Here is a 216,097-nt window from a genome sequence, read left to right as displayed (position 1 = left end):
GTCTGTAACAGATCCCCACAGTAATGTCCCCCATTGCTGTTCTCCCTTTAACCCTGATCCACAAACTCTCTGTTGACTGCTCACCCGTCCCCAGACAGAGTTCCATACTCTCCAGCCTATCCCTAACATAAACAGCAAGTCCCCCTCCCTGCCTGCCAGGCCTGTCATTTCTATAGAGCCTGTAACCTTCCATTCCAACACTCCAGTCGTAGGAGCCATCCCACCACGTTTCTGTGATGCCTACTATATCATACTCCCACAGTCGTGCACACATCTTTAATTCCTCTTGTTTGTTTTCCATGCTATGGGCGTTTGTATAGAGGCATCTGAGCCGAGCTCCAAATGATGCCGGCTCATTGGCTGGAGCGGCTGGAATATCTCTACATCGCTCCAAGCATTTATTATAGGTGCTGGCAACTGACTGGGTGTGATGGGATGAAACAATGCCCCCCTCCCCCAACACATCTAGTTTAAAGCATCCTTGACCAGTCTGGCAAGCCTCCTACCAAAACCACTCTTCCTCTTCTTTGTCAGATCAGCTCCACCAGCCCCCAGTAGACCTGGCCTACAAACTTGGGCCCCGTGTTCAAGACACCCAAACCCCTGACTATGGCACCACCCTTTTAACCATTTATTAACCTGGCCAGTCCTCCTAGCTTTTTTAAGATCCTCCCCTGTATCCTGGAGAATTGACGAAAAGACAATCTGAGCTCCAGAGCCCCTAACCACTTCTCCCAGGGCTCTGTAGTCCTTCTTTATGTTCTCCAGGCTACTTCTATCAACATCACTAGCACCCACATGCATCACTAGAAGTGGGTAGTAGTCAGTGGGACTTACTAGAGCAAACAGTCTCTCTGCAACATCCCTGATCCATGCTGCTGGTAGGCAACACACCTCCCTTGAGACTGGGTCAGGTCGACAGATGAGTGCCTCTGTGCCTTTCAAAGTAGAGTCCCTTACTACTACGATCCATCACTTTTTCCTGGCAGCACCAGTAGAGATCTTCTTTACCAGTACACCAGCTGCTTGTTTCTGGTGCGAGCGTGTTTCCTCATCAGGCCCCTGCAGGACAGCAAAGCAGTTCTGGATGGGGACAACAGATTTAGGAGAAAGACCCTTGCTTTTAATTGTCCTCTTCCTTCTTTTTCTGTTGGTTTTATTTGTTGCTATTTCCCAGCTTCCTGGGTTAGCAGCCTCCTCCTCCTCTCCTCCATGAACTACAGGGGACGCTTGAGGCCCCTGCACAGTTTGGGCCTGGAGGAGACAGTCCTGCTTCCTCTCAGCTTCCCTGACATCTTGCAGCCTATTGACAGCATCCCGCAGCTCAGCCACCTGCGGCAGGAGGACCTCCACCAGGGAGCACCAAGCACAGCCCTGCCCATTGTGCACCACTCCCTCACGAGACCAGCGCAGGCACTCTCTACACTCCGAGCTCTGCACTGCAGCCTCCCCTCTCATCGGCTCTGTCTGGGTGCCTACGCTGGCCACTGCCGGGGCAGCCAGAGCAGAGCTCCCAGAATGGGCCCTGGTCATCCGACGAGTACTCATCATCCTGCTAGCCTGCCCATGCAAACTGCCTCGACCTGCCCTGTTTGCCCGCCCTGTTCGCCGCGCTCCCTGGGCAGGTTTTTACCCAGTCAGGGCTGGTGCCACTCCTCGTGGGTCCGCCCCCTGTGAGTCAGCTGCTCGCATCAGCTGAGCTGCCGGCTCCTGGGCAAGTGCTGTCTAGGACTTGAGTCTCCCTCGGTGGCTCTTGCCGCTTTGAGTTGAGGCTCCTGGAAGGTGAGCTTCCCCCCACTCAGGTGTTGAAAGCGTCCTCTGTCGAGCTCACTGTCCACTAGAACCAGGCAGAGGCAGTAGCATTTTCTACTACTGTATGTGAAAAACAAAGGTGTTTTGTCTAAAAGAAGAGTTTGTTCAGACACAAAAGTTTCCTCATTTCAGACAGCAACCTAGCTGGGGCTGCCTTCTGCAGCCTCCACCAGCATCTCCAAAAACAAATTCGGTGACTTTCCCTTTCCCCCCCGATAGACCACTCAAGAAATAAGCTTATGGGAGAGAGACCAGCGGTCATTCTGCATTTAAAGGATTTGAACAAATGCGCTGGGGGGATTTGTCACCAATCTCTAAAGCTCTGCCCTCTATGCAGTACCCTCACATGATACTCAGCCGAGGGGTTTAAAATGGTTCTAAACAACTGAGTCAGTTACTTGTTTCTGCTGAGTGCTGCAGGGAAAAGCTGCTCAGTCCACACGGTTTAAACTAAATTGGGATCAAAACACTTTCTTGAGCTACCAAGAGCACGGGATTAGGCATCAGGCAGTGATGTGTCACATTCAAGGAGTAATACAAGAGGTAAACCCCCAAACTAGACACGTGAATGTCACTAAACACAAGCAAATACCTAAACACCCTGTATAACCAACACGGGAGAGGTTTCCAAAATTCTCCTTCTCTCCACGAAGACGATCTCACCATAATCAGCGTAGTAGCAAGTGCCACTTGGTGTATTGCTAAGGAATAGTGAGGAAATCCTGATTGCTCTCTCTGTTTCTGCAAAGTTCATGCAGAGGGATTCAAAACCCTTTTCCTTCACCTCTGGCATTGTCACAGTCAAATGACTGTGGTACGTGGTCTAAACGCCTTTTTTGACACAATCTGAACACAGAGATTAATTTACGGGGGCACGCAGCAGCAGTGCCCAGCGTGTGGCCACCATGGGCAGGGACAGCCCCCTGGGCTTCCTGGGCACAGGCACTGCCTCAGGGCCAGCACCCGAAAGGCCTTTCTCCAAGGCACGCTGGGCAAAGGGGCAGCAGCAGCAGCAGGGCTGCGGCGGCCAGGGCTGCGAGGGTCCCTTTATCTCCGTGTCATAGTGCCAGCACCCGCCAACACAGCATCACAATGGCCTGTGGCAGTATAAGGCCGGTGCCCTCTGCCAGTGCTTTGGAGCTCCAGTGCCAGGCACTGGAAGGCTGCTTCCTCCCAGGGTAGATCAGACCAGCGGCACTTTGCTGGTGTTGGAAGCCCCTGAGATGGCTCCAGGTGGAGGAAGAAAAGGCAGTGCTAGTGTCCCCTTGTCCCCTTAGAGGCATAACCAGCCCGTGGGCCCGGAGCAGGTCTTGCTGACTTGCTCAGGGAGTAGCGCTGGGGTCAGGAAGGAATTTTCCCCCGGGGCAGATTGTCATTGGTCCCCGGGGGTTTTTTGCCTTCCTCTGAGCACTGAGCATGACCACTTGTCAGGGCTCCTCTGGTCCTGGTGCTCATGCACCACAAAGGTGGCCCTTGTGTCCTGCAGCGGGGGGGGAAGGCCTTTTTTGCCCCCAGGCTGGACTCACAAGTGTCCCTGGGGTTTTTTTTGCTTCCGCAGCCAAGCACAGCCCCTTCATGGGGCTCCTTTGGCTTACTGTAGCCGGAAGGCAGCAGCTCGTGCTCCACACAGCTGGCCCTCGTGCCCCGCATCCGGGGGGAGGCAGCCTTCAGCACTCCCAGGCTGGCCCCAGCATGGCCCCGGGACTTGCTGCTGTCCTCTGTAGCATTCAGCACCACCCCGAGTCAGGTCTTCCCTGGCCCTTTCTGGCTGGGCTCTTCCGCTGCTCTCGCCCCACCAGGGCACCGCTCCTGCCCCGGCTTTCCTTTCTCAGGCTGCAAGGGAGGGTTTTTTCCAGCTAATCTGAAAGGGTGCGTCAGCTAGCTGCTGGTTATGCAGGTGCATTGGGTTAAGGCTTCTGGGCATCAGCTCTGACAGACTGAGGAAAAGAAAATCTAATCAAAACTAAACTAGACTAAAATTAACTAAACTAAAAGAAGAGAAATGAAAATACTTTCTTTATAAATAAATAAAATACTCTTTCCACATCTAACCTGATTTGTGTCTTTGAAAGTGTTTCTGGTGCTGAACACCCCTTGGCATTTCAGGTAAATAATGGTCACGTCATCATACAACTCATCAGGAGTGCAGGGAACAAAATGGAATGGAATGGAACAGCTGTGCTATGTTATGCATATAGTTCTGCATGACAAGCTCTGACGCAGGTCTGAGGAGCTATCTGCAGTGCAGGTCCCAAGGGAGGCCAGTCCCAGGCATCGATGCCTAATGAACACCCTTTGGACCCTGACAGAAGCAGATTGCGCTCCTCATCCACTCCCCCTTAGACATGGATGGGGTGCCACTGGAGAGAGAGCATTGGGCCAGATGGACTCCTGATGGAGCATTGTTGTTCCCAGACTCTTGTGTTTTGTTCTGTTTCTCCAAAAGAAACAACTCAGGCATTTTTACAAACCAGTATTTGGGGGAGGGCTGGGATTGGGAGTGGGGGAATCACAGGGAAATCAGCAGGCATTGCCCACAGAAACAAGATTTGCAACCATGTAGTTCAGGAGCACATCCTGCTTCAGGCTGAGGGCTTGATCTTTGAGCCTCACGGGTGTCACAGGTGGGGTCTTTTGCTATCCTGTGAAGCCCAACTAAAGTGGATGAACACAGAAGCGTTTCAGAAAGCAGTTCACACGTGTTTTTTGCAAACCTGATCTGATGCTCAGATCATCCAGAGACAATTGACATCTCTCACCCCCATCAGAAGGCACAGGCCTCCTTCCCACAAAGTGACAGAACCAGCGCCTGTGATGGGACATGATTACCCAATCCATCCCTTCTGCTAGCACAGGGCTGGGAAGAACTGCCATCCAGTATGTCCTCAGCATATACTCTTAGGGAAAGAAGGAAGTAGGGAGAAAAAAAACTGGAAGTTGGAAAAGACCTGCAATGATCATCAAGTCCAACTGCTCAACCAAATTTTTTGGGGGGCTGGCCAAAAGTTAAAGGATGGTATTAAGGGGGATGTCCAAATGCCTCTGAAACACTGATGGGCACAGGGCATTGGTCACCTCTGCAGGACACCTCTTCCAGGTTTCGGCCACCCTTGAGGTAAAGAAATGCTTCCTAATGTCTACTGTAACCTCCCCAGGTGCAGCTGTGAACCATTCCCTTACCTCCCATCAATGGATGCATGGAGAAGAAATCAGCACCTCCCTCTCCTTTTCCCCTCTTTGGCGAGAGTTATAGAGAGCAATGAGGTCACCTCTCAGCCTCCTTTTGTCCGAAGTAGGCAAACCCAGTGTCGTCAGCTGCTCCTTACAGCACAGGCCTTCCAGCCTTGTCAGCAGCTTTCTTGCCCCCCGAATGCATTTGAGGACGTTAATGTTCGTCTGAAATGGTGGTGTCTGGAAGTGCACGCAGTAGTCAAGGGAAGGCTGTACCAGGTCCGATGACAGCAGGAGAACGACGAGACGAGACGGACAACGACGACCACGACAACCCGGGGTGGGTTTTACCTGGTCAGGGCAGGGCCACCCCTCCTGGCACCGCCCCCTGTGAGGTCTTGCTCGCCTCAGCCGAGCTGCCGGCTTCTGCCCAAGGCTTGGCGAGGGCTTGAGCCTCCCGCAGAGGTTCTCGCTGCTCAGAACCGGGGCTCCTCCACGTGAGGTTTCACCTCGATCCAGAGCTGCAGGCTCCTCTCTGGAGCTGCTCACCTCGGCAAGGTCAGCCAAGCTGTGGGAGTTGCGTTGAGCTCTACCCAGCTCTGAGTGCCTCTTCACCTGTTTGTTGCGTATGTATTCGTGCCTTTTCATTTCACAGAAATCAGTTTCAATGTGCCCATAGGGCTGGCTGTATGAGATGCCATATCGTGGCAAATAACGCATTTTGTGTGTACATACTGCCTATCACTTTTCATTAGCAGTTCAGAAAGCACTTTGTAAAAGGAGTCTGGACTCTTTATCTCCTGTTCACATACAGGGATACTGAGGTGCAGGAAGGGGGGCAGTCTGTAGTCAGCTCAGCAGTGAGTACAGGGATGGAAATAATTTCTACTCCATTCAAGTCCAATACTGTATAAACATGGGCCCCTGTTTGATTATTGGGGTTTTAAGCCCCTGTTTACCACTTCCTTCCATACACCTTGTGCATCTTACACCTTTTCTTTCCCCAGTTGCAGAAGCCCCATGTTGTGCACCTCACCCTTCCCTCCCTGGCAAAACAGATGGGAGCCAGCTGACAGCAATCCCCTTCTTCCTAGCACACATGTGATTCCTGATCAAAAGCCAGCATCTTGGTTGGCAGGAAAAGACTGAAAAATATCATTGCAATTAATGTGGAGAAACTTGGAGCTACAACACTATCAGCAGTTCTGCAGAATGAAACGTTAAGTTGCAAAAAGACTAAGCGGTGCTTTGCATGCCATATGGGTGTTTTTTTCAGGGAATGATGGACAATTTTTAATAGGCCAGTTGGATGGGAACATTTCTGTGTCCTTAGGGTAGGGTAGGGAATGACAGAAAGTCTGCTGGATTGGCATCTCTGGTGGAAAAAGGAAAAGCATTTCAGCAAGTGGATATCAGAACCACAAAGGGTTTAATACTGCTGGGTTAATGCAGACAGAAGCTCTTTAATGGCAATCTGCCTGGGCTGGGGTTGCAGAATCTCAGTCGAACTCAGAAGCAGAAGAGTAAGATCAATACAGAGCACAGTACCAATTAACAGCCCTGGTTTTAAAGAGCGTCCTTCATTTGTCCTCTAAAATTTCCTTTGTCTCTGTCACAGCCCAATAGACAACACTAAAATTTCACTTATAGAGTTACAAAGCAGGTTGCAACTAGCAGGAGAAGCAACACCATATACATTAGAAATCTGTGTTAATCATGCATAGAAAAACGACTTCCGAATTTAAGTATGTATGGTTCTTTGCATTAGATCAGAGATTTACTTGAGAAACAGACATGATTTGTTAAGTAAATGCTTTTATTAATTCTCTTCAGAGACATGTTTCCTTAAAATGTAGTGTATAAATAATATACGGTCACATTAGGAAAAATACAAACAAACTGCACTGAAAATGCTTAGATCAGTGTCTTCCTCTGAGAGCCAGGCAGCTGCAGCTGCAGCTCCAGCATCTCTCTCTCTCTTCATTCCCATTCCCCCCAAGAGCCCCAGCAAACATTTAAAAAGCAGCAGCTCAGCCCGAACATAGAATTTCATTACTTGAGTTACTTGGGTTTAGCTGGTTCCACTTTCAGGGAAGGTCTCCCCTGCAGGGCTGAACCAGCCAGCCAAGGTGGGGGTTATCCCTTGCTCCTTTACCTCCCTCCATTCCATTTTTATGAAACCTTTTCCAGTTTTGCTCCTTAATGGGAATGCTGGAGAAACACATCAAGCCAACCAGTGGAGATGGCAGTGATTGGCCCACAAGCAGGGCAGGAATCCCAGCTGCACCACGAACAAGAGCCACACACTTGCAGTCACTGAGGTCCAGTTGCCATTTCATCATGGGGTGAGTATCACTCAGCAGCCATACCCACCGGCCGTACCACAGCCACCCTGAGCCTCAAGCAGGCCATCAGCCCCTCCCTACCTCTGCACAACACTGCCCTGCCTCGCCGGCCTGCTGGGGGGTTGCATTTTGTGTAGTATTGGGGTTTTCCCCCATCTTCTGTAACAGAGCACTTTGGAGGAGCAAAGTGTGACTACCTTGAATCGCACAGGTATTCACAACAAGGGCAAAAATAATGAGGGATAACAGCTGGGAGTATTTAGCAATGTGTTCACTGTTGGAAGCACTGCAGAAAAGTCACACTGCTTCAGGACTGGGCACTTTAGGGTCTTGATGGAGGCTACCAGAGCAATTTCACCTAAGCACACCCCCCCTCTAAATAACCAACCTTCCCTTCCTCTCCCCTAACGAGCACAATAGTATGGGTCACTCTGAAAGAAGCAATGTGCTCCCAGGCACTGTTTTCCCAAGGGAAGTGGGTGACATCCCAGCCACAGGCAGGTCATGCAACAGCAGGCTTCAGGAAGGTGGCAACGCTAATTGCTCTGTATTAATTTAATCAATTTTAGTTGATTGCTGTGGTAAGAGCAGCCAGCTATCAGCTGTACCTCCTCCCTGAGAGAGGTTGAATCGTCTGTACTTGTTCCGAGGAGGGACCAAAAAAATCAGTTGTCCTGAGCAGGGTGGCCAAGGTGACGGAGGTGACACCAGGGACAATGGTACACTCCAGGAAGGAGCTTGGTGCAGCCAGATAGGGGTACCCATCCATCCAGCCCCTCTGTATTGCTGCCCTGGGAAATTTTTGGGGCTGACACATTGTTTGGAAGAGCAATTGCCCATAGTTGAAGGTTTTGAGCCAATGGGCGGCCCACGAGACTTGCATTCAGGGAGTGAGGTCTGTCTGTGCAACGCTTCCTCCCCGTCCCTTGGTGCCCTGCACAACATGGAGGGGTTTGACCGTAAGCTTACCCAGTCCCCTCCTGTGTTTTGGTGAGAAGGAGTCCTTTGCCTGGCTGTTTAGTTGGCAGCACTCTGCCTGTGAGCAACCTTAATCCTAGTTATGCATCTGAACAGTTGAAGTCACCAAACTACAGGTGTAAGAGACTGTATAACAAAAACGTAAATGTTCGAAGAGCATGAGGCTGATTTTTCTGTGAGCTATCACTGCTGCTTCACTGGGAAAGAGGCCTGGCTATATAAACCAGGGCAACAATTAATTCAGGGGGGTGCAGGAACAGGGAGAAGTGAGCCACAATCTCCAGATTCCCAAATTCAGGCCATTCTGTCTCAAACAGATTCTGCTTTAGCTACATGTGGGGGCAAACAGCCACACTGACCCTCTCCTGGCTCTGCCATGGATGCATGGAAACTTCAGCCTAAAATTACCAATCGCTTATCCTGTCAGTCTTGCTCATGAGCCAAAGCCATACAGAACCTCATTCCCCATGGAGAGGGAACACTCAGGGATTAGGAGACTTTCCTGATGGAGAGAAAAAGGGACACTGAGATCCTGATCCCTGCCTGCTCCACTTTGCACCCTTTCACTCAGGGCAGTTGAGTGGAAGGTGCCTCTTTGAACCCCCTTGTCTTCAGGGAAAGGATCACATAAGTTCCTCTCCTTTAAAAGACAATTTTGAGTGGATTAGGCAATATTAGTTTACCCAGGCATGGTGATTAAACTAAGCCTGAATCAGTATTGCCTCCAGAGGCACCTAACGGAAAGCTTTTTGCTTCAGTTTTCTCCTCTTTCATAAATTTCAGAGCAACCTCAGAAGAAATTGACACAAAAATACCTTCTCCTTACATTGTCCCCTGTAGTGAAATACATGTATTTCTGAGAGGTTTTTTGGCAAGATCTATAAACAGATTCAATGACCACAGTCAGATCTCTCTGTTGAAAAGTGAAAAACTAAAGATGGAAGAACAGAAGCTCAGGCAGGTCAATGGGCACAGCATGTGTCAGGTCAGCAGTGCTTAGCCCTGCCCCACCTCAGGATAATCTTGGAAACCTTCATCCAGGACAACTTCTTCCTTGCACTTTTTTTTCTTTTGCACTTTTTTCACTCTTTCTTTTTGTTTTTTTAGGTAACCACCTGTCTTTTCAATGTTTTCCCCTTGCTCCCAAGGTTGCTGCACAATCCTATTTCCCCTCAGATTTGAAGGAAACAGGGGTATACCTTTGTCTTCACATTTTCTGGATGAAGTGGAAGTGCAGCACATAGCACTAGGCAAGGCATGGCAATACAAGATTACCTCTAGGCAATGCCACAGCTGAATTGCTGCATATGAAATACATGTTTGATAAAGAATGAGACTAATGAAGAACATTTTTCACCTGAGGAAGAAGAGCAATAGAGCAGCTTTGGTGGGCACCTGGCCTCCAGCCAGGGTCAATCCACCACAGATTTGACTAAGGTCAACTGCAGTGATCCAGCTAAATAAGATGCAACTAATAGTAAGCTGACCTCTCTTGCCCTCCTTCCCCCAAACCTTCTCCTCTTTTGTGTACACTTACTGCTCCTGGGGCAAAAAAAGGAAAGGTGAGGTTAGCATTAATTAGGTCTTACTTAACATGGTTGTTTAAATAGTTAACTCTTATCTTCCCTTCTTTAACATATGCACCACACCTCGTTTATGGTTGATTGGGAAGGATTTGAATGCTAAAAGTTAAGTTAAAATTATCCTCTTTTAGCAAGTCTTTTACTCTGTCCTTACAGAGAATGTAGTCTAAACCAAGCTGAGAGTCTGTAGGTGCCACCATAGAGTTAAGGAATGCTCCTGAGGAAAGTCCTGATCCTGAAGGGCATCCTATGGGATATATTCTTTAAATCAAATATGTCTAGCAAAATCTACAGGTATTTTCTGCCTACGTGCAACACACCATTCCCTAGAGAAGCTGGTACTCTGGTGGTTGATGCTAAGAGGAACAGGAATAATTGCAGGCTGCTGCCACCGCTATCTCAGAAATTCTATAGCCTTTTACCATTGACTACCAGGAACATTTGCTTGCTTGACAGTATGGGAAAGGGATACACAGGAAAAAAATGTTATAACCACTGATAAATACCAAAAACATACATAAGCAATAAACTTCATGTGCTTTCATGCTACTGTCTGTATCTGTGCACACGCATGAATGCGTGTGCTTAATGCACACCTGGCTGTGAGAAGGATGTAGCTGAAGTTGGGTCTGTGCTGATCAAGGACTTTCTGTGCTGCCTGAGGAACTGGCTGCTGAACTAGCTACCTGTCCTTCACACAAATCAATGAATTTGTATAAGAGATACATTTATAGATTATATTTACAAGACTAAATTGAACAAAGAGTCCTTGTTGTTTGGCAGGGATGAGAGAGTAGTGACACATGCAGCAAAAAACCTGGCGACAGCTGATGTAAATGCTGCAAGGATACCAGGTGAGGTACTGTCTGGAAATTGAAGATGCTGCTGGGTATAGGACAAATGCAATGCAGAGTGGATCATCTAGCACACTGCTAAACACCAAAGACACGTAACAATCCAGAGAACCAGAAACATCATTTTCATAACAGCTTTATGGGTTAGGATACTTTCAGAGGATTTTAGGAGCATCACTCAAGAATCACTGTCATCATTCTTGGGTTCTTACCCCCATCACAAAAAAATTCCCCTACCTCCCAGTTTAGGCTTCATTTTCTTTTTGAAAACAGAAGTGGGTAAGTGGACCAACCTCACTCTAACTTCAGAATATCTTGAGTCCTGTCACAACCCCACAGACCAGTGAGAATCTCAGCGGAGGGAAATTTCAGTCCAGAATTTAAAAGCGTTTATATGCTCCTGCTTGTTTTCATCTATTTCCTCTCCTCCTGGTGTGTATTTTTCTGCCCTGCTGGCTGTGGTGCTGCATACTAATGGAGCAATATGTGGCCCATCCCCAGAGGAAGTTGAGTGCAGGTTTATTGGGGAACAGAGAGGCAAGAAGGAATTTCAGCGCATCCAATAACTCTCCTACTGACGGGATGCCTTTAGGTAACAGCAGATAATTTGATCCTGGCCATTTCCTATTGTTACACCACCACTGAAAGAGCACTGCCTCCAAAGAAATGTATCCAACATCCTCTCCCTTATTACATATATATAGCTTACATACATACAGTGCAACAGTTATAAAATATATAAGCACTTCTTTTAGAAACATATAAATTATAATGTTTATGTGTTTCTTAAAAGTGCTTAGAGCAGGAGGCCTGTCCTGCTAAATCCCCTCTGCTCATGATTCAAGCTGACAACCTGCAGGTTTTGTTTCTTGCTGTAAATAGGCATGTGCAAAAGACTGGGCTCATCTTCTAATACAGATAGGAAGTGATTTCCTTCAAGGAGGTTGTCGTGGTTTAAGCCCAGGCCGTAAATCAGAGCCACGAAGTCCACTTCCCCCCCCCCACCTTTCTTCCGTCCGCTCCTGGAGGGACAGGGAGGAGAATCAAAAGAATGCAACTCCCACGGGTTGAGATAAGAACAGTTTAATAACTAAGGTATAACACAAATCACTACTGCTACCACCAATAATAATAATGATAAAGGAAATAACAAGGAAGAGAATACAACCGCTCACCAACCGGTACCTCACCCCCACCCCGCAGTGATCCAGCCCTTCCGGGCCCTCTCCATTCTACCTCCCAGGCATGACATGCTGTGGTATGGAATACCTCTTTGGCTAGTTTGGGTCAGGTGTCCTGTCCCTGCTTCCTCCCGGCTTCTCCTCCTCCCTGGCAGAGCATGAGACTCACAAAGTCCTTGGTCAGGGTAAACATTCTGACCCACAACTGAAAACATCAGCTTTATCAGTATTATTCCCAGGTCGAAAGTCAAAACACAGCACTGCACCAGTAGAAAAAATGACTGCTACTGCTAAACCAGGACAGAGGTGCAAGAACAGATATTTTTATTTTCATTCTTCATGCGATTATTACTAGCTCCTTAGCGTCACAATTTGGGATTGCCTGGTACGCTTGGTGAGAGCAGCCTTTTGCCCCACGGTCATTTCCTTTCATTCCTCAGGCCACTGCAAAGGTAAAATAAAGACATGGGCACTCGTATTCGGCCGAGTGAGCAAAGAAACGCATTTGGTGCTCGGGGTGAGACAACTACAAGTCGGTGAACCCACAATTCGAGGCAGGTGAGCAGCCTTTACTGTGACTTCTCCCCGCCTCCACCTCCCGGGGGTAGCAGCGTGTCTTTCCCCGCCTCGGCGCAGCGCGGCCGCCCTCTCTCGGCCCCGCACGGTGCTGCGACCCGCCACCGCCCGCGGCGTTACCACGGCGGGCACCCACGGACTGACAGACGGACAGGGAAATAAAGAGAAAACAGAAAGAAAGAAAAAAATAAAGAAGAAACACCACCTCCCCCCAACAGAAAAAAATGAAACGAAGAAAAAAAAGATAAAAGAAAAAAAAAGTAGATGAAAAGAAAAAAAAGGGGGAGGGGGAGAGAGGAGAAAAAAAAAGGGGGGAAACCAGGGGGAAAATACAAAAACAAAGAAAAAAAGAATAAAAAGGAAAGAAGGACAAAAGGGAAAAGGGAGGAAAGCAAAAAAAGGAGAAAAAGGTGAAAAATTGAGAAAAAGGGGGAGAAAGGGGGAAAAACAAAGGAAAAAGGGAGAAAGGGAGGAAAGGAAGGAAAGGGGGGAAATGGGAAAAAAGGGAAAGGGGGGAGGAAGAATGGGGAGAAGGGGGTGATGGGGGAAAAAGAGGAAACACAAAAGACAAACGAAGAAAGGAGAAGGTGGGGGGGAAAGGAGAGAGAGTCTTCACTGAGGGAGACACTGGAACAAGCTCCCAAGGAAGCAATCATGGCCCAAGTGTGTCGCTGTTCAATACGCATTTGTACAATGCTCTTAGACATCTGGTTTCACTTTTAGGTTGCCCTGTGTGGAGTAAGAAGATGGACTCAATGATTCTCGTGGGTCCCTTCCAACTCGGGATATTCTATGATTCTAAGGAGTGGTACTAAAACTCAATTCAACTTAGTTACAGCACTTGCAGGACAGGATCTCAAAACACCATGCAAATGCAAATGCTAACATTTAATGAAATGAAAGAAAGGAAATGCACATTTGTCCTACCATATTTTTTCTCATTAGTTGTTTTGTAAAAGAATATTAAATTAAATCAAGGACTGATGCCATAACTACCAGCAATAAAACAGCGTCAGACCTACCAATTCTTGCTTCTGGGGCAGGGAACATGTTATGCCACACACTGTGGAAGGCAGTGATGTAGAAGACGGGCAGGGAACGGATATAGAAAACATTATCTCCATTTCACAGGTTCAGAAGAGAAACACAAGAAAACTACAAGCAACACCCAAAGTCACTTGTGCTCTGGGCTGAGCTGGGGGTATAGCACAAAAGCACAAGCATTTTGATCTGCTCTAGCATGGCATTTCAAGGAAGCAGGAGAGGAGCTGTGTGCAAATGTCTCTGTGCCGTTACTGACACAACACTGCCATTTTTTACTTGTAGGGATTCTGGAGGAACAAAGACTTTCTGCCTTCTGTCATAACTGCCTGGAGGTTCTCCTGACCTTTTCTTTTTCCCCTCCCATTTTTCCAGGTGATTAAACAGTGCAGTCAGAAAGTGTGACTATAATGCCAAGAAGCCAGCAATTTTACCACCACAAAAGGATAATTGTGCAATACTTCAGGCCATATTAGTTTCAATATGGACTGACCCTCAGCCGGCGATGACAGAGTGCCAGCAGTACCCAGCACAATGACTGACAGAACTGGGACATGGCAAATTGCACTTTCGAAGCCTGGAGCTGAATGAGAGCTAGGGGATATGCTTTCCATTAAAAAGCCATGTACTATATTCTTAGAACAAGGGATAAAGTAGGACAGCGCACGAGTACTTCCCTTCTAAACCATTTTACTTGAAACCTTTTCCATCTTCCTTCTCCTTTGCTAGTCTGTAAGAGATGGTTGTCTGTACTACTTGGCATAACATTACATATATTCTTACACTATACTACAGATTTATTCTAAATTAAAGAGATTTTCCTACCTGCAAAAGTCACATTAATTGAAAGAACAGCTTAAGGTGTGGCATCTGTCAATGTGTGAGTAAAAAGACTGCTTTTCCTCCCCTCAAATCAGAGCTGCAATTGAGCCTCAGTATATTATTGCTGTATTAGAGGTCTCAAGTGTCGCACCTGTAAGTGCACAATCAAGGCACTCAAGCATACACAATTTTGACTCCCTGTCAAATCTTAGCTCATATCTTTGCTACCTGTGTGGCTTATAACATTCCCAGCCTGTACATGCCTGATGCTGAATGTGAGCAATCAGGGCACCACAGGCAAGATCCTGAATGGGGAAGAACCTAGGGTTAGCCAGAAGTAAACATACAATATAAGCGACATTTATGTTGTCCCACAGGTTTTCCACCTGGCCAGAAAGGAACCTGCATTCCATTTCTCTGTTTCAGGATGTTTCTGTATTTTTGCTAGTTACTATTTAGCGTTAAAAGATGACTAAAAAAATAATTGCTCCTGTTTCCACAGGTCCCAGGAACTCTGCGCTCTCTTCTCTGCTGTGGTTTGGCTTCCCCAGGAAACATTCCCATGTAGGATATCCAGTGGCCTAAGGCACAGAGCCTTCTCCTGGGAAGGGAGCTTGAACCCATCCAAAGCAGGAACTGAAGGCAGCTCAACATATCTCACTTTCCAGGACTTACGGCAAGTAACCGCAATTACAAAGCCAGGTACATTTATTCATCCCCTTACGAAGTCCAAGACAAGCTCCTACTTACAAGAGATCATTTATCTACCAAAGGGAATAGGAAATTTCCTCCTTTAGTCTTGAGTGGTCCCCTCAGGAGATAAATACTTCACATTTTCTATTGCCACCCAGCTTCCACCAGGCACTGTAGATGGTGGGAGCAAGACATGCAATTGAGGGCCTGTGTCTTCACTCCAGGGAACAAGGATTTGATAACTCAAACTCTCTTCTTCTGTCATTATAACGTATCAAAGTCCTGAAGGCATGATTCAACTCTGAGTTGTTGAATCCTGGTGACTCAGTCTGTGTATTGGAAAACTACTTTCCCATTTCTGTGCTTGATTTAAAAAACTCAGTACTCATTTCAGCTCATGCTGACAGACAATACTGTAAGTTAACACTAAACTAACATTTTTACTTTCAGAGTGTGCCTTGAATAGAGTAGCCTCAATTTACAAATTATTTTAACAGTTCATTTCCTAAAAATAACTAAATCCCTCTTTCCAAACATTACATCCATACACAAGCTGACTCACAGCATGAAGTTTCACTGAAGCCATAGCATGGTCACAGCAAATTCAATGTAAAAGCAATAATCTCTATCTACAGAGAGACCACCCTCAGTGAAAGAAAAATCACCAAACCCTACACAATAAAAACACGAATAAAGCCCTGGAGGGTTATCCAATAATCAGCCTAAAAGCACAGGCAGGCAGTCTGGAGAAGGGATTTTAATGTCTTTAGTTCTTGAATGGCTCTAGAAAATTCTATAGCAGGGATGGAATTTTCTATTCAATTACACAGGGAGACTTAAAATATATAAAGGTAATTACAAAACTTCTGTTGGATTTTGCTTACGGCATGGTCAAAAGAGGCTATGATTTAACTGAGACTAGAATTTTAGACATGCTTTTACATGTTTTTAGTGTTGCTCCCTGCAGAATCAGCCTGTACAGATCAGGTTATTTACAGATTAAGTGCCTGGAAACAGAAAGGTTAAAATATGAAATATGTTAAAAAATCTGGGATTAATTTTGCAACTTTTGCTAAGAGATTTAGTAACACACAAGTGGCCCAACATCTATAGATCTGCTTGTAATTACTACTTTCTATTACAACTTTCAAACTACTGCCACATGGGTTTCCACTGATTCACGACAATGGAAATGTCACTGGATCAATAACGTTAAATGCCATTTTCAGAACAGCAAATACAAGTTTTGAAGTGACCAATGAAATGGAGCAATTATGTAGTTTAGTATTTGCTTTATGTTCTTTGAGAAAACTGTTACAAGTTCCTTTAAGCACTATAAAATGGTAACTGCATAAGATGTAAGTTAATTTAAACCTGCTTTGCCATAATTATGTTATGCAGTTGACAAAGTTTACATATAATCAATGGCATAGAGGTGCCAGAGTAAAATCTTAAATAATCAGTGCATAAAATAACACTTTAAAATACAAGTTGAACACCATAAGAATCCTAGTTTATCAATAATTACGTATTTCAAAAGAGCAGGTTGACTAAGTATTTTCTTTCATACATTTCTTGCCTCTCTCTGCCACCATGGTGCTAAGCCTGTATTACCTGTGCCTGCACTAACATAGCCAGGAGATTGAGTGCAGGAGAAGCAGTCAGGATTGAAGTGTCAACAAAGGCATCAGGTGCTGCTGATGCCTCTTCTACACTACCATCCCTGAGCACCACAACAGAACCAGGAATTATCTGGACTCCAAGGTTTCCTGGTAAAAACAGATTTGAAGAGGCATAGCAACTTCCCTTCATGATAAAAAAGAAATGCTGATACATTCGAGCATCAAATAAGCCTGTAAGATCAGAATTACACAGTGTTAATGTTAAGCTATTTTATTCTAGTTATACAGTCCTTTGGCCACACCACATTCAACTGTTCATTTAGCCTAGCACAGATCTCAACTAATTAATCCACAGGGTAAGTTTCTTTCCAACAACAGTTTTAATGCAGTGCTAACGAAGGCCCCTTATTTAATCTTCTGCCCCTTCATTTAAAAAGTGATTTTAAATATAATTCAAAGAGCACTTTGATACTAACAGTTCACTGCAAAGACTTCCACTGAGAAGAAAACAGTAAGGTAAAAAGCCCCACACCCTCTACCCTCATCCACACAGAAAAGATACAAAGACATGACAAATAAAGATTTGTAAGACATTTTACTTGTAGAAAAGCAACATTTTACCATCATTTCACAATAAAAAGGTAAAATCTGTTTGGTGTTACACAGACATGGTGTATCAATTCATAATGCAACAGCTAAAACAGGCTGTAATACTTCGTATGAAAGGTATGAGATACACTGCTGGGTTTAGCCACTAAGTCCTGGTGCCTCTTTGAGGATACTTTCTTAATTACAGGTCCTCTCTGCTACATACAGCATCTTTTGGAATACAAAAACTGAGTGTTAAAAGACACTGAAATGTATCTGGAAAGCTCAAACCCAGAACCAGTTTCTCACTACATAATAATAGCTTTACTAGATCATTGAAACAAATGGCACCTTGTATGTAAACTATCCGCCCCATCATCCTGCTCTCCCCTTATATAAAAAAAAAGACAAAAATTGTCTTGATAGAGAAAATTGTTCTGTCTTCTTGCTTCTGTATTCATGCAACTTCAGTATCAGATTTCTTTATTCAGATATTAAACTTTAAAATGAACAGTTACTTATTGTGGGTCTTTTCCACCATCTTCAGTGCTAATCTCCCAACCATTAGCAAACTGTTAAAGGAGGGAAAAAAACCCACAGAATTTAGTAATAATAATAACAATAATAATAATAATAACAATAATAATATCAATTCATTTCCAAATACTTCCCATGTAACTGCTGCATGAAAACAAAATTCCCAAAATATGATTCACTCCATCTCTGTTTAATTAAGCAAATAAGAAATTACACATAGGAGATTAAAGAAAAAAAGTATATTGTGTGGTACCTGACACCAGCAATTAGCCCTGCAGGCATGAATTTTCCAGAGTTGTAAAATCTTGTTCCCATGATGGCAGTCAGTGTTCCAGATGTAACTTAAATGAGAGATTATAGAGTACAGTCAGGCAGAGATGCAAGTGTGTGAAAGAGATGGTACAATTTAGAACTAACAGAATAGAAAGAAGTAAGAAGTGAAAGGGGGTTGTTTTATGTGATAGACTAAAACAGTCAAACTTTGGAACGCCTCAATACATGAGGAGTAAATATTCTGAACCAAGTTCTAGCAGACAGTGCACTCCACATGCTTCAGCACAAGCTCCTCAAATTTCTTTGTCAAAACATACTTCTTTGGAAACTAGAAAAAAAAAATCTATGCTAGATTCCTCTGGAACCTACTCCTTCCCTATGCACAGGTGAACCACTAAACATGTGCACATAATTCCCTCACTTTTCATAAAAGAGAGCATTTTTGTGTCTAACTTCTAGTAATGTTCAGAGAATTAACTGATTTACGCTTGCAAAAGACTTCAAAAGGGAAATGTGCTATGTAAGTGCTAAGCTTTACCAATCCACTTCAGTCCTGCTAGACCTTCCACTAAGATCAGAGAGTTAAACGTATCCTGACTACTTGACAGAGACACAGAGCCAGGTAGTTTTCCTGAGTCAGTAAAACAGAAACAGCAATCCCTGGAATGCAGTATCTCAAAGAAACACTGAATACTAAGAAAACTACAGGGAAAACATACCAATGTAATCCTTAGTCTTAGCACACATCTGCTATCCAGTGGTAACAACTACACACAGCATGCTAGTTCAACCACTCTTATCTTCTGCAATTGCTTCTGTGTAGTGACTGGTCCTGCAGGACCCAGCTCATATCAAATCCCAATCATGGCATCCTTCCTCCCTAACACCACCCTAAATATTCTCATTGACATCTAGCAATCTCATATAAGGAGATATGCAAGAGATTAGGACAAGAAAGAACTAAAATATTTCAGTATTCAAATGCCTCAACCTCTAACCAGTAGCCAGTCTTCATATGCACACTTCCCTACATGTAGTTTTGTCCAAAACAGAAGTAGAATACACCTTCTCATAAAACTTTAAGCACAAAAAGGACAAAGACTCCATATACTACTGAATTATAGAAATGTTTCTGACTGTTTCACATTTGGAAAAATACCTTCTCACTCCTCTTAAGCTTGCTGTACCCACACAGTTTACTCCAATTATTTAGGCTTGATCATGCACAGCTTTTGATATCTTTTGATATTTTTTTTATCTAGTAAATGTGGAAGTGGATTGCACTGCAGAGAATGCTGAAGTGGAGAGAAATGTTGGGCCTTTTGCTTTCACTTCTGACTTTCACGTATCAAAGAGCTAGATACTGTGTCACTGCTTCAGTGAACAAATGCTACAGTCTGTGGCAGCTCTCCAAGCACTAAGCAGTGATTCTCCATGGTTAGCTTCTCCAAGTCAGAGAGAAAGGAAGCTCCAGTTCCAAGAAGGAGGAAGAATAAATGGCTTTACTGAAGTTTGCTTCTCTGTTGTATCTCCCCAGGCATGCAACACGTTTGTAATTCCACATATTTGTCAAACAAAAATAAGCCAATCACAATCTCTGCCATTTTCAGCAATAACAAAATAACCTGCTAGGGGTATGGGCAATCTGCAGGAGAATCACACTTCCTGAACTGAAATGCCCCAGCCTCCTGCAGAATGTTGAAAGTAGGATCCAGCCAAAAAGAGGACACACAAAGGTCAGACATCAATTTACTAGCACTTCCTTTGTACTGTGATCCTTTAAACACGCCAGTACAAGACAGATGCATGGTGGCAGCCACTAATTCAGCAAAGCCTGGGGACTGAAACATAGCTAGTGCTAGAGAACTGCCACACACTGATGTCTTCTATAAATGGAGAGGACACTACTGACACTGGCCAGAGATACAGCAGCCTAACAAGTCTCAGGCACCATCTGAGCTACAGGAACTTCCTACATGTATTTTCCCAGCCCACTTTAATTGCAAGGTACCCTACTTATTAGTGAACAAGAAAAGTTCAAGTCATGTTATTTTGCAACTGGCATGAGCTTTAGACACATACAGGTTAAAGTGACAGATGATAATCTGTTCTAACTTGATCGCAACCCTGAGTTCAATACGGTAAATTGCAGAAAGACAAAATTTAGGAGATTCACACTGTACTACATACAAGTTTTTAAACACAAAATGCTTATTTGATTTACTTTGCTAAAGGATGTGAAATAATGGTATTTGGTTTGACTGTTACTTTTAAACTGCCTGAGTTTCACTTCATCCTAGCACACATTCTCCTTCATAACCTGTAGGGGTTTTGACATTCAGAAGACAAACTAATGATAAATAACAAATATTTCCTTTTCTGTTTTTCCTGTAGAAAAGGAACAAAAATGTCAGTTTGAACTATCACCCAAAGCACTGTATACTTCTTGCAAAAGGGATGCAATAATATAGTCAGAAATCACTGAGCAAGACACACTAAGACAAGCAGTTTTTAATACACATTCTCAATATATGCTTTAAAAAAATAAGTAACACTAACAGCTCACACTCCAGGGAGAGCAGTTGAGTTTGGCCACTAAAGGAGATTTTTCACAAACCCACAAGTTTAAAGATTGGATTGAAACTAGATTTCTAACACCATCAGTTTAACTTTTCTGAAAATGCTTTTATGTACTCATTTTATGTTAGGATAAATATAATCCCTTCTAATTAAAATTTTTAAACAACTTACTGAGAGAAATCCAAACATTATTTGGATTCTGTGAGAGCTGATAGGCACCCAGTCCAGCCAAACTCCCAAACAAAAGGCCAGCAGCTAGTGATGGGACACTACCTGAATGAGATAATGCATTTATTAGAAGCTTAGAAATAAACTTCCTCATCAGCTTATTTGTTTAGTAAACCACTAACATTAACAGAAAAACAAAAAATTGCATTCATTGTAATAAAGCAGATTAGAGGTTTTTTTTTCTTTTAAAATATTAAGACCTTGCTGACCTGCACCTAGAAACATGTGCAAATACTCTTTCATAAGATACAAATAGCATTAGTATTTAATTCTTTAACAGCAAAGCCATTAATATGTCTATGATGGAAAGAATAGCGAGAAAATCAGAAGAATCAGTGTTTGTGCAAACTGAAGTGTGTTTTTTCAACACAGTAGTATCAGAATTTCTTGAGAGGCAGTAAAATAGATGGATTAAATATTAAGGGGTTTAGATCAAAAAAAAAGGCACGTGGACTGAAGTGGGCAGGAGGGCATGCAGACAAAAAGCGTTGCTGAAGAGTGGAGTTGAATGAGAGAGGTCATAGCTCTTCAATACACCTGAGATCTGATCCAAAAGTAACTGCAGATTTTAGAAGAATGCTCCCTGGACTCACCTAAACTCTGGATCAAGTCCCCAGTATAAATTATAATACAAGATACAAGAAGATAAATGATACCACATCCAAGTTGATGACTTAAAGATCACGTCAAGTAATGAAGTGGTATGACCACTGTGAGTGGTGAATGCCCCCAGTAAGGCTAATGAAAAATTCATGACTTTATGCTATTGAGGGTGGTTCTTTATATACTCCATTTTCCAGGTCACCTTTAAAAGACTTAAGATTGCAAAGCTAAGCTGATAAAGATCTCCTCTCAATGTTAGAGGAGGATTGCATATTGCAACTAGAAAGTAAACATTTTTCAGTGGTCAACAAAGTAACTGTAGCATTGCTTCAGATCCTGTTTTTTGTATGAAAAGCAAGAGTTAAAGATGACAGAAAGTGCCAGATATTTTTGTACATTACAAGATGCACACTCTAGTAAGAGGCTGTTCTGCACAGAATACAGTTTAGCAACCAACATGTTGTACCTACAACTCTTTCACAAGCCTGGGAGCCAAGAAATGGCCATCATACCCTTGAATTTTATCTCACAGCATTGTTTAAGCAGTTATGACATACACACTGTAATAGGACAACCACATCACCTTTGGCTCAGGAAGCTCCTGAGTCTCAAAACACTGAGACACAGAGAACTGACTAAATGAAGAGAGGAAAATCAATCAGTCTTTATTTGCCCTGTTCTCATATTCTTCCCAAGGCACCTACTGCTGACTGCCATCTGTATGGGTAAATAGACCTTCTGATAAAAGAATGTATCACCACCTTAAGGATGAAGGTTCCATTTTTGGAGGGGAGGTTCTCCAAGTTATTATTAGGGAAATAACAGTTGTGGGTTTGAATTTTGTTGTTTAATCCCTACAGGTCACCATACAAGTTCTTGTTCCCCCTTCAAAAATCCTGTGATCTGGATACCCTCGCATTGACATGGCCTTGTCCTTCCATCTGGGATGAGATAATAAGGGATTTTCAAAGCTGAAGAAGCAGTATTGCAGCAGGGATGAATCCACAGTTCTATCTGGAGGAGGGCAAACTCAGAAAAGGGACAGGAAAGGAAAGCAGTAGTCAGAGGGTAACCTTATGATGCAGAGTCCGCAAAAGGAACCAGTTTAAGGATCGATTTGCATTGTTCAGCTCTATTTGGAGAAAGGATCCTTCTGAAAATGCTGCAGCTTGCAGTATACTGTTGCCATCAAATATTAAAATGTGAATAAATCTCTAAGGGAAAAAAATGGTAATTTAAGCCATACAGAGCATTTATAATAAAATGCTTATATTTAAAGTAGCAGAGGAAAAAAGCCTTTCTGAAGCAAATTTATGTCAGCTCTCCCAAAGAGCACAATGCAGAGGCAGGACAGCAGCATCTACCAGAAAGCAGATTGTTGTCTTATCAGCCAAAAGCAACAGCTCAACCCCAAAAGCACCACACCCCAACAACAGCAAGTTAGCAGCACATGGCACAAACTGATAAACTTTACATCTGCGTTAACTTCGAGATAGGACGCTTTGGTAAAAAGCCGCCCAGCCCACACGAAGATACTGGGGGAACTGAGGGGAGGAAGGAGAGGGAGATACAAGCACCTTCCCCACACCGTACCTGCTTTTGCATAGCCAATGACCCCTCCTGATGCCACCAGAGCGGCGTAGCCAAAGCCGAGCCAGTCCACTGCCATGCCGAAAACTGGAAAAGAAATTAGTGTGAGGATCAGTATCTCAAAACCCAAGCCACAGCGTTTTGCCACAGGGACTTTTCTACACGCAAGGCCCACTTAAAGCCTAAGCTCTAAACCGAGTTCAAGAGCTGAAACCCGATTTGTTGAGAACGCAGCCCTGGGGATGGTGGGGAGGGATGAGTTTCTCCGCCCTACTGCGGAGAGTACGCGAATAGAACTCACCCACCCGGCCACAGCGCTCCACAGCAAACCGGGGCGGAGCGGGCTGCGGAAGGGGAAACGAGGAAGCAACGCACCGCCCAAAGCTTCCCTTTTCCGGGTGTTCCGAAACTAGCGGGGGAACCTAATCAGCAAACTGCAGCGGGGTAGGTGCGTACCGCTGCCCGGGGTGGGGAGAAGAAAGCCTTGGCGTCTTCCTACTTACCTACGGATGACTCCCCCTGTCGGGGTATCGGGGATGCCCGAGCAAGCCCCAGCGCCTACAAAAAAAAGAAAAAAGAGACCTCGGTGCAGACGAAGTTTTGTCTGTTTTTCAAGCGAGGAGCAAAGCTGCCTCCTAACTGCATTCGTGTACACCCAGTCTGCCCTAGTCGTGTACCAGAATGTGGTACAGCTGAGAATTCGGGGTTGGGTTTTGGAATAGCATGAGCTGCCACGGTGGGCCGCTGCTAGCTTTGATCAGTAATTTCAGTTTAGCCCTTTCATGGAAGATTTCTGTAATATTCAACTTACAAGCACATCTAGTGCCTCTTTTTTTTTTTTTTTTTTTTTTTTTTTCTGGAAAAAGTAGAGATGTTTACAATGGTCTACAAAGATAAACACTGTTTTTTTCTGCGTGCTGGAACTGCTTTCTTCAAGTAAATGGGTATGCATGACTTACTCCATTTGGCTATGGACTTACCTCCCATGAACATTTAACCATATAGAAAGAAAAAGCACTCCTTCAGCCAAGCTCTGGAGCTGAGGGGCTTCAGTTCTTCTTTGTAACGGAAGGCACAGAACATCAGAGGCCTGTGCTTTCTGCAACATGCAGGAGTGACTCCCTCCAGTTTATATACTGGGCATGATGAGCTGTGGTATGGAATACCCCTATGGCTAGTTTGATTCAGGTGCCCTGTCTCTGCTTCCTTCTGGCTTCTTGTGCCCCTCCTCATTAGCAGAGCATAAGAGACTGAAAAGTCCTTAATCAGGGTAAGTGCTACTTAGCAACAACTAAAACATAGGTGTGTTACCAGCATTGTTCTCAGACTAAAGCCAAAACACAGCACCAAAACATCTAGGAAGAAGGAGAAAAATAACTGTTACAGCTAAACCCAGGACAGTTCTCTAGCTGCATTTCAGATTTTCTCATCTTTATGAAATCAGCCTAATGGTCAAAAACTGAGGAACAGTTTAATTCCCTTGTGGGCTTAAGTGGTTTAAATACAGATCCCCTATCTCCCTGAAAAATCCCCCAATCAATACAGATCTAAGCTATCCTGGATGGGGTTCCCCTTTCTGTTCAAGCTGTGTAATGGCCCTGAGGTTCAAGATTCACTAGGCTTTGCTTTGTAATCCAGCACCGGGGATTCCCAAGAGGGGAAGCAAGAAAACTGGAAGAAACCCACAGCTGCTGGAGCTGCTGAACTCACCTAGGGCTCAGGTGAGATGCTGCTGTTTGCTGCAGCCGTAGCCTTCCATCTTCTCTACCAGTGTCATGCACGCTTATCTTTTCTAACATAGGAAGAGCTTTCTCACCACTGACATCTCTTGCTCTTCACTGCTGCCTCCCCTCTATTATTCTAAGCAGTTCCTGAAAACTACAAAGAAAAATGGACTGAAAATGAAGATGTTTACAAAGAAATACCAACAAAATTTGCCAAGTACTGGTTAGTAGCTGAGCATTCACTTAAGGTACAGGAAATAGTTTACCCTGTCTCCAGATTTGGCTCGATCTTTTTTTTTTTTTTTTCTGATTTTTTCTATCTTTTCTCTTGTTGCACAAGTAAGGAGGAACAGATTATTACTAAAGTAAATCAGAATAAAGTATAATTCTAATTACTCATTAAAAACGGAAGAAATAATGACTACTCTGGTAGTGCGGAAAACAACGTTAAAATGCCTTACTTTAAAAGAAATAAAGAGAACATTTAGTACAGCTATTTGACCTTGTTCTCTCCAGCTCAACTTTGTTTTTCCCACTGTGTATTTGTAATAAGATAGTAACTGTAATAAGGGTAAAATCCTGTTCCCTTTGTTTAAGTGTAAAACAGACAGGTGACATTTTATCAGCATGGCAAACATTTCAAATGTCAGATAGGTTTGGGTTTTTTTAAGAGTGTAGCTCAGATCAAGGACTGGAAAAAATAATAACAGAAAGGGGAAGAGAAGGTAAAACCCAACTGATACAAACTCTTCCACCTAAAATATGTACCATATTCTGAACAAAAGATTTCAATCATGTGAACCATGGGTACCAAGACTTTAAAAAATATTAAATGCATGAAGTATGGATACAGTAAAAACCCCAAACATTTTGCTTATAAACTCTGGAAGTTCATGTCAAGAACTAGAAAGTATAATTTTCTGTGAATGTATGAATGTATGCACAAATGAAATGTGATCATAATAGTTTAACTAAATCTAAGAAGTTCCTTCTTATTGTAAAACAATGCATAACAAAGGCAGATCATATTTTGAGTCAAATGAACAGTAATTTTTTCAACACCAAAATGAAAACATTTATGTGTTTTTAATATGCATTTAAGTGAGACAAAAATGTAACTGAGATAGATGCAGCATTTCTTATAATTTTACCTGGATTTCCCAGAGCCAGTTAAAAAGTGTATGCTATTGTTAACAGGAAAATATAAACATTACATATTATGAATTTATTTTTGCCTCATTCACTTAGGAAAAGTTGCCATGTCTTTTTTGCTACTTCCCAGGATGATTAGGCAATTTATTAGGGTAAAAACATTCATTACTTTTAATCAACACATCAGTTCAGAGGTATATGTGTTGCCAGAGGTTTATATCCTTGTAAAAACTACAGCAACAGTACCATCTACTTTTTATCTGAGAGAGGAAGTAGCTGCCTTCATGCTGAGCTATTCCGTTTCTTTTTCTTCTTTTGCAGTGGAGCTTCCAATTTTTGCTTCTCTGGAGCAATTTTTCTTTTTCTTTTTGCTGTTTTACCACTTCTATCAGTCTGACAAACTTCGTTTTTTCTGACTATGGATGGTTTTTCATCTTCATTTGCTGAAAACAAAAAGGCAAAAAATTATTCACACTGATACTTTTGTCCAGTCTGTATAGTCTAAAATGGCACAGACATATTTGTATCTTATTTTATAAAAGGGGTTATAAATGATTTTTTTATTTAGAGTGAAATGTGCAATTTATGCTTGCTTTGCCTGTGATATGAAAATATCTAGATATCATGTAAATAGAGTACAATACAGAAAAACAACAGCAAAAATCCAACTGCGCAAGACTTCCAAAGTTTCACTCACCTACCCTCAGACCTAGGTAAAAAAAATAGGCCTCAGACCTATTTTTTTTTTAATAGGAAAACAAGACATGCACTTCTATCAAACTATTTCTTCTTTTCTTATCATTCTCAAAAGCTTCACAGTAGCTTACACAGTAAATTATTCCAGTAAAGAAAACAAAACTTTCATGCAATAAAAGTGAGAAGAATTTTATGTCCTCCAGCATACATGAGATGGTATCAGATTGGTAAGGATATCTATATCACTTGCCAGTGTCTTATCCCCAGTTCTTCAAGATACCAAAACTTTTTCTGATGCATACACTCAAACAGTCCCACATAGTATATTTCATTTCACAGTCATATCAGCAACTGAAAAAACATGCAGTTCTCTTACCTTGAGACAGTGTTGCAACCTTATCAGAGTTTTCTTTAATTTCTGAAGCTCGGTCAAGCCAGACTGCAAGACACGTCAGCCTAGCTTTGGTATTGACTTCACACAGTAAAGATGGTACATCTTTAATCTGAATATAGAAAAAAAGATTAACATTATTTTTGTTTAAATTTACTGAAGTATTTGAAGTGAGAAAGTTTCTTACTGCCCACCTTCCACTTCCTTTCTGGTGCCTAACAATGTTTGGAACTAGAGACTGCATACCAGTTAATGGTCACATTGTTACACTCTTATTTCCAATACCTTCCTCAGTGGTGGTTTTACAGACAAAAATACCAGTGGCTTTAAGAACATATCTTGATAAGCAAGATCAATGGTTTTCAGGCATATCAGAGTTAAGTTTAACATGAGGAATAACTAGAAGGGTTATCGACATTCCCCCCTCAAAAAAAAAAATCCAAAACAAAATAAAAAAAGGAAATTAATGGTTTCATAAGTTTCTCTAGAGTAATAGGGGTTTGTTTTGTACAGCTAAAAAAAATCTGAATTAAGTTACTGCATCAGATTCCTTTTCTCCCTTACAAAGACAAGGCTGCTGATCAAAAGTAACCTTTTCAGAGCATGTTTCAGATTGGTTAATTGCAGTTTTATCAGTCAGCTCTGCAAAATACTTGAACAAATATCAGATACCAGAGTTTTAAAAGAGCAGCAGCAGTCATCAATGTTACAAAAATTCACAGCAGTCCTTAGAACATAATGTAAGTCTGGCCAGGCAGGTATGAAGGGAAGCATGACTTGCAAAAACAGGAGATGAGATCTATGTAATATCATCAGATTTTATAGTTTGTTGTAAAAAAATTACAATAGAGAAATATGCAAGTGCATAAAAATATGTGCATATACCTACACATCTCTACTGAACATAACACGAATGAAGATCAAAACATCCAGATTTCAAGCAAAATTTCCTCAGTGACTCAAAATTAATCTCTATAACAGAACTGTCTGCAATTTTGGTTGTCTGACATTTTTCCATAAATGTAATAACAAGCAGTTAAATAGACCAACCTTATTAAGATCCAGATTCCACATTTTAATGTAACCGTCACTGCATGCAGTAACAATAATGTGCTGTCCTTCTCTTTCAAAACTATAGATATCCTTTATTCTGTGAAGAAAATGTAGTACTTTGTTACTTTATAGCATGGCAGCTCAGTTCAGAACAGAAATCTGACAGAAATTAAAAAGATGGGTAGGCAACAGTTTAAAAATCAGTTTGAACAGAAACCCCTGAACAACAGGCAGAAACAGTAACCTGTTTTGATGGCTCTCATTTACAAGGGGAATGCCTGTCTTTGCTAGGCTAGTTAGGATTCAATTCAGAACACTAAAACTTTTAAGCACACACCACTAACGACATCAATGATATTTTAGCTAATGTTTTTGTGTTTTGATGAACTAGAAGCAGCATTTGGACAAATATCCTGTGTTCAGTAACAACAGAGAATATGTGATTACCCTCCTATTGTCTGAAAGAAGTACAAGTGGTTTGTTTTATTTAATCATTAGTAAGACTGGTTGAACATCCTTTAGATGGTCTTGCAAGAACATACTGGTACCTAGTTTCAGAAATGCAAAGACCACACACAGAGAGGTGTCCAACTCATAAATTTAGAACTGTAGTATTTCTAATTCTATAGCTTATTGTTTTGCAACTTGCAAGGGCAGCACAGTACTTCTGCTCATACTAAAAGCAGACAAGTCTGTCCTAAATTTAGCACATAAATAAATTAATGTTCTACACTAAAACAATACCAAAAGTAAATTATGCTGAACATTATAAGTCACTGAACTTTACTGAGTACTCAGCATTGCCATAAATATTTAAATAGTAAACAAATACAGAATACCTGTTTTCATGAGCTTTGAATTCACATAGGCATTTTTGAGAGTCACAGCTGTAGAACCTTATAATTTCGTCACCTCCAGCTATGGCAAGGATAGAATCCTTGGAGTGGGGGGGAAAAAAATGCAATTAATTTCATGTGCTTCAAACCAGCTAATTTTCCATCACCTTTCTGTTTTCAACTTACTGTAATAAATCTAAGTGAAGAAATTCTCTTCTCTGTTGTGATAGTGCCAGTGATTGAAGCTGTGTCAAGTTTGTAGATATCCACTTTATTTGTTATCACAGTCACATACTTCTCTCCATCAGGGGACCATTTAATTATGTGGGCATCTGTACATATTGATACATCAGTATACGCATGTACACAGGCTTTTTGCACTTAATATTACATGAAAATATTAAAGTAAGAATCTTTAGAACCTGCTAGAGACTATTTTCTACCTAAGCCTGAGAAAAATTCAGGGGAAAAAAATAACAACTAAAAAAAATTAAACAACTAAAACAATGCTCTTCAATGTTTATTTCTGATTATCAGAAGTGTATTAAGAAAAACAAAACACATTTATATAAGTGTCCTGACAATAAAATTTCAAGGAATAAAAACATTTACTTTAGCGTTACTGTGCTTTCCTTTTGGTAAATGATTATTATCAAGGACATAAGTCATATATGCTTGCCTGCATGTGCAAAAAAGATGTTGTGAAAGTTGCTTGCAAGTAACTGTCTTGTTGGTTATTCCAGTCTACTTTTCTTTACAAAAAAAAAAAAAAAAAACAGAACTATCTAATTCTACTTTTTTAGTGGATTTAGACTGATAAACTCACTTTGCTTCAGGTTTTTGATAAAGGCTGATCGTCCTTCTACAAGATTCCAAGTTCTGAAAGACAACAGTAAATAAAATGCATTCTGGTTAAAACAGCACAGTGAAACTGAACTCCTGTCTGCTAATATGAGGCATCCAAAGGAAGCTTTTAAGCATCTCTGTGCCTTCTTAATGCAAGAGAAAATGATGACTTCACATATCACTTGCAGACTATAAGGTTGAATTTGTAACATTTATTTTAGAACCCACCATTAGCAGTGCAGGGCAGAAAGGAGCCCAATATCAATTTGTGCTGTTAAAATAGCATTTTATATATTTAAAACACATATATAAAGCAACATATAAACACTCCAAGTGAAAAATTACCTTTCTTACACTAAGCAAAACCTGAGAGCTTTCAGAATAAACAAGTGTTCCAAAATGCACACATAATTATACATCTACAAGTGACTATAAAGAGTCAGAGCACAACAAGAAGCTAGGAAAAGCAAGGACTGTTTTTAAAAGACTACTTAAAAATATTGCTGCTACCTAGAACATAAGAAGACAAAACAATGAATCTCTGAATCGTATGCTGTGCAAATATGCTTTATCAGTGTTGCAAAGTCTAGTCCCAAAACGGAATTGTTGCTTGTAACAATTTACTAAGAGTTACTGTATTATGACTCTCAGCATTCCTTCATCAGTTTCAACTCACCTTAATGTTTTATCTGTTCCTACGGACAAACATAATTTCCCAGAAGGATGGATAGAAAGAGATGTCACATGCCCCCTGATAAAACCAAAACAACGTATTAGCCACATATACTCTTTACAAGGAAAATAAACATGAAAATATATGTGAATAAGCAGAATTAGGAAACTCACTTATGTGCCTTAATAGATTTCAGGCATTCCCATCTCTTTGTGTTCCAGATACAAATTACCCCATCTTCAGCCCCACTCAGTAGATGTGCAGTACCATAGAACTCCAAACAAGTTACTGTGCCTAGAAATAAAAACCAGTGCTATTAACAATGTTGTACATACCGAACAGTTACCACACAGAGAACGTATGAATTAACAGACAAGCTTATAGCATCAAAACATGCCAGCTATTACCCTACCCTTAGGAAAATCTGAATTATTTCCTAAGTATTTCTTCACAAAACCCCCAAACTTTCCTGTTATATTCAATCACTGATGTGATTCAATATATCTATCAGCTGCCCTATAGCCAATACACATCTGAACTCTTATCTAGTCTGTTCTCTGAAACAGCACTGCTCAAACACTGTGGCACAGAGCTTCTATCAGTGATAAGAAATGCTCCTAAGAAGCCCTGCTTTTGGCACACAGCTGAATTTATTGCACATGCTGCTTCCCATAAGCACCAGATTTACCATAAGCACCAAATTTATCATGTGAGTTGAACACAGGTACCATGTTCAGTCTAGCTCTAAGTACTTTGGCTATCAGGAGAAAAAGGACAATCAAGATTGAGCTACAAATGACAAAAACATGAGTGTTTTGTTTGGGTTTTTTGTTTGTTTTGTTTGTTATGTTTGTTTTGGTTTGTTTTTTTTTTTTTAAATTATTGAAAGCAGCCCTGTGGAGAAGGACCTGGGGGTGTTGGTCCATGAGAAGCTCAACATGAGCCAGCTTCAGTGTGCACTCGCAGCCCAGAAAGCCAACTGTATCCTGGGCTGCACCAAAGCAAGTGTCATCAGCAGGTTGAGGAAAGTGATTCTCCCCCTCTCCTCTGCTCTTGTGAGACTCCACTGCATTACTGCGTCCAGCTCTGAGGCCCCAGCATAAGAGGGATGAGGACCTATTGAAGTGAGTCCTGAGGAGAGCCACGAAGATGATCAGAGGGCTGGAGCACCTCTGCTATGAAGACAGGCTGAGACAGTTGGGCTTGTTCAGCCTGGAGATGAAAAGGCTGCTGGCAGATCTTTTAGTGGCCTTCCAGTATCTAAAGGGGGTCTAAAAGATATCTGGAGAGGGAAATTTTTTAAGGGCATGTAGTGACACGACAAGGGAGAATGACTTTATACTGATAAAGGGAAGATTTAGATTAGATATTAGGGTGAAGTTCTTTACTATGAGGGTGGTGAGACACTGGAACAGGTTGCCCAGAGAACATGTAGCTGCTCCACCCCTGGAAGTGTTCAAGGCCAGGCTGGATGGGGCTTTGAGCAAGTTGGTCTAGTGGAAAGTGTCCCTGCCCACAGCAGAAGGTTGGAAGTGGATGATCTTTAAGGTCCTTTCCAACCCAAACTGTTCTGTGATTCTATGATTCGGATGGCCATTAACTGATGACACAGCTGTAATTCAGGAAACACAAAGTGGGAAAAGTACCAGGTTAACTCTTCCGGCAGCAGCATCCTCCTCACACACAAGCTCTCTTTTGTGTGGCTCATGTCACACATCCATGACAGGACAAGGACACTGGGAAAGATGGTTTTTGGGAGTAGGCATGGTCTAGATAAAGTGTCCTGGTGGACGAAAATGGCTTATTAGCCATTTGTGGGCCATAACTTCATAAAGAGTTAAACCTAAAAATAATTGGAAGCAGCTATATTTGCGGAATAATACCCCAAGTAATTTTTGGATTTTTATGCTCAAAAGCTTCCCTTGCTTGTATTGTCAGACTTTGATGGCTGCAACACCATTACTATTAAAGACTTATTAAAAAAAAAAATATGTTCAATTTCCTTCTTCTGACAAGGGCCAGTTTTTCTGCTGTAAGTTTCTAACATCAATACTTTTTATGAAGAAAAGCTCCCTTACCATTGTGCTGCAGCAGTGCCCCATGTTCTACTTTCTTTTTCATGTCATAGATTTGGATTGTCTCATCTTTGCTCCCAGTGACCACATATCTGTTATTCACAGCTACCGCTGACAACGAGGCAGTGTGTGCATGATGTGTAAAATCAGGGGCAACCGTCCAGGACTGTAAGTGAAAGACAAAATAAACAGGTCTCTCTGAAGCTTAACTTCGAATTCATAATCCTGTACTTTTTCTTTCAAGCAAAACATGAAACAAATATGTGTAAAATGCAAAGGAATTACACTTAGCTGCAAGTATAATGGCATTTTACTGAGTTAATATGCTCTTAGGAGATTAGTCTGAACAATCAAGAGTGCAAACCGCCTCCTGTAATGAGCGCTGGGTGGAGCTGCATGTGAAAAAGCATCTCCACAGAGATAAATCTCTTGGACAAGGAAGGCGGATTCTCCCTATTTTCCACCATTGCAGGCTGGAGACACGCCTTCCACCTGACACCAGCCCCACGAGGCACTGTGGCATCCATCCTCTGCATTGCTGTTTACTCCCAGCTCCGTGCTGAACGGCTGCGTGGAACGAGCTCGCACCGCAGCCCCCTGCGACCACGCGGCCGGTCGCTTCCCGGAGCTCCTCCGGGAGCCCTGCCCGCCTTCGGGCCCGAGCAGCAGGGTGTCCGTGGGCCGCTCCCACACCGGCGCCAGCAGCGAGGGGCCGAGCCTGCGGCTGCCAGAGCCTGCCCCGCCCCCGAGGCGCTTTAAAAGCGCGGCCTGCTCCGGGCCCTGCGGCCGCGTAGCGACGTGTCGGTGAGTATTTGGGTGCGCTGTTTTCCCCTGCTCCCCCCCTCGCCCCTCAGAGTGGGTTGGCGGGAGGCCGTTAGGGCGCATCCACTTCCCTCCTGTTCCCGCTGCTTCCCCCACGTTACCTCGGTGGGTCGCACAGCGAACCCGAAGAGAACCTGCTCATAGCAGCCCGCTACTAGCTCCATTTCCCCCCCAACGCGCGGCACTAGCTTGGGGCCCTGCCGTCCTCAGCCGAGGTCCGTCCGCTGCGCTGCCTGTGCCCGCGCCGGTTCTGGGCCCGTGGCTAGGGACCGGCAGCGCTCCCTCAAGGAACGGTCTGCGGCCTCTGGCAGCCGTCGCGGAGGAGGAAGCTGTCGGAGGTGGCGGCGGCGTGGGCTCTGTGGGTCAGGCTCCGCGCAGGGCAGCCCAAGCGGGAGGCCCCCGCGGGGCGGAAGCGGGGCTTGGCCGCTGCTGATGGCGGCGCGGAGGGTGAGCGGCGTTAGTGCTGGGATCGGCTGGTGGGGGGGACGGGGTGTGAAGGGGCACATCGTGGTGACCGAGGCCGGGCTGTGGGGGCAGCCGGCGGGAAAGGGAGCGCGAACCGAACCACTGCGCGAGGGGAGGGGGGAGCGGCATCCTCCCTCCCCGCGGGGCCTCAGCCATCGCCTCACGGGTGGCTGGGCCGCGGGCGGGGCGGGGGGGCCTGGCTGGGCCCGGCGGCTGTTGGGCCTAAGCGACCTCGCATCCGGTGACTACCCACCCCCCGTGGCGCAGCGTAAGGAGCGCCGTGGCCTTCTCATGAGGGCCTTGCGGGGGGGTTTTCCTTATTTAGTATTTTTTTTCTTCCGCTTCGTGTCTTATCGCGTAGCACAATAAGGGGGAAGCGCGGTTGCTGCGGAGGGCCGCGGCCGGGCGGGGCGCACTTCTTGTCGTGCCGAGTGGCTGATAAAAATGCGTCACGGCATAATGCGGCCCTGGCCTGGGCTAGGCGGGTCCCCGCTGCCCTGACCCGGCTCCGCCTTCAGTGTAAGCGAAATTAACGCCGAGGGGGGCGGCTCGCCGTCTGCTTGGCTGACCGGTGTGAGCACAGGCGATTTTATTTGCAGATGGCTTCATCTGCCTTTTTGGCAGTTCAAACGTAATGATATAAGCATGGAATAAACGGTCTGGTGAAATGCGTGTGTAGTCCAGTTAAGGAGGTGGTTGAATTCTGGAGGTTAAAGCTGCCATACTGCTTAAGTGAAAGCTAGGTGTGATTGTAGCTACAGTTAAAGTAAATAGAAAAAAAGCCTAAGTTAATACATGATGTTTTAACGACTTTTTAAATATTTTTGCGTTTTAGTGAAAAGATCAAGAGGCAGCCTTCAAGATCTGGCAGGGAAAGAGCACAAAACTGCAATTTTGCATCAAAGTCCACACTAACCGATTGAGAAACAGTTGCATCACTCACCTTCTGATAGCCTTTTGCAATAAAACGGCTTTGTAGTGTGTGCCATCTTCTGCTAAATCCACACGAGTAAAAACTGGTAAGTTAAAAATATTATAAAGTTGTGAATTCAGACATTAATATTTCAATGTTTAGAGCATGGAGGGGTTTATGGTTCCTTTTATCAAAAAGTAGTGCTTGACTTACAGAAACATCACTATGTGGACGTTTTTATTAATAATGAACTTTGATAGGATGATGTTGCAGGTCATAATTCAGGTAATGAGCACAGTTAGGCTTAGTAAGAGGGCACATGCTAATTTCACTAGTACATGCTTGTATTTAAGGGCTTGTTTGTACTTGACTGCTTTCTTGGGCTCAGAAAGTGCAGGGATGAAGTAACAGCATGCATGGATGCTCTAATTATGACATAGCTATCCTGTGTCATGTTAGTTTAATCCATTTTCAGAGGTAATGGAGGTAAAAAAAAGAGAATTGGTGAATGAACAGCTGTATATAGAATCATAGAATAGTTTGGGTTGGAAGGGACCTTCAAAAGTCATCTAGTCCAAACCCCCCTGCAATAAGCAGGGACATCTTTAACTAGATCAGGTGCAAGTAGATGCAAAATATTTTGCAAATGAAACATTTCTTATTGATTGATACGGGCTGGATGACTAGGGTAAAAGGCTTAAAGGCCATAGGAATCAACAAAGAGGTACGTATGTCTTCAGGAAAGTGTATTCACTGGTTTAGTGATAGCAGTAAAAGGTTGTTGCCAACTCACTGGTAGCGAGTGGAATGGAAGAGGCAAAAGAGATGTACCTGAGAAAATGTGCAGAGAAAAGATCATGTTTACTTTTACTGTGCCCTTTTGGTTTATTTATTTTGTTCTTTAGCATGTAGAAGATACCACAGCTTGTTTTTAGCTGTGTAATTTGTGGTAAAAGTAAATCAACTTTTAATTTAGCTAAAAGAAAAAAAAAAACAAACACCACCAAACCACCCGAAGGGCTGTACAAAATGTATTGAAGCCTCTATCTCTAATGACTTGTTTTTAAACTATTTTAGAATGTGGATTTTCTGTATTACTGTGTTATATGTAGGTATTTCAGAAGTAAGGTTAAGGTGTGGGTGACTTAAAAGCTCTCTAATTTTCTAGTGCATTTGCTAGTGGGAAAACTTTGTGGGCTATTAAATTCTAAGAAAATGAGGATGACTTCTAATCATAATCTCAGTGGTCATATATTGTCTTTATTGCTGTTGCTTTAGCAGTGAAAAAAAGTTAGAACTTGGAAATCTAAGTTCTGAATAACATTAAAAACGTAAGGCAAGGTGAACATCTTTGCAAGTAAGTTATCTGAAGGCTCAGCTTTTTCACCTACTTGTTCCCCCCCACATATTTTTCAGCTGAAGAAGCTGAAACTGTGCAGCCGTAGTCTTCGAGAAGGGCGGAAGACAGTTTGAGCCATGGCAAGCCAGGTAAGATAATTTGGTCAGAAATTCAGGCGTGCAGTGCCTAAATGGATTCCAGAACCATACTCAGAATTTCTAGTAAATGTAAAGCTGAAATAGCTAGCTTGCTCTGAGTTGGACGTTCTTTTAGTCCTATGATTTCTTCTGGCAATGTAAGTGGTGGCTGTCCTCGGGACGCTTAATTGCATCAACTGAAGCAGATTGGGGGCATAACATTAAGTTTTGCAGTTTGGATTACTTGAGCATGAGTTCTTCTGAAGGACCTTGCATATAACACTCTCTATATAAGATACACATAGAGGTGTTCTAGCGGAAGAACGTTAAAGCGTGCGTAAGTAAAAAATGTTGTGAAACACCATTCTTATTTTTGGAAGCCGTTGTTCTTCAGAATCTTAAGCGAGGGAGGCAACCGGTGTTAATATGGCTGTTGTCTCCCTTGTCTTTTCTGTAGTTGCCCCACTTCCTTTTTAAACTGTGTTTCTTTGGGTTTTGGTTTTGGTTTTGCTTTTTTTTTTTTTTTTTTCCTGCAAGAGGTGCTTTTTTATGCCTCTTCCTGGCCTTGCGTCTGGGTTTGAGTTTTCCCTCAGCCAAGCTAGTGCCTGTTCCAGGTCTGCTTTCTCCTTACATTCCATTAATCGGCCTCCTGCTGTTCCTGGCCTGGGAGAGTGAGTCAGAGCTGGGTAGTGAGGAAAGGCATCTCACATAAGAGAAGAATCCCTAGGTGAGGGGGGATAGGGACAGCTGAGATCCCTTCTAGGCAAGAGTGATGATTTCCCTGCCTCTTCATCACTCAGACTGCTGCTGCTACAGGGTTTTTTGGAGTCCTGGAGCTTGAGTGGAACACAGTCCAGTCCTGAAGCTAATTAACAATTAGGATTGGCCAACATCGGAGTGCTGTCTGCTTTTTCCGTAATTCCAAGAGGAAGCGGTCGATCCTATAGCCAGCTTGACAAGTCAGGGGAATATGGCTGTTCATACAATCCTTTGGCTCTGTTATTTTTGCCAGGCGTTTTCCCCAGAGGCTGCTTTCCCTCATGGGAGGCGGAGGGAGAAATGGGACCCCAGGCTTCTTTCAAGGGCAAGGTGAATATGGGGAAATCACCTGTGGTGATGGGGAGTGGGAGGGAGGAATGTAAACGAGGCTAAATACTATAAAGGTGATTTTTTTTTTCTCCCAACAGGACTTGCTTGCGAAAAAGAGAGAATGTCTTCAGGCCTACAGCTGGTGGAGAACGCCACAGAAGAAACGGAAGAAAAAGAACAAAATAAAGCCAGGAAGAATAGAGTTTGTCCCTAGTAGTACTGCAGCCAGGTAAAGAACTTCCAAAAGAAGCTCTGACCCCTTATCTGCTGAAATAAATAGTAACCAGTGAATACCATAGCTTATTTTTAAAATCCTGAAATGGTACATGTGGTGCCTATACATTTAAGTATTGCTAATGGAAATGCATTGCCAATAGAATAATGAAGCTATCTTGTCTGCTGCTGCTGTAATTGCTAAGAAGTGGCGGCAAAATAGTTACAGCTTTTTTGAATCATGGCTGTAACTTAATTCTTTTTTTCTTGATGCTTTTGTGCTTTCCTCCCCTTCAGGCAATAAATGCCCTTTTTTGAAAAAAATGAGTTCTTAGTTTTTTTATAAAATGGGTCTTTGAAATGCTTTTTCTTATTTTTATTGTGAAAGTGGCAGAATGGACCCAGATAAATTGAGAGCTCAGTGTGAGTGGTGGCATTGCAGTTCTGTACATTACTCTGCAGGGCTTTGCAATCAACACTCCTCTCAGAGTTTATTTCCTTGTTTGTGCAGTGATAACTACCTGCCTGTATGTTAGGTACCTTAATACTGCAATTGGCTACCTTAGTCTCAAGCTTGAAAATTGTTTTCTCATCTTCTTAAAGACCAGATTATTCAATATTTGTTGGGGAGCTTACTCCAGAAGTGGATGATTTCCAGCTCTATGACTATTTCCTAAAGAGGTACCCCTCATGTATTGACTGCAAAATAGCAACAGATCTGCTGGGATACTCCAGGTAATGCTTGTGAAAATTTGTAATGCTGTCAATGTTTGCTTCTATAAGTAACATACAGGAACTTGCACTGGAACCATTTCTACATTTTCTTCAGAGGCAGGAAGAGAGATTAGTCTCTAGGATTATATTTTGTTGTCTTTTAATGGCACAAATACATTTCTAAAACTTAGTGGTGTAATCAGTTGACATATTCTGTTTAGCCATATGTGTATCTGCATGAAAGCAGTTAGATGGTGGGAGAAGGGAGAGCTGTTACCAAAATATGTGCTGCTGTGCTTACATACGGTAGTGCATCCATGTAGTCTTTTGCAGTACTGAAAACAGTAATTCCCTTTTTACATGTGGGAGAAAAGTGTAAGTCCTGGCTAAATTTGGGGTTGGGAGACTGAAACTGTATTAAGAGGTAGTAAGTAAAGCTTAGCAGAAGTTATACTCGCCAGGCAGTGAGTCGGGCAGGGATGAGTGAGTTTACTGTTCAATGCTGGCTGTAATAGACTAATTCAAGAAGCTTCAGAGAAAGGAAGTTTAAAAAGAACGATAGTATAGTAGTAGGAGTGAGTTAATAATTAACTGCTGTAGATGCAGAAACATGGAATCTGATTACTTACACAGATAGCAATTAAACTGTATAGTTTCACTGGCTCTCAGCAAGTTGCATCGTAGTGCTATCAAAGAAAGAGCTTTTGGCCCAAGATTTTAATTTTGTGAAAGCATCTTCTGTGTAAGTGCACATGCCAGAGAGGTTGCTTGGCTAATAGAAGCTATAGTAGCTGCTATCTTCTGGGTGTTTTCTTTTTTGTAGAAGACAAAAATTGAATTCATTAGCTTTGTAACTGTTATGCATACTAGAATTTGTTTTCTCCCTTTTGAAAATTGTAGAGGGTATGCCTTTGTCAGATTTGGTGAGCAAGGTGATCAGATGAGGGCACTGCAAGACTGCCAGAATGCACCAGGTCTGGGGGGAAAACGAATCCGGCTGAGCATAGGAATTTCTAAAAGGTAACAAATGAGTTGTGCATTAATACAATAATTCTAAATAATGAGATTCTTGTAGCTCTGCCTTTTTAAAGTCTGTGGCTCCTGTATAATGGCTGTACGCACAATGCAGTCTACAAAATCAAAAATGCAGAAGCACTATGTTTTGACTCAATGGATTCATCAACCTCTTTCAGGATTGCTGGGGGAATCTAACTCTTAAGTCTAGCCAGATCATGTAACTTGGGCTTAGCTGCTGTTGTAACCAGCCTTAATTCTTATAATAGCAAAGCTGACTGCATTCATAGATATTTTCCAGGATTGGGCCTGAAGCAGGTAGAAGGAACAAGAAGTGGTTTTGTATGCTGGGGAGCTTTTCTTCTAGACCTTTCTCTCTAGTTCAGGCAATGTAGCACATAATTGGTTTTACAGTAGGCTGGCAGAGAAGGGAGCTTTTAAGTGGAAAAATACAGAATATAGTAGGGAAGAAACCAAAGAAGATGTTGCTGAAGCAATTTTAGAATATTATGCTTCTCAAGTGATTGGGGCAGCAGGGAATTTAGAATGGCTTGCTTTTGTGAGGGTTTATTACTCTGCAAGCTCTGTTCTCTCCGTCAGTTACTTAAGGCAATTCAAGTCTATGAACAGAGAATTGATACCAGATTTGATAAACTTCAATACCCTGGATAATTCTGTAAATGTCACCTCTCCTTTAGAATGGAAATGCTCTTATGCAAGAGAGCACTGTCTAGAATAGCACTGACTAAATTATTTGCAAGCAAGAAGAGGTCACAGAGAAACAGGTTTCCTCACTTCTGCTGTCCAGAAGAATGTTGGCAGTACTTCCAGATTTTTCTTTCTCCTACATGCATCTCTGTATGAGAAGTTAGTAGCAGAAGACTTTGAGACACTATGTAGTCGTTTGTTTACTACAGTAGCAAGACAATAGGATACCTGATTCAGAACATGTGTAGCTTCACAGTCATGAAACTAACATAGGTATCAAAATACACATCAGTAATCTGTATCTGTTTCTGAATGGCTGAGCACTATACTTTCTCAGCATCAAAATATTCAGCCATCAGAGTAGTTTGTCACTAAGACACTTATATTGGAAACTCTTCTTTCTGAGCTCCTTCAGTTTGCATTCTTGACAAAAAGCCTGGTTCTGAGTTTTCTGTAATGAGATGGAGATGCACAGAAATTGGACTCGGCAAGCACAGGAGGCCTGCCTGAACAAAGCCAGTGAAGCAGTGTCTTGAGCATAGAGGATTATTTTTGAATGTGTAGCTAGACTTCATGAATGTATTTCATGTAGCGCACCTCTGGTTTTGTACCTCTGTTCTAGTACAGACCACACTTGTGCATTGATTCTAGTGTGAAGTTGTCCCTGGGAAAATGTATTCAGGTGAGAGAAAGTAGTGAAAACTAATCGGCTGGCCCTATGGTATTAACCAAACAAAAGACAGAAGGGCTAACTAAGACTGAATGCATCTTTAAAGCGGCTGTGCTTGACAGATGTCTCTGCTCTTAATAAATTTGATTTCTATCGGTAGCTTGCTTGTATAGATACTAAATATGCTCAAAATGAAAAACGATAAGCATCATGGTGTGTGTTATTCCATGAAAATAATCACTTTTGGTAACACAGAGGTGAGAGAATTTACTTCTGTATAAACTTGAGATCTTGTGCTGTGATTTAGATTGTTGCTTTTGGGCAACTATTCAGAAAAGCTTCTTTTTAAACTTAGAAGTCTGTAAGCTAGTAAATTGTTTAATTTCAGAACTGGGTTTGCAGTTTGTTTTCAAATTCTAACTCTGTGTAACTTCTCATGTTGCAGACTGAAAGCAGAATTCCAGCGGTACCAGTCATACAACTACAATGATTATTACCAAGATTATCAGAACTACTACTCGCAGTGGAATTATGATCCTTATGCTGACTACAACTACAGCTCCTATACTCCCTATGATAACATGCAAGCTGTTGGAGACTGCTCTTTAGGAGACACTCTTATGGCTCCAGCTGTTTTTGAGGTAAAGATACTACATGTTTGCTTTAAAGAAAAAAATTCACAAATTGTAAGTTGTGTGAAGTGTGTGAGAGCAAATAGTCCTAAAACTGAAATTGTGCTTTCTGCTTAGTGTGGGTGTTAAAATAACAGGCTTCATTGAGAAGTATCTTTTAAGTGCAGAAGTACTGCATCTATAGAATTAGAGATTAATACACCATTATTCATGTATACCAAATAACAGTTCTGATGGCATACTTGTGTAGGCTTCTTCTCTTCCTGTTTTTCTGATGTACTTTGCTTAATGCAAATTGAAGAATTATTTTAGGATGGTCTTACCTTAGATCAGCTAATTTATCAAGTGAAACTTCCAGAAGTCCTTTCCAACCTGAACTATACTTTTACCGTAAAAGTTGGTCAGAGAAACTCTGAGACTGTGATTTGCAAATACGAAGTTATTTTGTATTTGTGATGCTTTCCAAAATGGATTATGATTATAATTCAATTTAAGAGTTTGGTGGGTTTTTCTTTCTCTTCAGGAAACTTCAGCTATGACTGAAATCAGTGATGACCTAATAACTGAAGGTAATTGAGTTTAGCCATACTTGTGCCCTTTAACAGTACAAGCTAATGACTATTGCATGAAGAATGTTCTGCAAATGCAGCTGATAACAGTGCGATCCTCTGTGTGTTAAAAGTTGAGCTCAGGTTAGGATTTTAAAGCTGATAGTGGTAGACCATGTCAAGTAGAATGGGACATTGTCAACAACACAGTAGGTTTCTTTTTAACTTTGTCTTCATTCTCCTTCTGAAATGGTCTGATACTGAATTTGTGATGTCTGTGTTTTGATTTTGCTAAGCATATTCTGCATTAAACTCATGAATATGCAAAAGCTTTGTTTGCAAAACCCTGAGGGTATAAGCTTACATTGCAGGTCCTAAAAGGAAGATTCAACTTGTGCCTAAAGATTTGGTGCAAAACTTAATTGTTTGGCCTGGAAGGTTTTCAGGCAATTCCTTGCATAGAGACAGTCTTGTCAGTGTTCAGAAACTGTCCTCTCTAACACACATTGTAGTAGAAATTAAATTAATTTGGGGAAAATTCCATAGTTAATTACCTTTAAATCTGTTCTTTATCTTGGAATGCCAGTGTAGTCCTAGCATTGTAATACATGAATTCCAAAAGAAGCTGGACTTGTTAGATTTGTTAAAATTCTACGTGAAAAAACATCTTACTACCTTTACTATTAAATATATCACATTTAACTGAAACACATTTTATTAGTCATTTACTTTTTTGTGTATGTGTGCATCCCTCCCACTTGTACTTACCAGACTTTTATTTTCAGATCCACAACTTTACTTGGATGTTGATGAAATGAACAGACAATTTATGGAGACAAGTGAAGAACTCTATGATTCCCTCATGAATTGTCACTGGCAACCTCTGGATACGGTCACTTCTGACATCCCCTCTGCTATTTAAGTGTCTTATATAGCATGACCGTAATGACCAAGGTGCTAAAATTACATTTCTTCTACATTACTCTAGATCATAAGTTTTAAAGCACAATGATAGGTTGGGTTTTTTTGCTATGCTTTTGACAGTTTCTGTAATCTTTTTTTTTTTTTTTCATCACTCAGAGCATCTTGAAATCATGTAAATATTCTAGAAATGTAAAGAGTCCAATGGGGTCTAAAGATAGACTGTGTAAATAAAATTTTGTTTCTGCAAACCTGCCAGCAAGGGATTTTACTTACATATGTGAAGCACATTCTCTTCTGGCTTGTGGAATTTAGCTCAAGGCAGTAGGGGTATTCCACCTGCCATTGGTATGGACATCAGGAGTAGCAAAAACTAGTTCTCACATACTTCCAAGTTACCTAGGCAATTTCTTACAAGCTCTTAACACATTTGATTAGATGGCATGTGTATATTGGAGATGCTCCCATAGTCTGCCATGGGAATGCTTGGGCTGCTCCTGCAGTCTGCTGGCACTCACTGTACTACTGTTGATCTGTTAGGTCAGTTAAAATTGCTTTATCAATACATGATTTTAAACATAGATAAGGGCAAACTTTCAGCTGCCATAGCTGCAAACATTCCAAAGACTAAAGATGATCCCTACTGGCAATTTTATTCCACCCTTCTTCCTGTTAATCTTCTTAACTGACGCTTCACAGCAAAGAAACTGGTGTAACATAATACATGCTCTTAAACCTAAAAATCCTCTGAGAAAATAATTTTTTAAAGGAAGAAAAATAACCATTGGGAATAAAACTGTCACCTGAGTTGCTAAACATCTAATTTTTTTTTTTTTTTTTTTTTTTTCAGTTTTCATGCTCAGGTGTTTGATAGTGATGAGGTTATAAATTTTTTTGTAGTATGAAGAGTTTTCAGTATTTGAGTCAAAGGGGACTAGGGGAGGTAGCAATGAGGGAAGTTCTGCTTTAAGCTAGCAACTTCTGAGTGGTTTCTTCTAAACTCTTCTTATAAGGAAGGGTATAAAGTATTTTCCAGTCATAGGGACTTCTTAAGCCTATGTGTTTGCAAAAGTATTTACTGTGCTTAATGTACATGATGAAATAAGTTGGGCTGGAAACAGAAGAATACTCTTCCAAGAAAACAGGTATCAGAAATGATCAGAGCTAATGGCTGTGGAAGCTACTAAAGCTAATGAAGACATTTGCCATGTGTGTTTTTGGGGCAACCTAAACCATAATTGCTGTGATGGCAGATGAAGTTCTCTGGCTTTTTTTAATGACTTAATTACATTAAAATTGTGTTCATAACCTATGTGCTGTTCTTAAATTTGAAATGTATTTCAGAGTGATGACTTGGTGTTGGCAGATCATTTCTAGCTGCTAACCAGATTCTCTTTACAGCTTAATTTTCAGCTAGGAATATTTTTCAAAATTCCTCCCATGAAATGCAGATGTTCTAAAACACAAAAGGCTTTTGGAGTACTGTAGGAAGTTCATTCTTCCTGGATTTTTTGCAGATACACATGTAGGAAGAGACAGAAAGCAAAAAACCTCACCTAGGCAGGAGAAGTAGCATCACAGTTACAGGCACTGTTTCTCCCTGCTTTGGAGGGATCTAGTTGCGAGGTAACTGCAACTGCTTGGAATTTAGATTTCTTGGATGAATGTTTCCCTTGTGTGGAGTGGTAAGGCTTTGGAGGGTGATGGTAGGGAGACCATTAATGAGAATGTGTCAGGAAGTGGAATAAATAAGCAAAGAGAATCTGGGTAGGAAAGGGGGTGCTTGTGTGCCTGCATAGAATTGTTTCAGAGGACTGCAGTAGGGAGGAAACTCAAGTTAGTAGGTGCGGGCCTCTTGAATTTGGATGGGAGTATTAAAGCTTCAAAACCACACAGGATTTGATGCCACTTCAGTTGTGGTGCGTAGCTGTGTTGCTTGAGCTGGGTAATACAAAAAATTTTAAGGGATTTTGTACTTATCGATCACCATCAGTACGAGCAGCATGACAGCTTGCAGGTCTGTGCCTGTGTTGTATCATGCTTTGAAGTGGCTTGCATATCATCACCTAACATTGTACTGAAGTTGCAGCAAGTAATCTGTTAAAAGCTTTTCTTGTATTACCAGTTAAAAATGAGATGGCTAAAGATACGCATTGGCTCAGCAGAACTCCTATGGAGCATTTATGCTAATTTTTGGTATTTGGGAGGTTGACTATGTAATAAGGAGCCCATGTAGCTATGGGATTTAATTCTTAAGTCTGACACTGTACTACTACAGTATGTAAACCTCAAAAAAAGTCAGTCTGTAGCCACCCATTTATGCATGTTTTACCTGTTAACAAGGTCTCTGAACTAGAGGCTGTTTCAGACATGCATGTGCCTTCTGTAAGTACCCATATAATGAAAATTCTGTGAAGGTAATGCAGTGAAAGAGGTGGTTTGGGCTGCTGTTTCTCCCAACCTGAGAAAGGTTGGGGCTGTATTTTCTTCCAGTCAAATATGAAAAAAAATGAGGCAAGGAAGAGTCTGTTGAGAGGCAGCCCATGTGATAGTGTCCTAAAATAGTTCTCTGACCTCTTTTTCTGTCTCCTGAGCCTTGCTAGCTTACTCCTCTTTCCAGTTAGAAGTGCATATGTGGGATCAAGATCGTGTGTGCAGCACATTCTCTTTACAGGAAAGGCACTATAGAATTTCTTCCCTGTGTTATTGGTGTGGTGGTGCCCGTGAACCCCAAATACAGGAAACAGTGAGTGCATCACAACTTTGAGAATATGTTGCTGAGACTTTCTGCTGAGTAAACTTACAGCTGTTCCACAACTGCCCATCTGCATTAGCTAGCTTAAGAAACACCCAAACACATGCTCATGCCTGCCATCAGTTCTACAAAGATCTGATTGCAATGGGAGCATTTAAAACCAAAGCACAAGTTTTAGAAGCAACTTTTTCAACACCAGCCTTATTTCATTTCTAGTTGTGTTTTGTCTTTGTTTTACCCAGCTGAAATGTGTGGTTGGTGGTTTTTGTTTTTTAAGCTTGATGAAGGATTTTTTTTTTTTTTCCATGAATATCTAATACTGGTTTTATAAGCACTTCATTGCACCTAGCTGTGATAGTGCCTTTACTTGAAACCTGCTCATTTCTTTTGAGTTGTGTTTTTGATTTCTATCACTTCTCTGCACAAAGAGGTTTTAGTAGGATGGCTTGAGGGGCTACTAATCCTATAGTCAGTGAGCAGGGAGAAGGAAACAAGCCCAAAAGGATGAAGAGTACTTAGGGTACAAAACAGTTAAATGGTACTTAAGCCATGAATGTTTCTTTTTGCAGGGATGCTCTTGGACCAACAGCTTCTTTCTAGCGCTACCTCAAAGTAACTTGCAGATATAACTCACAGGGAAGATTGATCAAATGGTGATGATCCCTATCATTCTGCTGGAGAGTATATATATTTGCCTTTTGTTTCATCTTCTAATAACATATATTTAAGTTCAGTGACTCATGTCAATAGACATTGTTTGACTACATCAACAAGTATTTCTGAGTCATGAGTGTCATTAAAGGCATGTCACTGTATGGAAATTGTTCTAAATAAGTAAAATGGAAGTAAAATAAGTAAATAAAGCAGCACTTGAATTTACAGAGCAAACATAGTGTAGCTGCCTTTGACACCTCCATGGAAGAAAAAATCGTGTGTACAGGTTGCTCAATACATTTGGTGTGCATCGGAAAGGGGGAGTCTTGTCTTCAATTTGCCCAGCTCTTAACGTGTCCAGTGCCGAAGTGGTTTTGGTCAGTTTCCCACATAGGTACCATCTTAGGCGTCAGTGTTACTGCTGATAAACATCTGTTACCAAAAGGCATACAGTTTGTGTCCCTTGGTAGATCTTGGGCTTCCCATAATGCAAATATGTCATGCTATATCCTTCCTTGTCCTCCCCTCAGTTAGAATTTAGCAGGCTAATTGCTTCCTGGACAGAAGAGAGTTACAATTCCAGGCTAAAATGCTAGTTTTTTTCTTGTATTTTGGTGATTAAATTGACACAGATTTTTTTGAATAGCATATTGTAGAAATGGAGCCTTGTCCAAAAATCGGGCTGTAGGTGTTGCACACCAGCAGTTTACATGAGGTGAGGCAGTTCTTGCAGGTGACTTCTACGCCTGTAAGTTCCATATCTGCAGGGGTTTATCTACCGCTGTGAGACATCCCACTTCACACACAATTGTATTTATGGCAGTAGGGTAGGAGAGGAAAAGACTGGAGTTCCATACTTCATGAGAAGAAATACCTGGAAAGTAATTCCATGCTGTGAGAATTTTGGAAATGCTCATCTTTAGGTAACCATGAGAGCAGGACTGAGAAATGGAGGAGCAGCAGGTTATATAGGAAAGCTGGGAAGATACTGATGAGGTTAAAAAACATTACAAAGCTAAGACTGGGCAGTACCAGCCCTGCAACAGCCTTCTGGAAGTGGTTCCTTCACTGCTGTTGGTGGTTTGCACTTCTTCAGGCCTTTGAAATCTCCTGTATTGGTTTGAGTTCCCCTGGTCCGCACACCGAGTGTGAGGCACTGGCACTAGTTCTCCAGAGAAGCTGTGGCTGCGCCATCCATGGTAGTGGTCACGGACGGGGCTTTGAGCAACCTGTCTAGTGGAAGGTGTCCCTGCCCATGGCAGGAGGTTGGAACCACATGAGCTTTAAGGTCCCTTCCAACCCAAAACATTCTGATATGCACACTCTTCAGGTGTGTGCTGTGAGAAATGCTGTTGTTTCTGGTTGAGGGGGTATACACTACATCAAAGCTGTCTATCACTGTTAAGCACCTGTCTCTCTCTAGGTAATTTTTTCGTATATTCTGTGACTTTTTATTACTGACTTCTACACGGGGAAGGTGTTTGTGGTTTTCTGCTCTGCTCCATCATTACCAGGTTGGATCAATGCTCTTAAGATGCAGAGCCGTAAGATTTTCCTCAACTTTTAGTAGAATAAAACACACACACCACTACTTTTACATGTTAAAATTTGTACTAGAGGTCGTCTTGTTTTGAGGAGAAAAAGGCTGTGTTGAAGCTTTTTATACTCACCTGCTTCCAATCCGCCAAAAGCGAGCAACAACTGACCTGCGAGTTCTCACTTGCATTGCTCACGCAACTCCGCCTAATGGCGGCACGCCGAGAACACCTCGTCCCACCGGCTCCATCTCTTCGCTGCGGCGTCCCCCGCGGCGGCCCGCGTTACGCCGGCACGGACAAGGGGTGGGTAAGTTGCGTTCCCGGAGCGGTATCACCCACCAGCGCAGCGCCGCCGCCTGGGCTTAGCCGGCGCGGCCTCACCCCGTCACACACTTCCGCTCCCGGGTGTGGGTTTCCCCTCACCCCGCTTTGCGGACCCCGGCAGTCCAGCGAGCGCGCTGCCCGCGAGGCGGGTGGACAGGACGTTAACACTGCCGCGTCGTGGCGCGGCCCCTCCCGCTTCCCGCGGGCGGGCGGTGCCCGGGCGCGCGGAGCCTGCCGGTCGGTCCCGCTCTTGTGACGCAGCCCGCGCGGGGTAGTGACGGGCGGCCGCCCGGGCGGACTCTGGGTGGTTGGTTGGTTGGCCGGCCGGAGCGGGGGGGGGGGGCAGGGGTGAAGCGGCTCGGCCGCGAGCGGGCGGTGCAGCGCGGTACGGTGCGGGGCCGGGCGGCGCCGGTGGAGCGCGGGCGAAGGGCGCGCGAGGGAGCGCAGGGGGAACGTGAGAGGGACCGCGCGCGCGCGCCCCGGTGCGCGAGCTGGGCGAACCGGCGGTGGAGTGGCGCGGCGGGGAGGGGCAGGCCGCGGAGCCCCCAGTGCAAGGCCGCGAGGCGCGTGGCGGGCGGGCGGGAGGGAGCGGCGCGCAGGCCGGGCCTGGCCAGGCCAGGCTGAGCTGGGGCGGTGACAGCGCTGAGCGGCGACCGTAGCCGGGCCACAGCGCAGGATCGCGCCTGCACGAGGCGGCCGGCGGGGGCGGGGGCCGGGCCCGGCGCGCGCGCGCGGCGGGGCCGGGGCAGCGGTGGGGGGGGAAAGGGGCAGTAGAGGGGCCGGATCCCATCATGGCCTCGGACGGCGGCGGCGGCGGGGTCGGCGGCGGCGGCAAGATTCGGACCCGGCGGTACCACCTGGGCGCCGCGAAGCCTCCTTATGCGAGGAGCAAGCAGGTGAGGCGCGGCGGCGGGAGCCTGCGGGTCACCCCCGTCGGGAGGAAGGCCTATTTCCCTGAGCCCCCTCAGCGGCGGGAGCAGGCCCAGCGCGGCGGAGCCTCCCCCTTATTCCACCTTTCCCTATCCCCACACGTGCGCGGCTTTGGGTCGGGGTTTCCCGGTGGAGCGGGCCGGGGAGTGGAGAAGGGTTTCCCGCCGGGGCCGCGGGCATTGTGGGATTTCCGGGCGCTCTCTCCTCTCCCGCTCCGCCGGCAGCCCCGGCCCGCGGAGGCATCCTCGCCTCCTTTTTGTTTCCCACTGGGCTGAGGGAGATGCCCCCGCTTGGCAGGGAGCGAAGGCGGTAAGCGACCGTGGCGGCTGGGAGCTCCTTTCCCCGCCCTGCGGCTGAGGTGAGCGGGCCGCCCCTCGGCGGGGTGGTCGCAGGGTTTTGTCTCCGGGCTATGCGGTTCCTTAACCACCCCGGGGCGAACACCCGGAAGAATAAACTGCTGTCTGTATGCACCCGTCTCGGAGTGAGTTGTTATCCTCCCCCCGTTAAACTAATGCTGGGTTATTAGGCGTAGTTACTTTTCAGATTTAAGCGCATCGCTTCTAAGATTTGTTTTTCTTGATAAAGTTCAAATCGCAAATGAGTTTGAGTCGGGCATCCTCGACTGTTTTTTTTGTGAGATGCTGCATAAAGAGCCCTCGGGTCTGCATCTGGTAGTTTCTTCAGCCTCTTTCCTGTGACTAAATGTGCTGATGCGGTGCAAGTGAAATGTAATTCGTAAGGCATTTGTTCTCCTTTGTATTGTAGGACAGAGTAGACAGATAACAAAAACTAGTGTAAATTGCGGCACAGAAAAGAATCCCATGCCATTTAGAGTGGCTGGAGGGGGAGAGGAAGCAGAGATCTTCCCAACTACACTAGCCAAGAAATTGCAAGATGCCCAGTGACAGTGCTCTGGAAATTACTTCCACGTTTACTATGAACCTGAAGTTGACTGTTCAGCCAAAACCTTTACTTTATTGCATCGGTAACATAAGCTACGGGGTTGAGTATTATATACAAAGTTGAGGGAGTGCTGTGCATGAGTTGTTGCTTGATTAGTTTCTGTTACTTGGGAAGTACTACACTTAGTCTTTTATATAGTGTTGTACAGTAGTGTTGTTCTTGTAAAGCTAGCACGGTGACTTCATACAAAGGATCACTGCGCTTTCAGAGCAGATGTCAATGGCTCTTAGGTGATGCTGGAATAATGTTGAAATTCCCGTATCTCGCGTGTGTTGATCCTGTGTAGGTAACTGATAAACCTTATGCTTGCATTTGAAATAATCAGTGTAGATAGTTTTTTGACTCTTCCATTGTCTGTTATCTCGGTGCTTTTTCTGGTAGGTTTATTTAAACAATGTGCCAAAGCAGGCACGTGCTTGGGGAGATCTGTGGGATTCTGCCCAGAGAATGGATGCTGCAAATTGAATACATAGATCAAATTAACAGTAATATACTGGGGGGGAGGGAATTGTAATGATTAAATAAATAGGCAAACTGATAGATGTCAGACATGCCCACTTGTTCTAATGGATAGCTTTTTAACCCTCTGCAGCTAGCTAACCTGCATTACATTCAAAGATGAGCTCCGGGTAGATAGCTAACTTAAATGGGAATTGACAAGTGTTCCTATTTTCAATACAGTGCCCGCTCTGCAGAAGTATTCTACGCTTTAGTGTTAATTGTCTCTTGCTAATGAGTCTGGGAAGACAAAAAAGTGCTTAATGCAATGCTGACATGAGGTTATACCTCTGATTGTGATCCCCCTAGCTGTTATCAATAAGTAGGTTCATAGAGATGCTTTAATAGAACTCTTATAGGTGCTTGTGGTCAAAGCTGCAGTCCTGAAAACTCTCAGGCTCTTCTCATTGAGCTCTGAAGGTGCCTAAGCACAGTACTCAGTATAGCCGGTACCTTTAAAGCTCTTGGGACATCTGATTTTTTTAAATTTTTTTTTCCACTTCTGTGAGCAATGATGAGCACGTTGCCTGACTCATGACTGACTGCTTTCTGGATGTTGTTATTTTGCTATAGTTTCCTGGGGAGTTCAGTCAGGTGAGAATTCTCCGATCGTGCCCAGCATGTGCTGCAGAGTTAGTCTGCTATAAAAGTACTGTGACGGTTTTAGAAGACAGTTGGAAGAGGAGGTATTGCTGCTGCTACTTTTTAATGACTATTAGCTAAATCATTTGTTCAAAATGTGGTAGACCCTGCTTCAGATGCCTTTTTGCCTGGAGGGATCAACCTACATCTTCCACTTTCTGGGCAGATATCCCAGTTGCCAAGCTGTGTGTTGTCTTCAGTTCTCCTGGCTGAAGCTGTGTTACTATCCAGAAAAAGAAAGCATGATTCACTGAGCCAGAAAGAGGATGTCTAAGAAGATGTTGCTCTCCAAGACTGGAGACATACAGGCTCTGATCCTTGATTTCAGAAGATATTTTACGTTAGATGTTTCTTGGAGCAAACATGCAAAGCCCGATATTTTCTGCCCTTTTTTCCCCAAATGCCTGATCATTAAACTTCAGAGCCATGCATCATAATGTTTGTGTGCGTGTTTTTTTTAAATCTAGAGCCTTTTTTAAAAGCAGCCGCAAATAGGAGAGGTAAACAGATGCTGCCTGGAAGAGAAGACTCTGACTTGCAGTTTGTGTATTCCGGAAGGTGGTGATACGGCTAAAGAGTCCCCCACTTGTGATGGAACTAAGCCATGGCGTTTTCCCTTCTACTATCCTGCATTATGAAAAGTTCACTGCCAGCAGTGATATTAAATCAACAGCACAAAGTAGCAGCACTGTTAAGTAAAGATGGTATAGACTCATCCACTGTGAAGGTTTGTGAGGTGGGAATCACATCTCAGAAAGAGCCCTGTTGTAGCTCTGCATTGGGCATTCTGGGAGTAGAACTGAGGAGTCCCTCCTCATTGACTGTGCTTTCCTAGTTGCTAAGTGTTGACAGCTCCATGCTGAATGTGTTGACTTTAGATTACACTGTGTTTAGCATGCTACCTGTTTACTCAGCCATCTCATGCTGAAATATCCAGCCTCCCTCTGTACTGTGTAAGGAGCTTAGCACTTGGGTTAAAATTACAGCTTCTCTGAGAGCTAAACATGTGCAAGCAAGGAGCTGTTGTGTCTCACATCTGGGTTTCATCTTCCGGATGTGGCCCTGGGGCTTCTAAATGCTGGTTTGTGCTCATCATGTAGTTAGGTTGATGATAGGGATTACATGGTATGGGTGTGTTATTGGGATGACTATTTACATTGCTGAGGTATTAAACAGCTTCTAGTTTAGTATTTGTATATTCCAGTTGTTAATTTAATGTTTAATTTTGTGCTCTTGTGTGTGTGCACTGGTTTAGCCTGTAATAGTGCCATTCTTGTGCAGGTAACATAGGTTTCAAAGGTTCTAAATGGGACTTATATGAGAAAAGCCTAAAACCACTTGTTTTGGTTATTTTTTAATTTGATAATTAACCATTCAAATGAAAATGTCGAGGAACTTTGACTCACCTGGACTTTTAAGCTCATACAAGCGGATTTGAGCATGAGAAAAAAATGATTACCTGAGAAGTCTTTATAACCTTCCCATAAACCTGCATGTTTATGTTAAGCTTCAGCCTGGAGCTGTTTGATATTAGAGATAATATTTGTAGATTGAAACTTCTGCTGTGGAGTGATAAGTTTTTGTTGTTGTTTTTTTTTTTCTTACACATGTACTTGCCTGTGCGTATTTATAATGCAGATGTGCTACATGATACACAAGAAAACAGTCCAAAGGTGTTTTCCTTGGAGAAACCAGCCTGAGTTTCTGCATGTTTGTAGTTGGTCTTGCGCTGATGTAGTTAGGATATTAGCTGAAAGAGGGGACTTAGCAGCAGCTGCAAGGCACATTCGCTAGTCCTGATCATTAAAGTCCTGTCTGGATTGGTGAGTTTCACAAAGTCACTTGAGAAATCATGGGAGATTCTTCCCAGATGAAGTAGCCACAGGATCTGGAGCTTAGACTATATGCAGCAATGTCTTAATTGTTACATTATCACCTGCTGCTGTCTTGAAGGTAGGCCAATTGTAAACTATTGTTTGGAGTATGCATGGCATTTTCTTGTTGGGTAGTGACTGCAGGCAGTGGGCAGACGGGATCTTCTAAACCACCAGGTTTATTTTGGGAGGAAATTATGAAACTCTCATGCTAAAGAGTTCCTAGAGTACTATGTTGAGTAATAAACTAGGTAAGGTTTCATAAACATAAAGCAGGAAAATAGTAATTTAAATAACCTTTATTAAGAGTGTCCATAGGGACCAACATGAGTGTAATTGTATTGGCTTGAATCCTCTCAGTAGGATTGTACTTAGAAGCCTGCTTAGGTGGTTGTATTTAAAATTGTATGCATCTCTGCTTGTTTTGGTTTAGTAGTAGGCTAGCACATTAAAATGAAAGGATTTGAAGAAATGTTTAATATTTATTTAAAAATTTATTTTAAATGAATGGGGTAGTAGTTAACATCAGAGGTTTTGTCTCTATCCCAGCAATATTAGATTGTAGTAGTAAACCAGATGTTTAAATGTGGTACTTGGCTTTCTGCTGCTACTGGAAACAAATGTATCCTAGCTGGGAAGAACTTTTTAAGCTGAGATATTGATAATTTTCTCTCATTTAGGCTAACAGTACTGCCAGAGGTACAACAAATTTGGAATGTTGATTGCTATAGCATTTTATTAATATTTTGGGTTTTGTCTGTCAAAGTGTTGTCATGACAATGTTGGAGGCTGTGAAGTGTTGAAAAAAACCCCAGTATTAGTGAGCGGTACTTTAGGAGGAAAAAAGCAGATGAAATAGACTGTGTTAGCTGGGACACTGCAAATTGCCTTTGGTTCCTGGCAGCACATCACTTCCTCAGAGTTATTTATTCCTCCAGTCAGTAATTAGAACCGGTTCTTGCTCCCCTGCCGTGGAGGAACTGAGCTGCTGCTGATTCGAAGGACTGTGAGAGGACAGAGTTCAAAATGTCTTTGCATGCCTAAAAAAGTTTGAGCAGAGCTATTTCAGAGGGATGCAGATGTGGGCTACCGTAGCCTTTGTAACAAATACATACTGCAGTGGGATGACCTGCTCAGTGGACTTGGGGTGAGCAGTGGATGTTGTTTACCTGCACTTTTAACAAGGACCTCAGCATGGTCTCCTGTGTTACCCCTGTAGTCCAGCTGGTGAAATGCAGACTTGTCAGGTGGACTGTAATGTGGCTGGGAAATTAGTTGGGACCATTGGCCTCAGAGGGTTGTCAGTCATCAGCAGCAAATTCTAGTGTCAGTTGCTTGTGAGTAGAGGCTCTTGGAGATTGATATTGATGTCTTTATTAACAACATGGGATGAACGAATGGCATGCATCCTCAACAGGCTCCCGGATGATGCCAAACCTAGGGGAACATCAGCCGTATTGTATAATGAAGGATGGAGTTGCCTCTGGGGGATCTTGATAGAAATGGGGTGCTGGAACCTCATGAGGTTTGATAAAGGCAAATGTGGAGTCCTTCATCTGGGACAAAACAACCCCACCTACTTGCTGGACAGCAAATTGAACCTGAGTCAGCAGGATGCCATTGAGGTAAAGAAGGACGACTGCATTCTGGGTGGTATTAGTAAGAATGTGGGAAGGTTGTTGAGGGAGATATTTTTTCTGCTCTATTCAACACTTCTAGGACTGCATTTGGACTATTGTGTGCAATTTTGGTCTTTCCAGTACAAAAAAAGGATGTTTACATACTGGAGTGAGTCTAGTTGAGGGCCATCAAAAGGATCAGGGGGCCAAGACAGCTGTGTGTATTCAGCTTAAGAGCAAATAATAAACAAGAGTATAAGAAGGTAGACCTAGACTATTGTAGAAGGTTCACTGCAATAGGAAAGACAATGGACTCCAGTTGCAAAAATGAAAATTCTGATTTAATGTTGGGAAAAATCTTCTAACTGTGAGGACAGCCAACATGTTGGAAGAACTGCCTAGAGAGTCTCCATCCCTGGAGCTGCTCAAAACCCAGGTGGGCACAGCAACCTGTTCTTGGCCTTTCTCTGAGCAGGAGGTTGGAGTAGGTGACTGGAGTGTCATACAGCTTCTGTGTCTGTGTGGTTCTGTGAGTGCTGCTGTTGGACCACAGAACACCCACAGACATGTGGTTTCAGTGTAAATGTCAATGTTACTCTAGGTTGGTAATCCTTTTGTTGGTCCATCCTCTAATTCTGTCTGTTTTTGAGGAAGAGAGAATGCCTCCGTCTTGCCGTTGGATTTATCTTGAGTAAATTGCAGGGTTGCCCTCGAGCAGAATAGCTAAGAGGCTCTTCTCTTTCTTTTCTAAAAAAAGTCTTCTGTGGTCATTTTCTGCTGTTAAATTGCAAAAAATCTTTGAGTTTTTGCATTTTAAAGTTCTGTGTAATCGATCCAGTCTTTATTGTGTAGCTATTGTACATCTACAGTATGTTGAATTGTGATATTTGTACAGTCATGAGAGGAGGAGGAGGAGGAGATGTTCCTCACTGTATCTAATCTACATCTCTTTCAGTTTGAAGCCATTACCCCTTGTCCTGTCACTACATGTCCTTATAAAAGTCCCTCTCCAGATTTCTGGTAAGCCCCTTTAGGGTATTGGGAGGCTGCTATAAGGTCTTCACAGTTTTCTTCAGGCTCAACAAACCCAACTCTTTCAGCCTGTCTTCATAAGAAACATGCTGCAGACCTCTGATCACCTTTGTGGCCTCTGCTGGACTCACTCCCAAATAAATAAAATTTTATTTTTTTTATTTATAGTGCTGCTTTTAAAGTCTTTACGTGCCTTGTCCTTATGCCTAGATGCTACAGGTCTTATCTGCCTGTTACAAGTGTCTAATTGAAGGTACAATTTAAAAGCAGCTTTTAAGCCAAAGAGATGATAATTTTGCTAACAGTTGAGCCCCTTGAATGTAGTGTTATTCACATTATATGTCACCACCTCTGGTGGGAGATTGTTATACAAGCAACTTTGTTGGTGGAAGGGACTGGGTATATAATCTCTAAACCCTTTAAGCAAAATCAGTTGGACTGTCTTAAAACTGAGTGAAGGCAAGCACTAGCTTGTTTGACTTTGCCTGAAGCGTAAGTAGTTTTGCAACTTGCTGATACAATGGTTGTCACTGTGGTATTGTAGATTACTGTACAAAAAACCTGAAAGATCTTCTCTTAACTGTAAGATTTGGTTTTCTTTGTTTTTGTTGGACAGTTTACAAATACATTCCCCTTCTTTTGACAAGACTTTTTCTCCCGTTTGTCTAGGAAATGCAACAGCACTAAAGCTTTCATATTAGGGTAACTACTAATTTCTGATGGGATGAAGTTTCCTTTGAGTTTCTGTAACTTATAATTGTGTGTTGCATTTAATTACAGTGTTTTTGTGATTGGCTTGGTTGTGACCATCTTTTTTTTGAAGTAAGCAGAAGTTCATCTTTTTGTTCATCTTTGCCACTAAAAACTTACGCAAACACATGGACACCAGCATGCACTCAAGTCTGACAGTTTTAGCACACACACTAGCTTTGCCTGCAGAAAATCTTCTCCTTGCTGAGGTTGTTCATTACTCCATATCTCTGCTGTGGAAAGAGTTGGGTGAGAGTGTCCCGGAGAACTGACTTTGCTTTTAGTTGTGATCATATTTTGAATCAAACTCTTTACTTGAAGCAGATGAAGCTCCCGACTCCCTCCCCTACTAGACCTCAAGGCTTGGTGACTTCCAAGACTACAGTAAATCAAGCAAAGGGTTAAACAGTTCGTCTGGTCTTTTCTTTGAGACTGAATTACAGGTCTAATGTATAAACATCTTATTTGCCTTAAATGCAGGAAAGAGAAAGAGCTTGCCATTTTCATTATCAGTTACATTTGGTGAAATTGAAATGCTGTAATGAATTGGGTCTTAGTGTATAGAGAATACCTACAAGATAGATACTTTAATGCCTGAATTGTGTATTTGAGTCCTAAATATAAAATGTATGTTAGCATACTGTGCTAAATCTGATAACTTGTACTAATGGCCTTGTAAAGACCATCTAGAGCTATGGGAAATAGATTTCTTGATCATTCTGGTTTTAAAAACTTCAAACTTTTTGTCCGTGTGGTTATGTCAGAGTTTGCTATTCTGATGCCATGGAATTTTTTTTTTTTTTTTTTTAATTATTATTTTTTTAGCTATTATTGTTAAATAAAAAGAATCAGTTTAGACTGTAGGGTTCCCTTATAGGAAAAGGAAAATATTCTAAGCAGCATTTGAAATAATGTAATTCTGTGTACTGTTTATGAAACTTGACTGCAGCCACATTGCATAAGTGTGGCAGTCTTTCAATAAATAAATAGCAACTGTGCTTACAGTCCCTTCTTAAATTTAGAAAGAACCCCTTTAAAAATTCTTGTGAAGTTGTAAGTGAAAGTAGTTCTCTTTAATTTTTTGTTTCGTTTTGATGATGATAGATTTCTGTCTCAAAGTGTAGCACTGAACATACACTCAGTAATTTACAGTGCCCATCACTGATCAGTGCTGAGGATGAACTAGAACCTAATGTAGTGCTTTTACAAGGAAGGAAGAAAAGTGCCCTGTACTTCCTGTACTCTTCGTAATGTCACTGTGTAATGTCACTGTGTCAACTAAAGGTGTGGACAGAACCTGAGATAAAACCATTCAGTGTGACAAGGATTTAACCTAGTGGGTTAGCATTGATTTAACTACTAGGGCATACACTGGCATTTTGCACTCAGATGGAAGTGATAATGATGGGTACAGATATGCAGGCAGTGCCAAAATGTAAAACAGCACCTGAAGTTCCCTGTACTGCTTATTCTAAAGCTAATTAGACATAGGAAAATAAGGCTCACTTCAAGCAATGAAAAGGGAATATGCTGGCATCTGGTATCATAATCCCTTCTTCATGATTTTTGGAAATCTGATCTAGTCCACTTGCCTTAAAGAAAATTGTTGTTTTCAAATGTTACATAATTAATGGCATTCCTGGAACATATCGTTCATATTAAGTCATAGTTTTATTGTCTTTTTTTCTAAATGAAATGTCAGACTCTGCTGTCCTTCATCCAAATTGAAACCACTCCCCAAGTAGCAAAAGCAGAGTTAGTTTAAGCCACTCTGAGTTTGCTGCTGCAAGAGACAATCATGTCATGTTCCCACTTCTGTTCCTGCAGCTCAGCCACGTGGTAAGCTGGACCAGTGACCTGAAGCCCTTGAAGGGCAGTCCTCACCATCACAGTATGTAGATGAATTTTTGGCTGGACCTTTTTGATAGAGCACTGATACAGTTTGTCACTTTGCTGCATACGTGTACTAGCAGCAGAACAAGGGAAGAGTGAGTTGAAGAGAGGAGAAAGGGACAATCTCTTTAATGGCTGTGCAGACACAGGATGGTTAAAAGAATGGATAAGTTTTGTTTCTTTGTCCTGGCTCCCTGATCTTGCTGTCTCTCAGGCCAGTTCTGGTGCGCTGAGCCAGTTGAACTCATTAGTCCAGCAGAGAAACATGTACTTTTTGCCAGATTAATGAATTCAGCTAGTACGGAGACTAGCTGTTATGCGCCAGAGCTGGCGTGAGGTAACCATGGGGGATGGAGAGGGCATGAAAATGCCTTTTTGATGGTTGGAAGTGGTTAGATCTGCTCTATGACGATGAACTTCACTGTTAGGTGCAGGTTTTCTTTTTGAGGAATCAACTGATTCATATGTTCTAATAACTTGAACTTTGAAATGGGAAGCAAATAAATCTCAGAGGCCTGGAGGTAAAAACTTGATGCTTTGCAGAGATTTGCATACAGTGAAGTGGAAATTAGCTCTTTTATCTGGTTGCATATTTTGCATCTGACAAATTCATGGTGGTGTATGACCTTTGTGTAATCTATATATAGTATTTTTCATGCATCTTTTCATACATCTGAGATTTACCTAAGCTTCTCAAACTGAATCAAGTCAATTACAAAAAATACATATTTTCCAGTAATGCATCAGTGGTGAGTACTCCTGCCAGCACACACCATTCGCTGTCCTCCGTGCTATTTGAAAGACCCTTATGAGCTTGGAAAACTCCTATTCCATAAATATTTTTGGCCAAGTAATCTACTTTTAAGTTTGTAAGTTGAACTGTGACCATAACTATTGATTTTCTTCCTTTATATAACTCTGTTGAAAAAAATTGTATTTTGAAGTAGGAAATTACAATACATGTTTGTTTACTATTTAGTATTTCTATCTATATAGCTTTTGCTTAAAATTGCATCTCAAGGCAATATGCCTTGAGTAACTGAAACTGTAGTTTGTGTTGCTATTCCTAAATACTGGGTCTTTTCAGCAGATTTCTTTTTTTTGTGGTTTGGTTTTTTTTTTTCCTTGGTTGTTTATTTGTTTACTTTTCTGCTGATACTTTAGGATAAGAATAGAGTATGAGTGCACTTAAGATGAGCAGACAACTGTTGGTACTGACAGCAGCTCTCGGACTGCTGAAATCAGTCAAGTTAAAGACTAAAACACATTCACTGACTAAAACACTGCTACACGTAGTTGGGATTGCCAGTAGGTTGCATCTACTGCCCTTTCACGATACTAAGTTTGGTGCCTCTGTGGCCTGTAGAGATGAGCTGTTAGGAGCATTAAAGCTTGTAACAGCGAGTGCCTCTACCTCTGCTTCCAACTTGGGTTTGGAAACTAGAAGAGTTTTTGTGCCATAGCATGTTCAGTGTAGGTGTAGTGAATGAAGGTGTTCAGGAAGGGACTGATACGCGTTTGTGGCATGAGGAGTTTGGGATTTGAGCAGTTTGCTCAGATTTTGCTGGAGGAATAAGCGTGTTAGAGTTGTCTTGTGCCTTGTCTTTTCTGTTTCACCTCTGAAGATCTGTTTGCATCAGTGAACTGTGCGGTATCCTTGCTAGCCTTATAGAAGGATTAGTGATGCCTCTGTAGGGAGATGGTAGTACCAAGGAACCTAGGATGACCAAAGTATGAAACTGGTGGCACAGAAGGGGTAGGGAGCGTGTTCTGCTGCTGACAAGATAAGCTTATGTTGCATGTGCAGGGAGAGGGAAAGGGTGTTCAAACACATGTCCTGAAGTTGAAGAGTAAGAAAACTAAAAGCTAGGGTAAGATTAAAATCAGCCAGCTTTACAGACAGTGTAAGGCATGACACTGCTGAAGTCCTGGCAAGAATATGGGAGTGTGCATGTGTAAAACGTGCAGTTAGTCAGTGGTACCTTAACTGCCTGCCTTGGACAGGAATCCAGCCATAGGGCTTTATTGGTTGGCTTTCAGCTGTGATGGGCAGGTAAGAGGTGCCATAAGGAAATTTTCATTTTCTTGCTTTCTTTTTCTGTTGTGAGAATGGCATACCCTGGAGTACGTGGCTTACTTCAGTAAGGATGTGGGATTTTTTAGCAAGAGCTGTGTTTGATGATGGTTGATGCATAATGCCTTTATAGTTCTTTCACAGTGGCTTTAATCAATATTTTCATTTTGCAGACAGAAAATGCAGGTGTGTTTCCATGTATTTTGCTTTTACTTGCTTTGTCACTATGCCAGCAGTATTTTGGAGCACAAAACAATGCTTTTGGTCTTTCCCTGAGCCTAAGCCAGATGGAGCAGCCTATTAATACTTGTTATGGTGTGGCTGAGCGAGATCCAGCTCCTGGATTGGTTTGGGAGGTTACATCAGTGTTAATGCTGATAATATGGACATGCTAACAAGGCTGCCATATGCAAGAAAGGATCAAACCAGTATGGTTTTAGGTGTGGATGGTAAAATATCATCTTGGTTAATTATTAACTAGCTAGATTCTCCATTTATTCATTTGGATTACTAATGATTGGGTGTTTACTCTTCTGGATGCCTGTAACTTCTTCCATCTTGAGACTCAGGTAGCTTTCAGTCCTAGGAGGATTTCTTCAGCAAAAGAATCATTTAGGTCAGTTTTATGGCCAATAATATCTATTCTCTGATGGAGAAACTCTCTAGCAATGCTGAATGCAGTAGTGGCCAGCTTTTTGGAAAGAGCATTGCCTTGGATGCAGTTTGTGTCCTAACCATTTGCTTATTTTGGCATTCACTGCTGTGAGTTCCTGATACACTTTTATTCATAACAGCAAAATATTTGCCCTAAAAAATGGGACAGTGTCACAGGCAAAGGTGAAAGTGAGAGGCTGAAGGCAGAGTTGGGGAACTGCCTCTTTGCTGGTACCGTGCACTGAACTACTTGTGAACTCTGGTATTACACAGCGTTAGTTTTTGTTGGAAAGCTGAGGCTTAGTGTTTATGTAGAATAGCAGCAGCATCCTAAGCATGGTATATTGTGTACATCTTCGTGTGGTAATTGTGATGAATATGTTTATAACTCAATATTCTGTCTGGTTTAAACTGTCGCTGGATATTTTGTCTTTGTGCAAGCACGAGATTAAGTTACAGAACATTATGAAAAACATCAAATTGTAAGTTGACTTTCTGTGAAAAGGCTTTCTGTTTTCTACCTTCCCTATCTCCTCTTTCTCCACCCCCTTCTTAACTCCAGATTCAAGGGTCCCTAGTTTGTTCATAACTCCTATTAGTTGGTGTTTGCATTATTGTGTAGAGAGACTTGAATAAGTGATATGGGCTTCTTTTTTTGTTTGTGTGCTATATTTTTTTTTTTTTCAGAAAGTTGGATACAGCAGGGTTCTTGTTTCAGAATTGCTTACAAGACTGTAACTATTACATGCTCAAAGAATATTCTCAGTTTCTACACCTGAATTACTATTTTGACTAGAAAATTTTGTTGCCTAAACCCAGAAAAATACCAAAGTACCTTGCCAGACCCTGTGGTATATGTGTTAGCAACTGATAATGGAGTTCAGCAAAAATCTCTTTAACTCTTGTTACTTTTCAGTTTCCAAAAATGTTGAAATTGTAGTTTGCATGCAGCTTGCAGTTTAACACCTGGTTCTTTGGCTGCAGTCAGAATAAGAGGGAGGGAGCTCCATGCTGCAAGTGGTCTGATACACGGGGTTGAGATTTGACAGGAAGGTGTATTGGAATCTTGAGGGCATGATTCTCCATCAGGGGGACAAGTGACTGCCTAAACCAAAATGGTAAATAAACATCTCTTAAATGTAGAATGTAAGTCTTGTGAAGAACTACTGAATGTCAGGATGGAAATGGCTGTTACATATTCAGTAGTTGCAGAATATTAAGGTTTGGAGATCCAAAACTTTACCATGAAATGAAATTTGATCAAAATGGATCTCTTTAACAGTCCTATAGTGAGGCGTTTGTTATTCAACTGCAACTGTTTCTTTTAGGGTACTGTGACTGTTCAGAGCATAACAGTGGGTTTTTTTGATACATGTTATTATTGCAGTTCAGCATTAGAAAAATTAGAAATATTTAAGTTCACTGATTGTAGCAGCTATTATAGTCATTAGTATCACTGCAAAGAATTGCTGAGCTTCTTGTTTTGATGGTTTTTCAAGTGAAGACATTAAGAGGAAGAATCCTCAAAACCAATATGTACATCAGCGGTTGTTTAGAAATAGAATTTCCTGATGACCTTGTGACTTGACAAGCCTCTTGTAAGCTTTGGCTGAAATGTCAGAACCTTGAACATTGTCAAGGTCACTGGAGAGTGCAGAAACTGATATATGAGTACTAAATCAATATTGGGTGAATTTTTGTCACGTGTGTCCCAGCGGTGTAGAGATCCTATGTCAAGAATCAGCCCCCTCTATATTATTCTTGTCCTGAATATTTGCCATCTAATGTCTGTCTTCAAAGTGTGTGCAAGGCTGCATTGTAGCGTATGCTGTTGACTATGTTTCTGTAGTTAACAAGTGTTTTTTTCCTTTTAAGCAGGGAATCATTAGCAGAATGACAGCATCGGTGAAAAACATTGTACCAGGATGGTTGCAGAAGTATTTCAATAAAAGTGAAGATGAATGTGTAGATGCAAATGAATCTACAGACCAGGAAGAGAATCCAGTAAACTATCACCATGATTATGCAAATGAAGATACCATCATGATTGATGGGAGAGTCACGCCTGAAACAGCAAGAATTAATTTAGACGGTATGTGAAAAATCATTTAGCATTCTGACCATCTGTATTTATTCACAGATTTCTAGCTCTGAATCTAAATTTCTAAGGGAAGCTGGAAGGAGCGTTTTGACAGAATTAAAAATAAATAAATAAACCCCCCCCAAACAACCAAGCCCAAACCCACCAACAAAACCAAAGCACCTCAAAAAAACACCAATTACTCCCTCCCCTCCCAGTAACTGTTTCTGAAACTGCAGTTATGTTATGCAGTTTCTGCACACATAACTGCAAAACATACTGGTGGTTGTCTTACAGCTCTTGGAAGTCATCAGTTAACTTCAGGTAATCAATTAGCCAGGTGCAGAATTTTGATAATATTCATTTGCATGTGCGCTGGGTCACGTTTTCTTTTTGAAAGGTCTGGAATGAACGTGTGTCTAAATTGCCTAAGGTAATAAAAACATTAATTTGTTTTGTGTCCTCAGAACAAAAGACCAGATGCTAAAAGTGACAGAGGAAAATTCCTTCTCAAGTCCGGATTTTTTTGTTGTTGTTTTTTGGGGGTGGTGGTGTTTGTTCCTTTGGGCTTCTTCAGTTTAGTTCCTTGTTAGTTTAATGAAGAACTGAGGAACTTGGTCTATGACGTTATTCCTTTTGAAATATGTTTCTTTCAAAATTCCCATATGCTTTCTTCCAAAATACATAATTTTTTGAAATATGTGGTGACACAAAGGTAAGTGCATAGTTAGCGTGAGGTCTTTGAAAACCTGTTTGGACCCATGGCAAAGAATTTTGCAACCCTTCACCATATAAAAGATCTGTGGTTTATATCTGTATCTCACTGTTTCTGTAGATCTCCTCTGTAAATTTGCATATGCTCTCATTTGAGCGTCTCTTAAATTAGCAGTTTTGGGGAACTTGATTAAGTAGAGAAGTTTTGTCTGAACACATGTACATTGCCATCTGTGTGGAAAGTCAGTTGCTTCTGTTGTTGGCAGAATGGAAAATAATGAGGAAATACCTTTGCCACCAGTGTCATCTAATTGTAAATAAGGATCTTTATTGCTTTTTGTGTAGCTGTAGCTTGAGGATGAGTTTGGATAAAGGAATAGAGAAGGTCTTCATCAATGAGGAACACATGTTGGCTTTCCTGAAGAGCTATGTGAAAGGACCTTTCAGTAAGAACAGCTGCACAGCAAACTTTCTAGCTCTAAAGAATTAGGAGCAGATGGACACCCTAGAACCTTTAATAGCTTTGTTGCAGTCTGTGAATGCTGTAGGCCAATCTTTCTTGCTATGGTTAATAAGATTTTTAATTATTGCTACTATTATTATTTTGGAATGCTTGTTTCTTCAGCTCTGAGTTACCAGTGTGCTTGAGTCTGTATTCCTTCGCTTGGCCAGCCTTTAACATGATAACACTTTATCTTGAACAAGACAGTCCTAAAAACCTACCAGTGCTTTGGAGACCTAATTACTAGTACTGTAGTGGTTACGAAGATTGAACTAGCTAGTTTAAGCTTCAGTGCAAATATCAAGAGGATGGTGACTCAAAATCATGTTCATATCCAGAACTCCTAGGAGGGAGAGACTGTGGCCTTACATGAGTATCAGGCAAGTTACTCATTAAGAGCTGTTCCATTCAGGTGGCAAGTTGGAGCTGTGAGACCACCTCTTGCAGGACACTGGAGAGGTTCATGAGGCGAAAAAATGCCTATCTTGCAACTGAGGCCATGGTGCTTACTTGTCTTTGTGCCCACATCTCAAAAGTTAATGGATAGAGATAATGTTTTGCCTGTAGCGTGACCTGATGTAGTAGAATTTGGAAAGAGGGATGATAACACCAAAACAATCAACTCCCCCAGCAAATCTCTGGAAATACCCATTTTCATGTTATGTATTCAGATTAACATCATCTGTGTTACAAGATTATGTAAACTGCAGATTTGTCTGTAACTTGGCATGTAATTTCAAATTTTGGAAAGCTTATTGCAAGTTTTGACTGCGAAAGAAGGAGGTACATTTTTGATTTAGTGAAAGACCCAGTGTTACAGCACTTGAACATGGGGTCAGAATCTGGTGTTGTAAAACCTCATCATTAACTGCTTCTTAATGGGACATTAATACTTTGTATTACAAGCAGTGTTGCTGTTGTAATCAAACAGATGAAACCCTATCTGGGTGAGGAAGAAGTTAAATTTGGCTTCTCTATTTTTGTGCTTGAAACTTGGCAATAGCATGACTGTTGATAGAAAACAGGTTTTGGCTTCTGTGAGCTTGTCTATAGGAAAGCTAGTTGTCTCCCTGTTCTTGTTTAGAACCATCCACAAGTAGATCTGCATTGAACTACTCAGATGTGTTAACAAGGCCCTCTCTTCATCGGAGCCATTTGAACTGTACCATGTTGGATTCTACAGTACCACATTGTCAGCCCTCTACATCTTCACTTGGCATTGGCAGTCCTGGACTGTCTCTTGTAAGAGAAATAAAAGATTCTACCTCTCAGCATGATGATGATAACATCTCAACAACCAGTGGCTTCTCCTCTAGAGCATCTGATAAAGGTAACTTTCACGTTCTCTAATTGATTCTTGATAACATGAAGTACTTTGCATTCTTTAATATTCCACATCACCTTAGTAAATGAAGTAGGTGACTGTCAGCTTTGGATGTTAGAATTAAATTTAATTTTTAGCATTTTAAGAAATATACAATCCTGTCACTTCTTTAATATAACCATGCTTTGGAATGCATTTGTGAGACTTCGTGTCAAGTCAGTGCTGATGAACGCAGTTTTAGCTAGTTTATCTGTAAATCTTGAACTTGGATAGTAGGATCTGAAGATGACTGTCTGTAGCTGGACAGCTAGGCTCATTGCCTAGAAGGAAGAGTGATTCACAATATTTAACTGACAGCTGCTTAACTGTGAAAAAATACAGGTGACAGATGGAAACACAAATAGATATTTTCCTGTTTTCACCAGGAGTCAATAAAGGAACTATTCTGACTGAGCAGTTTCTGGGCTGCTTTTTTGTCCTTTCCTGGTAGAAGGCATCAGTTGTCAATACTGCCATGTCTTTTGCTGAATTCAGTAAGGAATGTACACCGTTTCAAAATAAAAAAGGAAAACAAACCCCAAACCATTGTATTGGTGTAGATGGGGACTTAGGGGATCTCACTGAGAAAGAGCAAACAGGTTTGCAGCTTTTTCTATCCCATCTCCTTCCTACCCACCCACCCCAATATTGAGATTGAGGTGTACTCAGCAAGTTTTCTGGAGCACATGTTTTCACAATGCAGAGTAGATGTTGACAAAGTTCAGCAATATAACCCAAGTACACTAGAGCTTTCTGGTGTGTCTCCGTAAAACATACATGGAAAATAGGTTGTAAACTCTGTTAGTTCAGCCTTTGAGGAGTTTTCCAGGTTTAAAACCTGTGCAATTCTGACCTATGCTGGCCTCTAACCCTTTACCAACATAGGAAAAACTTTGTATTATTATAGATGCACCAGTGTTTATGAAGTTCCCTTTTATTTTACTGTGAAAGAATTAAAAAATAAAATTGCTCTGCATTGGAAGCATATTAACTTGTGCATGCTTTTGAAAGGTTACTGAGAGGTAATGTATTTGCAGTTCTGTGAACAGACTTCAAGTTAAGAGTTAACACTTGGTTTTCATACAATATGTGAAATTGATCTGTTTGAAAAACTGAAGATTATAGGGTGTTTGAGAAATGCATGTTAGGGGACTTTTTAATTAAAGAACTCTGGTGTTAGTGTGATCTTCAGTATTAAAGTTCTCTATATATACAAGGCATTTACATACAGCATGTGTCATTTTGGCAGATATCACAGTTTCAAAAAATACTTCAGCACCACTGCTCTGGTCCACAGAAGCTGAAAGATCTCATTCCCTCTCACAACATTCTGCAGCTAGCTCTAAAAAACCTGCGTTCAATTTATCTGCTTTTGGATCTCCCTCTCCTGTAAGTACTGCACAGTATCAATTTTAAGTAATTTGAATTTGTAGCCCTTTTACTAACCACTTATCTTAATACCATTCTGTAGTCACTTGGAAACGCTTCTGTCTTTAAGACAAGCCAGCTTGGGGATTCTCCATTTTACCCTGGAAAGACCACTTATGGTGGTGCAGCTGCAGCAGCAAGGGAGACAAAAGCACGAATTGCTCCTTATCAGGTATGAGAATAGCAGTGCGGCCTGAGGGAAACTGTAAGCAAAATACAGAAGAGGTAGCACTGTCAAAAGAGCTGTGAGCAGGGAGCTGAAAATGTGGCAACATTTCCCATTTTGCCTTCTCAACCTACGAGAGTAAGAAAGAACAGTTTCTGTTTAAATTATTTTTTAACAGTTTATGTAGAAATACTCATTGTGATGCACAAGAATGACAGTAACATCTTAGATTCTGGCTAGTTGTTTGTAGTTGGGATTTCCTCTGTTGTTAACTCTTTCAAAAAAAAAAATTCATTGGCTGCCTCCTGACTGTATTGTATTAAAATAACATGTAACTAAACCCAGTAATGGCATAACTTGTGTTTACAGTAGCAAAAGCTACCTGCCTGATACTTGTCTGTATATCTTGCACAAGCATACCTACACTCATGCTATGAATATATTGTATAAAACTGTGCACTCTTTACTATAGTAGTGTCTAAGAGGCAACTTGGCTGATCCTTTGCTCTTCTGTTTCCTAGAGGGATGCATGCAGTCCTAATCCAATCTCAAGATAAACAATAAAATGCTTTCTATTTTAGTATCGTTCAGTTAGCTCTTGAAGAGAGTTACTTGCCCCTAAGAGTTCTTTGTGTTCTAAAATGAACCAGCAAATTAAAAATGCTGCCAACTCTCAGTAGCTAGAGTTCATTCTGAAAGGAAGTCAGTAAAATCTGGTTCAGTCAGAATGTGTTTAAGTCAAAATTACCTTTATTAAAAAGATAATATCAAAAGTCACAAGGAACTTTATTTAAGGAACTGGAAATAAGAGTTTACTGGACCTATTCTGGCAGCTTATTTCTGCCATGGAACAAAGGGGACCTCCAAGTTCCTGACTTAGGGGAAACCTTGAAAACTTAACACTTCACTTAAAACACTTAAGCTTCAGAACACTCAAAACTTCCTCTAAGCTAGGAGCCCTCTTTGGTCACCTATTTCTATTTTCTACAAAATAAATGTGGATTGTGCTGAAAGGAGGAACCAAAATGCTAGGCTTTTGAAGGAGAGATTAGCTTGTTTGTTGCTACATACTGTAGATTACAGCAAGTCTCGCTGGTGTTTTTTACATACTGTTTAGTCTGTCTGCACATAGCTGCTTGATAAGCACAATGTGATTACATGAGGGGTTTTAACATAATTAAAAAAAAAAGAAGACATTGAAAAAGAAGCATGGGTTTGGGGTTTTTTTAATATTTTATTATATTTTTATGTAAAGTCATGTGGTACAAATAAACCAGTGTTATATGTTTAAATCTGTTACAGTTCAGTTCAGATCAGATCTTTTCAAACAGAATAAAAAGATCTGCAGTCAACTGTAGTCTTGGAGGAAGGGAGGAAATGAGAAATGAAACTAGAAATTCCTGATGGTGATTGTATATGTTGGTTTTATGCTTATACCATCATGAAGCTCTGAGATCTGTTTTGTTAGTGAAAGTACTTTGTACAGCACAAGCCTTTGCTTCAGTTCTGTTTTCCTGATTACTGCTTCAGAAACCCTACAGGTCTAACATCTTCCCTTTTATGAATTTTTACAGTTTAGTATTTCTTTCATTGCTTTATCCTGCATGCAAGATGTGTGCGGCCTATCTTCTATAAAGTCAATAGAGTGTATTTTCCTCTTCATGGCTTGAATGCCTAGTGAGTGCATTTCTCTGTCATCAGTGTAGCCATAGGGCATAAAATACATGCATGTTTAAAAAATCAGTGTTGTAATATTTGCAATGCTAATTTTTCAGCCACCAGTAAGAAGACAAATGAAAGCTAAACAAGCAAATGTGCAATCCTGTGGTGTGACAAGTTCCACAGCACGGCGCATCTTGCAGTCATTGGAGAAGATGTCAAGTCCTTTGGCGGTAAATGGCACATCTTTTAATCTGTTTTATTTCGTGTGTTTGAAAAACATAGTGAATGTGCTAGTACAGGATGAAGATCTTCCTTACATAGTATCCAGTTTAATTTATTTCACTGTTTTTCAACAGGATGCTAAAAGGATTCCATCTTCTAGTCCACTGTCTTCTGTAAGTTGATCGTAACCCCCCCGCGTTTTTGTGGATGGAACCCTCTCTTGGGAAAAAAAAAATAAATTGTCCTCTAATACTTACTTTTTTTTCCCCCTTAGCCTCTGGACAGGAGTGGGCTGAATATTACTACCTTCCAGTCCAAGCGAAACCAGGTAAGAACCAGTAACATCTTAAGATGAGTTAGATGACTTTCTATTCTTTATAGCTATTACAAGAAATGTCACAAACCTCAGTGGCAGCCTACACATGAATTCAAGTTAATACTAGTATTACATGAATTATAGCTGTCCCGGCTGTGTGGAAGTTGCAAAAAATGTCTTTTCTACCCACACTAGAAGGATTGTGAAGATTTCTCAGGTTTAGAATTATATTCTTTATGGACAGAATCTCTCAAGAAGTTTCTGTGCTAATCCCTTGATTAGAAGTATAATTAATTTTACAGGCACTTCAGAATTTACAAACATCTTGTATTTTCTGTACAATCATGCCCCATATGCTAAATTACAAGAACGTTGAAAAGTAGAGCATATAATTTCTTTACCATAAATATTATCTAAATAATTGAAAACAAAGCTGATTCGGATTCTCAGTTAAATTGTGGGACTACACCTGTGATGAGGCATTAGGAAAAATCTACCAGATTTGCAGCATAGAGCCTGAAGTCAGTCAGAAGTGAATGTTGCATGCAGCTGTCACTGGGTAAAAGTAGAGAAATTGTCTTTGTTCATAATGCTAGAATTCATGAAGTTTGGCAGGGGAAGGTTAGCCCTGGCTGAGAAGGGGAGGAGAAGGTTGAGTGTTTTCCTGCTAAAGCAAATGTGTGGTTGACAGAACACTTGAGCACTTGAGCAGAATTTTTTGCTGGTATTCTTTGTGGTATGTTTCGTGTTTTGAGGATCTGCACCAGACAGAATAGCTCTTAGTGTATTAAATATCTTATTTTTTTCATTGTGTATTCCTGTCTTAACTAATTTGGTATTTTTCTACAATAAGGTCACCTGCCTTATGTGTGAAGGGAGGGTGGTGGATTTTAATAAAGCTTTTGATACTGCCCCTGACAGCATCCTTCTGTCCCATCTCTGGGAACAGGTCAGGTTGGACAGGGCTCTGAGCAACCTGATGTACTTGAAGGTGGCCCTGCTCAGTGCAAGTTGGGGGTTGGACTAGATGACCTTTAAAGGTCCCTTCGATCCCAAACTATTCTATGATTCTGCACCTGGGACAGAGTAAGACTGGACACAGGTATAAACTGTGAACATAGTGGCTGGAGAGCAGCCCTGCGGGAAGCAATCTGAGGATGCTGGTCAGCCACAGGCTCAGTGTGAGTCAGCAGTATGCCCTGGCAGCCATGAGGGCCAGCTACATCCTGGGGTGCATCAAACACAGTGTCACCAGCCAGTCCACAGAGGTGATTATCCCACTGTACTCGGTGCAGCCTCACCTTGAGTACTGTGTGCAGTTCTGGGCCTCACAATTTAAGAAGGGAGTTACGGTCCTTGAACGTGTGTCCAGAGGAGGGCAACAAAGCTGGTGACAGGACTGGAGGGAATGAACTATGGGAGCAGTTAAGGACACTGGGTTTGTGTAGCTTGGAGAGAAGGAGGCTGAGGGGTGAACTCATTGCTCTCTACAGCTTCCTGAGCAGGGGAAGCAGAGAGGAAGGTGCTGAGCTCTTCTCCCTGGGATCCAGTGACAGGACATGTGGCTCAAAGCTGCATCAATCAGAGGAGGTTTAGACTTGACATTAAGAAGCATTTCTTTAATGAGAGGGTGATCGAGCACTGCAACAGGCTTAGTAGAGAGGTGATTGATGCCTCAAGCCTGTCAGTGTTGAAGAGGCATTTGGGCAGTGTCCTTAACAACATGCTTTAACTTTTGGTCAGCCCTGCACTGGTCAGGCAGCTAGACTAGATGATTGTTTAAGTCCCTTCCAACTATTCTGTTCTAATTCTTTTCTGTTTACATTTAAAAAGAGCAGTGAACCATTCTTCACTCAAAATGGGTTTGTGAACTTACATGAACTACGTTTTACTCATGGTTTTGAAATGAGTATAATACATTTTAGAAAGAAGTACTTTTAACCACTTTATAGGCAGTAAAACATGAATTTAATTACCAAGAGTTGGGAGATACTGTGAAATTAAAGCAGCATTGTAAACACAGTTTTCTTTTGATGTTAATTTAAATAATAGCATGCATCTGAAGTCTCACTCTTCTGATCCCTAAGACTGGAGATGAAGCCATTGGTAAACCTTGTAGCTTTTTGTTTTGCAATTCAGTTAAGTCAGTTCTGCAGAATGTACAGTGCTTTCTATTAAAAATTAGCACTTGTCTGAAAATTGCTTTGACAAGCAAAGTCAAACCAGTACTTTTAAATGCATCTAATGCAAATCTGAAACCTTGTAACATATTTTTTAATAAATGAGACTATTTTAAAATTACTTTACAACTTTTTTTTTTTATCGTTGCTTCAAAGGAGGAAAAATGCAGCCATTAGCTGCTTAACACTTTGAATGTTAAATGTATGGATTAACTCAATAAAAAAATATTACAGTGTGGACAGAGGAGAGGAAAAGATGGAAGCATTTTATAGTAACATGGGTTATTTTGATTACAGGAACATGACTTATTTTGTCTATAAAGATAACTGCCAAATTTTAAAATAGGATTCAGAGTTCGGCTATTTCTGTTGCTTTTTGAATTTCATAGCAGGTTTTCTGGTGATGTCCCTCTGCAAGTTAAATGCTTTCAACACTTCCAAATGATTTTCACTGGGTGCTGAGACTTACTGGAGTTTCAAAATTCTGTAGCTTTCTTCATCAGAGACTGCTGTGGCACTTTGCATGGGTGCAAGGGTAAATTGATTGTTGCTTCCCTTTCAAAGATGGAATCGCAGCTTCCACCTGTCCAGAAACTCGTGACACCAAAGGCAATCTCTCTGTCAGGGAGTCGGACCCAGTACTTTAAACCATCTCTGACTCCAGCTACTGATTCCAGCAAAATTCACCAGAGGGTAGATACAAAGCACAAGGTAAGTAATTTTCTGGTCCTTATCTGCCTGCTTTTTATAACTTTGGAATGTCTCTAACCAATTATTCTAATAAGGTGCTCTTTCTTGGCAAAGGGTACCAATAGCATGAGGTAAGCATTAAGGCAGGGGAAGAGCCATTTAGAAAGAAATGCCTTGAGGTTTTATGGATTTAAATGTATTTTTGGAACAGTAAGTGGCTGGTGGTTAACTACAGAATGTGATGATGCGCTATTGGGTTAAGCTGTTCTCAGTGAAAAAATGTTTAAATGCAGAAACAACATTCCTTTTTGTATGCTCCTGTACACAAAGCTGTCACTGATGGAACACGCTGATGTTGTGTGTAAACTCTCTCTATACAGGCTCTGAGTGAGATTTCTGACAGTTACCCATTCTGATCACTTTGGTGTAGATGGAGGCCCTGATAAACTTTCCTTAAAACAAGATTGGCATCTCTTTCAGAAAAAAACCCCTGTGTTTCCAGTATCAGTATGATTGCAATAACCAGGCTTAAGATTATGGACTTTTTAGATGAGAGATCAAAGCAGATTGTCATAATGGCTAGAGAAGAAGCTTAAGTAGATGATGTATATTTAGTGTTATAAACAACATGAACCATGTCTGGTTGGTTGTCTTTGCTTTGTATGTGTTTTATAAACACATTCACATAAATCTTGAAATAAATCAAACTTAACTTCCAGGGCATGAGAGAGAAGAGTTTTCCTACAGAACAGGGAGTAAACCCATCTGAAAGGTAAGTCAAGTCTGTTAATTGAAAACACTTGTGTCGTGGTTTAAGCCCAGCCGTAAATCAGAACCACTCAGTCTCTGTCTCACTCCACCCCTTCCTCCCCCCCATCCCCCCCTCCCGGAGGGATGAGGAGGAGAATCAAAAGAATGTAACTCCCATGAGTTGAGATGAGAGTGGTAACTAAGGTATAACACAAACCATTACTGCTGCCACCAATAATAATAATGATAAAGGAAATAACAAGGGAATAACTTGCCCTCAGCAAGTCTGCTGATGACACCAAGCTGTGTGGTTCAGTTGATAAGCTGGAGGGAAGGGATGCCATCCAGAGGGACCTCAACACGCTTGTGAGGTGGGCTGACGCCAACCTTATGAAATTTAACCATGCCAAGTGCAAGGTCCTACACCTGGGTCGGAGCAATCCCAGGCACAGCTACAGGTTGGGCTGAGAGGAGATTCAGAGCAGCCCTGCAGAGAAGGACTTGGGGGTGTTGGTTAATGAGAAACATAACATGAGCCGGCTTCAGCGTGAGCTCGTAGCCCAGAAAGCCAACCGTATCCTGGGCTGCATCAAAAGGAGTGTGACCAGCAGGTTGAAGGAGGTGATCCTGCCTCTACTCTGCTCTTGTGAGACCTCACTTGGAGTATTGTGTGCAGTTCTGGTGTCCTCAACATAAAAAGGACATGGAACTGTTGGAACAAGTCCAGAGGAGGGCCACGAGGATGATCAGGGGACTGGAGCACCTCCCGTATGAAGATAGACTGAGAAAGTTGGGGCTGTTCAGCCTGGAGAAGAGAAGGCTGCATGGAGACCTCATAGCAGCCTTCCAGTATCTGAAGGGGGCCTACAAGGATGCTGGGGAGGGACTATTCATCAGGGACTGTAGTGACAGGACAAGGGGTAGTGGGTTAAAATTTAAACAGGGGAAGTTTAGATTAGATATAAGGAAGAAATTCTTTACTGTGAGGGTGGCGAGGCACTGGAATGGGTTGCGCAGGGAGGTTGTGAGTGCTTCATCCCTGGTGGTGTTCAAGGCCAGGTTGGGTGAGGCCTTGGGTGGCATGGTTTAGTGTGAGGTGTCCCTGCCCATGGCAGGGGGGTTGGAACTAGATGATCTTAAGGTCCTTTCCAACTGCAACTATTCTATGATTCTACAAGAGAATACAGCCGCTCACAACCCACCGACCGATACTCAGCCTGACCGAGCAGTGACCTAACCCTTCTGGGTAACTGCCCCCAGTTTGCATACTGGGCATGATGTGCTGTGGTATGGAATACCTCTTTGGCTAGTTTGGGTCAGTTGTCCTGTCTCTGCTTCCTCCCGGCTTCCCCTCCTCCCGGCTGAGCATAAGGCTCAGAAAGTCCTTGGTCAGAGTAAACATTCTGACCAGCAGCTAAACTACTAAGAAGGAGAAAAATGCCTTCTACTGCTGAACCCAGGACAACTTGAAAGCTCCCTCTTTTGTGAGTATAGTCTGCATACCTACTTTCTTTTGGAAGGGCAGTAACAGTTCTCAGTGAAGGGAATGGAAAATATAGTGAAAAGATTGTATTACGAGACAATTTAACCATTTGTGAATCTTGATGTTCACTGGAGGGAGGGCAGTTAATTCATTTCAGCTAATTATTTAATTACTTGGAGTCCGAAAACTTTGTCCTAGAAGAATTACTCGTCCTGAAAGATTCTCTATAAGGTGAAGTGGCTTACAAGTTCAGGTGTATATTTAATTTGTAGGGGTTTTTTTAAAGCAGAAACGTGGAGCAAGATAATTTATTAATGCTCCTTTCATGGCAAAGTCACTCATTTGCTCTGTGGGTTTTCATGAAAAACAGGAGCCCTTTAGAATTATCTGAGGCTGAATGTCAACTTGTCTGTAAAACACAGAATTCCAGGAGGGTTAATAATTGTATTTTTTCTTGAGGAGATAGTCTTGCATTACACTACTTGCTTGGTTTAGGTAGAATGACTTCACCTCCAGATGATATTGATGATTCTTCCTTCTGGGCAGCTAGTCTTTTGGATAGTGCTTGAATTAAGACACTTTGCATTCAAAGGATACCTTTTTTGGAGGCTTCATCCATTTCAGTGAACAGCAACAGGGAACTGTGTTTTGTTGTCTCTGTTCATCTTCCAAGCAATTCTGATGTTGCCTTGGGCATTCATTAGCTTGCGAAAAAACCCACAACAAACCAATCCTTTGTTTTGGCATCTAATAGTTTGACTTCACAGCAACCACCTTTTCAGGGGTGGCTCTAAGTGTGTGGCACAAGTGCAAACAGATGTTATGTTTTAATTGTGGGTTTTCAAACTGTTCTAAATTTTCTTTGGTAGAATCCTTTCTTCTCCATGTAGAAGGGAAATCCAGAAAACAGATACTGCTCTTTATTTGGTTCACAAGTTGTATGTTCCACTTCTGTCTGTAGAGTAGGTGATCCTTTTAGAAAAAACGTTTTATAAAGCCAGTCTCCATTGGGTGTCATGTTGTGGAGCAGGAACACAACACTGATGAGGGGCAGCTGGCCAGGGTCGCTTTGATACCAGATTAAACAAGCATTCCATTGTGTACAGAGACATAGTCACAGACAAGGCTACAAGGGCTCTCAAGATAAGGAAGTACATGCAACAAAAGAACCAGATGTCTTCAAATAGATGTGGGCCTTCCACCTTTATGCAGCTAATCTGCGGTACTTCAGTACATCTCTGTTCAGCCTACCAGGGGCTGTATAGTTTTTAAACTTGAGTCAGAATTGTAGGTTGGACTTAACTTGCTTGAAGACAGAAAACTGTCTTTGCCCCTTAGAAGCTGACAGGTGCTAACAGAAGAGAGGAATGTGGGCTATTACAGACAGGCTGTAGTTGTCTGAATAAAGCTCTATTTTGGCATAAGATTTTTTTTCAATCAATCGAATTGATTGTCAGTTTGGATTAGACAAAAGCATGAGCATATGGCCTTAAGGATCTGGCTTCCTCTCAGTGGTTATACTGCTAAGCAGACTGCAAGTATCTAACAAGTTCGGACCAATTCTGTTCCTCAGTCTTCCGGAAACTTGAGCTGGTGTCTTACAGTGTGATCAAATGTACTTTTGTAATAGCTAACTGCTTGGCTGCAGGATAAGCTTTGGTACAGTAATTATTCCCAGGGATACTTAATTTTAATGCTGTACTGCTTTTTATTGTTATTCCTTAGTTCACTTCTGGTTTGGGATTGGGGTTTTTGGGTTTGTTTGGTTTTTTTTTCTGCTTGTTTGCTTTGATTTTTTGGGGAAGTTTTTTTTTTTCCCACTTGTATTAGGAAATCTTTCTGGTTTGGATCTAGGCTTTTGTAATGAACAGAGAAATGCCTTTATATGCCTTACAAAAGGGATCTGTATTCATGTCTGAAAAGATTTCTGGAATGTTGGCACACCCAGACACCTCTGCTGCTTCTGTTGATGTCCCCAGGAAAGCCAGAGCTGCTTCTGAAACTTCTGCTGTATTATCTTGCCATACAAGTTTAAGCCTCTCTATTCCGTAAGAGCTGTTGCAGCATTTCATGTGCACATGCACACACACAGAGGCGTGCTCTCTCTTTCTCTCTCCCCCCCACTATATTTTTAGTTATTCTTTCATATCCCTGTAAAGTTACATGCTCATCACAGACTCAGAGAACTGGCAGTCAAAATTTCCGCTGTCTGGACTATTAAAAGAAAACATTAGAAAATAACAATCTAAAACAGTTCTTCTATTTCAGGTTTTCTGGCTTAGTCATCATCCCTTTATGGGTGTTGTGACTGTCTCTTATGTATGTCCTTCTCATAGCTGCTGTTACTTAGCTGTTCTTCTCTTAGCTGCTCTTACTTAAGAGATGTTCACCAGCATTTAGCAACTTGTGAAACAGTGTTTTTTCTGATTTCAGTCGGAAGGTGTCAGTTCTAGGACTAACAGTGACTGCAGTAACTTGAAACAATTAGTTCATAAGTTGATGTTTTTGGTTTTTTTTTTTCATTTTTCCTTTTTGCCACCTCTCCATCCCTTTCTTCAACCTACGTATTCTTATTCTATGCCAGCAATTTGACCTACCCCAAATTCAGTACTCCTGCATCCAACGGTCTGTCTTCAGGAGGAGTGGGTGGTGGTGGCAAGATGAGAAGGGAAAGAGGAGTGCACTATGTGTCAAAACCTGGACAAGAACAACAGGTAAAGGACTCTTAAGTTAATAGCTCTCACTGAGGTTACTGAAGTTAACTAGCTAAGTATGCCAGTTCTGTTGCCTCATAGTAATGCCACTTCAGTTTTGTGGTTTTACTGCTGTGTTTCCAGGGCAGGCTCCAGTTTATTTATCTGTTTAAATGCCTCAACTTTGGTTTTACATTTTTGAAATCTTTAGTCATATTCTTGGAGATGCTTCGTACTATAAAGTTGCTCATTAACAGTTAAATGAACAAATTTTGGTGGAGGTAACATTTGTAGAGTTTTTATAAAGGAATGATGCATGAAACAAGTGCCAAGTAAGTAAGGAAAGTTTATTTGATTTGTTATTTCATATTTGAGTCATGTGGACAGATACAGGCCAAGAGTCTGAAGCAGAAGATATTGTTCTGCATATCTGCTGATGATAATACACAATTTTTGGCACTTAACCAAACTCATAATGAGAGGGGGTTTTTTTGATTTGATGCGAAAAGTCCATTTAATAAAACCATGGTCCTGGCTATCTCAAAGATCATTTTTCTTGTTTTTTTTTTTAATGCAAGCTGCCTACTATTGAATCTTAAATATAAAAAATTTACATCAGTAAGAAAAAAATGAAGAAATAGTTAATACTGGAGAACATTTCTGTGATACTAATGGTCTGAATATTGAAGTCCAGTAGACTCTTCAAATAAAAACTGTGAAAGATGTAAGCTGTCGGCTACATTAAATTTCTGTAATAGCAACTTATATCTCTGCGTAGTCACTTCTGAGTAGATCTTGGTACTGTGCAAGTTATGACTAGATAGGTTTAAATGGAAATAGCCAAACTTATCAAATCTTGGGAATCAAATCATTGAAAGGCAAGGATAAGACCAGACGTTTTTAAGGTACTCTGATTTTGGAGTTTTGAATTTGCATCCTGATACATGATACAGACTAGATTTACCAGAGCATGATCTCCTGTGCTGCTAGTCAGGCTTTCTTTTTTGGTGTTTTGTGCTTTGGTTTGATACTGTATGGAATCCACATACTTAAACATTACCTTTTTCCAAGTTCAGTGCAGTAGTGACTCCAGACACTTTGACAGCTGCCCTACCTAATTTTGCAAGAGGAACACTTTCTCAGTTGTTTTGAGAGTGTACTCTTAATTGAAGAGATGGGAGGATAATTGGGAAGAATGATGTTTCTCTTGATGCTTAATAACTAAAGTAGAGAAAACAAAAATAAATCTGATCTGTGCCCCTCTCTGTTCTGCACAGGTAACAATTTTGAGCTAACTTGCAGTATTCTTTCTGGACAGGTGGTAAATGTAGAATCACATGGAAACAGGCCTGCCATAAATTAAAATGATGTGGCAGACTGAACTGGAGAGGTTAGGATTCATTCTTAATCTGTAGGTCTGTTTGTTGTATTTAACTTTGTGAGGAAATTAAGAGTGGGATGGGGCAGGAAGGCAGTAGGTCTTGTAAAAGAGAAAAAGAATGTTGTAACTTTCAGGTTAAAGTGAAAAATTAAAATTCACAACTTCTTAAAAGAAAGTTAAAATTACAATAATTAAAATTTACACCTAGGAGGTGGAAGAACCAGTACTACCGACAGTACCCTTACCCATCAGTACTGCATCGCTGCCTTCGTTCAACTTTAATTTTCTTGCCAGTAGTACTGTCTCATCATCACCAACCACTGTTTCAACAGGAGCGATGATGAAGGTAACCCTTTGGTTGTATATTGTGAATACATTTTTAGGATGGGTATACGTCTGGTTTGTTGTATGTTAACATTAGTTTATATCCTGTTGAATAAATCAGGTATTCTGATGGTGGGGCATAAAGCTTTTGGTTCGGCTTCTGTCCATCTTCTTATACTTTGCAAACTTCTGGTTAAGATAATTATGCAACTGCTTCAAATGCTATGGAGATTTTGTCAGGATTTTATGCCAAGTTATTAAATTGGAGGTAGCATAAGTGGTCATATAAGCCTAGTGTGGAATATGAGCCTGGGGTGCAATAATCAGAATATTGTTGCACTAAAATAAACATTCATCTCTTCCAGAGTACTTGAAATATTCTTGTACATTTTGAAGCAGGTACCTGCTTTAACATGTTGCGGTATTTGCTGAAGCTCTGACTACAATTGAGCTGAGTTAGTTTAAGGTTCTTCAGCTGCCTCATCTGCTTTTTCATGCTACTTAGATGTATATATATTAAATACATCTCATATATATATATATATATCTCAATATATATTAAATACATTCTCTTAGTTTCTGGGATTTGTTTTTCATGATAGTCTAGTATATATGCCTATTTGAAAACTTTATTTTATTGTAACTCTGGTCTGTGGGTTAGAAATAAGTATCAAACATCAGACTACCCAGCTTCACCTCAGGACACCTGTTAGTGAATTCAGGTAGCTGCTATTGTTTCACCATGGTGATTACAAACCTTAATTCTTTTGAAAATACAGGTACCACCAGTGAGTAATGTTGGCAGTCCTGTGTTCAGATTTTCATCTCCAATTGTGAAATCTACTGAGGCGGAAGTGCTACCTCCATTGTCTGTAAGTAAAATAAGTAAAGCTCATCTTTTTATCAATGCTTTAGTAGAATATTGCAGAACAAGAAAATGAAGTTGGCCCTGATAATGGGGGAAACAAATATACAGGTTTCTGTCTTACAATTTTTCATCCAACATGTATGCCAAAGGTTTGAAGAGTGGATTTCAGATTACTGTTTGTGTGTGAAACTTGATTAAAGCTTCTTTAGTTTCAGAATCTGAAAAATATCTCTCTCTCACAGCAGATTGGGTTTACATTTAGTGATCCTGTTGCAAAATCAGCAGAGTGTGCTGGATCCAGTGATACACCAGTGACATCCTTCCTTACTCTAGGTAAGGATCTGAAATTTTAGCATTTGAGATCTGAAGTGCTGATTTTTTTTTTTTTGTATATTAAACAGCAAATCTGTCCTTTTTGAGCATATTAACAATTCCACTGAAAGTGTGTTTTCAGTGACACTTCTGCTTTAACCAAATTGTACTTATAAACTGTTGTAAACAAGTTAGAATTAAGAGACATGAAACTTGTAAAGTCATGTTTCTAGCATGTGGATTTTAAGTGGATTTCCTTGTGAATGGTGTATTTTGTTTTGTTTTTAAAGATACCACCACTGTAAACAGCACCAGCAATAAGAAGGAAAAAGAAGAATACGATGGCCCCTCCAAACCTGCAAAATTCTTAAAGGAAGGAAGTGTGTTAGACATTCTAAAAAGCCCTGGTGAGATTATGAACTCTTTTTAAAAAGATATTGTAAAACATATGCTAGCATATAACTGCATTACTTTTTTAAAAAGCCACACCCACCACAGCAACCAAACCCCCAATTAATGCAGTATTAGCCATAAATAAAAACATAGGAGAGCATTATGTTAAACTCTGCATTTGTTAAGGTTGATCTCCCCTTCTATTCAAAGTGGCTTTTATTGCTGAGAGGAAAGCTGCAGCTTCAAACCAGATGCATTACTTGTCTTTTATGTGTTTGGATGCAGTGGTAAATGAAGTATAAAATGAATTAGCAAAATAATCAGTATTTCATTGTAAATAAATAGAAATGATGGAATTTGAAAGGAAATGTTTGTAAAATACTTTACAAACATTCCTCTCCAACCTTCACCATCTCTGGAAATTAACAGTAGTAAAGACAGTTTCATTCCTAAAAATGTTTTAAAAGTTGTAAATCTTTTGGCCTTAAATGATAATGTTAACTATGAATTTAAATATAATTTTTAAATAAAGTGGGCTGTTTCACTTTAGAAACCTTATTCTAATTTTTACTTTTAAGTAATTGCAGTTGTTTTCAACTACTTAATAAAGTGTATGTATATAGATGATGCTTTTTGTTTTAAGAAAAAGGATTTTATCTTTTGATCTTTTCCATAAGCCTTGAGTTGCACTAAGATGTTTTTTGTGAAGCGGCAAATCTATATGATTAAGAAGGCAGTGCCTTTTTATATTGAAGGAGCTAAGTGAGAGAAAATACACTGTGCTCATAGGAAAGACCTATGCGTGAAGTGACGTTCATTTTCTGTAGCAGTTTAACCGAAGCAGGTTCTAAATCCACTGTTCAAAGATTCTTTTCTGGTACAAAAAAAAAGACCCAAACCAACAACATAATAAATACATTTAAAAGTATCTTATTTTTAGCTTTACAATAATTCATGCTGCTATTTAAGATGCATTGCCATAGCATTTTCTTTAGCGTTTCCATATGGCTGGTTCTTTCTGTTAAAATTGGCAACTTTAAATAAGGAGTTGGCCTATGTCTAGTGCATTTTGAGCAAACAGTTGTTCTGTTAGCTTAATTTTTGTTAATTAATATTCAGTATCTGTGGGGAGATACCATGCTGATTACTGCTCCAAGTACCAACTGCTGCACTGCTGCTAAAGTAAATGTGAGTTAGCTACTATGGCAGAAATAGCTTTAGAAACTTGATTCAATTGGGCATGGTGTCTTAAAATTAAATTGGTTTATTTCTAGTCCCTGATGGACAGTCAGCTTTCAGTACTGTTTGTTCACACTTGTATCTACCAGTGAAAGTTTGTATTTAAAACTTTCTTGGAAATGAAGATTTAAATCAAGCTTTAAATAAATGTTCTGTTGCATCCCAGTGCAGCATATGAAATTTCATCCCTTTACATAAGGTTTCCAGGGACTTCCTCTTGTATTTAATCAGAATGTAAAGTAACCATTGGCACTTGGTTTAAGCTTCTGTCATTTAGATTTTAAGTAACTTACATGTAATGAGGGTACTGATTTATCAATGGGATCTCTTCCTGTTTATTTTTTCACTAGGCTTTACCTCTGTGAAAACACACTCCCCTACATCTGCGCAGCCTGTTGCAAGCACTGTGGTCTATACAAGGCCTGCAATAAGTAGTTTTTCTGCAGGTAAAGACACCTCTAAACAAGCATCCTCATTTTGGCAGTCTGACAGCCAGGACCCATGTCTGCAAAACAAAACCATGGATAGCAAATGTGTAACATGTGAAGCTGCTAAAGTGTCAACAGTTGAAAGTACGAAACAGACAATAAGCTCAAGCCAATGTGTTGCCTCTAAGGCAGCAGTTTCTACAGTGGGGACATTAGGCTTTGAAGACAAATTTAAAACAGCACCCAACACATGGGATTGTGATACCTGTCTGGTCCAGAACAAACCTGAAGCTACTAAATGTATAGCATGTGAGACACCAAAGCCTGGAACAGGGGTAATGCCTGCCCTGACATTGCCAGCAGTCACAGACAACGCAGTGACAGTGACATCCTCCTGCAGCAGCACTGACACAACAGTCACTCTGGGTTTTGGAGACAAGTTTAAGAAACCAAAAGGTTCTTGGGATTGTGCAGCGTGCCTTGTGTCAAATAAGGCAGAAGACAGCAAATGTGTAGCTTGTCAGTCTGAGAAACCAGGTATGTTGTTCTTTTTTCTGTTGCTCCAATTTCAGCCTCTGTGCATTCTTAACAGAATAAAGTATGTTGCTTATTAAAAACATTTTCAGCAGCATGGCTGCATGCCAACAGGATGGATTAGTGGCTGCCTGCAGAAATGGTTATAGGCACTTTTGAGGTCGCAGCCCAGATTCCAGCCCCTCACATGAATTGAACTGATTGTGAACTGTATTAGTGCAGAGCTGAATTGAAGCAAATACACTCTGCTTTGCAGTAATGAAGAACGATGACTAAACTGGATGCCTTCATTAACTTAAAACCTATTTATTAGTGTTCACTGGGAAAAATGTGAACTCTATAGACATAAAGTTAAAAATTACTGGGTCTTTCTCTCTTTCAAAAGCAAGTTGAAACTGTGTTTACAGAACATGGCTAAAAATGTCTCCATTCGGCATTTGCGTGTAGTTTAGCAGGCAGGTATGAAGGCAGGTTGCAAGACAGTGTAGTCTTTAAGTAGTTGTCTTACACTAAAACAAAACCCTGTTTTGAGCTATGCCTGTGAGGGCCAGTGGTAGCCTTCCAGAACGTGAGTGACCTTGTTCTGGAAGGTTGAGGTCCTTCCTGACCATGGGGAGGTGAGTGCCTTCTTCAGTGCAATGCTGGGGTGCTTCCCATTATATGTTACTGTAGTTGATTTTGAGTGTGGCTTGTTGTTTTTAAAGCACACACAAAAATACTGTTAACTTTCTTAACATCATTTAATATGCTATTATATTAAATAACACCTTTACAAATATATCCGGGGGAGGTGGTGGTGGTGGTAATCTCTGACGGACTGGATTGTGCTTTTGTTATTACCCTGTACAGTAAGTAAGAGTAGAATTTCTTCAGATAATGTATTTCAGAGGGAGCTTATTCTCATGGACTTGCAGCCTCGGAGTGATCAGCAGGGACTTTTGACTGAGACTCTAGCCATTGCAAGGAGGAATATTGGAGATGTGAGGGTTTGCCGTACCATCATGGTGCAGAAAATTGCACAGTTCTGCATCTCTCAAGGGGATGAGTGAGGCAGGTAAAATGAGAGGATAAAAATCCTCTGGATGTGTTGTGGAAGAGAAGGCCAGTTCCTGTCTCTGCTGTTTTGAATTTGGGACGTTATCTTCTGCCTCTCTCTTAAATGCCACCCTCAGTTTTTTAAAACTGTAGGTGAACATGACAATTACGGCAACTTACTGCATGTCCGCTTCGCTCCTCACACTTACGGAGCTGAAGTTTTTTGTTGGGGTGCAGCATCAAGTGACATCTCTTCCTTTACAGGGGAGAAAAATCAGATGGCAAGTGTTGTGTTTCAGGCCTCTTTATGGAGGTTTCTGCCGGTGTTGAGCACAGTGTAGCTTGTGTAGTGAGCACAGAATTGTAGGTTTGGAAGCTTTGAGTTCTTCTCTGTTTTGTTTTGTTGTCACAATGTGGTTTTTAACATACCTGTCTCTGGGATTTGGTGATGAATCATTGTGGTAAATTCTCAGCTTTGCATTACTTGACAGTGATCATTAACTTGAATGGTTGCTAATTTTGACTGCAGGTTACTCATGCCACCAGAAGTCCTTTCAGTAGTTTTGGTTGAATACAGTACCTTTTAATTTACGTCTGAAACAGGCTGTGTTGTTGTATGAACTGCGGTTGCTGTTTAAATGCCATGGTTCAATTTGTGCTTAAAACTGTATATAGATTATAATAAAGAATCTAAGTGTTTCTGTTGTTTACATTCTCTGAGTCTAACTGAAATGAACTTGTAGATTGATGTTTTTTTTTTCTGCTGTGCTTGCCCACTTTGTAATATAGTGAGCATTAAGAATTTCTTTAAAAGCTGGTGTCCACTTTTATCATGTAAGCACCATGATTTATTATCTTGCTTATTTCTCAGGGAGTTCAGTGCCTGTGACTAGTAGCAGTGTTCCTGCATTTTCTGCTGGTTCTGGTGGATCTGGAGGATTTCTGGATTTAGACAAGTTCAAAAAGCCTGAAGGAAGCTGGGATTGTGAGGTCTGCTTGGTCCGAAACAAAGCAGAAGCCACAAAATGTGTAGCTTGTGAAAGCGCGAAGCCAGGCACCAAAGTAGAGCTCAAAGGTAATACTTACTGAAATAAATAAATAATGATAATAAAAAAGTGTGCATTCTGCAGTTTATTTTTGCTTTAGGTTTTCAGTGTTTGTTTTTTGGGTATTTTTGTGTGTATGTGTGGTGGTGGGTTTTTGGGGTTTTTTTTAAGTACAGTTATTTTTCCTTTGATGTACAGCAAAACTATTCATTTTTTGCCTAGGAATATTGCTTTAGTCAGGTAATGTGCTTTTGTTTCCACACCCTTTCACCAGAAAAAGGTTATGCTTTTTAGAGAAAAGGATGTGTTAGTGACATAGTCGTTCTGTGCAAGCCTTATGTATTGTTCACTTGGAGTTTAGGCTAAAAGCATAATCTTTCAAAGAATTTAGCAGTGTACTTTTCAAAGCCAGGTGGTGGACAAAAGACTGACACTGCGAAAAGGTGTACATAAAGTGGAAGAGTGGAGTTTGGTTTGGTTTGTGGTTTGGTTTTTTTTTTTTTTTTTGTTTGGGGTTTTTTAAACAGTTTTGACCTTGGGAAGTTCAGGACTATATTCCAAGCCATGTAGCTAAAGCCTGCATGTATTATATGTATTTCCAACCCTAACTATTCTATGATTCTATGATTCTATATCTTACATTGCAAACTTGACATTATTGCATATTTCCACAGGCTTTGGTGCGGCTGCTGTGTCCACAAATGCTGCAGTGCCATCATTTACGTTCGGTGTCCCGTCATCATCCTCCTCTGAATCTTCTCATACGTTAAGTAGCACAGGAAATTTTAAATTTGGAGAACAAGGGAGCTTCAAGTTTGGCATTGCATCTGAATCTTCATCCTCCAACACTGTGACTGGGGGATTTAAGTTTCCTACTGGTTCGGGGGGCTTCAAATTTGGAGTTTCTTCCTCAGACTCTAAATCAGAAGACAGTAAAAAAGAAAGCAAAAGTAACAGTTTTACTTTTGGAGTTCCATCTACAAGCAGTCAGGCTCCTTCAACATTTCAGTTTGGGACAGCAAGCCTGGGACAGCAGGAAAAGAAAGAGGAACCAGTTTTGAAAGGCTTTGGTTTTGGTACAAGCTCTACTTCTTCCATAGCTACCAATGAGAATAAAACCGGGGTTGGTGGCTTCACTTTTGGAACTGTGGCAAAAAAGGAGGTAGCATCACCTGCTTTTGCTTTTAAGAAGTCAGATGAGAAAAAGGATGAAATGCTTCCGACGAAGGGAGGATTCTCTTTTGGCAGTGTGGAGTCTGCACCTGCCTCACAGTTTGTTTTGGGAAGGACAGAAGAGAAACAGGACTCTGTCACTCCTGCTGCTCCATTAGCATTTGGAAAGAAAGCTGACAATGAAGAGTTAAAGACACAACCTGTCTTTTCAGCTGGGACGGCTGAGCATACCAAAGAGGAGAGCACAGCAAAGCCTATATTCAATTTTAGTTTTGTTAAACCATCGGAGAAGGAAAGTGAGCAGGCAAAGCCATCTTTTGCATTTGGGGCACAAACCAGTACTTCAGGTAAGCAGAACATCTTTTGGCTTTGCTTCTCTGCTCGTGTCCATCAGATAACACCTCTGAGGCCATATGGGACAAAATCTGTAGGACTTGATATATAGCATGTATTAGAGCTTTAGAAAATCTTTAATTAGCACCTGCAGCCTGTCTTTAGTTCTGGTTATTGATACGTAGACAATATGTAGTAATTCCTTTTTAGACTTCATTGAGTTTTAACACTAGGTTTAGACAAAAAAAATGCCACAACTTAAGGAACCTGCATGCTTCTTGTATGAGCACAGAAGTTGTATTGTCTCTGTAGTACCAGCTCAGCTGGTGATAAAATCTATAGAATGATGCAGTATGAGGCCTCATATTAGTGTTGTTTTTCATAGTGAAAAGGAATGAGAGAAGGATTATCTTCCTCTCATATACTCACAGCTATGCTATGGGATATACTGTAGTTTCTCTACTGCTACAGAGGAATAAAGATCACTTCATAAATATTACATTGTTTTGTATTCCTTTAATTTGCTGAAAGTCTGCAGTGGAGGATTAAAGTTCTTTGGTGATGATCAACTGTGTGGAAAAATTGTGGTTGTTAAATTCCATTTGCATGACTTAGCAACTGTGTTTTAGAGAACAGAATTAGTTCCTTATTTCAGAAGTGATACAGAAAAGGACATCATTAAGTAACCCTGAATAAAAGCAATACATAAGGTTGTGCTGATTTTAATCACAGTATTCTTACAGTGATTTGAGGACTATGGGCTTTGTGGGAGGGGAGGGGGAGGTGTGTGATTGGATTGGGGTTTTTTTTCCCTGCCAGGTAAAGTTCTGGAGTTTGGTTTAGTTGTGGAAATTTGATGAAGCTTTTTGTGCAAAAAGGCAGTTTTAACAAGCATTCTTAAGAATGGAATAGTCCCTTAAAAATGGCATAGATGAAAAGGAGCCATAACTGCTGGGGAAAAAAAGATGGTGGGAAATTGAGAACAGGATCGTAAATTATTAATGTGAATTGGACCAGCACCTTAGGGGAAGCTGAAAAATGACTAGCTTTAAAAGAGACAGCTCTATTTTAAGTGCGTAAAGCTCCACTCAGTACTTTGTAAAATGGTCTTCATGGTAGGTTGTTCTCTGTTGCTCCTAAAATCAGGTCTTGCAGGTGCTGAAGTACAATGAGCTTATGCTTGTAAGAGCTAGGCTGGAGGACGGGAAGCTTTGCCTGGCGTAAACCTTTAGGCATGGGGCTGTATTTTCAAACAAACTACAAATGAAACTGTATCACTGTGTTTCTCAATACTCCGCTGAGCAAAGCCATATAGAACTGTTGCAGGGGATTGATGATGTTCTTCCAAGAACATCTGAAATATTCTTGCTTGAATTGCTCAGAAGGACTGGTTAATGCTGACTGGTTCAGGAAATGACAGCCCATGCTTAGTGTTTATAACCAGTGAAGCCTAGACTACAGTGGAGTCCTTGTTCTTCACAGTTCTTTCATTCTGTTAATTGTGGATGGCAGCAATCAGCACATTAAATCTGGATCTTATGTGAGCAGCAGTAGCTGAAAGAGTAGTTGAGGCTTCATTCAGGATTGCTCTTGTAGAGTGACTGAAACAGAATCTGTTTGCTGTACTTCATTTGGCATTTCTGTGGTGGTTTATGTACTGTTCCTCCTTTCAGATCAAGGAGCAGCAAAGCCATCCTTCAGCTTCTTGAGCTCTAGTTCCTCCAGCACAGTCGTACCCACCACTTCAGCCAACAGCAGCAGTGTGTTCGGCAGCGCCATCTCCTCCTCAAATCCTCAGCCAGTTCCCACTCCCTTCGTGTTTGGCCAACCCAGCAACACTGTGAGCAGCTCTGTTTTTGGCAATTCTTCAGAATCTGCAGCCTCTCAGTCATTTGGCTTCTCTCAAGAAAACAAACCAGCAACCACATCTTCCAGCACTGGCACAGGTCTTACTTCATTTTTCTTTGGCTCAGGAGCCAGCAGTACTAATGCAGCAAATTCAGGCTTCACCTTTGGAGCCACAACCACATCGAGTTCAACAGGTATGATTTATATAGATGCTTTTCGTTTTTGCCATAACATAGTGGACCAAGGAAATGCTGTTTCAGTAAGATTTTACCATGGAGAATATGTAGGCCGAATGCCTGGCAGTAGAGAAAAATACTGAGTATTTGCATTCAACAATACAAATTGGGACTCGGTTTTTCACATTGTGGAATACAGTTTAGGAATGAAATGACAGCAGCATTGCTTTATGCAAAGGATAACCCTTTACTGGATTTCAATTTGTGTAGCAACTTTTCACCATGAGAATGATAGTTTCTTTTGTTTCAGTGTCAGTCCCGTGCTTACAGTTAGAAGTCAATGAATTACAACTTGCCCTGTGTTTCTCTCCCATACCTAAACCTCTCAGCTGTTGTAAATAACGTCAAGATTGGCAAGATCCTTCTTTCACAAGTATACATGAACACATTACCCCCACATGCAGTTGCTGCTGCTGCAAGATTGATTTCCAATAAGCTTTATGCCCAGTGCTTCTTAACTTTCTAGTAATTTAGAGAAGACAAATGAGAATCTATATAAAGTTTCTTCACATTTTATGTTCATTGCCCCACTGCATGAATTTAGCAGTATGACGCAAGACTGAATCATCTGCTAGCCTAGCTGTGTGTGGGAAATAAGATTGAACCTGTGAAGAATAGACTTCATCTAGTTTGATCTGCTTGCTTAACCTTGTAATTCACAGAAATTAAATTTGCATGCTTTTTTGTATATCAGAACAGGGAGAAAATGGTCCTAAATTATAATACCCAGCAGATCAATTAACCTGCTTACAAATCAGTAACTTTTAGTGTCATTTCCTTAGTAGGTAACACTGTATTTCAAACATCTTCACAAAGGATGTTTATTTTTCATGCAGAAGGCTGTATTAACTTTTCATAGAATCACAGAATGGTTTAGGTTGGAAAGGACCTTAAGATCATCCCATTCCAAACCCCTCGGCCACGGGCAGGGACACATCACTCTTGATCGGGTTGCTCAAAGCCAGGTCCAGCTTGGCCTTGGACACTGCCAGGGATGGGGCAGCCACAATTTCTCGGGGCAGCCACAATTTCTCTGGGCAGCCTCTCACAGTAAAGAACTTATTCCTTACATCTAATCTAAATCTCCCCAGTTTGTCCCTTGTACTATCACTACAGTTCCTGATGAAGAGTCCCTCTCTAGCATATCTGTTCGTCATCTTTGAAGGAAAAACAGCCATTCCAAGATAGGGCGCAATAGAGGGTATTTTCTGTTGCATGAAGGCTGCTTAAATTGCATTAAAGTGATGTTTAAAATGTCCCTTTTGCATTGCAGATCTGTGTATGTTCACAGTCACTCTTCAGTCATGTATTCTTGGTTTTTATTTCTGCTGGCCATGTAGAACAGAAGCAGCTAAACAAATGAGGTGGTTGTTGATGTTACATAGGGAGTTACTCTGCTAGACCAAGGGTTTGAGTATAGAGAGATCACTGCAAGCTTGATTTAGCCTTCAGAGTTAATAGTGATAAACACTTGGCCAGGGAGGGGTGCAGTTCCTGACAAGAAAGATTGATGTCCTGATCCTGGTAGATCAGGAGCTGTGTTTTGCATGGTTGAAAAATACGATTTGAATGAATATTCTTTGTGTGGGATATGAACAGCTTCTAGTAAATACAAATTAAAATGTATTCTTTGTAGGAATCTATTTCCAGAACATGAATGTTAACACAGTAATCTGAGGTGAGACAGTGTGTTTGAGATTTGATTTTGTCTGACTCTCGTAAACATGTGTTTCTCATGTTACTTACAAGAAGAGGTTTGATTCCTATGGTGGCTGAGGCAGTATTTGTTTTCGATACTCACACAATTAGTTTGAAATTCAGATGACTGCTCAGTTACCAGACAATGGGGTCTTAGAACCTTTGATTTTAGATTCATCCTTGGGGGAGGATATAAAAGCACATACTGACATTCCTCTTCCGTTCCCCTAGGGTCATCCTCTTCGTTTCTGTTTGGCTCTGGGCCTCCAGCGCCGGCTGCCGGCCCAACATTTGGCACCAGTCAGCCACCAGCATTTGGCCAGAGCCAAGGGTCCGGCCAGCCAAGCGCTCCAAGTTTTGGAACCCTGTCGACACCGTTGTTTTCAGCTGGCGGTCAGCCTGCTCCTCCTGCCTTCGGCTCCGTGACGAGCAGCACTCAGCCCTCTGTGTTCGGACAGCAAGTGGCGCAGCAGCCGGGTTTTGGCTCTGCTACCCCCAATGCTGGTGAGTGCAGACCACCGTCTTCCCTTCTGGTCTCAAAGATGCTATATTCTATTTGAGAAGACTTCTGCCTTTTGCCTGTACTTAAGTGTAAGAATTACCCTCGGTAAAAATAATGGGTGTGGAGTTAAGACATTTGTGACTCACTCCTGGCTGTGGAGGATGTGCCATAAGCACGCCAGCTTCAGGAAGCCTTCCCCACAGGAGACTTAGGAGACACAGAGGTTGCAACCCAACCATTAAATAGTGGGGTTTGTTTTCCTCAGAAATCTAGTGATTGAAAGGAAGCATTGAGAGCCATGGAGTATTCACTGCTAAGATTGGCAGAAGCAACACAACATTACTGGTTTTGGATTTGTTAAGAGTAGTTCTTAGTTATCTGACTTCATTAACAGGCTTTCACCATTTATTTGGACCAGGGGCTTTGTTGTGTAAGAATATGGTTGGGATCATTTTAAGCACTTGCAGGTTGAGACTTTAAATAGTGTTCTTCTTTGGGAACGGGGTAGAGTGGTCCTTATAATTTAAGTGTAAGAAAGCCCTGTTCCACACTAGTAATTATTCAAAAAGAAAAACCCCACTGCCAGAGTGTATGTATTTGATACCGTCACGTCAAATACTTGAAGGGAAAAAGCCTCCTTTTTTCTTTTCAGAAGTTCTACAAAATAGCATCCAGTAAAAGTAACCGATACCTTTGTACTAACGAGTACATTAGTTGGCACACCGTATCTCTCAGTCGGTCTTCCCTTTACCAGGTAGCTGTTGAAAGATAAAAATCTCCCTGGATTCTCTGGTGTTGCTTATCAGTTACTTCGATGGTAGGAATCTTACGGGTATTTTTTTAAGATGAGCTGCTGTGTTAACACGTTAAATGAAGGGGAGTCTCAGCATGGACTGCATGAACACAAGAAAGTTTACTTAAATATAAATCTACACGATTCCATGCTATGATTTAAGACTTTATGAATAAGCTTCAGTACGCACAGGTCTAAATGTGACGGTCGTACAGGAGTTAGCAATCAGTGTGCCAGCAGTGTTACTTTAAGAATCGCTTTACGATTCTCTATTGAAGTGGATGAATTCTTCTATGTGCTTTTCCTATGGTGATGGGGGGTACTTGTGGGGAACCCCCTGCCCCAGCTTTGTCATCAGGAGTGACCTGTAAAAATTGATTCAAAATAGCAGGAAGAAGGTGAAGATTTTGCTGGAAAGGACAAACTCCCATTTCAACTTTGTTTCTCTCTTCCGCTTCCATCCCTTCTTCCCAGGTTCTGTATTCCAGTTTGGAAGTAATACTTCTAATTTCAACTTCCCAAGTAACCCAGGAGTATTTACTTTCGGTGCGAATCATCCTGCACCAGCAGCACCGGCACAGCCTTCTGGCTTGTTAGGATTTTCATTCAGCCAGCATCCAGCTTTTACAGTGGGGTAAGAGACCGTATCACAATTACACTTGAGCTTTGGGTGATAATGGTGGCCATCGTTCAGTCTCTGCTGCTGTAAATCATGAGGTGTTCAGATGAACCCTGGAGTCTGAGACCAAGCTGGGCATCCTTCCTTATAGTAGCATGACCGGCTCACTAAGCAGTGCTATCTTGAATAGAGCCCAGCAGTCAGAAATACCACACATGCAGCAACATATGCATAACTGTCTTGTTGTTGAAAGGTAAAGTCTGTATCTAGCCCTTACACTGCTACTTATCTTCCGAATAAGAGATTTTAATTGGCTTTGGTTTCTGGAACCCTCTTCTTCCTGTTCATCATAAGCCATTTGTTGCCAGCTGCTAACAAGGGAGACAAGACTATGAAACGGTTGTTCTGGAATATCTGCTCAGTGCTGCTACTGAATTTTCAGCTGCACTGTCCTAAACTCTGAACTACTAATTTCTTTTGATAGGACTAACGGGAAAAACATTTTCTCTGCCTCCGGATCTTCAGTTTCTGGTCGGAAGATAAAGACTGCAGTTAGACGTAGAAAATAACCGCCTGATTCATAAAGCAAGTTCCGAAGCAGCTACTACCCTGCATTGTTCAGTTGTTGGGATCGTACCTCATGCTGGGTTAGCTGAAGACAGATCTGCCTAGAGGAATATAGAACTCTGCCGCCCTTTCCTTCCCTTCCCTCTCCCCAGTTAGGTTTTTTTTTGGTAATGAATAGAGTTGGCAATGGGGCCGTTCTCACGCAAAACTATTTTAGACTCCAGCAAGTTCCTTCTTTCACTGACTCGGCATGGTCTGGCTGTAGCCGTGAGTAGAGCCTGCACAGTGAATGGCTTGTACAATACCTCTTCATCTGCACCACTATGTGCGCTCATCTGCGTTTACTGACTCCTCGACATTGTAATTACATCAGCGAGGGATGCTGTATAGAGTAGAGAATGTTGGTAACGAATGATTTCTATGCTGAGTTTGTGCCGGTGTATGTGTGAAGTGAGTGAGTTTGGGTGTATTGTGCACTAAAATTTTCTGATAGAGGAAGACTGATTAAAGGATGATCCATGCTAAGGACTTGTTAGATCTGTAGTTCTTCATTTAATAATTATATGCTATTTCTATATTTTCATTCTTACAGCCCCTTATCACCTGTCTCGCCTTTGTTATTTTATTATGAAACATGTGTAAATACGATTTTGTTTCTCTATGTACTTTTTTGGCATAACAGATCTGTGAAATGGAAATTTTAATTTTGTGTGTTACGGCCATTTTTGTTTAGTATTGTCTCAGATTTTATGTAAATCCCATTATTCAAAGTTGCCTAAATCCATTTAGAAAATCTTTAAAATTGGGAATTCTTAAAGTAAGTTTATTGGCTTTTCTGATCCATTTTTGTTTGGACCAAAAACCAGTATTGTACAAAGTATTAAGTATATATTTTTATATTTACTGAAATGGACTGTGGTGACTTTGGATAATAAGGAAAAGTTTAATATTAAAGCCATGTTTATTACAGTATAATTAACATGTTAAACCATGGGATAAATGCCATCAATAAAAACTATGAAATATTGTCTGGCAGTTTTTACCTCTAACAGCATCTGCAGCTGTAACTGTTGGAGATGTTTGGCTGTTCCTGAGCGGTCACACGCTTTCTCCAACCTCTGCTTTTTGACGGTGACACTGATTTTAAGGGATCTTAAATTAGTCGGAGGTTTCCTGTTTGAAAGGAGTTTTATTGTTGGCTCCAAGCTCATCAGCTGTCTGGCTGCAGTTAATTTTTAAGAAGTGGATGTTACCACATTCCCCACCATTCTAACTGAAGAGGGGGAAAAGACACCCAATTGTCAATGAGTAATTAGGGGGTTTTCCACAGCTGAACTTGCATTAAGCCACGGCATTTGGATTGTGGTTGAGAACAGCTTGCTGCTCGCTACAGCTATAGAACTGAAAAGACCTGTGTAAGGCTTCAGTGTATTCTGAGACATTTCTGCCCCTTGCCACTAAGCTCTTACGCAGATACAGGTGTGGGTGTTACAAAATGAGATACTTTTCTAACCAGAAACTGGACCTGACAAGAGGCATCTGACTTCTGTTTTCATGGAAATAGAAAATATTTGGCAACTAGACTTTCAACCAGACACATGAGCTGCTGCTGAGGCAGTCACATCTGCTGCTGTGGAAGGCACGTGAGCAATTACGTATTTTCAGTTGTCTAAACCTGAAAAATGCTACCATTTGATTTTTTCCTTAACTCTATCACTTGCCAAGGACTTGTCCTACAACCAGAAAAAAGTTGCATCTACAATGCAACTTGTGTAGTATTTACAACAGCATAATATGTACATATTTCCATAGGCAGGTTTTCAGTTTATCAGCGGGAGGGGAGGAGGGGGTGGTGTTTTTCTGCAGGGAGAGATGTTCCCCTATACCTGAATTGGGAGCAATAAAGTTTTTAGCCACCAGTGCTGCTTTTTCCCATCCTTACACCCATCTTGAATCCTTATTTCCAGGGCACTGCTGTAGTAAATAGAATAACAGTTCTAGTATTCATTCTGGAATTGTAAGTAGGCAAATCTCACCCTAGAGGGGACATCAGTGAAGCTTCAGTGAGACCAGTTGCCAAGCCTGAACTTGTCACATCACTGCTTAAGTCAGGGGTGCAATTCCTTGAGAGGACACCTGAGTAGTGCTGTTGAAGTTGTGTTTTAGCTAAACATCATCACTTTGGGTGGTCCAACCACTTCAGCAGGGTGCTTGGTCATGCCTGCTTGCTGCCATTTATTACTTAGATTTATTTTTATCTCAGTGATGCAGGTCAGTAACATTGCTCTGATGCTAATGGCACATTTAAGAGTAGAAGTCTTTCTGTTTGATAATAAATTCTTAGTGTAAACCAACAGTAACCATCAAAATTATTATGCGGTATTTTGGTACAAATAGTTCCTGATTAAGTTTCACTATTAAGCAGTGGATCTGGTCCTGAAACACCACTGTAAATGAAGGTCAGATATGCACACAGAACACCACCCCTCATTGAGCTAAACGCTACAGAATATTAACATGTTGCTGATTAAGTTATTTCACCTGAAGACAAGAGAGAAGCTCTCAAATATTTCTGTTGTCAACCAACCACTGTCCAAGTAGAGCAAAAACTTCAGCCACTGAGTGGCAAGTTAGACCTGAGGAACACACACAAACTAGGCTCTAGAATAATTCCAAACTCTTACTCAAATTTTAATAGCATATTAACAACGCTGATTATATTGCTTTCCCAAGATACTAATAGCAGAATAAGCAGATTACAAAAGCTACATAACCATGCAAAATATTAGGCTTCTTTATTCAGTGTTTAAGTTATTCTGAATATACAAACAATTAGCCAGAATTAAAAAGTGAAAATAACCAGTAGATGTACTTCCAGAGATTTACACCCATAATACATTTCACTTAATGTTTTCTGCATGCTCCTGCAACACGCTCAGTGGTTTTCCTTGGTATTATATGCAAGAAATAGGCCAGTGCTTTCACTCCAAATGGAAGCAGAAGAGATACCTTCCATCAGCATCAGCTGTACATAGCTCCGAAATTATTTACACTCACTGATTCACACTAACACTGCAGTGTAACATATGCTTCCCAGAGTAAACCAGCTCTTACTTCACCTCTTTATTAGCTTCAACATGTTAAATAAGTGACAATCATGCAAAAATCTTTTCACATCAATGTTTTGGTGAAATACTTAAAAGAGATAAGGGAATATGATCTGTGATGCAATACTAAGGGACATGATAACCCCTACTCATCTCTCTCTACGCACACAGCAATTACTATGTTTTGCTGTCTAATACTGCAGAGTTCTCTTCCCCTCAGAGTTTATCAAGTGACTTGGGCAACTGCTTGGAATTTCTAGTTACCTGCCAACATCCAAAACTGCAGGAGCAACATTTCTTTGAAGTATTTCGAGGTATCTGCTTTCCACAGGCCGATGAACAGAACAGCTCCTTCCTGCAGTTAATACAGCCACTTGCTTTCTCATCAGTCACAGGTTAATACTCCCAGATTGAATACATAGTTTCTCCCAAAATTCTTTGGCATGTATGAAAACTCCAATACTTTAAAGGTAGCTGCTGGCATCACTCCGGAGCAAAACATTTTCTTTAGCTTCTGAATCAGTTTCCATTTAATTTGGTCAAAAGATTGATGGACACCTTGATTTCAGTTTTGGGGTAGGTCTTAGTTCACTGGGGTGGGAGGGAATGTTCAGAACCAGTCTGGAAATCTCATCTTTTGGTATCATCTGACTCCGTTTCGTCTTACCACAATAGTTCCTGCTACAATATCATAGGCTGTTCGGTTATGCTGAAAAAATAGCAGTGTAATGAATGCAGGGAAAAATGAAGCAATAGAAAAATTCTTGATCAAAGCTCGTATTGTGGACCTGAAATGAGAATAAAACATTCAGTGCCTTATTTTCACTTCTCTGCTTGTATTAGTAGTTAGTTTACTTTCAAGTCCAGTGTCTCAGCTTTGCACAGCAAATACAAGAAAAAAAACAACCCTCCAGAGTTTAAAGATTTTAGCACCTGACCTGAAAAATATTAATGTGATTGAATAATTGCTATCTTATTTTTAGATCACAGAATCCAACAATAGCTCTTGCAATAACCAACCCCAAAGAAACAGGGTATTTGCTCCCAAATGATACACTTCCCACACTAATAACCTGAAAGGAATGTGACTGAAGTAGGAGCACTTACGTTGTCATGCTGACATTTGAAGATGGAATGACAAGCACACGGCTGGGCGCAATAAGTACAGATGTATCACATGTCACAACTCGGAGTCCGAGCAAAAACTTCCCTGGGGTTGCTCCACCTGCTCCCCAAATACAGATTATCTGGAAAGGAGAGGTCATTTTGATTGGTCTAGCAAACTTGGTTATCCTCAGAACTGTGGGAATGTCTTACGCTTCAGCATAATCTGAAATACTGTAAATAGGATTAACTTTACAGGCCAATGGGGATAGATATTTTTTAAAACATTTATTCACAAGTGACAACTATGAATTATAGAAGTTAATGCTTAGGAGTAGTTACCTCATAGAAGCAGACTAACAATCTGTAGATGAGAGCTACTACCATCATCTTCTGCAAATCTTCCATGGATGTATCTTCATCTATTTCTTCTATGATGTAATGCATGGCAAATTTGGAGATGTCCCTGTATAAAGCAAGAACAAACTTTAAAACCATCTTTCTCCCAATACCAACAGTACCCCTTTAATACTAAAACTCACTGCTTCAGCTTTGGTATTAGTAAAGAACAAAAGCTCCTTGGCCTGTCTGATGCTAAACAAACCATTAAAATTCAGAACACTATGTGCCCTCCTGAGCTGCTGCTGCCTGGTTTGTTTGGTCTACCCCATTAAGAAAAGGTCATTCTTTATTGCCACTGTTGCACACTGGTGTCCCTGTGTAGTGAGCTGCAGAATTTTCTGGGAACTCTCACACTTCTTGGGAGATAAATGAGAGGTTCAGTGTGTGATCATCTAACTCAGTACAATGGGAGGCAGACAAGTCTCCCATACAGGAGCTCTTAAGGAAAAAGGCAGCAATCTTCTCCATAAAGGCAAGGGAGAAGTTGCAAGTCTCCCTAAGCAAGGGAGACCTATCCTCCCTCGCATGATCAGCATTTCTAATTCTCAGCAGTCTACTGCTCACTGTACTCTCCCAGAGGTGGGCACCTTGGCATGCAAGAGGAAGTTTTTAACTTAAAGCCATTGAAACCTCGAGTTCTTTACCCTAACAAAGCTATGCAAAGCATCAATTCTGAGTCAATTCCTTATTTTCACAAGATAAACTCCACAGATTAAACATTCTTATCTGATACGGAGAGTGGACACACTGGCACCATGTGTTTAGTCAAGAACTTTTCATTCACACACCTAAATGAGAACTGCTACTCACACAGGAAATGTGCAGTCCCACTTCAAACCAGTCCATCTAGATTTGTATTACTTGCCTTCCTCTTTATTCAGACTTATGGATCAAAAAAGATAAGGAATTAAGAAAACAGTGTGCTACAACCTGCACTTCCCTTCAACACAACATTCACCTGAAGTCTTTATCTTGAGCCTGTGAGAACTTGTTTTTCAGGACAACTCCTCAATCTAAGCTCAAGCACACGACATCTCACAAGCCAAAAAAGACCCAACCAAACACACACATACACACACACAGAGAATGGTTCTCTGAAGTTACTTGTAAGCAACTTACTGGCTCTGGAAAAAGTAGCAATACTGAATATACTGTAATTTAATTGAAGAAGCTTCCCTCTCTTGCCATCACTTTCACTACTTTACAGAAGCACATATTCCCCATCTTTCTGCTATGCACTTTGTGTAACTCTCAGGCTACTGAAAACAGAAGGGAAATACAAACTGTCAGGCTAGAGCTGGAGGTGCTGGTAACTAAAGAGAACTGAGAGTAATGGAATTGCTGCCTACACCAAGCTCGTCTCTTTATCAGAACAAAATATCTGATTACACCAAAGCAGAGGAACTAAATGAGCAGCAGAATAAGATACCTACAGTTAAAGCAGCAGATAAAAGAGAAACAGCCTTTGAGGTAAATGCTTACCTCTGAGTATAACAATGTAAATTAAGACTCTTTCAGTCTAGTATGTAATTGATACACTCAGTGCCCACTTGTACTCTAAGAGCCCCAACTTCTGCCCAGGCAGGAGTACAGCACAGCAGCATTCCAAACACTCAGGCTATATTTGAAAGTACACCCATAGCTGACATACAGATCTGAATTCTTTTTTTGCTGTGGGTTAGCATTGTTTTGGTCCCAAATCTAAAACACAGCACCACAGGAGATGCTATGAAGAAAATTAACTCCATCCCAGGCAGACCCCAGTACATTTTCAAAGGCTGTTCAAAAAAAAAAGGAAAAAAAAAAAAAAAGAGAATCAAAGCCAAGTTTACATTTGTCTATGTTTTTTCTTTGACATTTTTAAAGGACTTCTTAAAAATCTTGCTGTTGCCTTATAAAAGTCAGAGTGTAAGTCTGACCTATCCTTGGCAAGGAGCTTGTGAGCCTATAAAGACACCTGCACAAATTCTTTGTTTCCATCAGCGGACCCCAAACCAGGAAGCATTTAAAAGGAGGTTAACCCAGTGGTGCTTCTTCCTCAGCTTTTGACAGTTATTAAGAGCCATCATATGCATAAGCACCCCATACACACATCACAACACCCCAAGGAGCATGAAGAGCTTAAAGCTATATACAACAAAGCTTTAAATTGTTCAACTTACTTTATTCCACTGAGGTGCATAATACTTAAAACAATGGTTGCCTTTATAAAGAACAGAATAAAGAAATCCACCATCTCTGCTATGAACCTGTGTGCCAATGAGGGGATGACAAACTCCCGACCTGTAACAGAAACAGTCAACATCACCAACATTTTATTGTGCTAAGTTAACACAATCATCTAAAGAACATGTCACATTACCCTCAGTGCAAGAACACAATCAAGATACTGACACCAGCTCACTTCATCTTCGAGAAAACTTCTAAAAGTGCATGAATAACAAATGATCTGAATTCTTTATATTTAGTGATAAGAACCTTCTCGAAACTTTCAGAATGCTGACTCCCCCTATAATCAGGACTGCAGGCAAAATCCCATTCCCTCTACAGAACCAGAGTACATTGAAGATGCATCAACTTTTGCATTCTTTTGTTTAGTACAGCCTCATAGAGAACAGATTTCAGTAAATATGAGAATTCAGATAAAAGAAAAAAAAATAGATGTACCACAACTTCTCTATGGCTCAGCGGCAAGGCTTCCATATGTACCAAGTATCAGCTCTCTGAAAGCATAACACAGCCTAATCTGCCTCCAGTCAGATCCAGAAACAGGAGCAGCTAAAAATATTAGTCATAGTTGCCATAAACATACCTACAGACTACTGATGATAGTAAACCACAACATGCTGCCCTACCCTGAGCCAGAAAATGGAACACACTTCTATTTCATTGGCCAAGTGCAAATGGACTCAAGCTCACAGTTACAACCGTTTGTTGCTAATGTTGTCTTATGTAATTAAAGCCAAGAAAACCTTAGAGTATCTTAGAAAGCTTCCAAGGAATAGCACTGCAAAATAACTTCAGCTAGACCCATCTACCTGCCTACTTCCTAAAGGACAAACACAACACTTGCATGAAACCAGCAAGGACTCACATCAAAACTTCATTTAGAAATACTCAAGTACTACTAGATGTCACCTGTGGAAAACAGTGGCTGGGTTTGTTAGTGTTTCTGAGAATGCCTACCCACACACACAAGGACAGGAAAGAAGGAAACAAAATCGTTCCTTCCTCCAATCTCAAAAAACATCATAAAAATTTCACTTGGAACAAGCCTGCACAGTGCAACTGCTGAGATTGATACTGCCAGTCATGACCTCACAAGCTATGCAAGGAAAGCTGAAAGTCCACAACACTTGGATACTTTTGAAATGGAGTAAGTATAATCAAGCAGTAATTAGGTAAGAGCGAGTTCTTATTTAACATACCTTGGTTGTTATATATCCAAATGAATGGATACTTAACATATGTCATTGTTTCATACCTGTTTCACTTATAGCTCCGCATCAGTACTATCAAGTAGCACGACTGTTACATATGTAATAGCAAAATGGATTCAATTCTCATTGCTGAAGCACGTCTAAGTTGTCAGTTAAATTCTAATTAAAGACTCTTCAACTAAGGCAGAAGGAAGCACAGCCAGTCTCCCCATTCCAGCTTGAGCACACAGCGCCAGATAAAAGCATTCTTGTGCTCTGTTAAAAGCAGAAAGTTTGTTGAAGTTAGTGGCACAGTTTAAGGTCAATATATTAGATTCAATGACTGAATAAGGAAGAAGCTCAGTGGGGACAGAAAAAAGAATTATTCAAATTATGCTGGACTCCATTACAGTAAGAATCTTTGGCTGAATCCTTAAGACTCTGGCAGATTTGCACTGCAGTGATTTGAGATGTTCCTTGTATCAGAAATCCACTGTTTTGCCAGGGGTTACAATTTGTATGGCAGGGACAGCCAAATACTACATGCTTCCATCTCTGCTCAACATCTTGGATTTTACATTAAGCTACTAATAAAGTCGGGTTTGCACCAGTCAGCCACAAGGCAGCTGAGGCTTGGACACACTTTTTGCCGTGTTGCTCCCAGCAGAACAATAATCTCCTGTAGTAAGCAGGGAGGGGCAAAGGGAGGCAGTATCTTAAATCACAATCAACATCCACAAGAAGCCTGCTACTGCCCAGAGTGCTGTTAATATTGGTGCTCTGACACACACCTGCTGGCAGATCAAACTGGAAGAGGCAGTTACCAATCCCACTTTCTGACATCCGAGTTTAAAACCTGCAACAGTACCATAAGCAGTCACTATTTCAGCTTACATAAGCACATGGGGCTGTGAATTGGAGTGGTGCTGGACAGGTCTACGACCTGCCCTGCCGAGCCTGCTGTGCAGGCAATAATCTGCAGCAGAAAAGAAGCACCTATAATCACTTTATCTGTTCCAGACACATCCATCTGCAATCCCGAGCCAAAGCACCAGCACAACATTCTTTATTGTATCACTGTATCACCTATAGAGCTTCCTTAAGAAGGTGTTGCAACAGTAGTTAGCATTCAGAACAACCATGTTCAGCAGCATGCAATGCTATTCATGCCCTAAATTACCTTTAACATGTGGAATTAGTTCCTGAAGAACTACGTAAAACCCCAAGAATCATTTCAGTCTAGCTGTTGTCTGTATTCTCTCTTTCAACGACTGGTAATATCTGTTTATAAGCAATCTATAACTCAGAATCAAAGCACAATTAAAGAAAGTACTTTATGCTATAGCCTTGTTTAAACAACATCTGCTCAAAACCACATAAAAAAAGCAAGTTCAGAAGCCAGATTCCCTTCAAAAGAAAGAAAAAGCAATTGAAAATGTTCTCCGCACACACCCTGCCACTGCGCTTATAAAAGCATTACAGATCAGCAGTGCTGCACTTTGCCCTGCAGAAAGAAAGGAGACCTGGCTTTTCTCCAATGTCCCTTCAGCAGTGCCCTGCTCCACCGTTTTCTACCATTCAAGGTGCTACCAAACATTCAAGAAATGTCATCTAGGAGCTCCTTGAAAAAAATGTTTGTGGTCCAGACTTTATCTCTAGTGTGATCAGAGCAAGTCGTGGCTTGCCCTGGAAAAACTATAAACAGAAGCACTGCTATGCATTGTCTTCTGCATTTACTGCAGTAACAGGCTTTTGTTTATCTCAGGTCCTGCCACTACCTTGTTCAATATAAGCATACTTTTATTTTCGCACTTCAGTTTCATTAAATGATTTTATTTGAGCACCAAGAGCCTACTAAAACTGGAAATCTAGATTTCATCATCCAAACAGGCTACTTATAAAACAAGATGCATTACAAGTTTGTGACCGCAAGTTTCACTGGAAAGAATAAACTCCTTTACATCCATAGAAACCCCTTACAAACACTAAAGTTACAAGCTATAAACTCTAGCCAACCCTCTCAAACCTGCTTATGGATTAAGCTCTCAAACTCGGTATCGGGACTGTCACCTTCCACAAGGCACAGATACATTCTCTGCTCCGCACCCCACAGAAGCGCAGCGACCCCCAACGTTGCAACCTCCACCACCCTGCCCCATTCTCCAGCCACCGTCTCCCGGAGCTGCGGCGAAGGGGCCGCGGGCGGAGTGAGACGACAGCACTGGAGGGGAAGAAAAGAAGGCGACGGGCGCCTGCGCTCCCAGTCCCCGGCCTACCGCGCAGGGAGGGCGGCGGATAACCGGGGTCCAGGGCCGCCTCCCCACGAGTGTTGAGGCCCCAGGCCGGCCGCTCCCTTCCTTCCCACACGAAGCGACCCAGACTCGGCCCCGGCCCCCACTCACCTGCCGGCCGCCCCGTCTCCCCGGGGGCGCCGCTGCCGCTGGTGCTGGCGGCGCTGCTGGAGGCCGCCCTGAGCACAGGGGTCAACCTGCCCGCCGCTCCCGGCCAAGCAGGGGCGGCGGTGGCAGCGGCAGTTCGGGGCCCCGGAGTGGCAGCGGCCGTGTGGGCAGGCACAGGAGCGAAGAAGTAGAAGGGGCTGTAGTAGGCGGCGGCCCCTGGCAGCGGGGAGGCAGGGGGCTGCGGCGCACCGACACGAGCGGGACCGGCGGCGGGAGCGGTAGAAGCCGCACCGAGGAGGGCAGGCAGGCAGCTCTGCCAGCTGAGGTAGCCGCAGTACGAGTCCCACAACCATTGGTGCACCCGCCGCGCGTACTCCTCCGCGCTTAGCGGCTTCGCCCCGCCGCCCTCGCCCCCAACAGCCACCGAAGAGGAGCACGACGGTGACGACGCGGTGGCGGCTTCCCCTCCGGCGGTGGCGACGTCGCTGCTGTCGCTGTCCGCCATCGCCGCCGCCCCAGCACCGGTGCGGGCCGAATCAGGCTCCACCACCTCCTCCTCCATCCCGTCTGCTCCTAAGCACCCGCACTCACTGCGCATGCGTTAAGGAGACGCCTCGCCTGTCCCACTTAACGCTGGGGGGAGGGGACGGTAGAGAAAGCGCATGGGCAGGAGGCGGACTCCCTCGGGAGCGCGCCAGTCCCCAGCAACCCGCCTCTGCCGCCGCTGCAGCGGGGAAGAGGCAGGCTTGCTTCCCCACCTGTTGAGGTGGTATCGCCTAGCGCTGAGGGAGGTTCGCGACCTGGCCGGGGTAGATCTGAAGTCGCTGCTGAAGTAAAAAGCAACCCTCGAGGCGGAGTGGGCGTCCAGCCGCTGGCGAGGTGCCCTGTCGGTGCTGTACTACTGAAGGCATGTAGTTTTTTCCTTAGCAGAAACAGCATGACTCCCCACACTCGGTTTTTCCCGTAGCCCCTGCGGCGGGAAGCTGGGATCCCCTCAGCAGGAGCAGCCCTGTGTGCCCCAGTTGTCCCCAGGAGTACGTGTTACTTCGCGCTAGCCCCGGTTCTGTAACCGGAGAGCCGCTGTGAAAGCACTTCTTCCCAGGGTCTGTCTCTCCCTCCAGCTGCCTGCTGCATTTGACCCAGATCACAGATAGGTTACCCTTAGCAGGCTGTGGTAGGGGAGTTGATAAACCTAAGTGAGAAGCTAGGCATTGCATGCATTCTTTCCTGTGAGGCTGGTGAGGCCCTGGCACAGGTTGCCCAGAGAAGCTGTGGCTGCCCCATCCCTGGCAGTGTTCAAGGCCAGGTTGGACAGGGCTTTGAGCAACCTGGTCTAGTAGAAGGTGTCCTTGCCCATAGCAGGGGGTTGGAGCTGGATGATCTTTAAGGTCCTTTCCAACCCAAACCAGTCTGTGATTCTATGATTCTGAGCAGGTGCAGCTGGACAAAAGTATCCGTCCTTCCACTTACTGCCACCTGTGACTGCAGCTGTGGTTTCTGACCTCTGGCAACTTTCCAGACACTTTCTCTTTGCTAATACAAAGTGGGTTGAAATTGCTTGGAGAGAGAAAAGGTGTTAAACTGCTCTTGTGTACTTCTACCGTTTGATTTGTTGTCTAAATGTTGCTTTCTTTCCCATCTCCCTTTTTTCATCTTTCCCCTTACCACATTCATGTTCTTCCTGTGCAAAAATGCTGAACAAAGAACCCTACAGCAAGTTTAAACACAGTTCTCTAAATTAATTTTTAATATTTAAAGTTCCCAGTGTACTATAAAGCACCTTAACCTGACCACAAGTTCCATATAACACAGATGTTAATGTAGCTTCATACTGAACAAAGAGTAAACATATATATAAAATACACAGTAAACATGGAGTGTTTCCCACTTTTGACACAGCAAAGCTGAAAAAACCCAGAAATTTCTCCCTCTCCCTGTTAGATTAAATTAAAATATATTATTTTCCCATATAACCCTACCTCCCTTGAAAACCAAAGTAATTTCTACACAGTGAGTCTCCCACAGAGACAAGGTAAGGTGAACTGACAAAGACTTGGCAAATAACCCATGCCATGTTAATTAAGTGCAGTTGCATTAGGTACTGGCATGCATTATGTAGAAATGGTTCTGGTTTCACTGGCATGTGTTTTGTAACGTAGGCCTCGGTGAAATCAAAGTGGGTAAATGGAAAGCATAGGAAGTTTTAGAATGGTTAGGAAGAACAATGAAGAATCAAAAAAAGAAAGGAAGGTAGACAGGTGTGTAGAACAAAATGTGGTCTTAAGCCAGCTATTAACTCCTAGTAGAAAAACTACCTTGGAAAACTGACAGTAAAAGTAATGTAACAGAGCTTTTTCCTTTATAATATTTCACTTCTTCCTTCATCAGCTACAGTCTATTTAATTTTTTTTTTTTTAAATTAGATTTTCACAACAAACCCTTCAGGACCAAATAGTGTCAGGCTTTTCTTTTTTTCTCCAGGTACAATTGCAAGATCTCACAGGCTTCATATAATGTTGCCAGTCACAGGTAAATTTTGGGGTCAGCAGCAGCATTAAACAGGCATAACCTGTTAGAACTCACTGTGCGCTTATGCTGGATACTCCAGGTGAAATGGAGTCACTGACAACAGGGAGCAAGGGAGTTAAGAGGTAGCAGAAACAATGTAATATTTCCTCACACTCAGATTTTTCAGTTCCTTAGGTTTTTGTTTTTCTGCCTTAAAAAAATAATCCACAAAACACTCACAAATTCTGCAAGCTTTCAGATTAGTCTGTTCTGGGTTGCGTCTGATTGTATGAGATGCTGTAACCACAGGGCTTGCCAGAGGTGGGGAACTCACTTCGGCTTTTCAGAGGTCTTATTTCATTGCTGTGTCAGGTTGCCACACAAGTTATGGAAGTACTTAGTGTTCTGTAGCACCTATTTCTCCCTACTTCAGTTTGCTTTCTCTTGCGAGCAAAGTCAGAAAGGGAAATAATCTTGGGTAGTTCATCATACCAGTTGATGAAAATAAATTTTTTGGAAATGAGATTTAGGCAAGAGGAAATGTTTTGAACTAGATCAAAAGAGGGAGGTAAGCACCTAAAAGCTGATATTGCAATAGTTATGGTTTAAGGGGAATCTGGAATCCCATCTTAAGCTCTTTAAATACAGATAATGCTTAAAATCTGTCACTCCTGAGCAGGGCATCTCTTATTGTCACTAGAAAGTAGTAGAATCTGTGTCTGCTGTAAATCAAGGTGGTGTTTAGAGCTACAGAGATGTTGGTCGATGAGAAAATGAACATGAGCCGGTGGTGTGTGCTCGCAGCCCAGAAAGCCAACCGTATCCTGGGCTGCATCAAAAGGAGTGTGACCAGCAGGTCGAAGGAGATGATCCTGCCCCTCTACTCTGCTTTTGTGAGACCTCACTTGGAGCATTGTGTGCAGTTCTGGTGTCCTCAACATAAAAAGGACATGGAACTGTTGGAACAAGTCCAGAGGAGGGCCACGAGGATGATCAGGGGACTGGAGCACCTCCCGTATGAAGACAGGCTGAGAAAGTTGGGGCTGTTCAGCCTGGAGAAGAGAAGGCTGCGTGGAGACCTCATAGCAGCCTTCCAGTATCTGAAGGGGGCCTACAAAGATGCTGGGGATGGACTATTCATCAGGGACTGTAGCGACAGGACAAGGGGTAATGGGTTCAAACTTAAACAGGGGAAGTTTAGATTGCATATAAGGAAGAAATTCTTTACTGTGAGGGTGGTGAGGCACTGGAATGGGTTGCCCAGGGAGGTTGTGAGTGCTCCATCCCTGGTGGTGTTCAAGGCCAGGTTGGATGAGGCCTTTGGTGGCATGGTTTAGTGTGGGGTGTCCCTGCCCATGGCAGGGGGGTTGGAACTAGATGATCTTAAGGTCCTTTCCAACCATAACTATTCTATGATTCTATGATCTTCGCTCATTTTTATACATGTTCTAGCAGCTTGTTTTCGTGGCAGAGTTTTAAACAATAAAATGTTAACACCAAGGAACCGGTGAAGCATTCATCTGGATGAAACTGAAATTCAATTCCTTCCTTTGCTTTGGGGATGTAGATCACATCTCCTGCATCATTCTGAAGTGTTCTAATAATAGGAGTGTTTTTAAAGAGACCTTGGATGAGAGTTGTTGGACATTCATCAACAGCTGCCTCATCATTCCAAAGTGGTTAATCATTGTTGTGCTCAGCAGCCTACATATATTCATGCTACTTAGACTTTTGTATCAATGTAAGTATGTAAAATAAGTATGTTCATGTACAGAGGGAAACTAAATGCAAATGTTGGTTAAAGAGATTCTTCATTAATGAAACATACAGACTGGATCACCAAAGAGTGAGAACTTTACCCCTTGTTGGGGCAAGCAGCCAGGTACAGAACATGGAACTTGAGCCAAAACCTCCAAATGTATGCATTTACATACATATAAAATAACAAATAATGTATTTCAGTGTAGAAAAATGAGTAAAAAATGAGAGTAAAAAAGCTCTCTCCCAAATTAAATTTAGCCTTTCACTCTGAAACTGATCTGTCTCATCCATCCAAGGATTTTGAAAGAGAGACTGTCTCTAAAAGGTCTACTGAGATGCATTTTCTTCTAATAGACTCGACTTCAAATGTAATACAGACAGAAAAAAGAATCCTAGTAGTCACAGTTGATCAACAGACCATAGCAAATCAGCAGGAGAAAAAAAAAAGGAGCTATTCCACTTTAAGATAAGAGCGGGGTACATAGAATTTTAGTGTGGTTGCCTGTTTACTAGTACTGTCTGTTTTGGGAGTTGTGTGTAGATACCTTTATCTGCCTTTTACTTTGACCTGGTTTGAATGAAGAGTAACTAGAAAAGAGCTTTCCTCAAGAGTGTGGCACTCAGAGCCTTACCAGTTACTGAACTCCCCATCACATTCTTCAGTGTTCCCCGACAGAAAATATGAGTGTGCCTCTGTTAAAGCAGCACGGGGACTAGGGTTTTTGAGAAGGAAAGGCTTTGGTGGTCAGTGGTGGTCAGGTAGGGTCCTTGGCATGCAGCAAGACTTAGGGAAGCAGGGTTAAGTCTAGAAGATCACTCCTGAGTTTTGGCTGGTGGAGTAGGGAGCATCTACTGTGAGGGTGGTGAGGCACTGGAACAGGTTGCCCAAGGAAGTGGTAAATGCTCCATCCCTGGCAGTGTTCAAGGCCTGGTTGGACAGAGCTTTGAGTGATATGGTCTAGGGTGAGGCATCCCTGCCCATGGCTGGGTTGGAACTAAATGATCTTAAGGTCCTTTCCAATCCAAACCATTCTTTTATTCTATGATTCTCTGTTCTTCTACAAAAATTTGGTGCTCAAAAAGATTTTTCAGGGTTGTTTCAACCATAAAGAAGCAGCAGGTTTCTTTTTTTCTGGTAGTCAGTATGTTCCCTGGGGAGGGTTATTTACAATTTTTATCTGATGACTGCTTTGTATGTCAGGAGCCTGTTTATAGGCACCTTCTGAGGACAGTAGCTACTTCTGGGCAATATTTTCACAGCGCTCGTATCACCTTCAGCAGGGGAACAGAATCTGTCTTGTATGCTCTTGATAACTGCTCTGCTTCTTGGCAAACCATGTAATCAAGTGAACATTGCCTCCATTTATACAGGGGCAGCTGCTTCCACATTTTAGAAGGAGCCAAGCTGAACAGCGCATCTGGAGAGTGCGCTCAGGGTGTGTACTGATTAGGGCTCCTGGAGGATTTCAAATGGACTAATGCTTGATCTCTGGGAAAGAAACGTGATGCACAAGTTTACGAACATGCACATAGTACAGTAACACTGAAGGAACTCATGCAGATACACTGAGGACTCAGAAGACAGTAAGAACAAGAATGGTTTGTCTGGATAATAACTATGATACTGGGAAGCCTTAGCAAGTTTCTAATGCTCTAGGACATTGAAAAGTTTCTGATTTTCAACTTCACACTTGAAATTATTTACTCCTTTTTCTTCAATAGCTCTGTTAAATATTACTTTTAAATTCAATCATGTATTTTTTTTAAATGTGCTTTTAATCAACATATGTTTAGCAGTGTTCAAAAAACCAAAAGATCAAATGAATCATTGGTGACAAATAATTTTCTTTCTTCCTTGTTCATCATAATCAAACCTGTTCCTTTACAAGATGGTATTTTCAAAATCAAAGTAATCTTTAAATGTTTTACAGTGACTTTTAAAGAGTAGAATTCACAGTTTTTTGACAAACAGCATACATGTCCTTTGTAAATACTGTAGTCCAGCATTTGTTTTTTAACAGTAAGGATTTGCAAGGGCCTGGGCCTCAGCTGGTTTCTGCCATCTCGTGGCTACATGGAGTCACTACCTCAATACTTCTAATTCCCACTAATTCTTAGTAACCAATATTCTGAGTAACCAAGCAAGATCACAGAATCAGAGAGAGGGTTGGCAGGGACCTCTGGATGTCGTTTGGTCCGTCCAGCCCCTCTGCTCACGCAGAAAGTTGCCCTGGACCATGTCCAGACAGCTTCTGAATGTCTCCAAGGAGGGAGACTCCACCAGCTCTCTGGGCAGCCCACGACAGTGCTTGGTTACTTGCACAGTGAAAAAGTGTTTCCTGGTGTTCAAAGGGAACCTTCTGTGTTTCAGTTTGTCCTTCTGGTCCTGTCACTGGGCACCACTGGGAAGAGCCTGCCTCTGTCCTCTTTGCACTCTCCATTCAGGTATTTATACATATTAACAGAACTCCCCTGAGCCTTTTCTTCTCCAGGCTGAACAGCCCCAGCAATTTCAGCCTTTCCTCATACGAGAGATGGTCCAGTCCCTTGATCATCATGGCCCTCCACTTGGACCCTCTTCAGTATCTCCATGTCTCTTTTGTACTGCGGAGCCCAGATCTGAACACAGCACTCCAGATGTGGCCTCAGCAATGTTGAGTAGAAGGATCACCTCCCTTGACCTACTGCCAGTGCTTCTCCTTACGCAGCACAGGATACAATCAGCCTTCCTTGCCACAAGTGCATATCACTGGCTCATGTTCAACTTGGTGTCCACAAAAACTCTCAGGTCTTTTTCTGCCAAGCTGCTCTCCAATTGGACAGCCTTGAGTATGCACTGGTGCATGGGACTGTTGTTACCCAGGTGCAGGCCTTTGCAGTTCTCCTTCTTGAAATTCATGAAGTGCTTGTAGAGAGTAACCCATGAGTACTTTTACAGAGGTTCTACTTAAGAAAGTATGAGATCTGTTGAAGCTTTTAATAGGAAAAACAGAAAAAGCTTTTCACATTTGGACACTTAATAATCTCACTCTCTTTTTCATGTATTTTACTGGGTGATTGACAGCTAGTTACAGATTATTTTTTGTCATGTGGCTGACTAAAATTACTGGATAAAAGCTATTTGTATATTTTAAAAGTCTCTTTCCTATTTTTCTGGTGACCAATAATGCATGGACTTGTTAGCCTTAGCCTTTTCTCCACTTGAAGCAATTACCTTGGGTCTGTCCCTGCAAGGCCTTCTTCCTTATCTTTTAAACCTCTGCCCTCTGACAAAAGTTCTCAGGTGTGTGCAGACTGTCAGGCACGCACTGTTACTACATAAGACTTCTTCCTGTAAAGAAACCAGTCAAAAATAGCACGTGGGTCCTGCATGTTGCAGGAACATGAGTGGTAGAGAGAGCGTCTAGCCACAAGGGAGTTCGTTTTCAAACATCTGAAAGAAGAATCAGAGTGGCCTTCACACTGGTGTTGAGGGAGGAGTTAAATCCCTATGAGGAACTAAAATCACTTGCCCATGTAGTGATTCAGGACTGACTGTCTTGCTGCTTTCTGTTTATCATCAAGCATTTGACACTTGTTTTGCATCACACCTCCAAAGCATTAAGTGGCTTCTTGTTGATGCATAATGACTTGATCCCTATTTGATGCTGGATCAAAACAATAGTCAGGATTTCAGGTCAGAGTGTTCCAGAACGAGATTATTTTATGGAACAGATGATGATTTAAGGATTAAACAATCCTTCAATAATCCTTTTACCATGACAAGTATGCAATGCCCATTTTTCAGATATGAAGCACATCCAAGTGAAATAGGGAGTTGATCACTCGTGGTTTGTTAACACAGGAGGGACATATCCAAAGCCATATAAGGAAATAATGGGAAAAGCTAAAAATAGAAGGCTAACTTTATAAACGTTCACCTTAAAGATCATCTCCCTAGACATAATCTCTGGAAGATACAGGTGTACCTAAAAGTGAGAATCATAAAAAGCTCAATTCTCTGTCTGTCACCAAAGTTATATGCACAAAACTTCAAGTTTATCTGCTAGCGTGCAGGATACCCACTGTTCACCATCAGGTGGCTTATGGCAGCAAAAGTGATAAATGTTTAATGAAATGGGAGGAGGAGCTATGTTTTCCTCAATCAAGCTTTTGAAACAGCATTTAAGGAAAAAGCAGATAGGACAAACACTGCAACGAAGCAAGCTCTGAACAACTTTGTATTTAAACAAGTACATTTTCCTTTTTATTTTATAAGAAGTTTACTGTTGAAAAAATGGTATGTATTAAAGCAAACACATTATACACATAGATTAAACATTAGATAGCAAAACCTTACGGAATGAGCACTACTGGTTTCATTGTATAGGGTTTACAATCAAAGATATACTTAAAACCCCTCAAGAATTAATGTAGTTTTCAAGGTAAATTAGGCACAAAATTTAGCTTGTAACTAGCTCTGCAAGCATCTCACTGTGATTTCACTGGTACAAAGTATTACAAGTGATCAAAAACATAAGCTGACTTTTAAAATTGTTAAAATTTTATTCGTACTATGTGCTGAAATAGTACAAATGTATACAACACTCACCTTTGTTAAAAAAGCATCTCTAACAGGGACTATAAAGTAGCATCAAAGGGCCAACCAGGAAATTACCCCTTTATTTGGGCTCAGAATTAGTATGCCATAAATGTATGGCTTTGCTTTGTGGGCATATTTGAAATAGAGAAAATCCTACAAAAGAGGGGAAGAAACAGGAACATATTTTAAATGAATATGAGCTACAAGAGCAATATTTGAAAGTAACATTGTTAATAAGGAAACTAGCTGGTACCTGACATAGACGCATCCCTCAGGCTTCTGAATAGGATGCAAGATACAGTGTGAAATTTTAAAGAATGAGAGATTGTCTCACAAAAAAAAGAAAAAAGAAATCCAAGGAGCAAAAAATCTTCAAGTGACTTGCTGCAAAGTTTTAGCTTAAATGAGGTTTTAGCTTAAACGAAGTTTTAGGTTAAAAAGAATTACTAATTTGCAAGACATGAGAAGGCAACAGCAAGTTTGTGTGGACCATAATAATCTTACTTCACACAGGGATCTTCTAAATACCCATATTAGAAAAGTGTTTGATTAAAATACCAGATTTTCTTTAATCTTCCGTTAGCAAAATGTATTGCTGAAAATTGTCCTTTTTTTGCTTGTTTAAAACAAACCCCATTATGATTGCCACAGAACTACAAGGAACTGCGTACTTTCTAGGGGTGCATTTTTACTGCATCATACAGAAATTGCTTCATAGGTAAAAATAAACATCTTAAAGTCTTAATGCTGTTTTTGATTAGCAGAAACATAAAAAGGAATGCACTGAAGCAAGATGATAACAAAGTGTATCATGCAGTATTTTGGCTTAATGCATACAGTGTTTCAAACCAATGATGTGACTGGAGGGTGGGGGTTTTGGTCTATTACATTCACATGAAATCATGGAGAATTAAAAATGTATGTGAAGGCAAACTGTGGAAATACAAAGAGTACTGGGATGCCTAACAAAAGGGTGCCAGATGTGTTATTGTTTCTAGCATGCAGAGCTAATGCTTGAAGGCCTATCACAGCAGTATGAGCTACTGCTATTCCTAGTTCTTTACATTACTGCTTTGTTCATGCTGGCTGTGGTCTGGTCACAGTCAGCAAGTGCTGTATGGCGTTAGGAAGTTAACCCACAATCTCTGCAGGTTCAGTGACCAACTTAGATCCATCCCATGCTGTCTTGAACTGTTCAGGAACCGGAAATTCTTTCTGGTAAGAAACAAAAGCAACAATGGTAGTTAAATAAACAGTGGATACCTCATGAAAACTGGCAGAATACTATTAGTGCTACATGACTGAGAAAGCATTGACAGTTCAGACATGCCAGGATTAGAGAGAAGCCTTCTTATTACCCTAGGAAGCTATTTTACAATGCCACACAGGAAAAAGCCTTATTGCTACCCAGTTTCGAATAGCCTCGGTAGGGTACTACTTTGCAATAATCCCTCTCACACCATTATTTGGAGCAACTAAGTAAATAAACCTCAGAAATTACTTTAAATTCCGTCAGTGGCTGGTTTGGAATACAGTAGGAAGGATTTAGATATGGACATATAGCGAGGAATCTAATTTTCAGGATGAAAGCAATATTACAATATGGAAGAATAAAATAACACCCACACCCAAACTATCATTTTAAGTGTGATACACTTCAAAAGATTCAGCATCCCTTGTGGAGTACACAAACAGAAGCAGAGCATCTAAGAAAATCTCCTTCTATTCTGTGTATTTGGTGAAAGGATGGGAGATGTTGTTGGGTCTTTCTCTTTTCCCAGTAAACAAAAAATAATGTGAAGAGAAGGGTATTATTTTTAATTCAGACCTCAAATAGGTGTTTCCATAGCTAGTAAGTTGTTCAGATGTTCAGATGTTATGGTGATTTGAGGTGAGACTGGTCAAAAGGCCTTTTTTTTTTTAAGAAATAGGTGAATATGCACCCCCTGAAAATCCTTCCCTTTTTAGTTATCTGAAGCTGGCATCCAGCTGTCACTTTTGGAAATGCGGAGCATGAGAATTCTCTGATATGTGTCTTCTTTTATAAAGCTTAAACCCCTTTACCAAACAAAATTCCACCCCAAAAGAGTAATGAGAAATTTAAATTCTGTCTACGGCAATTCAGTGCAATTTCAACACGGCTCTGTTGAGGTAACTAGGAAACTATTACAAGTGTCCTCTGCCTGCATGATCCCTTGCAAGTGTGTGAAGTGACAGAGCAGGACTTTACTAGAAATGCCAGTGGGCATAGTATGAAAATCTTACTAGAACAGAAAAGGAGCCAGGAAAATGCACGTGTTTAAGTGTCTTTTAAGGATGTATGTTAAAAATACTAAGAAGTACTATAGATGCTAGCCATCTAGCAACACCTCTGGAAAAAGGAAAAAGTATATTGTGTTATTTAATCTGTAGTAATATTGTATTTATCTTTGTTATCTTAGCATCACCATCTTCAGATTTGAGTGCTCTTGTGTGAGGTGAGTTTGTTTGGGAAGTTATGTTTAGATGTCAAAAAAGAAAATCAAATGGACAGGAGATGAAGGCATTATCTATCAAAATAGAAAGAAAGAACATCATGTCTGATCTTTGAAATTCCTTTATGCCCCAGAAAATGAGGAGTTCTTCCTGCACTGATAGCTGAGATAGCTGTACATAGAAATTCAATTGTTTTAGATAATTATTTGGTGATGTGGTATGTGTAGTGTATTAGTCTATTTCCTGGCATTTTAAGTGCTGTTAGCTATCAAGACTGGTGGGGAAGGGGGAAGAAAGCTTTAAAATATCTCACTTACATAATCACCATCTTGGGGGATGAGGATGTTCATTTCGGATGACTTGGCACTCACAATCTCACAATCTAATGATTCCTCACTGAGGTAGATGTGGCAGCCCTCTGTTTTGTTAATAGAAATGGTTGGCACTTTCCCCATCACCTGCAAAATAAAATCTACTTAATATGAAACTTAAAATGCACACAGAGATACTGTTAATAAAATTCTCATTGCCTGCCAGATCTAATTTTGGCCAACAGCAAAGAATCATAGAATAGTAGGGTTGGAAAGGACCTTGAGATCATCTAGTTCCAACCCCCCTGCCATGGGCAGGGACATCTCACACTAAACCATGTCACCCAAAGCTCTGTCCAGCCTGGCCTTGAACACTGCCAGGGATGGAGCATTCACAACTTCCTTGGGCAACCCATTCCAGTGCCTCACCACCTTTACACTAAAGAACTTCTTCCTTATATCCAATCTAAACTACTCCTGTTTAAGTTTTAACCTGTTACCCTCTGGCCTGTCACTACAGTCCCTAATGAATAGTCCCTCCCCAGCATCCTTATAAGCCCCCTTCAGATACTGGAAGACTGCTGTGAGGTCTCCAGGCAGCCTTCTCTTCTCCAGGCTGAACAGCCCCAACTTTCTCAGCCTGTCTCCATACGGGAGGTGCTCCAGTCCCCTGATCATCCTCGTGGCCCTCCTCTGGACTTGTTCCAACAGTTCCATGTCCTTTTTATGTTGAAGTTTTAACTGCACACAATACTGCAAGTGAGGTCTCACGAGAGCAGAGTAGAGGGGCAGGATCATCTCCTTCGACCTGCTGGTCACACTCCTTTTGATGCAGCCCAGGATACGGTTGGCTTTCTGGGCTGCGAGCTCACACTGCAGCCGGCTCATGTTCATTTTCTCATCGACCAACACCCCCAAGTCCTTCTCTGCAGGGCTTCTGTGAAATCTCTTCTCTGCCCAACCTGTAGCTGTGCCTGGGATTGCTCCAATCCAGGTGTAGGACCTTGCACTTGTCATGGTTAAACTTCATAAGGCTGGCATCAGCCCACCTCACAAGCGTGTCGAGGTCCCTCTGGATGGCATTCTTCCCTCCAGCGTATCAACCAACCACACAGCTTGGTGTCATCGGCAAACTAATCTGCACACATCTGATCTGTGTGTCAGCTGCCTGCATGATGCTTATATTTGATTTGTTAGACGGTGAAAATTCTTGGTGGTGGTAACAAAGATCTATACACAACAGCAAACTTATATACAGCAAGCTTTTAATATTCCATTTGATGAAAGTGCTTCCCTGATTCTGTCTAATTTCAGTGACACTTTTTTGCTGATGTTTAGGCCATGTTCACTTTCCTCATCAGTGAGAACTGGTTAAGAAATCAAATATGTCAGCTCCAGCCTTGTAAGGGCAAATGAAAGATTCCAGCATACAGCAGTATTCAACAAGTGATTTGTAGTATGTTCTAAAGACTTCAAAGCTCTTTCAGGTTTTACAGCATGAAATAGGAAACTGGTTTTATATCCTTCAGGCAAGCTACAGTTCTGAAAATGTACTGAGATCAATTTAATTAAATCCCTAAAGGTATTTCTTATGTCACTTTAAAAGCAAGCACAAGATTTACTTGAGGGGAAAAAGAAATCTTCTCTTGTTTACAATTCTATGGATAAAAAGGTTTCTTCATGGCTGACTGGCTAACTGGCTGGTTGTCAGTAAAAATTCCTTCCTCTCTTCCTGCCCTCTCTAAGCAGGGACAGCAACATACTGTGGACAATGCATCAAAAGGGCTGAGGTTACTCCAAGCCATAAAACAGTAACAGCGTGTGATAGGTATGTACCTTAATGAAAAAGTGTCTCCCATCATTCAAGGTAAGAATACATTTTCAGTTTCAGCTCCTTAAATGTGACAGCAACCAAAGAACAAGTGGTCTGTTCTCTTGCATCTCACCCTGATCCTGAAGTCTGATCTATGTGGTGGATCAATGCATCTTAAACTGTCTTTTCTTTAATGGGTTCTCATGTAATAGAGGACAAAAGGAGGGTGTATTTAAAAAAATTTGCAAACATCTGGCAAGAAATACCATGAGAGTATAATAACAAATGAGAGATAGTAATAAATGAGAGAAAGGAAAGCCAAGCAATATGGCACTGAAGTACCTATAGCAAAATCTGTAGGATGAACTTACTGAGATTTGTTGCATTAACATATCATGTATTTGGAAATTATAAGACCAGATCTTCAAAATATTGAGAAAATTGAGGTGGTCAGCACTTGTCATAGTCAAACCCTACAGAAACTGCCTGATTCAAGTGGCATATAGCATGTAGCCAGACTCTGCCTTCTTAAGTGGAACTCCACTCTACTCTATGACATAGAAGCTTTATGTAATATTCATAGAACCTGCTAATCAAAACAATTTGGATTCTTAGAAAAAATATTTCCCTTTTATTTGAGTATTAGCAAGCTGTGGTTTCACTATTCATTACATATGAATTTTTCAGCTCTCATGAACAGTTTTAGAGGTAGTGATAAAAATAATCTAATTATTTTAAAAAGCACTCAAATAGATGCCTGGGATCTTTAACTAACTGCCTCTGCCATAAGAAGTCATGTAGGGATCATGAATAAAACTACTTGTTACAGTTCAGCAGATGATGCACAGCAAGTAGCAACGTCAGCCATTTGCATGAGGTTCAGAATGTAAAGAAGTATCTTCCCATTATTCCATGTGGTGGCTGTGACCAGCATTTCTGAAGTATGGAGCGGGACAGTCTACATGTAATGTCATACAGCAGGCACAACCTTTTAAGCAAAAGACCTCACTTTGGAGACCAGCAGTTTGATATAATTTAATAAACATCTAATTTCTTTTTCACTTGAAAGAATACATCCTAAAGTCCCTGTTGAGACTAGGTCATGTATCTTGGACACAACCCAGTATTAAAGCATGTATAGTTAGACCTTTTTGGAATGGGATGATTGCTCTATTTTGGATGAAGCAAGTGTCCCCAGTAGGGATGGCAATGTATGGATTTAAAATACATGTATCTTCTTTTCATGAGAACCCCAAGGAAGACGATCTTTGATGAAGCTTTGTTTACCAGTTATCAAAGACAAAATCAGTAGAGGCTCATAGCCCATTTGTAGGCAAGTGACTACATTACTTACTGTTGTAATGTGTCACATCACTGGCAGGGGAGATTTTCGAAACCCTGGCACCTACTTTTACTCTATGTCATTTAGTTGCCCTTTGAAAGTCTATCTCAGGATTTCCACTGAGAGAGTAAGAAAAAGAAATAACCATCTTCTGGTCTTAGAAATTAATTAGCTAACTGCCAAGATTTGTTCCATAAGCACCACTGAACTTTCAAGTGTTAGGAGCTGTTTAGCATGAAAGCAAGAAAATTAGGTCCAGAAGTAACAGTTCTTATAGTGTATACAGATCTCTCAGCTTCACTGGAACCAGAAGGGACTGAGCTAAGGGAGGTTTGCTCAGTGAGGGTCAATAGTTTTCATAGGCATTTTCTGAATAGATGATCAGAATTTAATGCATATAAAGATATATTTGGATGTATCAATCTCTTGTTTTTCTTGTGCTCCGGTGAGTTTTTAAAATCTCTTGTAGCTACATGTTGGGCTTTACCTTTTGCCTGCTTGTTCTCTTTGTTTTTTTCAAATAGATATTTACCTGAATCTGAATATCCCTGGAATTGATCACTTCCACGATTCCCACAACGTTGTCAAACACAAGGCCAAACTTTTTACAGTTGTCTAAAATAAAAGCAGTCATAAATAAGAAAGGCAAGATAAAAGCATATATATGCACACCTGCTGCATTAACTATGAAAATCCCCAGTCTTGCACTGCATAGCTGAGAGACTTTACTCACATGACCAATCCATTACAGTGAATGGAATGATTCACATGCATTATTAATCACAGAAGTCAGCTTTTTCAAGACTAGCATTTAAAACCCAGATGAGCTCTCCACTCACCAATAGTAATTGAATTGATTTTTCCTTTTATCTGAAGTGTAGATTTGTTACACTTAAAAATGTAGGCCACTTGCTTGAGTTCAGTGTTGGTAATGACCAGGTCATTCTTATCCTCTTGATATTCCTGTTTCAAAAGAAAGTTTATTTAATTGGTTGTCTTTAACTTGCTAACAGTCAGACAGAGTTTAGAACAGCTTATCCTCGAGTCATTGCATCTTCAGTTACAACAGAGCAATATCCTTCCTGTGGCTTAAAAATGCAATCTGCTTGGTGACTGGGTATTTCACCTAATTCACCCTTAGATGACACAAGGATATTTTAGAGCTGCAGAACTGAAGAACTTAGCATAGGCCATGACAAAATCCATTGATTTTGTAGCAAAGAAAGACAATTAAAAAATGTACTCACAAAACTGTTGCTTGGCTCTCACCCAATTTAGACCATCACCGTGAAGAACAGAGAAAGCTTTTGTTCCCCCAAATGTCATAAAATGCTCTATACAGTGTGCTATGAACTGGTGAAGGCATTACCATATACAATAAAGAGTAATAGGTGAAGAAATTTCATTTAATTATGAAGCATGAAAGGAAATTTAAACTCCATGGATGTCCAGGAAAGACTATGGATGCACAAGGAAAGTTCCAGGTACTGTAACTGTAAGGCAACATAACCCTGGCAAACTGACTGTACCTTATGCAAACTGAGCTCCCCAGTAATCACTGTGTGTGTACACTTCTTCATGACTAAACTCCATATTGTTTTCCCCCTCTTTTAACCACACAGTCACATGAATTTTCACTTATATATTCTTTGGTTTATTCCTACATAAATTAACATCCAAACTTTAAACAAATCTACCTTTTCCATCTGTAGATTGAGCAAATCGAAAACGCTTCTTGACTTTTAAGCATGGGAGATATACTTGCTTGGAATGGGTGATGAAAAAGAAATGTGTAATTCCATTGGTTAACAAAGCTGGAGAAAGTGCTCTGTGATAATACCTTTATCTCTCACTCACACGAATGGACCGTAAGAAGGGATTTTAACTGGAGTTCTCCACTGGACTTGTTTCTAGAGGACTGTCTGATTTTGCAAGGAATTTATATGCTGGTTCCAGCATTCTTCAGATGAATTAGCATATGATTTTCAGGGACGAATTAATTTTAGATGCTACAGAATAGTAAAAACTAAACTGTAGCAAGGCAGAGCAATGCAAGACAGCCCATTTTAGCTGCAACTTTGACTTGTTGCACCTAGATTATGGAGAGCTTCTTGCAAGTCATTGCAGTGCTCAACCCGGTTTGCAACATGCAGGCTGCAGTTCAGAGGTGTGACTGGAACTTACCACTCTCCACTTCTTTCCCTCTAGCTCCAAGACAGGGGCATGGCTCTGCTGCGGGGAATTCTTGGGAGAGGTGGGACTTGGAGTATGGCTTTTTGTTGGAGAACGAACAGATGGACCTTGGGCACGTAGGCTGGGGTTCTTGTGAGTCTTCTGGTCATCAGAAACATGCCGAAGCCCTAAAAAGAAAGGGTGTTTATGAAGGAGAGTCTGTTTTCCAGTCTTAAGGGAGTTCATATTTAAGCAGGAAGGGTTCACTTGTAATTGTGTTAAATTATTCCGTGAATTTAAATTCTTTATTTCCTCAAGGTTGTCTGGGTAATGATCTAAAGTGTAACTGCCTACATTTTTAGCAGTTTCTGTAAAACCTCTTTTTCTGTGCATGAGCTATAACAGGAAATGCCACGTCTTCTAGTCCCTCTCTGTAGCGAGCTCTGAGAGCTTGTTATATGATACTTTTTCATCCATAAAAATTATATTCTTTTTCTAATTTATGACAATATTTGACATATCCCTGCAGCATTAAAGGCAGATATATCAATCCTATGTATTTAAAATCACAGCTATCCACTGTAGGTACAGCTGTTCAGTGTTATTACAAAAAGCTTTATTATTGTAGTCCATGATGATCTAAGAGCCATACCTCTTCACCTAGCATTTAACACATTGTGCCACAGGTTGGGACACTGAATGTGAATCAGAAAGGGGGATAAATTTTTATTGCAATTGCAACTTAGAGGTTCACCAGCTACTGGAGATTGAAGATGTCCAGCTTGGCTGCCTTAAAATTTAAAGGATGCTTCTAAACACATGGTGTGAATTTCAGGCATGTTAATGCATTTGGGTGCTGTTGCTCCTGAAGGAGATTTTGGTATGCAGTCTCATTCATCAAACTCCCTGGAAGCCTCAGAAGTTGCTCAGATGTAACTTAAAAATGCAGTGGAAGTTAGGTTAATACATATGGCAGCTCTTGATATAGTTTGACTCATGGACCAAAATTTGATTTCTCCTGACCTTTGGTAATTGCCTCTCCCTGGTTAAGCTGTGCAAATAGGGCGGAGCGAGATGCAGTTCCTTCATCCTTTACAGTTTCTGTATCGAAGATGGGGGGAGGCCCAGGTGGTGGCGGTGGTGGTGGTGGTGGGGAGAGGCATGAGCTGCTTGTTAGAACAGACCGCATAGACATGCATGATGCTACAGGACCCTGTTTGAGATAGATGGAAATTATTTAACATACAGTGTTTCAAGAAACATTGTATTATGATAACTCTTATTTACTAACATCCTTGAATGCTGTGAGTTTGACTGACTCTAAGGCAGCTGTCGGCTCAGAAGAATTTCTGGCACCATAATCAGACACAACACTGTGAATCTTCCCCTGATCCCAAGCAGCCAAGGCTGGAAGGACTGACACTTCTTACTGCACTATCTTACTGCAGAACTACTCTACCTAAAATATTTCTCAAAATAGTTGTCAAGACTGATGTTAGAAATCTTTAATAGTAAAGATTCCATAATTTATACCAGTGTTTTCTTGAACATGAAAGGGAAAATGTCTTCCTTTCTTTCAGATACTAAATCCAGTTAGCAATATCTTGGTCTGCTTTCAGAAACATACAGAAAATGTTTTGATCTAACCCAAATAACTGTGAGGGTCATGAACTGTCAGTTATACATATGCAGCATGCTAAATTGTAGGCAAGATGTAAAATGTTATTCTTCAGACCCAGTCATCTGCAAAGCTTCATATACAACAGAATGTAAAACTATGGTGATCCAAGTCTCATTTCTGAAATTCGGTTTTTGAGATATTAGTTCAATTTCTCAAATTCATTTTTCTTTTTTTAAGTTGGAGGAGATCACAGCACACAAGTTATGAGTGAGGGCAGCCTTGGTAAAGTAAGTAATCCAATCTTTCTTTCAGTTTGCATAACCAAAAGTACATCTTTAGGTCTGAATTATAATGCTTACATAGAATAATATCAAACAGGCAGAAAATACAAATAATGATCGGATTAAAATTTTATGCTTCCTAGTAATATGTTAGATAGAACTGAGAAACTGAGAATCGCTTTTTCTCTCTTGCCACTGAGTGTCACTCTGATCCTACCTCTCTACAGCGGATCAGGGACTCTTAAAAGAACTGTTGTGAAAAATTAGATTGGCTCTGACGCATTTAGATGGCTATACAGACATTATGCACTACACCAGTACATATATATTAGGTGAGCAGATACAATGGGAAAATGTCAGTGACTTACAGAGTCGCAGCTCCTCTAATTGGTTCCCTTCGTTAAGAGATACAGGTTGTTAGAAGTGCATTCCTGGTAATCTATACTGTAAATAGATGCTGCTTAGCTGGACTCAGAGGATATATTTAACCATTGATGATGCCATTCCTTTCTGCTTTCCACTAAACTGAAACAGCGAAGTATGCATCTGGTTCATGCATGTCACATGAGTGAAAACTGTAGCTATTTTTTAAAAGTAAACTTGTTCTGGCCCATGATCCCAAACTGATAATGGCAAAAGGCCTGAGGTGAACATGCTCTCTGTGGTTTTATTCTTCACACATACTCTTATATTTATGTCAAAAAAAACAAACAAAAAACAAACAAAAAAAAACTTGGCACATTTGAGTAAGTAACTGCATTCAAACCTCTTAATCATTATGACCCTAATAAGAGTATGGTGGAAAAGGAATAATATTAGTTAACCTCTTAATTTATGCCCCCTTTTGGCACATACATCTTCAGCATACAAATACTGTTGCATTTGAAGGAGCTGTTTATGGGCTATGTTAGTGATGAATACATAGCAAAATTCTTTGCCACATTAGTGACATTAAAACTGCATTGCACAAAAAAGACTGTTGAATTCCCGGTACTTTGGTGAGTAATGAAATCCGTGTAGTGCTACAGTTTGATTGTTTCTGGAATGAGCTCTCTTCTATGCTAGTAAATCTTTCTGATCAATTATAAACATATAAGAAGAATCCCCTTTTGGAATTGATTATCATTTATTGTCAAGATGTACTGGAACTGATTGTATTGCTTTTAGACACATTTCATTGTTGCGTGGATACATTTAACTCAGAGTGTTTCTGCTTACATACTTATTAGTCGTAGGTCATTGTTTTAGGCTAGGGACAACTTATTCACTGGGCTTTCAATTACAGTGCCAGTCTTTCTGCCTCTGCTAATGCCAGTAATGTTACCTGCAGCAGAGTCAGCAGAACTGTGAATTATAATAATAAAAACCCCCAAAAGAATATAAGTTAATTTAGTGGCACAATCAGTTGTTGCTGCCTGAGGTGCAATAGAGATCTTCCCTATCTGTTGCCTGCAACCATAGCAACTGAATCCACTTTGTCCTGGTTATCCAGGATTATGAACATTGCATTTGCAGGGCTTTTCAAAATACTCAGAATACCCAGAAATGGCACTCATCATTCACAGTACAGTGTATGCTTTATAGGAGGAGTAGTGGTAGTGGTTAATAACTTATAGTCTGAGATAAAAATCTGATTTCCCGAATTCCAGGTTGACATCTGATTTCCTAGACATACCTTATTGCTGCCACCTGTATAAATACAGTGCTCTGATTTTCTAGAAACTTGTGTGTGTAAGACTCCCATATTCATTTGGAACTACTACCAAGTAAATTCTGTAAAGGCTGCAAAGATGCATTAGAGAAAAAAAGATGTAGAAGTTATCTGGGTATTCTGTGTACAACACAAGAGTGGTGGGTCACTCTGCCAGGCTCGTTGCTTACAGTGTCAAATGGAAGGCCATCACAGATCATGCAGGCCCAGCTGATGTTGCTGAATAGTGCTTCAAAGGTAGTGTCCCAAATGGCAGTGAAAGTATGGGAATGTCTGTGTAACTGAGGGAAAGCAAAACTCAGAGGGATTTATCTTTGGAAGTGGATCTCCCAAACCGCCAAAAGAACTATCTTGTGAAAGTACAGACAGAAAGGAAGGATTTTAAATACATCAATCAAGCTTGGACGTGGTTTTGCATGACTGAAGAATGTCTTACTTTTCAAGAAAGAGCAGAGGTGGGAAGGAATCTGGGAAAATAGAAGCATCTTTCCCTTCCAAAGCAATACTGATTAAAAGACAACTCTAGTAAAAAATCTCAGTCCTTGACCCAAGGAGTGAAGACATTATAGTCCTCTGAGTGGGTTTCAAGAGTAGGAAAAAAAATTCATCCCTTTCACTGATGAATCCTCCTCTTTCCTTTAAAAGCCTGATCCCTCCACCAAACTCAGTGGCTAGCTCAACTGAGCTCAAAAGATGATGACTGAGATTTAATTACGAACACAGGAGCTGTCACAAGGTCTCAGAATATATGTGTGGGATTCAGTCACCTTTCGCACTTTTCCTCTTAATTGTGGGCAGTCACAGAAATAAGAGATGGACTGAACTCCTGTTGTTAACTGTTGTCCTGTATGACAAATTCTTGTTTAGTTTATGACCTGAGCTACAGCTACACACACTAACATATACTGTATCACAGCATCTTCAATTGTTGTCTGACTATTTACAGCCATTCTGGAAACTGGAAACAGTTTCAGTCATAAATTAGGCCAAGGCAAAATTGAAGGACAAATCGAGGCAAAAAAGTTTGCAAAAGTACAGGGAGGGACTAATTGGTCCACTGTAGAGCTACCATCTTATAGCATGTGCACATACAGTAAGACAATTCCCCATTGAAATAGAATGGCATGGAAAAAGATAGACAAAGTTTCACTAATGAGGAGGCATACAGAGACTTGCTTTAAAGAGGGGTTCAGTCTCACTCTGGCTTTTGTCATCTTTTCTTTGCCATTTTGATTTACCTGACTGAAATCAAACAAATGGTCAAGTGAGGTGGAATTCTTTATGGGAAGAGTGGCTCAGGGACAGTCTAAGAAGTGGACAGAAAGCACAAAAGTGAACTGGAAATGCAGAAAACACGTTGCACTTCTTGCATTCCCTGCATGCCATAAAGATGGGACCTGTGCTGCACTCAAACATGCTGATGCAAAGGGCATTTCGCAAGTCAGCCCAGTGAAGCAGTTCCAGCAACTTTCTTTTTTCATTAGTTTTGACTTCTATTAATACACAGACCTCCAAGTTACCAACCCAAGTCACTAGCAATTGGTTTGCTTTCCTTAGTCACCCTTCTAAGACCACTTAGATCCTCAGGCTCTAGAATATTTCTGAACCAGACTCAGACTGTTCTGTTATCTGGCAATACTTGTGTATAGTCCTATTCAATTTCAACTAGAGTGCCCTTCACAAAGTCCATTCATTTCTGTTCTTTATAGGGTGGTGTTTGTGAGAGCTGCTGGGAATAAAATAGCATGTTATATGCCCACAAAAGTTCATCTATCCTAAAGCAGCAGGTGCTTACCAGCTTTGCTATCTGCAAACAACTCTTCAGATTAACTTCAAGCAGATGTTAACAACAGCGTATCTTTATACAAAGAGTATTAAGAGCCATTTGGACTAGCAGAGGCGGTTATTTGCAAGACGCCTTTCTTCCTTTTATTTCAGCTGTTTGCCTCGGTAACAGCTGCTGCTCTCAGTGCTGTGGTGTCTATAGACATCACGTCAAGTTATGCTGATAGCCGACAGCTCCCATTAACATGTTGGTGTGGCCATTTTTCCATCATTTGCAAATATGCCACTTGTAAGAATTATCAGGGGAATAGATAGCTTCAGCCTTACTTGGTGAGAATGTAACACAAAAATAAGCCATTAACTTTTAACCTGCTAGCTTTGTATCACAGCGCACTTGATGTGCTTTAAACCTTGCTCCTGGAGCTTTCTGATATGGGGAAATGTAATTCTCTGAGTAATTTCCTATGAAGAACAGGAGATACAGCTCCTGCAGCTAGGTAGTTACAGATCTGTGGGGGATGGAACATTCCAGAAATTTCCTCCCAGGGAAAAAAATTGTCTTCAGCCTCCAATTAAACCATGCTCTGAAGGGGGTGACAGGAACAGGTCAGGGTTTGCTTCTTCTTGGATAGCCCAGAACCACCTGCAGAGGGGCCCAAGGGCCTCTCATTGACTGTGGCTCAGTAGCTTCCTGTAGTGACAGTGTTTGAAGCTGCTCATGGAGCTGGATCTGATAGATGTGTACTATTTCTTTCCTCTAATGTGTATCATCACTGTGCAAGGGTTTGCAAGGTTGCAGTACAGCCTCAAAATATGTTGTATTTCTATCTTTATCTTGTACAACTGGCAGAAGGGTACTCTTTCTCTTTGCTGGCTACCTAGCTGGCTCACTGGAAGAAAGATGAGCATTTATGTTAAGGCAGCTAGCTGTTAGAAATCATCTATTTTGAATCTCATTTAATTCCCTTGAAATTACAGTAAAGATGAGTGGAGCCCTTTGCTTTTGAGAAGCTGAGCCTTGTTACATTTCTCCTAAAGGCTTCCCCTGGATCACAGAGCAACAGCCAGTCTTGTTTGTTACGGAAACAAAATGCTGTTCGTACGTAACACAAGTGCTCTGAATGCCATACAGTCAGTAAATTTTGGTGGCCATATGCAGCTTGACATGTCTTTAGGTCTAAACTCAGCCACTGAGAAACAGTAAGAATTTCTTTTTATGTCTTATCACAGTTGTTACTATTTCCTGAACCACTCTTGCTGAACAATTCCCTGGGTTAGCCTTCCGTGTCACCGTTACTGTATTTGTAGTATTGTAGCAACACGGAACCCTACTCAGAAGCTCGTATCTCTGGGGATATGTGGGACTTATGTGCCAGGCCCTGTACAAACACCTGCGATGTTCCTCTGTGTTTATCCAGTTTTAGGCTGACACAGTGCAGTACAGAAACTGGGGGAGCAAAGTTCTTGTGGTGGGAACCTGCTCGGCAGCATTTGAATGAATATACATTTCTTGTAGTGGCAATGGTAATTTTTACTCAAGACAAACAGATTATAAGCATCTCTATAATGCATATAAATATATTACATACACATGTGTGTAATATATAGTACCTATTTTATTAGTCATTCCTATTAAGAGGGAAGTATCTGTTTGTGGCTGAGGTAACAGGTGGCTTAGACAGAGGCATAAAATCCCTTCCTTAATTTATTGAAAAGCCTTCTTTTCATGGGAGCAGATGAACAGGAATCCTAATGGGAACTACGTTCTTCTCAAAAAAAAAAAAAAAAGATACCCCTGGTTTCTCTCTCTCCCCCTTTACAGTAATCCTAGTTTCACACCTCAAATGATTACAGCATTCTGTATTGTTCTTTCCATACATATGCACAGCCAAAGAGAAGAATCATGAAGCTCAAAATATCACATATCAACCTCTGGGAACAGGTGGACTGTGACTCAGGGGCACAGAGCTCTTGTTAAGGTGTTTTTTTGTGTAAAAGTAGCTTAGCACAACAGTTCTATTACCTACCTTATTTAAGCCACCTGTCTGGAAGGGGTTATGCTGCCCTGAGATCTTCAATTTAGTAGATGAAACAGCTGACTTACAGGGCCTGTACTCTTTGTGAGTTAAAACACAAAACCACAAAAACCAGGCCAAGCTCTTTTCCAGTTACCAGGCCTCAGGAGAATTGTTTATCTTCTGAGTTTTCAAACTCTGAAGCCTTCTGCCATTTATCACCTGTTTGGGATTTAAAATGGTGCTCACATCTTCACAGTTACCCAATGTTTTACACAGCCAAGGTCTTCTAAATCATTTGAGAAGTGATAATGTAATTGTCAACAAGTGATGTACTCCAACAGACACATTAAAGCATCTTTTAGTTACATAAACATTCAGTTAAAAGAAGATCAATCCCTTTAGCAATATAATAAAGTTTTAATAGATGTACCTCTTCCTTTTTTATCTCTTTTACATATTTGCAATTTTCCTTTTCTGCTGGAACTAGGCTGCATTATGTTACAGGTCAGGTAGCATTTGACAGTTGTCAAACAAGCCTCTCCTTGGTTCTCCCTTAAGGTTGCTGGTCACTGATGTTAAGGACACCGTTGATACCCAGTAAAGACAAATGCTGTCAGCCATTGTTGGGGTAAGGGAGTAAAACTGCTTTCTTTCAAAGGGACTTGGATATAATTGAGGCAGTCTCCACCAAAGAGGCAACTATTGCAGAGTTGCCAGGATGGCCAGCTTCTTAATTGACAGTGTACCAAAACCTAAGCATTGCCTACTGTCTGAGAAAGAAACAGCAGAGATTAAAGGACGCAAATTTTTCAACTAAAAGGTATATGGAAATAGAGAAAGGAAGGAAAGGGGACAGAAGAAGAGAGGAAAAGCTATGACTAAGAAAAATTGAGCACTCTGAAAATGTCTACATCTTATCCAAGATATAGGCATTTAAATCAGTATATCTGTGCTGCCCTTACTTCTATCTGAATAAGGCCCCTGGGACTGCAGTTGTGGCTGTGGCTGGAATCTGGCACTACAGTTTTGACCTTTAGCTTTAGTGAGGTGGCTCAGACAATGGCTGCTTGATAAGTGGGTCAAACTAAACGTAGCAGAGAAGAGATACTGGAAGGATTATAGGAGGCTTTTGCCTGCAGAAGTTGGTCTTTCGCAGCTTGTTCACCTCACTATGTAGTGAGATGATGTATTTCTGGGAAATATTCTGATAGTACAGGAGGGAGACAGGGCTATTTTGTAAGAAAATGCCTGGAGGTGATTATTTAGAATGAAATGGCCAAAGTCTGTACTGACACTAGTATAATTTACTCAATTAGGCTAATGTAGGAATTAGGATGGTCCTTCTTGGTATGCAGCCTGTGGAGAACTTCAGTTTTTAAAGAGTGTTTTTAAAGTGCTATCTAATGAGTTAGAAATGTTTCTAAAAGTTGTTTCAGGAAAAAAAGACTGGAAGATACTGTATTGGCTTAAATGGGAACAGGGTATAAATAAACCTCAGCTGCTTCTGAGATCTAAAGATGCAGGCTTCCACCTAAAAATTTATTTTGATTTTTAAAGGGGGAAAAACATTAGTCACTTGAGTGAAATTTTGTATTGGAAACTAAACACTAATGAAATTCACTGCTAGTTTGTAAATATTTCCTTTTCGTAAAAAATCCTGCTGACAAAATTTGTCCTAAATGTCTATTGTATACAAAGGATTTAACTGCAGATCTACCTGCAACTGACAGAAACATTCAGACAATTATCCTTGAGCAAGATTTGTTTCTTAATGCTTATTTAATGTACAGGAAACTACAGCAATCTCCCATTATCCCTGATTGTTTTCTTGCTGCAAAGTTAACCTGCAGAAATAAGAGCAGAAGTTTCACTTCCTCCAGCTTACTCATGCAGTCCTTGTAGCAAACAAACTTTTATTAGGCATTCTTGTGAACTTATATTACAGCTGTTCATTTCTTTGGACCACCAAAAAACAGTAGAGAGGGGAAAAAAGAGCCATGCTTCAATAGAGTCCCTTCTGTAGGCAAAAAAAAAAAAAAGCCCAAACAAAAAGACCGGGCACTTGCTGTTTATCAGTAAGAACTGAAAAAAAGACATAGATTACTGTTACAGATGTAGATTTCATGTGAAGTCAGAAAGTTGTAGCAAGAAAAAATGACAGTTGCTGCATGGGTAAAATGCTACACTGGGCATTTAAAACATTTCATTATAATAACAGCTTTTGCATAGGACTCATTGACATCTGAGAATATCGTATCTGGTAGCGAATTAAAATCTGCAAATTTCCATTAGGTTGGTAATTGCTGCTGTTCCCATTTTCAGGATGGCTAACTTGAGATTTAGCGAGCATAGTGAGTATAGTGAGCTGCCACTCACCACAGGGTATGTGCTCAGAAGGTGGCTCACATTTAAATTTAAAGTAATGAACTACAAAATTATACTTTAAGGAAATACTGTCGATCCATCTGACTTCCACTAACAAGCATACGTTTTCTGACGTATCAATCAGTTAATGTAAATGAATACTTCAGATCATGGTGAAAATACAGAATGGAACTTTTTACTCTTTGGGACAACCCTCCTCATAAACATACATACTTGAAATATGTAGTTCTCTTCTGTGAGCACTCTACCAACAAATACCCTAACTGTATCCATCACATTTTGAAATGCCTGTAATTTACATAAGGCCCAGTTTTGTACCAGTACTTCATATGGGTAGCAAAACATGCTCTGATACACAAAGGTCTCAAGGTCCTTAACTCCACTGATTTCTTGGCTTTCTCCTCACACAGTCCCACACATTTCAATGGGATGTTCTCAAGGGGAATAAGGAGAAAGTATTGTGTTAGATTCAAAGATCTGTAAGCATCTGCTTTTATCACAAATTTATTATGAAGCTGATAGAGGTAACCATTATTGCAAGAGCCAACTGCTTAGCCATTATTTCAAGCTTTTGCATATGTTTTAGTGTCTGTCTTGTAATTTATTAAGACATTTCTTTCACTTTCTTGTAAAGTGTCTGCCTGCGTGCTTACTGCCAGAGCCAGGAACACTTTACTGTATGCACTAGCAATCTGTTCCAAGGTTAGCTGCAGCTGCTCTGTACAGCTTGATGGAAGGGTACAGGAGGGCTGGAAATGGCACAGCTTTGGGATACTGCCATGAAGCATGGCCAGAACTGTGTGCACCATTGTATAGAACCTATAGGTAAAGAGGCCAACTGCCCACTAAAAACTCCTGTGCCCTCCTTTTTGGAAACCAAGCATAGTTGCATGCAGACAGATGCTCCTGGGGTTTTGTTGCAGTTCAAGCTATGAGAATATAGCTCTGAAAGAAGCAGTAGTTATTGTTCTCCCTGACTCTTTACTCTCTTTAGAAATAGCCAAATATGTTACTTAATAGCTTTTTCTATAAAGCTTCAAGCAATGCTTTGTTGACTTCTGCAGCTGTGAAGGGTAAACTATTGGTATAATATACTTTCATATCTTTAATACAGGCCAAAACCTGACTTTCTTTCTCTCTTTCCAGTAAAATAGCATTTCTGCATTAACCTTTCCCTTTCATAAATGTGCCACTTTCTTAATGCTTTGCCAAATGCCTGCTTTTTCCTTTTATGCATGTAAGTAGAAGCTGCTGTGTGCAATGATTAACAACTGTGTCTGGAATATATCTACAGCTTTTACATCTATTTCTGTTTAGGCCCTGATTCTGCAGACCTTTATGCTTCACTTCACACAGCATGAATCTGCGACTTTTACTCTCACTTTAAAATGTATAATAAAAATGAAATTAACACTTAAACTCTTGCTTTCTTAAATCTATTTGTTACCAAGCTTCATAGAAATATTTATACAACATTTAAACAAAAAGCTATTTAAACAACCTGCTAATTTACTGGATTCTAATTTCCTTAAATTCACATAGAATTATGAAGTAAAACATGAAGTAAATCATGAAGTGAAAAACCCACATATTTTTACATGAAGTAAAACTTAAAAAAAAAAATACATCCATGAAAATGGTAGCAATTGAATTTAATATTTCTGACACACATTATATGAATGATAATTTAAATGAGGAATACTTCCAAGTCAACTTCCAGATCTAAGTGATATCTGAAGTGGGTGACATCAATACTTCATATGCTGTAATGGGCTTATCACTCATGATGGAATGAGCACTGCTGGCAGGAAGCTATGCTTAATATAAACAACTCACACCCAGATTTGTATTCAGCAGTTTCTTGCAAAACTGAAGAGAGGGAAATAGAAAGATGCGATGGGTAAATAGAAAGATGAATGGGAAATAATAGGAAATAGAAATGGGTATAAGATAAAATGAGAGTTATGTAAGACTATATAATAATAATGGGAAAGAATGGGAAATAGAAAGATGGGTATAAGACCAATCAAATATAATCTGCAATAGTTATACTTCTGAGTAAGACTTACCAGTACCCATCAGCACTGAGAGTTCCTCCAGTTTAATCAAATGGCTATAACAAATCTTTATCTTACAACACTATTTCCATACATGTAAAGTTCCATTAAAGGTGAAGAGGATTCCTTCTCTGTATTAGCAAAACTAAATCTGTCCCAGATTCTCAGGCTAATTCGGCTAACAGGGTACTACAACTTCTTTTCCTTATCTAATACTTTAAAAATCATTAAGTCTTCTGACATTGCTGATTATAATAGAGTAGGAAGTAGCAAGTGTGAAATTTTGTATCATGTTTAATATTTTAATCTTTTACTACAGAAACCTACAAAGCAGCAGATAATTACAGTTTTCTAATTTATCATGTTTAAGCATTTTTGCATTACTTCAGACTAAGAAGTACAGACAGATTATCGTCTCTCCTGTGTTTGAACTTGCATTTGAATACTTTAGTACTGTAAGGCCTTGTACAGTACCTAATTGTACAAGATGTGAAGAGAAAGTTGCATAATCTGTTGCTGAGTACAAGTAACATACATTTTCTTACATGGTTATCAGCTCCATACATGGAGAGATAAAGTAACTTTTCCAGGTACCACAGAATGACAGAACAGTTTCAGGTTGAAGGAGCCTTTAAAGATCACCAGTTCAAACCCCCTGCCATGGACAGGGCCACCTTTCACTAGACCAGGTTGTTCAAAGACCCATCCAGACTGGCTTTGACTACTCCCAGGGATGGGGCAGCCACACCTTCTTTGGGCAACCTGTGCCACTGCCTCACCATCCTCATCATAAAAAATTTCTTCCTTACTTTCAATCTGCATCTGCTGTCTTTCAGTTTAAACCTGTTGCTCCTTGTCCTGTCACTACAGGACCTGGTAAAGTCTTTCTCCATCTTTCTTATAAGCCCCCTTTATATATTGAAAGGCTGCAATAAGGCCTGCCTGGATCCTTCTCTTCTCCAGGCTGAACAAGCCCAAGTCTCTCAACCTTTCTTCATAGGAGAGGTCTTCCATTCCTTATTCCATGTTAAAATACATTCCATCCAAAAGCTCTACCTCACTTCCCTACTTTCCTGAGTTCTTACAATAGGTTGGTCTGGAAATTAAATTATCTGGTGCCTTATACCAGTCCCCTAAATAGTCATTCAATTAAAAAAAAAAAAAAATTGCCTATATGTAAGAAATTATAAACTTGGGGTGAATGATTGCATATCTGCATGTATGTGAGTGCACTGGTAAGTTTAGGAGACAATAACAGCAAAGAGCTTGGTGGTTATATTTTAATATACTTCAGCAATTCTCCTAACCTGATCATACACATGAGCATGTTACTAGAATGATCCAGAATATTGCATCAGTGTAGCCAGTGGACATAAACTCTTACTTTTATACCCAAAAGAAAATTAATTCTTCATGTTTATATGTCTCTTAGAGAACAATATTCATGGCCATCACCTTTCTATGCATCTCACATGTAACACACAGAAGATGTTTATATAGAGATGTTTACAAAATAGAGAGCATAATTAGGCATACAGTTATATTTACTTTATATGTATTTCAGAAATTGTTTCTGTATGTATAAAAGAAGTTTTATACAGATAGCTAGCTATGAAGTAAGAAATTGGTATATATCCTTTGTGCTACTTTTTCCTGTTACTATATCTCTTTTTTTTAGATTCTTTCCACCCTTCTTCTCATTTCCCTGTCATTTTCCCCCAGTTTTCCTTTAGTCCGGCATATCCTTCAAATTTCTGGGGTTTGTTTTTTGTTTCTACCTTATACGGGAGCAGGCCTGGAGAACTGTCTGCCTCTCCTCACCATCTGCAGCTGGAAACCATGGCTATAATCATCCCAAATCATTCTTCCCTCTTCTGCCAAACCTGTACCTTAATGGCCTGACACATCTCCACGTCTTTCAAAATTTTACTGTCTTGGCTGGGAAGTCCATGGACCACAACTTTTGCCCTGGCCTCTATATTTATTTTTCCTGAGCTAATGACCTGCATTAAAAGTCAATTTCGTTACTGGCATTTTATGGTCATCATGAAGAAGGAAAGAGTACTCACAGTTTTACTCCAGGTGAGACCTGTGGTATGATGCTCTTTGATATAAGCTTGAAGCTCAGACCAGATGTTCAGATATGACTTCACCCAATCAACATGGCGTGTGTCACTGTAAAAACAGAGACAATACTTATATGTGTGAATGTACTTAAGACCTGAAAGCATTGCTATTCTTGCTTAAAGCAGGTAAAACTCAATGTCTGCCTTAAAGCCATGGACAAATCAGTTAGCAGGCAGCCAGCCAGCCCAGTGCTGAAAATACTGAAGCCTACTACACTAAAAAGCTTTTAGATCCTTCCATAGACAAACAGAGGCAAAGGATGCCTCTAGCACAGGGTGATTCATGAAGGTGCATCATCATTCCAATCAGGCTCCAAGTCAAGTGAAGAAGCACTAAAGGTACATGGAGCTGTGCAGCAGCCTCTCAGACTCAGTTTCAGGGTGCTGACTTTTAGAAAATTAAACATCCATGGGTTCTGTACAGTATTCTAGTTTCCAAGTTCAAATGTAGACACAGTAATACTGGATCATGTTATAGTCATCAGACTAAAATATTTATACATCAAGAATTTTTCAAGTACAAGTCACAGTTGGCTCTGGAAACATTATCTAGAAGGCTTAGTCTTCTGATAGTACAGTAAGTGAAAACAAGAAATGTGTAGAGAGAGAGAAACTGCTTGTAAGATTAAGTCCTTAGTTATGAAAAATTATTACTGAGTAGTGATGGCTATGGACTGGATGTTCACAAGGATTTGGGTGTCTACCTCGTATTTATTTCCTTTGGAATTTGATTCTTAATGTTGCTGAGGATCTGGGTCAACAGGTTTAATCCAAAGCCTACTGAAGTCAAGGGAGAGCCTTCCACTACTTTGGAAGGCATTGTGAAAAACAGGAAATGAATTCCTTGTTAGGGGAAGAACTAAATACCTAAATAATGTACCCTGTTTATAGTGTTAGGTAAGACATTTTCTTCTCCAGAAGTACTAAAGCTATTTTCTAAATATCTTCAGTAACCCCAGCAGGTACTACCTTCCGTAGGTAAACTAAAGCTTCAGGAATAATACAGAATATATATAAAATATAAAATATTATATATAGTACATAATATATATTTAAACCTAGACAATAAATAGAAATCTATACAACAAATTTTTCCTCACTAAAGAGGAAAAACTCAATAGCAAATACTGTTCTTCACAGGGATAGAACAACCAAAAGTCAAAATGTGGCTTCCAAAAGTACCAAATCAACATGATTTATATATGACTTTTCTAAGAGGGCATAGAAAGGACCTGTATTTTTTTCTTTTTTGCTGTCAGCTCATAAATCTGATTCATGGAACTTTTTAATGAATTCCATGTGCTCTTAAAAACAATCCAGTGGTACAGAAAAAAAAAAATCAAATTTGTAGCTATGAGTTGTATACATCTACCACCTAAATGCACACTTTCAAGCAAAGAGCAAGAACAGCCACAGTATGAGTGCACAAATGAGACAAGGATGCACAGCAGCTAGTTGGCCACACACTGATATGTAAATATACATTTGCATATAAGCTTATGATGCGGTAATGCCAGAAAATTACATATAATCTTGTCATTTGCAGACTGAAAACCAGCACTGCTGGTGCTGCTGCCATTCTCACTGCAACATGCTGAGGGTCAAAGATGACGAGGAGAAAATATACTACTGCAAGCAGATTTTATCAAATGCTTTTTAGTTTACAAAATGCTTTCTGTGATGGCACTGTGAACCCTGTCTGTATGGTTAATGCTCTGTTCTCTGGCTACTAGATACTGGGGCTTGGCAACATACCTGTGCTTGTAGTCCTTTAATACCCTGTTAGTATAAAAGGTAGCAGCATCATTCATCTCCTTGACATAAGGGCCTGGTTTAGGAGACTAGGACCATCAAACCATGGTAGCAGGAAATAACAGAAGGAGAAAGGAAGTAAACATTAGTCAGATACTTTCCCTGATGTATTAGGTATATTACAGAACACCTTGATAGACTGAAGAGCTATGCAGATGAGACTGCAGAGTTCTGCAAGATTTGAAACTATTCTGGGCAACACCATCCAGAAGCACATTTACAACCCTTCCAACCATCCCATGTGTCACTCACCACTGCTATCCACCCAAGGGCAGGTATGCTTTCACTGACGGCTGAGAGGTGGTTGAACATTTTACTCCCTCTGTTCCTTTCTCTGAAGTTCTGGATTTCCTGAATCTTCTCTGATATTGGCTTGAGAAGCATTGCCACCTCGTTCTGGGGAAAAAAAGAAAAGACAACACTGCTGTTACAATGGGTGGTCCAAAACCACCCTGTGGTTTAACATTGTCCTCCTGCCCATTGATTTAACAGCTGGAAAGAAAGGTCAGCATATTCTCTACATTAAAGTAACAATTTAATTATCTTCCTCTGGTTGCAGTGGCAAAATGCACAAACATTAATTATTAATAATGTGCTACAGCAAAAATTTTTCCAGCACTGGCAGCATTTTTACATGCTGCCCAGGTTAAGACCCATAGAGATCCCATAGCTCAGAGTTAGCAGAATGCTTGTATTTTTTGTCTGATATCCCTGGAACTTTTTGGGAGGCTTTATACTGGCTTGAGTTTTTAAGTTATTAACAAGTTGTTCTTTCTGTAGAAAACACAAACTACTTGGTGGGTTAAGTAAGTGGCCTCTTATCATCTGGCAACAAGACCAAGAAAGTAAAACACGGAAGGCAATACCAATTTCAGCTTTCCCTATTGGTAAGTTTAAATGTTTTAATTTCCTTTGGCTGCAAGTACTGTGGAAGGTTTTCATGGGAAACATACTGCCTGCAAGCTATTGGGGAAATTCTCCTGCATTATACAGAAACGAATGGTATCTAGGGGAATGACTGCTGAGCGGAAGGAATAGTATCTGGAGTGAAGAGAAAAGCAGAATGAACGTAGAAGCTATGCAGCCTGTTTCCTGTGCAAAGTGAATGCTAATCACACTGGAAAAAACAATTCAGAGCACTAACTTACAGGGAAGAATTCTTCCACCACTCAGAAACAGCACACTGAGGGGCAAGGAGTCTTTAGTTTACAAGCAAAACAACCGCTGTACCTTGCAATCCTACAGAATGTTTCTATAAAATCAGTCCAATTCTTTACTGCAAAAGGATGCCTGCAGAACCTATATGATGTCCCACCAAAGAGAGTGCACTGTTCTGATTTTCCCTGGCACTTCACTCAAAAATCACTTAGGATGTAACTGAACAGAATGTTTTTTCTCACCTTTTCTCAGGACTACTTATTCAATGGAACTAAGTGCTTGTTGGAGACAACTAATCCTCATATTCTTGAGCACTAATGCTGTCATGATGCATAGCAGATGATGTGCGCAGATGTCCTGCTTCATCTCTGTCATCTGTAAGATATTTTTTTCCATCCTTCCACAAGACCTCAGCTTTCAGAATTTTATGTTACCTTAAAATAAGCATGTCTGCTATGGCTCAACATAGGTCAAAAACTCCGAACAAGATGACAAAAAGAGGATCTGCATTTTTAGAAGAATTTTAATCCAGCTATGGAGCCTAAATATTTTAGTGGTTATGTAATTTTGAGAAAGGCCTATGCATCTGTAAAGCATGGGGATACTTGGTCTTTTCCTACAACAAAAGGGATTGGAAGAAAAGAAATATTTACAGTCTTGCTGGGAGACTTAAAGTGGTTTTGTTGATGGCTTAATGACCAGCGTAAGTCATTAAGTCTGAAAAAGCCCTGAAACCTCCATCGTTTGTAGTTCTCAAAAGCTGATTTTGTTGCCATAACACGATAAAGTCTGCAAGAATTCTTCCTTCTAATTTTCGCTTGTTTACAGCACGCTGCAGCTGGTCGGTTCTTTCTTATTTTCCAGGGAAATCTTTCAAGTATGACAGTAGTTAACAAAACTGAAATTTAAGAAAGTGCTTGTTCTGCTTTGATATTATGCCAGTTTTTCCTCACATAAAGTCTAAGGGATATTTACAGTCCTTAGCTTACTGTGAATCTTCATGGCCCAGTTCCAGCCAAAGAGAATATCAGGGCTAAAAATACAGCTCGACAGATGCCTGGTATATCTAGACAGCACTGGGAGGCAGCACGTTTCTGTGGATAGGGCACTGAAGTGGGAGTCCATAAATGGGGGTTCTCTTTGTAGCTCTCCCACCAAATTATCATCAGGTTTCAGGAAAGCTGTTCTCTTTCTGTGTTTCAACTTCCCCATACAAGGAACTGTTTTATTCTGTAGAACACTTTGATATCTACCGATAAGAAGGCAAAATTAGGGCCAAACATTTTCCTGAATGGTACCATAAGACCCACACCTCCTCCTACTCCTCCTGGAAAAACTCCTGATCACTTTTGTGTGGGTTTTCTATCAGTGGTACAGACAGAATTTCTATCCCTCAGAACACAGCACTTAACCTGTTCAGCCAATCAACTGTTTACAAAAATGTAGTGGATTTATGTAATTTCACAGAAAAAGTGTCCCATGGGAACTTTAAAGGTGATACATATATTGCTAAGGAAGGTGGCTCAAAGCCATCATTCATTAGGCACTGCAATGACACCAGAAAGAGCCACGAAGAGCTTGAGGCTTTGCTGAGCTCTGTCTCATGTGAGATGGGCAAATCAGTCCAGCCTGCCTTCCCCTCGCTGTGCCCTCAGCTTGTTCTGCAATAGCTGCTGCCTGCCTGGCTGCACAAAATGTGCATGAGTTTTTGTGCAAGCTTCTCATGATTCAAGTTTCTGTGTTAGGGTTGGATACCAAGAAATACCAGCCTGCAAGGAATATCTTCATTGAGTCCTGTCTCCCTGCAATCAGTTCTAAATTTCTAGTTAGTGATTAAACTGCAGATGAATGATAGTGTATACAGCATATGGGTGTAGAAAGGTTCATTAATTCTGGCAGTAATCAATCAATCAGTCTTATTTGGCTCTACAATGCAGAACCAGTTGTGCTGAGAGTTCTACAAGAATAATCTCTTTATTGCAATGAATATTAAAACAGCTGATTGTTAATAATATTATTGTCTATAGTGTATCTCTAAGACAAAATGAATTCAAGGAGATGAATCAGAGCTGTTGGAAAAATCTTCAGAATGCCTTTGGCATGTGCTAGATAAAATTTCTTGTCATTTAAGACACAGCACAGTTGTTTAACAAAAATTTAAGAGCCTTTGTATAAACACCACTCCTATTATAATATCGGTTTTGCTGAAATGTTTAAAAATGCAACAGTGGAACAATTTAGAAATATCGAAAGTAACTCCCAGTACGCCTTTGTCCTTTTCTATGAATTATTAAAACCAGATGGTCTTTTAAGATATTAATACCTGAACAACCAGCCAGCTTTGATCCAAATCTTACAACTCTTACTACAAAATCAAGAGTAGTAAGACTACAGCAATGATTAGTGAAAACACTCCAAGAAAGTTACAGCAAGCAACAAGAACTGCCTTAGGCTTTGGCTTTAGAGACTTAACAGTCTCAGCCCAGTCTCATAAAATGGCCTGGCATACCAGTATTACAACAGACTGCATCAAACAGACTTTCTTCTTCTTCTTCTCATTTTTGTAATACTCACATAAGAAGTTCCCCAAATGACAGGTTTAACAGGACTGGGGCACATCGATTTAATTCAGGAGAATGGCCAAACTTCTGGCAGTTATAATTCCTGTGATTTGCCTGTGAAATCACACTAAACTGAGTGGCTTGCTTAAACTTTGGCTGCTTGAGCCAATGATTACTTGAAAACTTCAGCTTTAATTGGAGAGAACGGGTATTTTCTCAGAATCATTGTTGTTCAGAAACCTGCCAGCATGAATCACAAAGGCACAAAAGCCAGCAGGTAAATAAAAATACAGTTTTTAAAGATCTTATGTATTTTTAAGCTAATTTTACATGGGCTTGAGGGTAAGGTTGTTTACTGAAGAAATCTTATGTTGATGGGTGGTAAAACAATTCAGACCTCACTATTATACTGTTTAAATCAACCTGACCTATTATGCAAAAACCATGGCAAGGGAACAAATACCCTTTTAAGTTATGCTAACTAGGGGGGTGGCAACCTTTGGCATAGGAGCAGTAAAAGAAAGCTGAGAGCATTTGGCATCAGCAGCCCCTTCATTTTCCTCAGCTGCAAACAGAACAGCATGACTACAACCTTTATTCCAGGGTCTATGCTTCGCTTCTTTTCTTCTGTGAGTTCAAAATCTCCATCATACTTACGCTGTATTTTTCACAAGCAAGTTTGAAACATGGAGTTGATCTGAATCAGCTGTCTTTGTGTATGTTGGCAAGTAGTGCAGCCTAATACGAATGGTTCTGTAGAGCAAAACAGTTGGTGCTGAGGACTGACATTCACACTATATGTGTGTGTTGGGGACTATTTTGGACTAGCTGTAAACTGCGGTTTAGGTGGTGTCTGGGAGTGTATCTTCCATGTCACTTCATCAGAAAGATACCCATTTTGAATACCCTAAGACTTCTCTACAATGTGAATCACAGCATAGTAAATGGGGCTGATTTAAATGAAGAATATAGTCCCACTGTGAATTAAAACAGTAATGCAGACACAGCCATTATCTCTGCAAATGCCTAGTACAGTCCAACCCCACATTTCATCCTTTCAAGGGATGAAAGATGCAATGGATAGCATTCACCAGACTCAGTTCTAACAACGTAAAAGGTGAGCATCTGCTCTCAGCTGAGTCTTGATCTTCTCATTGTAAATGAAGAAAGAGATGCCCCTGAGGAATTCTTTCTACCTACTAATAGATGTTAGAAGACGAGATAATAGAAGACATTAATAGATGTGAAGAATGTACTCTAGAGGTTCTGCCATTTACTGTAAAGAGAGCCTAGAAAGATAACTTGCACAACATGCCTGCCTTGATAGTTAAAGCTGATAAGCAGAATCCCATCTGTGTCTATAAGAATAAGATACGGGTAGCTTCAGTGACCACCAGTAAGATGCATTTCTGCTTTGAGTGGCTATGATTCTAGAACTAAAATAGTTTTAGATTAACTATAATTTCCCTTTTCATTATTACTTCCTAAGTGCAATACTACCAGCTTCTGTTGGCAGCTGCCAAACTGTTCTTTTAGCACTGCCTATCTCCATATCTCCTTGCAGAAAGTATTCCATATTTGCTGCCACAGTTTTACTCTTAAACTTGCAGTGTAACCAACTGCACCTTAATCCAATGTTTTGCAAGCATTTTCTGATTGGCAGTAGAGACCATCAGTGAGATCTTTCTCTAAGATCATTACATTCATGTACCTCTAGTATTCTGATATTTTCAGTCTTCAAAAGTCTCCTCCTACCTAACTACACAAACACATTAATTTATTCTGGTCTCATTTTCTTAGACTGTAGCTTTTCAACATAGTGATGTAACAAGTGTTTGATTTGTTTGTCAATAGTACAGGTTCTGCCACTTCAACTCACTGCTGTGCAACAGTAGGACTACGGCCCAGAGAGACAAATCTGCAGAAATATCTAGTCAGCTTCATTAGCACAGAAGCTCAGACACATTTGTGTGCTTCCAAAGTGACCTAATTGGTATTTGGCTTTTATTCCTCTTAGATAGCACATAAGTTCTCAATCTAACAGCCAGTATTAGCTGTAGCAATTTTGTGCTTTTGGAAACAAAATCAGGGAAGACCAAACCATACCCCACATCACAGATTACTAGTTTAGTCATTTGTGGGTTTATTTTGAAATGGAAACTCATAGGGAGGGCAAATGGAGAGAAAAGTGAAAGACAAATAGCTTTTAAGCAGTGGCCAGGGCGTGATGCGAACTGCATGCATCAGCCTACAGCAGTGCAGAATCACACGCAATGATTTCAGCCACGACTCTAGCTGGTTTTTAATTGGACTTGAACACTCTATGTATTGTTTTCCGGTCCAGTACAGCTCTCCATGGGCAGTATATTTAGCAGAAGAAAGGTCCTTCTGCTTTAGGCACACAGGCAACATCCCACACCTAATCAACAAGAACAACTACACTAATGAACTGTTATCAACCTTTTGATTTACTACTCTTCAATCTCTGTTGTGTGATCATAGTCCACGTCAGTGAGGTCTGGGGCATTCCAGGTAGCTAAGCTCTGTTAGAAGATGGTGTTGTGCCACAATTGTTTTGTTCACAACATCTGAGATCTGACGAATCTTTGCTAAGGCCAAGCAGATTTCACATGGGGTATGTCCAAGGACAAGGACGTTAGATGGTGCAGGCTTCCAGCTTTGGACATTCATGTGGTTCACCTGAGATCTCCCCAGAGACAAACTGTCTCTGCTAACTTTCAGAATTGTGGTTTGATTTAGACCAAAGGAAAATTACAAAAATTGAAATAACCTGTGAACCAAAAAGCTCTGCTTTTCAGTCAGCTGTATCCCCAGTGCTTTCCCTTTTAGAAGATGATGTGCAGTCCAGAAATCCTGGGGAACAATTGTGTAGCACAGAGGAAGGAGTGCACTGTTTTGGATTTGTGTTCAGCAGAAACAATGACTATGAAAATGGGAAAGGGAACGTCCCATCAGCATAGCTCAGTGGGATCTGACCTCATGCAGTTTGAATATGAACGCTGCCTCAGGGATTGAAAACTAGCCTGGTGATTTTAGGACATTATTTTAGGACACAGCAGAATTCCAGTAAGAGTCCATAGGATCCCCAGATGAGGAGCTATACAAAATACAGAGTACCATCTTTAATAATGTCTTCCTTATGGGGTGATGCTGTTCTTAGTACAAGTGTAGATGTACTGAAGTAAAGAAGTGCAATGAGCCTTTGCTTACTGGAGTCCGGTTCTTGTACAGAATATAAACTGCTGGAGAGTCTGTGCCTGGTGGTGTTGATGTCAGCCAGTCTAGAGGAATGTAGTAGTGTGCATTTCTGGTTCTATTTCTCTTCCATAGAGGCTGGGAGATTCGGTTTTCTGTATTCCCTGGATCATTAGGTATCTCTGGGCCTTCTTACAGCTGAATGCACTGGCCCTGGGGCAGAACTGACTCTCAAATGCATCTATTTTTATATTGCAGGGGCTATTGACCTGGGGGTTTTGGCAAACACAAGTGAGGAAAGGGAAGTAGTACAAGGATACCTACAGAGATTTATAGCAAAGACACTGAGGTGCTTTAGCATGTCCAAAGAAGGGCAATGAAGCTTTTGAAGGATTTACAGCACAAGTCTCATGAGGAGCAGCTGAGGGAACTGGGGTTGTTTAGACTGGAGAAGGCTCATGCAGGACCTTATCACTCTCTACAACTACCTGAAAGGAGGTTGCAGTGAGGCTGGTGTCAGTCTCTTCTCCCAAGTAACAAGTGAAAGAACAGAGAGAAATGGCTTCAAGTTGCACCAGGGGAGGTTTAGACTGGATATTAGGAAAAATTCCTTCATCAAAAGGGTTGTCAAACATTGGAACAGGCTGCCCAGGGAAGTGGTTGAGTCACCATCCCTGGAGAGATTTGTATGACATGGTTTAGTGGTGGACTTGGCAGTGTTAAGTTTATGGTTGGACTTGATGATCTTACAGGTCTTTTCCAACCTAAATGATTCTATGATTCTGTGATCAGAAAATATCATGAACTTCAGGTTGGTTAAATGCAGCTGAGTGCCTTTGAGACAGAACTGTGAGATAACAGGTGTCAGGGGGCTGTCTGGACCCGAAACTGAGTTTGCAACAATATCCAAAAATGAGCCTGTGAACACTGTAAAGCAGCAGGCTAGCAACTGAAAAATGTCAGTTGGTCCATCGCTGTGTCTGTGACCACATGTTGTATGCAGTTGTAGGCTTGCTGATAACAGAAATATGTTAACGGTTTGGCAAGATTTCAGAGAAAAGGAGGGGGAAGGGGCTTGCTTTGGAGCTCAGGGCTCTCAGGCTCTGACCATGTCACTCTTGACACCTTCTGTAAGACCTGAGGACCTTAAAAGGACTGGACCAAATTCTTCCTTAAGCTATTTCTAGATACAGAGGTGCAGGTTTGCAGCAGTCAATGAGTAGAATGGCAACAAAAATTGGCTCAAACTCTTTTGCTTAAGTAAGTAATAAATCAGCAATCTGAGAAGTATCCTGCTCTTCATATTTCTGGAAAACAGTACAGGTGATCCCAGTAAATATGAGGAAAAGTAGTGGGAAATGGAATGACATGAGGTAGTTAGAACAAAAATGCTGCTAGGATGCAGAATAAGAAGTGTCAGGAGTCCTGTAGTAGAAAGGAGAAAAAAAATTAACCATCTTACACTGACAGAGAGCAGGGAACTGTAAATCTTCATCTTTGATTTCTATATAGAAATTCTGAGAATGAATCCTTTGTTCAAGGAAATTGCCACAACTGTTCTACCCTACAACAGATTTTTTGCTTGGCTATAAAAAATTAAAAGCCTTAGGATTTGCTCTTATGGCTCAAACTCTAACTTCAAATGCAGTTTCCTGGGTTTCAGTGGGGTTTTTTTCCCCCTTTTCCGGGAAAAAAAGGGAAAGCTCTCCTTTACCTCTCACTTTCTTCCACCCCATTCCTCCCACCTGTGTGTTGAATCTCTATGTTTAAGATAGGTATTTAGTTGGAATGTTTGTCTGCACAGTGTTAGTAATTAAACCCATAAACTCTGGCGGTCATATGAACTCAGCATTATTTTTTAATAAGAAATTGCATACTCATTTATAGTCTGAATTGCCTCTGTCATTTAAATCTGTAGGACTTCTTACCACAAGTGTGCTCATCTGGATATGTTTATCTTGATTCACAGAAAAACTTATCTCATTAACTGGTTCCTATTATGGGAACAATGGATCACTCACACCCTCAAGCAACTCTCAAAATTGTTTGAACTCTTAAAGTGAAATGAAACAACCGTAAAGTCAGTATGTAAGTTACCATTCACAAAGACTTCAGTGCAGTGACGAGCAGTGATCTCGTACATTAGTATTCATGACCATAAATTGGACAGATAAACTTGCTCAAGGACACTAATAACTTTTAAAATTATTATTCAATAAAAAAATAATGTTTCAGTCAGAACTGTATGTGGCTTAGAGTATGTGGAATAAAGTTTTGTGAAAGTTTGTGTTAAAATCCATGCTCTCAATTGCTCAAGCAACTTGTAAATGTATGGTCTCAAAACACTTTTTAAACAACTTCTCACAGAATACAGCAATATCCTAATTTATTTCCCTTCTCCGTCTTCTCTGTACTATCTATGTCTAGTAAACGATTTATAATAGACATTTTTTGGCTTTAATGTTTGAAATTTGGCGTCAGAAAATGATTTTTAGTAAGTGGATGAACTGAAGAATCCCATCCTGCTGAATGAGCCTGTATCCAGCAGTCATTAGCTGGGACATACACAAACAGGAATATCAACCAGTGGTTTTGTCATGTGATCTCTTCCACTGCACATACAAATATAGAACATGACCATAAAAAGTAACAGAACATGCTGTCTGCAAAGTAATTTATTGCAGTTGATGCTGGATTGGCATGCCAGCTGGAATTACCTTCTCAGCTCCTACTATTTTCACATATACAGATAATACAAGGCTGTGCACTGCAACAGATTCCAAATGAAAAAATATCAACATTATTAACAAGAAGCAAAGCTCTGCCAAAGCAACTTCAGCAAGCTTAACTGTTTGAAAATGTTTGCTAGTGACTCATAGCAGGAGTTAAAGAGCTAAATGAATACTAGGGCTTCAACATTTTCATAGAGGGGAGAAAGTACTGCTTTTGTACGAGATACATTTCTCTCTTTGCTGAGCACAAAAAAAAATCTAAGGATTATTATACATGTAGGAGCTTTCTTTTTGTTTGAATTCCTTATTCATTAGCTTGTAAGCTGCAAGAGCTGAGCTAATTTATTTTTCCAGGGCATTTTCCCCTCCCTCTTCTTTTTTTTAAAGGCACCATGTATGACATCCCAACATGACAGGAACTCAGTAAATCCCCTCAGTCTCCACACCGCTGTCTCTGAATGTCTACAAAGCTACTATGCCATAATCGCAACTCGCTGGCTCATTCACAGCTTTACATTATAAAGCAAACAGTCTAGACTGCTGAATGACAGAATTACTCTCTTTTCTCTTGCATTTATAGATATGCTGTCATCTTCATTTGCTTTTCTCTACCCTGTGCATTCTGGTACACTAATGATTAGCTTTCCTGTTTGGATTCCACACTGACTCCATGGCTCTAGGCTATAAATACAACCAGAACCTAGATGACATCACGTCAACAAGGTCCTGTGGGTGAGGGGAAGGACCCCTGCTTTTTCCTTCTTCTGCGTTAGCTGATGATAACCAGCTTTTTCAAAATGGTTAACCAATATGGCTTTACAGTAGGGCTTTTGTCCCCACTACTATGGAGACATAAAAAGCCTAGTGCCTGGAACTATCACTTTCTGCAGTGGAAAATACTGCTCAAGTTGCACAAAATAGGCAGCGTTCAATTATTTTTAAGTTTGTCTATAGTATAGCTGAATGTACCTGTGCAAAAAATATATGGAAAGAAGAGAACAGGAATGAATAACAACATATGTTTGCCTATAAAAAATGTGTACCTAGCAGTCTTTATTTTAACAAAAGTTAAGTAACTGGACTGGGTTTGTCCTTAGTGAGAAAGAAACTTTACTCTTTAATACTCCTGGTATTTTAACTATGGAATGATGTGTACACATGTGTCATGTGGCACTTCCTCAGTGCTAAAAGATAGTTAAATGATAAAAGTATACTTTCTTGCCTTTAACAAGTTGCAGAAATCTATGCAAGCCTGGTAACATGCAACTAAGATGTATGGATACACATAGCCAAGGTTTTTATTATGTATTGCTTTTCTTAATGCTTCCATAACTGTCATTCTGGATTCCTGGAGAAACTCTTTCTACATATTTTTGTTTGTTTGTTTTGTTGCCATTTTTAAATGAAAGTTTCTGAACTTGACAGTTCAAAAAATCTCAAAGCCTTGACTTGAGATCAGAAAGTTGTAAGGGTGAAAGTGGGGAGAAGCCATTGCCATTCTCACTTGAAAAGCAGAGAAAATCATACCGATAGCACATCAGCACAGGAGGCCAAGCTGAGTCACAGTTTCTACTCTTACCAGAGCTCAGACAATACCAATACTTCAGAACTTCACATTACATTGTGTGTCATTAGAAACTGTTCATTGGGGAATATTTTACCTAGGAGCATAAAGAGTTTTGTGGGCCACTGGGTGCAATTGTATTTGCAGACAATATAAATGACTGCCTGAGGCCTGTACGAATGGGAATTTTGCCTATTCTCCATGAGTTGTGACCCACTTTTACTCTCTGAGATCAGGGACAGCTGGAAAAACAACTGATCCCTTCTTGCTTGGAGCTCTATAAATCTAAAGTCTTGCCTGGAATATCTGTGGCTTTTTTTTTTTTTTTCCTTGAGTATCTTTGCCATTCAAGCATGCTGATTAGAAAATCTTTTAATTTGTGTCTCTAAGAACAATAGTTACAGCAAAATTAATTTATACCAGTTGCTGAGAGTTCTGATTTGAAAATACAGTTTCATGCACTATGGAGTGAGGAGCTAGTGGAAAAAGACACAACTGAAGGCCATATAGCATCCGGGGGGGCTAGCAAAAAGCTGTTCTATTCCATGGCATTTCCAGCTTCCAGAGAAACACTGCCAACAGAAGTCTTCACTCTCTTCACACTCCAGAAAGGAAGGTTTCAAGGATGGTCCCACAGAAGGGCTACATAATTGCTATTCGCAGGAATGATACAGTGCTACTGGTCAAAACCTTGTGCCCTCTAGAAACTATAAATGAGATTTCATAACAGTTCCACAGCTTTCCTGAGTTTTCTCGGGGAGGATTTAAATAGTCGACACTAAAATAAGTATATAAATCAACTTGATATAAATTGTTTTTTCATTTTGTTGGCAATATGCTTTGCCTTCCTTCCAGAACTGTCCTAACCTAGACCTCAGCTTGGAGAATACTGAGTCTATGGGCCAGTATTGATTTTCCTCTCACTAGCTTACCCCCTGACTTCAAAGTCTGTCATATAGCATCCGGGGGGGGGGGGCTAGCAAAAAGCTGTTCTATTCCATGGCATTTCCAGCTTCCAGGGAAACACTGATCCCACTTACAGCTGTGAAGTGGAAACCTCCTATGGTTTCTTCAATGATCTTATGTGTATTGGTGCAGAAAAGGTTCTTAACTCTGCACCATGGCTTTCTCATTATTACAGCACCATGGTAATAAAACTGAAAGCAAGCCTCTAAGTGCACCGCATAAATAAAGTAACAAATAAAAGCAAACGCAGGGATTGATAACATATAGGAGCACAGCCTTTTTAATACATTGCCTCTTGCAACTCTAGGTCACTTTTCTTACCTCTTGAGGCTCTTGACATTGGGATGCTAATACCAGGAAAGATCTCTGTGCTTGGAAAGCAGCACGTACCATCTCTGCCTGTAACAAAAGGAGGAATATAAATTAAAGCTTAGCCTGTAACCTCCAATACCTCTTCTTGGCAGCTCAAAGTCAAGTGTGACAGCTCAAATCTTTCTTGCTGCTTCTCATCTAAATCATAGCAACACTGACTGGAAAAAATGTACTACAGTACTGGCTTAGCTATAAATTTTTTTTGAAATCTAAGGTTAAGTTCCCTATCTTCTTCAGATAGGAAATCAAATTAGCTGATATGCAGTCTTTTGGTTATCATTTATAAGATCAGTCGCAGAACTTAATTTTAACAGAAAATGTCTCAGCATTTTAATGGTGGTGTTCATGCTTGAGCGCATGGTATCAATTTATTACTGTCAAGAACGGCAACCTGCAAACTATCTGTTGAACTGTAACTTAGGCTGCAGGGAAGTTTAAGAAGAGTTGAGCTTGATGTATTTGCTGAGGGACTATGCTGTAATTCATTTCTTGCCTGTCCTCTGTCAGCACACTCTAAGACTAATGGCTATGAGAGATGGTAGGTGAAGGTTTTTGTACAATTTTCCCCCACAGAACTCTATAATTTGGGTTAAAGCTGCATGTGACAACATGTTTACATGCTAACAGTGTGGAGGGGAGGTAAATCTCTATACTTACAGGTGCTCCTTACTGTTCAAATCTGTGGCCTTTTGGGGTTTTTCTGAACACTACACGTTTTCTGTACATGATGCACATTGGTTAGAATCTAATTGCTGTTTCAGTATCACCTATACCTCATTCAGGTGGATGAGTAGTGACTAGGAGAAAGCATTACTGGAATAGAAAAGTACTATTCATAGCTGGTGTATATTGCTAAATAAACCCCAACCCAAACAAAATGCTGTTAAGTTAATCTAATATGAATGGGTGCATTTATAATAATTTTGTGAAAGGCTGGAAAAGCTCATGATGTTTTCCTTGGGGTTTCTTCAATCTAAAAAGAAAAAAGGAAATTTTATATACAGGCCTATGTGGATGCAACTTAAAATACATAAAAGTCAGCAAATTTGAAGTTGTAGCAAAGTAAAACAGCCAAATTATATTTATTCATCTTAAAATGTGATGGCATGAATAAAAGATAACCTGTTTGTTAGGATGAAAATCACTGCAAGGAAGATGTTAAAAGAGGCCCAACTTGGACAGCGTTTGGAGAGAAGAGGATATTATGGTCTGACAGGCTAAGATTTGGAAGAGGGTAATCATCTCTATAAATGAAGAAATAAATAATAAGGGAAAAATTATATGAGCATAGGAAACTCAAATCTTCCAGACACAGACATAAATAACAGCAAGGTTTAGATGTTCTTCAGCATTTCAGAAGATGGACTTTTTGGTAGAGAAATTCATAGAACAACAAAGTCTGCTATTTTAAGTTTAGTGTTTTTGGAAATAATCTATGCTTGCTGGGCAGAAGGGAGGAATTGTAGGAAAGGGCTGCAGTCTCCTAATGAATAAAGAACTAAAGCAAGATACTAAGAATAATTATGAAACCCCCAAAGAGTGAAAAGAGGCCTTGATTAGCAAGAACTTTTTTCTCAGGCCTTATAAAATCCAGAAGCAAAGGAATGATGGGTAGAGGCCTTGTTGACGTGTACCTTGCTTAGAAAAGTAAAACAAAGCCTTTTTTTTTTTTTTTTTTTTTTAAGCTACTGGAACAATAAGGAAATAAACTGATGAAGTGAGACCATGGCAGTGACCTGAAGGGTAAGCTGGGCATGCCTGCATTCTTCTTGATGTATAGCTTACTTGTTGTTGGATAAATGCTTTTCCGTAATTTCAAGTAATTTGATGTACATAAAGATACTGAAAGGATGGCTAAAGAGAATGATGATAAATCAATGGGAATTACATCTTTATATGGAAGTCAAATTCATGTAGCTTAGAGTAACAAAATAATTGGGTCCATAGTATTTCATTCTACAGTACCGAAGATGCTGGCAGATGGAAGCACAAGTAGAAAAGATTTTAAATGTGTATCATTTGGAGACAGTAGCAGATGACAGAAGTATGCAAATACACCCAAGAAAAGGTGGAAAAAGTACGTTGAGATTTTATGGCTATTAGTTTGACTTCGGCACATTTAGAATGGATTTGAAATGAGTGATTACACACAGGAAAATTAAAAATGGGAGAGATTACAATGGGACTACCTGTGGTTAAAATCATTACTTTTGGGGATTGTTTAGAGTTTTCAGTTTCTTAGACAAGGACAATGTGTCAAAAGTGTGGCTTTTTACATTTTCTTATTATCCTATATTTATAGGATGCTGGAAACATTCAGTGCTCAGTGGATTAGATATTGGCTGCAACGCTTGTGCTGTATGCCCAGAATTTATTTAGCCCAAAAAGCTTTTAGTGTGTAGAGATCAGAGAACTTGCATCTTTCACCTCTGAATTTAAATCTTAAGCAAAGGATCATGCTAAAAAGTTTTTGCATTTTACAAGCAGAAATTTGTTAAGACTTCTGCCACAGTTTCTTCCTTTTTTCCCCAAAAGCATTAAAAATGGCTGAGTTTTACTGTTTCTGAGCATTCAGGACTTCTTTCCATGCATCCCAGTAAAGTAATAGACGAGCCTCCTCTCATTAAGAATGCATTAGTTCAGTCTATTACCATTCCAGTTCTCTCCTGTAGTCTTTGAAATGTGACACTTCATTGCTACCTCCTTCTATTTAGCAGGCAGCCTGTGTGACTAAGCAGACAGCACTATCTTTTATAGGCAGATAACTCTTTCATTAGACCATCACATCCAGTGGAAGACTAATGAGTGAAAATGGACCAGGGGGATTTTTCTCAACAGCTGTGTGGCTCAGGCAAAAGACTGCCACAGAATAAATCAGCTGAAACTCTTTCAGTTATAATGAATGATAGTCATGAAGCCCAAGTGTCAAAAATGCATGGTTATCATGATTAAATTTATTGGAGTAGACTAGACCACAAACTTGTACACATCTATCTGCAGACAGAAATGGGCATATTTTGAAATAACAGTAATTTTCAACTTGGGTCATCCTTTTGGCATTCTTGGGACTATCTATGGACATAGCAATCATCAGAGAGCTAAGGTGAATATTTGAAGGAAGCAAGTTCCTCAAATAATTTCCTACTTTGCTTTTAGCAGTTTGTTTCAGGGGCTGGAGGAGTCTGCTGTGATTGTAGAACTGAATGCCAGGACTGTGTGGCATTCCATTCACCACCTCAGTTTCCTCATCAGTAAAGTGTGGAATAAGGTGTCTCAAACCTTTACCTCAGATATGTTTGAGAGCTGAGTTAGGTGACTGATATGGTTGGAAGAGCTGAAGTCTGACATGTATGCAATGTCAGTTGAATTCCATGCCTGTTGAAACCTGTGGCTGACCTACAGTGAGTGACCTCTCTGTTGCCCTTGCAGTAACAGTAAAGACAGGCCTCTTTACAGTTAAGCCTACCGAAGTTAATGTAGGAATCATACATACTTAGAATCATCCTTTTAATAGCAACTGGTTTAACTTTCTCTGTCACAATGCCAACTACTAATATTTTCCAGAAGCCATTGCTTGAAAAATTGCTACAGGCCCTATAAGAGATGTCTAATGGTGATCATGCTTCTGACCTGTTTGAAGTAGTGAGTGTAGATTCCACCTGAACTTGCACTGCTTCAGGCTGAGTAGACACAGATGTACTGAAACTGAAGCTTAAAGTTTGCTTTGGCAAAGTTCAGTTCTCCATAGCAGATGTGATTTTAAGATCTGTCTCCTTCTCATTTTAAATGTTTTATTCAGTCTAAGTTACCCATCACACTGGTATCCAAGCACTAATAAATACAAATGTTATTTAGGTGACAACAGTTTGGCAAACTACAAGAGGAAACAAGTCACATGCATTCAGATCTCAAGTTACAAGTAAATTCAGTCTTTCAAAAAAAAAAAAAAAGAACTAAATAGAAGAGAAATGAATAAAGGATTTCCTCATTAAATTTAGTCAAGAAAATTACCATATTGACCTGAAAATACTAAATTTGTCAAACGTTACTAAATAACATAGTTCCTCAGAGTCATACCACTGAAAAGCATAATGTAAATATTAGAATCCACTGGATTCTGTTGTTGAAGAATAACACACATCTTCACATATATACTAACATTATATAAATGTAATGCTAACATTAACAGTGATAATTTGCAAATCAAAATACAGATCTATATACATTTTGGATTTCTAAAATACACATAATGACTTTATTCGTAAACCAAATAGTGAAGAGGACATGACGGAAAAGAATTGGGATTAAGTAGTGAAGAGTTCTAATCACAGTTTCTGCAGAAATGATTTTGGGTCCTTTGGGTCTAGCGAAAGACACAATGACTGGCAGCAAGTAACAACTACAGATGGAACTTCACTGTTATGAGCAAAGACCCCAGTCTTTCTCTAAAATTGAAGGTACTGCAAGAGGAAGAGAAACAGTTTGCCTTTTACATTCTGCTTCCAAGAGCCTCTTCAATGTGAAGTGGTGAAGTGGCTGGTGGCTTGAAGGGAGAAGCAAGAAATGGAAAAAGAATAGAGTTTAGATTAAGTATGGAGCTGCCATAGAAACTATCCAGGCCAGCCGGAGAGACAGTATTTATTTTGTACAGCTAATTGGCTGATAGAGATTTTTTTAAAACTGGGCCAAATGCTGAAGAGTCAGTGGCTGTTGTCCAAACAGAGCACTTCTTATATTGGAAAGGGAAGGGAAAAAAAAAAGTCACCTTTTTCCTACTGGTCCATGCAGAAAACAGGGTTGAAATTCTAGTCAAAATTTAAGTCAATGCGAGATCTGCCATTGATTTTGATGGAGCCAGACACAACCCCAGATATTTTCTTTTCTATTTTCAGACAGATGCATTTAACTACCACCAATCAGCTGTCCTCTACTAGTGTTTTTTTTTAGTGTTTTCCAGCCTCCATGCCTATGTCTATATTAGGGAATTTCTGCTAAAATTTCTCAGCATTGCTACTGCTTGTCCAGGACCAATCTAAGGTTATATCAGTGCTAGTCTCTCTAGCTGTTTATATCTGCCAGTGTATTAAACACTGTGCACATGTAACTGAGCACAGTGCTAGCCAGTATTACTTATTTGTTGTTTCAGAGTAGCATCTGTATCTAGGTTCATTAACTTAATCTTTTAGTAAGCTTAACTGACTGTTAAACCACTCAGAGCTCTTACCTCTGGTTGAGCTCAAACAATATTGGTCTTACAGATCTTTCAGTGCTAATGACATAAGACATGGACTGAATTGTTTGGGGTAGATTGTTACAGACATTTTCTTTCTCTGTAGGATACACGAACTGTACAGATGTACTGGAATAAAGGAGTATTTAAAGCCATGATTATTGTTTTCACATTAATTACAAAATTACTACCTTGGATAAAGAATTTTCTGCATTCTTTTGCTCCAATAAGATTTGCCCCAGTGTTCCAGAATTTCCTCTCAGTTCTCCCAGTTTTGAGTGACATGAATTGTTCTAATACATCTCAAGGGATCATTAACTTTAAAACCTAATGAATACTATTTAAATGTCAGCTTTGTTATATAGTTAATCATTAATCTTAGCAGAAGCAGTCAGTTATTTTGTTCATCTGTCACAGTTTCAAACAGATACAAATATTTGTTTGCAGGGCCATTTTAGCTACTGATTACTGCTAAATGGAGAAGCAGGAGATTGTATTCTCACGAAACATCTCCACCTACTAGAGAAGAAGAGCAAGTCCAGAGCTCTCCCAAAGCTCAGGCTTCTTTTGTGTCTTCCAGATTGACAAATTCTTCATGAACCTCTTTTACAACGACCAAATATCTGCAACTCTATTGATCTCTGTTCACCTTTGACATGGAAGTTCCAAACCCAGGTGTGGTGTATTGATAGGGATTCCAGAAGATTCAGCATAGAAAAATACCAAGAATTGTGTGCAAAACTCAGTAGTTCACAAATAACTGAAGATGTGGTCTATTTATAGACGAAAGGGTTTTGGTTTGTTTTGTTTTCAATATCTTTCTTTTCTGAAGCTTTGGAAATGTTCAATGATTCAGGTTTTGTCATTGCAGACTGCTGGCTTCTGCAGAGAGTCAATCATCTGCTGGCGATTTCAAAGCTGTGCCATTGCACAGCATACAGTCATGGATCTACATTTAATGGCCTCTACATCAGTGAATTAAAAGATGCTATTGGCACATTGCAGCACGTGATCTTCTAGTCCCTGGTGCTTATCTATAGACTGGACATCCCCAAAATTGATTGTCAGCTTGGTGGAATTAGTGCTGCCATGTTCTGCCTTTATAATATGCAATTGGTGATAATCATAGCAACAAACAGCTGATAAAAACAGCCAAATGTTTTGAGAACAGGCATAAAACATCATAAAAACAAATGGCTTTTCTGCAATGCAGAGGATGCATCTTTAAAATCTATACTAGACCACCATTATTGGTTGGCACTGCTAATAACCAAAGACTGTCATAGTATATTTTATAATATTTAGGGTATGAAAAAAACCCAGCATAGTGATCAGCTGTTTTCCACGTGCCTTCAATTTGTCCCTGGAACTGTTGAGGTGAAAGGCTTATACTGTAAATGAATGACAACTCAGAAAATTGTGCAATTTTCCAGGGGGAATTAATTAACTAATGACATTACAGGAATATCCTCTGCATCACATGTTAAAGGTTGTACCATGATAAAGTTGCAAATTTACTGGATTCAGTATTAGGGAGAGTCAATAGCAAGCATGCCAACCTGCACAGCATTTACAGAAGTTAGCCTCAATCTTCCTGAGAGAGCTCTTCTACCTTTCCATCCTGACTAGCCTGCAAAAACAAGCAGGTTTCTCGAAGAGAGATGGGAAAACGAAACCAGCTCACTTCAGAATTTCATTAAAGAACAGAAACTGTGGTACATGAGTTTCACAGACTTCAAAGCTTCTAGTTTCTACTATTACTCGGAGCTACATTCTGTATCTCTGAAAGTGTGCATTGCTTCTTTAAATAGGAACCACATACAATGTATGGAATAGATGAAATCCAAACTTTGGCTATTATATAGATCAACCATTTTTAAAATTCAGGTACGTTTTTTCCCCCCATGGACATCTGAGTTCAGAATTCTTTGGAGGATCTGGTTGCCTGTGTCAAGGAATTATTTGTGGAGAGACCTCATTTCCCTAAGGAAAGGCAAACTACATTTCTTCCATGGAACTGACACTGTAAACCAGCACATCAAGCAACCACAAGGATTTCAAGGACCTGCAGGTCTTATTGCCTTCTGTAAAAATGAGCTTTTGCCTGCACTGGCCACAGGCACTCCAGTTTTTTCTCTGATGGGCTGGTTTGTTCCTGAAGTCTGCTGCCAAGGAGTCCCACTCTTTATGCCCAGCTATTATTTCAGAAGCCCTTCTCATTAAAGGTCCAAATCCATGCTGAAGAAATTTCATAAGAGGCTTTATGATTTCACAGGCTTTCGAATGTCATTCATGTGTCCCTGATTTAACAAATGCAAGTTCTAGGAAGTTCAGATGCTTATCTCTGTAAATTAAAATGGTTACAGCACTTGTAAGGTTATCACTTCACAAATACTCTTGCAGTGTTCACTGGGCACTCTCCTGAAGAGCCAATTTCTTGACTTTCTGTGTGGGACAAATACCAAATTCCCTGATATAAACACTGGAGAACCATCCATTTCTAAAACATTTCACTATATTTAGGGAGAGAGCTTGGATAAATCAGTTCTTACATTGAAATGGTTTTGTGTACATTCTGCCTCTCACACACTTCAGGACAACTGGTGACATTGCCCACCTCAATTTGTAAGTAGTCCCACTGAGCTCTCTGTAGGTAACTTGCACAGTACCAAAATCTGTCCTGTCGAAACTTCACTTCCACTTTTATTACCTCAGAAGAATCCCAGACCCTGACCAAAATGTGCTAATGTGGAAGAAAGTTTAAAGCTTAAAGCTGACACATCTATAATGGTATTTAAAGTTTCTTCTCATCTGAACCATGCTTTCCTTTTCAGAGATCCTAAATACCAAAACCCTACATTTATGTGGAGAGGGGGCCTCAGCCTCTCTGAAAGGCAAAGTAGTTATATACATGCACAGTGATGTGACTGAAGAGCAGATCTTACCTACAGTGGGGTTTTTTTAAACAGAACATGTATTAAAGCAACAAGAAAGAAATATTTCAGCCTCAAAAATCTACTTCAAGATCCTAAACCAATCTTTTTACTATAGCTTTGGGATTTAGAATAAAACATACATTTAATCTTATGAAACAAGATAGCAAAAATTAAACTGTTTTGCTGTTCAGATTAGTTATAGAAGTATATAATTCAATTTATGGATGTCAATAGGTGAACATAAGTTAGCAGGGATAGCGACATAGTTTAAGCTATCCTAATGGACCCTTCAACATTCCAAAATCCAGCCATACTGATCATGCAATTCAGACTGGATGAAAAGAGGCAATACACGTTTGTGGCCACATTCTACCCCAATCACTCCTGACAGCACTCCCAGCTTATTTAAAACAACATTCAAATTGCACATTGGTTTCCCTTGTGGCTTAATTCTCATTATTCACTGAACTCCTTTTTACTAGAAACTGACTGAAGAGCCAGATTCTGAGCTCATTGTTTGTTTTTTTGCTGACTACAATGAACAGCCTTCTCAGTTTCCAAGCCCAGCATTTCTATACACTCAAAACAACTGCAACCACCAACTAGCAAAATAAAAGCAGGTCAGGAATAGGGAGGCAGGATGAGTGAAAGGAGTGTGCACGTGCTTTTCAGAAAGAATGAGACTGAAAATTAATAAAAGGTTTTCTCATAATAGATAACAACAAATGCCATCAATCAAGCATGGGAGATGTGTGTCCCAAACATAGAAAAATGTAATAAAAAATTAATGGATGTGTATTTCTCAGCTTGGAATAAATGAGTTTAAGTAGTGTTACCACTCCAACTTGAAAAATCGTAATTCTCCACAAGAGAAACAAGAACCATGAGGACTGATGCCAGTAAAAGGGAGTTTTGAGTAATACGAGGTTCCTGCTGATGCTAAAAACAGGGATACTGCCTGACTGCTCCTCTGTCTTGGTTTTCCTGATGGATCAAGATAGTTTAACTTGCCAGTGGTTCACTGGAAATTACTGTTTTGAGAACCACAGAGCTCATTGTTCTAAGGTAGAGTGCCCGAGATGACTGCCACCCATGCTCTCTCAATCCTGGGTTGCTTTGAATCAGAAAGAAAAACAGAAGTCTGATTATTTTTTCAAGGCTTCCTCATGGACCCTGGATCTGTGCCAACTCTATGTCTTCAATCCTTCCTAATAAGTTCCTCCCGACTTTACCCTGGGCAGGCGTCCTACATAGTGACTTTGCAACAGGCTCACTTGAGACACTTGCACACTGTATTTGTGGCTATGAGTGCAGCTGGTCCACACGCCAAAGCTACATGTCATTTAGCTAGCTGATTTAGCCAAGGAATTTTATCATGTAATTTTTGGTTAAGCTGACACAGTGGTTTTCAACCTGTGGGACACTTATGCCTCTAAGTCTACATACTACTACTGGAAAACCACTATGAAAAACAGGTTTCCTGCCAATAGACTCAAATTTGGTCTTACAGGACTTCAGTGAAAGATTTTTAGAGGACAGCAAAATTAGCGTAAGCTAGAGCATATGATTAGTTCTGATTTAGACTTCAAATGGCCGGAAATATAATGAATGCCTTGAGTAATGGCTCCAATAATTAATTAAATTAATTAATTAGAAAAACATGAACCTTCAGTCTAGCCTGAACACTTGAATATTATTCTGAATTCATCCGGTCAATTAAAGAGCCCTTCACAATCGGAAATATTTTCATACAAGAGAGTTATCTTTTAACATTTTCTTGGCAAACATGATGGAGTTTTCTTTGGTTTGCCATTTCATGTAAGATTTCCCACTCAAACCATTCTGATAAAGCTTTCCTGGCATCCTTTAGAGATCAGAAAATCCCACTGTTCTAGGTAATCACATACAGATATAACCCCTGCTTTTAGGGGGCCAACAGTTTAAGAACCTTACCCAAAAAATGGTCCCTCATCAACTGCACTACTTTTAAATCAGCTACTTAGGGGTTTAGTCAGGAACTACTCCATATGCAAAGAAGCCCCATGAAAACCAGTTATGAAGAACTGTTGACATCCTTGGCTCATTGTGTTTCTGATTTCTTATGTTTCTGCCTGAGGAAATGCCATATGGAATGTTTTCATTACATATTACCACCTCCGCCCACTTCTTAGAATGGTTGGTTAGGGTTGGAAAGACCTTAAGACAATCTAGTTCCACCTCCCCTGCCATGGGCAGGGACACCCCACACTAGACTATGCTGCCCAAGGCTCTGTCCAACAGTGTCCTTGAACACTGCCAGGGATGGAGCATTTACCACTTCTTTGGGCAGCCTCGCAGTAAAGAACTTTCTCCTTATATCTAACCTGAACTTCCCCTGTTTAAGTCTGGATTCATTACCCCTTGTCCTATTGCTACAGTCCTTCTCAGGTACCTTTGTAGGTCCCCTTCAGATATTGGAAGGCTGCTGTGAGGTCTCCATGAAGCCCACTCCACCCCTAAATTTACAGGTGCATGTTTCTCATGCCAGCAATACACAACTAAATGGCCAGTAATGGCCATCATCTCATGTATTTTTCAATAGAGTCTGTTTTACTTTTGTGTCTTCCTTTCCTTTTTAAATAAGAAGACAACCAAGTGGTATTTACTGCAATGTCAGTGTCAAGAAACTAACAGCTTGATCCAGCTCCCATCAAAATTAATGGAAAAACTCACACTCTTTCAGGGGATGTTTGTCTAGACTCGCGATGGACAGGTTCATGTTTATGCTCAGGAGCCATCTTACTCCCAGGTGTCTTACAGTTTGAGAGGTGCAACCACGTCTGCACACCAGTGCCCCTGACCCAATAAATCCAGCTTGTTTTGAAAGCCAGATCCAATGCCCAGGCCACAAGTGAAGTGCTCCTTAGGAACAGAGCAATCAAAAGTTGTAAAGCTCCTAAAAAGAATACTTTTTTTCTGGATTAGCCACCTGGCTACATTGTGTATATTGCATTTCCATCTTTCTTGTCATATTAAAGTGAACATTCTTTATTGCTTATGTTGGGAAGTATCTTGTAGTACATACACAGGGTAAGAAATCTAGCTGAATTAGCATTACAAAATAAACTTTAATACTGATAGATTTCCAAGGTTGCTTTTCTGGTTGATGATTATTTTTTTTTTTTCACTTTTGGTGGATAGCAGTACCATTTTTTCCACACGGTCTCTTTCTTTCAGCTGAGTGTACCTTGTATGCTGTAAAAAATCGCTGTCTTTTTATTCCTCTTTATGTATTCTGTTTTTCCCAGTCCTGCAGCAGCTACTTGGTTGGGTGTTTATTTCATGTGGCAGAAAATACCTACCACAGAAATGCAAAGGCAGCCTGACAGCAAGTTTGTCTTTGGGCATGTTGACATCATCCTCCTTTCTGAGCTCTAATTCAACTTTCAACACAATGCCTAAAACCGCAGAGCCTCTGGGCACAAAAGATGAACACGAGAGTACACTTGCGCATTCTGTTGCCCTGTAAGCAAATTGCCTTGTTAATGAGGAATCAGTCAAATAATGGGTTTGATAGTCTGGGTTTAGATTAGCTAAGATAAAGTGCAAAAATGTTTTTTGGTATATCACGGGCAGCAGCACATCCTGGTCAACATTCAGCACTATGAAAGTCATTGACTAATTCTTCAACCTCTCTCACAAGAAAAGACAAGATACAGCTATTTCAGGTGTAATAACTGCCCTTTGAAAAAACTGAGGAAGCTAGGATTTTTTAACTTCACTGGGAGTTGGAACTAGATGATCTTAAGGTCCTTTCCAACCCTAACTATTCTATGATAGGCCAAACCAGAGCTGCACTTTACAAAGTGCATATATACCTCATAAATGATAACTCCTGCTTTCAGCTGTCTGATTGTATTTACACGGCCTGTGTCTGGAAGGAAGAGAATGCCACTGCTTTCATGTAATAAAGAAAAGAAAATCTGGGTATGTACATATGACCAACGTTTGTGGGGTGAACATTGCTTCCCCTGCTCATGATGACAACAAATCATTGCACACACAGACAGAACCCCTGCAGACTAGATAATGCACTGTGAATTGCTGCTCCATACTATCTTGTTCATGTAGTCATACATGTAATGAATTGTATCTCAAGTCTCTTCCAATAAGGAGAATGCTCCAAGCTGGTTGCTGTCTGAGCTCTGCATTTCAGCAGCTGGAAGCTGATGGAAAAGAGGAGAGAAAAGGCATCCATATTTCTATAGTTTTCCTTTCCAAGCTAAATAGCTTGGATGAGAAAAAAGGATAACATAACCGAATCACTCAGACAATCCGATCTTTCAGCTAATCGTGTTGGGAGGTTAAAAGATTTTTACAAATAAACAATTAAAAAAAGGCAAGTATTAGCTTATGTGTTTGACAGGGAGGCTGTAATTATGCTGTGCTTTGTACCACATGCAATACTAAAATATGGAAATTTTATGTTATCTGTCCTTCTTTTGTAGAACTAGTACATTCTCTTCTTATCATAATGTCCCATCTGGTACGTTACTCAAAGTTGAGCCAAAGTATTCTACCACTTGAGATATCACATAAACAAAAACAATGTGAAGCAGCTCACAATAAACACATCACAAAAACCTGCTTCTTGGCCTTCTAAAATCTTGCTGGCTCTACTTTGATGGGGCAAAGAGCCCATCAAACCTGCTTGACCAGCTTCCTCACAGGGACACAATCTGAAGGTAGACTGTGTCTTCCACAGGCAGCTCTTTGTCATCCTCAGCCCATTTTTCGTAGTGGCAGATGCATCAGGGCAAAGTGATGGGACTCATGTCTCTCTGATCCAGCAATCAGTCAGTGCTATTCTGTCAGCTGGGCATAAGTCTACGCTGTAGACCCACAGTCTGTTTTACAGTCTTTTTGAATTTCTTTCATTCTGACAGAAGAATGGTTCAGTGTTGGCACACATGGTGAGTCTGCTTCAGGGCTGTTATAACCTGTAATAGTTGGTGACAGCATCCAAGACACTCGTATGTCAGGCCAAAGACAGCTGGTTGGCAGCAGTCCTCACTCTTTCACTGACTTCACATGCTCTATAGTTATGACATGGACAGCAGAAAGTGGTTTGAAAACCCTCATGTGAGACACATTAAATCTGTGCCTGCAGTGGACTCTATTTAACACAAACATGCATATAGTCACCAGATTTTTATTCCAGAGTGACAGAACAGGAAAAGGACCTCTCTCGTCTTAGCTGTTTAGGATAATTTGTTTTAAACAGACTAAGTAAAAACCCTAACCATTCTCTCTGTCTGTCTTTTAAAAGTGGTTAGTTTCTTTAATGCAGTTGACTTCAGAGATTCACCACTGCATGTATACTGTAATTTCAATGAAAAGTATGCTGCTCTCAAGATTGAGTCTAAGCAGAACTCCTTTTTGATAAACTAATCTTTGTAAAATCCACTGTGCTCTTTGTTTAACAAAGCCAGGAGCTAGCTATTAGTTCTTTTATATATATTTTTTTTAATACATTTTGTTCTCTTTAAATAGACTATGTAGAGTACAGCATGCTGAAAAGTAGGAATGGGGCACCTCAACAGCTATTTGTTATGGCTGTATTCTTCCTTTCACCAGAAACACAAACTACACAATCCTTACAGCAATCAGCATGAAACACATCAGGTTAAATCCCTCATTTCTTTAGCCTAATATGAAGTCTCTCTTTCTCTCATATTACCATTCTGCTCAGTCAGGTATGTGAGGTTTTTCTAGGCAACAGGTGTTTTCTGAAATAAAATACAACCTTCCCTTTCAGCTCATTATGTGAAAGAGGCAGCAGCTGCAAGTATAATGCTGAGGACACATGGTCTGTAAGACACCCAGAAGAAAAATACTCCTTGTTCCACTTGTTAAGGTAAAGCACAGATGTTGCTTCAGTGATAAGCATGAGCATAAGGCAACCACAGTCTGCTTCATGTTGTAAACTCAGAATCTAGGATTTCAGAATATTGAGAAGTCTGCAATCCAGAATCACCAGTTTCTTTATGTAAGGAAAAGTTGTTCATGTCTAAGCTCACAGTCCTAACAAATACTCCTTATCACAGTTTGCATTACACTGTCATCAACAATATGCTAGGGACTATCCACAGACTTGGCAGATAAATTATTAATCATCTTTTATATTGACTCAATTGTGAGTATCAGATAGTGGCAAATGCATAAATTAATACATTTACTGATATAAACATTTACAGATAGTGTATATTAAAAAGGTTTCAGTCATTTAGGATATTAAATGCAACTTTTGTCCCTGCTTAGTGTTGGTACTAAGGCTATTTCTGTATTTCTCAGATCTAGAGTGTTGAAAAATCAACTGCAAAACAGTGGTGTCTAATGAATATAATGACCGAAGCTAGAACTGATGCTTTCCAGGGAGCAATTCTCTGCTCAGTTAGGTTGATAATTGACAACCTCCACCCCCATTTATTGATTTATCTGTAAGAACAAAGTACATACATTGTAGCTTATGGTATAACTGGTAAAGTAAAAAGGCCTTTTCTAATAAAAAGGAAGTGCAGCATTTCCTTAGGAACAGAAAGATCCTTTATTATTGCCTGATCTTCTCACCTCCTACTTTTATAGGCCTAACTAGGTCAGAAACTCTAGCCTACCAACAAAAACATATAACACCACAGAGAAAACACAGTTCACAGAATAATCCCAGAGCTCTTGCTCTGTGAGGAGACTGGTTACTTTGGCTGTCTTGCAAAATATTTATACTGGCCTTGCAGCGTAAGTCCCAGAAGCTTGCAGGACTGCACAGTTTTCTGACTACAGCATTTGTTATGCAGAGTAGCAGCTGCAATGAACTGGGAAATCTACACACAGAGAAATGCCCAGTAGCATCTACTAGAAAAAAATAAAAGCTTCGTACTCCTTCAGATCCAGGTCAGGCTGATCCTGGCTCTTTCATGTTTGGTTTTTTTGCAAAATCTGTACTGGTGAGCTATTGGTAAGATGAGTCCATCCCTTATCATTCTATCCCACCAGTTTTAGAGAAGACTGGTTTAAAAAATAAAATGAAATGAACAAGCTCTGATCACAAGATATTATAAGGTTGCAAAGTAATTTCATCAAGAAAATGGTATCATAGTACTTCCTTGCTGTGACATACATGGTAAAAACGGTGTCATTTAAATATGCAACCTAATAATTTTTAGTTTGATACGTTGTTCTGAATGAAAGAGATGTAATAAAAGCAATCAATCAAAAGAACAAAATATCTACATTAATTGGTATGATGATACATATGCCTAGAAGACAACTATAAGAAGTTATCACTGCTCGGACTCACCTATTGTTTGCTACTGATTTGACCTGTGTTTTTAATTGTGCTCCTGTCCTGCAAAGGGCTTAGCAGCCAATAGGTAAATTCAAATCTCTTGTGACTGAGAATGTTTATATATTTTGTGTACTATGGTCTTCAACATTTGAAGGGGAGCAGTCTCTTCTTATGGATCCATACAGCCTTTTGCCCTTCCTGAACCAGCTGTCATCAGTGTGTTATCCCAGGTTATTACTACTACAAGAACTAATAATGCAGAGTATCGCTATGAGGATTCTGCTTTACCCAGCAACCAAGGCTGATCACACAGATTCCAAGACCTGTATGCTTACATCACGGGGAGAAAATCTCAGTAAATACTCACATGTGTCTTCACATCACCTTCAAGAATCTTGCTGTACCTGAGAAAATCAGCAACACTTCCATTCAGCAGCCTATCAAAGGCTTCAACATATGGTGCTATGCCTGTAGAAGAAGAGCATTCCATTATAATGGGTTCATAAAGTACATAATGCATAGGACATTCTTTTGTGGCAGATGGCGGAGAAATATCATAGAAGCAGGGGAAATTGCTGTAACTTAATTTCTGTCATACTCATTGATTTGTGACATTAGCGAAATAGGATGTATAATGAATTTTTCCTGGCTAGAAAAAAAAAACCCTGCTCTTGGTAGAACTTGGCTAGGAACATGAAGAGAACTTACTCTGTATACAGTAATGGGAAGCCTCTTTTGCCTTACAATAACAGGCGCTAAAGTAAGTATTTCTCAGCCCTTCAAAGATCTAGTGGTCTGATAAGCATATTAAACAAGTATTATCCCCTAAAAAGAATCTACACTTTACTGAACAACCCACCCATTTCTGAAGATCTTTGCACTGTTTGGTGAGTTTTAGTAGCAAGCAATTCCATTTCCAGTTAGATAAGAGCCTTTAGAATAGGCTGATGGTGGATTTATGCAGTTAAATGTGGCTTTGTCATCTCCTTACTTTGTTGTCTGACCTTGCAAAACTACCACTGGATAAAGACAGCTCAAATGAGTCCTCTAGATGACATATCCCATTGACTAGATATGCTATATATTCTATCAGAGGAGTAAAAATGCTTTTTTCTCTATGGTATACAGAGCAGCTCCCTGATAAAGTGGACAATCAGTTTCTTATGCACCTGGCTTTTAAAAGGCTTCATGTGGTACCTTTTAAGGCAGCAAAAGTAATCTTCCCTTGGATGCTTTCCAGCCCCCCTTTACTCCCTGACATACCCTTATGTCTTGTCTATGCCTCAGAACCTTTGCCAGTTCCAGCATGAGCAATGCACATGTGAATTTATGGCATCTGTAGGATCTGAGAGACCAAGGTTAAAATTCTTCCCAGCCTCTCTCCCTCATTAATGAAGCTTGGAGATTGCTCTGAAGAGGTACCAGGCTTTCCCCAGAGAGTCTGCTTTAACCTTTTGGCACTATATGACAATTGTGTCCAAATTCATAATTTTGAAAGCCCTCTTTATTCCACAAGAGTCATCTGGCTCCTTGACGGAAAAAAGAAAGGCTCTGGCAACTGGAGTTTGCAATGGCCTGTGTGAAAAAAAAAAATGTAGTCAGCTAGGCGGGATTTCAAGGCTTCTTTTGTTCTCTTGATGTCACCTTCAATTCTGAGGAATTTCTGGGCTTTCTTCCATACTAAGTGTTTGTGTGTAAAACCCTCAAATGACCTAGTGCACAAAAGGTTTTAGCTGTGGAGATGCTTTCCAAAGCCTATTTATGTTCTTTGTCAAAATCTGTGTGTCTCCAAGAGAATCACTGTAATCTTTTACTTTAGAGCTGAGTTTTAAATAGCAGCTCACTAAATGGCAATTGTCCTATGCAAAACTAGAAAGCAACTATGCTATTTCTTACTATTCAATACAGCTAACTCCCAGGAGCACTTACTAGAATTTGCTGTGGGCTGTGCACAGCAATGGAACGATTTGTTTGCAATCCTGCCTTTGCAATATCGTTTAGGAAAACAGTAAAGGTACAGTTCTCCCAATAATTAATTCTATGTTAATTCAATAATAATTCTAATTAGGGAATGATCTTTTAGGAGAGGGGCTTATGGTAGAAAAAAGCAATGTATCTCCATTTCCACTAAAGACTTAAAGGAGGTCACATTCTGGCTGTCAATTTTAAAGGAGAAAAAGAGACTTGTTCTGTAAGACCGTCAACTCTGCAGTTGCTGTGGATGTTACGTGAACCTTTCCAGAGGCACAGTAACACAGGCATAGAGAATGATATTTGTGGCACTATATGCCTATCAGTCACCCAAACCGAAGAACCAATACAGTCTTTCCTGACTGCATCAGCAAAAGCTAATTCCCGAGTCCGTGTGTGAGACAGCTCTGCCTGGAGATACGGTGCAGGCTGGCAAGTGCACCATGGTGCTGCTTGTCTCAGCTTCTTACTGCTGTCTCCCAGTGGATGTGTTTTAAAATCTCACTCCAGCAAGGTTTGTCAGGTAGTTTCTTCTAGGGAGCTGCTGGGGTTTTAAGGCTCTGCTTCCCTGTGGGATGAATCTTTTCACCTGAGCTCACAGGTTAGGCCAAGGATATAGCAATTTTCATGGAAGTACCTCACATGAAGAGTTCATCTCCTGTGCTGAAAGCAACCCTGGCTCTGCAGTGCTGAGCTCTGGATTAAGAGAAACACACCTAAATAGATTCATTATAGGACTGAAGCCTGCATTTTTTAAAAATGTAGATTTCCTAGTGGTGATTGATTTAATTGTCAGTTTGTACATGGATTGTGTCTCTCCATGACTTTGCTATGGTTTGCTATCTGTCTAGGTTTTCTGTGGACTGTAAGCATTTTAGTACTGAAGCTAAGTCATGTGCTATGGAAGCTTGCTGGAAGATGCTCCCTTCCCGTTACAGACACATGCTGCTTTCAGCCAGCTGCTCTACAGCAGCTGCCAGTGTATAGGCACATGGTAAACATGACTTTGGGGAAGGTTCCTCACATGTGTTGCTGGGTAAGGGCTGGCATACAGGGACAATAAAGCTGCTGACATATACTGACTTGCTTCTGTGTCAGTATGTGAGCTGCCTGCATTTTCTGCTTGTTCTGCTGCTTCTGTACAGCAACTGAGCCCATGCTGGGATGTGCTATTCTCTGGAGAACGCAGGAAGGGCCAAGGAATACAGAAAGCAAAGGACATGAATCTAATAAAGGGATATATGTTGGGGTTCTGGGTGAACAAGCTCTGGAGAAAAGAGAGGGTACTCTATTGAATCAACATTGTAATTGCCATGTTTCTAAGGTTATTTACCCTGTAAATTTCAGGAACGACAAATTAAGGAGTGAAAAAAATATGATTTGGTGATGTGATGTAAATAAATGAAGGTCGACTTTTTGGTGTATTCTCCAATGTGGAGATACACTTGAGAAAGGAAAAGCTCAAGAGATAACAGTATAAGGCCACGGATGTGTGGCAGCCCTTAATGAGCAAATGCTTATGAACAAACTCATATTTGATTAAGGATATTAAACAATTCAGTGAAGTAGGTCCACAGTGAGAAATTCAGGAAGCTGCCAAACAAACTCAATGTTTATATTGGTGACTTTTTCAGGAATATTTATGCTGTAAATTTTGGGGATATCTCATTTATTCTGCTAATTTGGCTTAAGCAGACATTTTCATCTGTAAATTATCTACAACAATATAAATGCCAAAATGGAAAGAGTGATAAAGCTTGAAACAGTATATATACTTGACAGTATATTTTAGAGACTAGTCAAATCTTGAGTTTTCTATGCTATATTAATTTCAAATTATGCATACAACTAAGCTTGTCACATTACTTTTCTAAATTAATTTTTAAAATACTACTTTCTTTTGATACTGAATTTGTAAGGGATGGGATTACACTTCCACTTAGAAGACAGACACTTGTGCTAATTGCAATTTTTTGATAACAGAGAGATGGTACTTCAAAAAAACCAGACTTACTTCCATTGACTCCATTGATGGCATCACACTCCATTCCACCAGATCTGTGTGAGTCTGAAAATAATGATTCAAGTCGAGTCACTGCTTTCTCCAGTCTCTCCATCAAACCATGAGTCTCTGCCATTCTGAAAAAAAAATCATTCAGGATAAAAACAGTGTTAGGTGCCTCCGAGTAAAGCCAATGCTTTACCTCACGTTACAGTCCTGTGCATCTTGGGGCTTTATCAGCTTTTATGACAAAACTTGTATTTTTGAAATACTGTCTTTCTGGCATATAAGCAGCTGTAGTGAAGCAGCTGACATACGGTAACTTGCTTTGTCAAAAGGGCATATGATCAGCACTCAGCCCTTGTTTTTCATAGTAAACTGCAGATTCAAAACACTGCTAGCATAGCTTTGGACAGTCTATATGTGGACAATTTATGACAGATAAATTGTCTGTGTATGCTCCCAATCAGATATTGAGATGACTGAAATATTTACAAACATAACTGGTAAAAACTTGTCTGTAGCGATTTGCATCAGTCATTTACAGAGGGAAAAATATAGACTTGGTTAATTCTTGACTGAAAGCCAGACTTTTGGTGTATACTTCCTGATTTTTTAAAAGATACTTTCTGAAATTTGCCTCAGCCTTTTATGCTTTGTAGTAAGAATCCCACAAGAAGCCAAGGTGGTTTTCTGTTTATTCTGATATGATTTCCCATCACTTCATTTTTTCTAAGGAAAGTACCTGATGTGAATCAGTGTTTCCCAAGGTTTTTAAATCATGCAATAATGACCTTTTGGAAAGAAAAAAAATAATCCAGGGGCCTGCTTGTATAGTACTGCTACAGTGCTTTTGATTTAAAATTAAACAGAAATTAGGTTAAATTTTTAGCAACTCCCACACTACTTTCTTTGCCCACAATGTGATTATCTGCTCTCTTATATGTGAGGAAGTGTAGGCATTGACATTTTTGAATAGTGGCCAATGCCTCAGGGAGCACAGTGCTATCTATATACACCTCAGACTGAGAAGCGGTTATATAAGCAAAGACAAAGCTATGTTTAGATCCCTGATCATTTAACATACAAGTTTAACATACATGTTCCTTACTTAAGGTTGTGAGCGTTTTATTCTGCTAAGTGACATACAGTAAGAAGGGGTGCGGGGTGGATGATTTATGGCTCTTGGTTAACATGATCCTTGTGAACATCTCCAGCTCAGCTCCCACACTAGACTACATCCCCTGCCCAGCACTGGGGTGTGGGGGCAATGGGACAACTTGCATCCCCAGCAGGGGCAAGCAAGTAATGGAGTCCCTACCCACAAGATACTGATTGCTGTATGGCTTGTAGACTAGAAAAGCTAAGCGTACCTGGAATATACGTGTAAATTCATAAACTATCCTGCTAAAAGTGCTAATATCTCAGAGATACCAAAGCATAATAGTAGATTCCAATAAACTGTGCAATACTAGCAACCAAAACAAACATTGCACTTCAGTGTCCCCATGCTCAGGGGAGAATCACAGAATCATAGAAGAGTTAGGGTTGGAAAGGACCTTAAGATTATCTAGTTCCTAAGTATTACAATTAAAAAGTAAAGAAACATGAAAAGAAAGGGGTTTATTTACAGATTAGTGTTAATAAACCTTATGCATAAAAATAGTAATAGTAATTTTATTTTTGACATGTACATGTGAGAAAAGATTAACTACTAGGACTGTGGAAACACATGCAGAGCTCTTGCGCTGAGTCATGCTGCCTGTCAAACAAGGTGCGACCTTCAGACTTCACCCTATAAATATAATGAGGTTTGTGTTTGACCTAAAAGTGAAGCAGAAGATTTTAGTGAGAAACCCTTTGGAGAACCATTCTTATGAGAAAGCCTTTATCTGGAATTTATGGGGTTTTCCTATTTACATTAATCAAAAAGCAAACCCGCAAAAGAGGATGACATCAGACAGTGGGCATATAAACACTGTCAAAATTCAGAGGGGCTCTCACACTATTCAGTTTGAAAAATCAATGATTTTTTTTTTCTTTTCTTTTCTTTTTTTCTTTTCTTCAGAAAAAACCCTTAACTTAACTTGTAAGTAACTTTGTGAGTACAAACATCTTGGCAGGAAAGAGATGAAGGTTTCAGGAGAGCTTCTGAAATGTTTAAAGTTTTGTAAGAATATTAAACCTTTTCTTAAAACAATGCACTGTTAATCCTCAAAAATATGATGGACACATTCTTTTCACATTTTACCCTGCTACATAAAAACCTAAAATGGTATCTGTTTTAAGAGTTATGTTTTAAACCAGTCTAAAGTCAGGCTAGTCTAACACAGCATATTAACAGTCAACTCATTTCATCAGTATATAAACGTGTATTTCCAGTATAGTTCCTGTTCCTGTCTTTATGTGAAGTTACAGTCTGATAGATTGGGGTTTTTTTCACCTGCCTCAAAATTTTCCTTGATGGCATGTACAAATTTCTTTGGAAGACCTGCTCCTTTTTGATTCTTCAGCCTGATTTTACCTGTGGAAGGACCCAACTGTTTACAGTTACTGTTTACTGATTACAAACCCACTGTGTTTGACTGCACACACTTGAAGGTCTGAGGAATCTCACAAATGAACAGACATGTAATTTTACCCAACAAACTACCCTCTGCAAAATGATAAGAATATGGATTACAGTGTCAGTAGCTCAAAGGAATAAGCCAACTCAATAACCCTATGGACTTTTTACACAACACTTGCCAGTTGCAACATAGTGTTTCGCTCACTGTATTCTTCACAGCTTTATTCTGTTTCCATTAACTGGAGAACTACAATGTTATTCTTCCAAAAGCAGGTATCACCAGCAAGGTAGTCACAAAATAATATATTGTTATAATCTTTTTAGACAGAAGTAGGAATAATTTTTACCATGAAATTAGGGCTGCCAGGGGTTTATTGTTTTTATAAGTAATGTTGTACTTAAAAACCCCTCAAACATCATGTTTACACTGAACATACCTTTTTATTTGTGTATTTCTATATTCACAACTAAATGGTATTTGCATCTATACTTTTATATATGTATGCACATAAGTATACACATAGGTATCCCTGTCATATATGAATAAAGTGCAAGTATACCTTTGCCATTACTGTATATAACACTACAAGAGCAAATCAATTGTACATGTAATAACCTTACATTTACACTTTGCTTTACCATCAATTGACTATCTTACAAATAAGACTGGAATTAATGCTACTGTTCTGAAGACTCCACTGAACAACTCTTTTTATCCGTTCTTAATCTAAACATTGACAACTTTGCCTATATTTAGGGATTCATATATTTAGCTCATACTATGACAACCTTCAGTATTTTCTTGGCCTATATTCAGCTGTTCCTCTGATTACTTATCATTCCACATTGTGCTCTGCATGGTCAAACTGACACCACAAAGCCACAGCTCAAAAGGAGTCAGAACACAAGTGGTACAGCTTGACTGTGAGAAGATCCTGTCTGTGTCATATAGCATCACAGCTCATAATATAAATAAATAATAAGACTGGGCTACTTACAGAGCCAAATAAAACCTGTGTCAATGAAAAGTAAAGGGGATGTAAACATATCTATAGGAAGCTTCCGCTCACATAAAACACATTTTTACATCAAGATAGATTCTCTACCTCATTTCTACTGGGGTTTTAATTAAAGCTTTGATCTCAAAGTGGATTATTTTGGTTAATCATGTATCTTTCCCAGAGCTGATGCTTACCACCTATAAGGAGTTAAAAACAATAGTGCTTCAACTCCCAAATAATCCTGTATTCGGTTGCTTCCTTGGTGGGGAAGTATGCTGTCCTTCATTGAAAATAAGGTCAACTGAGAGCCAGGAAAGGTGTTAACCCACATCTACTGACAATCATTTAGAAGTTGACATTGTTAGCAATCTCTTGTGCACAAAAAATAAGAGGGAGGATCCACAGATCTGCTCTGCTTACTGTTGGTGATATCTTTTTGGGGAGTGTTAAAGGTATGTGGCAATTCTACCATCTGTTGTTTCTTTCCCAAAAGCTGTGAAGCCAAAATCAGGTAGAACAAGGCATGCTGAAGACCAAAAAGAAGATCTCTTTTTATAGACAGACCTTGGGAGATCACTGCTTTTCTCTCCAGCTCTCTCAAAGCATCTTTTATCTATTATCAAGGGGAAAAAACCCTTTGTCTATAGACTTAAATTCCCTGACATACTTATCCCAAACAGCAATCAAACTAGAAGCCAAAACACGAGTATTATTCCTGTTATCACTGAATGTGACTTACAACAGAGGACCATATTGCTCCGTCTCAAGAAGAAACAAGCTGTAACAAGCCCACAGGGAGAAGCCGTACAGTAGCATAAGGGGAAAAAGTAAACACATTATGACTTACTAGGCATGTAAAAATGGCAGTTTTGAATACAGGAATGCTGCCACTCTGTGAAGTGTGGTATTATTCTGACAAACATCAGTAAGAGATAGTATAGAGTTTGTTTTACTTCCTAGCACGCTTTTAGTTTAGAAGAAAAAGCAGCAACTTGTTAGGGGTTTTTTTATCCCCTGAGTACCAGTCCTTCCACACTCACCTAGCATCTGAAAAACTAAGCCATGTCTCACTCACGCTCATCATCCTGACATTCTACAGGCCAGATTTTGCTTTTCATTTCTATGCCAAAAAAAGGGCAGATGCCTAGAACAGAATACAGGCAGCACTGTGGCATTTTAATTCTATCTAACATTCCTACACCACCTGGAAGATCACAGTCTTATTCAAAGTATAGCAGCCTGCATATGCGCTTTCTCTCCTAGTCTTTTAATAAATTGGTACTGATATACAAAATGAAATATACAAAAACCTAGATTGCCAGCTGGTACTATCAGAGAACCAGTCATGAATGTTTCATAGATCCAAGTGCCGTGTCCTCTAAGAGTTCTTCTGTACAATATATAGCAGCATTTATCAAGGAAGGGGAAACTTACATGCATTCTTAAACATGCCCTCAAATTACAAAGGCATCTTAGGCACTTAATTTCTGAAAAAGACACAGCCAGCTTGAGCCTGAAACGACTGGCTTTCCTACACCACCATTCAAAAGTATGTATCAACTCCAACCTGTGTTGAGTGGGCAGTCATTTTGTCACCTTTGGCATCAGACCAAATTCCTGCTGAATACCATTCTGGTCCAGACAATGAAAACCCACTGGTTTAGAGCCTCATTCTCAGAGGAACTCCCATTTGGAGTTCTTCTTCCCAGGCAGAGCACAGAAGTAGCCAGGTACTTGCTGAGTGGTAACAAAGAGCCCCTGAAGCTATCTGGGTTACTACCATAAAAGATTTTGAGTGGAGAACGCAAAGCAAAGGAGTATTGGTTAGAAGAAAGCATGTGTCGGTAGACAGGCAGAAACATTACCTTGTATGGTTTGTGGTTTGTTTCCCATTAGCTGTATGGGAGGAATGTAAACAGAGGCTTGCCAAACCGCGGTCAAATCGGATTAAACCAGAAAACCTCTCAGTAAAGCTCTGTGTGAGGAGAATGATCCAGGGTTCAAATCAGAGCCTTTGGTGACTTTTTTGTTCTTTTTTCCCCCCAAATCTGCTACAAGATCCTTTGGAAGCAATGCTCTTTTAAGTACGTATTAAAAAAATACATTTTTATCCAAGTAAAAGATAGTCTTATATATCTAACAGTATTAAAACTTTGACTTTTTTTTTTCCATATTTTGTCCAAATGCACGTTATACTTGGAACAGCAAAAAGACGAAAATGTCAGTGTGACTTCTGCTTTTTGTGGATGGGCGCACCATTTTGACTGATAGGTTGGTCTGAAGTCTTGGCTGGCTCTAGTATACTCATTATAAAATACTTCTGTCTGTGGCTCAGTGTGCATGCTACAACTACTGATATGCTGAGTTCTCTACTGCTGTGCATAAGAATGTGCTACCTAAATTATCTTGTCTGTGGACTTCACTCTTTGACATACCCTCTGTGTTTTTAAAGGGTTATTTTTTATAAGCAAAAAAGTTTTTTGCGTTGAAGAGGGAAAAGCAGGTTCATGTTGAACCTCCTCCATTTAACCTAAGTTTTTTCCTTTGTCTGGCTTTATGCTGTTGGTACCACAAAACATACTTTTCTGTTTGCACTCTGCTTCTCTTCCTCTCCCAGTAGTCAGGTTGCTGTCTACAAAAATGTGCAGGAAAGGAATGGAGGCATTTTTCTACCCCACTGTTTAAAAAACATTACAAAACTGCTTTGTAAAATAGTCTCTATTTTGACAAGTACCCTTAAGACTGCCGACACATTTCAGATTTCTTATCGCATCCCAGTTTCATCCCATAATTATGGGTGAGCAACTGCACACGTCAAGCTGTGTGTCTACAAGTGAATGTAATAATAGCATGGACTGTGGTAAGACCTCTCATAATTTAATAAGAATTATTTAGAATATGCAATGTGTTCATGTATGTACCTAGTATCTTCTGGAATTCAGTTCAGTTTCTAATTATGTGTAAGTTCTGTGAAGAGCTCCTATCCCCTGCTGAATAATTTTAACTGTCTTATCAATTTTGTGATCACAAAGAACAAGTTCATCATTTAACGATGCACTGAAGCAGTCAAGACTTGACAGTCTGTGTAAGCATGATTGACTTAAAATAACCAAAGCAACCCAGTTTCTAAGTACACTCTCTTATTCTTCTTCTTATGCTTCCTTTTTATGTCACCATTGCTCACAGTCTTTTGTCTAGGTTTTTTATTCTCTTCTCTCCCTCCAATGTTCTCTCCAATCAAGAGAAACACAATGTTCTTAGCCACCTCATTTACTATGTATTAGTGTGGTATTCTTCTCACAGTCAAGCATCCTAAAGGCCTTACAAGTCATTTAATTACCTGTCACAAGTCCAATTACTGTATGTAAGGACACCACCTTGCTGAACCAAGAAAATACTGCACGCAGGCATTGATTTTATTAGTGCTTCAGTTCAGTTCATAGTAACTGAACAGTAAGATTCTTTATGCTACAGTTCCAAGCAAACTGCATTTGCACTCTTTGAAAGGGTAAACTCCACAAAGTACAAACCCTTGTGGGGTTTCAGTACTTCCGGGATGTGAAAGGAGAAAAGCAAAGCAAATGGAGAAGTTAAAACTAACCAGACAGCATTGGAAGCTCTAGAAACACAAACTATGAAATGACTTCTGCAGAAAAGATGAGACTATTCAGTACCAAGGTTAGTAACGGTTTTGTTTGCATGGCCTTTCACACTTCCACACCCTACTTCTCAGGCATATGCATGTGACAACAAAGCCTGAAAAGCTGTGCTCTATTTCTCAGACAAGTTAGCTGGATGCACCCAGTGTCTAATGGTGTCAGGCTCTTCGTGGCTTCCCTGATCAGCCTGTGGCCCTTCCTCCAGTATGGCAGAAGCCACTTGATTACTCCCTTTTCTCTGCAGCTCATTTGCAATCTTTATTCGTCACAAAACCCCAAGGCCTTTGGCCATCACCCATTTTAAAATTCAACCCACTGGTTCTGCAATACTGCTAGCATTGCAATGAGATGTGCCTTCGCTTCCGATTCAGGATGAAATGGGCCACCTGCTACTAAAAAAGACCTTTCTATTTCCTGCTATAACCTGGTTACTACTTCGAAGTCCTGAGTTTTAATGATAACCCATGCAACCTTGCTCATTTACATGATCTGAGATATTCAGCTCTTTATACCTCCTCTGTTTCATTGTAAGGTACTGTGAAACCCAGAAAGATTGAACTCAACCCATTCTAGATGCTTGTAAATTTAGCCTTTGCTATGATGGTTACTTTAGAGGACCCAGAGCTGTTAGGTGAATTACTCTGCTGTTTCTTCTCTTTAAACAATGCCAAATTACACACAGAAATGTAAATCATTCTTTGCATTCCTTCCAAAAAGCAGTGGTGTATTTAAACTAATACAAAACATAACATGAATGCATAAGATCTCAGCATGTCTTCTTGGAAAAATATGTCACTATTCCATTATGTATGTGAGCATTTACCTTTTTTTTAATATATGCTACAAAAGCATCAAGCCTTTGATTCCCATCATACTACTACTAGCATAATATTACTGGTATTTTGGATTTTGCAAGCCATTTCTTTAGCTTGCTGTTCTCTGAAAAATTGTGGGTCACATCACAATTTCCATTAGCATATACTCAGGAAAACAGTCTTAATGGGGCGTTTTTTAGTAACAAAGAGTCCCTGAAATTTGACATAGTCAGAATACGTGACATACGCAGGTGAAATGAAGACAAGAGTAGCTAGTATGTGTATGCGCTAAGGCCATGCCTATGCCCTAAAGTCTTGCTAAAATGGTGACAAAGGTCACAGAGGTTCAAGATTAAGCACCAAACCCCATATTCTTGCTCAACTAGCTGAACTGACATAATCTCTGCCATTTATGCAGCTGTGCTTATGTGTGCTTTTGTCATTTCAATGTGCGCTGCTTTATAAAAGTGTTGATTCTGGTATAGTTCTAGCGGTGACATTCTGAAGAATAGCTTACAGTTCAAAGTACTTATTATTTGAAAGGTCAGTAAACCACATCTGCCAAAATTACTCATTATTCAGAAATACTCAAGCAACTGGAGCTGATTCTGTACCTCAGCAAAATGACAAGTTCCCAATTGCTCCCACTATTGTAAAATACTCACTTAAAATTTAGAGAAAATTAAAATTATTTATATATATTAGGGGTGGTTCATCAAGCAAAATCTTTTAACCAATTCATAACAAAACAGTTGTCTAAATAACTGCAATCATTTATATCTGATTTATTGTAGGTGTTGCTTTGGTTTTGCTCCAATAAGCATGATAAGCACAGAATGTTCTCTTTCATGTAATCAGATGTTCTACTGGGCAGCAACTGCAGCTATTGAGTTTGCTCCTGTTGCACATGATGTTAAAACTCATGCAGAACCACAAAGAATATTTCTTTAACATATTTGGCAGTTCACCATTTTTACCTCTCAACTACAAACCACTGGCAACGTTATTGTCGATGACAGGCCAGATTGAAACACAGAAAGATTATGTGATTTGCTGCAGGTAATGTTTCGAGTCAATGTCAAAGCTGGGAGCTGAATACAATTCTAGTTTCCAGTTTTCCTTGCTGCACTCTGCTTCTTTTCCAGTACCTACTAATTCAGATTCCCATGAATTTCAGTCCTGGGGGAATTTTCATTCCTTTTTTTTTTTTTTTCCTCCTAACTTAGGGTTCCAGATATATTTTACACAGTTAATAAAAATTATGCAGTGGGATTAGAAAATCTATAAAGGGGTCTAATACATGTAATCTTTGTATGCTTGCTCCTTATGGTATATCAAGAAGCACTCCTCTCTGCTAAAGTGAGTGCCATAGCTGACCAAGAATAATGAAAACATATAGATTAGTTCTGCCGTAACAATAAATAATGCACATCCTCTTCATTTTTATTTAATTAAGAAAACATATTTTATTCATTAAATTTGGAGTTGTGTCTCTCCACCTTCCACATCTGCGCAGCATTCATTTGAGGTGGAAGATGCAAATGCATCAGAAGAATATTCTGAAGACCGGCATTCTGGTTATGCCCAAGCCTTAAACGGGCCATACTGTTGTATGTACCTGGCTTTGCTACAGAAGGTGCAAACATGCTCAAAATAGAGTTAAGTGTTATGAAATCCTAGTGTTGAAAATGTATAGCATCAGAAAAAAAGTTTATCATTTGCATAATAAGTAATTAAAATGTTAGGATAAAATTTCCATAAAATTAGGATATCCAACTTGTAGTAATGTCTTAAGAGGCCAGCTTTGACCAGTTTACTATTCTAAATAGTTCGTAAAGTTATATTTCTGAAGTAGGACTGGTTTTGTGATTCCAGTCTCGCAGAACAATGAAACAAGGTAGTCCATGAACCACTGCCACTTTTGCCTGGCTTAGAAATATATTAATATAATTTGCAGTATTGATCCCAGCCAGCCCCCCTGCTAAGCAGACTCCTTCCCACTCTTTCCTAATGGACTGGCCTCCATTGGTGTTCTTCTGGAAAAAAAAAAAAAAGAACATTTTCCATCATTGGAAAATAACCACATTTAGGTAATGCATATGAAGAAAGCTTGCTTCCCCCAGATGGTCTTTAAGACTGCCCCTATGTGTTATGAAATCTGGATTTTACTTCATAAAAATCCTGCCTGTTGATGCTGTAATGCTAAGATACAGATCTATAGCAATGCCCGGAGGAAAGGACAGGGTTCACGCTTTAGGTGGGGTCACAAGTTCTCAGCTTTGTGCTGGCTGTATCTCTGGGGGAGTACCCCTTCCAGATGTCAAGTTATTGCAAAATGCAGCATCTCAGCTTCACAGTTCTTCATGTCTGCCTTCTTCTTGCCCCCACTGAATGTCGCCTTCTGCTTGCAGAATCCTTTATATATATGTATAAAAAGGTATATATTCCGTCCTCAGGTCTTCCACCCAAGGATGCTGTTTAACCCCTTACTTTGGGCTAAACCCGTAGGCTCTTCAGTCACCTCCACCACACACACACACACCCCCCCCACCCCCCCACCCCTCTGGCTCCGAGGGCGGGGGGAACCAAGGACTCTGAACCCAGCTGCCCACCAGCTCTGCAGCTGCCTCCCTCAGAATTCTCCGTCAACCTCACGCTGATAAAGAGAGTTCAAGGTTGGCATCGCTTGACACAGCCAGGTCTGCATAAATAAACGGGGAGCATTCTTAATAACCTGCCGCAAAGCTGGGCTGCGGGATGCGGGCCGGGGGCTGGGGTACAGTTCAAAGCACCCCCGGGGAGACGGGACGGCTTCGCGGCACAGGTCCGGGTTCAGTCCTAGAGAGGATCCCTCATCTGCTGTGTTATTTCGCTCGGGTTTCTCCCACCTCCGGTTAATTCCTCCCCGCGGCTCTTGGCACGTATCACCCGGAGGAGTTGGGGTTGAGGCTTTCCAGGTGACAGGAGGGGAGTGGAGGGGGGCGGAGCGGGACCCGGGCCCTCAGCACGGCCGCGCCCGCGGGGCCCTGACCCACATAGCACCCAGGGCACTGGCGTTCAACCAGCCGCGCTACCGCCCTGCAGCCCCGGCCCGAGACCGCAGGCGTCCCCTCACCACTACCCCCTCCCCAAGATGTCCGCTGTCGCTGCAACCGGGCCCCGCCGCCCCACCACCAGCTCCAGCGCACCCCCGAACCCTACCGCGCCGCGCCGGGCCCGCCCCAGCCTGCCCGGGCCAAAGCGGTGGGGCCGCTCTCCGCATCCCGCCCCTCCCGCCGCTGCCAGCTCTTGAGTTACCTGTTTTGATGACCCGTGTAGGCTTTTTTTTCCTTCCCCTCCTCTCTGCAATGAAAATCCGTGGCCGGTCACTCGCTCCCCCCTCCGTCGCCTCGCCGCTGCTCTCCCTCCTCCTCTTCCTCCTCCTCCTTCTCTTGCTTCTCCTCCTTCTTCTCAGCTGGAGCCGGTGTCAGTCACACCAGCTGCCCGGCCAGGCAGGGAGAGAAATGCCCAGCAGCTTCCGGGAGTGCCAAATAAAGACAAGTCCAGAAAGAGAGAGAGACGGTGGCAGAGATGGAGAAAGCAAGCAAAAAGTGGGTGGAGTGTGAAAATGAACAGAGAGGGAGAGGTGTCTCGGCAGTGGTGGTGCGGCGGCTCGGAGCCTGGGAGGAAATGGCAGTGGTGGAGCATGGCGCAGGAGCCGGGCAGAGCGCAGGCAGCCAGGGTAGGGGCACACAGGGCCGCGGGCGGGCTAGACCCGCTTGCCCATAAGGGACAGCTCGGGTGAGTGGGCAGTGAGCACCCCCTGCCACACTGGCCCACCCCATTCTGGGAAGGGAGAGTGGCCCCACTGTAGAGACTAGCAGACCCCTCGCAGGGCAGGGAAGGCTGTGGGCAGCATCATCTACACCAGGGTAGTTCATTGTCTACTCTGAGCCAGACTAAACTATGCCAAATCAGCCACTGCCATAGCTGGGCCCACAGAGGGGTTGTTTCCTTCATTCAATGTGGTCACAAAATCAGGACTTCTCCCAGCAAGCAAACCTTAGTGCCTAAGCCTCGCCTGTCAGGCTCCATGGGCTTCACACTAATCTGTGCCCATGGTTGAATGGGAGTACAAATGTTTCACAATTACGTGATGCTCTTCACCACATGGTCCCAAAAGGCATCTGGTCATCCACCTTAAACCTGCTCCACCTCCAGGTATTGAAAGAGCTGGTTTTTTGCACGGAAGTCCTGTGAGAAAACCATGGATTCACAGCCTTCGAAGGAACAGTTTGCTTTTGAACAGAAAAAGAATTCATTAGTGATAATAGAAATGACCACATATTTTCACATCCACCATGTGGTTGTGCAAAAATCACTGGCACTTTTCCTTATCAAATATATAGCTTATTTTAGGAAACTTTGTGTTTCATTTCTGGTTTGACAACACTATAAAATATGGAACATAAGGATTTGTTTTAATTGTGCAGCAGTTGGGGCTGAGGAAAGTCAAAGTGGTATTTTAACAAAGATGCCATGGTTAACAGCAGCTCACGGACCTCCCTTCCATACCTAAAGACAGGATGAAGCAACAGAAAACTGACTGCAAGGGTCTGCTTGGGAGCCATACTCACTAGTGCAGACGATGTAATTGGGACTGGAACTTGCAAAAAATTCACTGCCACAGCTTCCAATACACAGTGAAAAGAAATACTTCTCCTTGGCAGGTACAAATGGCCGGATGAAATCAACAGAACAGTACAGGTTTTAAACCAAAGAGTCTTGCCAAACCTTCCAAAAGAGAAAAAGGTAGTATGGAATTGAAGACATGGTTGCACAAATGCACAGAACACAGAAGGTACTTAAGAAAAGCAAGAAACAAGCCCACGAAGACTTTCTGGAAAGAAAACCCCAAAGGATTAAGAAACTGTGAGACTACTATATCTAGATTAAAACTCAAGGTGCAATACTCCATAGAGCGCAGAGAGAAGAAAAAATCCCAACACCTGTGCAGTGCCAGCATGTTAAGTTGGAAGTTTATAATGATAAATGCAATTGAATTTCTGTAGAATGTCAATTTAATTTGAGAAAAATGTACTGTAATTAACTGATGAAAAGTTTCACAAGCTCTCACTGTAAGAGTATAGTCAAGCACTCCACATCATCCTTTCACATTACAGGTATTGCAGAAAAGAGGGAAAAACCACTGGCCATTTCCTGAGTGATTTGGGGTTGTTCAACCTGGAGAAGACTCCAGGAAGACTGTATTGTGGCCTTTCAGTTCTTAAAAGGGGCCTATAAGAAAGATGGGGAGAGACTTTTAGCAGGCCCTGTTGCAATAGGATGAGGGGTGATGGTTTCATACTAAAAGAGGAGAGATTCAGGCAGGACATGAGATAAAAGTTCTTTACAATGAGGGTGGAAAAATACTGGCACAGGTAGCCCAGAGAGGTGATGGATGCACAGTCCTGGGAGACATTCAAGGCCAGGCTGGATGTGGTTCTGGGCAAGCTGATCTAGTTGAAGATGACTCATTGCAGGGGGTTGAACTAGGTCACCTTTGATGGTCTCAGCCGTCCCAAACTATTCTATGATTCTGTCTATGGAAAGTCTTAGGAGGCTATCAAACTGGTAGATGCCGTACGTGTCCAAAGTTCCCTATAATACATCCCTGCTACCGTCTTCTAGTGCTTTCTTTGCAAAACAAACAAGTTATCTTTTCTCTTTGCCAGGAGAATGTTGCCGAACATAAAAGGCTAAGACTAAGATAAAGGGAACAAGAAGAACTGGTAGGATAGGGAGATTCAGTAATTGTAAAGTGACCTTATAATACAGAGGAAGCCCAGTGGAAAGTAAAGATGTAAGATTCAGTGCCTGAAATCATTATAGAAGAGAACCTTGCAGGTTCTATGCAGGTAAAAGTAATCTTAAAAGGTGGTACTATAAAGAACTTTGTAGTTATTAACTTAGTCCAAGCAACATGGAACTGTTGGAACAAGTCCAGAGGAGGGCCACGAGGATGATCAGGGGACTGAAGCACCTCCCGTATCAAGATACGCTGAGAAAGTTGGGGCTGTTCAGCCTGGAGAAGGGAAGGCTGCGTGGAGACCTCATAGCAGCCTTCCAGTATCTGAAGGGGGGCTATAGGGATGCTGGGGATGGACTGTTCATCAGGGACTGTAGTGACGGGACAAGGGGTAACGGGTTCAAGCTTAAACAGGGGAAGCTTAGATTGGATATAAGGAAGAAGTTCTTTACTGTGAGGGTGGTGAGGCACTGGAATGGTTTGCCCAGGGAAGTTGTGAATGCTCCATCCCTGGTGGTGTTCAAGGCCAGGTTGAACAGAGCCTTGGGTGACATGGTTTAGTGTGAGGTGTCCCTGCCCATGGCAGCGGGGTTGGAACTAGATGATCTTAAGCTCCTTTCCAACCCTAACTATTCTATGATTCTATGATTCTATAACAGACCCCTAAAGAGAAGAAAGGAATGACAGATGTGCAAATCTTAGACTTTGCAATATATTGTGTGTGCAAAAATACTGACTGGATGCCATGCTATTGTTTCGTCCCATCAAGGAAGAAGAATGCTTGGACAGCAATAAGAAATATGTTTTGAAAATGCTTGGCATTGGCATCAAGTGAAACACTGAGCAAGGAGTGACTGGTTTATCAGACTTTGGGCTGAGCATTTTCCCTCAGTCTAACAAGGCATTAACATATTGACTTAGATGTATGTGCAGAAAGTGCATTGATACCAGTAATGGCAACATTAAAAGTTAAAGGGTTTTATTTGTATACTTGCATTTACTGGGGACAGGGTCACCAACTTCAGGACCCAAACGTTCAAAAAACCCTTACAATTCCAATTTACGCTATAGTCCTCCTGAAATTATGAGGAGCTCTTCTTATGCAAGCAGTGCAGTAATAGCCTTCTTGTGAGAAGTCACCTAATTAAAATGTAGTAGCCCATGGAGCGTAGTCTATGGCATTTAATATAACTTTATAATTTTTTGGTGTTTTACTTTTTTACTTTGCTGCTGCCATAAATCTGGGCCAAGGCTGGCATGTTTTATTCCATTTTATAGAAGAATGTATTTCTAAAGTTGTGCAGGGATCCCAAAGTACACGTCAGAGGCTGTAGAGATAGGCTATCAAAATCTCTATAGAATGACAGCATTGTATCTATTTAGAAGAAAATACTCTGGTGCATCTTTTATTTGCATACATGTTTTTTCACCAAGGAGAACGCTGGAAAATGTTAATGCTTACCTTCCCAGTATTTGTTGAAAATAGATTTTCAACATATATGATTGTCAAATTTCCCTATTGACATAAATTGCACCTAAATGATTCATAGATGCATGTGTATCATCCATAGATTTTGGAGAAAACCACAAATATTGTTACTCATTTCCCTTATTTTATGAAGTCTGTTTTTGCTGGGGCAACGCAGAAAATAATAACATTAATTAAAAATTGCACAAGCACTAACTGATGTGAAAATAAATTGGATTATCGTGGGAATATCTTGGTAATGTGGCTTGCTAGATCTGCTTCAATAATATTGGAGTGCATTCAGGGCATCTCAAGATGGCTTTTGCTTACCAAATCTACTGTTTAGTCTACAGAATTTGAAAAATGGCTTATAGCCAATTAATTAAATGGATCTATGAAGAGCACTTTGTGGGTATCTTGTACAGATCAAGTGTCAAAACACATAGGAAAAAAATGGAAGATTCTGCCAAAGAAGTGGTCTAGTTCTCCTCTTTCAGACTAGTGTGAAATAAGGCTGAATCTGTCGTCATTCAATCAGATCACCTGTAAAATAAGGCAGATCTAAATTAAATTTAGTTTCACAGTTGTCACTGTACTGCTTTTTTATCTCTTCTCTGTATTCTCTCTTACGCAGTAAGCTCAGGGGGGTGGATTCTCATTTCATAACTGTACATTAATTAGTTGTAAGCTTCTCTTTAGGCATGGCAACATAAAAAGTTAAATAATAAGCATGTGCTTATCATTAAGTATGTGAGTAATGGCATCCCGTGTAGCAGAGTACTTAGGCATTCCAGTTGTATTTAAGCAGCTTGTCACATCAGGATGGAATTACTCACTTGTTTATAATTCAGTATACGTTATGGGGCTTTGCTGAATCCAAGGGAAAATGTCCTGATCTTACAAATAATAAACATTGTGACTGCTTTTACTGGTGGTAGTTTTGCTGTTTAATTTAGTTCTGTGCAGCTGTTCTTTTGAGAAAGCTACTCAGTGAATATTGTAGGCTTGGGCCTCAGTTCTGCTAAGGATTTACATTGCCCAAAATATAATCATGAGATACAGGATTGTGTTGTATTTTTGCTAAAAATCCTATTTTATACAGTACTGGGGTTTGATATGGATCTCAAGTGAAGTTTCACATTTTCGTTTAATTATAGGCAGAAGTTTGCAAGGAACTTAGAGTGAGAATGATTTAAGTGAGGGAGGAAGGAAAGCAAAATTTTCAGGCGTGTAAGTGTAGTGTTATGTCACCTTGAAATACTTTTTTGCTTTATACGAAACTGATGGAAGCAGAAGTCAAAAGGAATGATGAAGTCCTACTCATTGGTCAGTGTTAGTTTTCCTGTTTTAGAATCGTTAGCTCCTTAGTTCTGTTTTCATCTTTCTTTTAATCTAGGCTGCAGGGGATCCTTTAAGAGACTGGCAGCATCCTTGAGTTACACATGGGTACAACTAAACAGTGAGATACTGGTTCCAGCTTGGTAGATGAATATACAGTTCAGCTTTGACAGAGTTTCAGGACAGCTTTACTGTGATACTGAGCCACTGTTCTATCCCCAAATGTGAGCTGTGAAGCTCCTCAGTAGGACAATTGCAGCTGGTTAAATGTCAGTGCTCTTGACCTTGTCTTTGTCAGTGCTTTGTAATCCAACTATGTCTGAGGAAAATGCGAGTGTACCCAAATACTACCAAAAGTCAAAACCACCTAAAAATGTTTTGTGGTCGTCATGCCACAGCTTCTTTGACTCATTCAAAATGTCCTGGCATTCTTAGGAGCTCCAGTCACTTTCAGAATGGGTCAGGCATGAAAGCCTGGTGCCTTAACCTGCGTTTCCTTGTGCCTGCAGTTTTCTCTTACTAGTTGACATTCTTTTCCTTGTTGTCTGCCGCTATGTTTGTTTCATCATCATATGTATGATGACATCAGTGTCATGCCCAGAGCTTGTCAAGGCTTACTGCATCTATATCATCAGTAAAATGCATCAGCCCTCTTCATGTACTATTCTAGCGGTTAAAATCCCTTTCATAGTGTTCAGTAAGAGTAATTTCTGCTTATTGCTGAGGATGTTCTGCCATGACTTACTTTTTTTCCCAGTAAATCCAGATTGCAGATATTTTTTCAGCCCCTACAGATAGGATGTATAGAGACAGCTCTAAACTGTTTCCTCTCGTGACTTACCAATGATTCCCTGAGATCAATGTGCTTGTTGCCTAGGAAAGCCCAGATAGCTGGTGCAGCAGAAGTACTGAAAAATCCAGACACACAGAAAATACAATTAAAAAAAAAAAAGAAGTTGAGGATATTTGAGATTCTTTCTGTTGCTATTTCTGAGATACTGGGGGATGATCAAGTAATGAATTCAGTTTACTATACAGCCCACTGGGCTTGTATCTTCATTTTTGTTTGAAATAATTACACAATCACTTGATTCTAGGAAATGGTGCTTTAAGGAAAAGACCAAATTGTGAAAAATTTGTGTTAGAATCACGTAGATAGATAGATAACTTGGTGACATAATTTTTTTTCTGAGAGAACACTTTGCAGGCTATAATCAAGTAGCAGTGTGGGCAGATAACCAATGTGTATTGTGACAGTTACATATTTAGTGTTGTTCCAATCACTTAGCTAGACTGTGTCTTATCCAGACAGTGGTTCATAAGTAGCTTAACCTCAGTGGCAGTCCTTGCAGGCCAAGTAAGTCAAAGAAACCCCCTCAGAGGCAGAAGGCAGAATTCCTCTGCTCTTTCACAACAGTTAGCTACTGAGTGACATTTGCTACCGCCTTCTGCCAATGCTGTATCTACCTGGTTTTGTTCATCTCCAAGCTCCTTTGCACTGGATGGGTGAGAGGAAAGCAAGATAAGCACTCAGTCCTTTTTAGGTCAGTTCACTCAGGTGGAAAATAAAGACCTTTACATTGCCATATTCACCGTGCTTGGACTTGTCCTGTAAGGAGCCATTTAGCTACTGACTGATGATACCTTCTGTAAATGCAGTTACTACCCTAATATAGAATAGAGGGGGAAAGACCGAGAGTTTTGAATGTGAGTCTTTGAAATCTTTTACTTAGTTCCTGAAAGATACTGAGGTGATTATATGCTTTTCCAATGCAGAACTGGAATGCCAGGGGCGACAGCGGCATGAAATTTCATCTACTCCTTCAACTTCTCCTTCAGCTGAGGGCTTGAAGAGTGAGGATATCTCAGTTTTGTATCTGCCTGCAGAATGAGACTGCTGGCAAGGATCCCTAGGTACCAGTACATTACTTATATTAATATGCAGTTTTGTCAGCCTAAATTATTATTTTACAAATGATGACTACCTAGATTTGGTACAAGGAGCTGATCAGGCACAACAGCACAGAGCCTGGCACAGTCATTTACCTTTCATATTCTCCATGGCAAATGAAGTGGCGTCTTTTTATTTCACAGTATTCTCAGACCTTTTTAAGACCAGCCCCTTTTCTAAAATCTATCCTTCTCAATACATGTGTTTCCCCTACAGATGTGGCAAAAGGATTCCCTCTGTTGAGTAAGGAAGGGTTTGTTCTTTTAGAGCTTTGTAAGTATAAAGCCAAAAAGGGTTTTAGTCAAGACAAATACTGGAGTAGGCTAGGCTAGGCTAGGCTAATACAATATAACACAATTGTAACATAGACTAGACTAGAGTAGCCTAGACTAGAATAGAATAGAACACATGACATAATTTCAGTTGAAAGGGGCCTACAGTGACCATCTAGTCCAAGTAGCCAGATTATCTTCCTGTCTTCCTTTTTTTTTTTGTTTTCCCAAAGGGAAGGAGGAGCAAATAATTTAAACTTAATGCCTAAAATCGATTAGAAGGAAATATAAATAGTTCATACTGATGGGGTGAAATGCTGGTTCCCCTCAAGTCAGCGAGCGTTTTGTCACTGACTAACAGGGTCAGCACTTCACCCTACATTTCTGAATTAATGTTTCACTTGAATAAATGTAGGCCAGTGATTTAAGTCTCAGAAATGTTCCTTTTGTTTCAAATCCAGTTGTTTATTTCATTCTTATTTTCTTGCTTTCCTGTATTTACACAGCTCTGTACATACTGCACTGTATTTCTAAGAGCTATCATTTTCTTTAGGAAAGGATATTGTTTGCTGTCCTGAATAATTCATCTTGGAGTTCTCTTTTAATCCTCCATCAAATGTGCTATTCCTGTATCTTCATAAAGGGAAAGAAAGGAAAACAACACTCTAAGGCTCGTTTATGAATTAGACCATGAACATTAAAAATATATAAAGCCTTGGTATAAATAAGAACTTCAGTTTACATTCTGGTTCAGTTATATCAATACCTCTGAAGCAGCACTATTTGTTGTATACAGATTGCCACTAATGTGACAGACATCACAGAGTATGAAAAAAGGAGTATACGAGAGAAATAGGATGAAGGTTTAGATATTTAGCCTTGAGCTAATATTGCTGACAATGTATGTAGGATTTGAAAGAAAACAGAAATGCTTAGAATACAAGATAAATTCAACAGTAAATACAATGCAATTTATAATATTTGTGAAACAAACAAATAGTTGATAAAAGAGCTTTTAATCCAATTTCCTATATATCCTGTTAGGTTAAAATATAAATATTTTAAATGCAAAGGAGAGAACCCAGAAGTACCTTCATAGAGAATCTGTGGCCCACAAGCACTTGCACAGTCTTTTATTAGATTACATTTGATGTACCCATCAGATTAGTTAGAGCCCTTTCAGCATCCCAGTGAGGTTCAGCTCCATCTTGTCCCCCTGATGTGTAGGAGGTCACCTGCCTGTACTGTCCAGCTGCTGAGCTGTGATAGCTCAAAAACTTTGTTGTAAGCAGCTCCATCTCATTTTTCCAGTATAAGGTAGGCATTACAGCTTGTATAAAGTGTTTAAAAGCTGTGTATCTTGTGGTGTTTATAAAATAATATAAATAGTAATAGTTGTGTATCGCCATGAAGAATGTATTTACCAAGTCAAACCAGTATTAAAAGAGCACATCTATGACACAGCATATAAAAGGTTGTTACGTGTATCTGAGCTGACCAATCCTGAAATGTCAGCCTTTTCCAGCTACCAGCTTCATTCAGCCTTCAATAATCAGCCCAACCTAATATGCTTACCTGTGGTTGGTTACCTCAGCATGGTTGAGTGGTTTGTCTGTGGCTTCTATGACTTCCTGTGTATGCATGCACCTCAGTAATAAGCAAAGTTAGGGGCTACATCAGGGGACCACAGGGGCTCCATTTCATCAACAGCAAGGAATTAATTGTTGAGTATTCTTTTGTATAGTACTTAATAAAAACACTAAAATAAAACGTGTTAGAGAAACAGTGGACTGAAATCTTTTTGGGAAACGAAAAAGAAGATGATTCCCACATTGGAACCATAGGCTGACCAACATCATCAGTCGTGGTGAGCAACACATACAATCCCTTCTTCCCAAGTAATCCATCAGTATTTGTAACAGTTCAACAGTGTTAATGTGCTAATGTTTAAGAAGTTGGAATATTTCTGAAGTGTAGCTTTCTCAGGAATCCTCATGGTATACATAGTAGATCTTCCTTAAACCCTTTTTTTAGTGCTATTGAACAAATTTGTTAAAGAACCTGATGTGCTCCACATACAGGAGTTGTTCAAGGTTGATTTGTTCATTGGTTGCTCAGATTTTCGTGTGATACAGGTACTCAGCCAAAAGGTTGTATGTCTTGCATGGTTATTTACTTGAATTGTTAAAAGCAGAACAGAAGGGATTATGATTTGTTTGCTTTTACTAGTAATTTTGATATTTGTTACTACCTTTTCCACTCTCCTGTTGCCATTTTGGATGTCAGTTCTAGGGCACTGATTACAACCTTTTTAATGTCTTCATCTTCTGAAATGCAAATATTCATACTTGGGAGTACAACCAAAACCTAGAATTGAAAGTTAACGTGTCTCTGTTGGTCAGATGCCAACAAATAACAAGCATTAGAACAATTAGTTTCATGTATAAGTTAAAATACACATATATATTCACATTTCCTGATACTGACCGGGAAGAGGATGATAAACAGCTCAGATCCTCAGAGGTGTTTAGGTCTTTTAGGAAAGTACATTTCAGTACAGACACTAGACAGTCATCAGTGCCAATACACATCTGTATGTGTCCCAGAGCTGTTTTCAGCAACTGGGAGTTCATACAGGAGCCTTTCTAAGCAAAACACCTGCTGATTTTAGTCCAGTTTTGTTTGAGGGAGAGCCTCAGGTTTAAAGGTCTGCTTGTTCTGGGATGATTGAAGTCAGCACAAGTTTAGCCACGGATTTGAAGGAGCAGGTGGCAGACCTTACGAAGTCAACTGAGTTGATACATTTATTTAATAGGAAATTGCTGTGATTCAGCAAATACTTAGCAAAAAATGTCAGTAAAAATGTCTTTAAACGTTTGTGCAGCTGAATCAGCTCACCTTTAAAGAAAGGTTCAGATGTTTGGGCTATTGGCAGAACAGCAGTGGCAGCTGCTCTGTGGGTGTGGGTGCATGTGTCTTGCCCAGCAACCTCATTCACTGACTGGATTTCATCTCCCACACTCCACCTGCGCAGGGCATGATTACTCAGTTCCTACGCAGAAGCAGTAGATTCAGCCTGGTGTTAGTACTTGGGTGAAAAGTGGTTACAATCTCTCTTTTTCAAAATCTTTGGATGCTAGGAATGCACTTCCAGACCTCCTTATGCAGTATTCATGAACTTTGGAATAGCTGGAAAGGCCTGATTACATGAGAATGATAAATGCAATGAACCAGTGTTATATTAGGACTGGTTTGTCATGTGATCTATTTTATGTAAGGAATTGCAGTAGTAGTAGTCATAGTAGTTACTTCTCTGTTGTTATATGCATTGAATTGGAGAGTGTGCTGTTAATACACTTGATCAAGAACACAGAAATGTCCCTTTTTCTCTCTTACTAGTTTTCTTTGCTAATACTGTTTTAGTTTTTAACTTCATTTAAAGAAAATAACCACATTAGCTTTCTTTAAGTTTTTTTGCATGATATATAGAATATAAAAAATATAATGTGTAATAATTACATCATGTATCATAATTATATAATGTATAATCTATATTATATAGTGGTATAGACCAGAAGATATATAATATGCAACACATAATATATAAAAATACCTATCAAAGAATCACAGAATTGTTCCTGTTGGGACCTCTTGGGGTCCTCTAGTCCACCCACCTCTTAATTTTTTTCTTTCCAAAATTATTTTTCATTTTAACAAGGGAATCTTTTCATGCAGTTTCTTCTGCCTTATTTAAAGCATTTATATGACATATCCTAAAAAAATTGAAACCAAAGAGATATCTAAATTATATAAAGTATATAAAATAAATGCACTTCTAAATTTTTTTTAAATCATTTCATCCAAAAGAATGATCACAAAATTGAACCGTATAAGCAGCTGTCATGCCTTTGGAGTTATTAATAATAATATGATTTATAGCATCTACAATTCTGTATCTGAGTTATTCTGTGATTCTTTAAAATAGTCATTCTAATTATGATTTTTTTACCTCTTTGAAAACTGGTTTGGCCGTTTCACCTGAAAAACCAAAAGGCTTTGCACACCTAATTTAAGATTTAACCTAGTATCAGTGTTAAACCTGTTTCAGTCTGGCATTTTCTTGCCTAAAATGCTGTGGAACTCAAGGGTTTCTATTGGTTGTTTAGCAAAGCAATTTATTATAATCTGCCATGGCTTAGAACATGATTCCCGCAGTCTGAGGTGTAATAGTGTGCTTTTCTTTCACTAAAAACCATTCAGAAAAAACATTCATGTTTTTTTTTTTTCTTTTCAAGTGCATTGAATGTAACAAAAAGAGCCAGCTTGATAGCACTGTAAGCTAAACTCTTATAACTGTGCTCAGGGCAGACACCAGACAATCGGACCTCCTCACGTAAACCCAGACACCTTCAGCCTTTCACCTCCATGCAGCTGGTTTTATGTGCTCTTGCTGAGGTTTTCAGCAGCGGTCACTGTTGCTACTCACCAAGAACTGGAGTGATAACACTTCTGATTGCTCCTAGACTAGAAAAGGGTTTGTGCAAACTAAAAGAAAAACATGGCTTATTAATTCATGTTGCTTTAGGCTATCATGATGCTATAGTCTAAAAGATCCATGGCTTTAGAACTGCAGAATCCCTGGGAAGTTCAGGAACCTGACTCCACGGTGACCTTTTCTGAAAAAAGGTCAGCATGCCTCAGACAGACTTGCCAAGTCAACTGCTTTTCCCTGTAGACTAAAGCTTTGTGGTCTTATCCGCAGATCTGTTAGGAAACTTGGCCAAGCTACGGCTTTTTGCTGTGTCAGGCACAATTTGTGTGTTGAATGGAGTTTCATACTAAGTGAGAGTGATTTCAGTACAACGGAAGTAAACTTAACATTAAAAGTGCTTCATATTCATCCTCTGGCTCTTCTACTTTATCTCCAAATTTTAATGGTTTGAACGCAGGTTTCCTAGATTAATTCATAGGATTTGATTCTGTACAAACTCACTCTCCCATTTTCATGCTTTTTCTTTTGTTCTCTCAGAGCTGAGGGGGAGTGGGATGCATTTGCTACATTAGGGAATGATCTTCCAACGGTTTGAATTAACTTGGGTTCAAAAAATAGCCTCATTACTGCCACCTCGTTATTGCTACCTCATTATTTCCTTCTAAGCTTTTAAGCACAGGGGATTATTTCCTTTATTTTAGGGGAATATTTTGGGGATACAAAATCTGGACAGGCCATTACCAGTTATTTTAATCACAGTCATAGAAATATTTTGACAGTTGCAAGTGGCTTGGGATGGAAGTTTTGCTTTGACAGTGGCTTGGGGCTTTTCCGTTTTAACTGAGGATTAAATTTGGGTCAGAACAAATATGTACTTTTCCCATCCTCTTCCTTCAAACTTCTTTTTGTGAGAAATGAGTGTTAATACTGAGAAGACTGTAAAAGCTGAAGATTTTATTGTATTAAATCTCTCCAGTGTCCTATTTCCGCCTATTTTCCTTGATCTCTGTCCCTTTGCATCTTAGGTTAGGGTACCTGTTTAGGGTAAGAACTATGTCTTCGGGTGGCATTAGTCAGCTAATAAATCTTTGGAGACTTGTTAATATTTCTGTTAATATTTTAGAAGTAGACTCTTACCTGCAACACTTATTTTTACCTAGTACATGTTTCAGTTCGAATCTTTGGTTCTTCTAGGCCTCCAGACCTGTACAGAAAGCTGCAGAGATCTGCTGATTTATAACCACAGCACATCTGACCCAGCATTCATGCAGTTATTTCACTGAAATATAATCTGAGACTAAGACTGTGTATGCTGCTGCTGATTTAAAATTTTATTTATGTGACTACTGTAGCAAAAATGTATACCAATCGACAGTGGCTTGCTTCTATACTGATTCTTGTCAGGTCATTGTCATGCCAGACTCCCTAATAGACCTAAAGTTCAGACACTGGACACAGATGTGGCATTGGTAAGTGGGAGCTTTGAGGTTGCACTGACAGGGATCGGTGAATCATGGGCTGATCTGAGTCAAAGATGTTACTCTCAATTTTTTGTTAACCTGAGAGGCCTCAGTGAAGGTACTTACGGCTGAGTAAAATATGAATATGTCAGATTCCTGTGTGAGTCACAGACCAAATGCTGTGGATCAAAAGCTCAGTGCCTGAACTTTGCACTGGGCTTTGTAAGAATAACTTGCACTTGTGAGTCCCAGTGATAACTGTTGCTTCTGTGGGTTCTGTGTTTGGACAGTTCAGCAGCATTGCAGCTTAGCACAGATCCATTCCCCTAGAATTTTTTATGTGCTCTACCTGTCATCAAACCTGCATAGCAGTAGCTCTGTATGTAGTGAATAGAGATTGCTCTTGTCCATGATAAAAAAGCAAGGGAATATATGTCAGTTGGCTGTTTAGTTGTTGTACAATTTAGTTGGCTCAGTTGACTCAAATCAAGTTTTGTGATGCAACTGGCACTTCAGTTATTTTATGATACTTTTCCTATCAAGTTCCATCTGTTTCAGAAGGGTGACAGATCTGAATTTGTGGGACTCCTGTCCTTTGGTATTATCAGAAGGACATAGTTAGGTATTTTGAGTCTGGCAGCACCATTGGCTGTCTTGGCTGGTGGTGTGCAGGATGAGATGGGATTGGGTGTTACTACCTCCACAGATGTGTTGTAGCAGCAAACATGTTGTTGTCTCCATGGGTTGTATCTACTGACAATACACTTGTGGTGCTGTCCAAAAAAAAGAAATATTAGTGGTGATGCATGACATAATGCTCACAATTGCTGTGTTTCAGTTATTGAGGGAATGCTAAATTGTATAGCATGGTCCTTGATGAGCTGCCAAATTCTGGTGCAGCTTTATGAAGAACTGAAACTTTCTAGCAATCATTTTGCTTACATGCCACAACTTTTTACACTATTTCACAAGTTCTTAAATAACCTATCTTTCAAAGATTGTGGATCTACTATGACTACTCATTCATAAAAAGCCTTTTGCCTGAAGAGAAGTTGTTTAATGGACATTCTGCATTGATCCATTGTCTTGGCCAGGTAAAAATGGCCATTAAAAACCGCAATAATTCCAGATCAAGTATTTGAAAGTTCATGTATAATCTGCTCCTCTCTTTTAATCACTGAATCATAGAATGGTTTGGGTTGGAAGGGACCTGTCCTGGGTTCAGCAGCAGCAGTCATTTTTTCTCCTTCTTAGTAGCTGGTGCAGCGCTGTGTTTTTGACTTTCGGCCTGGGAATAATACTGATAAAGCTGATGTTTTCAGTTTCTGGTCAGAATGTTTACTCTGACCAAGGACTTTGTGAGTCTCATGCTCTGCCAGGGAGGAGAAGAAGCCGGGAGGAAGCAGGGGCAGGACACCTGACCCAAACTAGCCAAAGAGGTATTCCATACCACAGCACGTCATGCCCGGGGATGTAACTGGGAGTTCCCGGAAGGGCTGGTTCGCTGGGGGGTGGGGGTGAGGTACTGGTAGGTGAGGTGTTGTATTCTCTTCCCTTGTTATTTCCTTTATCATTACTATTGGTGGTAGCAGTAGTGGTTTGTGTTATACCTTAGTTACTAAACTGTTCTTATCTCAACCTGTGGGAGTTGCATTCTTTCGATTCTCCTCCCCGTCCCTCCAGGAGTGGAGGGAATAAAGGTGGGGGGAGAAGTAAACTGCATGGTTCTGATTTACAGCCTGGCCTTAAACCACGACAGGACCCTAAAGATCATCTAGTTCCAAACCCCCACCAAGGGCAGGGATACCTTCCAATACACCAGGCTGCTCATAGCCTCATCTAACCTGGCCTTGGGAAAAAATGTCTGTATTTTTCTAGCAGTTGTTTGGGTTTTTTTCGCAGAACAACCACAACAGAATGTCAGTAGACAAACTCAGTGGAAGCTACAGAAGGATAAAACCTGGCCCAGTGATACCAAGTTTATTTGAAAGTCCCCTCCTGTACACAGTCATGTGAGGCATTTCTGCTTGCAGCATTGTGCTACCCCACTCATGTTAGTTACCTGGGGAGCGCATCTTTTACATGCCACACATTGTCTGGCGCTCAATCCACACACAGATGCATGCACATATATTCACACCACAGTGAGCAGAAGTGATCAAACAGAACTTTCTCCTCAACACTATGCGACAAAACACAGTACAAATGTTGAGGAGAGAAGACTTTTAGACAACTGTGTTCATCTATGCATCTGTAAGTGAAAACAGGCAACTTTGTCTCAACACTGAAAGAATTTGTTGGTTAAAAGAAGATAACCAATATGTAAACCCCTCGTGTTGTATGCATAAAGTGAATGTGTTACATACGCATTTGGTATTCCATAGCATATGTGAGATAAAATTCAATATGCAATTATGTGAAATTGTTTACTATAGTTGGTTAATTCTTCCCGTTCTTTCATACCTTAGTGTTCGATGATAGGCATTCAAGCCTGTGACATCTGTTCCTGACTTACAGTCTGTGGCTTTTAGAGAGTTACAAATGTTCGTTTGCAAAAGCTACATGGAAATATGTATCACATGTAACATAAACGTTGTACAGCATCCACACTGTGTCAGCTCTGTTAACTAGATACTGACACTAGATTTATTGGAAGACTTGAAAATTCACCAAACAAAAATACAGTCCTCCTCTCCAAGCACTTAGAGGTCCTTATGCGTTAACATCTGCCCTTATAAAAGAACACTTAAATTGACTATAATTTTGGTATAATCATTTTTTTTCAGAGGAAATTTTGTTTCAAACAATGAAGGATGTAGTGGAATATGTTCCTTCCATTTTTTATTTCTTCTTAGACAATTTTTTCTTCTTTAATAAACTCATTACTGGAAGTGACACTTTTTACAACAGACATTTTGTTAATTTCAGATACAAATTTTCACAAAATCATCTTGATTTTCCTGAAATGGAAACAATTTGAAGTATATTGTTAACATTTCCAGTGGTTTCAAATGGTCTATCTAAATACAGGCCATGTGCACTATTATTCCTTACTGCCAATATTTGATATCATAGTTAAGGTTGTATCTTTCAAGCTGATAGCAATTGTTCTGCGAGTTAGCAGCAGAGTGTCATTGCTGTTGATACAATACATTTATAATTTCCTATGTGTTTCTATATTGCTTATATGATTGTCGCTATGAACTATCCTCAGGATTTAGTTCAGTTTTAATCAGAGGCAAAGCTAGGCAATCCCTGTCTTATGTTTCTATTTGAAACCCAAAACATCAGTAGAAAAACTTTTACACAGAATGTGATGAAACTGGGTGAAGAATCTACAGAAGCAAGCTTTAGCTTAGGTAGGCTAGTCCTCCTTGCACCATTTGACAAGTAGCAGAAAGAGACTCCTTCTGACAGTAATTCAGAGCATCTGTGTGTCTCTTAGCCACAGAACAAGACTAGGGAGATTAATGTTTCTGAAGTTAGGCCTGTGGAAATTACTTTCAATTTTCTTTATTAGAAACAAGTTCTCCTTTGCATCAGACTACAGTATTCAGTGCTGATAAAACACAAAATAGAGAATTACAAGTGTTTGGCGTTATCAGATAATGCAGGAAAGGGAGGACATATATCCTGCTGTCTTTTTTGTTCCCTTTCCTTTTTAAGAGGGAAAGTACTTCAACCCATTCTTGCCATTTAACTTGAGGCAACCCTAGATATAGAAAGTGATTCTGTATTTTGTATACTGAATATGTAATCCCAGTCTCATTTCTCACTGTCAAAGATATCTAGTGATCTCACATGGAAAGTTCAGAGTGCTGTGTCGTGGTCAGCATATTTGGTTTCTTTGGAACTAGGCAACCCCAGTGTATTTCAAATAACAACGTTTCTTATTAATAGGATTCTTTTTAGAGTATTGATAGTACTTGGCAGGAGTGGAGAACTGCATGTGCTAGATCATGGCCTAGTTAATTGTGGAATTAGATTCTCCTTTATTTCATAAGATGACTTGCAAATTCTTTCTCTTTTAATCACAGAAGCTTTTTGCAAGCACCAGAAACTAAACTGGGGAGGAACCTGTGGTTTTTGTTCTCAAGTCTGGTAACTATCCTACGTCTTGCAAAGATCCCACAGCTGAACTGACTTTAGGAGTATTTGAAAACATCTGTTAATGCACTTTTTTAAAACCATCTACTCTGAAGACAAGACCACAAGACCTAACCCAAAGTTCTCTGAAAGTGTCTCGAGAGCTTTCAGTGATTTCACTGTGCAATGGAGAAGGGCCCTAGACTCTTTGAGAAGGAAACCATTTTCAGCCAGTACAAAATGACTGTGATTCTGTTTAAAACCTCTCTTCCAGCCTCTCCTCCACTTCATCCAGCCAATTCTGTGCTCACTTCTCTCTTGACCACCGTAGTGACCAAATTGGTTCTTAAACTCAAACTGCAAGCTTCTCTTGATGTTTTTCAAAGCCTCAGGATACAGTTCCGTTTTCCTTCTAACAATTTTAAAATGAGTAGGGACATCCAGAAATCCTTTTTCCTCTTCATGTGCCAGGAGTTTCAGAGAGAAGGAAGATGAGCCTTCTTCCACAGTGATAGAGGAGGTTCCTTTCTCAGGATATGTGCCCCGTTCTGCAGACTGGTGCAATGTTTATAAATGGATTTTATGAGTTCATGACCTATTTTGAAGCAAGTGCTGGATGCCAACACATTTTGTCCTGGCTCATCTGTGGACAGCGAGCAGCTGTTGCAGAGCAGGTTCTCCACCTCAGCCTTTCCAATGGATAAATCTAAGCTTCTGTCTGAATAAGAAGAGGTCTTGAATAAAAAGCTCTGGGTGAATCAGATAGAAACTTGATGATATGCACACAATATCTTTGGGGGTTTTGTTGTTTGGGGTTGTTTCAATTATTTTCTGAACCTTCAAGAATGTTTATTCAAGTGACATTGTTAAAAGGGAGCTTCTAGAAAACCCGGTTAGGATTCTATAACTTTGATGTGCCTTACATAGCCAGATTTCATTTTACTCTTGCCAAAACATGGAAAAAAGAAAGGCAAATGGCTTTGAAATTTAATATTGAGTACATTTAATTAGATAGCAATTAGATTTTCCTATAACCATACAGGTTAAGGGCAAAATTTTACAAAGCCAACATAACATGAAAGTATTACCCTCTTCTTAAAGTGCAAAAGAATGCATGAGAATAACCACGAGGTGTGTGTTTAAACTGTCATTTACACAGTTAAGAGGCATCTGTGTATAAAGCTTTTCTCTTGACTATGAAAATCAAAGTATGTTTCTTAAGCATAGAGCCTTTTCCATGTCAGTTCCAGAGGCTGCAGGCTGTGTAAAGATTAGGGATGCTGTTAGGGTAGTGATTTGAAATTGCAAGCTGAAATTAGCTGAAATTTCTCCTAAACTTCAGGGGATTTGCGCACAGCATGAGAGATTGGGCAGTGCTTAAGAGAACAGAGAACAAAATACATGAGATCTGTGAAACAGCGAGAGGTGAGATTTGATTATCTGATCATTGCATTTTTACCACCTTGGTGATTTAGCACCGTCCTCTCCTCCTCCTCTCAGCTTCCCAGCATTTGCCAATAGTCAAAAGAAATTTTTAGTTTGGTGCATGAAACTATTAAAAGGACTTGGATGAGATTCCTATTAGGGCAGAAAAAGGCGTTGGAAGTCTGGTCTCATTCCATCAGCCCACAGAAACACCCCAAAATACCCTATTCTGGGGGATAGAATGGAAAGTATCTAGAGCGCCAAATGTGGCAGCTGGAAATGATTTTTAAAAAGTACACAAGATGGGTATCCAGTCATGTTATGTGGGGTAAGAGAGGCAGCTGGGAGATGTAAAAAGGAAGGCCTGAGAGCAGCTGAAAGATGCCAGCAGCCTGTTAGTGAAAGTGTCTGAGAGCTAAGTGGCTGTGTGTGATGATAAAACATGACAAAATGATAAGACAAACAGATGGAGAAAAACAAAATTCCAAACCCCCTGAAACAGGGATGGATATGCAGATTCTGCTAACGCTTCTGAGTCAATGGATTTCTTTTTTTTTTTTTTTCCCTCTCTGCTTTCATAAGTTTCTCTTGTTTTCACAAATGACCTCTTTCTGCAGAATCTTCAAGAGTAATTTTCTTCTGCCTCCTCCTCCTCTTGATCTTTTGGCTTTTGGTTGTTTCCTCCACAGAAAATAGGTATCTCTGAACAATACTCTTCACTTGTTAATAGTGTCTTAAGCCAGTATTTTTAACTGTTTATTTTTCTGCTTCCTGACCTTATAAAGACTTTCCCTGAAACTCATTCTGAATGTGAAAGCCCCTCAGTGGAACGCAGATCTCTGTGAAGAATATGTGCAGGTAGCTGTTGATTTTAATAGTTCCAAATCTCGTTCTGAGTAGGATCTAAAAGATTTAGATGCCTTTGTATTCCAGAGAGCTAGCTGGAGGAGTTGGCAGGCTTGAAGGATCTGACAAACAGCCTCTAGAATTTGGCAGGGTCTAGAACAAGTTTGTAATAAGAATGTGGTGACTTTGGAAAGTAGACTACAGAAATGCACAGTGGGGCAGATTTTCAGGGCTTTGTGCATTACAATTGCACCTGCATTTTTGCATCTGTTTTATTATATATACGGCTTATAGTTTACTTGCATCTGATCACACATTTGAATCTAGTATGGGTATGTGCATCATAGTGATGTAAAGACATATGCTAATATCGGTATACAGTACCATGTTCTTTACCTTTGAAATTGTGGCTGTGCTGTTTCTCAGCTGTGAAAGCAGGAGGCAGTGTGTATGTCCTTTTTTCCCCCACAGATCATAAGGAACAAAGAGCTTATGTGAAAAGAAGAAGAGTACAGGAACAGATCTTAATAGATTCTGTTCCGTCAAAACCAGAAATAAAGCAACATGAAAAGAGCAGATACGCTGTCTAGCTTCTCTGAAGCTATTTGCTAATGACCTCCAATGAACTAGAAAATGTTAGAAAGTGTAGTCTCAGCTTGAAGCCCGAGAGAAAAAGAAATAGCAGGCAGAGAGAAGGATGCAAAGAAAGTGAAAGAGGGAATGGAGAGAGTCAAAAATCATTTTCCAACAACAAGAAAACTCTAATCAGGCAGGAAATATTTGATAGCTATCAGGCTGCCTGACCTACACTGCTATGTCCAGAAAGAGCAACAGCATTTTTGGAGGGCATGAAAGTAAACTCACAGAATAAAATAGTAGAGCAAATTGAAAGGGGGAGAGGGCATGAAAATGCAGATTAAAATATGTTAAATTGGACATTTTATGGAAGATATCTGAATGTTTACCACTTATTATTGGTGAAATACAATTCATTATGTAACATATGGAGTGGTTTTAAACTGAAAGAGGATAGGTTCAGATGAGACGTGTGGAAGAAATCCTTCCGTATGAGAGTGGTGAGGCACTGGAATAAGTTGCCCAGAGGAGCTGAGTCTGCAGAGGACTACTTCAGAACTAAAAACCTTTCTCCCAGTGTCCTTTACTGTTTTGTCAGAACAGGATTTTTATACGCCATAAAATACGGATTCATGTGTACAAAATCATACATGTGTGACATGTCACATGGGTGACGTGGTTTAGTATTTGGGTGATATGGTTTAGTGTGAGGTGTCCCTGCCCATGGCAGGGGGGTTGGAACTAGATGATCTTAAGCTCCTTTCCAACCCTAACTATTCTATGATTCTATATGCCAAATTATTTAAATAAAATAAAAGGGTCAGGTCAAAATGTTTACAATCCATTCTGATAAAATACCAGATGAGACAGAGAGAGCTAGAACATTTGCCAGGGAAAGTTATGCGTGTCTATCACAGGGAAAAAACTTGGACTGAGTGAGAAGAAATTATCATGATGCAAATTAATTGCTTTTAAAGAAAGCATTTGAATTAACTTTTCAGACACCTTAAAGCCTTTGACTGTGTATTTTAAAAGAAGATCTTTTGTCTTGAAAGCCCTTGACATTATATTCCCCTAAAAGGATCAGTTAAACAGAAGCATAAACTTACCAGAAATTATACATGCAATTCGTATACTTAAGTAAGTTTCTGTCTCAGAATATGAAATTTCAGCTTCCCTTCCTGATTTTCTCCATGGTTAGCAGCAGACTGGGCAATTTATTATTCTGCATTCTGATGTAAATATAGATGGCCTGTGTTTAAAGAAAAAAAAAAAGGAGTTTATGAGAAATGAGTGCAGGTGCACTTATCTAAAAAGAAGTGAGAGAGTGGATTTGAGAAATAATGGGGGAGGCACTGTCCAACCGTTGGGTTTTTTTAATGCACTATCTTTGATAGTTGAAATGACTCTGCCTTCTACATGTCCTGCTTTGCAGTGTGTAGGTTAAGAAGATCTTTGCAAGTGGCTTTGCACCACCTTGTGACTTATGAGAATTTACCCCCAGAAAGCTGTCAAGGTTCATGTAGCTATAGATCTTGAGAAAGAAGGTGGATTTTGGTTGCGGAAGGAAGAATGGTTTGGTCAGTTATATTTTTACTTTAGTGGTGGAGAGTCTGAATTTGCGGGACCTCCTGCAGCAAGAGCGTGAACCTGTAAATCCAGACAAGGTGCTATGAAATCTACAAACTAGAGATGCTCCTGGGAGGCTCCATTTAAACAGAGTGCAATATTTCGATTTCATAGTTGGCATGGTTCCCCATGCTGCTCTTCGAGTGATCTTACTCCATACTGTTTCTCAAAAAGTCCCAAGGTGGAGTACTTTCTGCCACTTCTCAAGAATGAGAATGGCATCAGAGATTTCACCACTGATCATTTTTATTCAGACTCTGGGGAATAGGCTGAGCATCACTGTAATATTTCTTTTTCCCCACCTCTCTTTCTACACCAAGTCATTATCAGAAGATGACCCAAAATTCATCACAAACATGAATGTGCACCTACCCTTTTCTTCTTTAGAGCCCATCACATTGAGCAGCAGAATTCTCCTTCTGCTAAACACACACAGGTGCTGGAGTGTGTTCCCCTACAATAAATTTCAGAGCAAGTCCATGCCCAGCAGAGCAGAGTACTGTTTGGAGGGTTTACATGCAGCTTGCTCTGTTCAACAACAAGGCCTCTGTGGGTTGTTCTCTGGGGCAGCCACATGGTCTTGCAAAACCAGGTAATCCTCTAAATACCAGGATCTGTGAACAGTACAGTAAAGTAGTTCTTTTCTTGAGATCATTGCTGAATTGGAATTAAAAGTCAGTTAGTATCATTAAATCTCTTACCTGTATGACTGACAAGACCTGAGACTTTGCAGGTAACCCCACCTAGATTTAATAACATCCCACTGAGAAACAATTTGTTTTCATGTTGGCTAATTTATGACTGTCCTCAGGAGTCACCAAATGGGCAACAACTACCTTTGTTCTCAGCCAGTTAAGACCTGGAAGATCTGCTCCTAGTTGTTTAAACTCAAAAAAAATTGTGCTGTCCTCATAAATACATTAGTAACACAGTAAATGTCAAGAATCCAAGAAAATCTTTTGATGTTTGCAAGTAATAGCACTTTCACCACCACCACCCAGCAGACTGTACTTCTCACTCCTTTAGAGTAAGCCCTTTTGGCCTCCAACAATTCTCTCAGGGTGCATTCATGCAGATCTTCTGTTTTCAGTCTGGGCTCTGGCTCCAGTCCCTGGGTATCAAGCTCATTTTAACTGTGACCAAAACTGGCTATTCTCTTCTCTCTGCAGCAATGGCTGTGGCAGTTAGCAGCCAACGTGCCCTGCTGAAACAAAATATCATTAACACAGTGCAGCTGCATTTCAAATAAACTGTATCTTAAATGCAATAGAAGACAGAGTAGAGACTGTGCCTGCTTTTCCCTAATACTGCCATTCCCTGAGTTTAGGAAAGCCAGATTCCTTGAGCCTCCTCCACACACTGTTTGTATCTCTGCCAACCTGTGTTCTTAGAGAACTGCTGGCAAGCACCACTGCTGTTGCTGAGATCAGACCAAGGCACTCCATACAGTTTGCATTATATTTCAATATAATGACAAGGTACAAGATCCTTGAAGCCAGCTTCATTCTTTGAAATTCCAGTGGGCACCAAGACTTTCTTCTCCAGAAAGACACTACAGTGCTGTTTTGTTTGCCCTTTGTCTACTAGCCTTTATTAAGCTAAACCAATGCATTCACAAAAGAAAGCTTTCCAACTATGGTGTGCCCTTCTCAGATGCTCACTCAGCTGACCTACTGCAGTCACATTGGGGCAGCTCTCTTTTGACACAAGCCCTCCAAAGGCTGATGGGCACGCTTCTGTTTTCACACTCAGCTGCTGCTCTCAGAGCTTTACGTTAGATTCTGATTTCTTTTGGCAAGATCCCAGGTGTTGTTAGAGTAGACAGGAAAATTGCTGTTCTTGATAAGGTCAGAGGAAAACCAGTTTCAAGATACAGTAGTGTATGTGGAACTGGTGACATTTAGAAAAGAATAAAGCCTGAAGATCTTTGTATTCTATCTTACATGAAAAAAAGTATAAATTATGATGGCACTCAGATTAGCAAAAGGATGCACTTTACAGAAAACGATTTTACTTGGTAAAGTCATTCTCTAGTGGAAAAAAGGCAACATTGTGAAAATCAGGAAATACTAACACATAAACTTGCATAGTGTGATACCTAAGACTTGGTTTATGAAGAGCAGATTTTCCTCAGATAGTGCTCGTAACATACATGCATGCCAAGGAATGCACACTACTCCATAGTATGTATATTGAAAAAAAGATTTTCTTTTGGACATTTCTTATTGCACTAATGTGCTATTTAACATCTTCCAAGGCTAGGAAGAGAGCATAGTGGGCAAAGAGAACAGCCCACTTTTAAGGGTCCTTCATCACTAGTGTAATGAAGAAATTACAGTATAATTGAGATGGGCCATCACTTAAAAAAGCTTACCTTGAAAAAAAGCTTGTGCTTCTACTTAGTTGTGCTTTGGCTCCTCTTGCCTACTTGTTTACATGTCTGCATATAACATTCCCAAGTTGTCCAGCTATTCTTAGTGAGCAACAAGATTTGCCTCTAGACTTCCATTATTTCTATCTTCATTCAGAAATATTACTAATGAGCAAATTAGGAGATGGATTCCAGTGGTTTGAACAAATAGCCAGGGAATCCAAATTTTTGGCAACAGGATGGTATCCGCAGCCTTGAGCAGGTAATCATAGAATCATAGAAGGGTTAGGGTTGGAAAGGACCTTAGATCATCTAGTTCCAAACCCCTGCCATGTCACACTAAACCATGTCACCCAAGGCTCTGTTCAGCCTTGAACACTGCCAGGGATGGAGCATTTACCTCTTACCTAAGCAACTTGTTCCAGTGCCTCACCACCTTCACAGTAAAGAGCTTCTTCCTTATACCTAACTTGAACTTCCTCTGTTTAAGTTTAAACCCATTACACCTTGTCCTATCACTACAGTCCCTAATGAAGAGTCCCTCCCCAGCATCCTTGTAGGCCCCCTTCAGATACTGGAAGGCTGCTATGAGGTCTCCACGCAGCCTTCTCTTCTCCAGGCTGAACAGCCCCAACTTTCTCAGCCTATCTTCATACAGGAGGTGCTCCAGTCCCCTGATCATCCTCGTGGCCCTCCTCTGGACTTGTTCCAACAGTTCCATGTCCTTTTTATGTTGAGGACACCAGAACTGCGCACAATACTCCAAGTGCGGTCTCACAAGAGCAGAATGAAAAGGCAGGATCGCTCCTTAAATCAGTCGTCCCTTTGCAGCAGCTGAAAAATACACTGATCTGTTTCTGTTGAAAACTAGTCAATTCTCAGGAGATAATTAGAACATTCTGCTTTTGTACTTTCTAAGTGTAGGGATATATTTTTTTTTTATCAATTTATGATTTTTTAAAAAGTTGTGGGTTTGTGGTGGTTTTTTTGTGGTCTTTTTTTTTTTAATATCAAAGAACAAAATGTTGTAAAAAATTATCTAATTTTTTTCTAGGAGGGAATTCTGTTGACTGCAGTGTTTTAAACTTTAGCTTAATTTTGCCATCACTACAAATCCAGACAAAAAAAAAAAACCCAAACAAACCAGTTGAAGTTTTTCACAGGGTGGCAAAATGCCTTACCTGCAGTACTGGATGAAAATGTGTTCTGTTCTTCAAGTGTGTGATAAAGATTGATTCATGCCCTTTGCAAGTGCAGTGACAAAACTCTTCTAGCAGCCGAATGACAGATGATGGTTTCACTGAGTTGTTTATAATCTACTTCTGTCAGTTTTGGTATTTTGACATCTTTTGCTCTGTTTTGAATGGCATCAGTGAATTCTGAAGAAGGTCAACTGTGGATAGGAAGCGCTGTTTTGTAAAGATTTTCCCAGATTTCATGAAATTTGAGATGAAAAACTCTGGGGTTTTCTTACTGTAACTGAAACATTTTACCCAGTTGAAGTCTCAAGTAGAAAGTGAATGGGCACCTGCAAGAGCCCTTGCCCTATGTAGAAGAGAGGAGAACACCGCCAACAATAGCTGTATCTAGAGAGGGGAGAAGAAGCAACAGACACAGTGAAGTCTGGTCCAAAGATTAACATGAGGGTACAGAGCTATAGAGTATGCATACCTCAGAGACCTCTCACAAATTAATTTGGATAGCATTTTTGGACTTTCAGATGTGTGGTGATGAAACAGACTTTGGTAGTTCCTCCCTGTTCCCAGATTGTTTAGGTCAAAAATAATGATAGTGTAAGTTAGCCCAGGTTCATGGCTTATCTCAGCAAAGTTGGCACATGGAATTGAGAAACATTCCTGACCTAATTTTCTTTATGTTGAGAAAAGCTGATAATCGTTCTATGTGCACATCTGCATGTTGGAACGCAGTCATAGTTGTAGTTTTCTTGTTATTCTTTGACACTATCTCAAGCTTACTTTTTTCTCAGAATTTTAAACTGGGCTTTGGAGACAATAAAAGTAGAATCTGCAAACAAGCCCCCAAAGCCCATCATCAGCCATAGCAGGCATTTTGTAAATTCACACATAACCATGCTATTTTCAAAGTCCTTAAAAATGTTTAGCTGCTGCTACTGTCAGGTGTTTTCTTGGTTTTGCTAAATATAGTACATAACAGTATAATGAATCTGTTCCTTCGAATCCTTATGCCCAATAATTTGGTGCTGTGAATGTAGGGAAGTACCTTAAAAGAGCACTTCCTCTTTGTTTTCAGGGATGTACAAAGAACAGCTGGCAGTAAACTTATAGCATGCTTCTTGTAAGATGGTCTTGCTAGCCAATAATCTAAGGCTGAGTGGCTTTCCTTTTCTTGCATTATCCCATTCTTCCCATTCTTCTTACTGTATCACATTCACAGCAGTGTGTATTCTGGTGATTGTTACAAGTCCAAATTCCATTATAATCTTCAGTTTTTGCTTGCTCAAAATTTTTTCATTAAAACTTTCCTGAGGCCCTGATATTTTTACAGGTAGACTTTGCCCAGAGCCTTTTCATTGCTAGTTTGAGGAAGTACAACCTAATAGTTCGAAGTTCAAGCACACAGGAAAACACAAACCAAAAGTTACATAGTTTGCAATCTGAATACACTTGCTTACATGTTTGCTTATACTAAAAACCTGGAAAATAAACTGAAATTGAACTGAAGACAATTCAAATCACAATATGCAGGCTCTTTAGGACTGAAACACAGGTTCAGAGTAGAATGCTTTGTCTCACAGAGTTTTGAGCATAACTAGGGAATTGCTTGGTCTGAAATGGCTCAACACCTGATGATAAAATGATGCATCATTATTTTAATCCTAATATAGTCTTTTTATGTGTTTGAAAAATCGTAGAAAAATTAGATGCAATAAACTGTAGTAATGCCATGCTGTGTTTACTAGCTAACAGGAATAGACAAATATTAGGAAAAACTAGAATTCTAGCAGCCAGGTCATCAGTATAACCTTTCAAGGTATTACACCTTTTTTAATCTACATATTCCTTTGAAGTACTTCCAAGTTTCAGCTTCTCCCTCTCCTCCCCTTGCAAGGTACTCAGGAGTGGTAGTTTTTCAGTGTGAAATCTCTTTTGAAGGTTTTGGAAACACAACTGGAAATAGTATCATGTGCAATTTCTTACTGCTTACATATATGCCATCTCCAAAGTAAAATGCTAACACTTTTTGCTGAGTATTCACCTATTTCACAATTAAGAGCTGCTATTTCTCAGTTATTTTATTTGGTCCTCTTCCTGTTGTGGCTTACCACAACACAGTCCCCCTCCAGAGCAGAAAGCATTCCCTTTCACACCCCACCCTGGGGTGTCTGTCACTGCCAGATGGAGGAAGGAGAAGGCCCAAGGACATTGTTAGGGCTGTATATAAGTAGGGCAAAGATGCTTTTTTCATTCTGTATCAAATAATAGGTCACTGTACCACATGGTTTTCTGAGCCATCAGTATCCTCTGTCTTCCATTCAGAGGGACCTTTGGGTTTAATTTCTACTTGATATCCTGTCTTGCATGCAGACCCTCTCTGGGGAAGACCAGGGCAAGAAAACAGAACAGAGCAGAAAATGGCATTTATTAAGTGTTTCCTACTCACCTCCCTGCTGGGTGTTTATATGCTTAGCAGAAAGAACACTACACTGCGCTCTGCAACGTCGCAGATCTTAAGGTCAGATTGCAAAAGGCAGTTTGGCAATGCTTAGCAGCAGGCAGGCTCTAAGCACTTGTTGAGAACAGAACATGACAGCATCAGCCCAGGGTGTTTGTGAGTGTACCAGTTCTGGACAACTGAGTCTCGTAATCCTCCATGGTGAAATGAAGTCTGACCCCAAGTCTTTTCTATCACTTCTATTTCACTTCTGCCCTCTTTTTCAGAAGAAAAAGACCACTTTTTGTGGATAAAAGAATAGCTCAAATTCTGCAGTCAAGCTTGTGCTTCTGCTGAAGTCTCTATACAGTGACAGCTGCAGTAATGAATTTCAGTATGAAGATTATATGAATATTCCCCCAGTTCTGCAAAGAAGTGGCCAAAACTCATGCATTTAACACAGGCTTCTTTCAGGCATCAGGTAGCAACTGCTTATGGTCATTAGTGGCTTGGACTGACATTGCAATATTGAGTATTCCTAAAGATTACAAATTCATCATCAACTGGATCTGAGCAGCCATTTCAGTGCTTCCCAGTTCAAGTACTAAATACAAAAAGGTGCCCTGGCCTTCAGGATTTTCAGGATTTTATTAGCAACACTTTGTACTTACTTATAGGGAGGGTTCAAGGACAAAGAAACTGCCAGGTGTGGAAGGGGACTGATTTAGGGACCTCCTGAGGAATATCAGTCCATTAAGTGCATGTAACCAGATGGGCTGCACCTAAGGGTACTAAGAGAGCTGGTGGTTGTCATTGCTCACAGTCGTCTCTGAAAGGGTACTGGAGAGGTCTTCCATGAGTGAAGAAGGGCAGATAACACATCCAGCTTCAAAAAGGGTAAGAAGGACAACCTAAGGAAGTACAGAAGTACACTCCATGAAGTGAGCAATGTTGGAAATGATTTTTGGGCACATGAAGGAGGTGGTAGTGATTTGGAATAGCCAGCACGGATTTACAACGGCAAACCTAATTGCTTCCTGTGATGAGATGACTTCATCTGTTGATGAGAGGAAAACAGAGAATGTTGTCTACATGGAGTTTAGCAAGGCTTTCCATGGAGTCTCCCATAGAATCCTTGTATCCAGCTTCAGATGGCCCAGTCTAGATAAGCAAAAAACTGAGCAGATCATTGGCCAAAAGGGCTCATGCTCTCTCCAGAGGCAGGTTACAGTGGAGTTCCCTGGGGGTCTGTCCTATCTGATATCTTTAGCAATGACCAGGAGTCAGTGGTAAACTCTGGCAGCAATGAAAGTACATCAGACAGTATCAACAGGAACACAGATGGCAGATCAAGGGAACTGATTATTCCCTTTTAGTCAGTACTCTTTAGACCACAGCTGGCATAGTGGGTGCAGTCTTGAGTCCTCCAGTACATGAAAGTACATGAAGTACATGAAAGTTGATAAACTTGAATGACTCCATTGGAGGGCCAACAGGATGGCTGGAGGTTGCAGTATGAGGTTTGTGGGGACAGGCTGAGGCATTGCGGTTTGTTCAGCCTGCAGAAGAGAACAGTAACTTTCCAGTTCCTAAGAGGAGGTTAGCAAGAAGATACGGCTGGGCTCTCTGCCAAAGAATGAGAGATGAAGGTTATAAAATAACAGGAGAAGCTTGGCTAGATAGATGGTAAAAAATAAAGAAATGACACTATGGGGATAATAAGTAGTGGCACAGATTACCGAGGGGGGCTGCACAGTCTCCACATGAGGATTTTAAAAACCTGACTGGACAAAGCGATAAGCAACCGGGGACCTCCTGCAGTCCCTTCCACTCTGAATTGTTTTATGGTAACTCTCAGGATAGATCCTCTCTGTGGGATTTCCTCCATTTAATATAGTTCGTATCAGTCTATGTACTTCAAGTCAGTGCATATGCTGCTATTCAGCCTACAGACCAGGAAAATTACATAAAAGGTTGCCACCTCCTTAGTTTTAACTAAACAAGATCTAAGACAACTCAAGCAAGAACATCACTAGACGGATGCGACAACATTTTTTTATTGTTTTAATACTAGTGAATAGATTAAGAGATCTGAAATGTTGTAAAGCAATATACATACTGAATAAATAATACGCACAGGAGAGTCATGTCTACATTATAACACTGGCTAGTATTCCGAATACTTAAAATAAATCCAGTGACATTGGATAAAGTCCATAAAAATGCTATCCTGTCTTCCCTTGTATGAAATTGTTCAAGTATAAAAAAATCCGATACAGTGTAAAATATTAAATTCCATTTCGGTCAAGAATAAAAATTGCAAGTATTGTAGTTTCACAGGACAATGTAAAGCAGCATTTTCTAGCAAAGGGGAAAATAGTCAGTCTACATACAGATGAGTGAGAAAACAGCACTAATGTATTTGAGAGGTCTACATGAAAAACTAGTAGAGGGAAAAAGAACGAACTAGAATTTTTTAATGTAAAAACCTAAAAAAGTGTTAATTTAAGAGTACCCTCATACAGTGCACATACTGAATTTAAATAAATCCAAGTCAACATCCTTAGTTAATTAGGTTAATATTTAATATGCTACATCTAAGCCTACTAAATAATTTATGCCATGAGATGAATACATAATTTTACAGTGTCACATCTAAAGTCGCTTTCTTTAGAGTGCAGCATAGTAAAACATTCAAAATAAATATTTCTTTTTAAATAGCATAACAATTAAGGCACAGTATAAATCACATACCATTAACCCTTCAAGAACTGCAGTCTTGGTAACAAAAGTCGCTGTTTGTGTACTGTATGTTTGCTAATAAATATTTTAAATATAATTCTGAAAAAGATAATAAAATTGTACAAATGGTTTCAGAAACTAGAATTCCCTTAAAACAGTTCTTAAAAGGTTTTAATTCATTAAGCTTCTTCCTGCCTTTATTCACATGTTACGAATAGATGCAATAAATAGAAAGAGAAGGCTGTTGTAGTAAAGGGCTGATCCTATTTTAGAATCAGAATAGCTGACACCAGCAGTTAAAGTTTCCCAAAAGTGAAACGGGATGGGAGGAGGGATTAGGATGTGACAAGCTCATCACATGAGCACGAGTGATGTGTTCTGTCCAGAACTGTCTGTGTTATTGATTGTCTCTACAGCTGTTGCACCCCTTACTTCCACATCACTTGCTTCATAGTTCCACTCATCCAGAGGACAGAGAAGAAAATAACTTTGGTGCCTGTCCGCCATCTTACTAGCCGACCATCTTCCTTGGGTTGTTCGATGCCCATTAGTGAGACAGAACGTACTATCTCACGAAGACAATTTCTGAAAGCTAGAAAGGACAATCAGTGCTTTAAGCTTGTTTCCTCTTAAAATGGATAGAGATTACATATTGCTGACTCAGTTTTTTCCCTGGTTCAAAGTTTTCAAATACCATTTTCTTACTTATAAAAGGCAGTTTTGCTTCCCTGATACTGTAAAAAATACACCTTTGCTTTTTTTGGTTCTTGGTTGGTTCTTTTTTTGTTTGAAAATATGAAGTCCCATTGCTACTCCTGCCACTCTTTCATGACAGTACAGTATTGGTTTTCCCATTTTCTTCTGGCTCGATACTTGAAACTACACATGCCGCATTACCCCTCCCCTCTAGCAACATGATTTGGATGCATACTGTATGAAGACAGTGGAATAAAAATCTTTAGTTTCGCAATAGCATCGCTTTCCTTAAAGCTCCTTACTTAATACCAATTGTCTCTGATTAACTACTTATACTGGAAGGCTGAAAAGAGGAAGAGAAAGAAAGAGCTTCCTTCTGGAGTCCACCTGCTATTGCATACGGTCTGTCTGCAGCTGTTGGGGCTGGTACTGGCCGAAAGCAGCAGCGGCCGCAGCAGCTGTCCCAGGCGCTGCTGCGGTGATGGGCTGCTGCACCGCGTAGCCATAGCCCCCCGCTGCCACATACCCGGCAGCAGCAGCCGGCGAGGCAGCGTATGGGTATTGCTCATAGGCGGCCGCAGCGGCTGAGTACTGGGCATACGCAGCTCCGGTGTAATCGATGTAGGGCGCTGTGGAAGCGGCGGCTGCTGCGGGCTGCACGTGGGGAATTACCACTCCAGGCTGCACAAAAGCCTGTGGATAGACATAGTGAGCAGGTATCCTGTTGAAAGATGGGAGAGGGAGTTAGAGTCGATGCATGAGTCAGTGCCTAAGCACCATATCCATACTCCGAAGTAAAACAAACTCAATTTAGTTGTTGTTATGTGCATAGGGTTGCCACAATAGCTACACTCAATGGGCCAATTATCAGTTCACTGGCCCGAAGAGATGCACCGCTCCAAAGCACAGCATTTTAGCTGAATTAAATAGGAGTGTTTAATATTCCTTGAGGATATTATGTTTAATGCTATTAAAATTGTTAGATGGACCAGGATTACTGATATCAGTTTTAAGACAACTCTAAAGGATTAAGCTTGATTATTCCGTCTGGAAAATTGCGGTACTTGTTTTTCAAATCACCTGTAAGTCATTTTTATTATGCTGCTTCTCACTTAACTACTTGTCTCTTAGTAAAATTATTTCCTGCAATACTTTTATTATTAGTAACTAAGCGGTTTGACAGCATCACTATAATGAGTTTGACAAGAGCCAGTAAGGCAACAAAATGCTTGAACCCTGACTTTATGTAAAGTCGTCTCAGGGAGGTGGGGACAGAGTGTATTGTGGCAACCCTACTTAAGTTGCTATGCAGACTCAGCACACATTAATTTCTCTGCAACCTCAGTCACCCTTATTAAAAATAAGAAAAAAACCAACACAGGCGACAAAGGAGTTTAAATAAAGTTCACAAGTGTGGTAAACACAGCAAGAATCACACTTTCCAAACGAACGATAGTGCAGCTCACTCCGTCACAAGAGGCCATTGAGGGGAAGCTACATAGATGCTATTAAAATCCATAACAGTGACTCCTAAGTACATGTGCATCACACTTTTATAAAAGTTGGTAAGGACACAAGGGTCAAACCTGTTTGATTATCAGGCCACTGATGTCCTGTTTTGTGCCAGCTTGTTTATTTCTATGCAAGACATACAGCATAGAGTTTTTTGGGAGGTGGGCATAGGATTAAGTTTAAATAGATCTGGTGCTTAACAAAAGCAGAAAAAAAATAGATAAAATTACAGCTTAAGAAATAACCATTCTGAACAGATCAATACACACTTTTCCCATCTTCTCCAAGTCACAAAACTTGCTGCCTTGGCTTGTTTACTTAGCCCTTCAGTTTTGAAATTGGTCATATCATTGTCTTAGCACATAAGTGTACATACGAGTTCATCTCACAGTTGTATTTTAGCACATAATATGATTTTAAAAAATAATACACTCAATATAATTCTCATTTTACATTCATAACCCTGTCTTGCATCTGGATTTCCACAGAGAAGTCCTTCATATATACCACTCTTTTTCAGTCAATAAATCTTTATAAATCCATGAAAAACTGCTTGTGCAGATTTACTACTCTTTCATACCGAACTTTACCTTTACAGACAACTTTGAAGACTGCAGCAACCTTTTAGCGCACTGTAAGCACAGATGCAAATTGCAACGGTAAAAACTGACGTCTTTTCTCCAAATTCAAGATTTATGGAAAGAGGGCTTTTTTTTTGTTTGTTTCATTTTTAAAATTAAGATTTACTTAAACGGTCAACAAAGAAACATTTCAATCAGAAGGGACACTGTTAACTAGATTCATACCAAAACATAGTTTAAAGTAAATGACAGTCAGGCTTTAGAACAGAGAAGTTTTCTTTTTAAGAAAAAAAGGAGCTTAGTTGATGGACTAGGAATATTATCAGAGAGAAATGTTCAGTTGCCGTGCTTAAGACATGAACACCACAATCATAAAAACCCAACATGTCAATGAAACTAATTTCCTGCTGTGTAAAGGGAGAAATGAAATAAAAAGGTTAAAAAAAAAAAAAAAAGGAGTGACAAATAGGGATTGGGAAAGGAAAGAAAACATGAAACAAAAGCATAAATTGGGTTTTTAACATTCACCTAATTTATGAAGTGATTAGCCAGAAGTGCATTTGAAGCATACTTAAAAGCTGGCTCTGTGCATTTAAATACACATCATTACCTGAGCTCTCCACACAAAATGGATGAGCATAAACAAGCGGTTTGTTTTGGTCACCAATCAAGTATAATCCTAATAAATATAACAACACATTTTTTAAGTATTAAGGAAAGAGGTATAAAACCAAATCTGAAGTCACCAAGAGCCTCTTCTGCATCATTAAGAGTCCATTTAACACCACATCAAAGGAATCTTTACATACAGCGTTTATGAAAGAGGGTAATTTTAACAGAAGAGACAGTAAGCAAGCTTATCCAGCCGCTTGTGTTGACTTGAACTGATATTAGTAAGATTTTCTGAAGACATTAGGTCACTTGGCCATATCCTTGAACAAGAGAGAAAGATACATGTGCTCCCACTTACACTCTTGTGACTTATTTTATTTAAGCCAAGAAACTAACAGGTGGTGAAGTTACGAAACATTATCTGTTTGCCACATCTTACCCTACAATAAACATAAACCCTGTGCAGGCTCCTCACCACCATGCCATTTCACACATGGTGATTGACAGCATAAGCTGCAGTGGGGCTATTTTTGATCATCTGTCATGCTACAACTGTTTTGAGTCAAGTAAAATAGCTTTATATGGCCAAAGTAAATTTTTACCTACTGCACAGGCCAGCACATGTAGATCTCAGCCGTTCAGAACCCAACTGCTTTTATGCTCTGCCAGGTCAAAAGCTGAAAAAGCAATTCCCAATTACCCTAGATATCCTTAGTATCCTTAATTTTAAATAAAAGCTGCTGCTTTACTTTTGAGAGTAAGAGTGGGAGAATTACGCATGGTTTAAGCTTTTTTTCTGGGCACTAGTTTTTATTTTGGAACGTGTATTTACTGTTTTACACTTTTGCAATAAAGGAAAAGGGAAGCCACATTTAACTTTAGCAGTAACTGTAGCTTGGGGATATTCAAAATTGAATGACATACATTCATGCTGTGTGCCTTAAGACCTTCATTGTTGTTATAACAGAAGATTTATGTTTAACTAAGACCTGAAAAATACTACTACAAGCAATAATAAAGTGAAAGCTATTTGTTTCAACGGAAGAAATTTATCAGTAGTAGCACATCATTAACTTTCAGTGTTAAATTCTTGTGAAATCAGGTATTCAACTTTGATCAGACTGTTTTGCTTTGGCCCTTCATTGGCATCGTCTGGTTTTGTAAGCACAGTTAAGGAGTTAATTTTCACCAATGCACAGCTTTCCTTATAGCTGAAATAGGTTACATAAATATCAAGACATTCAAGACCCTTCATATGCTTCCTTTTAAATTTGTGTCTGGTATCACTAAGAGGACATTTAGCATTCGTCAGGTTAACTTCTGACTGTTCTGGATTCATCCCTCTTTCCAGATTATCCATAGTTTAGTATTAATCTATGATTAGGCAGGTATTTTGATCATAAACTCAAGAGAAGGCTTTTCCTTCTCACTTAGGAAAGGCAGAATTGCCTATCTCTTTGAAGATAATACCAAGCGGATATTATCAGCTAACCATTTGATAATGAACTTAGTAACTTTGGATTTAACTCTGGTCTTACTCAAATCAGCAGGAATGTTCTCATTTTGATTGAGGAACAAGTTTTAGACAGAAAATAGATGGGAAAAAAAATCTCTCCAGCATAACAAGTTGCATCCTACACCAGCACCTCTGTATAACCCCGTATTTTCCCACCAATATTAAATTAAAAATTACATAAGCAAAATGAGAAAAGCTATCTTTGGAGACAAAGTCATGTTCCCCCTCCATAAATTCCTACTGAATCCTGAGATAGTACTTTAATAAACAATCCTGAAAACAGAGCTGTATAGATAACCAGTGCTGTGATCAAACAGCTTTCTACGAAGCACACCAAAAGTAAGATAGATGCTGAATGTAAAGAGCAGGGAGATGTGTTATTTGGGGGATAAACTAGTCTCTGCAGCACTGAATAAAGAAAAATTCCCAGCATTTTAAATGCTTCATTCATGGAAGCTAGTCTACTTTCTGTCTCCCTCCACCAAAATAATGTTGTACTTAATTCAAAATATTGACCTTCTGCATCTTCTCAGTAAAGGTAATGAAAGTAATGTAACATAACCCAATTATTTTCAGTTTCTTCTTTGGTTGGTGGGGAACTGTATCAAAACACTGCTGCCCATACCAGAGCATGGCAGCACCTCACTAATCTGCACTCTGGTAGGAAAAAAAATAAAAATAAAAATAAAAATAAATCCAACCATTTGGAGGTTTTGTGTAGGGATTAGCAGAGTATTGGTAGTGAACCATCAGTACAACCTATTTTACACAGCATGTTAGTAAAGTGTGCTTTTAAAAGTGCAACTGCACAAGAGGAAAAGAAAAGGCTCTAAGGTGACCATATATTTCAATGCAATCCATGTATCATCCTCTAAAAGTGAACTCTTTAATAGAAGATTCAAGAAAGCACTGAATCAAGCCCTCTTACTGTCAAGGAATATAGTGAATGAAGATGTTCATTCATCCTAATGAATGCTGTTCTTCTTAATTTGATCTACATTCTTCAGAAAAGGTACACTGGAAATTTTGAGGAGGAAGCAGGATTAGTAATCTTTGTTTGCACATAATGAAAGGCAAAAGCCAAGGATTAAAAATGCCACCAACATTCCTTTTCTTCAGATTTATGTACATTGCATTAGATATAAAACCTTATTCACCCTCCTGGAAGAATTTCCCTGACTTAAGCACATTTTACATGATGTGTTATTGGCTATGGGCAAGGAAAGCAAGAGCGAGCTCTACAGTTGCACAGTCCTTTACGCAAGGGATTGTTACAGGTTCTCCCTTTATACTGTGCTCAGCAAATACTCAGCCTATCCATGGCTGATCCCCGTGCAATCCACCGGTTCT

At 40.5% G+C, this 216,097-nt stretch overlaps 7 protein-coding genes and 1 long non-coding RNA gene across 21 annotated transcripts in view; 2 read left to right on the top strand and 6 right to left on the bottom strand.

Annotated features, from left to right (window-relative positions):
* Positions 1 to 17,254: 17,254 nt before the first annotated feature.
* On the bottom strand, positions 17,255 to 24,226 carry LOC308217044 (transmembrane protein 14C-like). Its single transcript, XM_080609749.1, has 6 exons — positions 24,058 to 24,226; positions 23,581 to 23,635; positions 23,081 to 23,164; positions 20,828 to 20,929; positions 18,057 to 18,144; positions 17,255 to 17,838 (listed from the first exon to the last, which is right to left on the bottom strand). Exons 1-6 carry the CDS (start codon positions 24,076 to 24,078, stop codon positions 17,781 to 17,783), a joined length of 408 nt encoding a protein of 135 aa, XP_080465875.1. The 5' UTR covers positions 24,079 to 24,226; the 3' UTR covers positions 17,255 to 17,780.
* A 595-nt stretch (positions 24,227 to 24,821) lies between these two features.
* On the bottom strand, positions 24,822 to 33,579 carry PAK1IP1 (PAK1 interacting protein 1). 2 transcript variants are annotated; one of them, XM_080609737.1, is made up of 11 exons: positions 33,447 to 33,579; positions 32,527 to 32,689; positions 30,622 to 30,742; positions 30,452 to 30,526; positions 29,756 to 29,808; positions 29,116 to 29,261; positions 28,933 to 29,030; positions 28,091 to 28,190; positions 27,026 to 27,152; positions 26,207 to 26,396; positions 24,822 to 24,955 (listed from the first exon to the last, which is right to left on the bottom strand). In XM_080609737.1, the coding sequence occupies exons 1-10, from the start codon at positions 33,507 to 33,509 to the stop codon at positions 26,236 to 26,238; spliced, it is 1,107 nt and encodes a 368-aa protein (XP_080465863.1). In that variant the 5' UTR covers positions 33,510 to 33,579; the 3' UTR covers positions 24,822 to 24,955; positions 26,207 to 26,235. The 2 variants fall into 2 exon arrangements, 1 of the variants encoding a protein (XP_080465863.1); XR_013956166.1 differs by having other exon boundaries at positions 24,828 to 24,955; positions 26,123 to 26,396.
* On the top strand, positions 33,031 to 46,351 carry LOC308217042 (tRNA selenocysteine 1-associated protein 1-like). Of its 10 annotated transcripts, XM_080609746.1 has the most exons (11): positions 33,639 to 33,792; positions 34,646 to 34,829; positions 36,140 to 36,211; positions 37,212 to 37,288; positions 37,387 to 37,517; positions 38,105 to 38,236; positions 39,116 to 39,235; positions 41,053 to 41,248; positions 41,763 to 41,808; positions 42,573 to 42,741; positions 46,033 to 46,351. In XM_080609746.1, exons 4-10 carry the CDS (start codon positions 37,259 to 37,261, stop codon positions 42,707 to 42,709), a joined length of 792 nt encoding a protein of 263 aa, XP_080465872.1. In that variant the 5' UTR covers positions 33,639 to 33,792; positions 34,646 to 34,829; positions 36,140 to 36,211; positions 37,212 to 37,258; the 3' UTR covers positions 42,710 to 42,741; positions 46,033 to 46,351. The 10 variants fall into 10 exon arrangements, with proteins under 10 accessions (XP_080465866.1, XP_080465865.1, XP_080465872.1 ...); XM_080609740.1 differs by lacking the exons at positions 33,639 to 33,792; positions 46,033 to 46,351 and adding an exon at positions 33,031 to 33,327 and having other exon boundaries at positions 42,573 to 44,020; XM_080609738.1 differs by lacking the exon at positions 46,033 to 46,351 and having other exon boundaries at positions 33,640 to 33,792; positions 42,573 to 44,020.
* Positions 42,841 to 48,529, bottom strand: LOC308217045. The gene is made up of 2 exons (XR_013956167.1): positions 47,788 to 48,529; positions 42,841 to 46,991 (listed from the first exon to the last, which is right to left on the bottom strand). It is a non-coding gene; the product is annotated as an uncharacterized lncRNA (long non-coding RNA).
* Positions 48,530 to 48,750: 221 nt separating this feature from the next.
* On the top strand, positions 48,751 to 94,598 carry NUP153 (nucleoporin 153). 4 transcript variants are annotated; one of them, XM_080639560.1, is made up of 22 exons: positions 48,751 to 48,875; positions 62,787 to 63,000; positions 65,289 to 65,534; positions 66,817 to 66,956; positions 67,039 to 67,167; positions 68,937 to 69,053; positions 69,180 to 69,218; positions 69,320 to 69,373; positions 72,106 to 72,252; positions 72,951 to 73,003; positions 77,049 to 77,178; positions 78,747 to 78,884; positions 79,642 to 79,734; positions 79,973 to 80,063; positions 80,333 to 80,449; positions 82,025 to 82,639; positions 84,543 to 84,746; positions 85,392 to 86,237; positions 87,897 to 88,265; positions 90,237 to 90,509; positions 91,775 to 91,934; positions 92,404 to 94,598. In XM_080639560.1, the coding sequence occupies exons 1-22, from the start codon at positions 48,771 to 48,773 to the stop codon at positions 92,486 to 92,488; spliced, it is 4,365 nt and encodes a 1,454-aa protein (XP_080495686.1). In that variant the 5' UTR covers positions 48,751 to 48,770; the 3' UTR covers positions 92,489 to 94,598. The 4 variants fall into 4 exon arrangements, with proteins under 4 accessions (XP_080495686.1, XP_080495688.1, XP_080495687.1 ...); XM_080639562.1 differs by having other exon boundaries at positions 62,784 to 63,000; positions 67,066 to 67,167; XM_080639561.1 differs by having other exon boundaries at positions 62,784 to 63,000; positions 79,976 to 80,063.
* Positions 94,599 to 95,256: 658 nt separating this feature from the next.
* Positions 95,257 to 103,496, bottom strand: FAM8A1 (family with sequence similarity 8 member A1). The gene is made up of 5 exons (XM_080612016.1): positions 102,921 to 103,496; positions 99,262 to 99,382; positions 97,040 to 97,163; positions 96,701 to 96,840; positions 95,257 to 96,381 (listed from the first exon to the last, which is right to left on the bottom strand). Exons 1-5 carry the CDS (start codon positions 103,477 to 103,479, stop codon positions 96,237 to 96,239), a joined length of 1,089 nt encoding a protein of 362 aa, XP_080468142.1. The 5' UTR covers positions 103,480 to 103,496; the 3' UTR covers positions 95,257 to 96,236.
* Positions 103,497 to 112,899: 9,403 nt separating this feature from the next.
* CAP2 (cyclase associated actin cytoskeleton regulatory protein 2) lies at positions 112,900 to 167,845 on the bottom strand (the record flags this gene model as incomplete). The annotated part of the gene is made up of 12 exons (XM_080611115.1): positions 112,900 to 112,983; positions 114,561 to 114,701; positions 118,242 to 118,324; positions 118,549 to 118,672; positions 119,894 to 120,069; positions 120,905 to 121,094; positions 133,809 to 133,914; positions 135,621 to 135,706; positions 135,930 to 136,073; positions 148,196 to 148,273; positions 164,104 to 164,204; positions 167,722 to 167,845. 12 exons carry the CDS (start codon positions 167,843 to 167,845, stop codon positions 112,900 to 112,902), a joined length of 1,437 nt encoding a protein of 478 aa, XP_080467241.1.
* Positions 167,846 to 209,127: 41,282 nt separating this feature from the next.
* RBM24 (RNA binding motif protein 24) overlaps positions 209,128 to 216,097 on the bottom strand; it is a 10,845-nt gene continuing 3,875 nt past the window's right edge. Inside the window, exon 4 of the mRNA XM_080611918.1 lies at positions 209,128 to 211,247. Within this exon, the coding sequence (XP_080468044.1) occupies positions 210,917 to 211,247 (331 nt within the window). The 3' untranslated portion in view covers positions 209,128 to 210,916. The remainder of the gene's footprint in view (positions 211,248 to 216,097) is intronic.

This window comes from Psittacula echo, assembly GCF_963264785.1.
Source record: "Psittacula echo genome assembly, chromosome: 2".
Classification (NCBI taxonomy): Eukaryota; Metazoa; Chordata; class Aves; order Psittaciformes; family Psittacidae; genus Psittacula; species Psittacula echo.
The sequence above is the reverse complement of the archived record's forward strand: the minus strand, read 5'-3'. Positions and strand labels throughout refer to the sequence as shown.

Bases quoted from the DNA above. Each gene is read 5' to 3' on its own strand.
- FAM8A1 (XM_080612016.1), bottom strand. From the start codon at position 103,479: ATGGAGGAGGAGGTGGTGGAGCCTGATTCGGCCCGCACCGGTGCTGGG. The intron at 99,383-102,920 runs GTGAGTGGGGGC...TTTCTGTTACAG, and splicing joins GGAGACGGGGCGGCCGGCAG to GTCGGGAGTTTGTCATCCCC. The intron at 96,841-97,039 runs GTAACTACTCCT...TCTCCTTTCCAG, and splicing joins TGTTAGTCTGCTTCTATGAG to ATAATCTGTATTTGGGGAGC.
- LOC308217042 (XM_080609746.1), top strand. From the start codon at position 37,259: ATGGGACCCCAGGCTTCTTTCAAGGGCAAG. The intron at 39,236-41,052 runs GTAACAAATGAG...CTCATGTTGCAG, and splicing joins AGCATAGGAATTTCTAAAAG to ACTGAAAGCAGAATTCCAGC. The intron at 41,809-42,572 runs GTAATTGAGTTT...TTTTATTTTCAG, and splicing joins TGATGACCTAATAACTGAAG to ATCCACAACTTTACTTGGAT.
- LOC308217044 (XM_080609749.1), bottom strand. From the start codon at position 24,078: ATGGTTAAATGTTCATGGGAG. The intron at 20,930-23,080 runs GTACGGTGTGGG...TATCTCATTCAG, and splicing joins CATTGGCTATGCAAAAGCAG to GTAGTGTCCCATCACTAGCT. The intron at 18,145-20,827 runs GTAAGTTGTTTA...CTCTCATTTAAG, and splicing joins TAATGTTTGGATTTCTCTCA to TTACATCTGGAACACTGACT.
- NUP153 (XM_080639559.1), top strand. From the start codon at position 48,771: ATGGCCTCGGACGGCGGCGGCGGCGGGGTCGGCGGCGGCGGCAAGATT. The intron at 63,001-65,288 runs GTATGTGAAAAA...GTTCTTGTTTAG, and splicing joins AGCAAGAATTAATTTAGACG to AACCATCCACAAGTAGATCT. The intron at 69,219-69,319 runs GTAAGTTGATCG...TTTCCCCCTTAG, and splicing joins CTTCTAGTCCACTGTCTTCT to CCTCTGGACAGGAGTGGGCT.
- PAK1IP1 (XM_080609737.1), bottom strand. From the start codon at position 33,509: ATGGAGCTAGTAGCGGGCTGCTATGAGCAGGTTCTCTTCGGGTTCGCT. The intron at 30,527-30,621 runs GTGAGTTTCCTA...TGGTTTTATCAG, and splicing joins AAATCTATTAAGGCACATAA to GGGGCATGTGACATCTCTTT. The intron at 29,031-29,115 runs GTAAGTTGAAAA...CCCCACTCCAAG, and splicing joins CTTCACTTAGATTTATTACA to GATTCTATCCTTGCCATAGC.